Source organism: Mytilus trossulus, chromosome 1 (genome assembly GCF_036588685.1).
Source record: "Mytilus trossulus isolate FHL-02 chromosome 1, PNRI_Mtr1.1.1.hap1, whole genome shotgun sequence".
Classification (NCBI taxonomy): Eukaryota; Metazoa; Mollusca; class Bivalvia; order Mytilida; family Mytilidae; genus Mytilus; species Mytilus trossulus.
Window position 1 is genome coordinate 35,316,557 of NC_086373.1, and position 283,388 is coordinate 35,599,944.

The window sequence follows — 283,388 nt, forward strand, 5'->3', positions numbered from 1 at the left end:
GGTTCTCTCTAAGCACTGACAGTTTAGCTTAAGAGGGTTTGTGGTTCTCTCTAGGCACTGTCAGTTTAGCTTAAGAAGGTTTGTGGTTCTCTCTAGGCACTTTCAGTTTAGCTTAAGAAGGTTTGTGGTTCTCTCTAGGCACTGTCAGTTCAGCTTAAGAAGGTTTGTGGTTCTCTCTAGGCACTGTCAGTTTAGCTTAAGAAGGTTTGTGGTTCTCTCAAGGCACTGTCAGTTTAGCTTAAGAAGGTTTGTGGTTCTCTCTAGGCACTGTCAGTTTAGCTTAAGAAGGTTTGTGGTTCTCTCTAGGCACTGTCAGTTTAGCTTAAGAAGGTTTGTGGTTCTCTCTAGGCACTCCAGCTTCACATACTAATAAAAACTTACCACCATGAAAAAGCAAAATATGGTTGAAAATGGTGTAAAGCAGCAATTAATCAATCAATGTGTTGTCCATCTTTCTTTGAATTCAATTTTTGATTGCCCATTGGTGTTTCAAACTTTCCTATGATGAGTCCATTTGAAATTTAAATCTATTGACCAATAAGAAAAAGCAAAAAATTGCTTCCACAACAAATATTTCTACTGTAAGATTTATTTGTTTGGAAACTGCCTTGTAAATCTCTAGATCTTTTGTGAATTATTCAGAATTTGTTTAAATCAAACTTGTCCTGAACTATCTTATCTCAGTGTTGTTACATTGTTGTAAAATGGATGTGTAAACAATGTATTTATAAGTCTCCATTTTTAACTGGGAAGTATTCATAAAATCAAGAAATAGGATATTTATTAGAAGGTCTTTAGCAATGACCAAAAGACCTCTCACTTTAGTAAGGATGGTTAGGACTATTGATTGAAACAGTGCTCAGTGATTAGCACTACACAAGACTATTTAAAGAAAATGTGCTAGATAACTAGTGAGGCCTTTCATGTTGTCATATTCAAAAATAATTGTTGTCAACTAAAAAATGGGTTATTATTTTTTATGACTACAAGGAACAATGCTGATAAGACAATCTTTGAATTACAAACTGTACTTTAGACTGTACTGTGTACTGCATATAAAATACAAATAGTACAAAGTACATTTTATGCATCCTGTAAAAGGCAAAATATCCTGATATGTAAGTATATGATTTTTTATGCTAATCCAGTTTTAATTAAATATGTAAATACATTTATGTTTTTATATTTTATCTATTCTGTGATTTGATGTAAAACTTAGGTCAATATTACAGACTCGCAAGTGCAGCTGATAATTTTTTTACAATTGTTTTCAGTATTTAGACAACATAAGGGGAACTGTTCATGAGATTCTGAAGAACTTAGTTAGCTCCCCTAGTGTACAAATGCAGGATGTGCCGTCAGATCTGCTGAGCCTTGAGAACACGGAGGAACTGGATCCAGATATCAGAAATCATCAGGATGAAAATGATAAAAGGTTAGTAAAATCATAGGAATCAATGGTAGAGACTTTACATCTTGTAATTATATTTAATTTCAGCTTCATTTATTGAGTAGTTGGTCTGCATTGATTACTAAATATATAAATCCTGAGGTTTTGAGTATGAATCATTCCCTTAGCTCATTCATTTATATTTGCATCACTATGTGTAATGATATGTGTATTTTGTTTATCTTTGCATAATAATATAAGAAGATGTGGTACGAGTGCCAATGAGACAACTCTCCATCTAAGTCACATATAGTAAAAAGTCGATCATTGCAGATCAAAGTATGGCCTTCAATACAGAGCCTGGGCTAACAACAAACAGCTAGCTATAAAGGGCCCCAAAATTACACTTTGAATTGGGTTTCCATGCTTTAATATCTTAACTCAATACATATTGTCATTGGTTATTTTTATATCAAGGATGAAAGATCACTTGTTAAACATGTATAATATTGTTTTTATGCCCCACCTACCATAGTAGAGGGGCATTATGTTTTCTGGTCTGTGCGTCCGTTCCTCTGTTCGTCCGTCCATCCGTCCATCTGTCCCGCTTAAGGTTAAAATTTTTGGTCAAGGTAGTTTTTGATGAAGTTGAAGTCCAATCAACTTCAAACTTAGTACACATGTTCCCTATGATATGATCTTTCTAATTTTAATGCCAAATTAGAGTTTACCCCAATTTCATGGTCCACTGAACGTGGAAAATGATAGTGCGAGTGGGGCATTCGTGTACTGAGGACACATTCTTGTTTTTTATAATTTCAGAGTTGAAGCTAACAATGAATTTTATGATGGAGAAAAGGACAATGATAAAGACACAGATGGTTTTGTAGATGTATGACTGAAGAACTGTATTAATAATTGAAATTAGGATTATGACTAAAGAACTGTATACATATTTGATATTATGACAGCTGGTTCTGTCATTTGTGTTACATTTGTACATGTAGATGTTGACCAGCTACTTTGACCATTCACTATATTAATGGTCCTTACTTTTCAAATGAAAATGGTAATTTCTCAGTGTTTTCAAGGTTTCAAAAGGTGTTATACATATTTAACTGAGAATCATCTGTTCAGGATGGTTAACGAACCACCTGAAAGTCATTAGTTCAAAATAAAGAGTGAAGCAGGATAAAGAAGGCATGGATTAATATTTGCATATTAGCAAAGTTTGGAGTATTCATGACTCACTACTTGCAAAATACATAGCTTTAGATATTTTCACAACATATATTAAAAAAAATGTGTATTGCCTTTGGAAGGACTCTGTGGTTGATTTTTTCATAACATACTCATAATATCTGTTTGTTTGACATTGATGATGGTTTAAAACTGTTTCCCACTGCAGGTTTTCATCATGAATGTTTAAATATATATGTAAAATCTTGCCATGGTAGAATATTCTTATGTTAAAGAAATTCTTAAAACATGGTAGTTCAACCCATTAGAATAGAGATTTCATCCTCTACATTATTACATGCTTTCGAATCAAAGAGAAACTTATAATCTATGTGAATTATACAAAGATGAAGAGCACCAATCATTACAAAAAGGACACAAATTCTACAGTTCTTAACTTTTTTTTTAAATTTTGGACAGCAAAAGTTATCATAAGAATGCATGCATACTGTGAATTAACTTATTTTGGTTGGTTTCAATTTTTCATGGATTGGGCAAGACCTAGATTTATTTTATGAAGATTTAATTTCATGGATTTGCCAAAGCCTGAATACAAGCAGATAGCAAGTATGTTATTAATTGTGCATTAAAGTTTGTGGTTCACCTGTACTAACGAATTCCAAGAAAATTTGTATCTTAGGGAAAGAAAAAAAAAATCCACAGTTTGGCAATAATATTTCTATGCCCCTTAAACACAATTTTCTTTTGGCAGATATGCAAAGAATATTGAGAGATTGATCATGTTTCAGACGCAGTGTAAACATTTTAACTTGAATTTTTAAACATACCATGGAAAGTGGCCATTAATATTCGTTGTTTTTATTGTTCTTTTTAGGAAATGTTTTATTTTAATGATCAAAGTAGAAAGGTTCAAAATATAAAGTTGTCATACATGTTCTTAAATATATCCAAATACATTGAGGTACAATATTTTAAAATAAAAACCTTTTTCCATGGCAACAAATCAAGATAATAATTAGTATATTTTGTAAAATTTCTTGATTTTTCTTGCTTCACATCAACTTTTTAAGTATATATTAGATTGAAAGCACGCAAGAAACAACTTTATATTTGTAGTTATACCCTCGCTTTAAAAAAGGGGGGGTATACTGTTTTACCTCTGTCTGTCCGTCAGTCCGTCCGTCAGTCGGTCCGTCCCATGAAACTTTCGTCACATTTTTCTCAGGAACTACAATACAAGGATTTCTGAAATTTGGTTTCAGGGTTTATCTAAGTCAGCTATACCGTGTGATGCGTTTTCAGATTGATCACTTGACAACTTCCTGTTTACCGAACACTTGCATGATTTTACACATGATAGCCAAGTTGAAAATTTTCGTCACATTTTTCTCACGAAGTACAATACAAGGATTTCTGAAATTTGGTTTCAGGGTTTATATAAGTCAGCTATACCGTGTGATGCGTTTTCAGATTGATCACTTGTCAATTTCCTGTTTACCGAACACTTGCATATTTTTACACTATTAATATTATCCATTTGCGGCGGGGGTATCATCAGTGAGCAGTAGCTCGCAGTTTCACTTGTTATAAGATGGTTTGTTTTATATATTTTTTTCATCATATGTAAATTTTGAAGCTCTGAATCAAATTGTCAATGGAAATAAAATTGTGCTCTGGTTATTCAATTAACTAATTATAGTATTGTAAAATTAATGTTTTGTTTCATTGTTGTGTTGTTGTATACGAGATTTTTTTATCTTTTTCTGGTAATTTATGATTTTAAAAGAATTACTTTATATTATGGAAAGTCGGACATATTTATAGAAAATAAATCACACTTTATACAAGAAATGATTTAGAAATAACTTATTCAAACATTATTCAGATATAGGAATAAATCACACACATACTGTATTGTAACATTAGATCTGATAGTGATTTAAATCTGTTGAACAAGTTCATTTTCATTCATCGTTGAAGGACAAGTTTTATTTGAGGTCATCCATAATAAACTTTTTTTTTCAACAATTGTAGAGAATGTTTTTGTTTTTTTTTGAATAAAATCCTGTAATTTTTATCAATATTAGACAGCATAGTTCAACAACAAACAACATACCGGTAAGTCAAATCCTTAATAAAACCCTCAGTTACATACATTTGAAGGCTATTAAACCTTGCTTGGTACAATCACAAACTGAAAAATCTAACCATCTCAAAATACTTTTACACTTTTGAAAAAAAAAAAAAATGGATAGCCTAGGCCTCTTATAGTTAAACTTATCTTTATAACTGTAAAAAGTCATGTTGGCCAAGGATTTTTTTTGTAAAATTTGTACATTTGTACATTAAAAAAAGATTCATCTTTTAAAGATTTTATATTGTAATCATGTTCTAAATATTTTTTCCTGTCAGATTTTTATCATCCATGCATTTGTACTTCCAATCATGTTTAAGCAATTTAACATTGTGTCACAGTTGTTCATCATTCATGTAAGAAACTATGGTAGCTATGTTGTAAATAAAGTGTGAGATTACTTTTTAGTTTTTTTAATTATGCACAAAGGCATTAGACACTGAGGTTTTTCCAGAAAATCAAACAAGGAACCAAGAGAAAAACACCTTGATATCACAAGTATAAGGGGGTTTATTATATTTTTTGAGTGAAGTTGTAAGTGAAACTAGAAACTACCTTTTATAATAATAGTAACCCTATTTTCAGAGCACCTCTCCATGGTACCATATATGTTTAAATTGAACAAACCTGAACAAATTTCTGTGTCTTACTTTAAAATTGTTAAAGCTATGTCTACAAAATGAAATTAACACATTATAAATTTCGTGCATCAGAAGCACTTTCTGGATTTACCTTCACCAGAATCGCTCACAACCCCAAAAGCCAATGATGATTGTATAAATACCTAAATATGTTAGTTGCTATATCATGTAAATTACCAAAAGGGACTTTAAAAAGAATAGCTCAAATTATCTAAGGTCAACTTTGCCTGAGGGAGGGAGTTTCTTTATTATAGTTTCTTAATTATTTTACATAAAACATCAGAGAATCTAACAAAAATATGTTAAAAATCATGTCAGTACCAAAACAGTGCTGATAAAACCCTGTGAGCAAAAATACCCAGTTCTAGAAAATAAAAATAACACATTATAAGTTTGATGGGTCTGAGGCAAGAGGAGATCTGATAGGCATTGGTTAGGTCCATCTTTATGTTGCTATATGAAGTAACTAGTAACAGATATCAAACAAAAAAACCTATGGCGTCCAACATAATAGAAAATAGAAATGACATAGGTGAGTTTTGTTTTGCCTGCAAAGAAGTTTGCTGTATGCAAGACAAGGTGAATACAATCTTTTTTTATGCCCCACCTACCATAGTAGAGTGGCATTATGTTTTCTGGTCTGTGCGTCCGTTCGTCCGTCTGTTCGTTCGTCCGTACGTCTGTCCCGCTTCAGGTTAAAGTTTTTGGTCCAGGTAGTTTTTGATGAAGTCCAATCCACTTGAAACTTAGTACACATGTTCCCTATGATATTATCTTTCTAATTTTAATGCCAAATTAAAGTTTTGACCCCAATTTCACGGTCCACTGAACATAGAAAATGAAAGTGCATGTTTCAGGTTAAAGTTTTTGGTCAAGGTAGTTTTTGATGAAGTTGAAGTCCAATCAACTTGAAACTTAGTACACATGTTCCCTATGATATTATCTTTCTAATTTTAATGCCTAATTATATTTTTTATCCATTTTCATGGTCCATTGAACATGGAAAATGATACTGCGAGTGGGGCATCCGTGTACTTTGGACACATTCTTGTTTTATTTCAGAAGATATAAGACCTTGGTGTCTTGTATAGATGCCTTACGTTGCAGTTTTAATTTGTCATACAACCATTGCCCTAGACTTTATTTACATGGTTCAGTGATTGATATTGCAACCACTTGTGTGGATACAAAAGCAAAATAATTTATGTACTGTGCATTATAATGGAAACTACAAAGTTGGTAACTGGGGTTTGTCAGTGTTCTGTTTAGTGAGGAGGTATATAAAAATACCAGGAGTGGTACCAAAGCAAACTGAAGAATATTGCAAACTTATATCATTGGTGCCTTCCTTAATCATATAAACACAAACACTTACAACTTTTTATCATTTATGTGGTTCATTGTGTGTCATGCTGTTATGAATCAATACATGATACTGTGGATTCATTATTATTCGTTGGATACCAATTTTCGTGGATTTCGTGGGAACAGGTGAACCACGAAATTAAATGTTCAACGAACACCAAATTTTCTATAGGTTTGTATGCAGATTTTGGCAAAACCACGAAATTAAATATCCACGAACATGCAAATTTTTCTCAATCCACGAAAATTGGTACCCACGAAAATAAATGAATCCACAGTAAGTCGTTGCTGAAACTAAAAAAAACCCAGATAAGTCTGTTACCATTCTATAATTGTATACAGTCCTTGACATCTTGCATGTTTAAGTTACTTGATTAGGTCCATTTCTTATATACTATACTCTGATGGTGAACTATATATGGTGTATGGATGATTGTAAGGTGTAAGTGTCAGACGGGGAGGTTTCTTTTGACTTTTCCTTTTCATGATTCCTTGGTCAAATGTTAAGTTTTGTGGTTTTTGGAAAGATTAGAACTTGTTCTAAATCTTTACTTAGGCACCACCCTCCCTAACAACAGGACAGGTTACCTACTGTTACTAAATGTATTCTCACTAAAATATAGTTCCCTATGGTTCTCATGTATTTGCACATAATACACATAAAAATTGGGTATATTATTGGAGCAGTTCATTCAAGAATGTATGTCATTTAAAAGGTGTGTTGATGTACAGGCTTTTTTAAAAACATTTTTATTAGGTAAGTGGGTATTGATTCAACTAGTATGATTGACAACTGTCATTATCACTAAACAATCAGAGACAAGGTGGACCTTTAATTACAATGCCCCACCTCCTAAACTGCCAATCAAATTGACCACATTACCTATCAACCTCAGTCTTACATAATTACACAGACCCTCAAATATACATCTAATTCTTAATAAACAAGTACTTGACCTCATAATTGAATACACAAATGTGTATATTAGATATTTGATATTTATAAGGGTGATAGATTTATTTATTGCAAATTACTTTTGATCTACATTACAAAAAGTGATTCTGTAAATTATATCTGATAGATAAATGATTAATGGATTAACAAGATCTTAAAAAAATAAAATATGAATATATAAAAGGTATTCAAGTATAGCCTATAATTTACTTGATAAATAGCCAATAATCATCTGTTATTAATCAACAATTTAGATTAGTTCACTTTTTTATCAGGAATTGGCTTGAAACAGTTTTAAAATTTTAAAACTTTTACTCATAACAAACCATTGTTTCTTTCCCATCAATCATTACATGCATTATGTCTATTTTAGTCATTTGAATTTTTATTAAAAGTAAATAAATATTTTTGCAATCAAGAAAGAATCCACATTTCAATAAAATAAGTATTTTAATTGGTTTACGTTGAAAAAGTACATTTTCAATGCCTTGTGTTGAAAAATACTTTAAAAATTGATCAAAAGGCACTTTAAAACTTATAATCTTCAATGCCATATAACCTCTGTTTCAACTTACAAAATGCCCCAAAACAACATTTTTCGATTTTTTTTGATGGCACTTTAAAGTTTTTAGCTGTTGGTCTAAATTTATGTCTTACAAGGATATAGTTGGTAACATTTACTAGAAGAATTTTTTTTTTGTTATTTTTTTTTCAAACATGTTCAGAACCGGCAACATAATTTCCATAAAATATAAACTGCAGTTTAAATAAAATTGTGCAAATTAAGAGACCTATATCATTTAATTTGAGCTCATTTTATCCTCATACTGAAAAAAGCAAGTTTCCTTCTAAAGACAAATGCAACTTTCAGCAATAGTGCTTTATGAATGTTAATCCCCCCCCGTACCTTAATATGAAATAATTCAAACTACTGTTCTAATCTTTCCATGAGTGATATCCATCACTTTGATTTTCTTTCTCTCAGATATTATCAACAATTATTTTTGGTGAATGGAATGATTGTTATGTGTACATGTCTGTCTGCTAGGCATCATCTGAGCTTGACCTAATTTCCAGTTCTCTTAGTTAGGTCCTTATCTCAGATACTATATTTTTGGTGTATGGAATGGTTGTAAGGTATACATATTTGTAAGGCAGGTTCATTTGTTCTTGACCTCCTTCTTATGGTACATTAGTCAAATGTTCAGTTTCACAGGATGCTTTAATCAATACATTAGTGTACATGTCTGTCTGGAAGGAATCATATGACCGTGAGCTCATTTTTAATGATTCATTGGTCAATCTTAAGTTTATGTGCTTAGGTCTGTTTCTATGAGAAACAGTGCAACTATTTTGGGTGTACATATTTATATATTGAAAGGTGAACTGGTTAGCTTGTAGGGTTTATATGACCTTTACCCAATTTACATGGATCATTGATTATGATAATTTGTGATATTTGTCTAAGAGACTTCAATGTAATTTCAGTAGTGATCAGTAGAGGTGAGAAGTTGCTGCACATGCCCTCTTGTTTTGAAACACAGGTGAAAGATATTTTGTTGAATACAAAAAAATAAACGGGTGCAGTATAAAAACACTACTGATCTGCAAACCATTTGTATGCTTTTTTTAAGATCAGGTAACCAAGGTGTAGTCCTTTGTCAGAACAAAATCTGTATGCCTCATCATTTGACAAATGGTCTGTAATTAATCAATTTAGTATAACCCATATACACTAAATCAGTTAAGATTGCTTTTTTTCTCTTCAATGCTTTGATGATTCTAAACACCTACTCGGATCAAACAAGTACTGTCAATTTCAATGGAAAGACTTTGAGAGACATTTGAGAAGTGTTGTTTTTTTAAGCAGCATTTTTTCAATCCACTTCCTGTTTTAGCCAGATTTTTAAATTGTGCCATTTTTTTTCCTTCAAATAATGTCATCCTATTTGTAGCTGGTCTATCCAGGTTTTTCATTGTGTGTTGAAAAAAGGAAGAAAAGGATAAATATGTTGGTCATGGTGTCAGTTGTATTTCCACAGTGATCAACAAACTAGAGTGTTTTCAGAAAAAAATTAAATAAATGTATTGATATAATGACAAAACAGATCTGCTACATAAATAAAGGATTCAACTTAAAATGTGTTTTATAATAATGTTTTAAACTTATTTCCCCTGGGTTCTATATGAAACTTTTTCAATGCTGCAGTATTCATATTTCATGTTGACAGCATTCTAGTTTGTTGATCACAGTCAATCACAGATTAGAAAATGACAGATATTTCCATTATCTAATCATGTCTATTCTGCAATGGATCCTATCTTCCTTTATGGTTTATTAAGTGGCTGTATGAAATATATTGGAAAGTTCAGTGATCAAACTTCAGAATTTTTAACTGCAAGCCTTCTTTGATAAATTCAAAGCAAATCCAATTTGCAACTAAAAAAACCAACAATTCATCAACTATAAACTTTGGGACAATTTTGAGTCTTATATAGAAACCCAGGAGAAAAGTTTACAATTTAAAGCGGCTGATATATGATGTCTGTTTGTTGGTTCATTTATCATTCCCTTACATACTACTTAGTCATTGTATTGAGGAATGACTCGATATTTGTTCCGACACTTTAAAATGTTGCGGTTTCTGTTTAAGTATATTTTCTTATTGTGATGCAACCACTTTGTGTTTAACAATTACCTAATAATTTTCTAGTATTTGAGAAATGATTCAATATTTAGGTTGATTTTTGTTATGATTTTAAATTGTACCTTAAACCATTTTGAATTTCTGATCTACAGAACTGTAAATCATGTCAACCTAGATTAATCTGACCGTAACCTTATTTTCTTGGTTCATTGGTCAATTAGTAATAGATTAACTGTATTTTCAAGTACCGGTACATAATGATTGAAACCTGTGTCATGACTGACTTGCAAACCATATACCTTTTATACTTGTATGGCTTTACAACTTTTTTGATCAGAGCGTCACTGATGAGTTTTGTGTAGAAGAAATGTGTCTGGCACATTAAATTAAAATCCTGATTCCTTTGATAACTAATTTTATGGACAGAGAAGCATGCTGACAGCGGTAAATCACTTTTCTCCATCTTTGTCGCAGCGGAATAAAAAAAACAAAAAGACTACTATAGAAAGAAGTTTTATCAAACTATCTCCTGTACAATAATTTACACCAGTTACAACTGATTAAATATATAAAATGGCATTTGAAAAAATATATAAACTTCTTAAAAATGGTACACAAAATAGAATGGACGGATTAAGTGACAAAAACAAAACATATAACACCAGCACAAATTGTAGAAATAAAACTTTAAAATACATAACTATCAAGACTATATATATTTGTAAGGTTCTAACTTTGTAGTCCTCTAACAATGAACAAGTTTGCTTTTACTATTTTGTTATACTAAGCACAATACTCCTGGGTTAGATTTTATTTTAATTTCGAAAGCCTAATGAATCGCTGAATTTATTACATTAAAAGTAATTCCTGATTAAATTAAATATGACATGGTTGGATTTAAAATGATGAATTTAGAAACACCATTCTTGCAAAACAATCACATTCTAATATAAATGAAATGTTGGCAAATTTTAGGGTTCATTTTACAATAATATTTTTTTTATGATAATTGATGATAACAACTGAAGAAGCATTAAGTAATATCAACAGAGCCTATGGTCAAAAGATACTAAAACAATTATTTGCCTTTTACAATAAATCAAATTTTGTTTGAATTGCTCTAAATAAAGATTTTATGTAAATGAGCAAAATTTGCAATAAAATGTCAATTGCTTTAAAAAAAAAAAAGTACATTTTTGTAATTTTCAAATAGGAAAAAATATGAAGGAAAGAACGAACATTCAAGCACTAAAACATATATATCCTGAGCATTGCAAAATATGGGGGAAAATATAGACAGAACACTAACATAAAATACTACAGACAGATTTGGCCGCTAATTGTAATGAGCATAATTGATACAGTAATAAATAAATATCTTTTTTTTTATATAAAATCTAATACTAATTTGTAAAGAAAATGACTATTTGTATTCAGTACTTCTGACAAGCAATTTTTCATGATAATTAATTAAAGAAATGTGTTACTTATGATATATTTATCCAAATACTAATGCATTGAACCCTTTTCTCTCAATATTTTATAAAAAGTCTTCATTCAAACATATCAAAACAAAAAAATGATCTTAATTTTCCTGACCTAATTTTTATAAGTAAAAAATAAAAAAAGAATCTTAAACATGGATCTTCTTGTGCTTTTCAAAGATTTCAAGTTATAAAGAATTTATTTGTATTGAAGAATACAACAAATTTAAAATGATTAGCTGGACATAAATGTGCTTCAGAAAAATTCTTGAAAATTAAAATAAAAATATTTCAACATGAATATTTTGAATTTTAATGTCAAAACTATAAAGAAAAAAGATTTGTAATTAAGAACGTTACTATCCAACTTTTCAATATTGAAGTTATATTTTTTATTTTTTTATATTTTCACAAATCCCTATTGATATTCAAAAATCTTTTAAATTTCTAAATATTGGTTGTCATATATAACATAAAATTAACCATTTGAAATAAACATTCACACTGATAAGTATTCTACTTCCCACATTGATATCACAGATATTTTGTAACAATTACAACACATGTTAACATCATGCTTTATTTGACAATGCTGGTGTTCTAAAATATCTACTGTCACCACCAGGGGTCATTGCCATTTGTTGATTCCTTGATAAAGTCAAATGGATCTTCTTCTGGGTTAACTCTGCTCTTAAGGCTCTTAATTCTGTCTCAGCTTGGTTGCGTAGCTAAAATTAATAAATAATTGTACAATGAATAAATCCTAATGTTCTTTTGTTATGATCGCCATGTTGAACATCTTTCTTTGACTCATGATTTGATTACTTCCCCTTGGAATCTTCATTTTATCCCAAGATTTTATCCTCAGTTTCTTGTGCATTTTTATCTGTTCAGCGATTGTTGATAACAAATAACTTTATTTTTTTGTTTGTCTATTTCAATCCAGTGACAAATATTACAACTTTTTATAGTTAGAACTAAAGTTGAAATAGAAAACACAAGGTCAACCTGGTGTTCTTTTTTTGTTGAGCAATTTTGAGTGTTAAATGAACGCCACTCCACATTTATTAGAATTAAAGGCCAAAAAGTTCTTTCAATTGTTCATTTTAATATTAAAATTTTCTATTATGGTGTATGCAATGGCCTGAGAAATGAAAAATATGTAATGCAAAATTATTTTTGTGAGTACAAATTTTGTTGGATTGAGGAAATTTGGATTTAAGTTCTCATAGGCAATCATTCAACATCTTCTTTTTTATATTTAGACATTAATAGTAATCTCTATCAACTATAAAAACTTACGACTAAGATTGATCTTAAGTCATGAAGAATTCAATATACTTATGATCAATCTTAGTCGAAAGTTTTTTGTGAAACTGACTCAGGACTGTCAATTTAAGTTACTACCTTAGATATTAGTTAAACCTTTTATATGTCTAAAATGTTTTACGCGATACTGAATTAACTAGTGAATTGTCTTCAAATGAAAATTATTCATTTTTTTGGGGTGACAACTCTTGTTTTCTATCGAAAGTTCATAACCAAAGAAACATGCATAATAACAAGAGGCTCCAAGGTGCTTGTAATCTATCACCTACCTGTATGCATAAAATGGTTTAATTTTACCCTCAGATTTCAGAAGGATTGCTTCACTATTTTGAGGAGGGGTATAAAAAAACCACCCAAATGTTTATATTAAATTCATAGTAATGATGGCTGTGATTGTTTATGGGCAGCATTTACATTTCTTTTTAAACAAGAGTGCACAAACTGAAATGTCTCGCCTTCTTTACTAATCATTGATATTATGTTGATAGTCCGAAATTTAAAGCTTTATTACTACTGTCACACAAACTTAACATTAACGAAGAAAACTTAACATTGACCTATGAACCATGAAAATGAGATGAACCATGCCAGGCAGGCATGTACAGCTAACAATTCTTCCATACAACAAATAAAGTTGACCTATTGCTTATGGTTTAAGACAAACAGACCAAAACACAAAAACTTAACATTGAGCAATGACCCGTGAAAATGAGGTCAAGGTCAAATAAAACCTGTGCAACTGACATATAGGTCATAAAATGTTTCCATACACCAAATATAGTTGACCTATTGCATATAGTGTTAGAAAAAAAGACTAAAACTAAAAAGTTAACCTTGACCACTGAACCATGAAAATGAGGTCAAGGTCAGATGACACCTGCCGGCTAGAAGTGTACACCTTACAATCATTCCATACACCAAATAAAGTAGACCTATTACATACAGTATAAGAAAAACAGACCAAAACACAAAAACTTAACTATAACCACTGAACCATGAAAATGAGGTCAAGGTCAGATGACATCTGCCAGGTGGACATGTTCACCTGACAGTCCTTCCATACACTGAATATACTAAACCTATTGCTTATAGTATTTGAGATATGGACTTAACCACCAAAACTTTACCTTGTTCACTGATCCATTAAATTAGGCTGAGGTCAAGTGAAAACTGTCTGACAGGCATGCTGACATTGCAAGGTATGCACACACCAAATATAGTTATCCTATTACTTATAATAAGAGAATTTAACATTACCAAAATCTTAACTTTTTTTCAAGTGGTCACTGAACCATGAAAATGAGATCAAGGATATTGGACATGTGAATTACGGAAACTTTGCAACATGAGGCAATACACCTTCTAAAATATAAAGCTTTCATTGCCTTAGTTGATTTTAACTTCCTAGGGGTTTCTGTTTGAAATATTTATTGTTTAAAGTTTATAACGCTGTGTGATTGTGACGAACAATGGATGCCAAACATGAGATAAACTCTCTTACAGGAAATACACTTGTACAAATCTGGTTTAATATTGTTTCCGGTCTTACATTCTAGACTGAAAGGTTTACTACATATGATAGAATACAGATTCTGTAGTTGACAAGTGATGCAATCTCACAATTGCCCTTACAGTATGATTAATTAAAGAAGATATAATTCTAATCAGTCCCAAATTCCAGAAGTACCACAGGTACAAAAGCCAAGTTATACCCTTCATACCTGCCAACTTTTAAAAAACCTTCAAGGGGGCCTGCAAATACATTTTAATGTTGTTTTTTGTTTTCTTCATACTTTTATAGGACTAAAGTCATTGTATAACTAATTGTTTTGTTTCAATTTGGGAGCCTCAATAGGGGAAATCTAAATAGTGACAGTTGGCAAGTATGACCCTTTATGGATATTTTGTAGAAGAAACATATTTTTGGGGGAGAAATTTGTCCATAATGGTCATGGAAACCATTAAGTCTACCATCATTAGTATATCAGAAATGATTTACAAGAGTCTATTATCATAAAATGGTGATAATTCATCCTTCCTCTACTTTGTTATTATCCTGTTAGCTTCCCAATCCACACTTGTTAGTTAGTTACTGCCAATCCAATGGTATGAACACCTGACTGATCTTATATACATTCTTGTATTTGTATTTAGTTATATTAAGAGATAATCTATTCTACTAAAGTTTATATTGTTGTTTTAAACAGCTACGTAGAAAACTATTACCTCTATAGGTATGTCTTACCTAAACCTTGTTTCCTGATAACATATAAAACCAAAAAGCTAGCTAGGGGGGCTAATTTTATTATTCTCTTATGTTTAATATTACATAATAGTGCAGAAAATACCTACATAACTTAACCAAAATTATCGGTACAAGAATCTGTATAACAATTTGGTGTTATAAATTTTGGTGGGTTCATGGACACAAGTTAACTTTTTTTCTCAAGAGCAACATGAAACGCCAAGATTTTTCATATTATCAACAAATTTAAAATATCCAATAGGTTTATGTACATTAGATGTGCCTATGCCAAATTTGCTCTCAAGAGGAATACAAATATATAAATAAGGAGAACAAAACAAAATCAAGAAAATTAATTGTGTCTTCTTAGCAGAAAGTAACATGCATTAAATTCACACATAATTTGCTTTAATTAGAACATGCATCACACTGAAAGTTTATAACATTATCAAAACATTTTGTCTGTGGAAAAATTGTGCAATTAAATAAACTGTGAACATGCATAAAATTTGGATTGTAGACGTGTAACATTAAAGAATGGGGCTGTAGAATCACCTCTAGACCATTGTGGTCTTGGTTGTGGAGAATTCCTTCGACTTTCATGCCAAGCATTTTGACCAGGGGGTAGTAAGTAATTTGAAGTATCCTGTGGATGAAAAGTATTTGGTGTTGTATTTTTTGTGCAAAATTTATATTTTGAATATTGGCTCTAGCATTTCCAACAAACATATTCAAAAAAGATAGATGGACCTATTTTAAGTTGAGGGATATTTCTTTGACCTAGGAAAGATTTATGAATATGATTACCAGGAGGTTCTTTAAAAATTCAAAACTCTTCATGAATGATGAATACACCAGAAGGTCACAATCTCAATGGGTAAGTTAATATAATGTGCAAAGAACCAATCAATTCATGGTGCATTTTCAACAAATATATCATGCTAAACAATTACAGAAGTTCCATGTGTGCCTAAGCTGAGATCCAATCTTAAAAGATTTGTACTATGATAAAAACTTAAGTCTGCTGACAATAAATGTCAAAGGTTGGGGTAACAAAATTTGAAATCTAATGCTGAAATAACCTTGACCCTTGACCTAAAAATTATGAATAGGTGTCTTTTTCACTCAAAGCCACCACTAAACATTAGTCAAAATCTGAAATGTGGCTCAAACATTTTGTCCCAAAACTTTTCCAAAAATTTTAGAACTAGCTGTGAGCTTGACTTTTGACCTACTGACTAAAAAAAAACAAACAACCAAGGTTCTTCTTATTGAGTATCATTCGCCAACAAAGTTTGCTGAAGGTTTAAAGGACAGGTCAGATTTTGTTCAAGACAGAAAACATTAATATTTACACTTAAGCTGGCTTGGGGAAAGGTTTTTATCTATCATGGAAGAACTCCAAGCAACTCTCAGGATTAAAATAAAGCAATGATATCCCTATTAAATTGATTATGTATCTTGAAAAAATATCTATTTTCCTGTTCATCATTGTTTATGTTTTCCTTAAAATATTTTGAACTCTTTTTTTCCACTGTTAGTATAAGTGAGACCAGTTTAATGGAGATAATACACTTTGGATTAGCAGTTTCAATCTTATAAAAACAAGGATCTGAAGTATCACCATTTTATAATTTGTAAAACAATTATAATTCAGAATTTCATGTAAATCAATGGAAAATGTTACTCCGAGGAGAAAAAGAAAAACCAAACCCATAAACCATATTATTTACACAGTATAGTACAGAATGGTGTAAAGAATTAGTGTTTACATCTACGTGTTTTCTTTGTTGGTGTGATCAGTCAGGCGACATACCTTCATTTCTGCTGTTAATTTCATTTTAGCATTTTCTAATCTGCGCCGTAAGTCATCTATCTCATGTGTTAGTCTAGTAGCTTGAATTTTATAATTATTCTGAAAAATATAATAAAAAACCTGATTATAATTACATTTTTATTTTATTTAAAAAATCAATAACAATAAATTAACGATATATATCATATCACATTTCTTTGGTAAAACAATAAATATTAAATGCAGTTATAAATGCTTGTTGTCTTGTCACACAGATATCAACAAATAAATATAAACACTTGGAAAAAATATCACAGCACTACATAAAAGAAGACATTCAATAATTTTCTATATATTCCTTGAGAGGAGAAATCCAAACTTATACATATTTTATTGCAATTGGTTTTATCTTATAAAAGAGCTTATAAAAACAAATATTATGGTTATTGAACAACATTTCCACTGGTTCATTTCCATATCAAACGAACTTTGAAATCCCAAACCCTAATTAGGCATATATATTCTTTAAAAATTCACTTAAAAAAAAATGTTTCAAGTCAATGTGATTTCATCATTTTTACATATTTTTGCTGAAGTTTTGTAGTTAATGTCAGAAAACATCTGACCAGTCAAACAAAAAATATGTATAAGGTTGGACCAAATCTACTCATAGACTGCAAACAGTTTGAAAAAATTGCTCTAAAAACAAGACATAACAATAGTTTAAACATGCTTACATTTTTAACCTATAACTATGATTCTCTTTAGAGGCAAGAAATGTCAAAATCTGACATGCAACGATAATGCACAAAATGGTTCAAGACACGAGCAAACTTATTTCTTGTCAAACCATGTATAATTAATGGCCAACAATTGCAGTTAAATCAATATCAGAACTTTTTTAACATTTAGAAATAAGTCTTAATCAATGATTATGAATAATGTGGTAATATTCTACTTATAACCTTCAATACCAAACTATTGGATGGGTGACAGTGCATATATTAAGTTATTTGAATTATATCTTAAATGTCAGTAGGGAAACCTAAATAAATTATAAAAAAACTAATTCAACAAAGTATAGATTAATGAATAAAAAATAAACAGTTTCACTTTTCATATTATCATAAGATTCCTCTAAATAAAAAAGGAGTAACCCAAATGGAATTAGAGCTCTAAACCATGCACCAAATATAAATGACTAAAATGATAAATGTTGAGAAATACAAATTTTACCAAATTTATGCAAAAGGGATTAACACAGGGGTAATCATTTACAAAATCCAGCTTTTTCTGTTATTTTTTGGACTTAACACTTTTTTCCCAGTTCCAACCTTTTTTACCGCTATATTGGACATCCCAACTTTAAAATTTCCTATGCCCATCATTTGATTTTTTTTTACCCCTTATATTCCATATCCCCCCTTTTAAAAAGCTAGTAATAGTAAGCCTTGTCAAAATGGACACTTTTAAAGGAAGTAGAACCACTATCCTTAGTAGCTGGTCGTTTCTTAGACTTAGGAGATAATATAGGAGAAGGTATCTTTGCAGATTTAGAATGGAAATGAGCTCTTTTCTTTTTATTAGGGTTCATCCATGAACCAATAGGACTAAAAGAGAATGCAGGTTTTGGACCATGAACTGAATGGAGTTTTGGCCCATGAGTTGGGTCCGACTGAATACTTTTGGTACTATCTGAAACCTGATCTGACAGCAAACTAGACAGATCATCTTTACCAATAGTTGATAAATCTGATTGTGATGAATCTTGATCACTAGGTATACCATTAGCAGTTTTAAGAATTTCTATAACACTTGACTCTTTCTGAATGGTCTCCCTTGATTTTGTTACATTATAATGACCATAATCAGACTGTATTTGTTCTCTCGGATTAAATTTTTTAATTTGTTTTTCTATTTTAGCTTGAGCATTGGCCATATCATAGCGCCCATAATCTGAACTGATACCACCTCTACTGGGCGGAATACTTATTTTGTCCTCATTACTGGACAGATCAGCCCGTCGGAATTGTTTTTGAACAAGTAAACCATCATAGCTTAAAAAACCAAATGGTACACTTGAGTTCTGTCCTGGATCTCCTAAACCAACCTGTTTTGAAGGTTTTAAATTTTCCATTCTTGTATTTTTGTCCTTCGAACTTCCTTCTAGAGCATTCATTAATTTTCTATGAATAACATCCAATTCATGTCGTAATTTATTACACTGTTCTTCTAACGGGGGCGTTCTCTTCTTTTCCTCAAAATAACGCTTTTTCCATAAATCTCTAGCTGTAAATGCAAAAATAAGTAAAATACATTAATTTACAATACTTTGTGTTCAAAAATACATTGATACAATGTCTTAATACTCGACATTTGTTAAAATATCTTGCATTCTCTTAGTATTTTTTTCTTCATTTGCTCCATTCTCTTATGTGTTTGCGTTCTAATACACTAATGTAGTACCATTGGTATCACTTAAATTAAATTTACTGATCAATTAGGTTGTTCTGCGGATTGACAATTTTCATATAAATTCAGAAATATTTGGTTTTTTAATAATAAATAATGAAATTAATAATTGTGATTTCCGTAAATACTGCAGACAAATAATGTCATCGAAATTTAAGCAGAATCTCAAGTGACCTTGGGAAAGGAAAGCAAATCTACATGGACAAAGATATTTAAAAGGAATAAATATACAAAATTTGATTTAAAAATTGTTATTTCTACATGTAAGGCCTAGATCTCACATGGTGAAATTAAAATGTACTGGCTTGATAAAATTCTGACCATTTGCACATGGTACAAATAATTTTAGAATATTTTTTGGTCTTGAATGGTAGACTTCAAACTTTTTTTTGTTTCTTAAATGTCTACAATCTTATCAAATGTATTGTCACAGGTATAAATGAACTGTACTGAAGTGTTATATTTCACATAATAGTATTTTTTCTGAACTTTCAACAACTAAAATTTAAAGGTGTTTCCACTTCATCAGGCATATCAAATGTGTTTTTAAATCTGTATTAATAATACTACAAATACTGTTAACAAAACATAAGGATATTATTTTAAAACAATCTTTTGGTTGCTGTATTTTTAAAGTTACATATATCACATATATCCTTTTTATTCATAAAACAAACAAAGATTTTCTTATTGAATTATGCAGTGATGGATAGCAACGCAAATAACTTTCATTACCAATAAGAAAATTAATAATTCATTAAGTATTAATTGGCAATTAAACTTGAGATTTCGATCAATACATTTTATTTACTTAAACTAATTGGACTATTGACTAATGTCTAAATTTGACCAAACATGACGATCTTCAAAAACCCAAGACTTTGAACAAATTTTCTTTGTTCTTTCTAGTTCTTTTTCATGTACACATTAAGAAAACACAGCCTCAATTTCATTTACATTTCAAATATGATTGATTTCTATAAAGATGCTTTAAAAAATAAAAAAATGTTTTTAGTTATTTTAAATTCTGTCTAAACATTTTTTTTTATTATGTAATGATAAAATAATGACAAAAACATTTGATAAAGAAAAAGTTCTAATACTTGAACTTTATACTAGATGTCAATTTTGATAATACCAGTACATACCAAACTCATTACTAGGTATATAAATTTTCAAATATTAATGTAATTTCAATTCAAACAAGTTGATACTTGGAACAATCTTAAAGCAAGGATATCAGGTTAAGATCTGACAAATGAATTTCAGAACTAACTTTTCTATATAGATTGAAGAAGATATTTTTCATAAAACTTCAATGAAATTTCAATGAGTTTAAATACTTTAAAAATATACCTGACTTAAATATATTCCAATTATACTTTTGATTATAGCAGTTGACAGCATATCATTTCTAAACATTTAAGTATGGTATATTTGAGACAATTAATGGAAACCTAACAATTTCTTTTGTTAACTAAAAATATTCAAAGCTTCAATGATATAAATCTTACTTATAAATGCAATATATGTCTTAGTAGATAAGTAGACTTTTCTTATTAATCTTAAAAGACAAGAGTCTAATATACTTGGAGGGGGTTTCTAAATCATACGTCCTTTCTACCTTCAAACAAAAACTGATTAAAACACTTGAAGAAAACCCATATGGAGGTTGTAGGGTCTTTTTCCAAGTTATACCTTCCGATATACTTATGCACAAATCAAATGATATTAAGCATTGTATAAAACCGTGTCTAAGCTAGACAGCTTAATGCACAATTTATTCAATACAGATATATCAAAAGGCTTCAAAAATCCAATAAAATGGATCATATTTGTTTGTCTGTCTGCTATAGAATTTCAATAATTGTAGAAAGTTAGATCAATAAATATATTTAAATAAATAAAGTTCATTTTATATCATGCTCATGACAAAAATCAGGTTAATTAACAATCACTCTGATGTTAAATGGTATTTCTATAAATCAATGTTGATAAAATGGTTTTATTTATTTTGGTTATAAGTCTGTTAAAAAGTACAGAAAGACAATGTATTATATTGTTATCCCTAAAGTACAAGTCTTAAAACAACAAGTAAAAAATAAATTAGAAAGAAAATTAATGTTTAATTTCAGATTTTGTCAGTTCAGGATATATACTGAAGAATTTCAAGCCTGCCGATTACTTGAATGTTTATTTTAGCTTAAGAATCAATATTGACAATACATGATCGTCCATAGATCATACTCAGTGAATGTCAATACTAATGTGAAATAACATTTCGTCTTTTTTTCACAGGGGTAAAAAGAACTCTTCATTAAATGTCATCCCTGTTTCTGATGGCCGTCTGCCAAATTAAATAGAAGAAATTTTTCAATTCAATTGAAAATGCACGGAGACATATATACATAAGAAGACCAATATATCAGAAAGGAAAGGATTGAAATCTAATGCATTATTGATTCATATCATACAGGATGTTATTATCTGTAATCCCTTAAAACGGATTCCTCAATATATAGATGGTCATTAACAAATAATCCTAGATACCTAACGGTCATACATCAATGATAATGGACTAAATCAAAACAGTTCAGTCTGAATTTTACCCATTTAATGAAATCTAAATCACCTCCATGTTAAAAATTAGTACAGATAAATTTTACTTCAAATCCCTGTCAAGAGATTTATACGACATGCCAAACAATAAAAAGACGAGTGCAAACTTTTTACACAAAGCGGCTCGTTTTTAATTCATGTTCATACAAGAGCTCTTCAGCTAGAGACGTAGAATTTATAACTTGTGTCACTGTGATTCTACTCTTTTATATATGCCTCAAGAAGTCACTTAAATTAGATCTTAAAAGGTTAAAGCATGCTTTTATATATTTTCAAAGGATTTGTTAACTTGAAAATGGATTTATGGTTCGAATATAGAATCATATACATTTACCAATTAAATCTGTTTGAATACTTTTATCTAAATAACAGAATAAATACATAAATATTGACGGACTAAGTATTTTTCAATTGTATACATAGATACACCCCTACACTGATGATTTTAATACTAATGAATCTTGCATGAAATAAATGATAGGTACTTATATGTTATATAAGTTCAAGTGCAGTTTTTGAATTATTCGTTAATGAAATTTCTTTAAACTCCATCTTTTTCTATGCTGCACTTAATTGGTTGATGGAAAATCTTTAATATATAGCAGTTAAGGTGGTTATATAGCAGTTTGAAAAACACTAATTTTGATTGTTGAGAAGCTTAATATTCCCTTAACAACACAATGTAATTAAAATGTTTAGCTTATTTTACAGAGTTATCTCCCTGTAGTGTTAGGTACCACCTTAATTGCACCAAAGACATATATTTGTCACTGATTACACTTCATTAAATATATATATAAGTATACATTATATATATTATACATTATTAATGATGCATTTTCACTTAACTGTTAAGTAATACACCACAAGAGGTATCCTCATTAAAAATTAATTTATCAACAATACCTATGTGTAATTAACAGTAATGTATATACTAATACTAATGGCTCATTAACCAAATTCTGGAAGTCCTCAATATTCATAATAGATTGAAAAGCATGATAAAAATTTGAGGAGATTAAGTTTTGGTCTTTAACTAACAGTAAAGTCATATTTACAAACAGGGTAAAAGACTGTTGTTCTTGAAAAATATCTGTGGCCCTTGATTTCACGGAAAAGGCTTATATCAGCATAGTTGCTTTATTGAAAAGGCACCAAAAAAACCCATAAAGACAAAAAGTATCATTTACAGAGTTTCTAATACAACTTAACTAATAAAAGATGCATGCTATATTTTTATATAAATTGTCTCTCTTGATAAGTTAGTTAAATAATGGTTCTTACTTCCTTTGACAAGTAACTTTCAGATTGATTTGTTTATTGTTTGGCCACTTTGGTTTATGCCAAACAATTGCATATATTTTCATTTTATTAAATGATATGAGCAAATAAGCCCTTATACGGATTAATCAGCATGTGCAATACTAAAAACGTTCCACTGTCGATATAAATCAAGATTTAATATTGCTCTTAGAACAGGGCCAATACTGAAAAAAAACAGGGCCAATACAGAAAAAAGCAGGAAAAAAGCCGTATTAGCCTAGGGCTAATACAGGACGTTCACTTCCGGTTTTCAATTTTCTTACGCCATTACTTAACTTTGGAAGTATCATTATGCATAAAAACATTTGTATAATATTTTTTAAATTAAAGTCATAAAATAAACAGGTTAAATGATGTGCAATGTTTTGTAATGTCTTAAAGTTTTGAAACAGAAAAAAAAGGGCCAATACAGAAAAAAAGCGGGAAAAAAGCTGTATTGGCCCATTGGCTATTACGGGACGTTCAATACCGGTTTTTAATTCTCTTATAATCATTTAATAAAAGTGTTATGAACTGGCTGTTTCTGTATTGGCACTGGTATAGATTATCGGTCAGCTGTTTTGGCCCTGGACCCTACGGGTCTCGAGGCCAATACAGCAAACCTTAAATCTATACCAGTGCCAATACAGAAACAGCCAGTTAATAACACTATAGTCTTGAACTGATCAACATAAAAAAGTGATGAGATATTCCTCCAAAAAAAAAACCTCCATATTGTTCTTGTAAAAATTCAGACAGAAACCATGTTTGTTAAATTTTGATATTTAACATATGGTTAAATTTTGATATTTAACATATGGTTAAATTTTGATATTTAACATATGATATCAAAGTAGGTTCTAAACTCACCATGGTTGCGTCTATTTTGTGTTTTATTCTGCATTAATTTAGCTTTTTTCACTAATTCCTCACGCTGTCTTTCTATAGCTCTTCTGGCCTCCCTGGCAGCTTCCAATTCTTGTAATAATCTTTTTTCTGACAAATAAAAAGAAAACGATATCTGAATGTACAACGTCAACGGTAATGGTTTTTTTACAAAAATTTCCTTTACCATTTTCTGCCCTTGCAATAGTGCTGTGTGTCACTAACAAGTCCCAAAGTCCATACAGGATATACTGTCATTCAAAACCACACTGTGCATTCATTATAATATGTTTTAAAGCAAAAACATGGCTCCAAATTCAATAATAAGTAAAAATTTCCTAAGCAACTACAATCTTAATATAACAGTAACAGAATAAATCTTTTAGATAACAAGCCTGTTGTGACAAACTATTGTTTGTATGGAAAACAACAAAACTTTTATTTTAAACAATAAAACTCTTTCATATCATTAGCATTCCTGCACTTCCTAACAGCAGAATAATTCACAATCCCTTAACATTGTTTGCGTTTTCATTGCATCTGATTGCTATTTTTTTCAATAGTTTGAACTAATGTCAAATGTGTCTTGTTTTGCCATCAATTAAAGCAGGATCACATATGTTAAAGAGTTGTTGTAGCCATGAATATAATGAATCCACAGCATTATTAGAAACACTACTACAATACTTACTTCATTAAAAAAGGTCTTTTTAAGGACAAATGTACAATAAAATGAACAATAAAATAAAATAAATAAAATTATCAAGTCAGACAACAAACTACAAAAGTTTTCCAAGTTACAAAATCTTTTAAGTGTTGTAGTTTTTTCCTTAACCATTTGCACCATGTGATCCAAAAGAAACAATTTCATTTAAGGCAATAATGCATTTTTATTTTTAAACAATCAGTATAGAATTCAAAGAAAAGGTCCACGTACAAACTTTCATATATATTAATATAAAGGAAAAGTGAATATAAGAAGTATGAATTATTTTATTTCAATGATTCAATAAAGGTAAAAATCCTATTACCCCATTCTGTTTTCTGTCCCTAAATGCTATTTTAGAACGAAAATAAATCATCAAGAATACTTTGAATTAGTTTTTCTACATATGCAATGCAACATATTATGCAATGCCACTTTTGAAAGTCAGTAATTGGACATCCACTTCCATGTTTCTAAAATATTTCAATGTTTAATTTTTGATCATTTTTACTAGTACATGTATTGCATTAGTATAAGACTAAAGCTACTGTGTTTAAAGAGTTGCCACGGTCAATTTGATATTTGTGGTTGCAAAAATTGATTTTTACACCAGATTGCCCTTTAATCTGCATTTATAACTGTTAGATCATGGCAGCAACTCTTCAAACACAATACTATGAGTTCTCAATTCATATAACAGAAGAATAATGCCACCATTGCCAGAAAACTATCTATAACAATTGTGCCAACCAAATCACCAGTGAGGTCTCACCCTCCTCTGGATCTTTCTTCCTATTACTTTGTTTTTTCTTAAAGCTAGGTTTTTTCTTAATAACAGTTTTTTCTTTTTCTTTAACCGGTTCTGGTTCCGGTTCTGGTTCTGGTTCGGGTTCGGGTTCCTTAGGTGGTTCTGGTACTAGAAAATACATGTACTGTTGGATGGTTTCATGTAAAACTTTACCTCTGCTGAAAAATCTTGGGTACCATAGAAATAATTGTTAAACAACTTATCATGTTTATCCTTTTAAATCAAAAAATCTTGGGTACCATGGAAATAATTGTTTAACAACTTATCATGTTTATCCTTTTAAATCTGTGTTTATCATATTACCTTAATAACTCAGGCCAATACCATCTATCTCTTCTTATCCTTAAGAAGTAATAACTCAGGCCCTCTCCAAAATCTATCTTTTCTTATCCTGAAGACCTAATAACTCAGGCCCTCTCCAAAATCTATCTTTTCTTATCCTGTAGACCGGATTTTTTTGTAAAAAAAACCCCTAAATTAAATCATGTCACAAGTCCCATACAAAGCACCTTGTTGATTACATCTTTTTAGATATTTTGATATCTATAGCAGATCTTTGGTAAACTGGGTAACAACTTTTCTAGACTCTGAGCAATTTCAAGTTTCACTTATGTACATAAAGATATTTGTCGATTGTTGTACACAGTATTCAATGAGACAGCCCAATGAGCAAGCTGCTCTTGAAGAAAACATATGACAAGAAAGGCGGAATCTCTGTTACAAAAACTGGCAGTCTACTAACTCAACTTACTTTCAGCTTGTTTCTGTTCCTTTGTAAGATTTTGTGATCCAGAATCCAGATCCTGGTCAGTTGAGGCTACATTCATTGGAGGAGGGGACGGGAATCTATTCAGATCCTGAAAAAATACAAAGTACAAATAATATATCTGTCTGCAGGATATGACATGCTTACTAATTCATAAATTTTCATTTATATTTTTAAAAATTTACTCTAGGAAAATGTTTCAAGAACTGAAGACTAAAAAAGTTAATGATTGTGTATATAAAGGACAAATAATAATTACTTACACAATTATTTTTCTAAAACTTATCATGATAAGAATAGAGCACATCTTCTTATGAGCAAAACAAAACATTTTAGTGTATTCAAACATACTCTTCAACAAACAAATCTGAATGCAATTGTACTTATTTCTTTCAGTACATGTCTATTGTAATTGTGTTATAGTACAAAAACAAGGTCATTTGGTAAGTTAAACATTTAAAGTTTGTTAACATAGTGATAGATTTGTCGAAATAACACTAGAGGGGATGTTACTCTACATTCATCTACAAACTATTAATACATGCATTTAAATCGTTATTTCAATAAGTTACTGTATTTGTTTGTTATTTTCTAATACATAAATTTTACATACTGCAAATGAGGTTTGATTGGTTAGATAGAATAGAAAAATATAGTATTCTTTTGTGAGGTTATTTCTGTAGAAACTTACTAATTTGATAAGAATCTGCCTATATTCTATACATTCTTATTTTAGTTTGATAATTTCGGAGTACATGTATACGTTCAATAATCATTCCAGTTGTAAAATCGGAACATTTACAAAAAGCTAATAAATGGATTAAAAAAATTCCAACAAACTTTTGAATGTTTGAAAGCAAGTGCTCTCCCTTCATACTACCGGTATTCAATATTCTAATTAATAATCTGATGTAAAATTTCCTCAACCCTTGACATTCATATTCACAAAATAAAAATATTCAGCCAGTCCGATTCAGTAAAAGAAATTATTTGGCAAGAGAAAACATTAACCAGGGAATTTATAAACCACTGGCCTTCTTAGAATTAATACTTATATAAACCACTCGCCTGCTAAGAATTAATACTTATATAAACCACTGGCCTGCTAAGAATTAGTCTGTTGCTGAACAAACAGTATAACTAAGAAAACTTTATTTCATCTTGTATACAGTATAATGTTTCAATGATTGTACAAGACTTATGAAGTTTATGACAGATATTTTAGTAAAAACATGCTGTGAATATCATAATTATGTAATGTTTGGTTTAGTAAACTTGTGTGTCAGTAATTTCACACCTTTATTTGTCAGTTCATGGGTATCACTATGAGATTGTCAGTATTGTCAGTGGAGTTACATAGTTCATGTGTATCATTAAGGTTTTGTCAGTATTCACACGTCTTACAGACAGCTTCCGTTGATTGGACTTTCGGCGATGTATCACAGGTCTTCCTCCTTGATTTTGCACAGGGAAGCTACTTTTGTGTATATTTTTTCCTTTTTGGTTTTTAGTATCAGCAACTCTTGAATAAGTCCTGTCCTGATTTTTCTGTTGTTTTCTTAAGAGATACTGTTTCTGATCAGATTCCGAGCTGGGTGAGGATGGTATAACACTGTCTTCGGTCTCCTGTCTAGGATATGATCTAGTACTGGATCTAGTCTGTTGCACACTTCTATCAGTGCCAGAGGGTTGATACTGCCTATTTGTATCGTCTGAATGTCTATACTCCACGCCATCTTTAACAAATGTTTTAGATACTTTTCCAGTTGTGTAACTATGACTTTCTTCATGACCATCATTGTTTCTTTCATTGTTCTGCTTTGCTTCATATCTCTGGTCACTATATTCTCTTTCATTCTGTCTATGAGATGCTGGATTATTACTACCTTCATGTCTTTCCTTTTGGTTCCCCTGTCTGTATGTATTATTATTTTGAGGAAAATTAATTGCAGGCGCATTGGTATTTCTTGGAGAATTTGAACTGTCTTCCTTGCTGTACAACTCACTATCAGAAATTGGCTCATTAAGGTTTGGGTCAGGTCTTAGTGCAACTTGTACAAATTTATCTGATGGAACGGCTACACTGCCCTTTAGCCGTCTTTGGTCATATTCATTTGATGTCTGATCCCTGTTACTATATGCCCTTTTCTGGTCATCAGTTTGTCCATAATCCCTTGTCTGATCATTATTTGGACCATATTCTCTTGTCTGATCATTAGTATGCCCATAAGCCCTTGTCTGATCATTAGGTTGTCTTGACTTATCATCGGTTTGATGATATGCTCTTGTATCTTTATCAGTTTGCCTGTGTGACTTTGCCTGATCATCACTTTGTCGATCTGTCCCTTTCTGATCATCCCTTTGTTCATATGTCCTTTCCTCACTATCAGTTTGTCTGTGTGACCGTACCTGGTCATCATTTTGTCGATATGTCCCTGCCTGGTCATCCCTTTGTTCATATGTCCTTTCGTCTCTGTCAGTCTGTCTGTGTGACCGTGCCTGGTCATCATTTTGTCTATATGACCTTGTCTGATCATCCCTTTCTCCTTGAGGACCTAACTTCTGATCAACTTGATAAACAGTACCCTGGTCATAATCTCCATGTACCCCTCGTTTTGTCCAATCGGGATCCATTGGAGTCAAATGTGTGCTTCTAGCACCCTACAGTCATACAAAATTATTGTTTTATTTACTAGCGCTAGAAATATATATTCACTTGTTGAAATGCTAAGAAGGTCCTTAAAAATCTTAACCAAGTAGCTTTGTATGATGCAATTTGTTCTATAAGTCAATTTATTTAAGAGAAATAAGAATCATCATACACTCTTTACATCTTTACTTGTAAAAACAATTACTTAGCTTGAATAAATAATGCTGTATACAACAATAATGTAGAAATCTTAACAAGGGAGATAATTTCAAAAAAATGTTGTTTATGCATTTGTAATTAATTCAGCATGGCAGGTAGTGATGAAACATTTATTTTCATTAAAAGCATTTCAAAATGTTAGGCAAAGCTAAAAGAATATAAAATATATCATGGGAAAATGAGTCTTATGCAATTTATTGTATTTACAAAATATATGTATATCAAAATTCCAAAAGCATTAATTGTATCCAATTTAAAAGTAATGACCTATTTGTATCTTGAATATGTATTTTTAGTTATAACCCAACACCTATGGTACAATGAAAATATATTAAAGAACCAAAATTGTTGAAAAGAGAAGGTATGGCATCGCTGTATACAATTCACCTTTTTAATGGTACAATTAAGCACTGGGTTAGAATGTAATCGCGAGAATTTTCTTATCAAAGTTCTACTATGAAACAAGAAAATTGATTAGAAATTAGTTTTAACTTTTAAAATTAGATGGCTTTGCCTTATATCAGGTAGAAAACATTATTACAACGAACAATTAAATTTTAATGAATATATTGTTAGTATTAACGGGCTTCCATATTTTTTTCGCTATTTTCAACTTTTTAATTGGTGAATAACTAATCAATCATTCAATTATTATATCCCATCTTCTTTCAAAAAAACAATATTAAAATTTGTTATCAGTTAAATTAAATGTTTGGCATCACTGACACTAAAATTATTAAAGTCTTTATTGGAAAGGACTGATTAATTATTAAACTGGTGACAAATCACCAATATTATCTAATCAATGAGGGGAAATATTAATGGAGGAAAATGCAGCCAAAGTGTTATAATTGCCCGCCACTAGCGATACAGATCAAAGTAAAACCAATATCAAACTTCTTGGCGTATGTTTAATTGACCAATTTTCTCTTATGATCAATATCTTATTACTTTTGATATATTCATTCCCTGTATGTAAGGTTTGAATGTATCCCAGTTACAATGTCAATGCTTGTATGTAAAAATATCTAACAGATCCAAAAAGCTTCCTGACACTAAAAATCAATTAAATTATGAAAGGCTTTGAATGTCTAATCTTGTCTTTTTTCCCCGTACTGTTCTAATTCAATGAGCATACAGACAAGTTTTTTTTTAGATCATTATGTGCAACATAAACAAATATTACAAGTTGCTAATGGACACATTCATTTAAAGTTTGATGGAATTTAATGTTTATCTACTGTTTTCCCTGATATAATTGTTATTAAACATGCAGAAATTCGTTGAAAATAAAAATTAAACGCTATCTGTTATATGAAACTTTGATGGTATTAAGCAGGAAATCGTTGTTTACGCTATCGGCTAATTGCTTAAAAGCATGAAAATTAAAATAGTCATACAAAATTAATTAACACTCAAAACATCCTAGCATAGAAAATTATACAAAATCAACAAAAATTGTATTCTAATATATAAATTTATAATTAAAACTGCTATGAAGCATGCAATAAGGTTGCTAAAGAAGCAAGTTTTGGTAAGATATCTATGTTTGCATTAAAATCAGCACACTGCATGGGAAGAGTTATCTCCCATAGAGGAGTTATCTCCCATAGGAAGAGTTATCTCCCATTACCTTTCTCATTCTTCCTTGTAATTGTCTCTAAAAGTATAGCAATGACAATTTCTTTTTTGAAAAGTTTTAAAAATTACGTTTGTTTTCGAATCAGGAATATGAAGGTTGTTATCCATTTGTTTAATGTGTTTGAGCTTTTGATTTTACCATTTGATTAGGGACTCTCTGTTTTGAAATTTCCTTGGAGTTCAGTATTTTTGTGATTTTTCTTTTTTTGGTGCCATATTCTGATCAATCATTTATCTGATTTCTATGTTAAAAGTTTCATGATGTTTCCAGTGTTATAATAAAAGTGCTAAAGTCTATGAGGTCAAGGAAAATTTGTCTATTTTTCAACCAAACAAAACATTCAGTGAATGAAAGAAAGAGCCTCAACAAATATTTTCTTTAATTTTATGTAGTATAATATAGCATTCAAACGTAGGAAATGCTAAATAGTTAAAATTTAAAGCAAATCTTCAATTGCATTGACTTGATCTTGAATGATGTCTCACTCTGATATCATTGATGATGAATACCAACAATTTTACCATACATAAATATCTTTAGGAATTGTTGGAGTAAAGTATAATATCAGTGTACAAGATTTAAATTCAAAGACATATTTTAATGCAGGTTAAAAGTACATTATTCAATACACATACAATTCAATATAAACAAATTCTGTACCGTTTTGAAATCAACACAACATAATAATACAAAGTGAAAGTACAAGAGAACCGAATAAAAACATTGTAAGAGAAGTTTACATATCTATTCTATCTATTGATAAAAACCCTTAAATTCAAACCCATTCAAGATTAAAAACATCCAAAAAGGCACCAATAAAAAATTTGAATAGTTTAAATGCACTTGTTTACATGTAAACATTGAAACAGTTTTGAATAAGATGTAGATGTCGTTTTTGTGTATGTCAAATGATCTATAATTATCTACGTCTTCATAATATTATCTACGCCTTTTAAGATTACCCGACATCTCATCTCAGTTATTCAATGTATTTAGTCAAAAGAAACTACATGTCATTTACATATCCTTTTTAAAACTCTGAAAAGTCTACACGAGGGAGATTGAGATCCAACTATAGCTGATAATTATGGTTTTATATTTATCCAGGTCTGAGGAATGTTACTACATGTATTTGCCTTTTTGTACATAACTGATTTTAGCTGATATAAAAGAGAAGATGTGGTGTGATTGCCAATGAAACCACTCTACACAAGAAACCAATTGACACACAAATTAACAGCTTTAGTTCACTGTAGGCCTTGAACAATTAGCTTTCTATAAATGTCCATTAAAAAAGATTTTGATAGGTCCTTCTGTTGGAAATTGTCCATTGCATAGTGACATTTAAGGACCTCAGACTTTCTCTACTTCCATTCCTGGCTTGATGATATATCATAATTTTGAATACTTACTTCATCTGAACCTGATAATTTTTCTCTAGCCATCTTTTCCCTTTCTTCTTCTCTGCGTCTTCTCTCATCTTCCTCTCTTTGACGTTCCTCTTCTTCCCTCCTCCTTCTATCTTCCTCTTCCCTGCGTCTGCGCTCATCTTCGTCTCTATTCTTCCTTTCCCATTCTTCTCTCTCTTGATCTTCCCTAAGTCTGCGTTGACGATCGCTGTCATCCAGATCACCATTCATGCGATCACCGTTGAGCCGATTCTCTAGTTCTTTCTGCCGACTTTCGTTGTACTCATTCTTCCTCCTATATAGATACATCCTATTATGAAGATTATTAGTCTTTGTATTATTTTGTGCATGAGCTAACACAATAGTGATAAACTGCCATATGCCTGTCAGAGTGTCAGTACAGTCTCTTAAATATAACTGTTTCCTCCAATAGTTAAATGTAAATTAATTATTTAGAACATTAGTCTAGAACTGATAAGAAAGAAGGATTTTTTTTTTATTTAACTGAGGTATCAATTATCATAAAAATACATATTCACATGTAATACTGTAAACAATATGCTGGCTGAGAATGGAGACCAAATATGTAGCTTATATGACCTCTAGCCAGGGAATTTAAAATGTGAATAGTCAATACATGTACATTTGTACTACAATTTCTATCAAGTGACATCAAATTCTTGAATCTTTACTCAAATGTCAGAAACAGTGATATTCAACAGACTGTATTAACACTATATTGTTGGTAACTAAAATACAGTATATTAATGATAGGAACCATTTAACTTTCAAGACTTTTTTTAATTTTTTTATTGAATTTGAATCTTTCATGCATGATTAAAATCATGTCAAGATATTGCAGAAATGTATTAATTCATACCAAATGTTCAAAATACTGGACATTTGTCCTTTGGCATATGAACAATGACTATGAGGAAAAGACAATCAATTTGCACCACCAAATGTTCTCAATGTGAAATTTTTTAAATAATATTTTAAAAGGGCTACCTCAATATACTGTATAATATCTGCAATCTGTAATATTTATATTCAAGCTTGTCACTACTATGTTATTGAATGTTATTTTTGCCACTATTTTTGCATTTTCATTGAAATCATGTTATTACAACTTAATTTACTTCAACAACACTTTTTAGAAATGTAATTATATAGGAGAAATCGGTGACATACAATAAGATCTATGTATTGGCTTCAATTCATTCTACATGATTACACAATTCAAATAATAAAACATATTATGTGTTCAACAGGAAATATATACTGTGTAAATATAGATTCTTCTGTGTTCACTAGTCTATTATTGACAATCTTTAAGTTAATATAATCTAAAATAACAAATACATGTAATAATTTATGCATATTAAGAAGTTGCATACCCTAAAGATATACCTCTCTTGTATTTCAAAGTATCAGAAAACAGGAATTTGGTGTCTAATATGTCCAAAAGCGCAAAAAACAATATGATTTAATGTTAATTTATTTCAGTACGCGTGAAGAAGCAGAAGAATCTGTATTTTCTAACTATGTTTATATGTGGGATGACTATTTTCTGTTTATATGAATGTGTATAGTGAGTTACTTCAATGCCACAAGCAGTGAAAAGCAAACGTTTCTTTTGACAGTGCATTGTGCCGTTTAATATACACCTTGGTTTGTTACACAATTTGTTAATTCAGTCACTGCATCATCTATCACTGTAATTCTAATTAGTAGGTACACTAAACATCAAACACTTTTATAAATATTTCAACATTCAATTAGTGCACATCAGTGATGAAGTTACTTATTGACTGAAGTAATGCACCATTAGGAATTGTGGTGCGATAATTAACTATGTGTGATCAATGGAGTGGTATGTTAGTTTATACAATAACACAGACTAATAATTATCTGGACACAAGTGTTCAGCAATTTGAAAAAAAATCTTGTATATTTTTTTTGTCCCTTTTAAAAAAAAAAATTATATAGTGTATCCACTAAACAGACAAGTTAATTGGTTCAATAAACTGAATGACTTCTCACGAAATAAAAAAACTAAACAACTTTTCTTAAGCCATAAAGACACTGACTGACTTTATTTGTAAGATCAATAGAATGAATGACGTTACTCATGAGATCTAAGAACTGAATGACTTTACTTATGAGATCTAACAACTGAATGACTTTACTTATGAGATCACAACTGAATGAGTTTGCTTATGAGATGAAGCCAAAAACTATTTCATCAAACAGATATTTATTTAATTAATAATGACAAGAAAAGTAAGCAGTTAAGTTCAAAGTTTTTTAAAATGCAGAAGGCCCAACTTAAAAACAACTAATATTTTATAGAAGTAATTGAAAGAAGAACATTTGTGTCCAGAGATGTCATTTCTATTTCTCACCTTTCAGCATCATCAAAGTTTTCTCTGTATTCCTCTGGAGTTAGACCTGCTATCCCAGAATCATTGGTTTGGTTGGTATAAGTTGCTGAACGTGGATCATACTTGCTGGCTACTGGTTGATGTGAACTGGCCACTGGTTTGTCTGTAACCCCTGAATGTGTAGGGCTTGCATTTAAACGTGAAGTATCTGGGTAGTCATTTTGAGGGGGTGGGTAATCATTTTGCTGAGATGGGTATTCATTGTGTTTATGAGAATAATCATTTTGAGGGGGAGGGGAACGTGGAGGGGGTGATCTTCTAGAAGTTTGGGGGCTACGACGAGGGGATCTCCTTGTATCTCCACCCCAAGAATTAGATACAGTTACTATTTTTTCACCATCTGTATCCCCATTCTGATCAAAATGGGTTACACTTTCAACAGTTTTTTGTGAACCACCTCTATCACTTTTTATTTTCGGTAGAGGAGATGTATAGCGATATGGTGATGTGGCATTACGAGGCTTTTGTCTATATCTGTTTGACTGGCGTTCATCCTCACCTGTTAAAAAAGCAATTAATAGCAATTTACTACTAGCAGCCTACAAAGTCTTAGCTATAACAGCTTACAACATCTATAATGGCAAAAATTCATATTCATTCCAATGCAGAATTTGTAGCTTAACAAAATAAAGCAACAATTTTGATATATACATGTATAGAAAAGTAATCAAATATGGTATAAAATCAATTTTGAAATTCTGCATTGAATAAAAATGTCATCAAGTATAAAATACAAACATTTAACAAATGCAATGTAAAACAAACAAAACTTCAATTTCTGCATCGTTTGCTTCACTTAGTAAAATGAAATTTATTGATATTTGTATAAAATAAAATGAAATTAACTTTCAACTCCAATATAAATGTCAAGTTAAATATTTATAGTCGTTAAAAATTTTCATCACGTTTTTTCCCTCCTCATTTATCAAAATTATGCCAATGCTTTTACATAAGTAACAAGATTTAAGAGAAAAAAAAACAGTCTGACTTCATTCAGTTCATTTTTTTTTTTATAAAAATGAATAAATGCATTTATTTGGTTAATAAGTTAAAACCTCCAATTCTAAGAGAAGACAGTTTTACAGAAGTTCACATCATAAAGTAGACTTAAAAGTTTATGTTAAATTTAGTTTAGTAAAAAAGAGAAAGAAAATAGATATGAACCAAATCCTTAATATGTCTATATCTAACTTTGCAATATGATAAAAACATTAAAAAAAATTGAATGTGACATATAAAAGAACCTACTAAAACAACACAGTTTTTCTGCCGTATATAGCCTATAATTCTTTGGCCTAAAATCAACATAAAATATGTCTAGCAATCCAATACGGACTGTTAAAAACTAAATGTAAAACTGATGTTAACCTAGTGCCAAAGCTATTGTGCAAACTATACCATCTACCAATTTCACTTATATATATATATATATTGTGTAGTTCTTAATCTGCTGATTTTTTTTTATATATGAAATAAATTTCCAAACTTTTTGTTTTGAATAAAATTTGTTTCGTCTCAATAACAAGTTCTTGAATAGACAAAATTTTTAAAATATCAGCAGAATATGTAACTAGTCTTAAAAAATTCAGAAGAGAGTGAATTTTCTACCCAGGCTAAACACACATTTCATAAGTTATTAAATTCAAACTCTTCTGTTATATATTCTATAAAATAGTTTGCTACCATAAATCAATATCTAACTGCAAGCCCCAACATACAACTTGTAACCTATACTCCACAAATATAATGCAAAGTGATTCATGCATACCCGACCATTAGTTAATTGTTTTTGCTGCTTCACACAAATATTTCATTATTTTATTTTTTTCTCGGTACCAAAACATAAAAAACCAACACATTTTGTCACTTACGCGTAGCAAAAGATCTTAACACTGTAAAAGGAATTCAATTTAAATTTGGATGATTTAATTTTTTTATGAAGTTTTAATCAAATGAGTGAAACACCAAAAACAATATGGCTGGCAGTGTCTTTCTGTGCAAAAACCTCGAACCATTACAAATACCAGGGTGAAGGAAATTAGGAAAACCCAAGATATTTTAAAGCGTCATAAAGGATGAGGAATTTGGCTACTGCCGGAAAACAGCCATATAGGGGAAGGAACTAACTAAGAATTCATGGAAATGAAATGAAGAATGATATGAGGTTGAGGTTCTATGAAAAGAAATGGATTTATACAGTACTTCTTGTGAAAAATTGTTTCATTTTAGAAAATCAACATTAAAAACCAATCGCTAGTATCCAAAAACATAGACACAAATGATTTCATATTAATACATACAAATGAGAAATTTAATATCAGTTTATAAACATGGGTCACATAAGATTGCAATGATAAGGGTCCAATTTCAATTTGATTGGTTTATTTTTAACTAATGATTTAGAAAATTGCAAATCATTACACTGAATTTAAATTCATAATGGCCAGTTGCACTGACATGATCAAAATTTTAAATAACAAGTTTGTTACTTTCCATTTACCAGTATTAAAAAATATGCTTAAACATCTGCATAAGGTTCATACACACAAACAAAGATACATGTAATGGCAACTGTTGAATCTAACTATCTACTAATGAACTGCGATAAATTTTCCAAAATGACTGCGAGCTTATTTAATCCTATTGTCAGTTAAATCAATTTCATAGCAAGGTATTTACTTAAATAAAAATTTCTTGACATTCAAACATAGTTACAGCTCTGGTTTTAATTTCCTGAATCAGCAGGTAAAATTGTATATCTATCTAATCTCTAATGCAAATTTCAGATTTCTAGAAGGCAAAAAAAAATCAATCAATAAATATCGCTTAAAGCTATTTCAATTTTGAATAGGTTAAAACCATTTTTGGTAATTGAATAGCTAAGTAAAATGTGTCGAAATTGACGGTTGTTTGCTAAATGTGCAGTGGCAAATATTTCATACTAAATCAGGATGGTTATTCTGTCAAAAATAAAGCTTATAAAAAGAGTAGAAAACCTTGTATTTTGGCAATTCATATCTAGAACTTCAGGTAAACAAAATATGCCAAGACCTGTTATCAAAATGTGAGCTGAGGTTCTTTTGTGACATGCTTAGATGAATAAACAGACAAATGGTCAACATAAACCCTAATTGGTCAGTTGTATAAAGACATATGCAAAGAACTAAAAATCAGTAATTTCATACTAGGCCAAAAAATCTTGTATGAGACTGCTACAATTTCCAATGAAGATGTAAAAATGATTTAACACACAGTATTCATGTTACTGAATAGGGAATAACATGCATGTATATAAACATTGTTAAAGCTAATGTTATTCAAAGAAGTTAATCTACCATGTCTAGTAATTTGAAAGAACTTTTAAAAATCAAGCTCTGAATAATTCAGACATGCATTCTGATTTTCAACATGCAATTTGTATGTCTACAAAAGATTGAGGAAAGGGTGCAAATAAGTATAGAATTAGATCCTCATATAAATGTAGTCATTTCTTTTTTAAAGATTTCCCCAAAAGATCCCATGAAATATCAGAAATATACCCCAAATTTTTCGATCCCCGATCTCCCATCACCTTGATTTGTGTTTTGACCATCACCTACTGAATAATGCTTATATACACGGCATACCACATTTATATTGTGTAAGGTAAGAAAATATCCAAATAAATAAAATACACATGTGTACACTCAGAATGTGCTAATGCCTGTACCCGTATGAAGGTACTTACTAAAAGACTTAAGCCTCTCCAGTCATATGACCTCATCACCATAGCAGCCAATGAAAAAGTCACATAAAGGGTTGCATCATTATATGCAATTTTTGATAGCTTAAACAATATTGTACAATAACACTTGAATATATAATGTACTTAAAAAATAAAATGCCTGTTTGGAAAATTCACTGTTTCGTATATTAATTAAAATTTCAAATAAGAAAGTTTATATTAGAAAAAGTCAAAGCAGAGTTCATATGTATGGGCTTTCCTCATTGTTGAAGACCATACGGTGACCTATAGTTGTTAATGTCTGTTTCATTTTGGTCTCTTGTGGACAGTTGTCTCATTGGCAATCATACCACATCTTCTTTTTTATATATTCATAAATTAATATCTTTTCCCTTATCTGAATAGATAAGATTAAGTCAATGTATTAACCCCCAAAATATAAAATACTTATGCGGTGCTCATTTACTGCTGATAAAAACAAAGTCTGTTCCCCTCTTTGTAATTTTAAGGACTGAGCTGCAGTAATTTTAGGTTTGGAATACTTGAAAGAGATACTTAAGTGAATTATGTTTTTCAAATATCCCCAAGTTTGAACTGCCAGACTGAATAATTTTATTATCTCATTGACCATCACATTTACCTTAAAAGAGTTATGAAATTCATAACATCGTTTCAATGAATTCAGACAGTTTATTCCACGAAAATCAGAAGTTTAAATAAGGCGAGTTATAAAAATTTCCATTTATGTCAAGGTAAATGTATCTTATATCATACAAGGAATACTGAATATTTAAATATACCAATAGATCAGTTATAGCTCTAATCCCATGGATCTCTATTGTTTGCTTGACATATAAGAGATGATCATCTTGTTTTAACATACAATGGAATCAAATGAAATTATGGTATGATAGGAGGATATCGAAATCCCATTACCAAATCCCACCACTGCCACCAAACCAGGAAGGAAATTACTATAGAGTGCTCAGGTGCTCTTCACACAGTGACAATAAATGGTTATAACACGTAATATATTTACACATTAATATTATTATTACACATTACTTGAATATAATTTATTAATAAAATTAAATTACCAATTAAAACTAAACTAAAATAATATATTAATCTTATAAAACTAAAATCCAAATCATATATATTTATATCAAATTAAACCATAGAAAAAAAACTTTACTTATTAAAAATTATTTCATTATAACTGAAGTATTAAAACAAAGGCTTACTCTCTGTAAATTGTGGTGATCTTGTTGTAGGTCTAGTACTACCAGTGGTTTCATTTTCATCATCTCGATTCTCTACTTCTAATAAATATAACTCTGGTGCATATGACTGTAAAAATATGGGAAAATGAAATAGATGAAAGATACAGTATGAAATTTAACATTCTTACAATGTATCCCACTCAAGAAAACCAAATTTCTGACAATTAAGGAAGACATTCATTCTCAAATTGATTGACAGTTTCTTTTAGCCCCATAAACAGATCATCAGATATTGACCAGTCATATATATACAGAATGCCAGACTATCTTAGACTCCTTCAATATGAACGACCCCATTAGAATTTTCACCTTCTTTAATTTTACAATATAGTTTCATTTCTAGTGATTGATTGCGAAACTTTGTCATGCTCTGCAAGACCTGCAATTTTTGGTAAAGTGAGTTTGTTCCACTATAATCTTTATATAACTTGCATATACATTCAATTATGAAATAAGTCAAAAATATTTATTTGCTGCAAATGATCATTTGAGCAGGTACAAAACTATAGATTATTTGACATCACAGGTGGACGAGGAATCAAGATTGAACTTTATGTGTACCTAAGCAATATAAATATCTAACAATGTTTGGTCTTTACTTACAGGATTATCATACTAACTTCATTAAATCAATAAGTAAATAATTATCAAAGTAGACTTTTATTGTCAATAATGTCCAGGATTTGTATATAAGTAAACCTACTGTAGTGTAATGTGGGGATCTACCTGGTATGTTCAAATAAAGAAGATGTCTTTTTTTATTCATGTTTTTTATTGGTGTCTGACACATAGGCTGCCTGATTGATTGATTATTTAATTCATTGCTGGTGTTTAAGGCCACTTTCACCTCATTTGCCTATATCCTGGTTACTAAGCCAGCTTTTATTGGTGGAGGAACCAGTTATTCCCAAATCATTTCACTGACCTTCCACAGAAAAATGTCTCATTGATGTAAATTTTATATCTTATATTAATAAGATGTGGTATGAGTGCCAATGAGACAACTCTCCATCCAAGTCACACATAGATGTGAGTTGATGACATCAATGCATGAGACAGCAACCCATCAAATAATATAAAACAAAACCTAAATCATATAATTTAGACTAAATCCCCAATGTTTTCAAAATTTCTGTGATTAAACTCAAGCCAAAGAATAAGGAAATTTCAAATAATATATTTGTCTGGCAAAAGTGTGATGAAATTAACTCTCAATTAGATTTTTTGGTACTATCAGTATTATACATTGTTATTTGCAGGGTTTAAATAACCATATATTCCTGTCATTTATCAGAAGATATGAATATGGATAAGATTCAAACAGGAATATCCGTGGGTCAATGTCATGATTACATTTAACACCTTCTGTTAACATGGAAAAAAACAGCAGAATTTACAATCTTTTAAGCAACACAAATATTACTTGTTTAAAGATAGTTCATTAATCTTACTTTTTTTTTTTTAATGTAAATGAGAATCTCAAAAGATTACGTTAAAACAGCGGAGATTTCCTTTGTTCGTTTTCAAGGTTGGAGAGTTGTGACAAGTCATTTGGGATTACAAATCAATATAACACTAGTACCACTTAAAAGCAATGTTGTATTCACAATATACGATCAGACTAAAGTACAAATCGCAATACAATTTTTACAATATTCATGTTTTTCAAATTCTTTTTTATTGATCATGCGGCATGCATGCATTAAAACTTAGATGCCAACAAACAAACATAATAATCTGGATTAAAAACATTCTCTCAAGTTTAATGGGAGCATTTTTCATCCTAGAACTGGTAGTCAGCTATAAAATGCACCATCACAGCCCCGTCTTAGGATACTTAAACTATGTCTTCTGGTAACCAGAAAATGTGCAAATATAAATGAACTTAAATGATGAAAAACTTTCACCTTTTAACAAATTACGAAATTTTCATTCTACCTTTTATTACCTATTTCTAACTACAAAAGAATGTAACTGTCATTTCAAAGATCCTCAGGTGTCAAAATCAACAATTTTTTATTTCAATTTTAAATGTTGAATTAAATCCACTTCACGACAGAATGTACACTGATACATTACAATACCCTGGTGACACAATCATCGACAATACCACATGCAAAGCTTACTTAGTACAATTCTCCGAACACTCAAAAATGTTCTAAGTAATGTGAATGTATATTTCATGATATAATTAGGTGCAATATAAATTGAAGTGTCATTGATTATTTTAAAATTTCTCAATTGCTAAGTACCAATTTGAACTGCTATTGTCTTTAATAAATAATGCCAGGCAACTAAGATGATCTTAATCCCGTAATAAGAGTTTGCAATTTTAAATCATTCAGAATGATAGTATGGCTGCAAACATTTTCAAGTTTACTGCAAAATTTTGTCAAGACTTATAGGTTTGAAAGAGCCTGTATTGTTCTCCTGAATAAATATTACCCTAGGTAAACATGCCTTAGTCAAATGGAATTAATTCCTGATCCTATTATAAGTGTTTGTTATTTACATATCCTGGTATGCAATACTGTTGCAAATATTCTCAGCATACTGCAACACTTTGTCAATAATCATAGGATTAAAGGAGCCTGCATTGTTCTCTTGAATAAATATTATCCTTTGATAAACATATTGGCCTATGCTAAATGGAAATATTTCCAGAAAATTCATGAGCAACAGCTAAAATAGCATTTCCAGTAATGACATGCAGCAAAATTGAGATATTGTAAATTCAGAATTTATTGTGTGCATTTATTATTGCAATTTCGTCATTTTAGACTAAGTGAAATTTTAATTTTTATGATTTTAAAAAAAATCCTGTTTATTTTAATTCATATAAAAAAATTCAAAATGCGAGTTTAAATTATTGCGATCATAACCCTGTCACATCTTTTTGCAATAATAAAAACATTGCAATAATTTCTGAATTTAAAGTATTGGGAGACCTATGGGTAATCTTATCATAGTCTGATCAAAGAGGTTTGCAATGAGGATTATTTTATGTGCATGATACTTACATTTGGAGGTAAAAAATGTTTGACTTTTAACTGGAACTCTTGCTTTGGTTTTAACTGAAAAATATAAATCAAAAACATAAAACATGGAAACCACATAAATAAAATAGCATTAAATTTAAACTTTCCATAAGTGCAAATTTGATAGAAGGAAAACTTGAACTTTTGAAATATAGTTATATAATATATAATATGACTCATTTCAAAAGCCCTTTGAATTATTGGTACTATAAGTCTGTCATATAAATTCACAGAAATGTAAGCATGGAAGTGGTTACATAAAAATAAAATGAGACACATGGTATAGTAATATTAATGAGGCAACAACCCAATGACAAAAATAAGCAAAAGACATTAAAAGGGCAGCATGCATATCAATGTCTACTTTCCATAATTTGTACATTACAGAAATTAATGATTCCTATAACTATATCATTTAAAATAAAAACAAATAAGACATTAAGGTAATTGCATTTTGTTCACAATGCTGAAAAGTAATAACCAAATCTCATCTGCAATCACTTTAGTGGTTGCATGCAAAACCAAAACCAACTACTTTCTAACAGTCACATAAACTTTTAAAGAAAGATTACATCTATGTCTATACCAACATAGGCGCGGATCCAGAGGGGGGTTCCGGGGGTTTAAACCCCCCTTTTTTTTGGATGATCAATGCATTTGAATGAGGACATGTAATTGGAACCCCCCCTTTGTCCTGGGTTAGGACACACACCCCCCTTTTTTAAATGGCTGGATCCACCACTGCAACACATGTATGAAACCTCGAACATAAGTGCATAAAATGACAATAACTATCTCCTAACTCTGTATCCACTTATAGTTAGCTCTTATGAATAATTTAACAACAAAGTTAAATATTTGTAGACCTAGATGTTAAAATTTTAAAGACATTTCAACACCATAAAGTTTATCTAAAAAGTTATCTGTTAAAATGTAGGCCTAATAATTCATTTTATGGTTAATGAAAAATATAACATTTGATTCCTTGAGTAAGATATTTGAAGTATTCATTTCAACTGGATATTGTATTTTAAATAAAACGGTTTAATCAATAATATATCTGCCTAATTGCAGCAATAACATATACTTTATAAAATTATTACATTTGTACATGTATAAACTTCAATGAAAATCAAAAGTTTTGTGTCAACAGTAATTTTTAAAGATAAAATTTAAATTGTAAGACATCTTTGAATACAATTTTCTGATTTGTTAAATTTTGTACTAATAATTACTAATGATCAGATGACACACAAACTTAAAAGGTCCAATTTCTCAATTCTAAGGTCCTCAATTACAGGGTTTTTGTATCTTTTACATGTAATAAGTCATTTTATGTAACATTATGTTCAATGCATGTATTTTTTAATCACTGAAGCTTCACAAATTTTCAGAATATTACATTTTACCAGATTCATGATGATTAATGTGTATGTTTTAGACCAAATTTTTGAAATAATGTGGCAATTAAGAAATATTAACAGATATCTCATACTTTATTAAAATATGCAATTATAAAATGTGGGGCAAAGGTGAATAAATATCTTTTGAGAAGATATAACACATATTGAAAATTTTCCAATGGTAATAGGTATATCAATTTTGTGCAAAGGAAAAATTGAAATCCAGAACTGGACTATATGAGTATATGATCGGAACTAATGCATAAATAATCTTTCAGAAGAAAATCACATCCTTGGCTTAATTTTAATTTGTCAATTGTTTGTTGACTAAAATCTAAGAGCAAATTAATCATGTTTCCTAAACACAAGATATGATTAAATAATTGGTAGATCACAAGAAAGTGAGTTGACAGAAAGAAGAGGCTAAGGTTATTCGGGCTTCCGTTATAAAGTAATTGTGTGGGTCGAGGATGAGGATTTTTTTCACACAACAGCTTCACCAATGGTTTCAGAAGCATAAGATGCTACATTGATACTTTTACATACAGAGAACATGGTATTTGAACACTATTCTAGTCCAATAATTGACTAAAGAATTATTCCATTTGTCTACATGTGTAAGAACAGATTTTTTTAATTTCAGATTTCAACAATAAAGAAGAAGATGTGGTATGATTGCCAATGAGAAAGCTATCGACCAGAGTTCAGATGACAGGGATTCAAGTTACTATAGATCACCATATGGCCTTCGTCAGTGAGCAAAACCAATACTATATAATCTTATTTGTCATGTCAAAGTATTTGTTATCAATTAAAGAAGCTTTTCCAATAAATATATCAATCAGATAGTCAAAACAAAGCATAGTGTTTGAGTTTCTTCTTTGAAATGTATGTAAAACTTTTTAAAATGAAATTGATCATTTGCTTATTACTAATATATAGGGTGACATTAAATCAATATTTAGATCATTATTGAGTATTTGAAACTTTCATCAAATGCTTTATTTACATTTCGAGAAAGTTCTAAATGAAATCTAAATAAAAAAAAATCTATGCCTTGTTTTAGATACCTAATCCGACTGACGTTTAGACATTGATATCAATATTTACTGTCTTCCGTAACTATCGCGTATATGGTATCTACCGATAAAACATTTAAAACTTTCTCTTGTCGTTATACCAAAAATAAATACAAATCTACAAGTATAGTTCTTATACAAATATTTACACCTGGTTGATTCAAAATTTGTTTGAATAATAAAATGTCTTTCTTATTCTGATCAATCAATCATGAACTATTTCAAAAGAGTTATTAAACTGTGTGAAAATTCTATTGTTTAAAGCTAATCTTCCCAATAAATGATCTTTTTAAAGTACGAACTATAGGTATTCGTTTGAAAAAACATAAAGCTAAATTCCTAACTGGATATTAATAACACATGAAAAGCCAACATAAAGTTACTTGTATCTTAAAAGAAACATACATGTATGTTCTTTAATACATGTAAATATCAGTCAAATTTAGTACCTACACTTTAATTCATTGTAAATGGTCTGGTTCTTCACAATGTTATAGATTTATAGTAAAGAAACTAAGATAAATATAGGATATTTAGATTAAAGATCTGGTATATAGACTGACATACTTAACATGTTAACTTTTAATCTGTGGTATTCATATGTTAATGAGGATGGATTGATAGCTTGATGTTTCTTTTTCAGCAAAAACAATTGAATGCAGGACAAAACATAATAAACTGATCTGAATATGAAATCTGATGTGTACTTGACACTTGCTAGTTCACAAGGTTACAGTATACCGGAATATCTATTCCACAGTATCTATACTACTAAAGGAAGAGACCAATTTCATTGAGCTGCAACAAAGTTGGAAATATTTGTGATATGTATAAATGTAGTTTTGAAGAGTTTTGCATAAGTAGAAAATAACTAGTTTTCGATACATTGTAAGCACTCATTTTTCAGGGGCAGATCCAGTCATAAAAGTGGGGGTTCTCAACCCCCAGACCCCCCACCCCTGGATCCGCCACTATTTTTGTCTTAAATGATAAGCTGTCCCAAATGAATCTTTAAAAAGCCAGACTGTAGCTTCAATATAAACTGTCAATTTGCAAATGAAATCAAATCAAAATTTGTTTTCGATGCTAGAATGAAACTAGGAATCTTTAAACTTCATTTTTACATTGCAGTTCAAACACTGAAAAACTCCATAGTGATTTTCCATTTATCTATTTAACAGTATTGATGATGTGTTCCATTCTGTATGGCAACAGGAAGTTTATGTGTTCCACTTATCTCAAAAGTTATTTCATGTTAAAAGTTTACTGGTAATTAATCAAACAGTTACATTATTGCATTTTCTGTTCATTCAATACCAGAATATTGATAAACATTAACAAGAATGTGTCCATAGTACACGGATGCACCACTGGCACTATCATCTTCTATGTCTAATAGAACGTGAAATTGGGGTCAAAACTTTAATTTTGGCATTAAAATTAGAAGGTTATATCATTGGAAATGTATTTACTAAGTTTCCAGTTGATTAGACTTCTAACTTCAACAAAAACTACCTTGACCAAAAACTTTAACCTGAAGAAGAACAGACAGAAGTACAGGCGAAAGGACGAACGAACCAACTCTTCATCATTACTTCTTTTTTTCTTATTTTTTTTGTCCAGATTCATTGCAACTTTTAGTAAAAACAAAATTATAAAAATAATGAGATGTAGTATGATTGCCAATGTCAGAGACAACAATCCACCAGAGTTAAAATGATAAAATTGAGCAATAATAGGTCTCCAAAACAGCCTTCACCAATGAGAAAAACCCATACCAAATAGTAGCTATAAAAGGCCACTGACATGAAAAATTTGAAACATGCTAATGTAGATGAAATACCTTAACATGATAAGTATTTCATTATGTTCTTTAGGTTTCAGATTAACCTTGTTGAAATTACAAATTCAAACATTTTATAAATCCTTTGGTAAACAGAAAACACATTTGGTACAAGTCCAAATTGAATTACAATTCAAATAAAGTCATGTGTTACAATGAATAGGTACAATTCTGGATGAAAGTTCTTTTCAATACAAATGATTTTGAAAAAAAACCATGTGTTACAATGTATAGGAACAATTTAGGATTTTAAGTTCTTTTTAAGACAAATGAGATGGAAAATAAAAACTTCACTTTAACATTAGACAAATGAGAGGGAAAGCAAAACATGATCCATTTTAAAACACTTTATACAATCTAATTATTGGATTTGTTGATAAAATGGATTAACTTGGATCAAACACCATTTACTGGTAATTTCTAAAATGTGTATTGCTTCCAAAGTGGATCTAACTTAGTAAATGGTAAATTTTTAAACAAAGTACTCTAAATCACGAGTTAGTAAATAGTCTTCAGAAAATAAATCAAATAATGATAAATGAAATTATTGTTAAATCTTAAATAACACTAAATTTTCATAAACAAAGTCATTATGACAATATAAATTTGAAGTTAACATGGGCATCATTACCAATACCAAATTCTACAAATACATAAAGTTATGACTAAAAGATGGACAGGCACATGAACTTGTGGTTGGATTAAAGTCTGTTCTTTAAGATTTCAACCCTCCCTGTTTTGAGAAGTTTATATTATCCAATTACTGTGAATTCATTTATTTTCGTGGGTATCAATTTTCGTGGATTGCTGAAAACTTGCATATTCGTGGATATTTGATTTCGTGGTTTTGCCAATCTCTGTATACAAAGCCTATTGAAAATATGATATTCGTTGAACATTTGAATTCGTGGTTCAAATGTACCCACGAAAACAACGAAAATTGGTATCCAACGAATAATGATGAATTCACAGTATAGGTTATTTGTTTGCTGTATATCAAACTGGTATTTTATACTGCGCAATTGAACTGAAATAATTGTTATGAAAGGATTTTTACAAGAAAAAAAACTTGGAAATTTAAACTAAACACTTGAAAGTAGGTTTTTTTTCAGGGCAGTCTTTCACTGAAATTCTATCCATATATTAAAAAGATTTAAAAGGTTGAATAAGCAGGTCAAGTGAAGTTTTCTGTGTACAATAGAACTAAAAAAATATATCTGCACTCAAAACAGCTCTTTAAAACAAATCAAATACATGTATCCGAGAATAATTTCGTAATGTGACGTCAAAGTTGCATGAAAGGACTTTGGTTGTATATCTTCAAATCACAGCAAGTTCACTACCCTATGAAAGCGTTAATCAATGCCAGTCTTATTTGAACGAGTTTCACCTTGACCATAACTTAATGTCTTGTAATTAAAACATATATAGACATGTAATAAATTCAAATACAACCATTTACTGCTAGGTAAAGAAAAACTAAGATTTTTATCAAAAACAAATTACTATGCATTGGTAACATGGTCCCTTTCAAATACTTGAACAGTAACAAGACCACTTAATAGTACCTTCTTCAGTAAGTATTAAAGTAAATGCACTTTCCAAGGATTGATTGATTGTCAATTTTACTGAAGTGATTTTTATTGTTAGAAGGTCTTGGCAAGCTTTTTAAATTTCATCTTGAGTATAACAATACAAATTTGATTTAATCTTAAAACCCTTGTGAAACGTGCCAGTAAATATATTTTCTAGCCAAAACATTAAAATACTTTAAAACTACAATTAATTCTATTTAAACTTGATTAAAGTTGAAAATGTTTCATAAATGAGAAATAAATTAAATTTATACCTATTAAGTTCTTAAATTTGAAAAGAGTTTGAAAACATTTAAGAGATTTTCCCCATAAAATAAAATTCAATCAATTATTCAGTTTCATGTTAATGTCTTAAAGAAATGTAAAGAAACGTCAAATGGAAATTAGGTATTTTATAGTTAGTTAAAATCTTTTATTGATGAGTATAAATATGGGCTTCAAAACAAAAGTAAATGGTTCACCTCTTTAAATTTGACCATATAAGCAAAAAAAATATTATAAATTTTGGCATATATGGGTTGAAATCTTATCATAAATTCGAGTCTACTAACTTTAAAACTACAACCAAAGATATCTCTCTATAAAATCATGTTATGGTTTTTCTTGTCCATTACACATTAAGAATGAATAAAATCACCTTGTAATCCCATTCTATAGTCTCGTCTCACCTGTTCAGAATCCTAATGTTTCATAATAGATAAATTGCCTTTTTTATTGAGACCTTTCAATATTTAAGTTAATGCAAAGATTGTTGTTCAAAGCATACATTTCTTTCTTTTGAGCAACAAATTGACAAAGATTCTTAGACAGATAGACTGGCATTTTTTCAAATGAACTAGAAAAAAATTGACAAAACTCATTAATTAACTATATTTCATTTCTTTTTATAAAACAAGGGTCTTTGACTTTCATTTGAGTTGACCAGTGTTTTCCATGGACTGTTATCTGTATTATAGTTAACTGATGACCGATTTACTTTACAAATACAGACACTTGATTCTTATGATTAAGGGGATATATGGTGGTATATGACAGTGAAAAATAACAAACCCAACAACACAAACAACACAAACAACCAAAAGACAGTCTTCTTTTAAAGACAGGTGTATTAAACCAAGTATTATATCAACCAAATTCTTTTTTTTTTTTTAAACAATCTGCCAGATCTCCAAATAAGAAAATAAACCATTTAGATGTGATCAAAATAAAACCCTGCCCTTAAAGAGGCCAACTTACCCTTGTTATACTTCTGCCTACACTTTTAAGAAATATAAAATCTCTAGGTAGTAATTCTGCACCAAGCTGGGTTTCTAATTCATCACGTAAATTGCACACTCTTGTCTCTGGGTGTACCCTGCAAATATAAGTATAAAGTTGTATGTATAGAAAACCAAACCATACTGAATCGTCAACATAAAACCGAAAAATTAACTTTCTTTGTTTTAAAAATAAGACCATTCATTCAAATCTGTGTTTCTTATTTTTTCGCTCTTTGGCAACAATATCTGCTTTGGTTGAGTCTTCTAGAGGCTGATTTGCTGAATTCTACTGCCTCACATTTCATGGCAATCTAAAATGCTCAAAACCATTTTAGAAATTGAATTAAGAGATGTGGTATAATATTGCCAATGAGACAACTATCCAACAGAGACAAAATGACACAGATGTCAGCAGCTATAGGTCAAAGTACAGCTTTCAACAATGAGCAAAGCATAGCAGCTATGTAAGGCCCAGACATAGCAATTGACTTTCTAGTCTACTTGCAAACTTTTTCACCCTCAATTACAAGATAAGGCAATTAAATCATTTAATTGGACAATTTTAATAAACAGCTATGCTGTGAGCACTTTATGTTTTGTTCCGTGTTGAAGGCAGATACATTCCACCAATGATGTTCCTTTGTTTTCATTGATAAAGTGTACATAGGGATTTTAGGTCATAAATTAGTACACTATATATTCCTTCACACGTTTGGAAAATACCAACAGTGAATGTCTGATCACTGGCTTTGAGCAGACAGATTTTTAATGAACCTATATAGAATAATGATTGTCAGATTTTAATCAAACTTGGTAAGAAGCTGTGAATACCTGATGATTCCTGCAGAGATTGTTTCTGTGACGTTCTGGTTTAACAAGTTGTTATATCTTTCTCTCCACAGATCTGGCGGAACTATATATACATGTAAATCAGATAGCTGAAAATACAGAAAAAGAAAAATTGATTTTACAAAAATTTGAATTCAAATTAGAATGTTAACTAATGTTTTTTTGTTCCTGCTGTTATGATCTGTAATGTCAAGTTTATTGCACAATGCAAATGAAATTATACTGATAGTGGCATAAAACAAGTTGCTAGTTCATGCATACTGTTTTCAATAACTATTAAGTTTCCAAATCTGCAAATTAAAACTGTTTTTTTAGGGTTTATAATTTTATTACCGGTATGTTCTAATGAATTATAAAGGTCAACTCATTAAAAACTGTGATTTCAATTATATTTGGTTTACAAGGCACACACATGAATTTTCATTTTCCTAAAGGGCATATCACTTTGAAATACTTTCAAAATAATTATCTGATTTTGTTACATAAAAACATACAGTAAGTCCCATACAGGCTAATGCTTTTAGTCAGCATACACATGTACAAGTCACAAGATCTAGCGACTAGCAAAAGAATAGACCTTTCTAAACATTGAATGAATATGAAATTCAGTTCGAAATATTCATATGAATTCAATGTCCTTGTTCTGGCTCAAATTGATTCAGGCAAGATATATTTTCAGTTTATTTCTATGAAATTGCAATGAAAGTGCTCATTTATTGCGTTTGTAACTTCAAAATTTTAAAATCAATGGCTGTAATTTTAAAACATATCATAATTTGGCTGACTTTTGCGGTTATAAATCCATTTACTGGCTGTGAATTGAATATGTAAGGGAAATATGTAAATAAAAATTCTGTTTCATTTAAATTTTCAATATCAGTTTTAAAATTCATCTTATTGATATGTGAATTGAAATTTTAAAAGTTTGAAATGGAAATCTATAAAAATAAAATAAACAACTTGTTATAAGTATACTTCAAACAATAAAATTTAAGCTGGGTAGTCTTATAAATCTTTCAGCAAATATCTAATTTACAAATGTACATTTAGATTGTTAAAGATTAGAATATATAACTAAATATATAGTTTGTAAAGTGCATTTTATCCCACAAACTGATACTTTTTTTCAAAAATTAAGGGGTAAAAATGAAATTAAAGTATAGATAAGAAATGCTTAAAGCACCTTCAAAAGTTCAATTCAAATAGAACCAGGTATACTACTTGTACTAAGTTTTAAAATGAAATCCATAATCAGTTTATAAGATTAGTGACATAATTAAGATTTATTTGTGAATACATAGTATAGTACCAAACGAATGAAGTGACTATACATTGTATTATAAGTCTAGGAACTCCTGTAATATTGTATAAGTTGTTGACTGTTATTTCATGCAAGAAACAAACCCACATGGAAATTTAAAAAAAGCTTTTCTACATGGTCTCTTGAATTCAGTTCAAAAATACTAAAAAAACAAAATCAGAAATAAATTTATAACATGAACTTTGAAGTTTATGTAATTTTTGAATTTGTAATTTAGATTTAATTGTATAAGAATTTCCACATTATTAAGCAAGGTAAATGTCATGTTGGCAAGAAGAACATACCTGGGGCATAGAGTCTAATTACGTTAAAAAAAAATAATTAAAAAAAATTGAGTACTGGTAGTGGTAGATAAAGTGGCATACATCTTGACAACTACCAACAACACCTTTAAATGTGTGTGACTAACAAACTTCACTTTATATAAGAGAATAGCAGCTAAATAAGTTGATAATAAAACAGATTTATTTTTCTGTACTACAATGTTAGGTTTGTGACATGTTTCAAACCGTAACTTATTATCATAATTACAAAAGATAACAATTTAAAATTGACATAACTTATTCTGATACTTATGAAATGTTTAAAAACCAATTTGTTACCAAACGAAAGGAAATCACACAGATCAATGGATGTCTGTGGGTTTTTAAATGCTCGGACAAACTTCAACACCAGGATGTGTTTCTGTATTTATAACTTACACGGAACTATAATCCATCCTCGAGGAGAATGCTATCAGGGATGCATAACCCCTTTGTACTTAATGTTAATTTATATATATCAATATGACAATTTGCCGGCAAATCATGATTGATGAAATTTCGATAACTTATAAATTGTAATTTGATAGTATAAAAATCATGTTGGAATTAATTCCATATTCCACCCCCGTTACTTTTCACAGCATTGGCATCTACAGTATTCTATTTATACCCTTCTTCAAATTAATTGCAAATTGCTATTATTTTAGGCAAAGAATACATACATATTTATTTATTTTACCACATTCTTTTTATAAGACATTTGTACAATAGTTCTACAAGATTTTTATCAAAACAAGAAATAACATGTATTCAAATCTCGTTACATTTCCATTATAATAGGTGTTACTATTTATAAGGCAAGGTAATGAGATCTCAGCTGTTTTGGTGATCTTTCTATTTCACAAAATAAATTTACCAACAAAGTTTATAAATCAGCAATTGTCGTTAAATTTATTGTATTTATGAAGATTTAAAATCAATTCACTCATTGTCACTTTGTTACAAAGTTACCACTTAACTATTTAATGTTCCCTCAACTATATTTTACAAGTGAACATATGTGGGGCTGCATGTATTTATAAGCACTTTAATCAATTCCTATATATTCTATCGCATCTGTATGAAGTCATGATATCATTATCAAAAATATTTTTACTTCTGATAGCACATGGCTTCGAGTATAAACAAATGACAACAAAATAAAAATGCATCCAAAGAAATTTTGGTTGGTGTGGGCAAGGAAATTTGTATGATCTAACATGAACACACCAATTAAGAAAGTGTTGCTGTTACATCCAATTTACCCCTCATATACTTTTATTCATCTTAAATTTTTGGAGGAATTAGAATCCATTATTATTATGCAGTGCTACATGTAGATTAACTCTCAGAAAATACTCCATTATAGGAACACATGTTCTTGAAATAATGGAAGGATATAACATAACTTCTTAAATAAGATTTTTCGTTAATAAAAGATTAAAATATGAACTGAAAAGACCTTTATAAAACTGCAAAAAGCAAAAACTAAGTACTTTACATTACCTCTGCACTTTTGACCCTTTGAACTTTTGGTCTATAGGAAGCTCTGCTAGCTCTGCTAGCCACATCCATAGTGAAATCCAAAAACAATTATTAACAGCAGAATCTAGATAAATTTAGTCTCCAGATAAATTCCTACACACAAAAACTATATGATTTTGTACAGTTATCCGACAATACGATTACAATGCCACACACTATAGAAGGTCATCAATGAAGATTTATCATCCAATGACGATTTAAAGGAATTATTTGAGGATTGATGTAAAGTTTCTAAATCCTACAATGACTTTCCATATCATATTGACACCTCCTCTAGGATACCAGTAGAACAGGTATGTAATGTTTGTTATAGTAATATGTTAATGCAGGTCAATAGTTACTCAAATCCTCACCAATATCCCATTTGTATATTGGTCTCTTTACATATTTGTATTGCAGTAAGTTTTATCAGCGGTTTATCACTACGTTTTAAACTGTACAATACTTATTGATAATACAATCGATAATATTTCCTCTTCTATTTTGGCAATGTGTTTCTAGTATTAGGTAGCACACCTTACAAATGAACAAATACGTATATTCGTCAAATGTCTATCCGTTGAATGTTAGACTGTTTACTGAAGACAATTATTACACTTAGAAACGCCTCAGAATTTAAACCAATATTTAATCCCTGTATGAAGTAAACACAAATAGCCAATAAAAACAGTGACTGTCAGGTATACAGTGACAGGACTTTTAATTCTACTGAATTTAAAACTTATCAAATGAGGTAATAATTGAGTATATTTAATCCTGATCAATGGATTCTATAGCACTAAAGCACGCTGACGAGCTTTATAGGTAGATCTATTAATGAATTGATATTACCTTTAACAATTAAAGAATTAATACAGAAATCAGCACTTCCCTGAATTAAAGGTATTCACTTGTAATGTGTCAAATTCTATTGAATTGAATTTAATTAGAAAGTGAAAAATGTATAAATATATACAAAAAAATAGCAACAACACAGTTGTTAATTAAATTGGAAACTGTTAAAACATAAATTAAAGGATTACTTTAAGTAAAAAACTCCATGTAATTCAGATTTCAATTTTTTAAATAACGACACTAAACATGTAATTTAATTTATGATTTTTTAAGGGAATTATATCATAAATAAATCACATGTCTTCAAATGCAACAAAATTTAATAGTTTTTTTTCAAGACGTCATAAAATGTTTCTTGAGAAAAACGAGTTACCCAATCGAACTTCCAAAGTTCATGAATTATTCAGTGGTAATAAAATTGTTTAATCAAAGTTATCTTTTGTGATACTTCTCTCTACATCAATAAATTTTAATATTTACACAAATATATCTACATTTTATTATTTGTAGTAAATTTTTTGTTTAATATCTTATTCAATGCATGAGTTCTGTTCTATTTTACGAGCATCCCTGGAAAACTCGATTTTCCCATTGTGACTTGCTAATATAAAACCCTATATTTAGAGAGATTAAACTTGTTGGTCAGCTTGGTTTATGAACTTGTGAGATATAAATCTTTACTTGTGAGGGTCACAATTTTTTTTCCTTTGTATAATCAATGTTAGTTGCGCCTAATAAACCGTGAAGAGTAAAATTATTGACAATGAGTGTTACTGGAGCTTCTAAAATGTTGCCTTGATTGTAAAGATTGAACCCTAAACCCAAACTTTAATCTGATACAAGACTGACATACACACAGACAGGAAAACATAATGCCCCTCGTCATAAAAAATGTTCCAATAAATCAATGATTTTCTCTGTCAACTACAAAATTTTACATCTACTAGACTAACTTCAGGGTAATCTATATAATATTAACTATATTAGAACATATGCACGCTACTTCTGAAAGGCTGTTTCTAATGAGAAATTAAGTACCGGTAATACATACTTAATGTGCTGAACTCAATACTGCCTTTAAATAAACAAAGAATTTAATTAAGAATACTAAAGATTTTTTTTTGAATTTTTTAATTTCTGCAATTGTTCAAAGACTACACTCAGAATAAGGAATGTATTGAAACTTCAACTAATGCAGTTCAACAAACATAAATTCTAATTTTATCTCAAATATGAAAAAAAAAACTTGTAGTGTACAGATATTCAGACCAAAGACCTGTAAATGGAGCATTTGTACCACAAGGCACATGGACTAGACCAGGTATTTGTTAGGCAATTCCCTAAACTGTATTTACAGGTACACATCATGGAAAAATAATGTATGTACACTATACAAACATACACACGTTCAAAGTTCCAAGATCACAACGAAACTTATGTCCCCATTGTGGAAAATAGTAACCTCCACACTCCAGCTTTTGTAAGTCCTTCAAAAACTGTCTGCCCATGAAGCCCAAATTATTTCAAATCCACACTATAATAAAAGTATCAGATGTCTAAAACAATACTTGATTGACAATCATTTGATTTAAAATTTGATTATCTTGGATCAAATTAATGAAAATGTTATCAAATTAAATGTATTTAATTAAATTTGTTCAATAGTCTAATTGTTTAACCTAGACCCTCCAGTAGAGTTGAATATAATTAGAGAAGGTATTGACGGAGTATGATATTGGTAGCTACGTGGAACAAAAAGTCCCGCCATACTACAGCATGAGTGGTAATAATTGTTTTCCCCCAAGGTTAACATTAGCAGTGCACAATGTTTACGTAACCCAGTCTGTGTGCAAGGACGTATATTGAAATAAGTGCTTAAGGTCTCTTTACTAGAGGCTCCAAGGTGTTTCTAAACAAAAATAACATGTTATTTGAAATTACAGAGTCAAAATTGTTTTTTCTAGATAACCAAAAAGGATTTTAAAATTTGAGGGAAAAGTGATTAATATTAAATTTCTCTAAAATACAGGTCTGATGATACTGGGGACAACTGAAAATCAGGAGATCTATTGACCAACCTCAAAAACTTTTTCCTTCAAGTCACAAGTGCACACAGTTGTATATGTTTTAACAGAAAGAAAGGCAAAAATGCAAAAACAAAACCTTTAAGTTTATAATACAGGTACTACAGAAATTTGGGGTAGTTGAATTTATTGACAGGTTATTGTTGGCTTGGTACCCAGCTGTGAATCCTAAATTCAGAAGTTCATACTACCAACAGCAGAGTCTTACTTCTATTATTGTTTGGAAACACCAAGACTATGAAAATAATTGCTTTACTTAGTATGCTTAGGATTACAACAACAAAAACTTCTTTAGTCTTTCTACTTTTCACTTTTTTAGTATCTTTGTAATTTATTTAAAAACTCAAAAGACATGATTTGCTCTTTAATTTATATATTTATATAAAACACTTGTCTTAAATTTAATAATTTAAAAAAAACTTTAATCATAACCAGAAATAATACTTTTATTGGTCATAAATAATCATAATTTATGTTATTAAAAAATTTAAAATATATTAAATATACACCAACACAAAGTTTGTACCCATGACTACATATCAACAATTTCAGCCTATAAGTGTATCGTTGAATATTGTGTTCTTTAAATTTATATCTGTCGTAAAACAAATATAGACACTCTCATGGATACCATTTAAGCGATCACTTAATGTGTTTGAGCAGAAGGTGGTCTCTAAAAAGAAGGACAACTGTTAAGGAGCTTAGCATTCAAGAAATCTTTGCACAAATGAAATAATCTCATGTTAAAATACGCGTCCATAACTTTTAGTATACAACTTCTTATTTTAAAAATTTAGATCAAGTGCTTGGTAAACATCTTACTTGTGACAACTATTTCTGACTGACAAAATTCAGGCTAAACTTTAAATCAACATAAATCATTTATAAAGACAAATAGTCGGATATCTGAACCACTTAGTACTTATTCACATGGTCAAAACTCTTACTGGTGCTATCTATTTTTAAATCAATAATGTGAACTGCTTTTGTAGGAGTTTTTAAATATAACATTTTTCAACATTTTTAGATGTTAAAAATAGACTTTTAAGCAGTTGAAATAAGAGAATATTTGTGAAAGCCCATTACTTGGTAATTATGCAACCTTTAATACTCTAGCAACAAGAATGTGTTCATAGCTTCATAGTACATGGATGCCGCACTCTCATTATCATTTCCTATGTTCAGTGGACCATGAAATTGGGGAAAAACTTGAATTTGGCTTTAAAATTAGAAAGATCATATCATAGGGAACTAAGTTTCAAGTTGAGGGGACTTCAACTTCATTAAAAACTACCTTGACCAAAACCTTTTTTAACCTGAAGCAGGACAGACAAACGAACAGACGATTGGACAAACAAACAGATGTACAGACCAAAATCATAATTCTCTAGGTGGGACATAAAAATTCTTAGTAAAACAGTTACACACTGTACTCAGCATGCTAAGATGACAAATATTTGTCTTTAAAGGGGACAGCATTGACACCAAAACCTAAAGCAGGGTTTACACAAGTCTACTAGAAAGTGTTATATATTAAAATATTAATAGAACTTACATGTATAAAATACTATATATAGTTTAAATTGCAGGAGCCTGTGTTAACCAAGAGATAACAAAACCTCCAGGGTTTTCCATAAGAACCGGCCGCCGGCCAAATTGACCGGTTCAAGCAATTATTTGGCCGGTTCAATCGTCATCAGTCTAAAAAAATTGGGTGCATATTTTACTTATACGACTATTTTACATTTCGTAACTTTATTGATCTTTATTATGATCTTCATTTCTTGAAGTTTTATTTACGTTTGAGAGTTCCGGTTTGTATTTCTATCGGAACACACGGCCGTTATCCATCGAAAGAGAAACTCCCGAGAGATATCGAGTATTTATGCAAGTCATGCCATGTCAAGGTCGTTAAAAACTTTCGTTTGTTGTTGAAGATGAAACGTTCCATTACAGATTTTTTCCCCTCAAAGCGACACAAAGGTGTGGATTTTTATGATAATACAATTTATAAAGTTTGCATGCATTGTTTTTCAATTTGTTCTGTTGTGTTTATAAACGGATAGTTTAAATCGCGAATGAATCGATGACATAGCAGTGTTCCAGCTAGGTCGTTTCAGAGGGCGCGGCGCCCACCCTTTTTTCAGTTGCGCCTGTGCCCTTTTTGACGATTTCGGGGCGCCCTGTGCCTTTTTCTAGGCGTCCTGCCCTTTTAGAGATCGATGGTGTTTGATTTCATTTCTTTGTTGACCCTATAATTAATATCGATTTTCATCATTAATCAAAGTAATTAATACCTGCAAGTTAAATTGACAACCTACTGACTTCACTTGACAGCTTGTGTGTCTAACAAACTGTTAATTAATATTACCTTCAGGAGCTTTAGGTCATAAATTATCCGCGAATTTGAAGCGTTTGTAAATATATTTTCTCAGTTATTTCCCCCTTGTTTAGCTTCAATCAAATTTATTATCCTTCAAATGTTATTTACTATTAAAAATTGAAATAAACATGAATTTAATAAGAAATTGCATAATTATGCATATTTAGTGATCAGAAATTTATTTTGAACTTGCAGAGATAAATATTTTGCAAATTATTTTTTATCTTTATACTTTTTTAAACGTCTGACAGATTATGATCACTACCTTTTCTTCAACATTGATATGATAACTACATGCAATGACATCTGTAAACATGAGGAAAAGTATGATGACAAATACACTGATAATTACAGTACACTAGCATCACACTATTAACATTAACTGTTTAATGGTTGATAACTATTTTATAGTAAAAGAAATATAGTTAACTTTAACTATCAAAATAATGTTTGATTTACATCTTTAATAAAATATGCCTTTTAAAAATTATCTTTCACGCGTTAAATGTGCACAACACTTCAAACAAATACGGAAAAATTCCTACGATAAAGGAATATTTACAAATCAAATATGTGCACAATAATTTGCTTAATTTTGTCAACGTTCATGACGTTTAAATTATAGTAGTATTCAAAGTCTTAAAATTGTGCAGACAAAATTTTTTAGAAAAAAATTCTGCTAATAATATGCCCATTTAACAAGCATGAAATATTGTCTTAAAATTCGTCAGATGCCAGGATTTTGAATCTAGATTTCAAAAATTTTTCGGGGGGGCAAGCCCCCCCGTACCCCCCCTATTATCCGGTGACCGCCTACTTATTCATTTTGGCCTGTTAGGCCAAAATGAATGGAAAACCCTGAACCTCTAGACGAGTTAACATTATGAAAAAGACAGAAAAAAATATTTCTAAGATCATATCTTAATGCTCATGCATGTTACACAACAGTCACTTCCAATTAACAGATATAAATCTGCAATAATTAATCAATGTAGAGTGCTGTGGAGTCATTATTATTCAAGACATACCAATTTTCCTTGGTTCTGTGGATACAGATGAATTTAAATTTAAATTGTTATTGAACTACAAATTATCTGATGGTTTGTATGCCAACATTTGGAAACCACAATATGAAATATTAGTACTATACTAGTAGTCTATACATGTAGTATCCACAAAATACATGTTTTCACTAAACCCAAGAAGTTGGTACTCAGGTAGATAAATAAAAACACAATATATGCTATTTCTTAGACTATATAAATGTACAATGTATATGAACATTTGATTTAGTTTTATTGGTATTTAAAACCACTTTCAGCACTATTGTGATATTTCATGGCGGTCAGTTTTTAATGGTGGAGATCTGGAGTCACTGGAGGAAACCACAGACCTTCGATAGGAAAACTGACAATCCTGGTTAATCAAAATTAGAGTCAATAGCACCTACATGAGTGGGGTTTGAACTGACAATCTCAGTGTTTACTGGCTAGTGATAACAGTAGTTGAACTACCTAGACCTACCTAGGCAACAATATGTAATAATACATGTATGTTATATATGCATTGCAGCAATAAAGATGTGGAGCAAATATCCCTACCCACCTACACTACCTATTTTTTTTATTGCTTTCTTTTTCCTAAACTATGGCACAAAAAGAAACCAAAACAAGAATGTGCCCATAGTACACTGATTCCCTGCTCGCACTATCATTTTCCATGTTCAGTGGACCGTGAAATTTGGGTCAAAATTTAATTTGGAATAAAAATTAAAAGATCATATCACAGGGAACATGTGTACTGAGTTTCAAATTGATGTGACTACAACTTCATAAAAAACTACCTTCACCAAAAACTTTAACCCAAACTTTGCACTTTCATTTTCTATGTTCAATGGACTGTGAAATTGGGGTCAAAACTTTAATTTGGCATTTATTTTAGAAAGATCATATCATGGGGAACATGTGTACTAAGTTTCAAGTCAATTGGACTTCAACGTCATCAAAAACTACCTTGACCAAAAACTTTAACCTGAAGCAGGACGAACGGACGGTCAGACAGAGACACAGACCAGAAAACATAATGCCCCTCTACTATCGTAGACTGTGGGACATAAAAATAATTATATGAAAATGTTCTCCTGCTTTTTCTGTTAGTTTTTAAAGAAGATTAGTTAAAATCTCTACTTCAGATTTTTTCTCTCACATTACAGTAGTTTCTCTGTCCAAACTATTCAATCAATGCATCCAGATCTTTGCCATAGTCTTTATATCCATTATTTATCATTAAAGAGTATTTAACTTGGGCAAGGTGAGACAATTCAAATAAAATGAAATGAATTACTTTCCTCATGTTTGAAACATTCCTGTTGATCCATGTTTAATTCTAAATGGTAGAATGTTTGCCCGTTTACCACTTGAAAGAGATGTGTGTGTGGTCAAACACACTCTCCTTCAACAAAGCCTACTGAAACTCTTCTTTTAAGAAATTTGGCTTGATTTGTTTTATACAAGTGTAATATTTTTTATTGCTGCAAATTTGAATACGTTTTAAAAGGTCATAATAAAATGCCAAATTGACATAAGAAATAATTTGGATAAAAAACATTATGTGTGCTGTGCAATGGCAAAAAATATTTGAATTCTGAGAAAGTTCCCATAAATACTAATTCAGGGTTTCAGAATTTTGAAATATCAAGAGTTCAACTTAAGTCACAACATTTACATTTTTGTATTTTGGTGCTAATGAATAATCATACAGAGTTATGAGACCTAGCCTTGTGGTAATTAAAATTTCAAGCAGAATTATCTAACTTAGATTCTGAAATCATTATATTATCAACCAATCAAAATAATGTTGTTTAGTGTTTTGCACACCCATTTTGTTAAATTGGAATATAAATGTACTCAGTATAGTTTTATGATCGAGAACCCTAGGCTTTCCCATAGGGATTGTTGATGAAAAAAAGAACTATATTTTCAATGAAATGTACTGCAGACTGTAGAGTTATCTCCCATTTCTGAGAACATTTCATACTATGTTTATCTCAACCATGACTATGGATAAAAGTAGATATTATCTGTACTTTTTGAAAATAATTTGCATGAGAAACAATACATCAAAGTAGGCCTTCCACTGACTAACCACCTTTTACATGATCATTAGGTACTTTGATCTTTTTCAGTAACTATATATAGATATCATTTAACTGGATATTGCATTATTTCTATGAAGTCATAATGAAGCTCTGTAGTTTGGTCTTCTGTAATGCAAATAAAACAGATTTTGTTGGAGTCCGTCTGCAATTCAGTTGTCATTTGTACATGTAGCTGAATATCATTTTTTTATATTGATCGTTTTGTACATGAATCAGTATATGTTAGATTTTTCAATTGAATTGTTTTACATTTGTCATGTTGGGCCTTTTATAACTGGCTATGTTATAAATGGGTTTTGGCTATTGTGGAAGCCATATATATTTAAACATGTATAAACCCTATTTGTTAGCTCAAATCAACTAAAAGAAAAGAGAAGAGGGACCAACCACTTTTCATTTTAAAATTAGGTACCATCTTGTTGTGATCTCTAGTTCAAATTAAAAAATTTAAACTATAAAGATGATTTATGAAATTTTGACTATCCTTAATTGATTAAAACATAATGAATTAGTTGCCATCAATATTTCATTAGTTTTACCACACTACCTCGTATCGTCAGTTAATCTACCTCAAGTACTGATCAATATTCCCGTTTTAATTGCATCTATCATACATTCGAAAAAAATAAATCTGTGTTCACGATGTCAAAGCTAATGGTACATGCAATTCATGCACAATAGATAAGCATCTCACCGATCGATACTTATTTATTATCTATGTTGTAATGAAAGACTACTCGGAAATTTAAAAAGAAAAAAAACAAAGGTTGATACATTCAAATCTATCATGCAAGAAGTGAACTTCCTGACTAGTAACCAGCCAACAAACAAAGTCTACGAAAAGCCAAAAAAATATAATACGGTCATTCAAATTCAATTTTTAACTCTTTGAAATTTTCAGGGGTGAGCTGTCAGTCAAGTCAGTACATTTTTTGTAGTAATGAGTAGGCAAAATTCTACTTTAATTAAAATTTTAAAAGTTTGAAGAGCAAAATATGATGCAAGAAAGTCGGTTTTAATTTTTTTATAATTAAAAATTTGCTTTTCCCCAGTCAAAAAAAACCTCTTGAATAAAATTTCAAAATAAAAGGTGAAGGTTATGATTCAAGTGATATTTTGACACTCGTTAATAGATGCAATGAACCTTTAAACTTTAAATGTAAATTTGAAGGTAGTATGCTATGGGTGTCACAGAACTAGATTATTATGCTTGATTTTTATTGGTTTAAAAATTGACATTTTAAGGGGAGGTAACTCTGAAATAGTGCATTTTCTGAAGGAATCTATGTGACATTTAGCTGTTCTATATTTATTAGCAGGAAAAACATAGTGACCATATCTTTGCTTTTGATATTCTCAAAGAATTTTCTAAAAACTATCTTCTCATATTTTATTTTACAATTCTATCATTTAGTTTAGCTTCTATTTATAAATCACATAATGCTGTTTTTTCATGTACATGTACAAAAATGTATAATTCACACAAAATGTATCATCTGTATCTTGAGAAAATGCCTGGTAAGCTATAATTTTTGTCATAATATCATATCACAATTATATACATTGTACTACATTTTGGCAAATTCTATCATTTTTATTTGTACTTCTGTATACCACCTGAACAAGAAAAATATCACATTTTGGTTGGTCAGAAGGCAAAGTAAACAACCATTATCATTTGTTACTTTTTGAGAACCTTTTTGTGATCAATATCGTTTAGAAATATGCTTCAGTTAACCATAACCATATCATTTCTTTTTCAACTTTTAAGTAAGTGTTGAGTATGTAAAAAGTTTTGAGATGGTCATTTTTTTATATTACAAATTTGAATGGGTTTTAAAGGATTTTTGAGAAGAGAAGAAAACCTTACACATACTTTACACAAGCAGTAACATGGCTTTATATCTTTAATAACAAACACTAAGTTATTCACAACATCAAAAATATAACATGTTACCATTCAAAATGTATAATGAGGTGCGCTACATCAAAAGAATTAGTAATACAGCACTTTAAATGTATGTCTTCATTCAATAATATAACTTCAAAAGATACAGCAATTGAATACTAGCAAAAAAGGTTGCATGTACAATGTATTTTGTTTATTTTACAAACTCAAACCAGTATGCATGAGTCTTTATTCAATTTCATAACTTCAAAAGATACAGCATTTGAATAGAAGTATAAAAAGTTACATGTATGTTGTTTTATTTTCCCAACTTCAATGAGAATGCATATTTTAAAAACTTTGTTCAACAACATGACTTCTAAAAATACACCAATTGAAAAGTGGTAGAAAAAAAGTTACATGTATTTTGTTTTATTTCACAAACTCCAAGTAGTATGCAAAATAGCAGTAACATCAACAATACTACACAAGTATTGTTCACAATGCGTGTTTGAAGAAAAGGCTCAATAGATATTGAATAAAAAAATCCAAAACCACTAACTAATATTTATTATGTTTAATTAAAGAGCAGATGACCATCATGTTAGACTGCTTATTAAATGTGAATGTAGCCTAAGAGTGAACTGATCAAAAAGGTCCAATTGCAGATCTGAAAATCATGTTGTTTAATGGACATAAAATCAAATTATTTTTTTCCATAATAATTATCAGTGTCATTAGAAAATATATGAGTTATATAGTCCTAGTTTAAGTTAGGTATCAAAGATCAGATATATTTAGATTGAAGCCGATGAAAAGACTGAGAAAAAGTGTTGGATAAAAATATGACACAACAGTTACAGAGTTAAATATGATTATATTTTCACTTTATGATCAAAATGAGAGGAAAGTCAAATGATACAACAATTAAAATATATCACAAGGTTAACAATGTAAACAAAAATCTATCCAGTGATATTGGACAAACTGTTTTTCTTATTAAACTGAACTTAACCATTTGTTTTGATTTAAAGAGCATCTAGGGCCATAGAAATTAGAATAAATGTTAATAACTTATTAACTATAAAGTCATTTTAAATGTTTGCAAAAACTGAACTTCCAGAGAACATTTTGAACAAAAAAAGTTATTTTATCTACCTTGTGAATGTAAAGCAGCATTTCAAAGCCAAAGGGTTTTTTTAATGTTTGCATATGGACCATAATTTGCTATTGGGCTCGTTTCCTATAACTATAGAAAAGTGATAAAATTGTGAATTACTGTAAGAAAAGTTGTAACTACATCTAAAGATGCCATTATGTTTATCAACATACAAGTGTATGCTACTCTTCCCTAGAAAAAAAATTGAAATATACAAATTTCAAAGATTCTACAACCGTATTTTCGTTTCTCGCGTTACTTTTTGCATCCGAAGAGCATAACGCTGACTGATTTATAGATAATCGTCACCGGCAAATTCGTAACTTTTGCTTTCAAATAACAAAGAACATCGACCAATAACAATAGTCAGAAGAAAATGCCGAGAACTATAAGTATTTATGTAGCAGATGTAAGAACAGTGGCGTGACTTTTGTGTCGGATTTCGTAACGCAAATTTTAGATGATGATATCTGCTTTGTTGTAATAGAATTCTTAAAAACAATATGCAAATATGAACTCTCGCGAGATGTTCAAACAGGTAAATCAGAATTGATTTACATTCTTGTTTTGATCTTCGTAATAATTAAGTAAGAAAATGACGTTATCGTTATGCATTACATTTCACACGAAACAGAAGTCCAGTTATTTATTAAAATTGTTTTTGTCTTTAAGTTCTAATCATTTCCGGTCATACGTGAAACATGTGACTAACATGTGATCACGCCCTTACAGCCGGACATACGATATACTAGTTCTAAACATTGTTTTTGTTTCCAACGGGATGTTAGCAAACATAATCTGTAGACTTGTTTCGACTTGTTTAAAAAGGGAATATACAATTTTCAACGAGATTGCGCCGGGGGTCTATTATTTTTCCTATGTGCATAATGTTAAATACGATCTTGTGTGAAAATAAATGCCCAATGACTTGACAAAATCGATTTCAAATTGGACCGACGTATAAACATACTACGCTTCCCAATAACGATGTAAAGGGTCCTTGGAAAATTCAATCGAAATTACGTCTCTTATCATGGTGCCGATGTTCGTTGGATTGATTTTGCTTCAGCAGTAAATATTACTGGATATTTTAGGTGAATAAAGATAATTAAATGAAAAATGCATGTGAATATACCGTTACACTTGGAATGTACAAAATTGGTAACTTTGTCACAATTTTTAATTAATTTTTTTTATTCATGTTCTGCAAACACTTTTCAGAAACGGAATAAACTTGTCAAAGGAAAAGTAAACTTTTACCAGGCATTACTTGAAAGGAAGAACTTTATTGATTTTAGCCCACTAAAGTAGGTTAAAATGTGGAAACCATGTAGATGGTGTACAGGTCACAAATATCACATGGTGCCTATTTTAAAGATTTTAATTCCAAGTTAAAAGTTTTTTTCTTTACTGGATTTAAAAAAATTTACATTGCCAATGATTTGGAATAAATTTTATATAACTGGAATTTCAAAACCAAATATAAATATATTTTTTTGGCCAAAACATCAAGATACAACGATTATGGTATCCTGTATCAATGAAGAAAATATGGAAAATTCTGAATAAATTGTACTAATTGTTTTCAAAACAAGCACATATTTAGGAGTTTTATAATACTGTTACATTTAAGATGGATTTTAAGAAAAAGTATAATGTTCAGATTATTTTTAGCAGATTTTGCAATAAAATAAAACTAAAAAAATGCTTTCGGTTTCTTATGGTTTCCTGTCACGTTTAAAAAAAACTTTAATATAACATTGAAAATAGATTTTAAATATTAACATGAAGCAAGTAACACTGGTAATGGTGTTTATTTATGCCTTTTGAATTATATTGTGCAAAATAAAGAAAATAAAGATTGGTTTCCTGTTTGGTTTCCTGTCACGTAAAAGGTGAATCAAAATGTATTAATTTTTTCTCGAAAAACTCATACTATTCTAACACCAACACAACCCACAAAATAAAAGTTAAAATTTTAGAACTTATAAAAAAGGATACAAAAAGAAACCAAAGGCTGAATACCAAAATATGGTCCATATAATTACACAAAATATTGAATCTTCCTCCTTACCAAGATAACTTAATCATAATATCAAATGGTCCCAGCTTCATATTGAGCCATCTTACATCATAACATGTATATGTACATGTCCAATTTTATGAAATGGGCTAAGAAATTTAGGAATATGCTCCCATTACCCCCAACCTGAAATTACTTGCACATTCTGACCCGAATGTTGACACCAGGATGGACCCTACAGACTTGAAAAAGTTGCAAACATCAAAGCAGGAGGTAACATTCAGGGTTCTTCTAAAAATTTAATAGCTCCAGTTTATGAAACGGGCTAAGGACTAGAAGAATAATGCTGTCATTATCTCCCACATGAAATTACTTGCACATTTTGACGAAAATGTCGACTCCAGGATGGACCCTTTTTGTTGCAAAAATCAAAGCAGGAGGTTAATTATAATATTTTTCTAAAAATTTTAATTGCTTCTGAACATGTAAAATGAACATAAACAAGTCAATCTATTAGAGAAGTAATCCTAGACCTTTGAAGTTTCTCTTATTAAAAAAAATATAACTGGTGTCACAGTAATTATCAAGTCTCCTTATCTTTTTCATTTAAATACAAACAAAAGATAAGATCTTTAAATGAGATCCTAAAACAACAAAATAACAAAAAGTAAGTAAATTAGTAATGATATACCAACATAAGACTAAGAGGTCTATAAACTCAGTGCATTTTAATGGAACTTTTTCTTATAGAAGCCTGAATATTAATTATGTGAATCAGCAGAAAACAAGGTCTATCTGACTATCGCTGATAATTATGTTTTTCAATATATCCTATATTTCATATGCTACATGTACATATTACATATACGTGTTTTTTGTATATTTCCTTTTTTATAATAAATACCAACAAGTCAATTATCATAAAAGGCCTGCATGTTCATTTGTATATATACAATGTACTGTGGATCAGGATTCATCATTTGTTGGATACCAATTCTGAGGATTTCATGGGTACAAGGAAACCAAGAAATTAGGGCCTTTGAAAATTAAATGCCTGATTAAAGACATACAATGTATTTCATATAGGCCTGTACATAGACTTCAACAAAACCCCAAAATTTAGTATCAAAGAACATGAAGTCTTCCTTGACACATGAAAATGGGTAACCATGGAACCAGTCCTGACACTCAGACAGTAAGTAAAATACCAAAAATTTGACTTACCAATGACGATTGTGTATTGACCAAGAATATTCAGTGGAGAAGATTTTTTTTAAAGTTAAAGAATCTTAAAGGACAATAATGAAAGCAAAGTGATAAGAAAAGCTCACTCTGTACCATTTTGTCCCAAGGTGCAAAAACCAAAATGGTACAAATCTGTTTATTTCTGTTAATTGTTTCTCGACATTTAAAAAACATAAACATGTCAATCTTTATTACAAATAACCCTTTGAAGTTTCTCTTATTACAAATAATTTCAGGTCACAGTAATTATCAAGTCTTTTTGCATGTTAATGCAAATAATTGAAATCTATGATTAGATTTTTAAATGAGATCGTTCAAGCCTTTTAAGTTTGTATGTAAAAAACATTTTTTAAAACAATTTAAAAACTCCATGTTCAAATCTTAAATGTGATCTAAGCCTAAAATTTTGTTGAAGGATTCTTAAGTTTCTTATTCTTGTATATATCCTTTTATACTACTACTATTACAGAATCACTGAGCGTGTTCAATGTTGTTTGCTATTCAATGCACACTTGTAACCAGGTCAAAAACAATAGAATCAACCAAATAGATATATCTCAATAAACATTAAACTTTAAGGCATACAATTCAATGGTTATGCTTTATTATGCCAATTTCATACATGTACATGTATGTCTGTAAAATGAATACAGCGTATAGTGTACTAAAATATGCACAATTTTATACTTTAATTAACAACTTCTACGACGAAAATTACTGCTTGATCATGTTGATGGCTCTAAAAAACATTGCCTTTATACAATAATTTAATAATACTAATATAAGAAAGTGTAGTCTGAAAATATGCAGATTTCCTAGGGACAACTTTTGCTTCTACCAAAATTTGTATTGAGCAAATAATTGAAATGGGTAAGAAATAATTTAAAACTTATATCTGGTCAAATCAAATTGGTGTATGACCCAAATAGTATTAGTGGCAACGATTTACAAATAGCCATTTTACTGTTAAAAGCTTACATTAAAATAAAGAACATCTACATGAATGATGATGTATCATTTAAACTTTTAAAGTCATTGTTTTCATATTTTTTAAAGAAAATGAAACTTTAAAAAACTATTTGTCATTTGATTGCTTTTTTCCCTATTAATATTTGACATATCTAGACTGTGCAGTTAACAAAATCACAATTTTAGACAAGGTTCAAGTATTATTTGAAAAAAATATAATATTTAAAAGTCATTATTATTGAGTCCGAAATTTGTTTTTGCAGAAGACACATTTTGGACTTTTTGCGATTTTGAGCTTAAGGTTCCTACCTCGGCCGAACTTGGCCTCATTTTGCCCCCTTCGTTATAGGAGTTAAAAATCTCCTGTCTGCTCATGTCATAATTTCCACTGTCACATCCTCAAATCCTCTTTATTCTCATAGAAAAAATGCTAGCGACCTCCAAGCCGTGATTGTTTCCATGCATGTCACGTGTTTTCCGGTTTTTAAAAGAACTGCTATCCTGTATTCTTGAACCATTAACGGCAGTTATTGAGAGAAAGAGACCAGTATAAACTTAATTTGAGGAGCGTTTCAAAACACAAATATTAAAATCATACGGAAGAATGAAAAGACGCATTTTTTAATCACTGTTTGTTTTAATTGCATAGGCGGGGTCAAATACATTGAGTGGGGGATAATGTTCGAAATCCCCTTTATCCTGGGCTGGGAACCCTCTTTTAAGATGGTTGCCAACTTGGATCCGCCCGTTTTTTACGGACGTTTCCGAAAATTAAACTTTTTTCTCGACATTTTTCATCTCGGTTGTTTAAATATGGCAAGAAACTAGTTCTATAATTTTTAGATATGGCAGTATGCTATTTAGCCGGCTTTGATTAAGATATCTTAATTCAAGTCGGAAAAATAGTCTATTTCTTATTTCTTCGCTAGGAATGGCTATTTTGCCGGCACTAGCAATATAGTTGATTTGTTATTTCGCCGGTTCTTTTTGAATAGTAACTTTTGATAAATGTGCACCGCCAACATAGATAATCAAATAAATTAATTACCGTGATATTATTATACCAGTATAGAATAGAATAGAATATTTTTATTTCCCATATTACAGGGCCCATAAAGGGCATAACATCAGATACAATTGATTTACATAATTGGTAACAACAACAACAATAATAGAGGCATAAACATATATATATTTGGAATATAAGCAGAAACGTCCACCAGCAGTGGAATCGACTCAGTGGTGTAAATAGTTATCAAAGGCACCAGGATTATAATTTAGTACGCCAGACGCGCGTTTCGTCTACATAAGACTCATCAGTGACGCTCATATCAAAATATTTATAAAGCCAAACAAGTACGAAGTTGAAGAGCATTGAGGATCCAAAAATTCAAAATAGTTTTTAATGTATTTGGCTTCCACTTACCTAAGCCAGCAAAATAGCATTTTTTTTCTATTTTACCAGCGCCAGCAACAAATTCACTATAATGCAATTTCTTTTAAAAAAAATAGGCTATTTTGCCGGCTTGAATCATAGGATGTTTTAACCAGAGCCGGCATAAAAACAAGAAATTAATTTGATATTTTGCAGCTGCCTATACATATTATCGTCGTACTTACGAAGTGTGCTTTCATTTATGATTTAGGTAGTCTGGAAGGTTTGTAGACCAAAAATAATATATATAGGCAGTACCTTGAATGATCCGTGATGTCACTGGGACAGTGTTATTTGACTTTCCATGCACGACAACTGCTTGTGAGCAATTTGAAAAGATTGAACTGAGGGTACAATTAAATGTGAATCTAGAAATGCCACAATCATAATTGTCCGTCTGTCGTTTTGTAATTAATATGCATGTCTGTCTGTCTGTCTGTTTGTTGGTTTTTGTTTTGTATTTTAGTAGCAATCCTATTGTTTGGATTTTATACTAATACAATTCTTATTCTTATTTTTATTCTTATTCTTATTCTATATAGTTCGGAATAAAAAGTAATGAAATATCTTTTGAAGGTTTTGTCGTGTTTTAATATTTGTTCCTGAGTAACAAGTACAAAGCAAGAATTTGTATCCTACCTTTATTATTATTGTATCGAAGCAGTACTGTGAATAAAAATTGTTTTACTTTTCTTTTTTAAGGATCTTCTCTATCTCTATTTCTACATTGTATATTTATAAAGAACGTCATATTACATTTTCTGTCTATGCCAGAACTGTCTTGACCACAATTTGACAATATAAATCAAAGAAGGATAACTCAAATGAGCTAAGCGAACCATTTGAGTCGAAAAAAAATCCGACCCAAAAATATCATGAGTTTTGAGAGAAATACAAATCATGTGAATAACCCTGATCCAATCCTTCTTTGTCCGAAATAGTTAAGTATCCCCTTTTTCATATCAAAGTATTTTATTTTACTATGATTTCCATTTTAGTCTGCAAATATCTGCGTCAATATATATATAAAATTCCGCTGATTGGTTGAATTTCACTTTTCGGAACGCATTCAATATCTGCATCAAAAAAAGATCTGTAACAATTAGAATTTCGCTGACTGGGTGGTCAAAATAAATATTCCTCTAGTTTTTTAAAAAGGGCTACTCATCATATAATAATTTGTGTATGAAGATACACTTGATAGATAGTAAATATATTACCATAACTTTGTATAAGTTTTAACCGGGGTGCGTAAATACAATTTAAAGATTACATGTTGGGTATTTTGGAATTCTGACCCATAAAGTTTTGCAGGTTTGATAGATCATAAATTTGGTTATACAGATCTATAAAGGCAGATGATCATGAAGGGCAGATGATCATGAAGGGCCTGTACTTCAAAGTATATCTCCTGGTCAATATTTACAGTCGTCTACGACTCCTGACCATTATTGGAAGATGGTGATGATCACTGACTGGATTGAGCTCTTGGTCATGGTGTATAATTGTTGAAATTCTTCGCTTTGAGCTAATTTTATTGTTATGCAAATGCATTCTTTGTGAAATAAAGATTTTGACAGGCAACTCACATCTGCATGAACTGTTAAGTAAGACAATTAAAACTGTCGACACAAGGATTTATTAAAGAAGCACTGAATCCAATGTAAGAATTTAAAGGGGGCATCATGGCTATAAGATACATGTACAGCCTATGAATTAAAATATGATTTGGATGTTTGTTCAATCCTTAAATAAAGTGAAAACGTGTTTAAATAAGAGGCGAAGGTACCAAACGGACATCCCAACTCACAAGTCGAAAATAAACTGACAATGGCACTGCTAAAAAGGAATAACACAAACAGACAAACAATATAACTCAAAACACAACACGCCTCTGGGTGCGGGAATTTCTCGCTACATTGAAGACCTGTTGGTGACCTTCTGCTGTTGTCTTTTCTTTGGTCGGGTTGTTGTCTCTTTGACACATTCCCGATTTCCATTCTCAATTTTATGTGGACTAAGAGACTAAGCAATACGAATCCAAACACTTGTTATCTAAAGTGCTCCACGTGTGGCACCTGTCGTGTTGCGCATGTTAATACAAACCCCGTAACAAGTCTAATTCCGGTAGATCACATTCTTGAAAAGGGACGGGATTGTAGTTACGACATAAGGAACACATCTGTTATCATCTCTGAAGATAACAACCAACTCGTGATGGCGTCCGTAAATTTACATAGGGATTTTTTCAACTTTATATATATATATATATTTGCGAAAGCAAATTTACAGATCTAACATTGTTGGGTTGATGTTTAGACAAGGTGTATATATATATATATATATATACTCGTTTATATCTTTTTGTTTGGGCTTGTATCATATTTTCCCTCCGGTTTATATGATCTGTTCATCCTATATTGACTCTTAAAATTCAAGAGTTTATCTAAAAATGAGTGTACTGGTTATATGGCCTTCCAAATACCGTTTCGATCCCTAACATCAGTGAAGAGACATTTATTGTCGAAATCCGGATCGACACCGTATGTTTGTGGCATAACATCGTTGCCACAAGTTAAAATTTCTTTTCTGTTCAATATTAAATTTATATTAAGATCCATTTTATTACATCTTGTGATCAATTTTATCTGGCAATCGCCAATGGCAGTCGGCAGGGTGAAAGAACATCAGTTGTTCGACCTGTTAGTAAATTGAGTTTTGTTTAAACATATTTTTTTTCACTTTTTTGGTCTTTTGGAAAATGTTGTTTGTGCTGTTTTTAGACCCTTCTACAACGAAATTTGTTTTACATGCATAAGTATAAAAATTGCGGTTTTTATCCAACGTAATCTCAAGTGCTCCACATGTGGCACCTGTCGTGTTGTGCATGTTAATACAAACCCCGTAACAGGTCTAATTCTGTAGACCACATTCTTGAAAAGGGACGGGATTGTAGTTACGACATAAGGACCACATCCGCTATCAACTGTGAAGATAACAACCAATTCGTGATGACGATTTAACCTATGATTCTATTTCTCGTCAAATTTTACGGAAATATGTGAAATCTTACCCCTGCACTTCTTTTGTGCATTAATTTATAACAAATACATGCATATGGTTGCCATGGATACATCAGAAGAAATTGTATTTTACCATTTTGACTTGGACTCTAATTTTGACTACTAGGTATATAATCTATGGATCATTCTGATTACATAAATATGCACATAAAAGACACAACAATAAGATTAATTTGCAAGAAAGGAAGGACATGCAAGGGGATTTTGAAATTTATTGGGGTAAATTTTAAATATTTTCCTGCTACTTAAGACAAGTAACTTGGCCATTCTCTTTCATGAAACGAAGCAATATCAACTGTTTTTCAATTTGTCTTTTAGCTTGGAATGAAGAATACATGTGTAAAGTGATAAAAAAGTTTTAAAAAAAATACCACTATTGCAAGATGAAAGAGAGTAAGATTGTATGTACTCTAAAATATCTTTGTTTTTTTTTAGTATCTACATCTGATTCATGCCGCCTCTACAATAGGTAGTGTCACAACAACTTTGAAGCCCGACTTTCATTTCTGATAAAATTTATGAGAATAAATTAGAAAGAGAATTCATGGAGCACTTGAAAGACCCAGCAATATACCATCGTGTGTAAGGACACTTATGTAGCAAATACAGTGATGGAAGATCCAGTTCTTCATCTTTGGTAGATAAATTCCAAAGGAAGATAGAACAAACCTATGATTATCCAGGATTTCCGCTTTAGTAAGTATCGGGGCGGTATATGTGGAGTTTTCAAGTGAATTGACAATACCTAATTCATTTATTAAGCAGGTTACAAAACCTGTAAACAGACTTATGAAGACGGGATATAGTTACGATACTGTTGTCAGGTCATTAAAGATTGCATATTTTGGCTTTAATATTGATTCACTTATATGTTCTTTGCATCGTAACTAAACACATTTATTTAAAACAAAAAAGTTGTTAGCATGACACTGGTTATGTTCTTCTCATATATTTTATGATAGTATGATACTGAACCCCTAACGGGAGAGATTGTGCCTGATATTCATATGATGAAGACATAATCTTTCAATCAGTTTAATTGAGGTCTGGAGCTGGCATGTCAGTTAACTGCTAGTAGTCTGTTGTTATTTATGTATAATTGTCATTTTATTTATTTTCTGTTGTTATATCTTTTGACACCGGACTCGGACTTCTCTAGAACTGAATTTTAATGTGCGTATTGTTATGCGTTTACTTTTCTACATTGGCTAGAGGTATTAGGGGAGGGTTGAGATCTCATAAACATGTTTAACCCCGCCGCAATTTTGCGCCTGTCCCAAGTCAGGAGCCTCTGGCCTTTGTTATTCTTGTATGATTTTTAATTTTAGTTTCTTGTTCATATAATTCGGAGTTAAGTATGACGTCCATTATCACTGTACTAGTATACATATTTTTTTAAGGGGCCAGCTGAAGGACGCCTTCGGGTACGGGAGTTTCTCGCTACTTCGAAGACCCATTTGTGGCCTTCGGCTGTTGTCTGCTCTATGGTCGGGTTGTTGTCGCTTTGACACATTCCCCATTTCCATTCTCAATTTTATCTTTATAACCTTTTACAGGTCATTTACAATTGGTATATAGACATAGGAAGATGTGGTATGAGTGCCAATGAGACAACTCTCCATGCATCCTAGACACAATTTATAAAAGTAAACCATTATAGATCAAAGTACGGTCTTCAACACAGAGCCTATGTTTACACCGAACAGCAAGCTGTAAAGTGCCCCAAAAAATTACTAGTGTAAAACCATTCAGACGGGATATGCTTAAATGTAAGAAACGGACTTTGTTAAAATAACAATGCCCGCTATGTTTGTATATGGATGTAATTAAAAATGAACAAACCAGGATGACACCCATTTATTTGATGGTATACCAATATCATCTTCTTTGTCAGTTACCAAATATGGTTTAGTATTGTCCGAAATAGGGTCTAAATTGAATAAATAATTGTAACGTTGTCGATGTAAAATATTAGTGTCAAATAACTGTCACGGATGTCTAAGAAACGGATAAATATATATTAAGTTAAAAGATCATTGATTCAGGATCCTTTTGATTATTCGATTGTATTAATATGTTAATGCCAAATTGTGTACATTTTATTTAATTAACTGAAATATTATATATGTTTACACTAATATCTGTCCCAAAACATATATGGTCCAGCTCGTATAGTGCCCCGGCATACGGTCTGGACCGTACACGTACGGTTCAAATACTCATATGGTTTGGAAGATCACCATCAGAAGTTTTAATCAAACTACGAATGATCAAATGTTTGTTTAAGTTAGTTACTAGAAAGTCTGAAGTCCTTATATTTTGTATAACTTATATAGCCACTGTCAAATTTGATACACATATTTTATGATTAAAACAATCAAATCATTTTTGACAAGTGGGACATGCAAAACTTGTATGCACAACATTTGTTTTTTCACTGTGACAAAACATGGCTGCATGTAACCATTAAGCAGAACTTAATAGATCAGTTCAAACAAAATTGGTTTACAAGTCTACGTAAATTATTAAAAACATTAAAGCATTGTTTAGTTTAAGGATATTTTAGAGTTAGAGAAATATTTTAGTATTTTGGATGACAGACAGATTTCTTTATTTTTAAAATTTCGAACTCTAAACGTAGAAACGTTTCTTACATTATCTATGTATGCAACTGTTTTGAAATATGTATAATTATTTATATACATTTGTTATTTGGTTTGTAAGAATATAGATACAAGGATCTTATAATCTGTTATAAACCATAATGAGTACCACTGTCATTACAAAAAGTGTAAGCTGTTAGTTGTGATGTCATTTATGTTATACTTAACTTGTGTTTTGTAACCTAGGGGATTACATGGGTGTATATATATTCAAGTGATTTCAAACTAGCTGACATACACATGCACACAACGTTAAACCGTCTTCGTGAGTTCACTGAGAGATTTCATTGCATTTACATTGACATTCATCTTCGCTGTTCAAAATGGTATGTCCTATGTATTTTTTTTTATTATTTTTTTTTTATTATCATTTTGTTATTATAATTTCATGATTTTTTTTTGTGTATGCTTTTATAAAAAAGAAGATGTAGTATAATTGCCAATGAGACAACTGTCCACAAGATACCAAAATGACACAGACATTAACAACCATAAGTCACCGTACGGCCTTCAACAACGAACAAAGCCCATACCGCATAGTCAGCTTTAAAAGGTCCCGATATGACAATGTAAAACAATTCAAACGAGAAAACATACGGCCTTATTTATATAAAAGAATGAACGAAAAACAAATATGTAACACATAAACAAACGACAACCACTGAATTACAAGCTCCATACTTGGGACAGGCACATACATAAATAATGTGGCGGGGTTAAACATGTAAGCGGGGTTAAACATTTTAGCGGGATCTCAACCCCACCCCTTAAACCTGGAACAGTGGTATAATAGTGGAAGATATAAGCAGGCAAAACCGAGGGAATTGTGCAAATGATGATACAAGCATGAAAATTACCACAAAGCATCATTATTATATACTTTTAAAGAAACAACTGCTGGCCATTAAAAAAAATCATTTTTTCAAGATGGCCACCGCCGTTTTCTAAAATGGCTGTTTTTTTCAGTTTAAAAATACTGATTTTTTTCTGGAAAACTTTTCGTTTACCTTCTTTTAGTGAAAAACAGATGTCAGGTTTGGTAGCTACCTTCTTTACATGTGAATAATTCACAAGACATGAGTATTTGACACATACAGGGTTTGCGCATGCGCGAAAATGTAACAAAATTCATTAACAAATATTTTAACTATTTACCATAAAATAAGTGATTTGGAATTTTCAATGATATTATGATTTGGTTTGATAACATTTTTCAAGGTTATACCACACATGATTTAACAATTTGCGCATGCGCAAACTAAATATAGACATAATGAGTGATTTGTATGCACTACTAGGGCAAACTGGTATAAATCGTAGTTCATCTCATTACGCTAAAAAGCAAGTATTACTAAGTGTAAAATCTATGATGCCACTGTTTAAAAACCTGCCAATTCAGTTGCAATGATCAGGTATTGGATGGATAAGACGGAAAATGTGGTTAAAACGAGAAAAACATCAATAGTAACGGCAGATCAGCCACTTTTTGTAATGGATATTCAGATGCCTGATTTGTACAGAGAAGATAAGTTTATCGTCATGTAAGTCGGATTTCACATTGAAATGACTTGTTATAAAATTTTGGGTGATATATTACGTGAAGGTAGATGGACACATGTGTCATGTGTCCTCACTAAAACCATTATTGCAACACCTAGAATGGCATATTCTTGTATATATTCAAATGTACCTAGGACTAGACACGCGCATCAGATAACTCTATGTGTTTTAGCTTGAAAGGTATATATCGGTTTAAGAAAGCTAAACACAGAAATTATAATCATGTCATGTTTTGACTCTGTGACGTTCAATGATTTGATAGACTGGCGTAAGAAAATATAGTCATCTCTACCACAGTTCAATTCCTGGCGTTCACTTATAAAATAAGAACTTCTTGTGAATTTGGTAGTATACTTATTTCATGAGTCAGATTTTGTACAAACAGTCTATATAAAGCATGATACTGTATTCATTTAGGTCTTGATCGTGTAACATATTCTCGATCGCGACCGACCTTCTCCGAGATATGGCTTCCCTTCTTTTAAGTCACCCACAGGTGGCAATTGATTTTGAACATTTTAAAATGATAATTGTAATGTACGTAAGACCAGAAAATATTTTTCTTTTAACACAATTGATCACACAAAAACAAAATAATGCAATTGTAAAGGGCGATGTGTTGTCATAGGTTTAACCGAAGACCTCATTTAGACGTATTGATGGTAGCTAGACCAGAAGTCAGTAGACTATCAGATAAATGTGCAAGATCTAGTGGTTTGAGGCATTATATAAAAGATGAACGACTTAATGACCGCACAAGGGTTTCTTTAAAAAGATCAAAGGCAAATAATTTGAAGATCGTTTGAAGCAAATACAAAACGAAGGAGAACCGGTTTCTTATAACCAGATTAAAAAGAACAACTCCTATTATGTTGGTAAAATAAAAGTGTAAACGTTTTTGTAAAAAAAAACAAAGCTAGAGCTCTTAGATATCTTTTCTAGACTTTTATTTTTTTGTCGCAGTGGACAAATTGATTTGGGATATTTCTTAATCCATAAAGACAAACTGCTCCTTCGTATTTGTCTTCGGATGTCATTTTAAACAGTGGTATTAAATCGGTGCAAATGGATAAACTTGAAACATTTTGTAATTTGCAGATCCAAATTCTGACGCATTTATCGTTGATAGAGCAGCAATGGTTAATTCCAGGCCACCTTGTAGGGAATTAATATTGGATGATTTTGCAATTGTGTTATACGGCCTTAAATAAAATCTTGCATCGATAAGTATTCAAGAGTAGATATTGTGTTAGATTTACTAAATGAATCATTGAAAGGCTAGATGTGAGAAGACAAAAGTTGGGTTTTAGTGTAGTTTTCTCTATATTGATGACAACGAAACGAAATTTTTCAAGTGTCTTGCCGACAGAACTGCTTCTGTGGAGACTAATAATGATACTTTCCAGCTACCCCTTGTAAGCATGAAGAAGCAGATGTACGAATGTTTGTCCATGTTCGGCCTGATTATGAAAATTGTTGTAGGACGGTAATTTAAGGTAGCACCGACACAGATGTAGTAGTATTAAGAATTGCAACACTCCAAAAATATGGTGGAACAAACTGTGAATAGGTTTTGGCAGGAATGAAGACTTTTGATGGCTTCCTGTACGTGATATATCAAATGCGTTTGGTCCTCGTGTAGTTACTCTTCCTTTCATTCATACATTCAGTGCATGTGACACTAAGGGAATAGGTCAGTTTGGATGACATAAGAAGTATTTCAACATGTAAGGGACGTACTTATTTCTTTGCTGAAGTATAAAGACACATACAAGGACATACAAGAAGCATTTGTTTGCATCATGTATGACAGAACAACATCACTATTTGCTGATAACGAGGCACGATGTAATTTTTACCCAAGAAGTAGCGGCATTGTGATGTAGTTCCGCCTACAAGAGGTTTTTTTTTTCGGAGCACATCCAAAGAGCAGCGTATCAATGATGATAAGTTTGGGCTCAGCCTGATTCATGTACCAATTCTTGAACACTGGGGTTGGATAAAAGAAAAAAAATGCGGCTACCGTAAAAGTTGCATCCTCCTGTCGGGAACTATTGAATGAGGAGGCGAAAAAACAGTTGTGTTGATGACTGTAAATGCTACCGTTCTGCCCTTCCTTCTGCGAGTTTTGTTATTGGCTACTGCCCGATAATTTTAAGATAACGAACCTGTCTTTCTAACAAAACTGGGCATTTAATCTTAACAAAGAATGTGATATCGCTTGTTAAGTTAATGAAAATAATAAAAAATACATTTTCAAAAATTTTGCCGCCATTTAAAACCGGAAATCACTCTTTTTTGTCATTTATGTGTTGTTTTTCGGTACTTTAGGGACTGTAATTTACGCTTAATAAAACCTTACATTGGATTATACATATAACACAACTTTCAAAGATTTACAACTGGATATGACGCCATTTGCAAAATGATCGGTGGCCATCTTAAAAAAAATGGAATTTTTGATGGTCAGCACCTGATTTCTTTTAATTATCGTTTAGTTCACCTGTATACCAAATTTCATGCTTGTATTTCATGCTTGTGTTACAACTTGTTAAATTGATGAAAATTATTTAAATATTTTTTTTACGTATTTGCATCTAATTTGGAAACGGAAACCACTTTTTTCTTCAGTTATGTCTTGTATTGTCGTACTAAGAAGCTGTTTTTAACGTTTTATCATATCTTACATTGAATTATACATAACACATTTTTCAAGGATTAAAATCCCTTGTAATATTGCTTGAAAGTAAAACAAATCGAAATTTTTGACTCGTTAGCCGACATTTTTAAACCGGAAGTCACCTTAAGTTTCATTAATGTATTGTCTAGTCGTTATTTATGAACTGTTATTTTCTTTTTATCAAATCTAACAATGGATTTCACTTATAACACACCTTTCAAAGGATTTACAAATATTGGCTAATTTGTTATGACGCCATTTTCAAAATGTGTGGTGGCCATCTTGAAAAAATGATTATTTTTTCTGGCCAGCAGCTATTTTTTTATAAGTATCATTTAGTTAACCTTTATACCAATTTTCATGCTTGTATCACGATTTGCACAATTATGTCCATAATATCTCCCACTATAATAGTACAACATAAGAACGAACTATATCAGTTTAAAAAGGCTTAACTCATCAGATGGACAAAAATACAATTGGATTTTATTTGTTTAGATCGAATAATTTAGAATTTACTCAGTTTTTAACTGAGACTACTATTTATGTCATAGTAGTCTCAGGTTTTTAACAGAAAATATATCAACATAGATAAAAAAAAATATTAAAAAAATCGGATTATTCTTTCAGAATTGAAAAGTTAAACTTTGATCAGCCATTTTTAACTTCTCCGGCTTGTGAAAATCGAAATTCGCGTTACTATTTCACATTTATATAAACAATCAATTGCCAAATAAAGTTCTTTATTATTTGAAAAAATGACAATTGATATATGCGTATTACCTTCTTCTTTTTTATCATTATTGAAAATATTATATGTTACTTTTTTATAGAGGGAATGCATTTCAGTCCACGTCGGACAGGCTGGAGTTCAGACCGGAAATGCATGCTGGGAACTGTATTGTTTGGAGCACGGCATCCAGCCTGATGGTCAGATGCCCTCAGACAAGACCATTGGAGGCGGTGACGACTCCTTCAACACCTTCTTCGGTGAGACCGGATCTGGTAAACACGTACCCAGGGCTGTCTTTGCTGATCTGGAACCTACTGTAGTCGGTAAGTTGATAGCAATTCTTTTCGTTTAAGGATTACGTTTATTTTGTATACGATTAGTTTTATTATTCGTAAATAGTAAACAACAGGATATATATATAAATATAAATGTAAAAGACAATTATATGTAATGAAAGAAATACTGATCGTTTGCTTATGTAGTTCAGCAATGTAGCGGGAACGTTCTTTCTTTTCTGCAGCATTCGATAAAAGAACTAAGACACTGTTTTATTTAAATAAATTTTGGTTTACATCTTCAACGTATATTTGTTCCGCCTCAGTAATAAAGTTCCACTGGAAACTTTTGTTATAAACAATGTCATAATGTCTGTTACTGTTGGAACACATATATGCTATGCCATTTATTCCGTTAGGAACATATTCTGTAATCTTTATTTTAGTGGAAATAAAATTTCCGCATACTTCCATTTGGATCTTATATACTATGAAGGAACTTCTGTTTCGTGAAAGGATGCATTACCCTAAGCTTCTAAACTATATTGATATAAGGGGAAGCAACCATTCAATTTTCACAGAGTATGATGGTTTTATTGAGACCCTTCACTTTATTAAGTTGAAAACGACAATATGTCGAAAACAATCTATTGACTTGAACCTCCCACAATAGTCCGTTTAAGGATGCAATAAATTAACTTCAAAGGGAGGGGGGGGGGTATGTTTTTTTTTGTCTGAGTCGGATTATTTGTATGCCCCATTTATGGGCATTATGTTTTCTGGTCTGTGCGTCGTACCGTTTGTTCGTCCGTTCGTTCCGCTTCAAATTAAAGTTTTTGGTCAGAGTAGTTTTTGATAAAGTTGAAATCCAATCAACTTGAAACGTAAACATGTTCCCTATTATATGATATATCTAATGTTAATGCCAAATTAGAGATTTTATCCCATTTTCACGGTCCACTGAACATAGAAAATGATAGTGCGGATGGGGCATCCGTGTACTGGGGACCATATTCTTGTTTTTTTTTTATTTTACGACACTATCAATCAATATGTCACCTGCTTTCTCAAATGTTTTTTTCCACTAAATTGGGGATCAGAATATTTGTTTTGAAAAAAACCCAACATAACCACCCGTCCATCCCCTATGGAGTTGAGTTAATGATTATTCCCTAAATGTATAGAACTTATAAGTAAGGGTTATCGTACCAATATTGTAATTAGATCTCTGAATATAGTTCACATTGGCACTAATATTGATTTTGTCATTAGCAAATTAAAACAGAACTAAATTTCATTATCTGTTGAGGCGAGATGTATAGAGACACAGCCACGTTAACTTTTATTTCTATAGAAGTCGCTCTTCACTATACTACTACCTGTCGATACATTTATTTTTGGCATTGCACAAGTCATGTCTTCTTTGACTATTAATGACGTTAAAATACTAAATCCCCTGTGATGTGTTTTAGTCGATTTTAGTCTCTGATGCATGATTTTTTACTATTAATTGGTTTTGGCTTTTAACTAGCTGTCAGTAACTGCGAGTACTCTCAAATCGTATTTTCTTGTTAATTCGACCTGTTGATACTGTTTATAATGCTTTTTTGTTATGTTTATGGATCTTGTCTGTACACCAGCTTTGATTATTTGTAATATGTTCAATTTTTCACTTATTCTTACAACATTTGTATAAACTTCAAGATTATAAAAAAACGGGTGAACATTGATTGGTTAAATATTCCTCAGTGTGTTTGAATTTGTTTGTTAGCTTTTTGGTCATGAATATTTGTCTCTTATATTTAATTAACTATGCATTTGTCTTCAGATATCGCAGATCAAATTTATTCGTTCATTGTGTAATCATACGTTTTTTGATTGAGTTAAGTCTGCCAATTGATATTTTATCGTATGTTTTCTATCTTGTGATGTTATGCTATTGTTTCAGAAAAAGGGAGAAGGTTTGGATCCATTAAAACGTTTAATCCCGCTGCAAATGTTTGCACCTGTCCTAAGTCAGGAATCTGATGTACAGTAGTTGTCGTTTGTTTGTAATATATACGTGTTTCTCGTTTCTCGTTTTGTTTATATAGATTAGACCATTGGTTTTCCCGTTTGAATGGTTTTACACTAGTAATTTTGGGGCCCTTTATAGCTTGTTGTTCGGTGTGAGCCAAGGCTCCGTGTTGAAGGCCGTACTTTAACCTATAATGGTTTACTTTTTAAATTGTTATTTGGATGGAGAGTTGTCTCATTGGCACTCACACCACTTCTTCCTATATCTAAAGCTACGGAAGCATCCAAAATTAAAGAAATAAAACATAAGTCATTGTTTTGGAAGAAAAAATCATGTTAATCCGTTGGCAGCTAAATAGGTCGAAATGTGCACTATTCGGCTGAAACAAAATTGCGAGCATCTGAAAGGTTTACAGGAAAATATTATAACGGTTTAAATCAAATGCAAGACTTCCCTTATTTTTTCAATCTTCAGAATTTTCATTTTGCTGATATTACAGACTTGTCATTTACATGCATGTAGTTTAATACGAATTTACAATATATAACTTTCTCTTTTAGATGAGGTCAGAACTGGTACTTATCGTCGTCTCTTCCACCCAGAACAACTTATTACAGGCAAGGAAGATGCTGCAAACAATTACGCCAGAGGTCATTACACAGTCGGAAGACAACTTGTCGATCAGGTGTTGGACAGAATCCGAAAATTGGCTGACCAATGTACTGGTCTCCAGGGATTCCTCATCTTCCACAGTTTCGGAGGCGGTACTGGGTCAGGATTTACATCACTTCTCATGGAACGTCTCAGTGTTGATTACGGGAAAAAATCAAAACTTGAATTCGCCGTCTACCCAGCACCTCAAGTCTCCACTGCCGTCGTAGAACCATACAACGCCGTCTTGACCACTCACACAACTCTTGAACACTCCGATTGCGCTTTCATGGTAGACAACGAAGCCATATACGATATCTGCAGACGTAACTTGGACATTGAGAGACCAACATACACAAACCTTAACCGTCTTATCGGTCAGATCGTCAGTTCAATTACTGCTTCCCTCAGATTCGACGGTGCTTTAAACGTAGACCTGACCGAGTTCCAGACCAACTTGGTACCATACCCACGTATCCATTTCCCTTTGGCTACATACGCACCAGTTCTTTCTGTTGAAAAAGCTTATCACGAACAATTATCTGTAGCTGAAATTACAAACGCAGTGTTCGAACCAGCAAATCAGATGGTCAAATGCGATCCAAGACACGGCAAATACATGGCTTGCTGTATGTTGTACAGAGGAGATGTTGTTCCTAAAGATGTCAACGCCGCCATTGCTACCATCAAAACAAAGAGAACCATCCAGTTCGTCGACTGGTGTCCAACTGGTTTCAAAGTTGGCATCAATTACCAGCCACCAACTGTTGTACCAGGAGGTGACTTGGCTAAGGTACAGAGAGCAGTATGTATGTTGAGCAACACCACTGCCATTGCTGAGGCATGGGCTCGTCTTGACCACAAATTTGACTTGATGTACGCCAAGCGCGCCTTCGTCCATTGGTACGTCGGAGAAGGTATGGAAGAAGGAGAATTCTCAGAGGCCCGAGAAGATATGGCCGCTCTCGAGAAGGACTATGAAGAAGTCGGTGTGGATTCAATTGATGAAGAGGGAGAAGAAGAAGCAGAAGAGTATTAAGTGCAGTATTCAGAAATAATCAATAAATAATATATTTATATTAATGTATACTAAGTATACGAAATGTAGCAATAATATATGTTATATCAAATAAGTAGTAGTTTTATTTGTCATTTTAAAAGACGAACAACTTGATTTAATAAAAAAAACCAACAACGATGAAATCCCCATAGTATATTCCCGTTTATCATAAAGTTTATGTTTTTGGTTCTTCTATCACACATCTTATGCATATACGACACAGGGAGATACACGTTCGATCATTTAAAAAATACATTTTGCCAAACACTAGTCATAGCGGAGGTGGTATATTGTCCGGATATCCAGTATATGTTTCGTTTCCACTGTTTTATTTAAAATTAATGAAAGTTTTGTTTAGTATACTAGTATTCAGTTTTATGTTGTTGCACGGCTGGTAATCTACACACGCAGAACATTTGGTCCTGCAATGAAAACCGTGAGAGGATTTTCCGGTTGTGCTTGAGTGGAGCAATTGTCACCGCTTCAAAGGACATAGACATTTCTAAATCGCAATTTTCTTATTCGATTGATCAAAATATTGAAAATCGGAGAATGCTATGCTGTGGTGAATACTTTAACGAAGAGATACATGTATCATTTACTGTTGTACGTGGAGTTGAACTCCTACAAAATCAGTTGCCGCACGAGAATTTGCCGAAAAAAGTGACATTAGATTTTGAAATGGTTCTATTAACAGACCTACAAGTATAAATTTACTTTTTTTTCGGTCAATGGGTATGAATGTCGTTTTGGGCGGCGTAGGCGCTGTCTGGTGTTGATAGACATCTTAATAAATCTAAAAACCTCATATTTTCATTTTGTCATGCGTGAGGGGATCGGTTCTGATTGAGGACATTGTGAATGCGTGAGGGACTTGGAATTATATTTCTATATATAAGCTTTCAGTCGTTGAAAGTTGCCTTGATATGGTTAGATTGTTTATGAAAAAATAAAGGAGTAGGTCCGGTAAAGACCGATTTTGGCCTCAAATTTCAGGTTCATCTTTTGAAAGATTTTGACCACTTTTAAAACGCTTAAGTTTCTATTTCATTTGATTCAATTAGTTTATGTGAAAGATTTTAACTGATTTAGTCATAAGAAACGATCCGATTCAAGCTCAAATATGAAAAACTATTAAAATATGCCGAAAAATTTCACTTTTCAGATGTTTTTTGTGAAAAATAAAAGTGGCCGCATCCGTGTTCATCCACAACCTTTACATATGTTATGTATTATCATCAAATACAACTTGCATTTCAATGTTAAGGATAAACACGAATGCGGCCACTTTCGTTTCACACGGAAACCGTCAAAAATTTAACTAAAACGCTAGAATTGTGGAGATTTCAGTAATTCAGCATGACTTAATGGTGCTACTACCCGATATATGTGCATTGTATTGTCAAAAACAGCCCATATTTATGTAGCAGAAGCATTCTTCTATCCAATAAATAACTATAAGTTTACATTTTAACAATTTTGTAAAACTGCTATATGTTGGGGCCAAAAAGGGGTCTTACAGGACCTTCTCCTTTGTGTGCATAAATAAAAATTATAAGATAGAATTTTGAAATAACAATAAACCACCAAGTTTTCTTTTTATTAATAAAAGTCTAACCAATAAATTTCGAATATGTCTCCAAATTCGTGGATTTGTGCAAATAATCGATATAGTTTACTACCACAATTTGATATTAATTAATGTTGTAATTTTCATTATTATAGCAGTATTACAAATCTAATCCTGAATTTTGTCTATCCTATTTTTGGAATATTGTTTAAGAAATTCATGTGACGTCACTTTATGCGTTGTTGGTGGTATGGCTAACTCGGCTGTGATTTTTTTATGTGCTGGTTTAGGTTGTTATATGTATCAATTTTTATTGTGTAGTTAGTCACCACTTCGATTTTATCATGTATATCTATTATAAAGTCATTTGATAAAACTTCACTGGTTGCAAAATTATGAATTATTCGAAATAACAAAGATGTTCTTATTCCAGATAGAAACCCTAGCCGTATTAGGCACAACTTTTTGGAAATTTTGTTCCTCAATGTACTTGTCTTGGCTTTCGAACTTTTTTCATCTGAGCGTCACTGGTAACCTTGTGTGGACGAAAGACGCGTCTGACGTACAAGTTTTTTTAACCTGGTACCTTTTGTTAGCTATAATTGGCGTGTTTCTCTGTCCTATATGTTCTCTCATTTATTTGTATTGTAGTCCTGTCATGTAATGTTGTCTTCTTTAAATAATATATTTACAATTGCCGTAGAAGCGGGAGGTTTGGCATGCCACAAAACTGGGTTCATCCCACCATTTTTTCTTAAAATGTCCTGTGCCAAGTGTGTGTGTTAAAGTTTAATGTTAACTTGTGTTTCTGTTGTGTCGTAGTTTTCCTCTTATATTTAACGTGTTTTACTCAGTTTTAGTTTGTAGTGCAAATTTGTTTTTCTCAATCAGTTTATGAATCTCGAACAGCGGTTTACTACTGTTACATTTATTGGAGACATATTTGCAATTTATTGGCTAGACTGTTTTTTCATATACAGAAAACTTTGTGATGTATTGTATAAATCAAAATATTCAAACAAATATCAAATTTTGTGCTTTAGCAATCAATTCTTTTTAAATACGCAATATAAGGGGAGTAAACTCTTTTCACAAAAAATATATAATGGCTGATGGGCTGATATGAAAATTTTCAACTTTTATTTGTAGCTAGAAACAAATCGTTGACATATTTTTTTCCTTTTATTGTTCGTAAAACATATCTTCCCACAATGTATTTCAAAATTCTATTTCATTAATTTTGTTTATGCACACAAATGTGTATTTCATGAACAATCTGACCACATTTAGGCCACTTTCAAAGACTCATAGTCATAGTTTGGAAATAATATTATGATTTCACGTCTCCTCACGCATTCACGATGTCCTCAATCAGAACTGATCCCCTCACGCAAGACATAATAAAAATATGAGGTTTTTAGATTTATTAAGATGTCGATCAACACCGGACAGCGTACACGCCGCTTAAATCGTCATTCATACCCATTGACCGAATAAAAAGTGAATTTGAACTTTATGGTCTGTAGTTAGAACCATTTCAAAATTTAAATGTCAATTTTTTAGGCAAATTCTCGTGCGGCAACTGATTTTGTAGGAGTTCAACTCCACGTACAACAGTAAATGATACATGTATATCTTTGTTCAAGTATTCACCACAGCATAGCATTCTCCGATTTTCAATATTTTGATCAGTCGAATAAGAAAATTGCGATTTAGAAATGTCTATACTCTTTGAAGCGGTGACAATTGCTCCACTCAAGCACAACCGGAGAATCCTCTCACGGTTTTCATTGCAGAACCAAATGTTCTGCGTGTGTAGATTACCAGCAACCGTGTGTTGACTTGATATAGTTTAAAGAGTTGAGAAAACATCATACAAGTACGAGATCAAAATAAAGGTATTATATATGTGGTATGTGATATATTTTGTGATGAGACAATAAGTTCTTCACTGAAATCCAAGTCAGTTCCATGTGTCTTGAACTTCGTACTTTATTTGGCTTTTTTTAAAACTTTTTTGGTTTCGAGCGTCACTGATGTGTCTTTTGTAGACGAAACGCGCGTCTGGCGTACATATAAAATTTAGTCCTGGTATCTATGTCCTCTAGTCTATGACATGAAATATAGATAAACAGCTGAAGTTACCCGCCTTGAATGTGTTCATATCAATTATTTTGAAATATTTGAAATATAATACTGTTTTACTCTATGAAAATAATAAATTCAATATAGTGATAAAATATGTATATTCAAATGATAGTAACAAATCAACTAGTTCCTTCTCAAAAGTTAAATTGCAAGAATAAGAAATAAGTGATACCGCAACTTGCACCATTTTCAGTTAGATAAAGTGAGTTATTTCCAATAGATGAGTGCGCACTTACCTAATGAAGGCAACTGAAGGTTCGTGCGTCAACCTAACCAAAGTTCTGGTAGGCAGTGGTGTTCACGCCAATGGACTGTCAATACGCACAGCGTCGACGGAGGAGAACACATTACTGCTTGAGCCGTGCACCTCTACAAGGTGTAAATTTTTATGGGCTTGAAATGGCCTTAAAGAGTTTACTTTGGAATGGAATCTCTCTTATCACCTGTTCATTCTTTCTCTTTTCTTTTCTTCCGATTTTTCGTTCGACAATCTGTAATATTTTCTCTCACGGTCTAATTCTCTCTTTCTCTCTCCCTCTCTCGAACATTTTTTCACAACCATTCTTCATTTCTCTGTTTCTGTTACTATCTTTCTCTAGTTTTGGGTGTGAGAGTAAGAGACTGTTGGAGAAAGTGTCTGTGAGAGCGAGTGTCTGTGAGAGAGAGCGAGTGTGTGTGAGAGAGAGTGTCTGTGAGAGGGAGTAAGAGACTGAAAGAAAGTGTCTGTGAGAGCGGTGTTTGTGAGAGCAAGTGTCTGTGAGAGAGAGCGATTGTTTGTGCGAGCGAGTGTCTGTTAGAGCGGTGTTTGTGAGAGCGAGTGTCTGTGAGAGAGAGCGATTGTTTGTGAGAGCGAGTGTCTGTGAGAGCGGTGTTTGTGAGAGCGAGTGTCTGTGAGAGAGAGCGAGTGTCTGTGAGAGCGGTGTTTGTGAGAGCGAGTATCTGTGAGAGCGAGTGTCTGTGAGAGAGAGTGTCTGTGAGAGAGAGCGAGTGTTTGTGAGAGCGAGTGTCTGTGAGAGCGAGTGTCTGTGAGAGCGGTGTTTGTGAGAGCGAGTGTCTGTGAGAGCGAGTGTCTGTGAGAGAGAGCGAGTGTTTGTGAGAGCGAGTGTCTGTGAGAGCGGTGTTTGTGAGAGCGAGTGTCTGTGAGAGCGGTGTTTGTGAGAGCGGTGAGAGCGGTGTTTGTGAGAGCGGTGAGAGCGGTGTTTGTGAGAGCGAGTGTCTGTGAGAGCGGTGTTTGTGAGAGCGAGTGTCTGTGAGAGCGAGTGTCTGTGAGAGAGAGTGTCTGTGAGAGAGAGCGAGTGTTTGTGAGAGCGAGTGTCTGTGAGAGCGAGTGTCTGTGAGAGAGAGCGAGTGTTTGTGAGAGCGAGTGTCTGTGAGAGCGAGTGTCTGTGAGAGCGGTGTTTGTGAGAGCGAGTGTCTGTGAGAGCGGTGTTTGTGAGAGCGGTGTTTGTGAGAGCGAGTGTTTGTGAGAGCGAGTGTCTGTGAGAGAGAGCAAGTGTTTGTGAGAGCGAGAGTGTCTGTGAGAGCGAGTGTCTGTGAGAGCGGTGTTTGTGAGAGCGAGTGTCTGTGAGAGAGAGCAAGTGTTTGTGAGAGCGAGTGTCTGTGAGAGAGAGCGAGTGTCTGTGAGAGCGGTGTTTGTGAGAGCGAGTGTCTGTGAGAGAGAGCGAGTGTGTGTGAGAGAGAGTGTCTGTGAGAGGGTGTAAGAGACTGAGAGAAAGTGTCTGTGAGAGAGAGCGAGTGTTTGTGAGAGCGAGTGTCTATGAGAGCTGTGTTTGTGAGAGCGAGTGTCTGTGAGAGAGAGCGAGTGTCTGTGAGAGAGAGCGAGTGTGTGAGAGAGAGAGTGTCTGTGAGAGGGAATAAGAGACTGTGAGAGAAAGTGTGTGAGAGAGAGTGTCTGTAATAGAAAGTAAGTAAGAGACTGTGAGAGAAAGTAAGATAGGGTGAGAGAGAGAATGTCTGTGAGAGAAGAATGTGAGAGAGAGAGAATGTTTTGGAGAGAAAGTAAGAGACTGTGAGAGAGTAAGAGACTGTTAGAGTGAGTGTCTGTTAGAGAGAGTGTCTGTGCGAGAGAGTGTTTGTGAGAGAAAGTAAGAGACTGTGATACAGAGTGTCTGTGAGAGAGAGTAAGAGAGTGTGAGAGAAAATAAGACACTGTGAGAGAGAGTAGCAGTGGGAGTAAGAAACTGTGAGAGAGAATGTGAAAGTAGCAGTGAGAGGAAGAGACTGTGCAAGTAAAATAATGTCAAAGTAAGAAAGTGTGAGAGTTGAGTGAAAGAGGAGGCAGCAAATGAGTAAGAGTGGGAGTGAGAGTAAAAATGGGTTAGACAGTGTGAGAGTGAGGTTAGGAGAGTGAAAAGTGAAAGTACGAGTGTGAGTTTGAAAGAATTTGAGAGAGTGTGAGAGAAAAAGTACGATTGTGAGAGAGGAGAGTGATTAATGGTAAGCAGTTAGAGATCGAGAGCAGGGAACAACAAGAGAGAAAAAGATTGAATAAGAGAGTTAAGAGAAGAGATGAGTGAAAGTTAAAGTATGTAATTAAGTATTGGGTGAATGAGACAGATGGAGTAAATGAACCCGACTGAGTGGCATTTCTTTTTACCTTTGATCGTTTATTGGCATTATTTTGAAAACTAACATTTACTAACTAATGAAAATTTTAAACATCCGAAGAGATCTACAATTCTTTGACTTGCCCCAAATCGTCAATCGACTTCTTATTTTTACATTGGAATTTTATTCATTGAAAAGTATAAAAAAAAATGAAAATATTATTGATCAAGAAGCTTAACCTTATACAAGTTGCTTTTCAGTGAAGGTTTTTACTTGCCTATAAAAACAAATGACATAATCAGCTTCACATATTCAACAAATAATTTAACATGACCGAAATAGTACTACGAACAATTGTCTTTCCTTTGCGATATTTAAATTTTCGTCGAAAACTATCTGAATTAATAATGATTTGGTTAATTTTGACTTGAGTGACCGGAAGACATCCTATGGGAGTTAATATTTCCCTTTGAAAATTTAAGATAAGCGATTTGTTGGATAATATTCATATGTTATAAGTCGTAGAGGTCTACAGTCTTTTGGTATGTAATCTTTGGTCTATTTGAAGGAAATTGAGGTCAAGGTCAAAGGTCAAGGTCATGTAATAAATTTTGAATTTTGCTTGTTATCGTTATTCCAAAGAGACTGTGACAGTTAATGATAGGACGTGTTTGCCAAATAACTGTTTACAAAAAAGGCGCAACTTCAACCTATTTAAGTCGAAGTTTTTTCCCATTTTGTATTTGAAATCAGTATTTCTCAACAACCATACAAGTGATTGACCTGGGGTCTTTTGATTTGAGATCACTGATATATGACCTCAAAACCGAGGTTAAGGTCAAAGGTCAATTTGACGTTCTAGATTTTGATCTTTGCTAAAATTTCTTTCTGGTTCATTATAAAACAAATAAGTCTTCTGTATAAACCTTTGAATCTTTACTTTTTTATGTCAGTTTAATTTACCAAATTACATCAACACGGAGTGACATTTTCTAACATCGTTTGTTAAATTCTATTCTTATTATCGAGGTGGGAAGACCTACAATTGTTCTCGGAAGAATTGGTTTTTTTAATTGTACAATAGAAGGCTGATTGCAGGATACATCATGTTCTCCCAAATTAAAGTATCAATCAGTACACATCCATGCAACGTATTTAGTATGATGACGCCATAAACAGTACTAAAATGCAATGCTAAGTATTGCAACATATATATAAAGTAAATAATATATTGGTTTACTTTTTAAGTTGTTATTTGGATGGAGAGTTGTCTCATTGGCACTCACACCACATCTTCCTATATTTACTAACTATCGATATTATTATAATTATGTTGACCATAGGTTTTCTTAATTGTATAGCAAAAGTTAGAATGAAATTCAAAACAGCTTGGCTGTGGCTATTGATTGACAGATTAAATTTATCTATTGACTGGGACAATTTACGTGAACGTTTGTCTGTAACGACCACTGTTCACGACGCACCTACGATAGACATTTAAACTGTGGGGTCACCAAAGGTTTCTAAACGCCTTTAATTATAAAATAATTCGAAAAATTAATCAGGAATAATCTTTATGTTTTGATTTATATAATTGATATAAATCAAAACATCATGTTATTACTGATTAATTTTTCGAATTACTTTATTTAGGTGTTGAGAACCTTTGGTGACCCCATAGTTTTAGAGTCTTTCAAAAGTGCAAAGTGAGCAGTGGTCGTTACATACAAACGTTCACCTAAATTGTCCTAGTCAACGAATGAATTTAACGTGTCAATCAATGGCCACAGCCACGCTGTTTTGAATTTCATTCTATTATAAGTGGATAAACAGTTTTTTATGACAACTAGAACATGCCCTCGAAATCGCGGTACAATTAACGAAGTTTGTTTGTAACTAAAGCAGCAGGCTTTTCAAGTAAAGGTTCGAGATTACTGACTTCTTGTCAATTCTGTATAATTAACTTTTCTGCTGTTTTCAGATTTTTAACGAATATTCAACCGTCGACAGTCCAGAAAAACTGATTTTTTTTAAATTTTTGTATGTAATATCGGCGAGGGTTTTTACTAGTTCAGTTCTGTATTTTGACACATTTTCAGTTATGAAAATACCAAGTATGACCACCTTTAGTTCGTTTTTTATTTCTGTAAACTAAATGTTTCATTCTATATGATATGAATGTCAATATAACCTGAGAATTGTCTTGTTTTGGCTGATCTATAGCATATGACCTTCTTATATCATTTAGGTCGATAGTGATATGCGTCTTGTTTCTGGTGATATCCAGTACTATTTCGTCAATATTCACAAGTAGTAAGACATCTCTATGATGCTCATCAGGAACTGGAACCGAATGATATAGTTCTTCTGAAATGCTATTCCTTACTCTCCACTGTAAGTATGAGGTCACATATTTGACATATTTTGTCACTAATCAAGTTGATGTCTTAGTCTTGTTCTTTGATTACTGATATATGGTCTGTTCAAGGTTTGATATTTGTATGAATATATTATGTGTGTTAATTAATTGTGAGTTTGTTTTACAGTTTCTTATTCCTTTATGTGTTTTAGGAGTGGTTGTATCTGTATATATCAACAAATCATTTGTCCTTGTGTTCGGTTATTGGTGTAAGGGTATTACTCATCTTTTGTGACAATAAAGGTATAATTATGTTAATTATATCTGGGCTCTCAGTCATAAAACTTTACTCAGTACTCCGAGTACAAAATAAGTGCTCGAAACACAAAATCCAGTATTTTGATTGGTTGATTCTTGAGTCTGAGTACAAAAACTGTGCTCGAAAGTTTTATGACCGCAAGGCCAGGACTTTTGGTGGCATCAAGTACTTTATCATCAACTGTTCATCTAAGTATTGGTGTTTTTCGCCTACTCCTCGCAGATCTCCAATTGTACTACAATGGCGTCTGTTGATTTGACGAGTTATATTTGTGTTGCTGATCAATTAAGATTTACGAAATAACAAGTTTATTTTGAATAAATTACATGCATACAAATTTCGAACCACAGTTGCAAATGTATTTTGTAAAAATAATTTTGGTGACCTTTTGATGTATATTCTAAAACAACGGGTTTTCATTTTGAAAATTTAACTACCATATATTTCATACATTATTTTGTCAACTAGCTTAACAAATAACTTTTTTCCAAAGAAAAGTCTTATTATTTCTCAGCAACTTCTCTCATACTGTTATTCTCTATTTTACAATAAAATAAATGAACAAGGTGTTTCGAGCAAATGTACCTTTATTAATAAATGTAATATATGTAACATCACATTATCTGAGTACCAAAATTAAACCTATTTAGAAAAAAATAGCAGTGGAAATCTTTCAAGATTTACAAGAGACTAAAAGATCTGTACTTTTATGCTTTGACATGATGCGCGTCTTCCAACATTGCTACATATGTTTGAATACGCACAAAACATTCAAAGTACATATCAAAGATGAAGTATCCACTTCGAAAAGTAAAAACTTCAGAAACGTCGCCATGAGACGTCGACAAATAGCTAGTCAACCTTGAAAAATGAGCAATTTAGATATGTTACAGGCATGCATTTCTTTTAAAAAAAAATTGAAAAGTTAGCATGGACTAAAGTCATATTGTTCAAACACATTATGAGAAATAAAAAAAATGCAACAGTTATTCGTTTTATACGAATGTAAATTGTATTGGTGCAATTTGGTAAAATCATAGATCGTTTGGAGGTTGGTTTAATCTCGCTTTTAAAAAAAAGGATTTAAAATTAGATTGGTGGATACATAGATCTACAAAATAACACAGAATGGAAACTTTTGTCTGGATCATGAATAAACGTCGGTGACAAAATTGTCAAAATAGATGCAATGTCGGTACCCTCATGTTATAAATGTATGTCTAGATGAACAATATCAGTTAAACAACCTTTTAAACAAAAAGAAAAAAGTCAATCACCGGAAATGCAAATGAACGATTGTATAAATAAAACTTTATATAGTGCCAAATTTCATTGGCTTTTTATTTTAGATCCGAGATATGGAATTAAAATGTATTGCATGTCTAAAAATATAAATTTCTTTTACTTAGAAAAATAACAGAATCTGCAAATAGCACTCATCGAAATTTAAACATTATCTATTTCGGTAAAGACATATGAAATTTTGTTCAGTCGAATTCGATTGAATATGAAATTCTACGTATATCAAAATGTATATCAGCTCGATCTTCAAAATACACGTCTTGCGCTTAGCATTTACAAAATATAAATGTCATTCTATCGACATTTAGAAGTCTTCAAAGGCCCTCAGATTTAATGTGAAACCACTGCTAAAATAATAAATGTACTTAGTTTATGTGTAAGTTCTGTCCTTATATATAGGAATTATGTAAATTGATTACTAAAAATAATTATCTTCTGAGCAATAATTGCAAATAGAAACATTTTATGACTTAGTTCCGATGCTATGATTTACGATACTAGCTATATACTTCTTCGGTTGTTGGTTATTCCATGGAAGTATTATATTGACTCTATATAATACTGCCATAGTTATTCTAAATGTAGACGCCAGAGTTAATGATAGTTACCATAAAAGGGTTTATCTTGTAATTAGTTTACAAAGTAGAACCAACTAGGCTATCATAGAATCAATGACACTGTCAGTCAGCATGTAATATATAAAAATGAAACTATTTTAACACACGTGCTATATATACATATAATTATCCATAAAAGAATCGGATTCCATTTCATCAAATATCACCAGTCTTGTGGAATATTCTCTTTCAAAACCTTGATCAAGGTATATTTTTTATAAACATTCTTTAAGTCTTTCTTCATCTATAATCATCCTGGGCTCCCGTGAAATATCTGTATTATTGTAGCTAGGCACATGATTATGCAAATAATACAACAGTCATTTACTGCAGATTTTGATGTACTAGACCTTTTCCTGAAAGAAAACATAAAATGAATTATGCACTTTTATAATCTTTATATAAATATAAGGACGACCTTACAACGCAAATCAAACCAGGTCAGCTAAAACATCATAGATGTTTAAATATTCTTCACATCTTCTGATTTTTCCTTTGCCCATGATATACAAGCAAAACAGACATCTTTCCGTTTTAATATGGACAAAATGAAATCAAATTATTTCTGAGACAAACTGACTGGGTAAAAAACATTCAAGTCATTGTCAAGCTACCAAGGTTGTATAATATGTTACAGATAAGATAAACTGATTGAAAAACTTGTCACAAAAGATTTGTCAAGTGAAGCAGCTTCTCGGTGTAATTTAATTTGTTGTCACTTTTGTTTACTTGTTATTCAGCCTATATATTCGCATTTTTAAGTCAATACACGCATACTGTTATAACATAGATTGTGAATCACTTCAGTTGCAGTACCAGGAGACTTGTGAAATGCTGAAGTTTATTAAGAAAATTATTTAATAAATTTAATGTGTCGCCTGAAAACGAAGTTATATTGCGACACTAAGATATCATTTCTGTCTTCTGTTGTCAGACCTTTAAGACCACAAAAAGACTTTTAAAGGATATAAATATGGTATAACGAGAAAAATAAAATTAGAATTCAAACCATTTATATATCCCCATGTCCAGTTAGAAGACAATGAAAACAGCATAACATGTTTTATATATATATATGTTGAAGTATATAAATTGGAAAGTTAAAACATAAAACTGGTACATTTAAGAAGATAAATCTCAAGCTGTTTCACCTGGGGCAAGAAGATATGTGTCAAAAAACTTAAAACTTGTACAAAAACCCTGTACAAAATAAAAACTATACAAACTTACATCTTGTACACAACATATAGATGGTGGTCCTTAAAAAATAAGATAAATCTATATATTTCGGGTCTTAAAGTATTTGCTTGCTTATTTCAGCAACATAAATTGTTGCCATACCCTTTAATACTTTTACATTCCTATCATTATAGAAGCTAACACAAATGTGTCTTCACATCTAGAACAGTACATATACTTTGGCAATCACTGTTAATTCCCTAAGCATAGTACGATAACATGTTAGATGTCTTTAGATGTTAGGATTAGCGGGGTGATTATTTCTCTTCTTTGTAATAATACAGAAGCTGCCACCAAAGCTTGTAGATAACAATAACAATAGATAGCTGATAATTGTTAATGGTTAAGAATGCAATGAATAATTGGATTAGTATTATCTAGTACGGCTTCACGTATAAAGTTGGAAGCTGATGAATCGTGATAGATATTAGTGTTCGACCTTAGAATGTTATGTAAACATCGGGTAACGTAAAGATACACGCACAGCGCTCATTTGAGCTAGTTATAGATCACAATCTGTTCATGTATCATAACAGATTTAGAACTTTTCTATACAGTTACTAGACACATCTAAAAAGTCATCAACATTTGTTTATAAAAAGAAAGTACATCCATTTAAAAAATCCGGATGCAAAGAGGTCGATTTATTCACTTGCAAGTGAATAATTCATTATCGATGTTTCTTGGCTTATTTTCATATAATTGACGCAAAGTGGCAGTAAAAGCGAATTATTATTTCCCTTTTTCCCTTTTATAAACGATTGAACGTATCTGGTGTCCTTGTAAGCGCAAGGAAATTGTGTACTCACACAGGGAGATGAAAATCAACGATCACATTCATGTGAATCCCACGTGAAATATACGTGAGTTTCACATCAAATGAACTTATACGTGTAACTCGCGTGAAATTAGTTTAATGTAAACACACGTGAATTTTGAGAGAAAAAAACATGAGTTTCACCTCAAATGAGCTTATACGTGAAACTCGCGTGAAATCAGTCTAATGTGAACACACATGAGTTTTGAGAGAAAACAACATGAGCTTTTTACACGTAGATTTTCAAATCTTATTTAAGTCATGAAAACAACAATTTGTTTTGTTAAAGTTCCAAGTGTTCGTGTGAAAATAATTATGTGAAATTCACATAAAAAATCGTCATAAGCTTGTTTCTGCTGAATCACGCTTAAATTTCATGTGCACAAAACCGCTAAAGCTGATTTTTACGGTTTCCTATTAGACAACGCGAGATGATACTAGTATTTGAATTCGGGTAAGTACTACCATTTTAATACCTGACGGCTTTTTACGCATTTAATTTTTATACAGTATACCTGACGGCTATCACGCCTTTACTATTAAAACAGTTCATATTGGAAAAAATCGCGAAAATACGCAATTCGCGAAAAATAAGTACATGCGAAAAAGTATATATATATATACAAGTACGGTTATATTTGAATCCCAAAATGATGTCTAAAGAGAACGGATATATGATTATTTATATATAATACATTTTTCAATTGTTTTCTTTCGCATCGTATACAGATAGTTTTACTTTGAATTTCATGTCGTTTAATTTTTTTCATTGTCATTAATTGAAAATTTCATTTTTATTTCACTGTTATTTGAATTATAACTTGTATTGCATTTATCAGAAAACTCTAGAATAAACAAATAAATCAAAAAGATAAACGATGTCTTTAAAAAAACGTAATATATGTGTTTTGATGCTGTCTATGGTGATAACAATGTAAATTCGATAGTTTACTGAAAAGATTGATGCATTCTTTATAAATATTGACATAATGTTTTCCATGAATAAATGGGAGATTTGTAATTTGGAATTCTCCATGATGGCGTATAGATATTTTAACTCCATCAGACTTTTGGTAATAGAAATCACAGAAGACACATAGACAGATATATTTTGTGTAGATAGATCAGAGTATAATATATCTTTAGTTGACTGATGTTGGTATAGTGATTATATATTTATTCAGTTATTTATGGCGATATCTAAGAAATTGTTATTATTTATGAATGGATTGGACAGAATTTTTCTCCAAAAAGAATCGTTTTTGTATTCATTACTGGTTACGCAGCGTTACGAAGAGTATGACCATGCAATCAATGTATTGCCAACTTCGTCAAACCTCATGATTGTTGCTGACCGTGACTGTCATATTTGTTTTTTTGTAAATTGTTTTGTTATTTTTTCGATTGAATTGCTTCACAATTTATCATGTCGCGGCCGTAAATAGTTAACTATACAATCTAATTTTTTTCTCATTGTTGAAGGTCGTATGATGACTTGTAGGTGCTTATATCCACTTATTTGAACTCTGGTGAATAAAGGTCTCAATGGCAACCATACAGCATATTATTATTTTTAAATATTAAAAGAAAATATGTTTATCCCCGCAATATTTGTCCCTAATGCGTGTACAAAGTCAGGACCCAAACCTGGGGTTGTCTTTCGTTTACTGTGCCATCTTAATGTTTTTTTTTTCATCTTCATTAAATCTGTTGTCTGCAAATACTACAGTGTAACCAGGCTAAACCGAATCCTGCATAAACCGAAAACCTGTATAAACCAAACATGTTCTAAAACACCGTCATATCAAATAGTATGCGCTGAGAACCTAATAAAACCGAACATCGACCAAAACAAAACAAAATCTTCAGTCTCAAAGAGTTTCGGTTTAAACAGGTTTCACTGTATTATACTCGGAGGCGACTAAGAGCCTGGCGCATTTTGTAGACCTATGTCTCTCATTGAAGATTGTGTGCTTCCCTCCATATGTCTCTTCATTTTTCGTGTCGTTGCGTTGCTGTGTCTCATAGGCATGTATATGGCACTCGTTTCCTTTTATTCATACCATGCAGATATTTGTTTAGGCCAACAAAAAATTTGTGTGTTTCCTATTACACCTTTGAAAAAATAGGGTAGGTACATGAAGGTAGAGATTTGTTTTATATTTTGCCATTATTTTTACCTCGAGTCTATGGAAGGGACATTTTTACTTAAACAGTGCTTATTGAAACATGACAAAAAACGACTTTAGGGTACGCTATTTTTTTAAGCTTAAAATAGGTACGGGCAAAGAACAAAAGTGTCGGACAAAAAGCAAAATTATCGGACAAAAAGCAAAACGGACAAAAAACAACGGACAAAAAGCAAAAGTGTCGGACAAAAAGCAAAATTATCGGACAAAAAGCAAAAGTGTCGGACAAAAAGCAAAATTATCGGACAAAAAAGCAAATTGCGGATAAAAAGTATCGTATCATACGGTAATGGGAAATACACAATTCTTTTTTATTCAGCCTTAGAGGAAAGTTGGTCTTATTATGAAACTTAATTTATATCATTTGAACAGACTATGAAGAGTAAAGTCAGCCAACATCATCCAGACGAACAAATAATTCTTACTTACAAGACATTTTATTGACAGTCATGTTTAATTGCTGATAAAACAGCAATACATATGTTGCTCAATCCTAGACCATACTTGTAATGTTAGATTGGTCATTATAGGTTTAAGATTATGCTTTTATCAACGTATTTATAAACATTGGGTCAATAATCATGAGCTGTCCATTAAAGACATTGCAACTTTATTTAAGAACTTTTAATACCTGTCTATTATGTTAGTTACGCTTTTTTGTTAAAAAAAAATGACTGAGTTTTCTGATTTTGGACTGTGTCGTCCCGTTTAAAGTACCTAAACTTTGTTACAATAATATTCGATATAGTATCATGGTTGTACGGTTCTCTAAAGAGAATGCAACTTCTGCAAACATGTCTTGAGATATCGAAGAAACCCCCGCAACCAACGTATAATCTTTTTACGGAAGTATTCTGCATATTCTGCATTTAAAAGCGGTCGACCCCAATTTTAAAAACGTCTTATATTTTGCCAAATGATTATGGTTTCGTCCGGTATAAGCATGAACTATTTGCCGTTGGAATTTTAGCAAATAAATTTAAGCAATCGGTTATTATAAATTGGTTGTGTCATAGAATCGTAGTTGATTCTCCTGGAAATTTAACAAAAAAATAAAACTAGAAGCTATAATGATAATTAATTTATACGTTATGAACCTTAACAGAAATACCCTGTGGGTTTAGGAAATTAAAGACGTATGCAATTGTCTCAATCAGAAAAATTAATACACGAAGTGTCATCACCACCAATAAGTTTTCATTACGCTAGACATGGGACATTTGTTATTCTGATGTGTGGAAATGAAATTCTTTTACAGAAACCGGAAATAAATCCATTTTGCCTTATTCTAGGGCACTACACGACCAATTATAAGCGGAATTGATTTTCTATTCTGTATGAATTTTCTGCTAACATATATTGAATTGCAATCATTCTTCCAAATTACAAAATAACAAATATCGTCTGATCGGGCAATTTATAATAGAAACAAAATCTCTCTATATTTGATATACATAATATCAAAACAATTTTGTGCAAACGATCTAAAAAGAATTTACATTTGAACTGATGTGTCACTGTTCTGGTCTGTAACTGTCGTAACTAACCGGAGGCGTAGCCGCGTTACTTATTTTGAAAGGACATTGAAATGTGTTCAAGGAATACGAAGTACTACAGGATTTTGACAGTAAATTAATGTCATCAGTTATGTTTTCATATTCAGGACTTTCATAAAGTCTGTATTTTCAAATTCCTGCGAGAAGTAAAATTTGGTACTTTTTGTCATGCAAGTTGAAAATGTTTCCCTAACTACACAATGTGTTACCATTAAATATAGATTCTTGCATTGATACCAGTGAATTATCGGATTTATCCAATCGAGATAGTTAAATTATCAATTTTAAAGTCCGAGCCGCCTCCACGAGTTACTATGTACGAATCTGTTTCTCTAATGATTAAAAAGACAATTTTCTTTTTTGGTTAACCGAAAATCCCCTTCGAGTGCCTTTCACATTGCACGAAGTTGTCAATTTCATTAACACCTGTTATCATATTTTGAGTCATCCAGTTATGACCCTTAAAATCATCCAATGATCTTTTAAGATCACCAGCAACCACACGTTGATTAAATTTTTTTTATACAATGGGTTCGGAAAGGGATAAATTTCCATAGAATTAGAGAAAATAGATTTATCGCACATGTTTAAATAAAAAAAAAAAATAGAAGGAGCTATAAAACATAAATAAGTGATATTTTAGTTTTCCCCAAATGGGTATCTATGTTCACCGTGCTTTGTTCACCATTGTTAATAGTGTTTACAGTGTTTAATAACTGTCTACTAGAGTATTAATAAAGTTCTTATTTCAGTGAAAGTAACTAATACTGATAGCTAATAGTTTAAATTGACTTTTTATGCAAAATAAATTAGGAAAATTTCAAAGCGATGATAGAAACATGAAGCTATGCATCAAAAAGGCTTGCCCGTATTGATTTGTCTTCTTTGTCACGTGCCAAACACAATTCAAACAATTTTTTTTAAATTCCTAAAAGTTAAAAACTGTTAAAGATTTAGCTTTTTTCTTTAACGTCTCACCAAAAAATGCCACTTTTTTGTGTTTGCTTCACATTTTACATTAGTTTCGTGAGTATTTGCAATGGTAATGTATTAAGGTTATATCATATAAGAGATTTGGTAATTTCCTGAGATTTAGACGCCCTTGATTTATAGTATTGTTAATCTTTGTCAGAGGATAAATGCAAAATTAGATCCAACCTTATTTTATCTAATGAAATACCGCAGCTTCACCATGTCACGTGAACGATATTTCCTGGAAAGAGGATTTGTTGCTAATGATACTACTAAATCAATGCTTTTTTAAACTTGTGAAGTTTTTTTTATAATCAGCAACATTGGTAGACCGTTTATAAATGTCTTTGTGGCTGATAAATTGTGATATGTACCATTTGTATTATCCATTATCCTCTTTTATGACATCACCTTATGCGACTTTTTTTCTTTTTTGTCTCGTCTCGATGCACAGAAGAATAAGCGTGTGCTGTTTCTGGCAGCGGTGTCGTCAACAATTTGTTTAAACCGTTTGTGATAACGCCAGTTTAAAGGGTAGTATCAACAATGGTATATCAGTAATAATTGTTATGCAGTAAAAGTGGAAATGGCACATCTCATTTTCATGGAGACTATTGGGTCCTTACCATGACTTTTCTTTATTTTAAATGTAAAAGTTTAAGATTAGGTCAGTTTGAGGTAAAACTAATGGTAAGCTAATGATACTTAGTATGTAGTTGTAATAATATTATAAGCTCGTGTCTTTTCAATGGAGATTTTCTGATCACGGTCCTTCGACAATGATTTGGGATTTTTTCATAGTTTAAATGTCAAAAGTTTGTCTTTTCGTTTTTACTTTCTTTTCGACATGATTTTGTCTGTCTTACATTGGCTTATTTTTTAAATCTCGTCCATCGTATCTCTTAATGTTTCATTTAAATCCATTGATATCGCAATTCGATCATAGAGCGCACTTAACCCTCTGGTCCAGATGAGCTAAAAAGTCAAAACGGACAAAAAGGAAAAGTATCGGACATAAAGCAAAATTATCGGACAAAAAGCAAATTGCGGACAAAAAACACCGTATCACACGAGTTTGTTCGATTTACCACATCAAAGGTACTTGACCTCCTACGATGTGATGATAATAAAAAAAAACCAATTTATTACATAAGTTTGCACTGTTAATGCATGGTCACTCGAGTATCATATCAGAACGTAAACACATTAAATAGAAACTCTTAAGAAGAATCTGGTTAGGACTTACTACTTTCCATAAATCATTATTGGACGATTAAATATTAATCAATCAAATTGTAAATAGGTTAAGCTTTCTAATTAAGAACATCAATGGGGAATCAATGTTAATCGATTTAACAGAAATAGTAAATGTACTTTCTTTCATTGTTACTTCATTGTATACCTAGCTATACGACCCTGCTTTCTATAGAAGCTTTATGTTTCTATATATTGTAACAACAAGTCTAACAGTTAGTTTTTTTAAAAAGGCGAAAGACACGAAAGGAACATACAAACTCACAATTGAAAAACAAACTGACAAACATAGCAAAGATAAAAAAGACTGTACACAAAATAAAGCTTATACCAAACTTTAAGTATACATCATTGCAAAAAGTAGATTTTTGCATTTCATTTAGAAAGTCGTTTTCTATTGTTGATATAAACTGTATTATAATTTTTCTACAATCATGGAACGTAAAAATCATTGATTTCATTTAAAAGTATACACTAAAAATCGAATGCAATCTTTGACGTTTTGCACAATACACGTTTTAGGGTTATATGTAAAAATGATTTATCACATCTTTCATAATAAATCATATAAATATCTCACAGGCACTTGTCTCAGAAAAAAAATTCCTATATATCTTAATAAAACACATAAAGGTATATATAATAGGACATTTTTTTTCTGAGACAAGTGCCTGTGAAATATCTCCCTATCGGTTATGATAGGACTTTTTTTCTGAGACAAGTGCCTGCGAAATATCTCCCTATTGTTGATGATAATACCTATATATAGGTTAATACAGTGTCTTCAGATAAAAAAAATATTTCAAAGAACATTGTTCCTTCAAAATGAGAAAGAAATTGCACTTTTGTTTTCGCACATAAAGCAGAGCGTACGGTGACCTATAGCTGCTTGTCTAACATCAGCGTCGTGTGGTCTTTGGTGGATAGTTGTCTCATTATAATCATACCACATCTTCTTATTTTATATATGCAAATACAGAGAAACTTACACGGCATGGAATTCATTTAGATATCACTTATTTTTCCTAATACAAAATTACAAAATAACGAACGACTATAAATTGGTACACCATATGTGCATTTCTAAAAATCATATCTTGTCAATTGTCCTGTCATACTTCATAATACCGGAATTATTAATCCATTGGTGACCAATAAACCCCATATATTATAACACAACAAAATGGAAATCAAAACGTATTTGCAGTCGTTGCTTTCCTTCATATTTTCTCAAAACCATCACCAAAGTTAAATAGCAAAATTCAAATATAGCTCATATTTTCTTCATGACAAATTTTGGAATATTTCAAGCAAAACAAAAATCTTACGACTGAAATTGATCGAAAGTATACTGATTTGTTCATGACTTGCGGTCAATTGTAGTTGTGCTCAACATTATAAAAATCGGAATAAATTTTGCAAAACTTTTATATTGTTTTTTTGTTTTTGCTAGAAATGTCTACTTTTGTTATTTGAAATTTTCAGGCTTCCGTAAATAATAACTTTAAAAATCGGATTTTTGTTTGTGCAAAACTTCGATAAAAGAAAGAAAGCAACCTGTAGAATAGTCTTACCTTTGAAAATCTTCTAAACCCTCTACTCCCGATTGTTTAGGTGTCATAGATCTGACTTTAGGACTTGTAGTTCTAGAATCCTTTCTAGGGCGCGTTGACGCTGCAGCAGTCGCAGATGACACAGACATCATTACAATACACGGTAACCTCTCACAACATATGTCTACACGCAATAACAATAAAATACCATAGTAGCACAACAATGATATGTATATTACTTCCAAAATGACTGTATAATTATTAGAATGTGTGATTTGGAATGCCTTGTCTGTTGTGTGATGATGATGATAGTACCGCCTGTCTTTGTTATAACAAATATTGATGTATTGAATGAATATGCCAACAACACTTAACATTTGATTAGAATCTGATATCGTAGATAGCATGAATGTTTTGCCAGATTGAAATTGTTTTTATGCAATTATTGTGATGGTTTCAGGGTTCGCATCAACTATTGTATTCCAATCAATATACAGTTTACGGGGATCATTTGTGTATCTAAAGTTGACATCAATCCATAGAGATCAAGCTTGACATTTACGTTGCAAAGTGTTCTGCGACTCAGTTATATCGTCCTTTGGTATCGTCAATTTCAGTGGCGGATACAGAACTTTTCCTAAAGGGGAAGGGGGGCGCTGACTGACCTAAGGGAGGGGGACGCTCCAGTCATGCTTAAATGATTCCCTATATGATCAATCACATTTTTCCCACGAAAGGGGGTCCCGAGCCCCTAGATCCGCCTATGAACTTCTACCCGAGTCACGTTAATTCGACAAACCTACCGTTTCAAAAGTTGAAAAGCATCTTTATTAACCAACATGATATGTTTCATCATCCGTATTTTCCTTCTTTTTTTCTTTCTTCAAGTGAATTATTTCCTCTAATTAAAATAATGATAACTTAAAAGTTAATATGGACATTTCTTTGCATGTTTAAAGCCAGGAACCGTCATCAATTGATTTTTGTTAGTAATCGTTCATCATGATTGTTTTTCGTCGTATAATTAATGTTAAAAACAAAAATCATCCCGTACATTTCGCTGTTGTATTGTTTCCACTTTTTTAGCCATATTTTGGACTTTAGGTAATAGCTTTCATCATGTTATAGTATGAAGGTTTGCTCATTATTGAAGACCGTTTTGTTGCAGTTGTTTACGTCTTCTATGTTGATTTTCTCATTAAAAAAAGTAGCAGACCAGTGATCTATCAAACACCTTTACTTTCCTCGTACGATTAAGTTGTAATCTCTACACACTTTCAGTACTTAAACTCCCCCTTGTTTTCTTTTAATGATTTCGCTCATTCGTTTCACATTTTTTAAGGATCTCAGAGATCAGAGATAAATTCAATTAACCGGGTTTGTATTAACATGAGCAACACGACAGGTGCCACATGTGGAGCAGGATCTGCGGACCCTTCTGGAGCACCTGTCTAATTTCGTTTGATTTATTAATTGAATAACTTTAACCTTACTTAATTTTAATTTTAAAAACACAAGATGAAATATTTTATGCATTTTTTCTTACGTTTATAAAACTTTTGTTTTTTCTTCTTGCGCCATAGATAAAGATGATGAAAATCATTGACCTTTCTCTCTTTATTGTCGTATTGCTTTATTTCGGTTCCGTATTGCATTGTTCCAGATAAAAAAAAATATTTACTTGCCTCGGTACAAAAATTTAGATATATTTACGTCATTTTTCTTTTTTAAAGACAAATTGGGGACATAATTAACCCTTTTTAATGATTATATTCATGCAAGTTACTAGTGTTGTTATTACGGATAAAATGTTTTTAAAAAAAAAAAATTTTTAACGAACTTTAACAACTTGCCCTGAAACCGACATCACTTTTTGTACGTTTTCGCATCGAATGGCTCATATATTCTGTTACCATTTTTCTTGCTTTCACGTACACAACTTTTGTTGTGCTTTTTATGTTATCTGTTGAAAGCGTTAACCGTTTTCTCCGCCAAATATCTAACATCATGTTTGATATATTTTTGCGTACTTTTATAATGCTTTATACCGCGAAGTCAAGCACATAATATTGTGTTTAAAACAAACAAATATACAGATTGCAATTGAATGCATGCTGTCATCTGTAGGCGATCACATAATGTATGTGTCACAAAGATAACAACCCGACCAAAGAGCAGAAAACAGACCAAGGCCACCAATAGGTCTTCAACACATCGAGAACACTCTTCATCCGGAAGCGGGCTTCAGCTGGCTCCTTAACAAATATTTTTTACTAGTTCAGTACCAATCGGCATTAGAATTATCAGAACCCTTCGATAACGTTGAAAATATGCCGAGGCGATGTGCCGGGTACAGACTACCAGAACCAATCACCCAGGTCCCTGCAAACACGCCAAAACAGTATTGGAAAGTCTAATAATTTTATGCGTTCATATACGATATGATATAAGAGAAATGGAGAGTGGAGTCACATCTAGTATTATCAGAAAATCTCTTCTTTGCGCTGTATCTGCTTCGTCGTGTTGTAAGAAATATAACAAACGAACAAATCTCAACATTGTCCGAGACATACGAAACTGACCTGGCATGTAATTTGGACGAATTCAGTTGCGATGCCTGACACGTACGCTGGTTTATAACATCTTGCGAGTGCTACCATGGAGATCTATCAGTGTACTACGTGTGTTGAAAACAAATGTACGATCAAAAATGAACAACGACAGTAATTACTAGCATTACTATATACTCATCCGGATTCCAGTGTGAATATTGACCATCAAAGTAATCTGAAGAGAAGTGTGTTAAAAAACATCTTTCTGCATTAAAGGGTCCCAATTTTTTTTCGCCTCGCTCCACTCGGCAGCAATTGCTTGCACATCGTTTCTTTCTAGCTACGAAGGACGATTTCTATGTACACGTTAGTAGATATTATCAATGATAGAATATATGTTAGTTTTAATGACAATACAACTGAAGATGAGAGACATGTAATCTTTAAATGTATATGACACGTGCCCGTGACATCACGGAGGGGTAAAATCTAATTATCCTAGCTTACTAGAGGAATATCTTTATGATTGTTATTAATTAATTGATTTATTGTTTCAAATCTCCATCATTTCTGATGTCAATAAAAGATATATAAGAAAACAGTGTTATACTCATTTATGATGGAGATCTTACTTAGAAAAGCACCTGGTTCCCTTAAGAGCACACAATTTCAGGGGGAGGGTGCAGAGCCTCTATATATTTACTGTTATCCTGGATACTGATTTGTGAACATGTAAAAATAAGGCAGCTGCTGCACTCATGTATACCGCAACAACGAAAGCGACAAATGTATAACACATGGATTAAACGACCGTCACAACCCCAGCCGTTCATCAACATAGTTGTTAAAGAACGTACCAAAACTCCAAAACTTTTTACTTGAACACTACAAGTCAAGCACTTTTGATACTTGTGAACACCAACCACTACCACTTATGGAAGGTCCACCTTTGAAACTTATAATTGACCCTGAAGCAAAGCCAGTTGCATGTCATACTCCTGTGTCAGTTCCCTTACACTGGCAAGATGACGTGAAAGCTTCATTGGATCAAGACGTCAGGCTTGTTGTTATAGGGCCCGTTCCAGTCGGCCAACTTGTAACATGGTGTCATCGTATGGTTATATGTTCTAAAAAGAATGGAAAATCGAGACGCATAGTAGATTTTCAAGCTCTAAACGCCCATGCAATAAGGGAAACACATCATACACAATCTCCTTTCCATCAGGCAAGATCAGTCCCTCGAGGCAAGAAAAAGACTGTATTTGACGCTTGGAACGGTTACCATAGTGTACCTATCAGAGACGAAGACCGACATCTTACCACCTTTATCACTCCATGGGGAAGATATAGATACAAGACAGCTCCTCAAGGATACATTGCATCAGGTGATGGTTACACCAGAAGGTTCGACGAGATCGTGGCCGATGTGCCACACAAGACTAAATGTGTCGACGATACTCTTCTGGGGTCTGATGATATTAAGGAAAGTTTCTTTCAAGCTTGTAATTGGTTGGAACTTTGTGGAAAACATGGAATAACTTTAAACCCAGAAAAAAATCCACTTTGCTCAAGATACAGTTGAGTTTGCTGGATTTGAAATAACAAACGACAATATGCGCCCTTGTAAAAGATACTTGCAAGCAATATTGGATTTCCCTACACCGAAGAACATAACAGAGGTTCGATCGTGGTTTGGCCTTGTCAATTAGGTTTCGTATGCATTTAGTAGGTCCGATCGCTTAAAACCATTTCGTCAATTGATCAAACCTGGTACACCATTTCTTTGGGATAATCAGCTGGAAACTCTCATTCAATGAAAAAAAGACAGTAATTGTAAGGGAAATCGAGGAAGGAGTACGCATATTTGATAAGTCCAAACCGACTTGCTTAGCAACTGACTGGTCAAAGTCCGGACTTGGATTCTGGTTATTCCAGAAACATTGCAATTGCCAAAAGATTCTACCATTCTGTTGTAACGAGGGTTGGAAAATTACACTGGTAGGCAGTCGCTTCACTCGTGGTGCTGAATCACGGTATGCTCCAGTAGAGGGTGAAGATTTATCTGTTGTTGACGCACTAGATAAAGCCAGGTATTTCGTTCTTGGTTGTGAAAAACTTATTATTGCCGTAGATCACAAACCACTACTCTGGTGACAGATCACTCGCTCAGATTTAAAACACCAAACTACGAAACCTCAAGGAAAAAACATTGCGTTACACGTTCATAATGATGCATGTCCCAAGAGCAAAACATCGTGCTGCAGATGCCGTGTCGGTGAACCCAACAGGAAATAATTCAGAGGAAATCAAGTTAATTGATGACATAGCATTGATTACATAATACAGCAACCAATTCGATAAAATGTCTTTTCCGGCTATTCAACACAATGTCTCGTCATCAATCATGAAAGATGATTGTTGTGATGTATAAAATTGAGAATGGAAATGGGGAATGTGTCAAAGAGACAACAACCCGACCATATAAAAAACAATAATAACAGCAGAAGGTCACCAACAGGTCTTTAATGTAGCGAGAAATTCCCGCACCCGGAGGCGTCCTTCAGCTAGCCCCTAAACAAATATATACTAGTTCAGTGATAATGAACGCCATACTAATTTCCAAATTGTACACAAGAAACTAAAATTAAAAAAATACAAGACTAACAAAGGCCAGAGGCTCCTGACTTGGGACAGGCGCAAAAATGCGGCGGGGTTAAACATGTTTATGAGATTTCAACCCTCCCCCTATACCTCTAGCCAATGTAGAAAAGTAAATGTATAACAATACGCACATTTAAAATTCAATTCAAGAGAAGTCCGAGTCTGATGTCAAAAGATGTAACCAAAGAAAATAAACAAAATGACAATAATACATAAATAACAACAGACTACTAGCAGTTAACTGACTTCAGACTTCAGTTAAACTGATTGAAAGATTATGATTTCATCATATGAATATCAGGCAAAATCCTTCCCGTTAGGGGTTTAGTATCATACCATCATAACAAATATGAGAAGAACATAACCCGTGTCATGCCAACAACTGGTTTTTGAATAAATGTGTTTAGTTCCGATGCAAAGACCCTATAAGTGAATCAATATTAACGCCGAAATAAGCAATCTTTAATGACCTGACAACAGTATTGTTACTATATCCCTTCTTGATAAGTCTATTTAAAGGTTTTGTTAGTTTATGAGGTGAATACTGACATTTTTGTGCTTTGTAAAGAATATTTCCAGAAAAAATTGGATGTTAAATACCTGAACGTATAAGAAGTCTGCATGTTGAGCAATATTTACGAATGATGTCCTTATACCGATGATAAAATTTAGTAAATGTTTTGACTAGTTTGTGATATCGAAAACCCTGGTGTAATAATTTTTCAGTAATACATAAATTTCTCTCGTTAAAATCTAAAACATTGTTACATACACGAGCAAATCGTACAAGTTGAGATATTATATAAACACCGTAAGATGGTGACAAGGGGTTGTCACCATCTAAAAATGGGTAATTAACAATAAGAAATGAAAACTCATCTCTTTTATCATAAATTTTAGTATTTAGCTTTCCGTTAGTGATATAGATATCAAGATCGAGGAAAGGGCAGTGGTCATTGTTAGTATTAGCTTTATTTAAAGTAAGTTCAACAGGATAAATTTCCTGATGAAGAACTTCAACTTGCCGCAGCTTCGTCAATAAACACCTTACAATCAATCACTTGGAACATGGTACGTGTTGCTACCAACAGTGACGATGATATGATTAAAGTGGTAGAAACAATTGAGAATGGAATGCCTGAGTTCCGTCATGAAATGCCTATTGAACTTCGTGAATTCTTCCAATTTCGAGAAGACCTCTACACAGTAGATGGTGTAGTCATGTATAAGGATCGCATCGTAATTCATTCTGCACTCCGTACAAATGTCTTGACAATACTCCACTCAGCACACCAAGGTATAACATCAATGATGTCAAGGGCAGATTCGTCTGTCTTTTGGCCTGGAATAACCCCAGATATCACTACTCTACATAATGAGTGTTATCAATGCAATCGAATGGCACCATCACAACCATGTGCTCCACCAACACGACCTGTGTTCCCAGATTATCCTTTCCAATGTTTGTGCGCTGATTTCTTCCATTATAAAGGCGTCAATTACCTGGTGGTCGTAGACAGATATTCTAACTGTCCAATCATTGAGAGGGCCCATAATGGTGCACAAGGTCTAATTGACTGTCTACGAAGAACATGTTTTACTTACGGATTACCCGATGAGTTATCTTCAGACGGAGAGCCAGAATTTACTGCCTCTACAACAAGACAATTCCTTAAAGTGTGGGGAGTGCATCATCGCCTTTCATCGGTTGCTTTTCCGCATAGCAATTGCAGAGCTGATGTTGGCGTAAAAACAGTCGAACGCATAATCACTGATAACATTGGACCAAACGGTGAACTTGAAACAGATTCTTTACAACGAGCAATCCTACAACATCGCAATACACCTGATAGAGACACAAGATTATCACCAGCTATATGTGTATTTGGACGCCCTATTCGTAATTTCATTCCAATCCTTCCTGGTCGTTATAAACCGCATGACACATGGCGTGACACTTTATCAAAACGCGAGGAGTCTTTGAGGCATAGACACATGAAAGTAGCAGAAAAACTTTCCGAACACACTAAACAACTACCTCTATTAACTATTGGTGACCATGTCCGACTCCAGAAACAGATTGGTGCGAATCCATTGAAATGGGACAAAACCGGACAAGTAATTGAAGTAAGACAATTTGACCAATAATGTAATACGGGTAGATGGATCGGGTAGAGTTTCCCTACGAAACAGAAAATTTATTTGGATATACGAACCAGTGAACAAATACCCACAAAAGATATCAATTGACACTGATTTGAAATTAATAGCAAAACAAATAAAGCCAGAGTTACATGAATCATCTCCTAAGGGCAAAAAAAAGCTCTCAAGTGCTCCCTGTGCAGAAAAGAACATACTCACTGAAGACTTGTCTACTTCGCCAGATGAACAGAATTACGAGGATTGAGACTCTTGTCAAAATGAGTCACACCCTACAGATATTGCGTTGAATCATTCACAACTACCAAACGTGCGACTGCCAACAGCAACAGAGGGTCTGAAAACGCCCATTTCACAAAGCACTCCGTTGGGTTTGACACAAACTAATTCTTCGCCGCCTAAAGAAGCTTCAACTCCAATCAGACATTCCAGTCGTCAAAGAAAAGAACCGTTATGGCTCCAAGATTACGAACATTAGTTTGAACAATACATTTCATATAAACACTTTGTGCATACACTAGATCAAAAGAGAGACCTACTATTCATCAGTCATCGTTATATTTCAAATGGACATATCAATGACTTGTGGGAGGATAGAGGAATATCCTTACGATTGTTATTTATTAATTGATTTATTGTTTCAGATCTCCATCATTTCTGATGTCAATTATAGATATAAGAAAACAGTGTTATACTCATTTAATTACGGAGCACCTGACATCACCTTAAGTTTTTAGTGTGGTTCGTGTTGCTCTGTTTTTAGTTTTCTTATCACGGTTGTGTTTTGAGAACTCGACTGTGTTTCTTTTTTTTTCTATTTATCTGTTTTTGTTTGTCTTTTTCTTTTTTTAAGCCATGTTTTTGCCAGTATATTTTCGACGTCAATGATAAGTTTAAAAAGTTGAATGTTATGAACCGAATAAATCCGAACATTTTACGGACGAAAAGGACATAGTCCTGTTTTCAGTAACCCTTTCAACTCTTTCGGTAGAGATTCCTCTTTAAAATTTAATATGCAAAATGAGGTTAGAGAGGTACTAAAATACCATTAACAAATAATTCTTATCTAAAAGTTCGAAACAATTGAATGCAAAATGCAAAAAATAATTACAAAGATAATAGTGTCTGTAGATTTCAACTATTTTTACTTTAAGAAAATCCAAGCAACGCTCCTTCCGGAAACAGCACTAAAACGGCCAAAATTTACCGGAAGTGACGCACTGTGGCCACTTTTTCGGATTTTCTAAACATTCCTAGTACTTTTTATCCACAAACAAAATATCACTAAGTTTTAAATCCGGGTCAAGTGTATAATATCCACCACTCATCAGATAGTCTAAAGATAGTTTTTGAAGGGGGAATATTTAAAAAATATTTATTGGTTGGTACATTTGGGGGGCATTAGAATTAGGTCAAAAATGAAAAAAGTAAACTAGTGTTGGTTTTTTTGTACATCCAAGGAATGTTTATACTAGTGTGTTGTACCAGGAATGATTACACTTGTGCTTTCGTACCAGAAACCAATTACACTAGTGATTTCGAACCAGAAATTATTACACTTGTGAGTTTGTACCATAAAAAATTGCACTATTTATATGAAACACACTTTCTTTCTTCGCATCCGTTAAAACTGCCTGTCCCTCATTTTTTGTGTAATCCATTCCATCGCTTGTATTACAAATATTATACGTCTTTTTTCACTCTTATCAGTCTTCTTTTTTTTCATTTTCACATCAATCTTCAGGATGTTTTTGCAATTTTAAAAATACTAGAGAATTGTTTCATATTCCTTCTCGTCCATTTCAAAAACCCACATTTTAAAAGTTGTACGAATTTTAATACTACATGGACAATACCATAAAACCATTATAATTTATTAAACTGGTTCCTTGAAAATTATTCAAAGTCTTCGATTTATGTAAACAATAAACACAAACCGGTATAATACATAAAAAACAACGCTATCAAGATCAACTTTGACACTATTTACAACCAATATTCTCTCGTGAAAAACAGTTACCCGGAATAAATACACGGTGGAATGAAATAACGCACAAAAGCACCGCAAACGAATTTCGCTACCCTTTCAAGGCTCATTCTCTATTATGACTAAATTGTCGAAAAAAACAAAAGTTTTAATTGATATGTCTCAGAACGATAGAAGGGAAGTGGTTTTATATTGTGTTTCAATGGAAAAGTTGGAGGGGAGGTAATTCAACATTGATTTTTCAATTGAAACTGTGCCAATGTTCCTGATCGTGAAACTGGGGATAGTATAAAATACATGATCCTGCTTAAAGTTGTATAACATCTTGACAAGATGTGACGGTATAGGCGCTTTTGTTCCATGTCATAAAACATGCAAGATATAAACCATGATAACTGAAACCGGTTCATAATTTAATTTACAATATCATTTTAATTATGTTAATTATCAAACTATAAAACTTTATAAATAACAGGTGGCATTTTTATATAATAATGTATCGTACAGATAAAATCATTTTACCGGCCACTGAAATGAAAATGAGAGTATTACAAAAAAACTAGAGCCATATAGATATACTATGTCTCTGCAAAAACGAACTCTTCCATTTATTCATTTTATACTAAACTGGTTCCTGGTTACATTGTTTTTTTATTGCGTTATATCCAAATAGAAACCACGTGGGGTCTGCATAGGATACCAGCGAATCACTTAACTGTACCAGCGACATTTTTTAGACGAAAAGACCGCACAGCAGTACAAAAATGGGAGTAGAGGTTGCTGTAACAACACCTGGAGATGGTAAATTTAATGTGTGAATATATCCAATTTGAATTATGCAAGTCATATAATGAGGTGTCAACGTATAAAAACTTTGTTCGAGCACGTGGGCCTTGACTAGCCGGTTCCTTTATATTTTATTGGTGTTTGTATAAATCAAATGTTTGAGCTGTGAATTGAGATTCTCGAACGGGTTGCTCTTTAACGTGTTAACTGGTGAATTATTGGAGCTTCTGGGATGTACTAACTTATTGCTTTCAAGATTATCTCCCTTTGGTAATATAGTTCTGTAATCTATAGGAAATATAGGAAATTTCAGTTCCATTACAATCACCCTTAAACTCTAGAAGACCTTATCACTTAAAAAATAACCATCAAACATATTCTTTCCAATGTAAAATATTTAAAAATAGTAGTTCATAATCGTGAGATGGCTACAGATAACTATGTTATGAAGAATAATATCAAGAACTGTAACTGTAAGACATAGAAATGTGGCAAATTTCAACATAAAAATTGAAATAACTTGCATTTAAGCTTTAAAGATCTTTTAACTGATGATGATGTATTACCTCTATACACATGTAGGTGTGAATTGACACCTACATGTGTATAGAGGTAATACATTTCTCAATTTCATAAATTACTATTATAGTGTAACTCACAATGTGTTGTATATTATCAAGTAGTACAATAGGGAGAGGAAGTTATATTAACAATAACAAGGAAGAATTACAAACAAGATTTAGTTATTGATAAACAAATATTACCATTTCTGGCAAAGGGTATTGAAAATGTCAAATGTTGATAAAGATTTGTAATTGCAGTTTCTGTCGCTCTTAATCGTCTGTCACTTAATGAACCTCTAAATAATTGTCTGTTTTTAAATCCTTGGGAGCAGGATGTATGCATTTTATTGCTAGATGAAGATGCTTATAGTATTTCTAGTTTTGGTCCTAAATAAATATATAGATATCTATGATATCATGAAAAATGTTTGATTCTTGTGAAAAAGTATGGCAAAAATACAAGGTTGGGCGGTAAATTATAATACAACTCCCGGTATTGACTAGTGGTATTTACCGGTATTTACCTTGCAAAAATATCATAAGATTATACCTAGGTTTATCTTTTTTTTGTCTTTTACATGTACGTCATTGCATAGCACCTGCAAACCATCATCATAAACAAATACATGTACATGATATACATGTACAATAAATCATTTATTTTTTCTGTTTCAGGTACAAACTACCCCAAGAAAGGACAGACAGTAAAAGTACATTATACAGGTAAAATTCTCTGATTATCTCTGAATTTATCAAGTATAACAGAGAACATTTAGGAAGAGCAGAATCAGAACATTGTCAATTGACTTGACTGTTAGTGTTGCTATTCACCAATTGCAACTCATTCAAAATTTTGACCCAAATGCAGTTTGTTTTATTAAACCAAATTGTTCAACTGGTCAGAAATTTGAACAAATTGTTCAGTCAAAATGTGAAAGTGCAAGGTGATAAAATAAATCATACTTACAATCCTATAAGTCTGTAACTCCACTGTATTGATGTAGTTACTAAATCAGTCTATCAATCTGTATAGTTATATTACAGCCATTACCATACTAAAGGTGAACTGTTTTATTTTGAATTGCTATAAAAATGTCAAAACTAACCTTTTATAGAGTTTTTCTTTGGAAAAGTATTCTATATTTATAAGAATCACACATTATGTGAATAAAAACATTTCATATTCAGTAAAATATTTGAAATTGCAATATTTTTGTAGGAAGGGGAGATAATCGCTTTTTTGTTTCAAAAGGTCTTTATTCAAAAGAATAGTATTTTAGGTTATCTCTCCAAGTAGCATATTGTTATTTCATACATACATACATATTCTACTGAATATGAAATGTTTTTATTACATTATAGATGTATATATTATGGATAGAAACTATTTCAACTAAAATGTAAAGTGAAAATCTAACTCGATATTGAGTTATTGTGAAATGTTCAGGACCTATGAATATTTTACTGGGAAAGGACATTTTATGTTAAAATGTACAGGTACACATGTCTAATTTATGTTCTGTACATAAAAATGTAAATGTAAAACTTTAACATGAATATTTCAGGAACACTGACTAATGGCAAGAAATTCGATTCATCACGAGATAGAGGAAAGCCATTTGAGTTCAAAATTGGCACAGGACAAGTTATCAGAGGTAAGCCATTATAATGTTATCTACAATAATTTTACAATGATAATTGTGATCCCTTGGGAATGGAATAAACCTTTACAATATCCTTGTTAACAATAATGGTTAAAGTGGTCTATTAAAGTAGTTACTATTGTAATCACTCGCTAGTTGCACTGAGGTTTTGAGTTTGAAACCCGCTCGTGCAGGTGCACTCAACTCCAGTCTTAATTGACTAGGATGATCAGTTTTCCCATTGAAGGTCAGTGGTTTTCTCCAGCCACTCCAGCTTCCTCTGTCAATAAAAACTGTCTGCCATGAAATAGCCTAAGCTGAAGGACGCCTCCGGGTGCGGGAATTTCTCGCTACATTGAAGACCTGTTGGTGACCTTCTACTGTTGTTTTTTATTTGGTCGGGTTGTTGTCTCTTTGACACATTCCCCATTTCCATTCTCAATTTTATTATACACCAAAAATCAAATCTACAATGCAAATCATTTTTTCATAAACAATAAAGAGCGATTAGAGGTCGCACATCTACTGGATGAAAAAGGACCGGTTGTTAAACATCTATCACAAACATAAATGATGATGCTTTTGTTTATGAAATAAAATGACTAATTTTATCTTTTTAAATTTGTAGGATGGGATGAAGGAGTTGCTCAGGTTTGTATGATACAATTTTATTGTCGCAAGTCACCAAGTCTTGAGAGTCATTTGACATGTTTAAGTCTTTTACCTTTATTTTAGATTCTAAAGTTTTGCACTTCTGTTAACTAAAAAGACTTTTAAATATCATCTGAGGATAAAAACTTCTTAAACAAGAACTTGCAGTTGAATTTTTTTCTAAAATTTAGATGTTTGTCCAGTTATGCCTCTTTGGACTATTTAAAACTTTGAAATGAATAAGCTACTGGTAAATAATACTCTTGCACATGTTGCAAAATTAAAACAAAAACTGAAAAAGTCGAGCTGTATAAAATAAAAACATAAAACACTTGATTAAAAAAAAAAATTCTGTTGAAATTTAAAAAAAATTTGGCCAGCAGACCTATAAACAAACAAAATAAATAACTTTTGCCTAAGAAAAAGAAGAAGAAAAAAGTGTTACTGTTTTTCTCTTTGTAAAACATCATGATGAGTGAAATTACCCACCAGTTGATAAAACTTGATAAAAATGAAAGACATAATTAAACATGACATAAGTACTTGTATATTTGCAGATGAGTAAAGGAGAGAAGGCCATTCTGACTTGTTCACCTGATTATGCTTATGGAGACAAAGGAGCTGCAGGAGTATATCCTTTATAAATAACTTATCACAATAGATATAAGAAAATCTGGTATGAGTGCCAATGAGACAACTCTCCATCCAAGTCAAGTAAAGCATTATAGGTCAAAGTACAGTCTTCAACACAGAGCCTTGGCTCACACCAAACATCAAGCTATAAAGGGTCCCAGAAATGACTAGTGTAAAACCATACAGGTTCAGCTGTCCCCAAAAAACCCACAAAAATTAATATCCTATTACGGTAAAGAAGAAAGCAATTAGAAATTCCATAATAGAAAACAAAGTTTAGGTGTCTCATAGAGGTTTATGTTTAAACAATCATAAACAACACACAGTGTCTGTCAACTCTACGGGATAGTTGTGGAAGGAAGGCTTGAAGTGATTTTTTCAGGGTCAGTTGCATAAACAGATGTTTTGCTTTATCATTATGCATATTATATGTCTAAGTCATTATGGACAGTACTTAATAGATGATACCTTTTTCAATTTTTCCTTAACTGATTCCACTATACCTCCAAATGCTGTACTGAAGTTTGATGTAGAACTGATCGATTTCAAATAGACCAAATCAACAGATGAAGATTTTTTATATGTAGTCTTTAAGCGTAGTGATTTTTATACAAAATTTTGGATTTTAATGGACATGTTCAATGTTTGTGCAATCAAATCTTTGCTATTCTCGGTTAAACAACATTGAAATTTAAATATTCTGTCAGTTATTGTATTTTATATGTATGGCATTATTATGCAAAGAGAATTGTACTAAGGATATGAGTATCAGTATCATCTCGGGTTGAAAATGCTAATAATATGCATTCTGTTTGTCAGTCAACAAATACTTTTTAAGATCATTTTTGTCATCACAATAAAATCATTCTACTTTTTTTGGAATTTTTGGCATAATTTATCTATTTAATGTATTAAATATACTCTCTTTTTTTAAATTTTGATATTATGTTGTGATGTACATGTAGTTTTATACATTAATCATACAATACATATTAAAAAAAAAAGAACAAAGTTGATTTTGTTGCTTTTCTTCCAAATTATTAATGTCATGATAGAAAAATAACACATTGATTGATATAATTACTGATCAAAAGGTATTCCAATTGCTACTTTTATTCTAAGATATTTGTCTGTTTTAGTCCAATGACTTGACGGATGTCCTTTTCTGATCTTAGTAGTCTTACTTCATATTTGTCTTTATGATGACAATGTATTTTCCATGGACTAATAAGTTATTGCAAAACTTTGTTGGGATCAATAAAAAAAAAGGTTGGAGTATTGGTTGTCAGACTAGGAGTTAAAAAGTTTTTGGTGCAGACTGGTTACTTTTGGAACTACCTGCTTAAAATGTTGGTCTCAACATGTCTATCTAATACTAAATACCAGTGACTGTTCATGTTCCTGTCCTGAATATGCGTATAATTTGCTGCTGGTCGATTAACGGCCATCTAACCTCCATCCCTCACAATAGCATGAGTTATGCTTTGTTTGATAAAGATAAGTGTTTAGTGCATATTTCTAGCACTAGATACATATTTGTCTATTCAATGATTTTTCGGGTTATGACCCCAAATGTTTAGGAATAAGTGGCACAAACAAGCATTTATCTAGTGTCGGGACAAGAAGTTGTGTATAAGTATTTCAATTGTTCTGAAATTGTGCCACAATGTTTAATACCATAAGTAGAAGGCTGGGATATATTTTAAGGGTTATATGGGGCCAAAAACAAGCATTTTTGTAGTGTCAAGACAATAAATTTTTTAGTTTCTGTTCTAACTTAAGTTTGTCTAAACTAAATTTAATAAAATGTGTATATAATGCTTATTACCTCTGAACTCCGTTTTAGTTCAAATTTTGGCAGCTTCCCTTTCACAGTTCTTGAGTTATGTCCCTTTATAACGTTATATGCACATTCCCCATTTATTTTTTAGCTCACCTGGTCTCATCACTACTAAGACAAAAATCTTCTCTGAAACTACTGTGCCAAATAAAATCAAAGTTAGCCACAATCATTATTGGGGTATCTAGTTTAAAAATTGTGTCCAGTGACCTGGCCAACCAACCAAGATGGCCACCATTGCTAAAGTAAAGCATTGGGATAAAATGCAGTTTTTATAAATCAAAAACCGAAGCATTTAGAGCAAATCTGACAGGGGGTAAAACTTCAATAGTTCAAGTTCTATCTGGCCTGAAATTTTCAGATGAATTGGACAACTAGGTTGCTGCTTCTGAATTGGTAATTTTAAGGAAATTTTGCTGTTTTTGGTTATTATCTTGAATATTATTATAGATAGAGATAAACTGTAAACTGCAATAATTTTCAGCAAAGTAAGATTTACAAAGTCAACAGGACCAAAATGGTTAATTGACCCCTTTAGGAGTAATTATTCGACCGCAAAAATTTGAATTTTTTGGTCGTATATTGGTATCACATTGGCGTCGTCGTCGTCCGAATACTTTTGTTTTTCGCACTATAACTTTAGATTAAGTAAATGGAAATCTATGAAATTATAACACAAGGTTACTGACCATAAAAAGAAGGTTGGGATTGATTTTGTAAGTTTTGGTCCCAGCAGTTTAGGAATTAGGGGCCAAAAAGGGCCCAAATAAGCATTTTCTTGGTTTTCGCACTATAACTTAAGTTTCCGTAAATAGAAATCTATGAAATTTTGACAGAAGGTATATGACCACAAAAGGCAGGTTGGGATTGATTTTGGGAGTTTTGGTTCTAACTGTTTAGGAATTGGTGGCAAAAAAAGGGCCCAAATAAGCATTATTCTTTGTTTTTGCACAATAACTTTAGTATAAGTGAATAGAAATCTATGAAATTTAAACACAAGGTTAATGAACACAAAAGGAAGATTGGGAATGATTTTTGGAGTTGAGATCCCATCAGTTTAGGAAAAAGGGGCCCAAATAAGCATTTTTCTTGGTTTTCGTACCACAACTTTAGTATAAGTAAATAAAAGGAAGGTTGGGATTGATTTTGGGAGTTCTGGAGTTTGGGTCCAAAACTAAACTTTGTTTGATTTCATTAAAAATTGAATAATTGGGGTTCTTTGATATGCCGAATCTAACTGTGTATGTAGATTTTTAATTATTGGTCCCGTTTTTAAATTGGTCCAAATCAGGATTAAAAATAATTATATTAAGTATTCAGCAATAGCAAGAAATCTTTAATTGTACAGTATTGTGCAATAGCAAGAAATTTTCAATTGCACAGTATTGTTCATTAGCAAGAAATCTTCAATTGCACAGTATTGTGCAATAGCAAGTATTTTCAATTGCACAGTATTGCGCAATAGTAAGAAATATATAATTGCACAATATTGTGCAATAGCAAGAATTTTTCAATTGGCGTTATCTTTCCTTGTTCCGAATAGTAGTTGAATCAGCAAAAATCATTGTTTTATACATTATACAATGTATTTTCACTTTTACTACCAACTGATAAATTAAAACAATCTTTATCATTCAGTGATAACAAGCACTTTTTTTTACCTTTTAATATTTTATGATGTATTTAAATGAGCAGTTATTGTTGCAAACTACATTAGAAATTTGAATTGAGATCAGTTTTCGAATAAGGGAAAGGGGGGGGGGGGGGGGGGGTCAATTTTTCCCATTTCAAGTAAAAAGAAAATTTCTTCAAACATTTTTTTGAGAGGATTTATATTCAACAGCATAGTGAATTGCTCAAAGGCAAACACAATTTTTTAAGTTCATTAGACCACATTCATTCTGTGTCAGAAACCTATGCTGTGTCAACTTTTTAATCACAATCCAAATTCAGAGCTCTATCCAGCTTGAAGGCTGGGTCCATACTTCCCCAACCGTTCAGTTTTCGAACTCTGCGGTCGTATAAAGCTGAACCCTGCGGAGCATTTGGTTTAACTAGTATTTCCTTTTTTTGTTGAAAACTTTGAAGCAGTCTTTATATGGCAATGAATTGATATTATTCAAATGTGTCTGATCAGCCATTCATGCTCCTTTGAGTCTCTATAATTTAAGAAGTTATGACTTTTTCTGCATACTCCTTGAGTATTCAAGTTTTGATAGATAGATGTTAATTTCCCCTTCCCCTATGATGTTTCCTGTCCTGTAAACCAATTGAAATTCCAAATAATCCAATTAATCTTGTCATAACATCTGTAATTTAAGAAAAATTGATCAATACAAATAAATTTACTTCATGCACTGATTACCATATAAGCAAGAGGCTCACAAGAGCCTGAATCTCTCACCTGTAATTATTTAAACCAAATGCTCCGCAGGGTCCAGCTTTATACGACCGCTCCTTTGAAACTTGGGCTGAATGAGTTTCAGAGTATCTAGTATAAATTTTATTTTCTTGTATCGTTTGTATGTCAAGAAATATAGCCACTATGGCTGTTAACAGTTTATCTTTATCATTAATAAAATTCAAGATAATAACTAAAAAAAGTGGCAGCAATCCTACAATTGGTTGTTAGATTCATTTGAAAATTTCAGGGCTGACAGAGCTTGCCCTATTAAACATTTTCACCTCTCATCAGATTAGCTCTTAATGCTTTGGTTTTTGAGATATAAGCCAAAATTTGCTTTTTACCACTACATTCAATGTTTAGCTATACCGGCCATGTTTTTTAACAAAACAGAAAATAAAATACAAATTTTGTTCCAGATACCCTTATAATCATTCAGTTAAGTTTGGTTGGAATTGGTTCAGTTGTTTCAGAGGAGAAGATTTTTTAAAAATTAGAAAACATGATAAACAAATTGTCCTTAAAGGATTTTTAAAGGGGTCAATTGACAATTTTTGTCATATGAACTTATAAAAAATACATCTTACAGTGGACGTGGCCGGGAAAGTGTCTATTCCAACAACAAAAAGACACTAAGATCTGATCAGACAGAACTTGCAGTTACTGAGAGCAAGTTCAAAGCCACTAACAACTAATGAAAAAAAAAAATGCATCTAAGACTAAATCACCAATCAGTACACAAGCAATATCCAATGGATTTAGTGTAAATACGTCACTCATAAACAGTCCGAGATAAACATACCCTAGTGCGATGCAATGATACAGGTATCTACAGATTGTAGATCAATGAACGTAAATATGTATATACCAATAATATTTAAATTAATAGTTTGCTTTTAATTCATTGATACACAAGTCAACATTAATACCAATAAAAACAGTATTCAAGGATTTGATTACAGTGTATAACTGGTACCCTTTTTGAATAAGTTTATTTAAAGGATCGATAAGTTTACCAGGATCGTTTCTTATGTTCCTTTCTATTGATTGTTATAACTTTGATTCATTGTGATGCGTATGTGTAAATAGACCCATCAAAGATACTAGGATTTACATTTTATACGATTGTTTCGTCTTTGTGACGATCAAACAATTTTCTGAGTATTGAGGATACGAAATTCCAAAATGTTTTGCCCGTTACAGATAGGTAAAAAGTAAAATCACAAAAAATCTGAACTCCGTGGAAAAATTCAAAATGGGAAGACCCTTATCGAATCGCAAAATCAAATTTCGAACACATCAAACAAATAAATAACAACTGTCATTTTCATGACTTGGTACAGGCATTATCCTATGTAAAAATTGGTGGATTTTCCCAGGTTTTATAGCTAGCTAAACCTCTCACTTGTGTTACAGTCGCATCAAATTTTATTATATTGACAATGATGTGTGAACAAAACAAACAGACATTATTGGTAAAAATGTCAAAAATAGGGGTATACAGCATTCTTTGTGCTATAATCTTAATCACTATAAAATCAAACAAATATGAAACAAAAAGGCATAATGGACACAGCATATAAGCAAAAATGAAAGACAAGAATTCAAAATATTAACAATTGCACAATTACATACTGACGTGATGTATAAGTACAGAGCCATGCACGTCATATGTATCAACAAAACACAAAAAGGCAAAAAGACGACGTACTCTAAATGTTTGGTGAAACAAGTTGATTTATAAAAAAAAATGTTTGGATAAACAGTTAGTTTATAATAGCTTTCGATTGAGCAGCAACCCTCTGTTAAGGAAATACGAGCCCTGGAATATCGGATACATGTTCCGTATGTCGTAACTACAATTTCCGGATGTGACCTATTGTATAAGACTCATTACCAGGTTTGTACTGGCAAAACGACGAGTGCCATATGTATCTGTTTTTTTTTCTCTTCTGGAGCACCTGAGAGCATCCCCATTTTTGTTTAGTCTTTAGTTTCTATGTTGTGTTTTGTTTACTATTTTTGTTTGTCTTTTTCTTTTTTAGCAATGTCGATGTCATTTTTTTCGACTTACGAGGAGTGGATGGCCCTCTGGTATCTTTCGCCTCATCCGGCCTCTTTTATTAAAATAACAGGTTTCTACTCCATTTTCAATGTTGTTGTTGTTGTACATATACGCGCATAGTCTGTGGATTAAAGGAGTAGTTCCGGAAATGGCCGATTTTGGCCTCAAATTTCAGGTTCATCTAACGAAAGGTTTTAGACACTTTTTAAACACGTAAGTGTCTATTTCAAATGATTCGATTAGTTTATGTGAAAGATTTTAACTGATTTAATCATTAGAAACGCTCTGATTCAAGCTTAAATATGAAAAAATTATCAAATACGCCAAAAAACGTCACTTTTCAGATGGTTTTTGTCAAAAATTAACGTGGTCACACCCGTGTTCATCCTCAAGCTTTATATATATTTTGTATTATCATCAAATACAACTAACATTTCAATATTATGAATGATTACGAATGCGGCCACTTTCATTTTAGACGGACACCGTCTAGAAATTAACCAAAATGCTAAAATTTTGAAGATTTCAATAATTCAGCATGACTTAATGATGCTTGAACGCGATATTTGTGCATTGTATTGTCAAAAACAGCTCATATTTATGTAGCAGAAGCATTTTACTTTCCAAAATATAGCTTAACGATTACATCTTCACAATTTTCTAAAACTGCTATATTTTTGGGCGAAAAGGGGTCTTACTGAACCTACTCCTTTGAGTTTTTGTGTTGTTTGTTCATATTGTGCTACTTAAAAATGATAATCTTTCAATGGTATATAGATATAGGAAGATGTGGTGTGAGTGCCAATGAGACAACTCTCCATCCAAAAAACAATTTAAAAATTAAACCATTATAGGTTAAAGTACGACCTTCAACACGGAGCCTTGGCTCACACCGAACAACAAGCTATAAAGGCCCCAAAATTACTAGTGTAAAACCATTCAAACGGGAAAACCAACGGTCTAATCTATATAAACAAAACGAGAAACGAGAAACACGTATATATTACATAAACAAACGACAACTACTGTACATCAGATTCCTGACTTAGGACAGGTGCAAACATTTGCAGCGGGATTAAACGTTTTAATGGGCCCAAACCTTCTCCCTTTTTCTGAAACAATAGCATAACATCACAACATATAAAAACATACGATAAACTATCAATTAGCAGACTTAACTCAATCAAAAAACGTATGATTACACAAAGAACGAATAAATTTGATCTGCGATATCTGAATACAAATGCACAGTTAATTAAACATTAGAGACAAACAGTCATGACCAAAAGGCTATCAAACAAATTCAAACACACTGAGAAATATTTAACCAATCAATGTTCACTTTAGAAAAAAAACCGTTTTTTTATAATCTTGAAGTTTATACAAATGTTGTAAGAATAAGTGAAAAATTGAAGATATTACAAATAATCAAAGCTGGTATACAGCCAAGATCCATATGAATAAAAAATGACAAAAAAGCATTATAAACAGTATCAACAGGTCGAATTAACAAGAAAATACGATTTGAGAGTACTCGCAGTTACTGACAGCTAGTTAAAAGCCAAAACCAATTAATAGTAAAAAATCATGCATCAGAGACTAAAATCGACTAAAACACATCACAGGGATTTAGTATTTTAACGTCATTAATAGTCAAAGAAGACATGACTTGTGCAATGCATTTTATTATTTACTTTTCCATACGGTGACGTATTTGAATGATAACCAACATCACCTTCAAATTAGGATTCGATATTATCAGATTATTACATGGCATTTTTCATATCGCATGTATTATCAGCCCTAGGTTCAATATCAGCCAAAGAGCCGCATGGCTCGAGGGCTGATATTGACCGAGGGCTGATAATACACGCGATATGCAATTTCTGAGTATTGAGGATACGAAATTCCAAAATGTTTTGCCCGTTACAGATAGGTAAAAAGTAAAATCACAAAAAATCTGAACTCCGTGGAAAAATTCAAAATGGGAAGACCCTTATCAAATCGCAAAATCAAATTTCGAACACATCAAACAAATAAATAACAACTGTCATTTTCATGACTTGGTACAGGCATTATCCTATGTAAAAATTGGTGGATTTTCCCAGGTTTTATAGCTAGCTAAACCTCTCACTTATATTACAGTCGCATCAAATTTTATTATATTGACAATGATGTGTGAACAAAACAAACAGACATTATTGGTAAAAATGTCAAAAATAGGGGTATACAGCATTCTTTGTGCTATAATCTTAATCACTATAAAATCAAACAAATATGAAACAAAAAGGCATAATGGACACAGCATATAAGCAAAAATGAAAGACAAGAATTCAAAATATTAACAATTGCACAATTACATACTGACGTGATGTATAAGTACAGAGCCATGCACGTCATATGTATCAACAAAACACAAAAGGCAAAAAGACGACGTACTCTAAATGTTTGGTGAAACAAGTTGATTTATAAAAAATAAATGTTTGGATAAACAGTTAGTTTATAATAGCTTTCGATTGAGCAGCAACCCTCTGTTAAGGAAATACGAGCCCTGGAATATCGGATACATGTTCCTTATGTCGTAACTACAATTTCCGGATGTGACCTATTGTATAAGACTCATTACCAGGTTTGTACTGGCAAAACGACGAGTGCCATATGTATCTGGTTTTTTTTCTCTTCTGGAGCACCTGAGAGCATCCCCCATTTTTGTTTAGTCTTTAGTTTCTATGTTGTGTTTTGTTTACTATTTTTGTTTGTCTTTTTCTTTTTTAGCAATGATGATGTCATTTTTTTCGCCTAACGAGGAGTGGAAGGCCCTCTGGTATCTTTCGCCTCATCCGGCCTCTTTTATTAAAATAACAGGTTTCTACTCCATTTTCAATGTTGTTGTTGTTGTACATATACGCGCATAGTCTGTGGATTAAAGGAGTAGTTCCGGAAATGGCCGATTTTGGCCTCAAATTTCAGGTTCATCTAACGAAAGGTTTTAGACACTTTTTAAACACGTAAGTGTCTATTTCAAATGATTCGATTAGTTTATGTGAAAGATTTTAACTGATTTAATCATTAGAAACGCTCTGATTCAAGCTTAAATATGAAAAAAATATCAAATACGCCAAAAAACGTCACTTTTCAGATGGTTTTTGTCAAAAATTAACGTGGTCACACCCGTGTTCATCCTCAAGCTTTATATATATTTTGTATTATCATCAAATACAACTAACATTTCAATATTATGAATGATTACGAATGCGGCCACTTTCATTTTAGACGGACACCGTCTAGAAATTAACCAAAATGCTAAAATTTTGAAAATTTCAATAATTCAGCATGACTTAATGATGCTTGAACGCGATATTTGTGCATTGTATTGTCAAAAACAGCTCATATTTATGTAGCAGAAGCATTTTACTTTCCAAAATATAGCTTAACGATTACATCTTCACAATTTTCTAAAACTGCTATATTTTTGGGCGAAAAGGGGTCTTACTGAACCTACTCCTTTGAGTTTTTGTGTTGTTTGTTCATATTGTGCTACTTAAAAATGATAATCTTTCAATGGTATGCATTTTATTATTTAATTTTCCATACGGTGACGTTTTTGAATGATAACCAACATCACCTTCAAATTAGGATTCGATATTATCAGATTATTACATGGCATTTTTCATATCGCATGTATTATCAGCCCTAGGTTCAATATCAGCCAAAGAGCCGCATGGCTCGAGGGCTGATATTGACCGAGGGCTGATAATACACGCGATATGAAAAATAACATGTTATGATATTTTTATGATATGCTTCAACAATGGAGAAAAATCACAGATTCATATATTGATCATTTTACGTGGTTCCCAAATAGAAGCTCAAAGAGTGAAAAGTTCACGGACGTCGGACTCCAAATTTAGTACATTCGATATGAAATCTTTCTATCAGATGCCTCAACAGAAAAAAAACCATTTTAATATGGACGAAACGACAAAAGAAATTATTCAAAAATATACATAATGAACACTGTTTGAAAAAGTGAACTTTTTAACGTAACTTTCTAAATTATGTTTGAAACTTTTAAAAAACGCATTTATTTAATAATTTGATTTTTTTATTTTTTTTTTATTTATTATTTTACAAAATATACTTTCCAGTATCCAAATAATTGTTTCGTTAATAAAATTGAGATTGTACACTACTTTGTAAGTTTTTTAGTGAAAATGTAGCATTGAGGTATATTTTCCGGAATTTGCCGAGCATCACCGGAATACCATGCGATAACGTTACGGAAAGGCATGTGATAACACTCGAAGCATGTGATAAACTTTTCATATCAGCCCGCTAAGCACCAATTCGAAAAATATGGAATTTACGTTGATTTAATGATATTATCATACAGTAAAAATCATATGTTATTTAGTCTAAGTATATGATAATCCGTTTTATATGTTTTCTACAGGTACAGCCAAACTTTCAAAATTCCAAGCCAAATCATTGTATTGTTGGAAAAAAATCAGTATGGCGGGGTTTAGAGTAATTTCTGGTAGCTCAATAATTTACCCAAAATCTATTACATCACTACAGACACAGGCATAACCGCACGAAATGTGCAGAATGGTAAACATAGCATTTTTTTTCTGAATGAGTACATTAAACATGATGCCTCGTGCATACTCTCTGCAGGTTAAGAACTTTTTTTCCGTTCTGTAGTTGGCCTGTTGAAAGGCATATTACTGTTCCTATCCAAATGTATATCCGCAACCGAAATTTCTATCCCGTATCTGGTTAATCCATTGGGGAATTTATCTGTTTGATTTGTTATCAATTTGGTTTTTTTTTGCTACTGAACGTAAATTAACAGCAATCAGTTAACAATCGGTCAATCAAATAGTTTTCAAAGGTACCGGATTATAATTTAGTACGCCAGACGCGCGTTTCGTCTACAGAAGACTCATCAGTGAAGATCATATCAAAATATTTATAAAGCCAAACAAGTACAAAGTTGAAAAGCATTGAGGATCCAAAATTCCAAATAGTGGTGCCAAATACGGCTAAGGTAATCTATGCCTGGGATAAGAAAATCCTTAGTTTTCTGTAAAATTTAATGTTTTGTAAGCAGGAAATTTATAAAAATTACCACATTATTGATATTCATTTCAACACCGAAATGTAGACTACTGGGCGTGTGATATTCTCGGGGATCAAAACATCCTTCTTTTTCTCGGCTTTTTGATAACGCACGTTTGTTTTGAATCAAGCTGTTCAAAAAATTCGTTTTAAATTTTTTGTTATAGGTCAAAACAATCTCCTGTGGACTATTTGTTTTTGTCATCATGACAAAGAGATCATAAAGTTCTAAAATACGTAGTCAGAAACAATGTTACACATAGTCTCACTTAAAAGAAACACAAAATGCTCGTATACTAGTAGTAGTCTAACAAACAAATCCATTTTATTTTGGTAGCATTAACTTTGGTCATATGTAACCCTTTTGTTTAAATATTTTTTTTTATTCTATAGATTGCTTGTTTCAACCATACTTCACTGTCAAAGTGTCGGTGGAGTATTCCTGTGTTTCAGATTTTATGAAATGTCTTCTATAAGTATTTATGGTCAGTTTATATCAGCCTGCCAAGGATAAGCATTTATAAATAGTCTGAAAATTCATTCAGTTAATGAAATGCTTAAATTTCGAAATTTTCTGTGAATATACTCATCATAGACACCAGGATAACAATCTCATATTCACGCCAGACGCGCATCTCTTCCACCAAAGAACCACCATTCTAATGCAACATCGTTTGTAACGTTCATTTTGATGGATAACGTCACTTATTTACATGGCATCAATTGACAATTGATGCTATGGGACGTACGTGCACTCGTAGACGGCATATGACAGATTTTAAATGCATGCTTTAACGTGGTTTTCTGTCTGTTTCATTAGAATGGAGATAACAATATTGTATTTTAAGCTCCGACGGCATCAATTGGGGATTTGATGGTCGCACATACTCGTTTACTGTCTCCGCTAACGCGTCGCCAGTAAACTTAATTTGCGACCATCAAATCCATAATTGATGCCGTCGGAGCTTAAAATACAATACAGTTATCTCCTAATTGACGCTCGAAAAAAAAAACAAATTTAAAAGGCCAAATGAAGTTGAAGAGTATTGAGGACCAAACATTCCTAAAAGTTTAGCCAAATACAGCTAAGGTAATCTATTCCTGAGGTAGAAAAGCCTTAGTATTTCAAAAATTCAAAGTTTTGTTAACGATTAATTTATATTTATAAACATATCAATGATAACTCTAGTCAACACAGAAGTGCAGACTTCTGGGCTTGTGATAAACACTTTAAAATGGAAAATCACTGTCAAACAATAAGAGGAAAATGAACAATTGGAAACGTAAATTTTCGTATATTTTTGTAAAATTTTTGTAATGATTTCCGGTATGAAATTAAAATATTTGAATCTAGGATTTTGTCCTGTTTATATTTGATTTTTGAGGTTATTCAACGAAAAATATCTTTAAGATAACTGCAAATGTTGTATTTGTTTATTCGGATTTTGTGGGTTAAATGACTGTGTTTATACACGTTAATTTACTTTGTGTGCATTCAAAAATTTTTAAAGGCGTAGCATTTTCTCTATACCAATATATTCGAATGCATTTTATGTTACAAAAAATTTAAAACCTTAAACAGATTTTGCTGTGCACAATTTTGGTCCCTACAGAAGGTGATGAAATGTACCAACACGTACTTGAGTTTTACTTATCATGTTCCACTCTGTGACACAGTTAAACTCATCTATTGTTGTTAAATATCTATTGTCCCTCTATTTAGGTATGGATAAATTCCAAAACCTCTCTTTCATTTTTGTTTTATTTGGCATCATTTGTAGGATCGAAAGAAAGTTTTCTAAGACATCAAATGCATTTGAAATTTATTGATCTAGGGTATGTTATTTCTTCGAAAACTATGGATGCACATGTTTCTCTGTACCCAGAACAAACATTGAAATGTAGACAGAACTATTTTAGCCATAAGGTCCACATTAATATAAACTGAATGGAATTAAGATTGATCGTTTCTGAATTTTATCATAAATATATAGTGATGCATAACAATACATGAACAAGTCTGCTATTCAAGGGACGTAATTGGTGCCCATAGGAATACGTACAACATGTCAATACATATTATGTATTGCTGAAAAGTACATAAATGTTGTTGAGGAGAAAATGTACAGCTTTAATCATATCTAAACATCTCCAGTATGTAAATCTATCATATTTTCTATTCTCATTATAAATTTATATAAGTTGCACACAGATTATTATAGCAGCCATTTTGTTAAATTGGTAAAAATGTTTTTTTTTTTTTTTTTTTTGGCTTTTTAATTTGTACTTCTCATGATGTTTTATACAACACATAACAAAATTTTCATATTGAATTTGCTTATATTGTGCTGGTTTTATATGATAGTCTTTAGATTGATATGAGTTTTTATTTTATTGAACATTTTGGGCAAACCCTAAATGATAGTCTTTAAATTAAATTTGAGATTGGTTTGTGGTATTTGTATATAGTGTGCACCTTTTTTAATTTAGTAATTTGTTGAAATATGAGTGTTTTTCCTATATACTCGGCTGTTTTTAAATGATACTTTTAAATCAAAAATGAGTTTTTGTCTTATTTGAACATGTTCTTGTTTGCAATACTGTCTTTTGAATATATTTTAGTTTTTGTCTTATTTGTACATATAATGCTGGCTTTCAAGTTGTCAAATAGTAAAGAATTATAACACTACTACAACCTAGCTTAAGACCTCCTTTAAAAATTTTAAAGTCCAAAATATGTATTGGCTCTCTAAACTGCGCATGAATCCGTACAGATTTCGATGCATCTAAGCCTCTAGTAAATATTCTACTACTAGTTATATTTTTTGTGATGTGAACTAGTTCCCCTACTTTTATTAAATAACCCAATTTATGTAATAAAGCAAATGAAATACACTGAAATCATTATCATTGAAGTCCCGAAAACTCTGCATGTTTTTCGTTGGTCAGTTCTGTGAAGTTGACAGTCATGACTTTTCGATCTATTCACAAAGTCACCCTTTGATAAATCTGGTAACAGATTTATTTGCTGCAACTTATATTAAGCATCACCCGCTAATAAAAAGGGAAATATCCAAGATATACCAATTGGAACTTTGATGAGATGATTAACGATTTACATTTCGTCTTGACATCATCTATGTACGTTTCGGCAATAAAGTTCATTAACAGGTTAAAGGTATTCCTATGGACCTCTTAAATAACAAACCTTTTACGAAAATAAACGAATCACAGTTATAAAAATCAATGGCCAATTTTGTACTGAAATTTATCAAAAAGGAACTGTCTTTAAATTGACTCAAAAATGAACATAAATACTTGTCCTTTTCTTGATTTAGATACTTCAGTTAACACGGAAAATTCATTTCAAGACTTTTATGTGTGCCAAATTGTATATTTCTCTGTTTGGAACTAGTTGTTTCTTTAATCCCTTTTTATGATGCTTATATTCCACCTGTTATCTATTCACCTGTCGAAAGTTGCAAATTGATCAAAACCTTAAATAAATTCTTTCATAGATACAAAGAATGATGTGGAAGTTTGACTGTTCCATTTTATATTAAAACAGGATATCACATCCTAATTTGACGACGAAGTTGTTTCTAAAGCACTTACATTAAGTAAAATCTATGTTAACAAATAATTATCGTAACTTTTAAACTTATTATGTAAGGTAATCATTAAACGTAGTTGTAAAAATCACTTGGCGTTTGTCGTCTATCGTTCGTCATCTTTTACAAAAATATTCTCCTCTGAAACTACTTGACCAAATTTAACAAAACTTGGCAACAAACATCATTGGGGTATCTAGTTTAAAAAAAATGTGTCCGATGACCCGGCAAAACAATCAAGATGGTCGCCATGGCTAAAAGTAGAACATGATGTAAAATGTAGATTTTGTCTTATATCTCTGAAACCAATTTGAAAGCATTTAGAGCAAATGTAACATGGGGTGAAATTGTTTATCAAGTCCCTGAAATTGTCAGACACTCGGACAACCCGTTGTTGGGTTGCTTCCCCTGAATTTGCAATTTTAAGGAATTTTTGCAGTTTTTTGTCATTATCTTGAATATTATTATAAAATGAGATAAACTGTGAGCAACATTATTATTCAGCAAAGTAGGATCTACAAAAAAAAATCAACATAAACAAAATGGTCAATTGATTCTAAAAGGTGTCATTTAAATTAAATTTTTAACAAATTTTTGTAAATTTTTGTAATCTTACAAAATTCTTCTCCCCTAGCACTACTTAGACAAACTTGGTAACAACCATATTTGCGTTATCTAGTTTAAAAATGTGTCCCATGACCAGGTCAACCAACCAAGATGACCGCCATGGCTAAAAAAAGAACATAAGAGTAAAATGTTGATTTTCGCCTATATCTCTGAAAGCAAAGCAACTATTTGGGAATCTAGTTTAAACCACGTGTCCGATGACCCCGCCTGCTAATCAACATGGCTGAACATGGCTAAAACTTAAATATAGGGATAAGATGCAGTTTGTGGCCTATATATCTAAAACTGATGCATTTAGAACATTTAACATGGGGTAAAAAGTGTGTATCAGGTTGACACCTATCTGTCCTGTAATTTTTAGACGAATCAGACAAACCGTTGTTGGGTTGCTGTCCCTGAATTAGTAATTATAAGGAAAATTGCAGTTTTTGGTTATTATCTTGAATAATATTATAAATAGAGATAAACTGTAATCAACAATAAGGTTCAGCAAAGTACGATCTACATGAACAAAATTGTCGATTGACCTAATAAGGGGTTATTGCCCATTAAAGTCAAATTCGACAATTTTTTTTTATTGGGTATCTTTTACAAAAGTCTTTTCCTAAAACAACTAAGACAAGTTTAAACACACTTGGCTAAATCAGTAGAAGAGTATCTAGTTTAAAAAAATTGTCTGATGACCCTGCCTGCCTACTAATATGGCAGACAAGGATAGGTCAGTTTTTGACCTATATCTATAAAAATAAAGCAAAGGTATAACGGTTGCATTATTTCAAGCATCAATTGTAAATTAAAATATCAAATGAGCGACACAGGCTCATTGGAGCTTCTAGTTTTATTGGTTTTTACATTGAATTTGTTTTCATAAAGAGTTGTCAACAATTCAAGACGATGACTACCAAACTACGATATGACACGTTCATATATAACAACCAAAATCAGATCAACTTTGCAAGAGGGTGTTAAATATTTTCTACATACATCTATATCAATTTATAACCTCCAAAAGGAAGAAAAGATATAAAAGAGATAAAAAAAAATGACCAGAAAAACAGTTATTACCATGGCAAAAAGAAACAATAAGCCATAGAACAAAACACTACACAAACAAAAAAAAGATCTAAAGATTGCGAGACACGATTTCCACCATAAAATCGGATGTAATTAACCCACGTGCACTTTTGCACTTAGAGACCGCAGTTCATCTTATTAATTTACTCAATTTACATCATATCAAAATCAAAGCACTATAGGTTCCTGCGTAAATTACTGATCGAATGGTGTTTTATAGCTAACACATAGTTAATATTGTTTATTCAGTCAAATAATGATTTGAAATGTACACACATATTTTGTCACAAGTACAAGAACAATGACAACAATAAGAGGACTATTTTCACCGAAGAGTAAACAATTACATGAACATGAAACAATGCAGTGCAGGTTAACAGTAAATACATCAAAGATAGATGAGGTTGACGGATTAGTGAATTATTTACAAAATGTACAAGATTTTTTACAGTTAAATTTGACATATTCATCAGTATAACACAAATTTTTCCATCCTGAACAGTACTGGTCTTTATCTATACAAGGAGCTGCAGTGGTAGAAGTTGTTGACAGTAATGGTAATGCCATTAATCCATTCGCTGGCGGTGTAACTGAAAAAAAGAACATATTTATCCATTGATATTTGTTTTAGCTGAGATAAACTATGTATATATGAGTAATATGACAGATGGGATTATTTAATTTCATATAATTTTATTTAAATATTGCAAATATCTTTAACATAATAATTGAATTGAGTTAAGATTGCATTCGTTTATCAAATAAACAAATACATTTATACCCACAGATTTTGTAAATTGAGTCATCCTTTAATTCTATAAGTATTCTTATTTGAGCACGTGAGAATTGTTTCGTTAAACTACGTTCATTTTAATAGCCCAATTTAACCTCGGAAACCAAGCTGAGAAGACGTTATAAATTAACCACCCTCCTCGAATATTAAATTGATATTTGTTTGAAGCTGATCTTATTCGTTTTTCACATGCTTCAGTTTTCATGCGTCTATCATCATTTAAACATATTAAAAACATAGTAAGACAATAGTAGTTTAGGTTGCACTTTTTAAATACAGCGGTTTCTCACACCACGCCTCATTTAGGGAGATATAAAATGTTCATAGATAATGAATTTTGTTTACGTACTGGTTTCCAGATATAATGGCTATGTTTTATCTCGTGACATAACTTTGGAATGTTACCAGTACATATGCATATTGGTAAAATTGAAATCGTTGAGAATCATAAAGTCAAGGTAGGGATGATACAGAATTTTACTGTAAGTTTAAACTCTTAGAAGCTCGGGGCATATAAACGTTGGATATATGCCACACAGCTTTATATTTGGACCTTTGACAAAATAGTAGTGTTAATGATTTTTCCATTCTAGAATATATTTTTTTTCGAAACCATATAAATGGTACAGTTTTATCAGTAAAAGGAGTTCCTATGGAAAATTGCATTGTCGATATTTATTGAAATGCAACATATAGCGTACTAGGTTTCATGCTTACTTTGAATACTTTTGAAACATTGCTGATTGGACCACCCTTCGGTACATAAGCTTTGGATCGCTAAATCCAATAATTAGTACAATCATCATCAAGATTTTATTTTGACTGCCAAATAATTCGGTTGTGTACTGTTTGTTGTTGTAATTTTAATTTTGATAAAATGTTCCCATGTTTATTCATGAGTAAAACAAAATCAGTGTTTGTTATTTGTTATTTGTTTAATTAATATATAAATCAGTAATCAATGACATCTGTTCGTATTCATTTTGATATTTGGGTACTGACTTAATACTTTGATAAAATGATTTATCATATACTTAGACTAAATAACATATGATTCTTACTGTATGATAATAGCATTAAATTAAACGTAAATTCCATATTTTTCGAATTGGTGCTTAGCGGGCTGATATGAAAAGTTTATCACATGCTTCGATTGTTATCACATGACTTTCCGTAACGTTATCGCATGGCATTCCGGTGATACTCGGCAAATTCCGGAAAATACACCTCAATGCTAGGTTTTCAGTGGAAAACATTACAAAGTAATAAACAAAACAATTATTTAGATACTGGAAAGTATATTGTGTAAAATAATTAAAAAAAAAACAAAAAAAAAAACCCAAACAAACAAATAAATAAATAAATGCTTTTTTAAAAGTTTCAAACACAATTTAGAAAATTGACTTTTCGAAACAGTGTACATTATGAATATTGTTGAATAGCTTTTTTTGTCGGTTTGTATATGTTTATATATTTTTCTCATCTGTTTGGGTACAATGTATACGATAGTAAGATTTCATATCGAATGTACTAAATTTGGGGTCCGACATCCGTAAACTTTTCACTCATTGAAGTTCTATTTTAGAACCACGTAAAAGAATCAATACATGAATCTGTTACTTTTCTCCATTGTTGAAGCATATGATAAAAAGATCATAACATGTCATTTCTCATATGGCATGTATTATCAGCCCTCGGTCAATATCAGCCCTCGGGCCATGCGGCTCTTGTGCTGATATTGAACCTAGGGCTGATAATACATGCGATATGAAAAATGCCATGTAATAATCTGATAATATACAATAAACCTCCTGTTATAAGCGGAGTTGTTACTGAATGAAAATGGTACATTTATTTCTGTATATAGCATGCATATTTTTGTCTCTGAAGCAGATTTTCTATGTTATATAATAAAGCTAAATAGTAGACAGGGTGTAATTTTAACGACCAAAAATGAACAATATTTACAGCCATGTTTGTTAAATCAGATGCATCGTGTATGTCATATGGATATTGTGCATGGAGCAATTCTGAATCGGCTCCGATTACAACAGAAATAAATTATGTAACACTTTTGTTAAACATACCAAAAGTATATCTCATTAATTAAATAGTTAAAGTCATATGAAACGAGTGAGTGGTGAAAAAAAATGTTTGTCCGATTCTTGAACCAATGCATGTATACATCATAAACTTAGTCCTCTGTGTACGATTTTATCATTATTTTCGCAAATATATCATATAATCGTCATTTTTTTTTCTCTCTGTTTGTTATGATTTAACAAATATGGCTGTTCATTAAATGCCGTGTTTTGAAGCCGAATTTTACCGATTGTCACCTTATAGTAAACAAATCACAAAAAGCATGTGTATTGAGCACGTGTTTAACATGTATAATCAGATATTTGTTTATTTCAAAGTCAGATCTATGCGTATTGTGGTCACCGGATTTTTACGAGGAGGGTTAAGCTCGGGTCACTATGCATACGGAAAATATGTCGGCGAATTCCTTCCTGGAAGCAAGCAATTAAAAATAATTTAAATTCTTCTTAATGTGGACAAATCAAAGAATTTTCTTCAGAAAAAAGTATATGTACATAGGTTGTATAATGAAAACTATCCATTTAGTTATAAAAAACATATGCATATTTTTTTTCAATTTGAAGTTTCTTATGACTCTAATATAGACAAATTATCCGATTATATACACAAATATGCCACAATAAATAGATTTGAGCATCAGGTAGTTACAAAAATGTTTTGGTTTGCAAATATTTAAGAAAAAAACATTCATTTAAACAACGGTCAACATTTTAGTATGCCTTAATGCGATATTTTTGATAAATTTGGGGATTTTCCTTATCATTTATCAGATATTGTCTCATGAATATCTATTAATTATTCCCTTCTTTTGTTTTATTTAGATATTTTTCTCGCGTTAAACGTAATATCATGAAGCATAAACTTAATGGATTTACCACTGAAGGTGTTTTACCAAAAAATGTGTTGTGTACATTTGAATATAAATTGCGTCAAACATTCATATTATTTCCACTAGGTCTGATAGTTTACATATAGACTGGATAAGACCATTCTCTCGGCAACCAGTACTTCGGTAATGGTATGGTTTGAATTAAACTCCTCTCATATAATACTTTAAGTTTATAAATGCTTGTACTTAAACTGATGTTACTATCTTTCAACTCAACATGACGGCAACGGAGTTTGGCCGTTTTTTTTTCTTCTTCTTTGGTTTCCATACTTTTTAAGCACTTTGTCTGGAGAGTAAATGCATAAGGTTATGCCAGAAATACTTGCCTTTCCCTTTGAATATGATCCATACCTTTACATTAAGATGTTTATTTCTCTTGATATTTGTTTTTTGAGCAATTGTTAGTGGGATATTTTTGATAGTAACTTGTTAACATTTCTATTACTGCATTGTAAAATGATGTTATTCTTTTATATTATTTAACTGTTAAAAATTACATGTGCAAACTACATAACAGGCAAGTGATAAAACAGTGCAAAGGGAAAGTTAGATAATTAATTCAAAAATTAATACGCAAGACAGAATGTTGAAAAGTCGGATAGGCATGTTAGAAGCGATAAGTGCAAAAGGACACAATGAATAAAAGAAGTTGTATAAAAAGCATTATAAATACAGGAATAAATGTTAAAACGAAAAAGTATTGAGCAATGCAATGAATGTGGAAAATTTTGTTAGGCAAGTTAGAAACAAGAAGTGCAAAATGACACGATGTGCAAAAGATGTTGCAAAAGCATATCAATACATAATCTGTGAATGTTAAAGCAAAAATTATTGGGTGATGCAAAGAATTGTACGTTTGACATTTATTTCTATTTAAAAAAAAAATTGAAAGAAAATTGAGCTCTAAGATAAATTAGAGAAATTGCAAACAGCTATGATAGAAAGATTCAATAACGAAAATGGTATAATCCAGTAATTTATTTATTGTGTAATACTGATCGTTTAGGCTATGTTTGGTAAATAAGTGGATTTCTTTATGTTCACTTGAAAATGAACTGTTTCCCCTTTCTTCATCAAGTATCTAGTCAATGGTTTTTATTTTATTAAATTGGTTGACAATTTCTCCGTTCTACGTTAATAAAGTAATGATAACATTGTTTGCTAATGTCGACCGGATTTGTTGGTAAAAATAAAGGAGCCACTTTGATTAAACAAGAACATTTCTGTAATCTGAAAGTTGAAGTTATCTTCAATTTTGAATTTGAATTTCACGAATCATTAAATGACCGAATTCATAGATCGACTTACTATTTCAATCTCATTCTAATTTTACTGTTTTAAATCATATTTAATAGTTAATGTATACAATAAATATTTTTATATGTAACTTTTTTGTTCCACCTATTGAGTGTTCCGCTTCACTGTTTTATACTTAAGAACATTTCTATCAAAAGCTATAAATAATCACGATAGATAAAATACACAATTCATCAAGCTTGGTGGTAAAAGCTGTTTTGAAATTGATTCTAAAATATTAAAAAAATGCATTTTATTCTTCACGTACAATTCTTTTTAATGGTAGTGACAAACCTCTAACTATCTACTTGCCACTGTGATGAAATCCATGACCGAAACCCATATGTGTATTACCATGTACTGCATATGTACAGTTGTTACAAGTATTGAAACAATGATCTCTGACATAGTCATTTTGCGCACAGTATGTCGCCCATAAATGGCAACTTGGATCAAGATCAGGGCATACTGGATCTATAAAGAAAAACAGGAAAATAATTTAAATTATTAGTAATTATAATAGCTAGGTAAATGTTAGATCATCTATAATAAAACATTAAACATAAGAAACAATTTATGAATAAACTAGATTTGTTTTATCTTTATTCATAGAAATTTATATTACATATATACTAAACAAAAATGAAAGGATAATCCAGGCAAAAAAACTTTCTTCAAAGATAGCTCACAAAAATAACTACAGCTGTAAACAACTTACTACTTTAAAGTTTTTAAACCAACTAATTTTCGCGAGCGATTTATTTTCGCGTCATTCGAGAGTAGAAAAATAAATTGTCGCGAATTTGTAAAACTTGGATCTTTCCTTTTTTAAATACATACAATATACATAATATCGCGAAATTAAATCGCCGCAAAGTGGGACAAAAGGACTAAACCCAAAATAAAGTATCCGCGAAAAATAAGTTGGTTTACAGTATAAGATATATGATTAAATACTAGTATTCGAATTCGGAGACTTTAAAAGTCAATGAGATCGAAACTGTAAAAAATGCCTTTTAAAATGATATCAAAAACCTAGATAATAGTCCCAAATATCTGATCTGGCCAGAATAAGTTCTAACTTTGCTTATTACTCAAATTGACTCAAATAGAACTAATGGACATCGAAGTATATAGAGTATTACATTAAAAATACAGTGTTGATATTTTACATTAATAGCGAAAATTAAAAAAATCTAAAATTTAATTATCAAAGAAACTGTTACAATCTCCATTTTATCTTTAAAGAGGTATGGGAAGTTCCTCTTAATTTACTTCACTCATAGGGACAATATTAGAAAAAAGTAAAATCACAAAAATACTGAACTTGTAAACCTAATGAAATGGCAAAATCAAATGACAAAACACATCAAACGAATTGACAAAAACTTCATATTCCTTACTTGGTACAGGCATTTTCAAATGTAGAAAATGTTTGTTCAAAGTCTATTGTAATTTGAATATAAAAGCTGAATATATAATAAAAGAAAAAATACGCTTTACTTTCATGACATCGCTGCTCCTTTGTTTTGTCTTTATTAGGAACACTCAAAGTCAATTATTTTGTATTTACCTTCAAACACATTTTTGAATAATTATACATAATTCCATAACACTCAAATTATAATCAATTTCAATTCAATTTCAAATTCAGCACTATAATTATTGATTTGACCGACAGTATTCTAAAACGCGTACCTATGGATAATTTTGCTTTGAAAGAAATTTTCAAATTGTTGTTACACCTCAAAGTAAACATATAAATCTATAATATTATGATTTATCTTATATATTTTGAGATTCTTTGTAGAAACAGTCATTTGTTTGTTTTATTTTTTTATTTTAGCTAATAAAATTGTGTGTTTATTCATACAAACCATGTACCCTTAAAGTGTCAGACCACCAATTACTTACTCCAATTTAGAACGTGAGAGTATGTCTCCTCGGACAAAATACAGTGCTTTTGATGTCATTGTTTACTTAAACTAACCAACAAATTTGCAGAAAAGAAACTTTTGGTGAAAGAGAAATTTAAGACCAGTTTGAGCTAAAATTTACTTGTCTATGAGTTTGCAGTCAACATTGAGGATTAATGCGTCATTTAAGATTTCCAGAAAACCAATGGTTATTTTAGTGAGATCTCTTTTTCTTATATGATTTTAAAGGTACAATAGACAAAATTGTAAAATGTCTGAGGATTGAAATACTACCATGTACTATATACGACAAGTTTCAAAATCATTGACATTGCCTAGCAATTTATGATGTGTTTTTTTTTAATATTAAAGACAATCAAAATACCTCCAACATGAAGTTTTCTGAGACCCATAAGACTGTTTAACAAAATAAAATTGATCTAATTTTGTTAGGAAAAAATAATGACAAAATCAAATAACTGCCAACATGTTTGAAACTTTTTTAATCAACATAAACATATTCAGAATATGACCTAACGGTTTTACCAATAAAAGAAAAAGGTTAACCTGTACCAAGTTCGAAAAAAAGCCAAACATCCTCTCAAGGACAAAAAAAATATAATCATATTCCTTTCACTAAGTCTGACGACGCGGTTCTTAAAACGCGGTTCTTAAAACATAACAAACTCTAAGGAAATATTAAAAAAACAACATGTTTTTATTTTAACCATCCGAACAGGATGCAGAAAAAATAATTTTCTCCCCCAACTAATGTATATTCAGATGAACTTTACTATATCTGCTGACACTACATGTTACCTGGTGGTGGGGTTGGGCAGGTATCACAGGTTCCAGGACAATTTTTAGCTACATGATCATTGGTACTGCAATATTGCTTCCAGTGTTTACAGTTAGTGTCACTATCTGGACAGAGTAATGGGTTTGGTGGAGGAGTAGGAGGAGCCGGAGCAGTTACAGCTGAAACTAAAAACATAAATATTTCTGAAAAGACTAAAGTTAAACCACTATGTATTAATATTTCGTATCTTATTTATGTTTATCAAATTGAATTTTTAAGATAAAAAAAAACCCATTCCTTCTCTATCATTTAAATCCATCAACAATATACATTTTTATTGAAAGAGATCTGATTACGTGATATATGAACGCTGTTAAAATAAAATTTTTAAACATTTAAATATCTTAAGTAAGTTATCATCAATTATACCAAAAAATGTGGGTATTCAGTTCTGTGATATTTTGCTATGTGGTACCCCTAAATTTCATAGGTACGCTGATTGTACGTTTGCATTTATTTTTACTTTATAACTCTGTTTTTTTTGTGCTTTATTCTTCGTGTTCAGTAAAACTGTAATAACATTATCATAGAAATATACCTGGGTTGTTAATCAAGTCTGTCCTCTGGTTTGGATTTGCTGGAAATAAAAGAAAATGAATGATTTTTTTTGTCTTAATTTGAATAAAAATTGTGTTAGATTGATCGATATCTGAACTTAATCATGTTGTTTGCTTCAAAAATAAGAAAAAAAAACTTCCATTAGACAGATATCTTCAATCTATGAATAGTGCAGTAAATGCTTAAATTTTTATGCTATCGTGACAGTTTTTATAGTTCCACCAAGACAAAGCACGAATACAGTGAAATTTCCCATGGGAAATAACAAAAAATAACCAAAAAAAATAACAAATAAAAAGTATCTCAAAGCTGAATAAAAGGAATTCCTCGCAATTGATTTCCCAAATGCAATAAATTAAGACTTTTTTCTTTTTGAGCATTTCGGATGTAAATATTACATCGGAATATCGCTTATTAAATAGACATTAAAATGTTTTTTGGTAAATAAGATATCTTATTGGAAGATTTTTATTCTCCAGGAAAATTATGAATATATAATTTGGCATAATGCATAACCTGGCGAGAGTGTTGAGATTTCTATCGGGACAGAATAATTCACGTTTACTATACAAAAGGCATTAAGATAACGGCCCAAAAAGTAAAACTTGAAATAAAAATAGAAGTTATCACATTGTTTAATTAATTCGTCACATTTGTTTTCTTTTGTGTACTTCAAAAAAACAAATACATAAGTCCAACGAAAAGATCACTATCAAAAAGCATAATAAAATATATACATATATGAATTAGGATTAGATTTTGCACATGCGTGTTATTAAAAGCGAGATCATACAATATGAAAATTAAAAACAACAGAAAATATAAAAAAAAGATTTATTCTAGATTCAATTACAGTTCAGGTTAGATCATTGAAGGTTAGCGATTGCTAGAGATTAACATTGGTTATATCTACATTTTTAACTAATATATAGATGCTAACTAAACTAAAGTGTTCTAAATATGCATGCATATAGAAGTATTGTCTTAAGCGTTCATTTGAAAACAGTAGAATTAGACAATATTTCCTGTTATGAGCAGTCATAGTATTGAAAGTATGAAAATATATTCAAACAATTGTATAGAAATTTTCCGGAATCGCTTTCCAATTTATTTAATGAACACTATGCTCTCTTGCAATCGCTAAACTTTTACATTATCATTTTAATTTTTGTAAATATCGTCTTCTTCCACTGCTTTCAACAATGCCAAATATGATTTGAAGCACAAAACCTGTTTGATCTGGAAACATTGTGGTACTTCCAAAAATTTGTGCGTCACGATATTCTTCATTTTGGTTGGCTACTGATGTTTTGAAAACAAATCGTACCTTTGGCTTGAAACGTCTACCTACAGAAGAGAAATAGTTGTATAAATCATGTTTAAGGTGTGCTTGAAATACAATGTATATAGAGACATATATAGATACATTATCAAAATCATTCTAAATAATTATCTATTATCATAACGTATGTGGGTTATCAAAAAAGTAAAATAACAAAAATACTGAACTCCAAGGAAAATTCCAAACGGAAACTCCCTTATCAAATGGCATAATCAAAAGATAAAACACATCAGACGAATGGACAACAACTGTCATATTCCTGACTTGGTGCAGGCACTTTCTTGTGTAGAAAACGGTGGATTGAACCTTGTTTTTTTTATAGCGCTAAACCTCTCACTGGTATGACAGTCTTGTCCCAAAAAAAATACCAAATAAGTATCATGTTATTGCAATATTGAGTAAGGCTCTTACCTGGAGGTCCTTTTCTTGGCCGGTCTTGTTTGTCTGGATTTTTGTCTGTTGGAGATTTGTCCTCGGACTTGTGTCTTTGGTTTAAGTGTGTTGGTGGCTTTCCATTTGTTTTTATTTCCTGATTTCCTCGGTTATGAATCTGTTCGGGTAATTCTGGTATGTTACGCGAGTTCTTGTTATTCTGTTTGACATTAGAGTCGTCTGTTTGACTTATTTTAAGCTCAAACCATTTTGGAATTTTTCTTGTAGGTGTCGGGGTTGTAGTTGTTGTTGTTGTAGTTGATGTGGTCGTCGACCTAGTTGTTATTTCTCTATTCTTTATTTGCTTTTCAGCTTCATTTCCCTGTTCATTTCGATGTGATTTAAAAACAGTACTTCTAAATGAAAATACTGGACCATTTATCGTCATTTGTGCATACACTGGACTAATATCTTTAGAATTATCATCTGTAAAATTTTTCGGTTTTGTCGAGTCGTCATATAGAGATTTTGTCTTTGAAGGGTCTTCATTTGGAATTACTAAGCTTTCTAACGTTTCATTCTGTTTTACATTTTCCTGCGGTTTCAATTCTTCTAATCCAAAAGCACTTTCATGCATAAAGAGTTGTAGCTGATCGACAGGTATATTTGCATGTTTAGGTATTGGGTCTGTTGGTCGAATCGTTATGACTTCTTCTATTTGTTGTTTTGTAGGTGGGCTTGAGTTTTGATTGAAACTATCAAAAAATGGAGGCGTTGTTAGTCCTCTGTTGAAACTATCCAGAAACATAGGATTTACAGGTCCATTGTTCCACCAATTTCGTGGAAGCTGTCTTGATACTGTGTAATGTAATCTTATACGAGTTATTGGCAACAGTTTACACGATAATCAAATAAGAAAAAATTAGAACAAATGTTATTTTCATATTATGATAACATGATGTCCTATCTAACAAGCAATGTATTTGTTGGACACATATCATAACAGATCTGCTGCTGTAAGTTTTGGTTGTGCCATCTTCTCATAGCTAACATCTTTTTGATCCTTACATATACTACATCGAACCCCAAAAAATAATATCAAAGTAGAAGTTCTTAAATTAAATCCAGTTAAGAACACACGACGAACAAATTACATCTACAGATTTTTTTTTATACAAGATAATTCATAGATTATCGTTAAAGAATCTATGAATGACATACGGGGTGTTCTTTTATATGATCGAATAAACTGACGTCATATCGAAGATAGTAATTCCTAGTAGTGTGTTGCTATCATGTAAGTTATATACGGAGGAGTGATGTGTTGTATTCAATAGAAACTTACTTCCGATTTTTTAGTAAATACTTACCTCTTTTTTGTTTCTGTACATCATCAAATGACAATATTGGCTTAACTCGTGGTCTTGGTGGTCGCCGATTTTGTACAGAAACTTTAGGTCGAGACAGTCCACTTTCTAAAATTTATTCAAAGAAAAAATATATACATTTCTAAAATCATGGTGACGACTTATGTTTTAAATTGATTAAATTCAAGTTTATTGTGATAGTTTAAGAAAAATAGGTATCAAGTGAAAGGTTTAAACATATAGTTTAAACATAATAAAGTTCATTAAATAGATTTTAGTTTGTCAAACTGAGAGTTCATTTGTCCTTTATTGTTAGTAACGTGAATCGTTTGTAAAACATGATTAAATACTATATAAAGGCAAAAGTAGTATACCGCTTCATAAATCGATTGAGAAAAAAAAATCCGGGTTTACAAACTAAAACTGAGGAAAACGCATTTAATATACGAGAAGAACTATGGCACAGCAGAAACACAACATTAAAAAGTGTTACACACACAGAAACGAACTTTAATATAACAATGGCCATTTTCCTGACTTGGTAATATCATATATATATATCCGACTTACTGACACATAATTTGTCCATACATCGTTCTCCTAGATCACATAAAGTACACGGATTTCCTGCTTCAAATGGCATCTGTCCTAAAGTGTTACCTCTATGAAATAAATATAATTCCTCTGTTATTAGTAAAAGATAAGATGATACATAAATTTGGTTTTTTTTAATAATAGAGAATTAATAGGTTAACTATATAGTAATTGAATTTGAAATGTTTTTAAAAAAAATGAAACTTTTGATAGAAAAAAACATCAAGAATTTTAATGTACATGAACTGTCTTTTCAAAATTAATAATCAATTATATTATATATTACGAAAAATAATAAGTCTAACAAATGATGCAATTCGTTACCGTCGTGTGTAAAATTAATGATACAGAAACATGCTCCATGCAGTTTGGAAAACAGTATTTGATTCAATACACAAACAAGACACACACCGAAAAATGTTATTTCATGCTTTTTATCTGTCAAGTGGCCGATTGTATTTTCAGAATACCCCTACCTCACCTAGCAAACAGCATTTAAAAAGTATGGAACACTTTAGTAGATACTAGACCGTATATACTAGTATAGAGGACGGTTGAGCAAAAAAAAATATATAAACAAAAAGAATATCATAAAAACCTAGACAAAGGTTGAAATTGAAGTCTCAAGTTAGAGCTCTGTCTAGAAGAAACAAATCTTTCCAGAAATTGGATCAAATTTCTCCTTTTTACATTGGTGCTTTTCTCCTTTACATTTGAATATTTGAAAAAAGAAATATTGTTGGAAACAGAATTTTGAAATCTGCATATGGTGCATCAAGTAAATTTTGTTATATTATGTTTTTACTGAGTTGTTGCAGCTCCTTGAAAATGTCCTTGTAACTCCATGGATGAGCATAGGCTTTTTGTTTTCAAAATAAGTTATTACTTTGATATTTGCATTAAAAAATATCAAGTTAAAAACATGTAGTGTGTATTCTTCAAATTAAAGTTGTAGACTGGGTACATCAAATTAAGTTCTGTAGGTTAAAGTTTTATTGTCAATGGAAGATCAGTTCTGCGGTCGCTTCAGGAGACACATCTTTTTCTATTTTTGAAATGTCCGTTTTACTTAAACTACGGTTCAAATCTACGATCGCTTGACAGTTTAAAAGTGTGGTTAGAAGGTTGCAGAAAACAAAGCAGACGTTGTCATTTGTATCCTTAGTTCATGTTTCAAATATGCAAAAGTGAGGAAAGACCGACTTCATAAGGCAATAATAGGAAGACTCGAACATTACGTGCTTCGATTTTGTTAACACTCAAAGTCAATATCGATAACATAATTTTTCATGAAGTAGACCATGAAACTTATCGTTTATTTTTAGTGTATGTTAGTTATAAGGACCCTTTTACAGTTAACATCTGAAACATAAAAAGTGTTAGGAATGATGCATATGTGTGCTAAATATAACAGTGCTCAAAGACGAACAAAACATGTGCTGTAGCTATGAACCAGTAAAATATCTATAGTGAGTGCTTTTGGGGAAAGTATTTCATTTAATAATTTGAAAAATGCCAATCAGGAAGGTTAAGATAAATTATTGAATTTTTGACATGTAAAAAATGTAGACTCAAATGTAACATACATGAATCAAGCTATTATTAGTTGTTAATGAAGTAAGGAAATGGAATTAAAAATGTTAAACATTCACAAACTTTGGATTGTAAAGACATGTAATGAACCAGCCATTATTAACAAATTCCTCCACTAAATTCAGTTGTGCACATCGATGAGCAGCACACCCAACTTCGTCCGTTTTCGACCAAACCACCTACAATTTATTTTAGCATATATATTTCTGTATAACGGTTTCTACCCATCCCATTTGAACATTAACATCGAGCATACAAGCAATATGTTCAAATTATGATGCTGAGTCATAGATTATCATAAGCAATATAAGGAAAGACGATTCGTTAACAGTATGACTTTTGAACAAATTTTTGCAAATAATTTGGCCATTGTTTTTATTGAAATAAAACATTAATAAATATATGAAAAGTAACTTAATTGATTTTCCAAGAATATAACTTGTATCGACGTTATTCTTTAAAAAAACACCTTCATTTCCCTAAATTAACTTCGAGATAAGAAGGTGGTATAGTTTAAGGAATGTGTTTCGTAAAGTCTATTGTATATGATAATCTAGCTATGATAATAAATTTACTATTCTAAAATATATAAATATAGAATATTGTTGATCACAAAGATTTCCAGATTTCTAAATCATAATTTGCATAGTGAATTGTGTTTGTGACTAAAGTACAATTATTTTACTTTAAAATCTAGAAATCTTCATATATAATTGTGATGTAAAGCTATATAGCATATTTCACTCAGTACGAACATTAAGTTTCAGTTAAAAAGTACTCTTGGTGAATAATATCAATGTGAATGTTGGTGATTGCTAGTGATTCAATCAGAAATTGTATAAGACCCATATTTATAGATTATCGGTGATCATCTGAATGAGATTGATTTTCTCGCTTGAGCCGGGAAGGCGAAAGCGAGAAAGGCAATCGAGTTGAAATGAACAATGAAAATCTTTTTATCGCTATTTTACCTATGACGACGTTGTCAATTTCATGTCAATTTCAATGTCGTTAGCAACGCCACGTGCAAGCTTAGTTTCTAGCGATAATTTTCCATATCAAGCGATGATTTATCACAAAACATGATCAAAGGAAAAATTCACAAAATAGCGATAATGCATATTACCTGTCTGAGTCGGTGTCAACAGTCGGTAACGCGACTTTCTGTAAATTTCTTATTGGACTTATAACCAACAATGTTATAATAATTTCCTTAAAATTAAATCATCTGCACACACACATAATTTATTTTAAGTCCCCTCTCTTGAAACGAACGTAACCAGTGGCGGATCAAGAAATTTTTATAAGTGGGGGCCCACTGGCTGCCTAAGGGGGCCCGCTCCCGTCAAGCTTCAGCGATTCCCTATATAATCAACAAAATTTTTTTTTTCGAAAAGGGGGGGGGGGGGCATGCTTTAATCCGCCCCCTTAATCCGCTTCTGGTAACATCTTCATTTGATTTTACAAAAACGACGACCTTGTACCTAGCATGTAGAATAGAGGTGTTAATTACTACACGAGTTCTGTACAGATCCTCAAAACTGTTTTTGAATCCGACAGGTTATTATTTTTTTAAACACCGGCAATCACCCTGTTTCACTGCTACTCACCCTACTGTAACTTTAAACTGAAACCCCTATGTGTGTACTGTCCATGGGGCGGATCCAGCCATTTTAAAAAGGGGGGTTCCTAACTCAGGACCAAAAAAGGGGGGGTCCAATTATATGTCCCCATTCAAATGCATTGATCGTCCAAAAAAAGGGGGTTCCAACCCCCGACCCCCCCCCCCCCCCCCCCTCTTGATCCGCGCCTGCTGTCTGAGGAATGAATTAAAAACTATTTTTTAAACGTATCGTGTTTTGTTTTAAACCTGTGTTACACGCATTCATACAAAAGCTAACTCTGGCAATTAATGTTATTTTATCATTCATGGCAATGTACTATAAGCATTACATCACAACATATAACCTCTTGATTATATCACATAATTTACATTTCAAGTATTTTTTTTCATCATTTTTTTCAGCAGATTTCTGAAATTGCACTGTCAAAATATCTAAAAAAAATAATTTTTAAATGTAAAGTTAAAGAATCGAAAGCAATTTCTATAATTTACTTTTCAAGTATATTTTTTCATCAACTTTTTTCAGCAGATTTCTCAAATTGCGCTGTCAAATATCTAAAAAAAAAAAAAAAAACACCACCAAAACAAACCAAATTGAAATGTAATTTATCAAATATCAAGCAATATCATAGACCAAAAACATATATAAAACAAACAATACAAACTTTGGACTATAATGACAGATAAAGAACCATGACTTTAATGCATAATGAGTCGGCAGATTTAACGAAGCACATCGATAAGCTGCACAACCGATTTCATAACTCTTCGCCCAAACCATCTGAAAAGATTATGATATCAGAACACTGAGAGTATTTTTTTTTTACATTAGCTATATTTTCCTTTTGAGAATTATATTTGGAATATCTAATCTAGAACTTTTAAAATTATGTTATATTAATAATAACACAAAATTTGAAATAATTTATTTTTCTATCTTTTTTAATTTGTTTGAAAAATTGTTTCTTCCTCTAACCCATTGCGATTTATTACATTGTAGTATACAAATCGAAACAACAAAAGGCATGTCATAAAAAGAAAGCTGAACATTGAGGGCAATTATTGATCGAGCGTCAAATCAAAGAAACCAGACATAAAAACCAGAGGTATACGAAGAGTAAACAGGAATATTCAAGTTTTGGGTTAAAGCATTTCTCATTTTACACTACTAAACATTGTATTAATCAATGGTAGACGTTAGGAACGAGTCTATGTCGACATAAAAGGGGTTGAATTTGTAAGAAAAATATCTGCAATAAGTAGTATCAAACTTTAATATTATATTTTGGTTGGACCAGATTGACTGTACTCTCAAATATATTTCAATAAAAGAATAGATTTCAAATTTTGCTGTCGATGCACATCCAAAGGCGATATAATCCTAATGGATTTAAGTTATTCTAAACTCTTAAAAACATATTTTAAAAACGTTGGCGTGAAATTGCTTCCAAAGCAATTTTCCAAATAATATGAAAATCAGAAGATGTGGCATCATTGTCAATCAATCAAATGTCTAGAAGAGACAACATGACACACACATTTGCAACTATAGGTCGCCATATTTCTGTTTTCAAGAAGCATTATTCCTGTCAAAGGACCTTGCTAATATGAAAATATCCGACGAGAAATCATAAAAGGCATGATAGGGATTACAATACGATTGCAATATAATTTACATACTAAGAGTCAGTATTAGTACACATAATACAGTTGATCAACAAATTTTCGAAATTATGTAAGGCGTTGCTGATATAAACATTTGAAATGCATTTCCCGATAATCTGACTAAAAAATGCAGGCAATATTGAGAGCGTTTACACTTTGAGTTTCCTAAGAATTAATCAACATTTCCAAGGGACATATTTCCTGTAAAATAATCAGCAATGACATTAACGGACGCCCGATATTTTACGTTTTATATGTGGGTTTTTTTCTACATGGATTTGAAAGTAAGGAGCTTGAACTCAAGAATCATGACTTTGGAGAAAAAAAAAATCCTGAAAGCTATATCTCACCAAATTACCTGAGTATAACTGCAAGCATCTGTACAGTCACCTGATCGTCTCCAGCCATATTTTTCTGAATACCACGTGTCAATGGCACGTTCTATCAACACTTGGTCTGGTAATGCAGACTCTAGATAGAACATATTTTCTCCATTCGTACCAGCTAAAAACTGGTACCAGCAACGACCAACCCATTTCTCAGCTTCTCTTGCAAGTTTATCGCTCCATCTCTATGTAAAGAAAGTTAAGAAAACAAATTTTGATGAAATATAAGTTTCGACTAAATCAATATGGATGAATGTTTTACAATTCTCTAATTAAATAAATATATTTGAATCCTGGTATCTTTGTTGGGTCAAGTTATACAATAACATTTTGGCATTGGTCTTTTTTTTTAAATACAATCATAGGAATGTGATCGTAAAGTTTCAGGTCAGAAATAAAAATAGAAGATAAAGAGGGGTAACACGAACCAACAAGTAAAACTAGTTTATTTCAAAATGTGTGGTGTAAAATCTACAGCGGACCATATGCCATTGTTTTATTCTTCAATAAAATCTAATCACAGTTATTGATATAAATCCTGAATACGTATACAAAATTATACAAGCTAGTACCTGATGCCAACATGCACCATTTTACATTGAATCTGTAAATTGATTTCCTATTGTTACACCAACATGATATAAAAGAGGACATCATTTCATTTTTTTCATTAATACAGTCTTTTTTTTAAAAATTAGAATAGCAGATACCCACATCTACTGGTAAAATAATGAAGTGCTGTATCAAATAGGGGTAGCCGTCTATTTGCTTAGGATTTCGCTTTCACTGAATGCTTTTATTTTCTCTTTTCTGGTCAACAAATACAGCTTATTTTAGACAGGCACTTGTCTCGGGAAAAAATGTCTTGAGACAATTGCCGGTGTTATTTGTCAATGGATGAGAACACTGGAGATACCAGAAGTAGAGGCCAATCAAACTATCAAATTTTGGTAGTTATATAAAATATGTATCCTATACAACAAACAATCAAGCGCTCCACTTCAAGACAAGTCTAGTCTATATAAATCAGTGATTGAAGTTACTATCTAAATGTCAAGTCCACTCTTTGTTTTTGTTCGATGTATTTCTATTTGTTTTTATATGATGAGTTAAGCCTTTTCAACTGACTTTTATAGTTTGTTCTTATATATGTTGTACTGTTACACATCCCGATCCTGACACGAATGTCACAGGTAAGGAGGCGGGGAAGGGGTTTTGGTGGTTGTATTCTTGAAACGAGTATAACCCTGTCACATTCGGTATGTGCCTGTCCCAAGTCAAGAGCCTGTAATTCACCGTAAGATCAAAACTGTATCGTATACACTTTAGTTTGAACTTTTCTGTAAAAAACAGCCCAAAAACGTAGGAGGTTTCGTGTGGTTGAGTTCCTATGGTCGACGTAGTTTGTTTATGTCATTAATTGTGTTGCGTATTTGTTTATCTTTTTAGTGTGTTTTTTAGTGTGAATATCCTACACACTTTTGTGAACTGATTGTGTTATTGTTTTACGTCACTCCTACTATGATTTTGGATATATGAATATTTATTTTCAAACCGTATGATACATATTTGAAATTAAGAGACTTTTTTTTATGATTCGCTTTATTCTGCCTTTCCATTTTTGTTTATCGTTTAATATTGTACATTTTTTTTGTCCCTACGTATTTTCTATCTTTTCATAGTGTATTACTCAACAATGTTGATTCAGAAACGAACTTATTTAGCGTAAAATAGCATGGATATGAAAATATGAAGAAGCTCACTATTTGTTATCACATCTTATCAGTCGTTGATACTTGTCTGGTGGTTGTTTTGTTGTTGGTTGCTGAACATCCGATGTTACGATTTTATTCATGTTTAGGACGAGAAACATATAACAATACATACAATAGGCAGGTCATGTCAAAAGGAATCGACCAGGTTAAAGGATGAAAATTTAGAGTGTCACTCGATGATAAATTTCATATGACCCCTCAAAGAGATGTTACAGGGTTCTGTCATGCAGACAGAATGGCACCCTTTCTATACGATGTTTCGGATGTAACGTCCCAATTCTGACTGGACGCACCTGTGTACTAAAAATACATCCAAACAGATACCCCACTTTGGCAAGGGTTTTAATTCCGGCTGGTAGAATACTAACGTCACTATATTTCTTTTCCCCAGTCTTATGTTGATTTATATAAGAAAAGTTGATTGATAATACTTATGCATATAGAAACCGGAACTTTTATTTTTTTACCCATTAATGATGAAGTTACAAAAAAGTCAATTCTAACGTTAACCTGTACGGTGACATCCCATTAGTCCGACAACCATTATTCCGACAGCCCACTATTCCGACAGCCCATTACTCCGACAGCCCACTATTCCGACAACCCATTACTCCGACAGCCCATTATTCCGACAATGCATTTTTCTTATGTGTATGGGTAAATCTTCTCTAAAAAAGACTAACTTCGTTCTCTGTAATATTTGTGGTTTTCCGTTTTGTTCCCAATTATTCTTTCCATGCGGGATGTAAGTCTCAGTACATTAGAGTTGATACACATGCTTATTGCAACTGCTCAGTCCTTACCCTGGTCCATCTTTCGTTTTACGTGTCTGGGTATTTTTTATTTTTTACCATTTCATCGTTTGTGTGTCCACAAACAGTCTGTGCTGTTCTAGTTCGCTGTGTTTTCTGTGTGTCTTGATCTACCTTCTTTCACTAGATCGTCGGTTACTCCCTTTCGCTTATCAGGGGAGTGAGGTTTCATCACTATGAACTACATAAAGAAATATATCGGAGTTGGATAACACTACCCGCCCTCTTTGGTTGCAACACTTTGTACCCCTTGTATCACTCAACTGAGTTTTATTTAAAATTAATTTTGTCGCAGAAATTAGGACTAATGTAGCGTTAGTTAAATTGAGAAAAACAAAGAGACAAATACATACCCAGATCCTTACAAATAAGATGACAACAAGGACGAAATACGTGCTCAGAAAAGATAAGCAATTATGAATACGGTATCATGTTCGGGAATGTGAATCCACGAAATACGGAGACAGTACACATCACTTCCAATAGCGATCGATCAGACATAGTCTGAGTGACGACACTCAATTTATTTGTAGTGATACCAATTTTATATCACGAGCTTATTTCAAAATCTAGAAAAATATGCCTCTTTTATAATGGTTGAAGGAAGTGCAGGACTGATGATTTACAACAAAACGAAAAACAAATATGACGGACATATAAAAAAGAAGATGTGGTATGATTTTCAATGAGACAACTATCCACAAAAGACCAAAATGACACAAACATTAACAACTATAGGTGACCGTACGGCCTTCAACAATGAGCAAAGCCCATACCGCATAGTCAGCTATAAAAAGCCCCGATAAGACAATGTAAAACAATTCAAACGAAAAACTAACGGCCCTATTTATGTAAAAGAATGAACGAAAAACAAATATGTAACACATAAACAAACGACAACCACTGAATTACAGGCTCCTGACTTGGGACAGGCACATACATAAATAATGTGGCGGGGATAAACATGTTAGTGGGATCCCAACCCTCCCCTAACCTGGGACAGTGGTATAACAGTACATCATAAGAACGAACTATAACATAATGAACGTTTCGGCAACTTCTTTTTCTTTTAAAATATTCATGAGGAAAAGTGGTATCGGGTCGGTGACTGTTTATGACATAGAAATATACAAATATACTGTTCAAATAGAACGAGAGCAGTATAAAAGCCTATAACAACTAGTAAGAAATCCAAGACGATGTGTGACATTCTTGTTCTGCTTGTGTCTTTCGCAAATTGTCTAATTGTAAAAACTTACTACATTATGTGTTTTGAGGCAAACTTGACACTTATTTTTCATTTAAAGATTGTTTTCAAGGGGAAAAATATTTAGATATCATTGATTTTAAGAAAGGTAATTCATATGTTAATTAAGAATCGGTGCTCACCCATTATACATTAAGAATTGAAAATGCCAGACATTCAAACAATCGTATTGTAAAGCTAATAAAGTTGAGAATGAGCATCATTTTTCAATCGAATGCTCACATTTTCAAAATTTGAGGGAGGAACTCTTTCGGCATATTCAGTCTTGCACATGTCAGAACTTTGAAGATAAATATGATAAATCTTCGATGTAAACACACAAGAAAACTTTACTATTATAGGGGAAACAAATGATGATTATATTGTTAGTTCTGTTGAATTTTGTAGTACATGGTTTGGTACTGCCTGTTATTTGATATCAATGTGCTAGTTGTTTTTTTTCTATTTTTTTTTTATTTCTATTGTGACTGAGGCTTACGGTGTTATAAAGATAGTTATATCATATTATTACTATGATATTAGTATTGTAAAGTCTTAAAGTTGACCTAATCATTATACCGCCGCTTCGCAAAAGTGGGAATATACTGTTTTACCTCTGTCTGTCCGTCCATTCAACCGTCCACTCGTAAGTCAGACCGTCCGTCATTTCGTCCTTCCGTCCCATGTATATTTTCGTTGCATCCTTTTCATGAACGACATTACAAGGATTTCTTTAAGGTTTATTGAAGCCGGCTATATCGTGTGATACGTTTTCAGATTCATTATTCAACAAATTCCTGTTTACCGAACACTTTTCACATGACAGCAAAGCTGAAAATTTTCGTCACATTTTTCGCAGGAACTACAATACAATGATCTTTCAAGGTTTATATAAGTCAGCTAAACGGTGTGATCTCGAGGCTTTCTCAGATTCACAACTCAACAACGAAGTATTTGTGCGGGAGCATCATCAGTAGCACGCACCATCACTGGTTGTTCTTGATATGTATGCTGTTTTTATACCCTTTAATTTGGAAAGTGAAATAATATTTTCTGTTCTATTATATATACAGATTTCGAATTGAGTGTAAAGAAAGTATTCGAACTACCTCAGCCTTATGTAATATATACGGAGTTATTTCTTAAAATATATTATTACATATCTAAACGTAATAATACACACAGACAAGTTTTATTTTACCCTGATACAATAATACTTGGTTTGATAAGTGTCGGACTTATGGGTTGTCGGAGCAATGGGTTGTCGGACTATTGGGCTGTCGGAATAATGGGCTGTCGGAATAATGGCGTGTAACCATTTTGTACAATATTGTTGACATTATTTTAATGAACAATATTTCCCGGCTTTTCGGATAACTCATCCTTTTTTTTTTAGTTTTCTTAATATCACAAGTTATAAATCCGAAGGTTATATCTTTTGAAGACCATTGTCATAATAAGCTAGTCATTTTTAACGTCTAAGAAATAAGAAACACCACAACAGAACAAAACTATGTTGCATTTGATATGTCTTTGTACAAGGAATAAGAAAGAGGTGGGTGTGGGGGAGGAGGATCCTCATTAGGTTTTTTTCCACATGTATCTAAAGAACTTCGTTTTAAAGGGAGTGGGGTGACTCCTATAGTTAATAGGTATAGTAGTGAATGCAGCTTATGGTAAAGGTCAGATTATGTATAGTTTAGGAATGATGATGTCATCGGTTTTTTTTTTAGATTAAAGTTTGTTGATCTCAGTGACTGGTATGACCCCTATAAACCCATATATTTCTGCTTTATTCTTATTCATTGTGATCAGATCCATTTAATTGAAGTATTCATCAATGGGGCATCCCCAGGAGCTCATACTGGAAATTATCTAAAACTAAACAGAAACTTAACAAAAACAACAATGGAGCTTGCATGTCTGATTGTCAAAAACTTTTTCGGGGAGATTTTTCACCTATTTTTTCAATACCCTGTTCTGTAAAAAGCTTTGGAAAATAGAAAGTTAATCATACTCATTTTGCTCTCTTGAATTAGTTAATATACGTTGTATATATGATTTTGTTGAACAGTTTCTTGGTGAAGTTTTGTTTTTCTCTCTTTTGATATATTTCTGCATTGTATATCATTACAATTCTAACAAATGCTTTTTATTCATTCAATCGGCAAAAATCATGGAAACAATAGTTAAACATTCCTTAAAATAGAAAAAAAATGAAGTCCGCGTGTCAATTGTCAGAGGAAAATGACATTTATTACCGCAACGACATTTATACCATGATTAATCATAAATTTGTTCTGAAACAATTTGTAGATAGTTACATGTATATCTTCTTTATATTAGTATGATTATGATTTACACGCGCAGGTGATAACTGAGAACTACAACTTGTAAAATTTTATTTCGAATATTGATATTCAACGCAGTTTTTATATCATAACGTTTGAATTATTATAATATTTCGATTTCAAAATAAAAAAAAACGTATTTCGATATGAGCACGTTACCTGTTTCAACTAAGGGAGCTACCATTTGATTTTAATGGGGGGGGGGGGGGGGGGGGGACAGGACAGGACAGGATTTTGAGTTAAAAAAAAAGGCAGGATGAGTAACTTGGCAAAAAAAAGGCAGGATGACAATTGTTGTAAAAAAGTCAGGATAAGCTAAGAAAAAAAAAAGGCAGGACCGAATAGACTGAAAAATAAATAGGCAGGACAGAGATTACAAATAAAAAAAAAGGCAGGACACAATTGTTCGTCCTAGCCCCCCCCCCCCCCCCCCTAAAAATCAAATGGTAGCTCCCTAAATAGTCATTAAAATACGGAGACGAGTCGGACAACCCTGTAACACCCCTTTCGTTGGAATAATATATAGTTTATTATAGTTTACTGTACAGTCTTTTTCACAGACTGTTAAATATCTTTTATGTAATGAAAACCAACACGACACTGTCTTGACATTTGTCATTAGTGACCGTAACATTATTATATCAATTATGACAGTTGTCTGTTTTAACGGCAAAAGATACAGCTATCAACACACAATAAAAACCATTAACCAAGTATGTGTATGCCTTTTGTATGCGGTATGTAACTTTTACACCTGACATGTCATATTTATTGTTATTCACTTTGTCTCTTACAATGTTACTCCCAATTTTATGTGCATTCATAATAAAATGACCACTATAACATGTTTTCTCCTTTGGTCATTATATAACAGTATGACTACCGAAAAATGTTATTATGAAAAGAAATAGAATTTGTATTCTACGCAGAATTTCGTTATTTTTTTACGCGAACTATTTTACTCAATTAATATTTCATCCTTTTGAATACATATTATTTTGAAACAGACTTAGACATCTGTTTCAAAATAATATGTATTCAAAAGGATGAAATATTAATTGAGTAAAATAGTTCGCGTAAAAAAATAATGAAATTCTGCGTAGAATACAAATTCCATTTCTTTTCATAATTTAAATTCACATTTTCTCAAAAATCTTTCATTGTCTTATTGTTTACAGTGATGTTCTATACTCTGAATTGAGATATTATAAGTTCAATAGATAGATGCTTACAAAAGTTAAAAAAACCCAACATAAGTAATTTAAAAATTGTCTTTTAGAATAAGTTTATCAGCTCCCCTAATTATTGATATTCCTTTGCATACAATATAAATGTAATAAGAGCCGTATTTTCAACTTTCACTCCTCTAAAGAAAACAAATCTTTGCCTAACTCTTGCCAGGAAATCTATTGTTTTACCAAGAAATGTACGTATTTTTCATATATTAATTCGAAATCTAAATATAAAGAATATAACTGAAATAAATTGAATTTAGCGTAGAAGATCAAAGTAGCATGCTAGAATACTGACAACCAAATATGATACCTTATGCTAGAACATGTCCTTCAAGTTTTATATAAATATATATATATATATACTATACGTACCATTTTTTTCATGTTTGACGCTCCTTGTAATCCTCGATAACCATTGTGTAATTTCAGAATTAAATCCTTTTGATTAGATAAATCAACTTTTTGTCCATTTCCAGTATTAAAAATTAATGTAAAAGAAACAAATAATTTAAAGAAAATTAACATGATGTGAGTCCAGTATAACCCCCAAAAACGGACTAAAGTTTTTCTGTCGTTTCCGGTGGATGAAGGTGTAAGACCACGTGACTATTCAAGAATAAGTAGAAATGTCATGATTATATCTGAATATTGTTAATCATTGCACATATGAACAAGATGTTTTTTTGTCTAAAATCTAATAAATACGTTAAGGTGTTGAGGCAGAAAAAAATGTAAAACAAACACTTTAAGGAAACTGTTCATTTTGATGACGTGTTACACATATATCATAAAATAATCACAATTGGCCAAATAACAACGTTTATGTCTCAGTAATGTCAAATAAAGACATGAGGAACTCTTCTTTTTTACCACACGTTATTGTCATAAATGAAACAAAATAGTATATGTACGATGGTACAACAAAACTATCCCTTTACATGGGAAATGACTTATAGTATTGCTTAATATATCTGGTACAAATCATCAAATAACAATTTAAATATTTGAAAAATATACCATTCTAAAAAATAAAAGTAACTTGTAAATGTTTTTGATTCAAGGAAAACATGATGTCAGTAATATTCATACTGTTAACTTCAAGCAACCGTATGCGCTGTTCTAATTAAAAAAAAAAGGAGTGTACTGTTAATAATTTTCCCCTGTAATTGTGTAGATCTAAACTTGCACATTTAAAATAAAGTAAAAAATTATTAATATTCTCAAAATCGATTTCTAACTATTTAGTATACACATTTATGATATAATTAGTTTACGACTTCTAAAAAAGTATTTCTTGACGATCCCTACCAAGTTTTTGAATTTCATTTGAAAAATACCGAGCACGTAAAATAAGCATTTAAAACGAGGCACCTATCTTTCACGACTGAACGTCAAATAAAAAGTAAAAACACTTTGAACGTGAAATAAAAAAAGACGATCTCGTTGCACAAATATAACCCTTTACTACCCTCAAAGAAAAAGAACCGTTATATTCAGGATATTTGCTCGTTTTATTTGTAAATACTATAATTTACATAAAAGATTTTGAAGCAAGCCCTTCACTTGTATAAAATCTATCTCAGATGTTAAATTTATTTTTAAATAAAAAAAAATCTAATTATGATTTAAACAATCCACGAAGTAACAAGACTTTTTATTTGATGGTATAGCGAAACTAGTATCCTTGAATGTCGTCTTCCCCATACACACATCTTCAGTCCAACGAATTAATGCTATTAAAATGTCCCCTACTGCATGAATATTATTATGCTTCACTGTTTCGGATTTAAGTCCAACGAGGATGCTAACAATTTTTTGGCAGAATAAAAGTAGCCGTAATTCTGAAAAAGACATTATCACGTTTTTCTCTGGTGAAACGAATAAATTAAACTTTTCTCTTTATCATATAACATAAAGATATTGAATAAATAACCTCGCCTGTGACATTTTATACCAGATATTGGCAACTGCTTGAGATGCCTATATATCATATAACTCTGTTGTTGGTAAAAATGGTCTGGTATTTCATTGAATACTTGTTATTTATACCTTATTCAAATAACAATTGTCTTTTTTCGTCGTAAGTTGTAAGCGATTTATGGAACATCTTGCAGTAAATAATAATATACAGGATGATTTCACAAAAAAAAACCTTCGTAAGATTGGCCTTTAGTCATGAACAAATCAGTATACTTAAGATCAATCTTAGTCGTAATTTTTTTGTGAAATCGACTCCAGTTCCTTAACGTTATCTCAGAAATAGAGGAGGCGGGGAGAGCAGGGGTGGTTGAAGAAAGGGGGGTATATAATGGACCAATTAGCTGAAAGAATGGCTTTAATATAACTATCACATGTTACTGCCCTCTTTTGTACAAATAAGTCCAGAGAATTCATTATTTAAAAAAAATCAAATTGAACGGTTGATTGTTGTTTTCGTCATGTCCATTGTCATTTTTTTTTTCATTTTTAGGAACAAATTAACGATGAATACAATAAGTAGGTTATGCGATGGGATCTGACTGGGGTGATTGCGGGAAAGGAGTAGGTCCGGTAAGGCCCCTTTTTGGCCCAAAAATATAACAGTTTTACAAAATCGTTTAAATGTAAACTTTTAGTTATTTATTGGACAGTTGAATGCTTCCGCTACATAAATATGGGCTGTTTTTTTGACAATACAGTGCACATATATCGGGTTGTAGCACCATTAAGTCATGCTAAATTACTGAAATCTTCAAAATTCTATCATTTTAGTTAAATTTTAGACGGTTTCTGTGTAAAACGAAAGTGGCCGCATTCGTGTTCATCCTTAATATTGCAATGCAAGTTGTATTTTATGATAATACATAAGGTAGCACTCCACAGTTAGAAAATAAAATCAAAAATGAGCCACAAAATGTTTTATCATCTCCTATTCCTGGATTTCTAATACATTAACCTAACTGTTTGTGTTGTACATGTGCATATGTATGTAATCAGTATCTTCCATAGATTTGATTTTCAAAAGTTAAAAGGGTGAAAATTTATTCCTTTTATGTGTATCCATGGCAACATTCTGCATTTATTTCCCATAAAATATTGCAAAAAGGGGGGTGAACATGTCACATTTCCCCCCAAAATTTGGATCAAACTAGAATTTCAATGCCTTTGAGTGATACCTTTTTAGAAACTGTTTTCCTAAATCTTCCTAATGATCAAATAAAAAATGGGTGTCTTCGCCTCATTTTTCGTAAATTTCCAACCACAAAGTTCGTGCGATAAAACTTGAAGTTGAAAAAAAAACATTGCAATAATTGCCGGACCAATGTATGGTAGGGACATGCAAATACGGACTGTCATACAGAAAACAGCCTATTTTACATAATTACATAACCTTGATGTTTATATAAACCCAATACAAAGGCTATTTTAATACTCAGCTATCCAAAAATGAATTTTATTGCACACTAGCTCTCATATTTGAAAAATTCACAGGGGCTAAAATGCGAAACTACACATCTAACTGTGGAGTGCTACCTAACATATATAAAGGTTGTGGATGAACACGGATGCGGCCACTTTCATTTTTGACAAAAACTATCTTAAAAATTACGTTTTTTGGCATATTTGAGAGATTTTTCATATTTGAGCTTCAATCGGATCGTTTTTAATGACTAAATCAGTTAAAATCTTTCACATAAACTAATTGAATCAAGTAAAATAGACACTTAAGTGTTTAAAAAGTGGTCAAAATCTTTCGTCAGATGAAACTGGAATTTGAGGCCAAAATGAGTCCTTACCGGACCTACTCCTTTGAAATACCACTGGAAATAATAGTTTATCGAATAATGGTAGATATTTGGCCTTGCAGTCCTCCTATACGGACCATTCAAATAATTAGTACCACACAGAGAGCGTGGTTAGTCTCTTTACACCAAGCAGATCGGATTTGATTAACATCACAGTTCGTACAAACAGTTACATGGTAGCAATTTTATATACCTCGTATAGACAAACGAATGTCCCACTTGGCAAGGTTTTATTTAAGGTCGAAAAACGAGCAAGGGTTGACCATATAATCAGTTTACCGCTGGATTTTTGCCACATAGATGTTTCATATTCGGTAGTACAAAAAGTCATGACATAAATAAAGAAACTTCAAATTGATTGTTGTTTAAATCTATTACAAATTGTATTGTCCGGTGAATAACCTTATTATTGGCCGGCACGCAGTGATTAATAGGGTAATTCACCTGACGAAATTTTTTATGATTTGTTAATTACATAAATAACACTTTTTCATTTTTGTCTTTTTCAAAAGGCTAAATTGAATGCGAAAATGTGTTCGGTATAATAAAACTGTGAAGGCTCTACGAGTCTGGCCATAATTGTAAACTGTTATACTTTGAATTATCGATTAGTTATTTCAAAAGATGAAAACATCAATTACGAACAGAACAGCTTTCTTAAAGAGTCGAACAACAGTTGATCATATTTATTAAATATTTTTAAATTAAACCTCATTCATCGAAGGCAGAAAGTTGAAACGAATCTCATTATTTATAGACTTTAAGAAAGCTTGAATATGGCTATATTCAGAAGCTACTTATATTCTCCGAATGAAAAGACCTTGGCTCAACTACGGTTGGTAAGGTTGTCCTGCGAGAGAACGTTATGTGCTGGTGATTCGATTCGGTCGTACCTAGTGCTGGTGGTTCCTGATTCTGTGCTGGTGTTGTGGTCCTGACTGGTGCTGGTTGGTTTGTTTACATTGTATCAGAACTGCAATAAAACAACCGTTTTGTTACTTATTTTTTCTCTGGCACGTCATAAGTACCATACAAAGAATATTACAACAATTTTTTTATTGCAAAAGTCGTGAAAGTTCTCCAAACGAAATTGTCCTGACGACGTGCTGGTGATTAAAAAACGACCCTGGTTCTGTACTCCTATGACTAATTAGCTGTAATTAGTCCATCAGCTAGTTCGCAAAAGCGCGCTAGTTAAGGAGTTTGTGTTACACCCTAGGGTACCGCGATTTTTTTTGATAGAATTCAACTTCATTCTCTTATTGATAAAATACAAGGTGTTAGACTAAAACAAAAAGTGCCCAAAAGAGGATTAAAAACGTCCATTCCAATGGTACCCTCATTTAGCAATCACGACTAGGTAATTTTTAATTAAATGTTTTAATATAAAGCGATTAAAAAAAAATTATATAGGTTTAAACAACTAAAACAGATACAAAACTTATCATATTAAATGTAACTCGGAAGATTTTTTGTTTAAAAAAAATGTTTTTTACATTACAAACAATTCGATTTTTGGGGTTCAAATTAAGGCATATTTTCTCCTTTCAAAAAGAAATTCGTTATACAATTACCCGTTTTAGTTAATTAAACTTGAGAATTAATCATTATGCAATGTTTAAATCATTTGCAGTATTTATATATCGTCTAAAATAAGAATTATTTAATTAAATATATGTACGTGCAAATACTCGTGAAATACCGGAAATCATCAAATTACCGTCTTTGATTCAGTATACAACATGTACAATATATTCACACATAAGCATTATCAATTTGCAACTGAAAACAAACATTTAATTGTCGATTTATGATGTTTTTGTGAGACAAATTATTTTATAAAGTGAATGTGTAACGTAATATTTATGAAAAAATTACAAATTAAGATGATTTTTTTGCGTTCAGAAAAGGTGCACTCTATCGAACTCAATAAAGGTGTGCTTGATAACATTTTGTGTTTTATCTATGAAGTGATTGACTTAAGATTGTTAAGTCATTCAATCGACAAACTTCGTTTTGAACGAACGTCAAATAGTCAGTTGTGGGGTTTGGCAATATTTTTTACTTTCTTAGGTTTCTTAGAGGCTTTATTGGTTTCAGTTTAAATAAAGGTTCTGATAAACGTTGGTTGCTAAATGCATTGAAAGAGCTTCAATATCATTAAAATGTCGAGACTTGGTAGGAATGGTTAACCCTGAAACATCCGCCTAAAAAGAACTCAGAAAAACTCGAATGAAGCGAGACGAAACTGATGTTTTAAAATTGTTTCAGACACTGCAAAGCTGGCCAATTTCATTATAACATATATGGCTTGTTCTCGGGTTATGTTGCTTCTTCGAAATTAATGTGCGACCTTCATAACGCGTATGAAAAGGGACAATTAGCTTCTGAAATTTTCATTACGGAACGGCTTATTCAAAAGTCAACCGATATCTCCAAAACACTCAAAAGAAAATCATTGTTTACATTTTGAAAAAAGGGAAATAAAAGGCAAGAAGTTAATGGCTGATAAGAACAACAAAACATTGAGAGCAGATGAAATAAAATGTCGCCTGCTTGTCAAAGCCCAGACAAGATAGTTGGTTATGCGATAGGTTCTCCAGTTTGAATTAGGTCCTCTTCCAATGTCTCTTGCAAACTTTGATGGTACACATGTAATGAAAAATTAAAACCTGTCCTGAGTGGTATTTTAGAAAAGGTTCATTCCTTAGGAAGGCATGTGAATATTTGATGATATGGCAGTTATTCAAACCAATACAAGGATACCAAGCACTTTTTTCGATTTGGCAATTGTTATTTTAAAAACTATCCTTTTAGTTTCGAAAAGTGGTCCCGCATTGATTTTGTCACTGAATAGTATCGCACAATATTCATAACGAAATTAGAACAGCATGTTCTTGGGAGGGCAAATCATTACGATAAGTTCTAAACCATCTCAATCGTGTTCTTGGGAATGAAAGAAATGTTTGTTAGTTGGGGGAAACAAAGTTGCTTTTGTTGAATTCTTTTGTTTTGAAAAGAGTAATCAATCCTATAGATTTACACTTGAATGTATTGATTTATTTGTATCACATGGAAGTATATGCCACAAAATATAGGTTGAAAATGAAATAGCGTAGAATGGTTTTAGCTTATAACCAAACAGGAAGAAGCCGATAAAAAAAATGTTTTTTAATAAAATGCAAAAACATGTAGCTGACAAAAGTTACGACTCCATTGTTAAAAAACCTTCTGACACTGTTGTGGAAGTATTGGCTTACTATTTTCACAGTTGCATATCAATTCTAACATTGTAAGTCTGACAGATGCATCCCCAAATGCAGATTATTAAATGTGCAATCAATGTGTGCAAATTTGGTGAGAATGTTTGTAGAAAACTGCCAGGATTTCGCGCCAATACAGGTTGTGATTCAGTAAGTGTTTTTTCTGGTAAAGAAAAAAAATCAAAGCATTCGGCTTTTTGACACGTTATGTGGAGTTTTCAAAAGGTCTATTCCATATTGGTGAAACCTTGGAAGAGGTTGGCGAAGATTTGTCAAAACACTCGAGAGGTTTTCGTGTTCTATATATGGCTACTAAATTAAAAGTATCGATAAATAAAGATCAGAACGTTTTGAAATGCAAAAGATGCAATGTTAAAGCACATTAAACAAGCCGACTTTCAGACGAAGATTTGGAAATCTGCTCTGAAACACAACACTGGTCTGTTGCCAAACAACTATGATTGGATTGTTTAGAGCGCTTTGATCAATTTTCTAGACCAACCACCAGTGTTAGATGCTTTGGTAATTCTGATGTGCTGTTCATGTAAAGCTGGTTGTGCCAAAAAAGAAGTGCATGTGTTCAACAAGGTTTATCCTGAACAGATAGCTTTATGTTAATGCTCGAAAGCTTGTAGATATAAGCATTATCAAATCGTTGATATTGCTAACGATGACGACAAAGATGATGGAAAAGATGATAATGATAATTCGGTAGATGCAGGTGACCAAACTGATGATGATTCTATGGATTGACCTTCTATGTGACCTTAAAATGTGGTGATGCGGTTGTTAAATTAAAAAAAAAATTAGAAATCTAGAAACCCTGACAGTTTTGTGTTTTTTAATATGTGAGTAATTTAATGAATGCGATGTATAAAATTGTGACAGAATCGTGCATTTCTGGTTGCTAATGTTTGTGTTTGTCGTTGATTCTATGTTATTGTTTCTTACATTTAAATTTTTTTTCAACAGCCTTTATATACTTTATGCTGTATGTTTCAATGTGAAATAATATACCATTTTATCAAGAAAATTAGAACGTATGCTTCTTTTCATTCAAAATCATGACTTTTGGAAATTGACCCTCCTGCTTTTTTTTCTTGGTCCTCTACGATTTAAAAATTAATTAAAAATTAGCCTGCTTTTAAATAAGATATGATGTGTTCCATTTAATAAAAAGTATAGTACTGTATACTTGGTTATTTTTACATTTTTCTGCAATAATGTGCAAAACAAAAATTTTGATATACCCTGAAATAAGTCCCCTTTTAACCCCTTTTGGACACTTTTTCAAAAGTCTAACACCTCTTAAAATATTCTTCAGATATTACTCTTTAAGTTTATACAAAAAAATTGCGGTACCCTGGGGTGTAACACAGAACTGAATTTTTGCCCTACCAGCTGATGGACTATATCTGTTTTCTTAAAATTGACACTGTTGTAAATCTATTTAATACTGTTATTATGAAAAAAATAACCATTATTAAAAGTAATTTTTCTTATTTACTGTTTCTGTTTTCTCATTTAACATGATTTAAAACTCTGTTATCGGTTATTAATATTTTAAATTAACTGTAATCTTATTTACTGACCTGTTAATGGAACCCCTCTTGTCCCCTTTTAAGATAAGAAAAATGTTTACGATTTTCGGGATTATGATCCTTTTCCACGATAACCAACACACAGTGTAAAATAACAATACCCATACAAAAAGATGATGTCACGGGTATGTTTGTCAATGAACAAATTTCCAATAAGAAACCAAATGAAGTATGTGTTAACCTTATTACGTCAACGCACGACCTTCAACAATGACCAACAAAAATCAAAATGTAAAAGGTTTTGCATAAAAATGGAGAGCATAAATATAGAACAAAGGACTTTTTTCAATAAAATTGAGAATAGAAACGGGGATATGTGAGAGACAAAAATCTGACCAAGGAGGAGACAAAAGACGAACGCCAACAATAGGTTTTTGATTAAACAAACTTATCATAGATACCATAGATACATAGATACAAAAGTTAAAAAGGCCAATAAAGTACGAAGTTGAAGAGCATTGAGGACCAAAATTCCTGAAAGTTTTGCCCAATCCAGCTAAGGTAATCTATGCCTGAGGTAGAAAAGCCTTAGCGAAAAAATACCACACCCAGAGGCGGGCTTCAGTCGGCCTATACACACAATGTAATCTAGTTCAATGTCATTGGACGTCATAGTCAACATATAAACATATAAATGAACTAAAATTAAAAAAAAAAAACATACAAGACAAACAAAGACAAGAGACCCTTTTGCCAGGCGCTAAAATTAGTTTCGATTAAACATGTTTTGTAAGAATCAGGCACAAACAAAGTTGATCAAGGCAAACAATCAGGTGCGCCTACACACTGTTTAGATAACAAGGCCGTAGCACATTTTTTTAGCCGAGCAAAAGCGAGCCGAAGCTAAGCGATTTTTTTTTAAGGGGGGATGTGTCGGGTGCCTGAAACATTGTGAAACGGGAGAAGTTCGTTTCAGCATTACTTTGGGAGAGGTCAATGTATTATAATAAAAAACAAACAAAATATATAACAGATATGCGTTTTTTTTATTATCTAGCCTAGTAAGTAAAAAAAAAAGTTTCAATATAAAAGTTAATCTCTGTTGGTCAACAAAAATATTCCGATTCTTCTGTGACCTGTACTATCGAAAAGCTGCAACACACGTTCTTTGTCAACTGTATCATTCCTATGCATATGCACGATTAACACACCAACCGCCGATATAGCCGCATACTCAATATAGATTAACCGACCAATCTCTCGACTCACTCTCCGTTAGCCAAGTTTCGGCATTGACATGGTGCATGACAATCCCACAAAGCCCATTGTAGCGAATAGGTACAGAGAAGACTAGACCAACATTGTTACTAACTGGAGTTTGACGTGCTAATGTCGCAAGTGATCACAAGTTACCTGCAAACATTCCGCTGGAAGTCATGTCAACCTACCTGGACACATTATTCTACCAATTTTAAAGTCTTTGGTTTGACCTACCTGGGTTCGAACACACGACCTACCTCACTAGAATCAATGGAACACGCTAGCATACAACCAGACAATGCTGATCATAATCAGAAAAAGAAACACGAAAAAAATATTGTCAAACAATACCAAAACTATTAATATCAAGGAATCCTTAAAACATGTTACAACTAATATGACTAATAATCGAACATTTCCAGGTAAATGGGTAATAATATATTTGTACTAAATACTTACTATCACGACACACAACAATTAATGTACTAGTATACATTAACAACAACAAAAACAACATCAGTATCAACTGTTACTGTAATAGTATAACCATGCAGTTCTCGAAAGTTTTTGTTGTTATTTCTCTTATGTCTCGTGTTGAATCTGAGGGTGAAAAAATCCAGCTGCAGAGTAGTCGAGGTTTATCTAATAACTGTGAGAACCCTGCTTTATGGATGTTGGTGAAACAGGTGGACAGACTTGAAACCAAACTTTCTCAACATGACGAAAAAATTGAGAAAAGAGTCAAACAATGTAAGTATTTTCCCACTTTAATTTCTATGACATTTGTTTCTATAATTTACATTTTTGATCCATTATTCTTCATTCTTCTCATTCTCTATACTTTCTAGTCAAACCATTCTTGTTTTTTTCGGCCTATTTATTTTTTTGTTCTTTTTATTTAACTGAATAATGAACATTTTTTTGCAGGATTGGCTCATTATTCTATATTAGTTTAAGCCTCCTTCTAGACTCTTTACCATATTGTAAGTGATCAAGCTAATGATACAAGGTCACAAAAGAGATTTACAAGGTCTAAGCAGAGTCACTGTAAAAGACAACGCAGAGTATCTGTTTGAGGCAACGCCGTGTCTCTGTTAAGTGCCGTAAGCATGTATTTATAAGTATATAATCTCTTAAGGGGTAGATCATTTGGGGACAAGACAGAACGATTTGAAAATAATAATCGTGTAGAAACGGATGAAAATAAATTTATCTAATTGGGAATAAAACCCCACCCTATAGAATATCAAATGGTTCGTTATATGAAGATTTGTTATTTGACAACTTTCTGGTTTACATGAGAGTGTTTTTTCCCTATTTTCAGGTAAAAATCGATTACCCCACCTAACACAGGTTGCGTTTCATGCACTTTTGGCAAAAAGTGTTAAGCTCCATGCAGCACAGACTGTTATCTTTGGAATTGAGATAACTAACATTGGAAAAGCTTATAACACACACACAGGACTATTCAAGGCGCCCCACGATGGACTGTATTTCTTTTCGTGTACATTCTTGAAGCAAAGTTCTACCTACCTGCGTATTCAGTTGATGAAGAATGAGGTTGAGGTACAATTGGGACACGCAGAGACAAGTAATGCAGATTCTGGTTCAATGATTGCAGTATTATATCTAAAGACTGGAGACATTGTTAAAGTACGTCATCATCCTAACTACGGGGCAGAAACGATGCACGGACATTGGAGCTTTTTCACAGGATATCTTATTCAATAAATATATGATTAATATTTTAAATAGTTCTTGTCATTTCCAATACATGTACATTTTGAGATTATAAGAAACTAAAGTTCCAACTGCATCAGGCAAAGTTGACCTTGTATGTATTTTACTTTTGTAGGTGGATTTCGGTCATGCAGCTCTTCAACGTTCCCGAGTTCTTATATTGTTTTAAATATTCGGTTTTGATTTATAAAAAAAAGAAGATGAGATATGAATGCCAATATGAATGACAACTCTCCACAAGAGACCAAAATGACCCAGAAACTATCGGTCACCGTACGGCCTTCGACAATAAGCAAAGCCCATACCACATAGTTAGCTATACAAGGACCCGAAATAACAATGTGAAGCAATTCAAACGAGAAAACTAACGGCTTTATTCAAATAAAAATAGTGAACGAGAAACAAACAGTCATGTAAAACGTAAACAAATAACAACCACTGAATTACAGTCTCCTGACTTGGGACAGACAGACACATACAACAGAATGTGGCGGGTTTAACATGTTAGCATAATCCAAATTCTCCCTCTAACCTGGGACAGTGGTATAACAGTACAACATATCATGGAATTATTATATTGACAGTCAATATAATACTTCCATGAACATATGAACGAAATATAAAAATCAGTTGAAAATGGCTAAACATATCAGATGGATAGAAATACAATTGGACGTGGACGGGTACTTGTACATCCCAACAACAAAAAGACACTAAGTACAGATCTTAGAATACTCACAGTTAACTGACAGCTAGTTCAGAGCCTCTAACAACTAATAAAATCATGCATCTAAGACTAAATTATCAATCCGTACACATCCAACATCCAATAAGCTTTTTCACAAGATATATTATTCAATCTGAGATATACATTATTAATAAAATATTTCAAAATTTTCCATTATTACATTTTGAAATAATAAGAAACTAATGTTGCAACTGCCTTGAGCAAAGTTGACATTGTTAAATATGAAAATAAGGAGATGGTGTTAATTGCAAATGAGACAACTATCCCATAAAGTACAAATCATAAGCAACAGTACGGCCTTCAACAACAAAAAAAAAATACCGTATGGTCGGCTGTAAAATCCTCCGACATAAAAAAAAACCATTGAAAAATTCAATTGATAATACTAGAAATAAGAAAATGTGGTACGAGTGCCAATTCTCCTACTAAGTCACATATCTAAGTCACAATATGTGAAAAGAAAACAATAGTAGGTCAAAGTACTTTTTGGATACAGCATTCTTTATTATTGCTTTGCTATCATTTGTTATCAATGAGATTTGGTATTATTTTATTTTTCGTTTTCCTTGAATTATTTTGTACAAGCACCGCTATTCAAAATAGAGGGGCGAAAGATACCAGAGGAACAGTCAAACTCATAAATCGGAAATAAAAGGACAATGTCATGGCTAAAATGAAATAGACAAACAGACAGACAAGGGAAAGCTAGTTTTACTATGCCATGTATGTGTGTGTCTCAAGTCAGGAACCTCTTTACTCTCTATGGTCATATGATGTTTTCATTTCAAAAATCGACTAAAGGTTTTGAACTATCAATAAAATGAAAAATCATTGCAGTAAAATTACAATAGAACTATAATAGAATTTAATTTCCAATATTTAATATTTTCTGTGTAATCATAGTTATCTCGCTTATATGGTCTTTCCGTCAGATTGCCTCCTAGTCTTTTAGATAAATTACTAATTGACAAGAACGAATATCACAGTAACCGAAGTCATTACTTTATTCGTTTGATTAGCGAAATAAAAACTGGTGGAATAGTATGGATTAAAGGCTGTTATTAAAAATATGACTGGCGATTATAGCTTTGCTGGTTTGATGTTTCAAATGTATCATAATAGTGTAATATCAAGGAAAAATGACATATTGATTTCATCAGCCATTTTTTTATACAAATTTATCTTAATTTTGAGAGAGAGAGAGGTTTGGTAAAGACCAAATCGTTGATATGCGCATTTTTAAAACAGAATAGCTATTTAAATCTTAAAATCGTAAATTAAAGCCTATGGTTTAGAAAAGTTCTGTTTTGGTCGTGGATTTCAAATTGGTTTAAAATCCTGTAACCCAACACAGTGAAGTCCAAACTCAAAAGAGAGAGACAAAGAGATATTTTATATGCACAACGGAACGAGTATATAATACACTAAAATATAAAATACAACAAAAAATTCAAAAGCAAATAACGCACAGTAGTTTACGCTTTTACTATACACGAATACGTTTTTACTATACACGAAATAGAAATGAATGAATCGAATACTTCTGTTCTTTTTTGTAATAAATTGATAGAAGTCATGACAGATGACAGAACATTTTAATTTGCAAAACTGAATTACGTTAATGGCAAGATGTGGACACGTTATATACTATCTAATAAATCAAAAAAAAAAATAAAGCGAAATTTTTCTTCATTTGTGTCTTATTACTAACATTAAAAGGAGTATTGGATGGAAAAATTTATAGGAATAAGACTCAAATTTCTGATATCAACGTCTTCAGAAAATCATTTATTTCAGAAAAATCATATTATTTCAATTTCCTTAATGAAAGCACTGATTTTCAAAATTTTAATATGAAAGATAATGATTTACGCACAGCTGGCTGCTGATCTAAAGTTTGTAATAAAATAAATCATGCGTAGGAAATATTTGTTATGTTCAGGAGTATTTTGTATTAAATATTTTTTTTAGTATGAACAGTGCTGTAAAGGTTTTAAAATTTGTATCATATGTCTAGCTTGTGAACCGTCTAGCTGTAAAGGGTTAACGTAATTTGTGAAAACAGAAATTCAAAAAAATACACATTAATTTTAACAATTTAATTTGCACGGTGAATTTGAAATTTTCACTGTATTTGTTGTTGTATTGATTGTCTATCCTGATTCTGACTTTTACATAATTTATAAAATACTGGTGTATTTATGTAGTAAGGGTACGACCTTTTAATATAATCAAGGGACTGATATTCATTTTCAAATTCCCTTTCAAAGAAAATGAAATGGCCGTACTGTAATGAAAATGCAGAAAATACGCCTTAAATGCAAATATGAAAAATAAAATTGTAAAGACCGTAAATCGGTGATATGCGCTTGTTTATAACTAAATAGCTATTTAGATTTTAAAATCGTAAATCAAAGCCGATGGTTTACATGGTTTAGCAAAAATTAAATTTCAAATTGGTTTTAAATCCTATGACCCAAATGCAGTAAATCCAAACACAACTTTCGTATGATTAATTTGGAATTTTGATGAATTCAAAGGAAAAGACCAGCTTTAACCGGTTTCATTCATTTCATATTCGTATAAATGCACGCTCATCCTTGTGAATATAGATGATTTAAAGACTATATAATTTTGAGATCAGTGACATTAAACATTTTTTTTAATATACTGATTTGAATGATAAATGACGAAAAAAGGGGAAAATCAAGTAATGAAGAGGAAACATCAAAGGCTAATTTTTTAATAGTTCAATTGTTCGAGAAATATTAATTCTGCATGGTAACACTATACATAGATGATGTTGTTCGTCATGATATAACAATCGGATGTCATTTGACATCGAAGATAGAGTTGCAATCGAATCCGCTATACGAATTGTGTTTAATCATCTGTTTTACGATCGTGTTCCTTTAATCCTGCAATTCATAAGTTCAATCCAGTTATCACATTGTCATGAACAAAAATACGTGTAATCAAGGTGTAAATTTCAAAGCAAATAAAAATAAATTCTAACGGTGCGACCAAAAATAGAATATTTCAGTCATGGACGGTAAATTAAATTAAATTTAAATAAATTCAATCGAGAATATGTGAAGGCAGCGAAAACCACATGTCTTGATAATATTATATAATGTAGATATATATATTACAATCAACCAGTCTAAATTCATTAAGTACTATATATACCATGGTTTTTACGAGTTAACATATTTAAACAAACGAATCCGAAGGATGAGTTTGTTTAAATATGTTAATGAGTAAGACACATGGTATATAAAATTTGTAATATAAATAAAATGATTGACAGTTTCAAGACCTTCAACTAATATTGGAAATTGATCACATTACAGTTTTATCCAATGAAATGGAAGCTCGCGCAAGTCACCTTTGCGCCTCGTTACTTGCGCCTCGTGTATGATCTTCTGACTGTGTATTTCATGTAATAGAACCCCTGAATTTGTAAAATGTCGGATTTTCCGATTTTTATTTAGTTTTGCGCCCCGTGCATGATTGTTTGCGCAGTTAATTTCATAATGTCATCAGACTGAGGTAAAAAAAAATATCGGATTCCAGCGACAATGATTAAATAATTATTCTAATGACGGTAAGAATTGTTTTTTTTTGTTTGTTTTCAAGGTATTATACAAATTAATCATATTTTACAGAATGTTCATCTCATTGAAAAATGCACATTTATACATTTCTAGTTTTCGTATAAACTGCTTTTCTTCCGTTATTTTATTAATTCGATTATTATATTATTTATTAAAACACAATTTTAATGATAACACACTGTATTTAAACAGTAGCAGATCCAGGGAGCGTAGAAAGTGTACGTTTATGGCAAGCCGTTCTCGTCAAAACTATGTTTAAACCATTTTTCGAAAAATTTACACACTGAGAATTACAACAAAGCACACTGAGATTTAAAAACTTCAAAACGCACACTGAGAATTGAAAATTACACACTGAGAATTGAAAATTACACACTGAGATTTCATAAAGACGCACTGAGATTACAAAAATGAAAAACGCACACTGAGAATTGAAAATTACACACTGAGATTTCAAAAAGACACACTGAGAACAAATAAACTGAAAACACACACTGAGAATTTGAAATTACACACTGAGAATTTAAAATTACACACTGAGATTTGTGCGCACTTTTTATGCGCACATATCTAATTAGCATACTTGATCTGAATCTATTACAAGCTTAAAACAACAAGGGGACAGAACTTGTTAGTCCTTCGATTTGGTTCCAAATTATTAATAAAAAAACTTTAGAAATACAACAACAAGAAAAATACCCACTTAATACTCTTATTACAAAATATAACCAAATGGTGAAAAACTTTATTAAAATTTTAAGAAAACATTGGAACAATCTGCATAAGAATGCAGTGAAATTTTTACCCAAGTGTCTATTATAGCATATCAACGTAACAAAAATATAAAAGATTAACTAGCGAAACCAGGGAAACAGTTGGAAGACTTTTGAAAAGGGACCCACGGTTTTAAGTTAAAAAAAATCATCCCGATACACTGGTAGTAATGATCTGAATTATAGGCAACAAACTTATGAATATGAGCGATGTTAAGTCTTGAAATTTATTACGAATGTTGGTTGAAGGAATCGCATTTCATTATTATGACAAGAGTTCTTGAGATCAAGATATTAATCTGTTGAATCATTCATCTCATGAATATTCATTAGTAATTTGCAAATTAATCTCAGTGTGTATTTTTGAAATCTCAGTGTGTAATGCAGGTGGCAGTTAGGTCCGCTGCTGTATGCCCTGAGGTAATCGGTGCCCTGAGGTAATCGTGGTAATGCGTCATTGATTAAATACGCACGAAAATATAGTTCTTATTTAGATAGATCTTAATACCAAATTTTAATGTGACCAAATACCAAAGATGACAACAAACTTCCAAAATGATTTTATTATTTGTATTCACCGATCATTCATTTCGTATGTACGTGTAGGGTGGGGATGGCTGGTAAAATTAGAAACTTTTTTATTTTTTATAAAAGTTCAATTAATGATCTGAAGTATTCATTCATGACAGGGTTACCTGAGGTAACCCCAATTATATCAACAAATACCTGCATTAAACTCAAGTCAACTGAGGTAACTTTATATATACATCACATAAACAATACAAATCTATGAAGTCCTACATTTCAAATTAAAAAATTGTGGAATAACAATATGAATGTATACACTAGCAAAGTATCAACTAAGAATTCTTTCATAGCAGGGTTACCTGAGGTAACCAAAACAATAACAGCAAATACAACCTATTTAACTCAAGTTAATTCAGATCACCTTTACATATACATAAAAAAAAAAATAACTTCAAAGAATTCCTACATTAAAAATAAAGAGGTTGGTTTATTACATCATAAATGCATATACTAGCAAAGTATCTACTAAATATTCTGTCATGCACGGTTACCTCAGGTAATTGATAAAATAGAAACAAGTATTATCCATTCATATCAAGTTAACTTAAGTCGCCTTTCCAATATATCACATAAACAATACCCATCTATGAAGTCCTACATTTAAAATAAAGAAATTGTTTGATTACAACATAAATGTTTACACTAGCTAACTATCTAAAAAGCATTTTTCATAACATGGGTACCTGAGGTAACCCCAAACATAATTACAAATATAACCCACATAACTGAAGTTAACTAAGGTCACCTTTACATGTGCATCACATAAACAATACAACTTTCATGAAGTCCTACATTTAAAATAAAGAAGTTTGTTTATTACAATTAATGTAAACACTAGCAAAGTGTCTACGAAGGATTCATTCATTACAGGGTTACCTCAGGTATCCATAACAATAATAACAAAGATAACCCATCTAACTCAAGTTAACTGAGGTCACCTTTATATATATACATCACATAAACAATACAACTTTCATGAAGTCCTACATTTGAAATAAAGAAGTTTGTTTATTACAATTAATGTAAACACTAGCAAAGTGTCTACGAAGGATTCATTCATTACAGGGTTACCTCAGGTATCCATAACAATAATAACAAAGATAACCCATCTAACTCAAGTTAACTGAGGTCACCTTTATATATATACATCACATAAACAATACAACTTTCATGAAGTCCTACATTTGAAATAAAGAAGTTTGTTTATTACAATTAATGTAAACAATAGCAAATTATCTACAAAGAATTCATTCATTACAGGGTTACCTCAGGTAACCATAACAATAACAACAAATAAAACCCATAAAACTCAAGTTAACTCAGGTATCACCTTTAAATATATATGCATCACATAAACAATACAAATCTATGAAGTCCTACATTTTTAAATTAAGAAATTGTGTAATTAGAATATAAATGTATACACTTACAAAGTATATACTAAGAATTCTTTCATAGCAGGGTTACCTCAGGTAACCAATACAAAAAACCACAAAAACAAACTATTTAACTCAAGTTAATTTAGATCACCTTTACATATACATCACATAAACAATATAACTTTAATGAATTCCTAAATTAGAAATAAAGAAGATGATGTATTACACCATAAATGGATATACTAGCAAAGTATCCACTAAATATTCTGTCATGACAAGGTTACCTCAGGTAACCCATGAAATAGAAACAAGTATTATCCATTCACATCAAGTTAACTTAAGTCGCCTTTCCGGTATATCACATAAACAATACACATCTATGAAGTCCTACATTTAAAATAAAGAAATTGTCCGATTACAACATAAATGTTCACACTAGCAAACTATCTCAAAAGCATTCTTCATAACATGGGTACCTGAGGTAACCCCAGACATAATTACAAATATAACCCACTTAACTGAAGTTAACTGAGGTAACCTTTACATGTGCATCACATAAACAATACAACTTTCATGAAGTCCTACATTTGAAATAAAGAAGTGTTTATTACAATTAATGTAAACAATAGCAAAGTATCTACGAAGAATTCATTCATTACAGGGTTACCATAGGTAACCCAATAATAACAACAAATACAACCCATTTAACTCAAGTTAACTCAGGTATCACCTCTAAATATATATGCATCACATAAACAATACAAATCTATGAAGTCCTACATTTTTAAATTAAGAAATTGTGTAATTAGAAAATAAATGTATACACTCACAAAGTATTTACTAAGAATTCTTTCATAGCAGGGTTACCTGAGGTAACCAATACAATAACAACAAATAAAACTTATTTAACTCAAGTTAATCAGATCATCTTTACATATACATCACATAAACATTATAACTTCAATGAATTTCTACATTCAAAACGAAGAAGTTGGTTTATTACACCATCAATGCATAAACAAGCAAAGTATCTACTAAGTATTCTGTCATGACAGGGTTACCTGAGGTAACCCATAAAATAGAAACAAGTATTATCCATTCCTATAAAGTTAACTTAAGTCGCCTTTCCGGTATATCACATAAACAATACACATCTATGAAGTCCTACATTTAAAACAAAGAAATATAAATGTTTACAATAGCAAACTTCTTAAAAAGCATTCTTCATGTCATGGGTACCTGAGGTAACCCCAGACATAATTACAAATATAACCCACTTAACTGATGTTAACTGAGTTCACCTCTACATGTACATCACATAAGCAATACAACTTTCATGAAGTCCTACATTTGAAATAAAGAAGTTTGTTTATTACAATTAATGTAAACACTAGCAAAGTATCTACGAAGAATTCATTCATTACAGGGTTACCTGAGAGACAGGGTTACCTCAGGTAGCCTAATAATAACAACAAATACAACCCTTCTAACTCAAGTTTACTCAGGTAACATATATCTATACATCGCATAAACAATACAAATCTATGAAGTCCTGCATTTTAAATTAAGAAATTGTGTAATTACAACATCAATGCATATACCAGCAAAGTATCTACGAAGTATTCTTTCATGAAAGGGTTACCTCAGGTAACTCCAAAAATAATAGTAAATATAATCAATTCAAATAAAGTTAACTCAAGTTGCCTTTCCTAGATATCATATAAACAATACACATCTATAATGTTCAAATTTATAAAAAAGTAAATCGTTTATTACAACTTAAATGTATATTCTGGAAAACTATATACAAAGTATTTTTTCATGACAGGATAACCTCGGGTAACCATAACAATAACATCAAATAAAAAATACAAATCTATGAAGTCCTACATTTTTAAATTAAGAAATTGTGTGATTTAAAGACAAATGTATACACTAGCATAGTATATACTAATATTTTTTTGATAACAGGGTTACCTGAGGTAACCCAAGCAATAACAGCAATTATAACCAATTTAACTCAAGTTAATTTAGATAACCTTTAAATTTACATCACATAAACAATATAACTTCAATGAATTCCTACATTGAAAATGAAGAAGTTGGTTTATTACACCATAAATACATATCCTAGCAAAGTATCTACTAAGTATTCTGTCATGACAGGGTTACCTCAGGTAACCCATAAAATAGCTACAAGTTTAATCCATTTAAATCGAGTTAAGACAGATCGCATTTTCTAAATATCGCGTAGGCAATTTACATCTGTGAAGTCCTACATGTAAACTAAAGAAATTGTTTGATTACAACATAAATGTTTACACTAGCAAACTATCTTATAAGCATTCTTTCATAACAGGGGTAACTGAGGTAACCCCAAATATAATTGCAAATATAACCCACTTAACTGAAGTTATTTGAGATCACCTTCACATATATATCCCATAAACAATATAACTTCAATGAAGTCCTACATTCAAAATGAATAAGTTGGTTTATTACAATTAATGTAAAGACTAGCAAAGTATCTACGAAGTATTCATTCATGACAGGGTTACCTCAGGTAACCCCAATTATAACACCAAATACAACCCATTTAACTCACGTGAACTTGTGTAACATTTACATATAATCGCATAAACAATACAAATCTATGAAGTACTACATTTCAAATTAAGAAATTGTGTAATTACAACATAAATGTTTACACTAGCAAACTTTCTAATAAGCATTCTTTCATAACAGGGGTACCTGAGGCAACCCCAAATATAATTGCAAATATAACCCACTTAACTGAAGTTATTTGAGATCACCTTCACATATATATCCCATAAACAATATTACTTCAAGGAAGTCCTACATTCAAAATGAATAAGTTGGTTTATTACAATTAATGTAAAGACTAACAAAGTATCTACGAAGTATTCATTCATGACAGGGTTACCTCAGATAACCCCAATTATAACACCAAATACAACCCATTTAACTCACGTGAACTTGTGTAACATTTACATATAATCGCATAAACAATACAAATCTATGAAGTACTTCATTTTAAATTAAGAAATTGTGTAATTACAGCATAAATGCATATACCAGCAAAGTATCTACGAAGTATTCTTTCATAACAGGATTACCTCAGGTAACCCAAAAAATAACAACAAATATAATCGATTCAAATCAAATTAACATAAGGTTGCAGTCTTGTTATTGACTGCTCCATAGGCTTACATGCAAAACAGCTGATCTTAGAAAAAAAATTCATGTTCATATCATGGATGTACCAAAGTGAAATTGTGATTTAATTGAAAAAAGGGGGTCTTGCAACGAATAATAAAACGTTACGCAATCCTGAAGTCAACTCATTTTTTTTCTACTTTCTGTTTGCTATTTTTACTAGACCTCACCACTTCAAGTAAACATGATATCCTTCCACTTTCCTGGAATGATATCCTTAGAAGATGCAAGATTTTTTTAAAAGTTTATATTTATGTTTCCATTCACCATAAACCTATAAACAAACAGAAAAAAATTAGTTCAGAAAAAAATTCAGTCTACTGAATCATCTGTAAATCTCATTCTTGTCTATCTTTATGAATAACCTGACCATGCACAGTTGTACAGTGGTTCACTGAGGTAACTTGACCATGCACAAGAGTACAATGGTTCCCTGAGGAAACTTGACCATGCACAGAAGTACAATGGTTCCCTGAAGTAATCTGACCATGTACAGTAGTACAATGGTTCCCTAGGGAAACCTGACATGCATAGTAGTACAATGGTTCCCTGAGGTAACATGACAATGCACAGTATTACAATGGTTCCCTGAGGTAACCTGGCCATGCACAGTAGTACAGTGGTTCCCTGAGGTAACATGACCATGTACAGTAGTGCAATGGTTCCCTGAGGAAACCTGACAATGCACAGTTGTACAATGGTTCCCTGAGGTAACCTGACCATGCACAGTAGTACAATGGTTCCCTGAGATAAACTTACCATGCACAGTTGTACAATGGTTCCCTGAGGTAACCTCGCAATGCACAGAAGTACAATGGTTCCCTGCAGTAACCTGACCATGTACAGTAGTACAATGATTCCCTTAGGAAACCTGACCATGCACAGTAGTACAATGGTCAACTGAGGTAACATGACAATGCACAGTATTACAATGGTTCCCTGAGGTAACCTGGCCATGCACAGTAGTACAGTGGTTCCCTGAGGTAACATGATCATGTACAGTAGTGCAATGGTTCCCTGAGGAAACCTGACAATGCACAGTTGTACAATGGTTCCCTGAGGTAACCTGACCATGCACAGAAGCACAATGGTTACATCGGTAACCTGACCATGCACAGTAGTACAATGGTTCCCTGAGATAAACTGACCATGCACTGTAGTACAATGGTTCCCTGAGGTAACATGACCATGTACAGTAGTTAAATGGTTCCCTGAAGTAACCTGATGATGCACAGTAGTGCAATGGTTCTTTGAAGTAACCTGACCATGCACGGTAGTGCAATGATTCCCTAATTACTTACCATGCACAGTAGTACAATGGTTCCCTGAGGAAACCTGACCATGCACAGTTGTACAATGGTTCCCTGAGGTAACCTGACCATGCACAGTAGTACAATGATTCCCTGAGATAAACTTACCATGCACAGTTGTACAATGGTTCCCTGATGTAACCTGACCATGCACAGTAGTGCAATGGTTCCCTGAGGTAACCTGGCAATGTACAGTAGTACAATGGTTCCCTGAAGTAACCTGACCATGTCAATAGTACAATGGTTCCCTGGGGAAACCTGACCATGCACAGTAGTACAAAGGTTCCCTGAGGTATCATGACAATGCACAGTAGTACAATGGTTCCCTGAGGTAACCTGACCATACACAGTAGTACAGTGGTTCCCTGAGGTAACCTGACCATGCACAGTAGTGCAATGGTTCCCTCGGTAACATGACCATGCACAGTAGTACAATGGATCCCTGAGGTAACCAGACCATGCACAGTAGAACAATGGTTCCTTGAAGTAACCCGATCATGCATAGTAGTACCATGGTTCCCTGAGGTAACCCTACCATGCACAGTAGTACAGTGGTTCCCTGAGGTAACCTGGTCATGGATAGTAATTTACATATGACCTGAGGTAACCTTGTCATGTACAGTAATTTACAGATGACCTGAGGTAACCTGGTCATGTACAGTAATTTACAGATGACCTGAGGTAAACTGTCCGTGAAAAAAAAGAACATAGATGTAATCTGGACTGACTAAGCTGACGAAGGGAGTTATGAACATTCAATTGTGGTAACCTGAGGTTTGTAGAAAATTAGCGTTTTGCAAAGTTTATCTGTGGTAACATGCAGCTGGTACAATGACCATGAAGTTGTGACCTTAGGTAACCTCACCATATTATAACATACAGAGATATTCTGAGGTTACATATTTATATACAGTAGTTAAGAAATGACACTAGTTAACATGTGCACCTGGCCATGTATAGAAATGCAGAAGTGCCCTGAGGAAAACTAAAAAAATAGTGTTTTGTGAAGTTTATACAAAGTGTGGTAATACGAGTATGTGCAGTAATACAGAGTAACCTCACCATGTACAGCAATACAGAGGTAATATTAGGTAACCTCACAATGTTCAATCATACAGAGGTGACCTGAGGTAACATCACCATGTGAGCAATCATGGATATGATCTGAGATACAGGAAATACACAGTAATTTAGAGATGACCTCAGGTTATCTGACCATGTACAAAAGTCCACTGGAGATGTGAGGTTTTCCCTTGAAAATATCCAACATCTCTCAAATAAAATTGATTAAGACAATTAACATTTTAAAAAAGCAGTTATATACTATATAACCTGTGCTTGTAACTACGCTACTTTCAAAGTAATGTCAAATGAAAAAAAAATAGATTACTGTTCGTACTGCAATGTTTCTCTTTTTTAATACTGGTGAATAAAATCCTTACAGTGTGTACTGGCTGGTCATCATCGCGTATGATACGATTTTGATACTCATACATAGCTAATGAATATTATGCATGAATATAGATAAGATCAGCACGTGTAGCCATAGACTGAGAGTTGTAGATTTGTAATGTAAATATATAGATGCCGTTTATAGAATACAAAATTAGATCAGAAACATAGCTGCCTTATGCATGTGTGGATAACTTTTATTCTTTAATAGTTAGTTTAAATAATTATATATACATTTATTTACATAAGTCTCTATGAAACCAGTTTTTGACAACTATTATTATAAAAGTTTAAATTGCCATTCAAAAAGTGTTTTCTTTTTAATTATTTTAAGTCATTTACGTTTCACTTAATAAAAATCTGTTCACGTTGCACTGATAACAAATAAAGCAAATATTTGGATTTTTTTCGTGAATTATTTATCGTAACTTATTGTAAAAAATTGTATGTGTTCCTGTTTTCTCCTATTTTTCGCACATATACTGTCAGTCGAAATAGAAAGTACAATGATGTATTTTTAGTTTATTCTATTTTTAGATCATGTTATTACTACGCATATGGGCACTATTGCCACGATTACCTGAGGGCACCGATTACCTCAGGGCATACAGCAGCGGACCTAACTGCCATCTGCGTGTGTAATTAACAATTCTCAGTGTGTGTTTTTCAATTTATTTCATCTCAGTGTGTCTTTTTAAAATCTCAGTGTGTAATTTTGAATTCTCAGTGTGTGTTTTTTATTTTTTTAAATCTCAGTGTGTAATTTCGATTTCTCAGTGTGTTATTTTAGGTTTTTAAATCTCAGTGTGTATTTTTTTCGAAAAAAGGGTTTAAACATAGTTTTGACGAGAACGGCTTGCCATATACGTTCCCCTAATTGTTTTTTTTTCACAGATATTTGTAGCCGATATTTATCCCTTTTTAAAATCGTAATTTTAGCAAAGGAAATGATAGTTTCACATTTCATTTTTCACAACTTAAAGAAGAAACGTTTAATAATTGTTTCTAAAATTAGGGGAATTCGTAACAATCCTATATAGTTTGAAAAAGGTTTCTTAAGATGAGGGCACACATAATTTATTGCTTTTTGTTATAAAATGAAAACAAATAAAGATCTTGACCTTTTAGTACGTTTAACAGTTTCCTTAATATTTAAGAGGCGGACACATTTAAAAAAAAAAAGGTGGAGCTTCAGCCTTGGGATAACATGAAAATGAATATGTTATACCATGGCTGAAGCTCCGCCTTTTTTCCTTTGGATTCTAGTTGAGTTGCATATTTAATTATCAAAGTATGGTACAACATCAATTTGCATATAATATACCATGGTTTTCCCTCACCACACTTTTGAAGCAAATTATTTCATCAAAACATCAATGGAAAAATTACAATTCTAGATTCAATTGACGAGGAAAGGTTACACTGTGCCATCGAGAGCGGCTGATTGTTTAGTTAAGAATAGGTTGCCGAGTGGTCTAGAGCGCTGGACATAGTGCAGATTGTTTTGTCCATTCACCTCATATTCACTTCTTGTGGTTAGTTTTTTGTTTTGTTTATCCACCCCATATCCACTTCCCAAGATGTTTAATATTTTGTGACCAACATTACAAAATTATTCTGTATTTTGTCAAATGACATTAACTTGTGTTAACTAGTACAAGTCCCATAGTCAGATGCCCAATCCTGCGATTCAATCTTGGTAATAATATGAAAAGGACGTGAAGTTTACGTTGACAACAACAACAAATAACCAAAATATGGACTTTTCTCATTGTTGAAGGTCCTACGGTGACCTGAAGTTGTTAACTTCTGTGTCATTTTGGTCTCTTGTGGAGTGTTGTCTATAAGCAATCATACCACATCATTTTTTTATTTATTTTTTTTTTCATTTTTTTTTTTATAGCATACAGTTTTCAAAAAGTTCAAGTTTATAAGATAGATATTTTTTTTTAGTTTTTAGCACTTACAATGTTGGTGAAGCTTTTATTCTATTGAAACACATATACAAGGTCTTGGTGTGGACGTTTTCAGCTTAATTTGAGAATTATTAAATAGTTAGAAAGTATAGTTGTCATGAACAGAAAGTACTTTGAGCTTGCTGTCAGTATTTTTGATAAACATTTAAATACGCTGTTTTAAAGAGTTGTTTTACTAATAATGTTTTTTGCCGACATTGTAATAATTGGGTTCGGTGTTTTTCTAACTTGCTCTATTTCATACGTTTTATCTTTGTACCTTTTGTATGTCACTGATCAATGATTGGGATTGAGGACTAATTTTTACCTACCACATGTTGATGTAAGAAACCGCATTGATGGTAACTTCCCCAATAAATAGTTTGATCACTGTTCTTTACTAGTCTCCGTTGATAGGAAAATTGAGGCATGCGGTTTACGTAACGATTAGCATATTGTCGTTTCAACCCTATCGGTGTGTTTAGGTTGTAGCAATTTATATTTGTAGAAATATTTCGAATTTAAAGAGATAAGAATCTCAATGCCACAGATTCTTGTACAAATAACTTTGCTTATTCAAATAGTAGAAACACAATACCGTGAAATACGTAAGATAAAATTTCGGCAAATACAAATTGCTACAAACTTAACACCGATAGTGAAGAGTGGAAACGACAATATGAAATTCGTTACGTCGTTTGAATCTGTCATTGGTAATTATAATCTGAAGAAAAACCAGTTTTAATCAAAAGTTCAAAACCAAAAGGGTTAATTAGCATGTATTTTGAAAGAATTACCTCATGAAAAGAGACTAATGTCAATTATCCAAGGTTTCCTTAAGTTACAGCTTATAAATAAGGAATGATACAGTTATTCGAGGATAGTATATCATCTTTACTCTACGGAAATTACTAGGCTATTTTCATCTGTTTTACTATATAAGCCATTGAAGAAATCGGTCTTTTGTGTAAAAAGATATAAATAAGCAAAACATGTACTATTGATTCTTCCGTAAAAATTGATATGGTTTTAACATATTTTTCTAACTGTTCAAAAGAAACCTCTCGTTTTGACGACCTATTTTTTTTAGAAATATCCAAAGCGGTCTTAACTAGGTTAAACCATGTATTGAATCCCACATGATCGAGTACTTTATGACTGCCGTAGACATTGTAACGTCAGAGAAGACATATAAGCTCTAAAAACTTTGAGTTCATGTGTCTTACAATGAACAGGTTTTGTTGGATGGAGTATTACAGTGATTTTTGACAGTCAAGTACAATATAGGCAACGGTTACTGTAGTATTCCACTGTTCAAAAATCATAAATCGATCAAGAGAAAACAATTTCAGGTTACATACTAAAACTTAGGGAAACACATCAACTATTACAGGAAAACAACGAAATAACAGATCACAGGATCACAGAAGTGCAACCAATACACACAATGCAAAATACATAAAAACGAACTATTAGATATCAGCTGTTATATTCCTGACTTGGAACAGTACATTACAGAAAAAAATGTAGTGGGTTGAACATGGTTGTGTCGCTAGCCAAACCTCCATGCTTTATGGCAATGTTAAATATACCGCTAACATGACGACATTTTATGACAGGGAATACAGCACAGATACATGCAAGAACACCAAAGACGGACAAATATTATTTATACTGCAATCAGCTAGTTTACTGTACAGATAAAGCTATACGTATAAACGTTAGCTTTATACGTCAATGACCCCAACTGACCTATAAGCCCCGCCTCCTTATTGTATTTCATCAACAACATCACGTCACGACCATGACAACGTAAAGTAACAATGGTCAAACTTTTTTCAATTTAAACTTTTATGTCTTCAAATTGGTTATTTATATATCATGTTTATCAAATGTTATTAATTAAGTTCATTTTCCCTTTCTAATTCCTTAATACGCCAATGTCTTACCACCTGGACTACGCTCATAGGGAAATACCCCAAAATGGTACCTCAAGAGGGAAATTCCAAACACTTTTTTTAACAATTTTTGTTACATGCTTTTTTCATTTTTCATTTTTTTTTCGATTTCAGTATAAAAACAATATACGTATAGTGTCTTGAAATATGAAATTTATTTGTATTCGGCACGAAACGGGAAAATGCTCGGTAGAACCTCGCATTTTCCCGTTTCTAAGCCTCATACAAATAAATTTCATATTTCAAGACACTATACGTATATTGTCTAAATATATACATAATTAAATAATATGATAGTACATTTCGACATTTTAATCGCAGGATAACAACGAATAATCAAAATTAATTAGGACAGTACACACAAACAGATTGATTGAATTACGAAGTGTGTGTCTGTACACGAATGGATCAACGCCAAAAAAGTAACGTCACAGGTAAATTTCTAAAAATGGATATTTTGCTAAAAATATACAAATAAACTGGGTGATTAATAATCATTTTCTTTTACTAACAAATAGAAAATTATTTAAAAAAAAAATAGAATCACACGTACAATTTGTCTTCCGTGTCATTTGTACGATAGTGATTATAAAAATTTGCAAAACAAAATGTCTGAATCAAATTTTTGGAGTTTTTATGCTAAAAGGACTGACGGGTGCGGTCTGGTTTTTTTTATTTGTCTTGAGAATTATCAACATGTATCGTTTCAGGATATTTGTTTCGGTTACGGTTACGAAATTTGGGAAAGCTGTTCCGATCCTGATATTGATAGCGCTCGTCAGTTCCGTTTTATTCTATTTTATACCATCTACAGTTTACTCTGTAATATTTTCCTTTTTATGATCATACAACGACGGTATGTTTAATAATGATAGTAAATACATTCTACGGGCTTATATATCAAGGGTTTTCTTCTTACATGTACATAAAACTCCTCATGCAGTGCTGCGATAAAGAACGACCGAAATCTTCACCCCCAATCGAAAAATCGATACGGATGTTATGGGTTTTAAGTCATAGAATTGTAGACAACTATATAGATTGCGACTTGTCATGTGGAAAATGAGTGTACATGCATTTGTTACTCTTCAAGAGCACATTAGTTCACCTTAATTTACAGTGAGTTTCGAATCACCTATTCTTCAACGGTGTTGACTGTTGTCTGCGATTCATATCTCTTTTGGTCATGGTATTGTTTGTGTTTTTCAAAATATGATATATCTTTATTTCTTCAAAATTTGATTACCTCCTTGATATTTACTCTCCTGTTTAGTTGCTTTAATTTAGTAATTGTTTATTATTTTTTCATCCTGCAATTGTTTCAACCTTTTTGCACCAGAAAATCATTTCAAGTGAATTAAAAAATGCTGTATGTTTGTTTTTTTTGTTTGTTTTTTTTTTATCTTAGAAAGAAGATAGTTCATCTAATATAACCTGCAGAAGTTACTTTTTTAATTTCTATGTCAGTAAGTAAAGAGTTAAATGTGTAAGAAAAAAATAATTAACATAAACAGAATCGGAAGTTCACAGTTTGTTTGCTTAAGTACTTTTGGTGTTTTATTTTAAGATCATAGTTTGGTTCTAGATATTAAACATCGGCAGTTGGACCCCAAATTTCAAATCCAACCATCAAACAACTCCTTCTTGATGGGAGAGGTGAAAAGCTTAATACCTTAAAAAAAAATCCTATTGATACTTTGTCACTATTTTTGACAAAAGAGGGTAATCCTCTGGTAATAAACTCATCACAGATACCAGGACCAAATTTAGCATATACGCCAGACAGTCTACAAAAGACTCATCAGTGACGCTCGAATCCAAAAAAGTTAAAAAAAAAAAAAAAAAGAAAAAAAAAAAGCCAAATAAAGTACGAAGTTCAAGAGCATTGAGGAGCAAAATTCCTAAAAGTTTGCCAAATACAGCTAAGGTAATCTATGCCTGAGGTAGAAAAGCATATTATAACACATTACAGTTTTTCTTATGGCTAGAGCCCATCTATTTCCAGTTCAAATACTTGCTCTGGTTTAGACATGTCATATTTTGATGATAACAATTAAATTCCTCTAATGAGCTTAACATCATGATTTCCTGCAATAAGAAATATGCCATACCTTACAAATATGTGATATTAATATACCCTCATCAAAATCTCATACACATAAAAAGGCTTCATTATCAACAATACCAATAAAATGTAAAAAAAAAAAAGATACGCTTGATGAACATGTGATTAAAACTAATTTTGTATGGATAGAGAAAAGTTATATTATTTTCCATCTTGTGTTGCATTTGATTGTTTGAATGCTTTAATGAACATAATTATATTGCAACCTCTGTCTCAATAAAATGCATGATTTATTCCCAATATTATTCAAACCAATTTTCAATATGTATATCAACATCTTTGGCATAAAAGTGACTAACAACTGTCAAATGAAACTGTCTTTTTTTCTATCTCAAATTTCAAAATGAGACATCAAAAAATTCCGCTGTGCTTTTCTGCATATGTTTACTTGACATATTGATATGCACATGTTTAATACAAACGTGAGTAAAGAAGAATGTACATGTAAGTGCTTATCTAGTAAACTAAATTCACAGAAAATTAAAATAAAAATTTAAGGTTAATTTAACATGTTGAAACATAAATATAACCTTTTAGTAAATGTTAATGTTCTCCAAGACATAATGCCGATAAAAATGGTCAGTGACGTCATAAAAAGAACTTTATAAGGAATTATTTTCAGATATTTAGAAGTGATTTCTTGTTTTTTTTAAATCAACAAAGAACATAATTGTAGTCCAATATTTTTTGTTGGGCTTAAACAGATATATATATATATACCAAGTATAATGTATGGAGCTTATTTTTTACTACCTTACGACACCAACGTTGTCATGGGCAAAAACATTACCATCGGCCTAATGTAAAAAATTCTCCCGAAATTAGATCGCCATCTGACAGCTTTGATGACCTTCTTTCACATCTACATCGTCCACTAGGGTTAAGCTGGGGTCACACATTCACGATTTTTACTACCGTTCTTGAAAGGACCATTCCCGATTAAAATTTATTAAAAGTCTGATCAAGATCCTGTGAATCGTGGATGGAAATTCAAACTTAAATTAAAATTTGTAAAAAAAATAATTTGATCACGACAACAATCAGATAGTGTTCAGGAAGCGCCGATATTCAACAGTTTCTAAGCGAATAAGTCCCGATAATCCCGTTCTGAATCCGCTTCTAATCCGATTTGTATTTTTCGCCAGGTAAAATTCGACCGAGTCTGTCACGACTGCGTCCCGACTCTACCGAATGTAATCCGACTGAGATCAGACAGTGACCAGACTGTGAACCGACGCTGACGGAAGTTATTTGTTCGAAAACTGTCGGCATATTCGGGATGATCAGGTACTGTCGGAACGTAATCCTATCACGGTCCGCTCTATCGCATTGCAAACGGCTTTGTCTGGTCTCAGACGTATTGTATTCTGTAGTTGTCGGGACTCTGACGTGGGTATCGTTGACGAATTTCGTTTTAATAACGGGACTGTTTCAGAACGGTTTCGGCAAAAAACGGTTCGCAATCGACAAGATCTGGATGCAATCTGGACTCAATCGGCAGAAAAACAGCTATGAAAAATTACTCCGGATCATTCCCGTTCCACAGGACACCGTCCAGAATACACAAGACATTGTTCGGAATTCGATCCGATACAGCAGAATCTGTCACGACATAGCCACGATTGTAATCCGATTAGACAAAATCGGCTGAGTTGCCCCGAATGTTACGGGACGCACCTAACTGTCGGGGTGCTTTGCCGAAGTATTCGGACCCTTCCCGATCCGTAGGAATCTGTTACGAACTAAAACGAATGCGTTCAGACAATGATAGGACATTCCAGATAATTAAGGATACCAATCCGACTTTTTCACTTTTCATATCGTATTGCTGTCTGATCTCAAACGGGAGCAATAATCGGCAATGTGTGAACCCCGCATTACATTATATTATAACTATTCTTTTTTTCACTGCCTGTTACTTTTCTAAAATGTTTGAGAGATTATACACTTGACATAGGATGCATAAATACATTTCCTCCAATATACAGACTTGTCAGTATAATATGTGATGTAGCTCTTTTCCGTCTTTTTAAACAAATAAGATCGGAACCTTTACATGAGAAAAAGAGGAAATTCCTTCCTGTTTACGCTACCAATAGAGGATTTAATTCAATCAACATCAGAAACATTCTACATCCCAAGGAGGTAAAACCAGGTTTAATCCACCATTTTCTATGGAAGAAAATGCCTGTACCAAGTCAGGAATATGACAGTTGTTATCTATCGTTTGATGTGTTTGAGTTTTTGATTTTGCCATTTGATAAGGCACTTTCCTTTTTGAATTTCCACGGAGTTCTGTATTTTTGTTATTTTACTTTTTAGGGCGTATACATATTATTGTAAACCTCATTTGTTTCTAAGGGATTTCTAAAAATGTCCAAGTAAATAGTCACGCAATTTTGCTAAAATCTTGTTATTATATGGCTGTATAGTATCACCCATGAATAGGGTATACATTGTATTATTAAAAACATAAAAACAATTAATGTTCATTTAAATTTGATCTTGCAATTAAGAGATATTTTGAAAACCGTAAGATTTAGGACCAATATAGCCCCACAATCGTACCTCATCCTTTGTAAAGCTGTGTGCAAAAATTGTTGAAATTTTAAAGTATTTCCTACCTTACCATAAAAAACCGTTTGTAACACAAGAAGGAACAGGGCATTAAGGAATTAGAAATATACATTTCACGAAGAAAAAATCAGCATGTGCGATGAAAGAACTAATCTCATACAAATAGAAAAAAGACCATTATATGAATAAGCATGCATATGTAATTATGAATTAACATGCACAGGAAACTATAATGACTATGTATAGACCTAAGGCGGAAATCAAATTCCATGGAAATCAAGCTCAACATAAATTATCCCTTTCTTATTTCATATCGCACCATGCCACTTTAACACATACAATATCAAGAAATTTACAGTATTTATTCACCAGTAGAGTTGATTAAAATAGAAACAAGAAATGAAAAAAAATAAGTATTAGTCTCTGCTAATGTCAAAAATTTGGATCGAAGTATCGCATAACGGTAAGGTTCGATTATGTCTATATAATACATAATATAACGATATTAATAAAAATTCGTATCACACTTTTAATCGATTTTGTTTCTTTGATATGACCTTTGTAATTTTCCTTGTTACTTTAAATATATGTAGTAGTATTTTGAGTTTAGTAACCTCAATATGAGATGGGTTGAAACGAAAAAAATATGTTCTTTTCCATTTTGACCATTTATTATATGTGATGCCTGGCGGACAAAGCGACAGAACTCAAATCTAGAAATGTAAGTGTTTTCTTCTAAGGTAATGGTGCTTTGTGTTACACGTCACCAAATAAATAAATGAAAAAAAATGATACATTTATAAGATAACAGAAATGCTCATTAAAGAAAGAAAACAATACGGTTCGAATAGTAATTGGTATTTTCGATCACAATAGGTAATTAATTATTTCATTTGGTATTTATCTTTGAGCTTTGAAAATTTTGTTTGGAAGACAAAAAATGTCACACTTAATGTGTCGTCTTGCATCATATACATTAAAACAATTAAACAAAAAAGTTAATTGCAAAAACTTGAAAGCGGAAAAAATCTACATGGTATCTTATGAAACACGTAACATTCTATCGTTAAATTTGTAGTTATTGTGAGTATTTTGTGAATATATTGATTAACTTCATTTAAAGATTAAATTTACATACCGGACGGTTGGAAAATGTAGTATTCCATTTTCATGACATTAGGTGGCCCTTTTGTTTACCAAAAGCAGGTGGGAAAAAAACATCAAAGATACCAGAACTTTGTACATCAGACGATCATAACGTCTTCACAACACATATCAGAAAGCTTCATCTTTAATCTGATTAACAAGATACACTTCACTGTCTTGTTGGTTGTTTTCTGTTTAAAGAAGCTACATCAAAAAAGAGTATTATCATCCATGCTAGAAATATACAACTAGTAGCACAAGCAATTTAAAACTATTACTTTTCAGTCAATTTTGGCAATTTGCAAGCTTTTTGGTATATCGTAGTTCCGACAAAAAGAGTTCAAACTTTGCATTAAAACAGGATTTTGATAAATCAGAGGATGAGCAATCAAATTGGGGGAAAGGTAAGAGGTAAAAGTAGTATACCGATGTTCAAAATTCGTAATCCCATTTTAGCAAACAAATCAACTATTAATAGGATTTGTTCCCCTGAAATCTGAGGGAATAACTTATACTTTAAAAGGAGTATGACCAGATTTGTCGACAGGAAAACCATCTCCTGCTATGCAGCCATCATCCGTCATGCAACTACAAAATCAGTCAAATAGTAATCAAAGGTACCAGGATTATAATTTGATACCGCAGACACGCGTTTCGTCTACATAAGACTCATCAGCGACACTCAGATAAAAATTGTTATAAAGCCAAACAAGTACAAAGTTGAAGAGCATGTAGGACACAAAATTCCAAAGAAAAGTTGTGTCAAATACGTCGAAGATAATCTATTCCTGGGATAAGAACATCTTCAGTTTTTTTTTTTACAAAATTCAAAGTTTTGTAACGGGAAATTGATAAAAATGACCATCAAAATGTCAAAATAGGGAATAGGGTTCAATCGATTAATTTTCAAATCTTCCCGCATAAAAATAAAATGCATAAAAAAACAACTGTAGCAAGTTAAAATACAGACGTCGTGTTGGTCAACCAATCTGTGGTAACGGTTAAACTTGTGTAGTGTCCACATCAGACGTTTTACCCCATATCCTGTTTCAGATTAATAATGTTTAGATCAAACCCTTGTTGATGAAGTCCGTGTAATGTGGACATGCACGTACGTTGCAATTTTGATTCATGTTAATTTAAAAAGACAATCAAAGTGGAAAGAGATTCATGTTAGTTGCAATAACTTGTTTTCCGATTAATTTATGTGAAAGATTTTAACTGATTAAGTCATTAAAAACGCTCCGATTCAAGCTTTTATATGAAAAATCTATCAAATATGCAAAAAAAAAAAACAGTCTCTTTCATATGGTTTTTGTCAAAAATGAAAGTGGTCTCATCCGTGTTCATCTTCAAAATTTATATATGTTATGTAGTATCATTAAATACAACTTACATTTCAATATTATGAATGAACACGAATGCGGTCACTTTCATTTCAGACTGAAACCGTCTAAAATTTAACTAAAATTGTGAAGAGTTAAGTAATTTAGCATGACTTAATGATACTAGTAATAATGAGTATCCGATATATGTGTATTGTGTTGTCAAAAACAGCCCATATTTATGTAGCAGAAGCATTCTACTTTCCATTAAATAGCTAAAAGATTTCATTTTCACAATTTTGTAAAAATTTGTATTTTGGGGCCTTACTGAACTTAATCCTTTATAGGGGTACACAATAAGAATCGATTGGACTGTCGACTGTTTGGTGGAATATCTATCCACTGAACTGTACAGTATTGTAAAAGCAAAACATTGGTAAACTGCGGTCGTTTATAATATCTGTCATGCATTTTGTTCGCTGTTTTGTCAATGGAATGACTTCAACGTATGAGCACATTGATTGTATGCATGAGTTTAATAGCATATTCATTTATATATAACCTAGCACATAGAAATAAGAAGATGTGGTAAAAGTGCGACTGAGACAGCTCTACATCCAAATCACAATTTGTACAAGGGAACCACTATAGGTGAAATAACGGGAAAACCAACGGGCTGATCAATATAAAAACGAGAAACGAACAACACTTATGAACCACATACATAAAAGACAACTCATGGACGTCAGATTCCTAACTTAGAACAGGTGCAAACCACAAATGCAGCGGGTTTGAACATTTAAATAGATATTAACCGTTGCCCCTATTCGAAACAATAGTGAAACATTCCAACATAGAAAGACACACTATAAAATATCAAAAAATACCTTAACTCAATCAATAGACATATCAGCAAAGGAAACATCCACTGAACGAATAAATTTGATCTATGACAAAACTTGAATTCAAAATCAATAAAATGAGGGATTAAATGTTAAACAATAAAAAAAAAAAAGAGACCATAACATTGAACAAAATGCCGCCGAATAGAATAATGTACACAGGTAATTGAAAATATGTTTGTTGTAAGGTATACAGTTAAAATGGATGACGAAAATATTTTTAGAAAATTAATAAAAACGGTATATTTTTACTAGAATCCGTCTTTCCAGTTGGCATATAACACAAGATTTATGGCTTTTGTGTACAACAGACTGTTGTCTGTGTTTCCGATTGCCGTTTTCACAGTCTGTAAAATTAATACACTATTCGTTAATTTTAATACAACTGAGTAAAACAACTTTATCTGAGAGAAAGTCATTATTTACAGGACAATGTAAATAAACAGGATTTTTATCTGCGACAGTATTAAAAAAACCAAAAAGAATTATCTTTTTCATTCTAATTTTCAAACATTCATTCCAGATAAGCACGTGCCACCCCATGTCAAACTTTTAAGCACTTCCAAAACTAAGAGGCGTATCAGCTTTACGACATGTTTCAAAATGTTATCTCGGCTGTAAGAGGATAAATTAAAACTACTTTTTCTTCCAAAAACATTATTTTCAAACTTCAAAAAAAGGCAGTAATCATTTGATTTATATTGACAAAGGTGTTAATATTGCAAAGGTCCCCAAACTGAAGCTCATTTAACTTTTATTGCCAGATGAATTTTCAGATTTGAAACAATTCATTTTTTTCTGACTAACATCATTAGCCTATACAAAATGTCTTCTGTTAATTTGACATGGTTTCATATTTATAAATAAATGCCAAAGTATTGTGATAACTTTCTACTATCTATGGATTCAACCGGATATATTCCATGACAGCTGGTTAAGGTGTGAGTTTATCTACACAAATGAAAATCTTAATTTTTTTTTGGTGGTATTATTAGAGAATTTCAGGAGATCTTTTAGGTGGTTCATATTTATTCTTAACAGTTAATTCTGCTATATGAGTATCCTTCCATATTTATTGATTTTATATTAAAAAAAGCGAATTCAGCTGTCCAATTATGTTTATTTAATACTGTGGATAAAATAGCTTCGTCTAAAATCTTAGATATTTAATATTTAGTATTGTAAATATTTGCTAAATTGTATCCTTTTTTATCTAAAAATTCATGTACCTGAAAAAAATCTTATTTCAAACAGTTATAATAAAACATACATAATAGTTCAAATTTAATATCTTTATTTCCTCATATTATTGGTGTTCTTATTTCTCCCATGATTACAAGGTGTCGTTAAATAACATGTACATTTATGGCAAACGTTCATATTAAAAGATTTAGCACTCTGCAACTTTCCAATTTAATTTTATTGAAAAAGTAAAACAAATCATTTTAAATCATTTATGAAAAATCATTTTCCTAATGAAATTTGAAATTTTTACGAGATAACATTTTTTTTTATTTCAAGAGTATATTTAAAAAATAAGAAAAAGTTAATGCTTAAAATTATTTAAAAAGTAAAATCACAAAAATACTGCACTCTGAGGAAAATTCAAAACGGGAAAATTCCTGATCAATTGCAAAAATCAAAAGCTAAAACACATCAAACGAATGCTACGCCTTGTGCTTACAATCTTCATAAAACATCACCTAGTATGATCTAACCTATACGTATTATCTTATCGATGTTTTGAATAAACCTGATAAAATATTTAATTATTATATCTCAGTATGTATTTTCTATATTAATTTAAGATCAAATACGAATTAAATGAGCAAAAGTATTTTCCCTAGGGAAATAGTTTAAATAAAAAATTACCCTACGGAAATAGTTTAGATAAATATTTACCCTACGGAAAATAGTCCGCTGGAGGAAAATTATCCCCGGACTTATTTCCAGATTTGACATTCAGTTAATCCGATATAAGAGATTGACATTAACGATTTACCAAACGCCACAGCTAAATATTGTTGTATCTCATTTGATATGATTATGTTTTCATAGTTCGATAAAACAAAAGTTATGTAACATTTTTTTTGGAATAAAGCCATAAAGCCATTCTATTTTTCCCTTCACACAACTCATTTTTCTCCGCGGGACATTGGGAAATAGTCAAGGTCTGGGGGAGAAAATAATTGCTATACCCCTCAATACTGTTAAATAATTATTGTTTTCATTGAGTTTAATATTAGTTTTCGTTATTACAATTTTAAAAACATACCTAAATGATAGTACGTATTGCTATACAGTTTTAAAGGCTACCAGTTCAAATCTCGACGCCACTTTTAGTGTACAAGATCATATTTTCATACAATTAAGAATGAAAGTGGGGAATCTAAGAGAAACCCCACCCAAAGAGCAGAAAACAATCGAAGTTCACCACTAGATCTTCAACACAACGATGTTATGTTCCGAAACATTTAATTACCTAGAATAAAAATCATACAAGACAAAGAAAGGCCAGAGGCTCCTGACTAAGACAAGCGAAAACATACGTAAGATCTCAACCCTTTCCCTATACCTCTAGGTAATAAAAAAAAACCCACACAGCAATTATTTTCTGGGGGAGAAAATAATTGCTATACCCCTCAATACTGTTAAATAATTATTGTTTTCATTGAGTTTAATATTAGTTTTCGTTATTACAATTTTAAAAACATACCTAAATAATAGTACGTATTGCTATACAGTTTTAAAGGCTATCAGTTCAAATCTCGACGCCACTTTTAGTGTACAAGATCATATTTTCATACAATTAAGAATGAAAGTGGGGAATCTAAGAGAAACCCCACCCAAAGAGCAGAAAACAATCGAAGTTCACCAATAGATCTTCAACACAACGATGTTATGTTCCGAAACATTTAATTACCTAGAATAAAAATCATACAAGACAAAGAAAGGCCAGAGGCTCCTGACTAAGACAAGCGAAAACATACGTAAGATCTCAACCCTTTCCCTATACCTCTAGGTAATAAAAAAAAACCCACACAGAATTACGCACATTAAAACTCAATTTAAAAGAAGTTCGAGTTCGATGTCAGAATAGGTAACAAAAGAAACTAAACAAAATGACAATGTTACATAAATTAACAAAAGGTACCAGCAATTACTGATATGCCAGCGCCAGATCTCAATTAAATTGATTGAAAGATTATGTCTTCATCATATGCATTTCAAGTACAATAGCTCCCGTTTAGTATCGTACCATCATAAAATATATGAGAAAAACATAACCCGTGTGAAGCCAACAACTAGTTTTAGAATAAATGTGGTTGTTTGCGATGCAAATACTGTATTAGTGAATAAAAATTCAAACCAAAATATGCCATCGTTTATGAGCAGGCAACAGTATCGTAACTATATCACTTCTTAGTAAGTATGTCTAAAGGTTTTGTTATATTTTGAGTTAAATGCCTAAATGTTTGAGCCAGGTAAAGAATATTCCCCAAAAATTATTAGATATGTTAGTATTAGCTTTATTTAAAGTTAGTTCAACAGGATAAATCTATTTAATGTGCATACTGACGTCGTCATTATTAAGAGCCTATTTTTCATCCAAATATCGAAAAGTTGATATTTTTTTTGTATCAGATAATGTTTCGATAAGTCTTTGCTGATTTAAGTCATAAATTGTAACTTATAACAGTACAGAAACAGGTTCGCAATTAGTGATGCACAGTAAGTCCCCATTGGAATTCCAATAACTTGATGATTACGGAATCTTTAAAGTGAACACAAATTTTATCTGGTAGGCATTAACGGACAGTTATAGTATCAAATCAGGTCCAATTGGCATAGTTCTTTCGTTTTTTTTGTTATCAAACATAGACCTAAAAGAATTTGCAATTATATTTTCACTTTCATAGACTTTTTGTGGCTTCTTTTCACTTAATGCGTTTGATATGTACTGATTCATATTTTGTCTTGGATTCATAATTTTTCTCTTAGTCGTTTTTGGCTTTAAACTTGCTTTTTGAGACTGCTTGTATAACCAGATCGGTCCTCTGTCTTTTTAATGTATTGTGTTAAGCATTTATATGATGAGGGCTTATCTTTGAAGTTTTACCTTTTTATGCTACACCAGTGTCACAGGATCAGGCGGATTGATGGAGCTTGGGCGTAATAAAACATGTTTAACTCCGCCACATTATTTTTGTCCCGTTCCAAGTCAGGAGCTTATAAATTAGTCGTTGTGGTTTGTTAGCTGTGTATCAATAGGTTTTTGTTTCTTGTTTTATACATAAACCAGGCTTTCTTGTTTTGGTTTATCGGGAACTTTTATATCTTGCTGAGCGATAAGGGTGTTGCTTATTGTTGCAAACCTAACGGTGATCAATGACTGTTACAATCTACGACCATTTGGTTTTCGGTTGACAATTGTCTCATTGTCAATCATACCACATCTTCTTATTTTATAATGGTGTCTACTTTTGCTCGATTTGTTCAAGATGTTTACAAACACTTAAGTCGTTTAAACACATATGGTAAAATATTAGTGGCCATTTGTTTTCTACCTTTTGATACGGTTGATGACTTTTTGAAACATTCCCCATTTTCATCCTCAATTTTAAATATAAATGATTTTTATAAATCTAAAGTGATCAAAGATTTTTTTTTTTTTTTCTAAACTTTATCTGCATGATCAGCAAATCAGTTAATGCCTTGTATAAATAACAATGAAATTGTTTCCACAATGCACTTATCTTGGTTTATTAATTACTATGCTTTAAATTTCGATCCTTTTGGGAAAATCTGTTGCAAATCTGCAAGTTGATCTCTTGGGTCGTTTATTGCAAAAAGTGCATAAAATGTGATTTTGTTCTTCTTAATCGACAATGGTCTCGACACATTCGTATAGGATGTTCATGGTTCTTCATTTTGGGTCGGTAGTAAATTTTGACCATTGATTCCCTGCAAAATAAATCATTGGGCAGCTGTATTAATACTATGGTCATATTTTGAATAATAAAATATTAAACAAACGAGTTTAAATGTGGTCGTTTGTAGAGCAAGATCTGCTTACTCCTCCGGATCACATAAGATCACCCCTAGTTTTTATGAGGTTCGTGTTGCTTATTCTTTAGTTTTCTATGCTGTGTCATGTGTACTATAATTGTTTGTCTGTTTGTCTTTTCATTTCCAACATTGGCGTTGTCAGTTTATTTTCGATTTATGAGTTTGACTGTCCCTCTTTTGCATATGGAAATATACAAATGTTTGTCATTGTTGAAACACTATATCAGATGAGGACAACTTTGTCTCTCAATTTAGTGATGAAAATGTTTGATGCGTTGCTTAAATATTTTATGGAAAAGAAAACGTATATCATATTCTTAACCTGTGCATTTTATAATCTTCAACAAAAGATGGACGAAAGATACCAGAGGGACAGTCAGTTTAAACTCATAGATTAAAAATAAACTGACAACGCCATGGCTAAAAATAAAAAGACAAAAAGATAAATAATAATGCAGAAGACAAAACATAGAAAACTAAAGACTAACCAACACGAACCCCACCAAGGGGTGATCTCATGTACTCCGGAAGGGTAAGCAGATCCTGCTCCACATGTGGCACCAGTCGTGTTGCTTATTTTATTACAAATCCGGTAAAAAGTCTCATTCGGTAAGGTACAATCGTGACAATGGAAGAGTATTGTAGTTACGACAAAAGGAACATATCCGGTATCATATGTGAAACGGTTATTCCATAACGGTCATTCTACTAGTGATGGCGTCCGTAAAATTTACGAAGGGATGATTTCAACTTCACCATTTGGAACTCTTGTTCCTTCCTTGTGAGTAGCAATCCTCTATCAAGGAAATCATTATAGGAAATACAATCTCGGGAATATCGTATCAATTGGGAAATATATACTCCGTATGTAGGCACTGGTGGTATATTACTACATAGAAATGGAAAGTTCACAATTGGGAAGCTGAAATCATCTCTTTTGTCGTAAAGTTTTGTTTTCAACTAGCACTCATTTTCAATTTCTAGATGTAAGTCAAGATATGAGGCAGACTTCACTGTATCTGTAGTATCCTTTCTTTGTCTTTCTCATTGTTAGATATAGGAAGATGTGGTGTGAGTGCCAATGAGACAACTCTCCATCCAAATAACAATTTAAAAATTAAACCATTATAGGTTAAAGTACGGCCTTCAACACGGAGCCTTGGCTCACACCGAACAACAAGCTATAAAGGACCCCAAAATTACTAGTGTAAAACCATTCAAACGGGAAAACCAACGGTCTAATCTATATAAACAAAACGAGAAACGAGAAACGTTACCTTGTTTTGACTACTTACTCGATTTTTGAGATTTTAATATCGATCAACTACTGTTGTCTGTATTGAGAATGGGTCTTATTATATATTTAATCAGAATGTATTTATTAATATTTTATAAGAGATGAGACTTGATTAAAAAATATTGTCTGTCTGTCTGTATAACTTATTTTGATAGGTTTCTTTACTCTTAAATCATCAAGATAATACCATCATTGTTTTCTCCATTAGTCTTTGTTAAGCTGGTATTTTATCCATCACTACAGAAAAATATGACTTAACATTTCATATCAGAATTAAGTTTTCTAGAATTAAACCGAGCAATTGTTCGCTCTGTTTGAGATTAACAATCTGAAGTAACCAGGTAAATAAACTCATCATAGATACCAGGATAAAAAAAAAATCATAAAAACGCCAGACGCGCGTTTCGTCTCGAAAAGACTCATCAGTGACGCTCGAATCCACACATGTTTAAAGGGCCAATTAAAGTACGAAGTTGAAGAGTATTGAGGACCCAAAATACCGCATATTTTCAAAACGTTTTATAGAAATACCCAAAATATATGTTAATGACCTATAAAAAATGGTTTCTGCATTGCAATTCATGATAAACAAGGTCAACTTATTATTTCGTGCTATATAAACGCTATGTGACGTAGTATGGTTTGGTGGTTTTACACCAAAGGAAGATAGTGATACTATTGAATAAACTATCTTATTGAAATACTTACTACTCAAGTATTGCTGTCCAGTTTTGTCATACTCAGTTCAACAGTTTTAGGGAAAATTAGTATAATATAAAACGACACCATACAGCGATTTGTGTAGAATTTCTATGAGAGTAAATCAAAAACAGGATAACATACAGTGTGAAGCAATAAATGACGAAATAATCATCTTATCTGCACTATAAGGTGCTTTTTTTGTCTATTTATACGTTTTGTTTATTCAAGATTATAGTTTGATCACGCTTACATGTAAGAAATGTGATAATACTTAAATGACAAATTGATATATTTAAGCTGAAAGAACTATTCCTAAAAAAGTGTAATGTTTCAATTGAGGTTTCCATAAGTCCTTACGTGAAACGTACGTTTACGACGCATGACATAAAGGTACACATAATGGTTCCCTTAAAGAGAAGTATTTGTCATTTTGTTATTTATTATTTGTGTTTTAAATGTCATGTCATTAATTATTCTTGAATACGTCTTCAAATAGAGGCGAAAATATTTGCTTAGGAAAAGTTTACTTTTATACCCCAATATAGGAAATAAAAAGAAATTGCAGAAAAACTTCCAAAAACACTGAATATGGCATGCTCTTGCTTAAAAGGATAGAGCAATTATGTTATCAGTTATTAAAGATATCATGATTATAATTTAATACTCCAGACGCGCGTTTCGTCTACATAAGACTCATCAGTGACGCTCAGCTCAAAAAAGTTATAAAGCCAAACAAGTACAAAGTTGAACAGCATTGATGACCCAAAATTCCAAAAGGTTGTGCAAAATACGGCTAAGGTAATCTATACCCGGGATAATAAAATCCTTAGTTTTTCGAAAATTGAAAGTTTTGTAACAGGGAATCTATAAAACTTATCATAAAATTAATATTCATGTCAACACCGAAGTGCTGACTACTTGGCTGGTAAGACCATCGGAGACAAAAATCCACCATTTGTGGCATCGACCCAGTGGTGTGAATATTTATCTAAGGTACCAGGATTATAATTTAATACACCAGATGCGCGTTTCGTCTACATAAGACTCATCAGTGACGCTCACATCAAAAAAGTTATAAAACCAAACAAGTACAAAGTTGAAGAGCAATGAGGACCCAAAATCTCAAAACGTTGTGCCAAATTCGGCTAAGGTAATCTATTCTGGGATAGGAAAATCCTTAGTTTTTCGATAATTTTTTTTTAAAAGTTTTGTAACAGGGAATTTATAAAAATGACCATAAAAATGATATTCATGTCAACACCGAAGTGTTGAATACTGGGCAGGGGATACCCTCAATGACGACACGTCCAGCAGCAGTGGTATCGATCCAGTGGTGTAAACAGTTATCAAAGGTACCAGGATTATAATTTAATACGCCAGACGCGCGTTTCGTTTACATAAGACCCATCAGTGACGCTCAGATCGAATAGTTATAAAGCCAAACAAGTACAATGTTGAAGAGCATTGAGTATCCAATGTTATATTACATGCAGCAAAATGGCTTCTTTCCTCAAAATTTGTTTTCAGACGCAATCGTCTCACAAAATTACATTTTCTTAATATGTCAGTGAAATGAGAGTTCATACAAGGTCAAATATGCATGTATAGATCCTTTAAAAGGGGCAAGAAAACAAATATACCGACATCCGAGGAAAATTTCAAACGGGAAATCCGTAGTAAAATGGCAACATCAAACAAATAGATAACTACTGTCATAAACCTGACTTGGTACAGGCATGTTTTTATGTAGAATTTATTTTTGTTTGTTTTGAATAAAAAAATATTTGCCATTTCTTCTTTTGCAGTGACAACATAAAAATTTAATAACATCTCATTACATGTCAGCTAATATGTTACAGCGGAAATGAAGAAATCAACTCTTCACCTCTTTTAATAACCTTAAGTAACCAGGTAACCTAACATTTCGAAATACATATAATGAACACTCCCTAAAAATAATGTTATTGAACCACCCAATATATATATGTTAATGAATCAGAAAGAGAAACAATATAATGCATTGAAATGCAGAGCTTGCATCCTACTTCTGTCAAATTGAAGGGAGTTAACGTAGCCCCCCCCCTCCGTCATATGTCAATATGATGTACCACGTTTAGTCTTGGGTAACTTTACATTTAGATTTTAGAAATAGTGACATCATTGGCTATATGATATTTTTAACTGTCTTGATTCTATATTGCACCTTCATTGAAAGGACATTGAGAAGTAACATATTTTTAAACATAACATTTAACACAAGAAAAACAGCTTATTGTTCCACTGAATAAGCTATATCTGTATCCGGCTAAATAACTTCAACTACTCTTCTATGTTTTTTAAGTTAATTACATGTATGTGTTTTGTTTACCATTCAGATTTTAACAATACAATTTAAGACAGAAGGAAATTATTAATACTGATTGAGTATCGCATTGTTGAAATTTTTTCGATTATATCGGGTGTGTAAATGAGTAAGGATGCAGGTCAAATAAATTTTTAACTGCTTCTTCAGGCAAAACATGTAAAGTGAGAGAGTGAAAAAAAACAAGGAGGTAAACGAAAATCAGAAGTCAAATATTAACATACAACACAATTGCAAAGTTGTAACAACAAACTGTTAAACCACAACAATGGCAAAACATTCCGGAAAAGGTGAAACGGAGTACACTTCGGCTTTGAAAGGGACAATTTTGTTCAATACCGTATGGTATATGTAATATATGAGGAATTTGTAACCTGTGAAAAACAATTAAGTCCTTGTTAGCTTTATTGTACGTTTTTGGTAATCAGAGATACAGCCTCCGTCAAAAAAGTAATGAGCCAGGTCAAGTGATAAAAAATAAAAGAGGAGGATTAATGACTTTAAAAACAATTCATATTGATTTATTTTATCTGTCCTTTCCTTACTAAATATATCAATGTATGTGGTGTAGTGTTTCAGATAAATTTACATGTAATTATCAATAATTGTATAGAAAATATTTCCATCAAGAATATTTCAATTCTACAAGAAGTGATTGGTAAATTAATAGTACATAAAAAATGTTCTTGTTCATCAGTTTTTTTCAGATTTTTTTAATGAGACAGAAGAGAAATCTTTACAGCTATAACGAGATGAAAATAAGAAAATATCAAGGGAGCAATCCAATATGTTCAGTCTAAGAAGGACCAACAACATCCTGGATGACGGAAAATAAACAAAGACAAATAGCTTTCCTCAACACAATACATAGAAATATAAAATTTAACAGCATATGCCCCTTCAAAATCTAGGGAGATCATATACTTAAAGTTAGGAATAGAACAGTTTTTATCTATTTGTTTGCTGTGTTGGAGGTTTTGATGTTGCAATTTGCTTAGGAACTTTTCAGTTTAGAATTTTCCTCGGAGTTTTTAACTTTTGTTATTTTCTTCTTTTTATGCTATAGGAGATTAAACAGCAGTTCAATTTATGATTCATCGTAAAAAGCCAGATAGAAATCTTGAACGAGAAGAAAAGGACAGGATAGCTGGTATAGATATTGAAAAATATTCTTTGTCTTCATCAAACAGTCGAAGAATAGATTACAGCTTCTGTAAAATTCCGACTATATTACTAAAACATATGTGTTCCTTGGCCTTCTCAAAATGCAATTACACTGTATCTAGGGAGTTCAGTGGAAACCAATATGATATCAAGCGGAATATATACTGCAGGAGCAGCTGACATATTGATACATAATGCTACAAAAAATGAAGTAATTTCTTGCTGTACAGAAAATCAACAAGTTATGCAAGACATTTATGTGTCGTCAAGGTCGTATAAAACATGCGCACTTAGCAATAATCATTTACCGTCTTCCTGTTATTGCAAAGTAACATGAAACGGAAAGGAAAAATTCACCGATTCAATATAATTCGTAAAATGCATATACATTGGAATTATTACTTATATTTTGTTATTTATTGCAGTTTTAATTTCTTATATTTTGATTATTGCTCCCCGTTACTTAATTACATTATCGTAAAAATCTGGTAAAAAATGTTATAAAACAATTTATCCTACTGTAAATGTAATTTCTATTATCACTTGAAAGTCTAGAAAATTATCCTTAAATTATGAAAAAGTCTTGACGAGCATTTGTACGGCACTAATTGTTCTTTCATCGATTAAAACTGAAAATTTATGAAGAAATTTATTGCTTCAATTCTAAAAGATGAATAACACATTTCTAATATAAATTATTACATTAAAGGGAAAACCATCGTTAATCTTTTTCCACAGATTATGAGAAATATCGAGATCTATGCATTATTGATAAGATTTTTCTAGCGGGATGCACCAAGGGAATGATGTACATTAATCAATTCTTACCTTATATTCCAGTTAGAAACCAAATGTTCCTGACATGACGCTTACTGCCTGTAGGGATACGTGGGAAATTCGTAGGCTGGTTAAATTCCTTCAATGTTGCATTGTCTGTCAGTGACGTGTATTCTCAAGCAATAATACAACCAAAATGTAAAAGAATATTATTCACCCGAGAATACCCGCTCTGGACATTGTTGGTTGATCGAGATGCGGGAAAACTATAACAATCTTTTATCATGTACTGTTACGTTTCACACAACAATACCCGCTCTGGAAATTGTTGGTTCTTTGAATTGCGGGAAAACACTAACGACTCGTTTAACATGTAAGGTTACGTCTGATTGGCAATAAGTCTTTGTTGCTTGTATGATTTCATATCAAGGATTATAACATCTATAGGTTACCTGGTCATTTGATAGATCTGGGTGCGTCAAAGGCTGTTCAAAGCCTAATTATTGATCATCTAAGAAATATGATATTTTTTCTCTCTTATTTAAGTCATGTTGGTAGAAAAAAATAGAATTCACATATAAATGATGAGTTTGCTTTTTCATATATAAGAAATTTTCAGGAATGATTGTTTTAATTTTTTGCAAAAATTAATTAAAAAAAAACCACGTTGTACAGAAAACAACAACATTCTAAACAATTTCTATTCTGATATTGTTTTAACAACATACATTACTTATCACTGTTGCAGTTTCAGAAATGTAAAAAAAAATAATAAAAAATAATACATTTAGAATTAAATTTTAATCAAAAAATAGTGGTGGCTTATATTTTTTTGTTAATTCTTACTCATGAATTAACTAGTAGATTCTATCTATGTATTTGAAGTTGACATTTTTATTGTATTGTACTCGTGGTAATGACAGTACTGGCTTATGTAATTTGGTAAATTGAATTCGTCATGATATCATAATTCAATAAAAAAGAAAGCATTCCGATAATCGATTCTATGTGAAAGAGATAATAAATTAGCACAGTTATTAATTAATAATAATGTACATCGGTTCTAAATTAGTTAATGACAAACTCAGCTAGATTTTTGCTAATGGTAGAAATCGACTCTTATATTATATATATATGCACAAAATTTTAAAAAAATAAAATTGACTTACCTGTGTGGCTTGACATTTAACTCTAACTGCTTTACTAGTGTTCCATCTATCTTCAAGTATAATAATGAAATAACCTCGCAACGGTATTTTGTCTAAAATTGCACTTTTAGTCTGATTGTAGATGTTGTCAAATGACAATGTATTTTTACACTGTATGAGTTATCGATTCCTGAGCTCCTATTGTAGTCTCTCCCTTACAACAATAGATAATGATAAATGCGACACGCGAAATAAAGTCATTCATGCCTTTTTTCAAATACATTACAGTTGTTCCTTGATTGCAATAAAGCCACACGCTATATAACTATATCCAATGGTTCATTCTTATTATTTGTTTCATCTTTCCGTCTTCTAAAGGATATGTTGAATTGATATCGATAATTATAGATATCAATTCAGGTGACTTTTTTTATATTCTTTATAAATCGTAATAATGTAAAAGAAAAAAAACCACATGCTATTTATACTATATATTGTACATAAATTCTGAATGTGCAGATTTAATTTGCATTTCCTCTGTGTATAAAATGCATAATTAATTAGTATTTTACGAAATATAGTATACAACTTCTATGCAGATGCAGATTTTAAATCTTAGAATCGAGTTGAATGTAAGTGATTTCCTATATAGGAGTCCTGATTTGAACTTATCAATTTGCATTATGTTCTTAATTGTAGTTCAGAATTTTAATATCAGAACTAAGGATATGTTTATTTTCAATAATATCTTTATCCGCAACTAAATTTAAGCGAATATAAAAAAAGGTTTACCCTCGCTCTTTTAATACAAATGTCATTGTCTTATGTATAACATGCATATGCTGTTCCAACGACTTGATTATCTTATACTTATGCATTACCATTGATATTTTAATAACTTTCATTGTAACCAGTTCTGTAACTATTGCTAGAAATTTTAAATAGGTCGTGGTTTGCCTGAATAATGGAATATCGAGATAAAAAGTCAAAACTACAACATGCAAAAACATCAAAAATAAAATTTAGCGAATAATATTTGAAATGCAATTATAAATCAAATGATTAACATTAAAATACGTGCAGTGTCGTTGTTGTTTTCCGGAAACATTTTTAAAAGTTGTATAGGGAATATTTGTTTAGATTGCAAATTTATATCATGTATTGCCAAATAAAACACAGGACCATTGGAGCAGACACCGCATTAGGTATATTTATTTTACAAGTGTGTTTGCCACTTCTGACAATGACTATCAGCTTTATAGAAGTCAGCTCGTCGGTACTGGCATGATTTATAAAAACAAATAGAAATTATATGAGGTTTTAACTCCATCAAGCAAAATTGACCAAAAATGTTTTTGCAATTATATTTAGTAACATATTTGATCATTTTGCCTTTCAACTGCTTCGGGTCTTGTGCATCCTTCGCTTTTAAATATTCGGCTTGAATCGTTATTGGTGAAAGTAAATTCGGCAAAGAGCTTCGGACGAATGAAATTTATAAAGTATTGTTTACCTTTTTCCATGATTTCATGTACGTTACTAGCGCCTCTGGAATATCTCGCAGTATTAACGCTCAAGACTAATACATTAATCATTAAAGGGCATAATAGTTAAATATTTTGATGGTAATGCCTATAAGTGATTTGCAACCTTAGTTTTATGTACAAATACATAATTTATTAACTGGTGATTTACAACACTATCAAATCATTGCAGTTTAAAAGCACTGGCTACTAGACGACTGGTACTCTCGGGACTAACATTCAATTGGTAGCGGCGAATACTTAGTGGAAATATAATGTTTATTTCAGTAAACACCACACGCGCTTCTGGGTCAATTTCGTCATAGCACTCTCGAGACCACAATCATTCATGAAAATTAAAAAGCATCAAAATGAAAGAGGTCAGAATACAAAATTTTATTAATGTAATAGCACAATAACACAATGACGGGATGTATAAGTACAGAGCCACGTCATATGTATCAAAGAAACACAAAAAGGTATAAAGACACAGCACATAAGCAAAAATGAAAGACATGAATACAAAAATTATCATAGAATAACAACATAATGATGGGATGTATAAGTACAGAGCCACGTCATATATATTAAAGAAAAACAAAAAGGTATAAAAACACAACACATTAGTAAAAATGAAAGACAAGAATACAAAAATTATCATAGAACAATAACACAATGCATGATGCATAAGTACAGAGTCACGAATAATGGATATCACCGAAAACAGACTAGACAGTAAAAGTAATTTTCATTAAGACAAATAAAAGAAAGACATAAAAAAAATCAACCCGTTCGGAACAAATCTGACTTCATATCAACTCAAAGCCTTAATAATTGTTCAACACATTTTGTACAGCTCTTGTAGCTGTGGAATTTTATAGGTAAACATTTTCAAAATTGCTTCTGGTGTGGCACATTGTGTAGAGGGTTTTAATTAAGTGATGGATCTGTATATCTGACTACTGTTTAAAGCAAAAAAAAAGTATCAATTTCTGTATATACACCTTTGTATCTGATACACGTTGGTACCTGATACACTATTCCTTTATCGACAAGCTTCTGTTGTACTCGTCCTGAACATAAGGCATGAAATATTTGCCACTGGACTTAAAACCAATCATCAATCTAAAAAGGTGAATATTATTACGCCTACTGTCTCTGAGATAGAAATTTTTAATGAACGATGAGCGGGAACTACAACCAATTTTGGTGGAAATTTTTTAACCTTAAGAAAATTGAACGATTGGTTGGCTTTTTACTACAAGCCGCCTCAGTGCAAGTAGGCTATATCGCGGCATCATATATGAAAATTGCGGCTTGAATCTTCAAATACAGAAATCTTATCATTTATTCTTTTTCTGAGATGAGTTGGATAGGCGCCATTTGTGTGAAAAAAATCTAGCTTGATGACGATATATTGACCTATTTCCTGACCTTGAGGAAAAGAAGTTAATAGGTATCAATAAAATGGATATCAAAGGAACCTAATTGGAATATCAAGAAGTCGGTCTAAACATAAAGCAAATATCACAGTTATATTAAAAAGGAATCTCATATAATAATCTTGTATGAAAAAAGCAATACAATATAAATTTTAATAATAAAAAAACAGCTGTGGTCGGTATTGGAAATTGAGTTCTATTTGTCTTAATTTCGAGATAATAAAGTTAGGAAAACTTGCAATTGAAAAAACGAAGGTAAATGATTAAATTATGAATGAGAATCGCGTTTAGTACACGAATAAAGAAAATCAAAGTAATTGTCAGTCTGTTTAGCAGTAATATTTCATTATAATACGTTTTAAAACTATTTAGTAATTTATTAGTAACCAAAGGTGAAGTTAAATGAGTCTTTAACCTAATTATCGAGTTAATTGTAAAGGAAAATAGATCTGAACTGTCTTAATTATTTTTATTAGTCTGCAAATATTAAAGGTATGTTCTTTCTATAAACTGTTTGTCTTACTAGTGTGAACAATTAAAACATCTGCAATTTTATAACAACATCTGAAAAAATAACTAGTATATCAAACTTTGAAATGTACATACCCTTCCAGAGCACCTGAGATCACCCCTATTTTTTGGTGGGGTTCGTGTTGTTTATTCTTTAGTTTTCTATGTTGTGTCATGTGTACTATTGTTTTTCTATTTGTTTTTTTTCATTTTTAGCCATGGCGTTGTCAGTTTGTTTTAGAATTACGAGTTTGACTGTCCCTTTGGTATCTGTCGTCCCTCTTTTTTTAATCCATGTCTCCTTTTTTCATAAAAAAATACTGCAACCTTTACAATTGAACATTTTCATCCTGTCTCAGAATAAAAGAAATGTGTTCTTCTATTTCCCTCACGCCCTTGCCATAGCCAAAATGAAACACTGTTCACTGTGATCATTACCTCGATTGATTGATTGATTGTTGGTTGCTTTACGCCGCATTAGAACAAAAAGGCTATATCGCGGCGAGAGCTAATTCGAATAATTTTTACAATTTAAAGCATATTTTTAAAATAAGACAAAAAGTCCTTCAATATACTAAAATTCTTGACCAAAGCAAATTGATTTCATTACCTCGATGTGACAGCACTATTGGACTCACATCCACCTATACAAGCAACAAATAACAGATGAAATTGGCGATTTTTTTTAGAAATTCTGTTTTAATAGAATAGACATGTAATTTAAAATGTCTTCATATCTAATATTTGATGAAGTACATAGAAAATCCTACAACAGTCCTGGAGAGAAACTTGTAGATCTCAGACATTTCACGAAATTTGAAAACGCAATCAGTATCTCGCAAATGATTACATTTAAGATAACTGTACTGTTACTGTTAAAGCGTACTTTAGGATGCAAAGATAACATTACAATATGTAACCAAAGGACACGATGATCGCTAGCACTCTGAGATTTCCATGTCCAAAACATCAAAATTTTGTTAAAAATCTTAAAGTATACTAGTAGAAGCCGATATATGGTTGAGTGTAGTAATTGTATATCAAGTACAGCAGAAAATATTATGTTGACTGTAATAAGTATACCTCAAGTAGAGCAGCCGATATTATATTGGATGTAGTGATAAGACTTCAAGTACATTAGTCGATATATGGTTGACTGTAGTAATTATACATCAAGTAGAGCAGCCGATATTATATTGGATGTAGTGATAAGACTTCAAGTACATTAGTCGATATAAGGTTGGCTGTAGTAATTATACATCAAGTAGAGCAGCCGATATTATATTGGATGTAGTGATAAGACTTCAAGTACATTGGTCGATATAAGGTTGGCTGTAGTAATTATACATCAAGTACAGCAGCAAATATTAGGTTGGCTGTAGTAGTTATACATCATAATTCCTATAAAAATGGTTGCAAACATATATTCTTTATTTCATTTCTCGATATATATAATGTACATGCATATTTATCAGATTTCACCAAACTCTTTCAATATTTTTTTTATTTTTTTTATAATTTTTATTCTGACATAGAATGTCTGATGCCAATTTTAAAGTTAGAATTGAAACTACTAATTAAAAACGATAAATTATGTCTTGTCAAAACTGAAGAAAGTTTATTATACTTTTTAAATATCAAATGCAAGAAATCTAGAATGAAAAGATTATAAGTCGAAGTTCTGACTTAAACCCTAAATCAATAAAAAATAAAATAAGAAAAAAACAATCGAACAAAATGGATTTCAATGTTTTTTTCATTATAGCTGATACGTAAATATGTAAAAAAAAATCGAGTTTTTGAACCATTAAAACCAAGACATCAAAACGTTTAAACTCCTCTGATTTTATCTTTAATTCGTGTGATTCCCACAAAGGAAAGTTTGAACGATAATGCCGTCGGGGAAAAAGATATAAAATATGCGTTCATTTTCCAGACTATAAATGAGAACTGAAACAATAATAACGATTCTTAGTAACATCGCTAAATTTCCTGACAAATGCATTCACCTCGCTTAGAAATATATATAGGTACTAGCAAAATGTCACCCACGGGCATTTCATTGTAAATTTTTCATAAATATTTTACACGAAGCTTTCGATTTTTGTGATTGTTACATTCCAAACATGTATCGTGAGTTAACGGCATAAATAGAATTTTAGTATTAAAAATATCAGTCACAAATGTTCGACACGTTAATAGCATGGTATGTAGGGAAATAGCGATCCGTTTGGTAGTTAACACAATGCTGGTAGATATATCCATTAAAATATTATTTTCATGTATTTTATATATCAATCTCATTGTGTGTTATTGAAAAAATCAAATTGCAAATATGCACAGTGCGAACTTGTAGTAAAAGGTTATTCTAAAATATTTATTTGAAGGGAATATTTGTATTATTACTGTGAGATGATTTCATTAATATTCGGGTTTTAATCTCACAGCCATCAGTTGAGTTCATCACAATCTTTCCTCTCCAACTTAGGGTTGTTGTTTAGGTCTGATTAGTAATATCATGCTATAACCGTGTCGTTTTAGTGTTAATATAAAAAAGAAGATGTGGTATGATTACTAATGAGACATTTATTTTTAAGATCCGAGTAGTTAAAGTATAAACATCCTCTTATGCTGTCTGTTTTTGTGTAGATCTTCTTATGTTGTCTTTAATTTTTTTAACCTCATTCAATTTGTGTTTAGGAACCCTGTCTGCTTTATTAAGACAGTGACCTCCCAAAGCCTTTTTTAAAATCAAAACTGTTTTAATATTTGTTCAAAACAGTTCATGATCTGGGAATTAAGAGATGAAGATCTTAATTACAATTCAATTGCAACACAGCAGCTAAACCTCAAGACACTAGCAATAATAAGATATAACACATACCTAGATAAGATTAGTTAAATTTTATTTTGTTACTTCCGGAAATTAAGGCAATAGCAACATAGCTATTGAAATCATTACTTTTTTTAGGAAGCTGTGGAAATTATGAAGACTAAACTTGAAGAAATTGTTATTTTAAAATTCAAATCTATTTTTCCATTGATAAATCTAGAAACTATTAAGAAACTCCCTAAGCCAAATTTGACCTATAGTAAGATGAATTTTGCTATATTTTCTTGGTCATTTTGTTTCTCACGAACTCAGGTATTTATACTATTTATATTTATTTTCCTGATGTAAACGGTTTGGACGCAACAATTTTATAGTGTTCTTTTCATTCTCACAAATGCAGTATTGTCTTTTACGAAGTCTAGCGTTTTCATATTAGAATGGGATTGAGGGTCTTATTAGCTATTGAGATGATTAGATATTGGTGTTTTGAACACAGGCACTTGTCTCAAAAAATAATTCCTATGTACCTTAATATAACACCAGGTACTTGTCTCAGAATTCTATTTTCACTATAAACCTTAATATAACACGTGTTATAGTAAGGTATATATATGAAAAAAATCTAAGACAAGTGCCTGTGAATACGACTGACAATTCCTGAAACAGCTGCTTGTGCAGGTATTGGAGAAAGGACCCAATAAAGATGATTTATAATAAACGAAACATGACAATAACAATAAAATCTATAAAAAAAACTCCTCTTAACATTAGTTTGACCAAGTTTGGTTCATATTGACCAAGATGTTTCCGAGATGCGGTTAAAATATGATTTCCTCAAGGGTTTCTTGGCAACAGATGTGTAATCATTGTAAGTCTATGTAACACCCAATTAATACCAAATATTATGTTTTTTTTAGAACAGTTCTAAATAATTACGGCAATAATGCTTGGAAAGATTTTAGACTTTAATTTCAGAGGAAAGGAAATGCTAACAGCTTTATTCGAAAATGAGGAATATTTATCAGAGGATGACGTTTTTTCATCAATACTTGTATTTTAACATTGATAAATCAAAAAATCAAATATTTTAACATTTGTGTGTCAGGAAAAATGAATTCAAACATTGACCTGTCATATCAAATTATTGATTATGGCGGAAATTATAATTTATTTACATAACCCGTGGCCGATAGATTTGGTTTACATTGCCCAATTGTATTACAAAAGATGATAACACGGAAAATGAAAACGGACAAATAAGGACTTACAGTCAGACGATTAACAACACGTGATGCTTTTTAAGGTAAAATGCGATTATCAGAATTTGAAATACAATTTTGTAATGATGTTGATATTTAATAAACATCAATAAGGTGGTACCCAACATCTTGACTAAAATTAATTTTGCTCGTTTAATTTTCATAAAATTTTGTCAAAATATTTACTTTGAACCCTTGAAAAAAGGGAAAAAAATCAAAACAAATGAATCAATTGCTTTCACGGAAAAAAATTGGTTCGATACATAGCAGTTTGACAAACACTAATTTTGATCAATGAGAAGCTTATTTTTTCCTTAATAATACAATATGATTAAACGTTTAGCTGATTTTACAGAGTTATCTCCTTGTAGTGTTAGGTTCAATGATGGAGGATAAAAAGTAGAACTAGCAGAAGAAAAAGATACTGCGTTGTCAACCGATCTCAAAAGTATTCAAATGAAGTCTAATAATAGTTTTGATTTTATTTCGACAAATCTTACAATGTTTAAGATATTTCTTAGAAAAACAGGTACCATTAATATACATCAAAATTGAAATGATTCCTCTATATGATTTTATCTATTTGGTATAGGAATGATAAGTTACTGTCTTTGGAGTAATTTAAAATGATTAATTGTCTGATTACCTGATAGATGGGGGGGGGGGGGGGGGGGGGGGGGGGGGTAAACATACCTTAACCGATAATAATGGAAAATTGATATGAATGGAAATAGTAAAGATATGAAAAATTAGTTCAGAAATATTTTAACGTTCAAACAAGTCATGGTGGCGAAAGAAATTGCAAGAAAAGGTCTAGGTCGGCATCCTGGTTTCTTTCGTCACCTTAATATTTAGTTCAAAGGCATAGATATAATATGAATTAGACTCATCATAGATACCAAGCTTATTATATATTTTGTAAGCAGGCACGTTTTATTGTCGGCAAAAGATTCATCAGCGACCCTAGAATATTGTTGTTTTATAAAAAAAAAAAAAAGCCATATCAAGTTTGAAGTTGAGGGAAATAAAGGACATACAAATTCCGAAAGGTTTGGCCAAAAGCAGCAATAGTAATATATTCCCCGAGTAGGAAATCCATATATAGGGATATGATTTTATCGTAGATAAGAGGATTACAATATTGTATGGCAGACATGCATTTCTTCTACAAAAGACTCACCAGTGACGTTCGAATCAAGAAAGTTCAAAAGGTCAATTAAAGTATGAAGTACTTATTGCATAAAAAATTATTGAGTGAAAGCATATCAAAATACATACAAGTGTATTTGCAAGATTTTGCCTAAGAAGGCTTTGCAAAAATTATGGACTTGGACTTTAAAGTAATTTATTAATATGAAGATAACAATGTAAATCGAATCTGAAATAAAAACTTATTCAAAATATGAGATAAAGGAGAAAATCTTATTTCACATTTAGACGATTTTAGTTTATAAATCTAGCCAAAAACTTCTCTTGGTCATGGATAATAGTTATCAAAGGTACCAAGATTATAATTTAGGACGTCAGACGCGCGTTTCATCTACATACGACTCATCAGTGACGCTCAATAACCAAATATTTATAAAGCCAAACAAATAAAAAGTTGAAGAGCATTGAGGATCCAAAATTCCAAAAAGTTGTGCCAAATACTGCTAAGGTAATCTATGCCTGGGGTAAGAAAATCCTTAGTTGTTCGACAAATTCAAAATTTTTTAAAAACAGAAAATTTATAAAATTGATCACACTGTTGATATTCGTGTCAACACCGAAGTATTGACTACTGGGCTGATGATACCCTCGGGGACGAAACGTCCACCGGCAGTGGCATCGACTCAGATAAAAGATATCTTTGATTGTGAATCATATCATAAATATTGCATATCAGCTTCAAATTTTTTAGATCAGACTTCAGACAAGGCCTTACCAAAGTATATTTTCTGCATGATGTTTTTAATTATAACGTTGGTTGGAATGAAATGTCATATCATAAATACTGCATGTCAGCTTCAAAATTTTGAGATCAGACTTGTTACCAAAACATATATTTTAATGTTTTATATATTAAGTGATTTCTGTGTTGGCATGAAATGTCATTGATTACCATTGATGTTGTGAAACAAAAATATGATAATGTGAGAAAGATTATCTTTTTTTTTCTCAATAAAGCTCATATTTGATAAAGCGAAAATCTTTATTAAGTATGACCATTGTTCATCACATGCGTAATTTGTTTATATTAATGCCATTGTTGCACTGATATTACCAGATGCTATATCCATCTGTTCGTGTATCTATTGGTTTACATCGTTTCGAAGGATTGGAAAATTAAACTGTTTGATTTATTTTTAAATTGCAAAATGATTACGTGGGCACACCTTACCTGGAATATAATATCAGTCTGAGTTCAACCATAATATGAACAAGTGTTAAAATGAAAAGCATTCATTAGGAAAAACAAATTGGTATACTTTCAAACTATACATATACATATTGCTTTTGACTTGATAATTCCGAACCGTGCAAGCTGAGTACTTATAAGCAGGCAAAAGTAGTTTTTACCGATTTTCAAATTTCATTAATCGATTAAGAAAACAAATCAAAATATTCATATAAATGAAAAAATGATTATCTCAAATGTGCAATTACTAGTATATTGGAATGTAATTTGAATGTTCTAATTGTTCCAACCTCAAGCTCTTAAAATAATGTATATAACATATTTTGCTCGCTTGAAATGAAATGCCCTTTTTATTGTCATTTCATATAAACTTACTGTTCATAAAATGTTAACATATTAAGACATTTTCCACCCAAGGCAAAAATAACATTAGACAAAACTGCTGCAATTTGTTTTTTTTTAAATCTGTAACTAAGTTTTTGATAAGGCCAACTTATTGTTTAGACTCATGTACCACTGATAAGTCTTATGTAGACGAAACGCAAGTTTGGTGTTCTATATTATAAGACTGATATTTTTGATATTTTTTTCAGAGATAAAGGTTTGAACAATAAAGTACAAATGAATTGTGACATGAATACAACTGCGTTATTCGTGATATTGTACAAGCAGCTAGCTGTAAAGGTGCGTAAAATTTTCATTGTCAAGCTTTTCAGGTTCATTTTAGAGAAAGTTGATCAAGTAAAAAATCTTTAATTCAAGTTCTATGCTCTACAACTTATGTAAGTTTAAAAAACGCACTGCTTGGTCATCAATCTACCAACCTGGTATCTTTGATGACCACTGAGTCGATGAAACTTTGACAGATGTTTCTTCCCCGATAGTATCTCCAGCCAATTGCAAGTAGTGATAACTAGCAGGATCTGCTTACCCTTCCGGAGCACCTGAGATCAGCCCAAGTTTTTGGTGGGGTTCGTGTTGTTTATTCTTCAGTTTTCTATGTTGTGTCATGTGTACTATTGTTTGTCTGTTTTTCTTTTTCATATTTAGCCATGGCGTTGTCAGTTTGTTTTAGATTTATGATTTTGACTGTCCCTTTGGTATCTTTCGTCCCTCTTTTATAGGGTTTCTTTTTGTGGTTATGAACAGGAATAACTGAAATTGACAGACATCAAGTTCTACGGTCACAATCACGCTTTGGTTGACTTGTATGATATATTATATGAAAAATTAATAAATAGCAAAAATATGGAACTAAAATAAATTTAAAAAACCCGGAAAGTTCTTTACTGGTATCATGTGGCAAAATCAAAAGCTATAACACATCAAACGTGTGAAAAACAACGGTAAAATTAACCGATTGTGTCTTTTTCAATCATAATATTTTTACTGAATCTTGATTCGCTTGTTGATGATACTTGCAGAACATGAGAAGCTCCTCCTGTCAACATGCGTTTTGAGTTTAATTGATTCTTTCATTTTTATTCTTTGTTTTTTTTTCATTTGTTTGTATATTCAAAATACATTTTAGGAGTTTTCAAAACAATATTCCGTCTTTAACATTTATGTTTTAGGTATTATAAATGCAGTTTATGTTTCCTTGTTAATAGTTATTAAAGATACAAGGCTTAAAATATTGATTTGTTTTTATAGCTATTAAGATTTTAACACAATGTTGACTGATGAACCTATATATTTGACAGTGTACTTATTATGTATGAATCGTGTCTCATACAATTGACATGTTTTGGTAGCTATACAACCAGGTTCAATTAATTTTCCTCATAAAGAAATGCCTGACCCAAGTCAAGAACATGACAGTTGTAAAGTATTCGTTTAATGTGTATGAGTATTTGATTTTGAAAAAGTAAAACCACAAAAATACTGAACTCCGAGGAAAATTCAAAACGGAAAGTCCCTTATCCAATGGCAAAATCAAATGATAAAACACATCAAACGAATGGACAACAACTGTCATATTTCTGACTTGGTTCAGGCATTTTCATAGAAAATGGTGGATTAAACCTGGTTTTATAGCGCCAAACCTTGCACTTGGTTGACAGGTGCATCAATTTTCCTTATATTTACAACGGTGCATGAACAAAACGTACATTATAGAAAAATTGTCAAAAAGGGGTACAGCAGTAATCATCGTGTCACTATCTCAATTAGAACAAAAGCAATTTCATTTAGAATTTTTCCTTTGAATTTTGTTGTTGTTTTTTGTTGTTAATTTACTTTTGACACAATGTATAGCATCGGTTAAGGAAAATACACATTATTCATAATTAATTACAGTATGTACAGGAAATAGAATATTTTACTAGAATTCATGAGGCATACAATTTCAAACTCTCAAGTTTTGTTTGAAATATATTTTTTTTTTATATAGAACGTCAAAATATGGAGTTCCTATATGACAGCATATTAATTGAATGACCTATTTCATTGTGACAGATTACCATATAAATATTAACTCATACTCAATGTTTTGATGTTCAGTAGTGAGGTTCAAGAACAATGTTATTTGAATCCTTGGATTTTAAAACCAATAATTAGTTCTTAGAAATAGGATATTTCAATTAACCATACATTTGGCATGAAGAAATTTTAAATACAAATTATATTGTTGCACATCAACTGAAAGATATTTGGTATATGTGAGAATGAAAAGGATGATGAATATTTACATGTAGTACTTTGTACCTTTAAATTCAAATTTGGTGGAAATATAAAAAAAAAATGAAATATCATTAGAAGTGTTTGTTCTACTTCTAACATGGAGCTCAAGTACTTGTACAATGAGACGACAATAGCTTACCAATTTTCAATAGCTTACCAATTTTCAAAACTAGTACATCGATTAAAAAAAGACAAATCAAAGTAAAATAAAAAAAAAATATGGAAGGAATTTCATGAACTCCAACATAAACAGACGTCTCCTGCTTTGCATGCATTACGCGCCATTCAAAGTGACAACGCCATGGCACAAGGAACTTCATGAACTCCAACATAAGCAGACGTCTCCTGCTTTGCACGCATTACGCGCCATTCAAAGTGACAACTCCATGGCACAAAAGAAGGCGAAAAGAAAAAAGACAAACAACAATATACAAAATACAACATAGAAAACTTAGGACTGAGCTGGTTTGAAGATCCTGCCCTACATGTGACACCAGCCGTCTTTTTCGTGTAATCAAAAAATGTCACCATGTTATTTTATAGAGAATACTATTATACGCCAACAAGCATCTTTACTTTTTTATATGTGGAAACTTGATACTAAACAGATGGCATAACAGTCGTGAATCTCTGGATTTTTTAAATGTTCAAATGATTGATTTCAGAATGCACTTGTACATTGTATTTCGAAATGGTTACTATGGCAAAATACATATAAAGTCCAAATTGATATTTAATATTTATTGGGTTTTATTCAACTTCTTCCAATTCTTTTTGAAAGGTGAAATCTCCTACATCGTTCTAAATTTTTAGGAGGTTTTAACATAGACATTACAAACATAAATTCATGATTATTTAACGTTTATTTTGTTTCTTCTTAAATCGTTTTGCCTATAGTGTCAAGAAAAGTGTTAACCATTAAATAATGTTTAACTTTGAGATTTACGTAAATTGCAAAATAATTTCGAATATCAATCTTAAATGTGTTGAGAAAACAAACTTTTTATAAACAACAATGAACGAGAGAGATTAATTTTTGATTTTTGGTGTTTTCGCGCAACTTTTAAGCACCACTCTAAGGCTATTTTGTGAAGGTCAGTTGTTATTGGTGGAGGAAGCCAGAGTGGCCAGAGGAAACCACCGACCTTCGAAAGGAAAACTGAAAATTCTAGTCAATTAAGATTTGAGTCGAGTGCACCCGAACGAGCGGGATTCGAACTCACAACCGCATTGTTGGCTGGAAAGTGATTACAGAAGTTACTACTTAGACCACTCGGCCACCGAGGTCCCTAACAAGAGAGAGAAAAAAATCCTAATAATGCAACTATGAGAAAAGAAACTATCTTAAGTTTTCTGCATTTAAATGTTCAGTAAGTATTAACTAAGTCTTTACAAAAAGTGTTAACCATTCAGTGTGATGCTATGACATTTTAAAGTAGGTCGGGAATAGCATCCTTGTGTGTGGTTGTCCAGAAATTGTGTTAGAAATGTTTTGGAGCTCTATATTATTTGAAATAAAATAACATTAATGGTATCCATTTTACCTTCCAAATGCGTATTTCGACAATTTATTGAAGATACTCCATGTTACGGTCTCCATTCTGTATCCCCATTAGTGTCAATAGTTTAGTTAAGACACATATTTTTTTGTTAAGAAACAAGAAACTAAAAAAAAGGGGAATAGTTTTTTTTCTTTTAACGTTAAAAAGTCTAAATCAAGAAATGGACTCTTATGTTAGATTAATATACTGTAAACCAACTTATTTTCGAGACATTTATTTTCGCGACTTTCGCGAGTAGAAAAATAACGCGAATATAAATCGTAGGGAATATGTAAAAGTGGATCATTCCTTATTAAACTTCATAGAGTAAATAAAAAATAATCGCAAAATTAAATAGCCGTGAAGTTATCTAGAAAGGGTAAGACGCGAAATAAAGTATCCGCGAAAATAGGTTTACAGCATTGTAAATTCCTTTGAGTAAATTTCGGCAATATAATAAGAGATCTTTATATTTCTTAACAAAAAAAACTATCATTAAAATAACGGTAGGTATTGTCGAATGTGTCAACCAAATGAAGAAAAGATATGTCATTACTGGATTTTGTCATTAACTGAGATTCATAGCAATACAGGAATAAATATGCAATAAAAGGGGCACAAATAGTATCCATAGGAATACCTACTACCTGTCTATTCACTGTATCGCCGAAACGTGAATATATGTTGTCCAGAAGAAAATTTTAAACTTCAATCATTTCATCAGATTTCCAGTAGGTGTATCTAAGCTACTTACCTATTTCGAGTTACTGCAAATAAATTTACTATGAGAATGACTATTTAACTTATTATGAAAACTTTTTCTTGATGTGATTATATGGAAGAGGAGTGTAGAACAATCATAACTGTAAACAGAATAAAAAGTTCCCCCAAAAGCACGTATTTGTTCTAAAAGAATTTTGACACTCCAAAAATAATTAATACCATTATTTTCATAAGCTTTCTTACAAATGTTATTAACAATTTCTCTAACTTTAGTATACGAATTTGGTTCATTGTTTCTAAATTATTATAACAAAATAAAAATGCATTTTAGTTGAAGATTGTTCTGTTAGCAGTTGTATTTTTGATAATTTCTATATCTAGCTCTGTATCAATCGTCCTTTGTTGAATTATGCAAATAAGTCTATGAAAGCTATTTTGAACCATTTGGAAACAGGTCGCCATCTTGTTGCACGTTGCCACGTGTATAAGATTATAAAGTTTAAACAGAAAGAACTACCTTTAAGTTTTATAATTTTTTCTTGCAATAAATCATGCAAAATGACGGCACATGAATATATATAAAAGCTTCTATCAAAAGGTTCTATTCAAATAGTCAGCTGGGGATTGACAAATATATCAATGGCTTACATAAATCAGTGGACCTTAAAGGATGGGCCGTTTTATTCTTTTTGTCATATCATTGTTTTGTGTTACAAAAATACCAAGAAATGAAATAAATATAGTTTTGTACTTTTAACGTCATTCAATATTTTTTAAAATGGTTTGGAAATTCGGAGTTGTGTTCATGATAAATTTACACTTTCAACATTCTTTATCTAGATCGCTCTTATGTAAAGCATTCCATAAAGATGTTAACCATCCATTTGTTAGACATTTTTTAAACATTTGTAAATAGTTATCAAAGGTAGCAGGTTTCTAATTTAGTACGCTAGACGCGCGTTTCGTCTACATAAGACTTATCAGTGACGCTCATATCAAAAGGGGGTTCAACAATAGGTATAGAAATAAAGCAGAGGTGTGGTATGATTACGATTAATACAACTCTTCATCACAGACCAAATGACATAGAAATTAACAGCTATAGTTCATTGTATGGCTTTCAACAATGATCAAACCCCATATCGCATAGTCAGCTATAACATATAATAGAGTTTAATTTGATTTTTTTTATGAAACATTAAGGAGGAAAAAAGGAGATGGTACATTGATATTACACACAGCAACAAACGAAAACACTAATCTACAGAGTCCTTACTTGGGACAGACATATCATGTGTGTTTGAACAAAAATTGCCATTAAGCAATTCAATATCGGGAAATATTGTACCTCAAACATTTTCTTTAAGATATCGCTTAGCAAAATATCAAAAAAATATGCTCAAATGTAAATAAGTGATTAAGAAAAAAGAAAATACCTGAAATGTTGTTTATTTGCTTGTTTTATTTCCTCGAAAACTAGAAGTTTAAAAAATACCGAAAGCAAATATTTAAGACCAAATTTAGGAATATAAATACAGATGTTAATCAGATGTTAATCGAGGGTATCACCAGCCCAGTAGTCAACACTTCTGTGTTAACATGAATATCAATAATGTGGTCATTTTTTAAATTTTCCGTTTACAAAACTTTGAATTTTCGAAAAACTAAGGATTTTCTTATCCCAGGTATAGATTACCTTAGCAGTATTTGGCACAACTTTTTGAAATTTTTTATCCTTAATGCTCTTCAACTTTATACTTGTTTGGCTTTATAAATATTTTGATTTGAGCGTCACTGATGAGTCTTATGTAGACGAAACGCGCGTCTGGCGTACTAAATTATAATCCTGGTACCTTTGATAACTATTATTTGATGTTGGCATCTTTCGAGTATTTTTTATGAGTTATAGTTTAAAAAAATAAGATTTGAAAAAATAATGTGTCATATTATCACTTCTTCTATTTTAACTTAATTTCCGAGATTATAAACTGAGATAGAATGAATTATAATGTTCATTCCTGTGAATTCCTTTACTTTATTCCGATCACTTGTAATAGTTCAAGCATTACATGAAAGAAAATGTTCTTCCAAAAGATGAAGTTTAAGAACATTAAAATATAGGTTATTGATGAAAAGTAAAAACATGAATTAGAGTGACTATATACATTTCAAGAATTGGGCGTGTAATGAGAATGAAATTTGGGAAACAACTTACAAACAGTACACAAAGTGCATTGCTTTGCAAAAAGTAATATTTTTTTTTCATTGTTGCGATTAAAGCGGACAGAATACATTCACTCTTCCACAATTTTTTATTCTCTTTATTCTTCCAGCGTTTTTGTTAACTAGTAACAGACATGAATATTTTGTATAAAACATCAAAAAGTAAAAAAATATGTCATCGTACAACAGATATACAAATCAAAACGATATATATCTGCGTATTCCCTAGTGGTATGTTCCACAGTATAAGACTCCCTCGAGGTGCTAGACTATCTGACTAATGTTACAAACAATATATGTTGAAATTCAAATCCCATGAATGGTACGTGATTATACATGGAAACATCTGTTTCTTAGAAGATTAGTTTTTACTAATCTAAAAATCAATAATTCATTTGTTTTATTTGTTTCTTAAGGTGCAATAAATGCAGTATTTTGAGAAATAATTAGGTAGGCTCGGAGTTTTTATTGCATACTTCATGCTGGATTATTTTCATTAAATACAAATCATTATATACCCGTTGCGTTATTATTTTGATTCTGTTTTTATATGTCTAATGTGGTCTATGATTTGTATTAAGAATTTTATACCTGATGACAAAGACATTTGCTTGGGTTTACATGGCAACCGTTTTTACAATATTTTATAAACTTATACAATAACATTGTTCTAAAACCAAATATAGTATTTCACTTTTTTCCTTTATTTTTTATAAAAGTGGGAGGTTTAGCTAGCTATAAAACATTTTATTTTTTCAGATTTTATGGACTTACCCTTTTTTAATTTTCCGTGAAGTTCGGTACTTTTGTTATACTTTTTTCGTATGATTACAGAAATCTAACTAGGGACTTATTAGATATTTTATATCATATGCCTCAATTGGTTGTGACAAAACAGACCAAACTTATTAAGTATTATTATCAAAATGGCTTTGCGAAAGTTGCACATGAAGTACTACTGTTGCTATGGTTCTGATCTAATAACTAATTGGCCGCCATGACCTATCAACTTCGGAGAAAAGTCTTGTACTTTGAAATATGTATTTTACGTTTATGTTTAATTAACTGCATCACATATGACGAAATTAACTGTATTGGTATTAGATCAGATTTTTTTATTTTTATGCCGATCAGTTAACCAATATGGGTATCAGTGGGGGCTTAGTTGTACATTTGGCCTACGAGTAATCGCTCATCAAATTTAAATAACGTAACTCGTAAATATGCATAAGTCTAAAAAAATGAAATTATATTTATACATACAAATTTCTACACTTTCTAGTATGCTGGCAAGTTTTGTGCATTTTAATTACATACAGCATAATAACAGATTAACAAAACAAAATGTCTATAGAATTCGAAGCACATTTTCCAATGAATTAAAAATATTCGTACTCGAACTCCAAGGAAATTCAAAATGGAAAATCTCTTTACAAATAGCAAAATCAGAAGCTAAAACACAGCAAACAAATGTATACACAACTGTTATATTCCTGACTTGGTACAGAAATTGCCTTATTTAGAAAATGATGGATTGAACCTGGTTTTATAGTTGGCTAAACATCTCACTTGTATGACAGTCGCATACAATTATATTATGTTAACAATAATATGTGAACAATACAAACAGTTATAGTGGGTAATATTGTCAAAGTAGGGATATAGCGGTCAATATTTCCGTTACAATCTTACACACTATATAAACAAACAATTATTTCAACAAAGAAAAACATAATGGAATGTAGAAACTCATATTAAAAACACAACGGCTAAATGTTTAAATACCCTGCCCAAAATGATAAAACAAAAAATTGGACTAAACTGATAATGTCTAAAATATAAAAAAAAAAAAAAAAAAAAAAAAGTACACTATTGCACGGAATTAAGATGATAAACAACGTCAGTACATAGAATTTATACACCAAGGCAATTATGAATTATTTGTGAAGTTGCAACGGAAAATTTACCAACAAGCTCTTGGTATCTATTGATAAACTTTGTTTTAGAACAGGGACAAGGCTTTCTTTGACAATACCCGGTTCGTCAACTTTTTGCTCAGACACTGGTGACGTTTCATAAAATCTACGTAGAAGATGCAAGCTCTTGAATATCGTATGAGTTCGGAGATGTATATTCGAAATGCAGAGGAAGCTGATACATTGATGTAAGGTGGGGAAACTTATAATTTCTCGTTTTTTATATATTCTGACATGGAGATGACAGCTTTAGTTAAGTTAGATGTATAAATATAAAATAAGGCGGAGGAATCTGTGTCTTTTAATTCTTGAGTTTCTAGTTCTGAAGGATATATTAATGGAACCACACCATATAGTGTGGATTGTAATTGGAAAGAACAACATCTTAATGTGAAATGAAATGATCTCCCGTCTTTTATCTTCTTATTTTAAACAAGTGTCTTATTGAACTCAGACTCACATGAATGTAAGATGAGGTCGACAAGGAGAGGCGCACATTTTATTGTCAAAGGAATGTCTTCAATTTGTAAAAAAAATGTGTACTTCCAAATTCAACAAATAAGTTTCCAAAAAAAAAAACCGCCGGCATACTAATCACTTGTTCCTCGGTGTAGCATGTTTTATTTTTTATAACCATCTACAAAAAAATGTTGTATGGTCTCCCAAAGCAATACATTTATTGCGCATGCTACCATTTTTATAAAACAAAGCATTGTGGATTATTTCTTTTCGTCAATTTTTCAATTCCACATAGGAAATAATGGTATAAAAGGTTGAAAAAGCAATGGATTTGATACAATTCATTTCAGAAAAAAAAATCGAGGTTTAGAATTATTCTGAAGTTCTTTTAAAATCTACGTAAGCTTAATAGCATTACGCAAGTAAATAGTTTCACAGTTTCTCTGAAGACTTTCTTTCATTGCAGACAAATTTCTTTTGTAAAATTTATGGAAAATTGTTTGTAGAGCACGCAGATAAGTCGGCAATATACCGTTGTTGTTCAAAATCTTTAAAGCTAATGTATCATTACAAGCAAGGAAAGTCCCATGATTTGCTGTTCAATGTTATGTTCATTGAAGCCATTTAGAACTTATCAAACGCAAAATTTCATCCAAGTCAAATGCTATTTTTTTGTCCGTTTGATAACCTCAGTTCTCATAAATTCTTAATTCTTTACCAAAAAGAACCAACAGATTTTGAAAATAAAGTGGAATTTTCAGTGCTACCATTTGTAATTAAGAACGTCTGCTGGTGTTCCTTGCATTAATTACTTAACTAGGAATCTGAAGTGGGCGGAATTTCCTACTTTCATCTTGTAAGGGTTCCGATCTTACTGGTTTAAAAAGACTGGAAATAGCTACATCACAAATCAAACTGACCCGCCTGAATATTAGAGAAAATGTATTTATGCATTCCTTGTCGAGTGCATAATCTTAAACAGTTTAGAAAATTAAAAGGTATTGAAAAAATTAGTTATAATATTGTCCCTAGCGGATGAGCAAGATCATCAAAGTTCCCAGAAGGCGATCTAGATTTGGAAGGCTTTTTTTTTAAATTGGGCCGATGGTAATGCCTTAGTCGTACAAAATGTTCATTCTAGTATCTATCAAGTATTTATTTGTATCTATTAAAATGGTGCCGCATGTGGAGCAGGATCTGCTTACACTTCCGGAGCACCTGAGATCACCCCTAGTTTTTGGTGGGGTTCGTGTTGTTTATTCTTTAGTTTTCTATGTTGTGTCATGTGTACTATTGTTTTTCTGTTTGTCTTTTTCATTTTTAGCCATGGCGTTGTCAGTTTGTTTTAGATTTACGAGTTTGACTGTCCCTTTGGTATCTTTCGTCCCTCTTTTAAAAGAGAAAATCTATTATCTGAAGTGATTTTTTTAACCACGATGACTAAATTATATCATTAACTATTTTATCCATATCTTATCCTATTGTTTGTATATCTCAAAACGAGTAAGTTATGAAAACAATATCTATAATTACCCTAGCTATAATTGTACATCTGCAGGAAGATAGCTGGCTATTTCTTTGATAATAAAAACTGCGGCAATGTCATTATAATTGTGTGGATATATTTACAGATTTTTATATCAAAGTATTACAAAAGATGTAAGTCCATCAGAACTTAAATTGTTTTATAAGGTTTTTACCAATATTTCTAACCATACAACGAAGTGTCAGCAAGTATGGCACATCTTATGTTTCAGTACCTAGAAGACAACAATTTGTCATTGAAAACTAATAAAGACACCACTGCAGAATGTAAATCGATAGTCTGCACACCTCTGGGAACTATAAAAAAGAAAACTTCGCCTTTGATTTTGAGAAATTCTTTTAACAATTTAAAAAAATGGCGATTGTTATTTCAAGGGATTATCATTCACGCAGCCGATGATTATCAGATATGTTCGATCTGACAGGTGACACTACGTCGAAATATGTGATGGAAAATCTTTAGCCGAATCAATGACAGCCATTATGATTTCTTGGATGCAAGAATACAATTTCATAAATGATTACAGATAATTTCATCATGGTAATCTTTGTAATACGATAAGACAATAAAAGTGATTATCAGATAGGTAGTTATTATATATGTTATATCGTATCCGTTTCTCAAAACACTAATTGGAGTTTTAATGTGAATACGTCTAAATCATTTGCAAGATGAACTGATCCAGTAATCTATAAAAATACAAATAATTAGTCTCCAGGTTTTATTACGGTCAAATTACTACACGACAGGTGTATTGTTTATTTCACAGGGTCTGGTAATGATTCAGACTTGAGAAATATAGTTATGTTTGTAGCATAAATATGCCATTTCTAAAATTTCAATTCAAAACAAAATGATTGTGGTAACTCTGACTTGAGGTTGTCCGTTTGAACTTTAAAAAATGTGTACATACAGTCGCATCCATACATGTATGGGATGACAAATAAAATATTTATGTTATATGCGAAGTACTTCATGATCTCATGTCTATGCTATTTTCATTGTTTAATAGTCTAAAGTTTATTTTTCTCAAGTTGATAGACTTCCACCTTCTCTAGAATCTACCTTGGAGCTCTGTTTTTCTGTTGATAATTTTGTCAGGTATAATAACCCTCACAAAACTGTTTTGTCTAGTGAGTGGTATCTATCTGGCTATGCTGTGGTTTCAAACACATTAATTTCAAAAAATGGGTGAGATGAGGGGGCTAAAAGGGCATAAAAACGCCAAAAGAAAGAAAAATTACGATTTTTTGGTCACTGTTTCTTTAAATTTAATAGCGAGGACCTACGTTACCCGGAGAAATTTATGGCGATTAAGACAGCAAAAACAGTTCTCATGACATTGAAATTAAAAAAAAAGGCATACATCACGTTGGTACAGACACTTAAAAAGTAAAGAACACCTGCAAAATGAATAATAATTACAATATATTTCAATATTAATAGGAAGTTTACCCCCCTCACCTCACCCACTTGCAAAAATTAGTGGTTTTGAAGTTCATCCAAACACACTTCAAATCCCAAGGAATATTTTAACATTATAAGTGGCTTTTCAAAGCAGAATATGAAAAATAAGAAAATAGGGGGGGGGGGGCAAACACAGGCATTATCGTACCTTGTCCTTTTTAAAAATTACCATATAATTGATATTCTTGTCAACATAGAAGAGCTGACTACTTGCTTGTCATACCCTCGAATTCAAATGTTCTCAACGTAGCAAATATTTTCTATAAACTTGTATATATCATTGTGTAAATCCAGTACTTTCTTTATTAGTGCAATAACTCTTTTATGATATTATATCAATTATTCCAATAACATTGATGATGTTTCGTCCAATTCCTGAAGCTCCGATGTCTGCAATAAGGACTCTATGTCCATTTTTGTCATTTTCTTTATATCTCTTTCTTTCGGGCAAATATCGTTTTTATTTAGAGTTCTCTAGTGCATACCGTACTCAAGGAGGAAGTACATAATGCAGATAAGTTTTGATCAAGAACTTATTGAAAATATTTTATCTACTTGTTATGTTTTATGTACAGGAATAAAAACTACAAAAATCAGTATTAACCGCATTTCACTTTAGAGAAAACAAAGCACACGAACAATTTGACAATATTATAAATGTGGACACCTTTTTTTATATACTTTGAAGTTAAGTATGTCAACCCACATTTGTATTCCTATCACATCTTCCTGTATCTATTTATTACCATTGGCGTAAATTTATACATCTGTCAATGGCATCACGAGCTGAATATGACCAGTTGAAAAAATCTTGCAAATATTCGACCGAAACAGCAATTGTAGTCATCGAAGTTAACTTTTAATTAACAAAAAATTAAACAATATGGTAAGCAAAACGTCAATGAAAGGTGAAGATATAAATTGACATATATCTATGTTCACTGGATTCGCCAAACAAATCTCCTTCTTTGTCAGATATATATCTTATTTTTTTTTAATTACTAAAACGCTTACCCATTATTATCATCTTGATTTTAAAATATAAGATTCAATTTCGATAGGGACTATATCACCAGCAAATAAAGATATTTTGTGTATTAGCCTTTTGATATTCCATAAAAAAAGGCAACAGATGTATACCGCTGTTCAAAACTCATAAATCCATGGACAAAAACCATTTCGGGGAAACAAACCAAAACCGAGGGAAACGCATTTAATATAAGAGAACAACGACATAACACTAAAATGTAACACACACAGAAACGGACCGAGCATCAGACAAAATCCCACGAGAATAACAAATATAACATCAAAACCAAGACAAGTACCGTGACACGTCTTATCACAATGTGAATTTACACTCAAAAATAAGAGAAAACAAACGACACAACGTCAAAATATAATACACACAGAAACGAACTATAATATAACAATGGCCATATTCCTGACTTGGTACAGGGCATTTTTAAAGGAAAAAATGGTGGGTTGAACCTGGTTTTGTGGCATGCCAAACCTCGCACTTTTTTGGCCATGTGAAATATAACATCAAAATGACAACACAACACCACAGGACTACAATACAAATAAATTGGAGAACACAATTGATAAAGAATCACACGAACAACAGCCAACAAAAGGCAATAATTTGAAAATTGTAATACGCCAGAAGTGCATTTTGTCCACACAAGACCTACCATAAATCTTAAGATATGATCAATCTATATTCGTGTGCAGTATTTTTGAGTTTATATTAATTGACTACACAAAATATTTTATTCCAAAATAATGAATATAGTAAATAAATAAAAATACAAATTGCATTTTAACCATAGATATTTTCCCACCACTAGTTAATAGTTATCAAAGGTACCATAGTTATAATTTAATTATAAAGACGCAAAGGAATGCAAATGTACACAGACAGACTTTATTGAGACTATTTGTATTGTTGCAGACATCATGTAGATGTCTTTTGGTTGCGGTTTTAGTGTGAATGAGTTAACGAATTTATTTTCATCAACTAATAGATATAGGAAGATGTGGTGTGAGTGCCTTCTTCTGACATCAGACTCGGACTCCTCTTGAACTGAATTTTAATGTGCGTATTTTTATGCGTTTACTTTTCTACATTGATTAGAGGGTTGAGATCTCACAAACATGTTTAACCCCGCCGCATTTTTGCGCCTGTCCCAAGTCAGGAGCCTCGGGCCTTTGTTAGTCTTGTATTATTTTAATTTAGTTTCTTGTGTACAATTTGGAAATTAGTATGGCGTTCATTATCACTGAACTAGTATATATTTGTTTAGGGGCCAGCTGAAGGACGCCTCCGGGTGCGGAAATTTCTCGCTACATTGAAGACCCGTTGGTGACCTTCTGCTGTTGTTTTTTTATTTTGTCGGGTTGTTGTCTCTTTGACACATTTTTTGGTTTGTTTCTTTTTGATTGTTTTTTGTTTTTCTCATTTGAGACTAGCCCAACCGATATTTTTTCCATAAAGAAAAGATATATTGTAGCTTATAAAACAAGTTTTCAAAATGCAGCTTTTTTCCTGTTTCGGCAGTTTTGCACGAAATGTAATAAGATCTAATCCAAATATATTAGACGATAATAAAATACAAATACAAATACTGATGCCTTTTGGGTGTCTGGGGGATATTATTTGTCAGATTAATGATACCTTTTGATTTTCTAATTCAGGGGAGGTAAATGGCCTTATCACATTTATCCTTTGTCAGAGGTTAGAATGTGAAATGATAATTTTTATTTTCCACCGTGATCTATGAAAATGTAGTTAATGGCCTTTGATCTTTTTGTAAAAAGACATTTCTAATGACTACCTTTATATAGTAAACCTGAACATTGATGTAAATGGTAATCCATTTATGTGTACAAAATCTTATTTACATATTCGTTTTTCAGATGCGTGCACAGCTTTATATATCAGTTGCCTCGTATGGTTGACAGTCATGACAGATATGGTTTCAAGTTATATCACGAATGTTACATAACTGAATTAATAAAATTGATAATGCATATCAACCTTTATGTTATGGACGAAATAGTACAAATTAAATTTTTCATGAAAATTTTCCAATAAAACAGATAAACCCTCATTATATTCCTTTCTTCAGTTGACAGCAATATTGAAACGATACGTCGAGTATTGCTTCCCAGAAGACTAGGATGGATCATTGTAAAATTGATCGCTTTCAAATCAACGCTTAATTCAGGCTAAAGTAAGCTACTTACAAGTTTTAGTGGAATTTTAGCGATCCCTTTGGATTTGTTCGCGAGTATTGTTGCATTATACTGTAGTTCACATAGGAAAGTCCTCTCGTTAGGATTAGTTTAATATTTTTCACAAAACATTAAACCAACAAGACACATAATGTTTTTCCAACATTGTTTCTCCTTGCTGATAATTTTACACATATTTATGTCAAATGTTTTATTGTTTTAGGATTAAGTAGAATTCGGAGACAAAGAATAAGATGATATTTTATTTTCAATTTGTTTTTTGCTGACCCGGTTTAAAAACTTTTGTAAGTTAGCATGACCTATTTTTGTTATACAAGTTAAAGCAAATTAATTGCAAAAATAATCAAAACGGAAAGATGTATATAGAAAGGATAATGAATTAAGGTAAACCATGATTAAATTGTTATAGCATTCCAATTAAAGACGTTTAAAAGATGAAACTATTTAACGAACTAGTGAGTTTACGATCAGGCTTAGTAACAGTTTGAAATATTGGTATCAACGGAGATATTAAATATATCATTTCCTCAAAAAGAAATTGTATTTTAATGTTTCTAGTCCTTTCTATATTAAATTTATGTTTGATTCTATGTCAATTCAAGCTACCGGTAGTTAGATGTAATGAAGACGTTATAATTCAGCAAGGCAACTTCACCACAGAGATCTTGAGTCATCAAAGTATTGGCATTCAAATGGGTACTTGAAGTGCGCACCTGTTATTGCAGTTATATTCTAATAAATTGATATATCTAACAACAATTTTAGAAGATACATAAATGTTGTAGCAGCTGTCAATAATGCTATAGTTCTCAATCGTTGTCGCACTTCGTTTTCGATTTTATTATTCCTGTGTCTTGACTACCAATATTTTTACTTGCGTCGTCATACTGTCTTTATTTATGAAAATATTGTACGGTTCGCATCTACAGAAATACCAGCTAGATATGAATATGACGAAACTCGGGTGTGACGTGCAACATTATCAGTCAGCCTGGTATCTTTATAATGAGTTCATTTGAAAAAAAGTATTGGTTTTGTTGTATTAATTCAAAGTTTGAGCCTAAAGATTAAATTTACAAGAAGTAATTAAAAAGTATATCAGGTTGAAGTCATAAAACTTTGCTCAGTGCTCGGAGCACAAAAAACATGCTCGAAACATGAAATTCAGCATTTTGGTTGGTTGATTCTTGAGTCTGAGTATAAAAATCATGCTCAAAAGTTTTATGACCTTATGGCCTGATAGTCAGACTTGAGTTTCTGAACCCCTTTGAAGGATTTTAATTTATAGATTGTTTTGTATGTTGTAAATTCTTATTCGGATGTAATAAAAAGTATTCTCTCTTTTTGAAAATAATCCATACATGTAACTTATCTTAATTTTGTTTCTAATATTTACTATATGTTTATATTTTTAATTCCTTAAAAACTGTCCCTTTATAAAGGAAACACTTGTAGGCCACCCCGCTATCCCTGTTTCCTACGAATGCGTCTGATACTAAGTAGTATATAAAATGAATAATGTACAAGCAGGTAAAATGTTAAATACGACAATGTCTGAAAATAATGTACAAGCAGGTAAAATGTTAAATACGACAATGTCTGAATTAAGAAGTATTGCATCATAAAAGGGAACTCATGTATGACATAACTGCCAAGACAGCACTATATAAGACAAAACCGAAGATTTATGATTTACATAAAATAATAAATGTTTACGTAAATCCCATTTTCCCAGAATCAAAGACCTCTGATAGAGAGTACATTTAAGTCAAAAGCTTTTACTGGTCATATGTTTACTAACATGTAGATCATATTTCCCGTAAAATATCACGAGCTTATACCATATGATTACTTTTAAGGCTTCGAAACATCGTGAAACCATGCACTGAAATGGCTAATCATACAAGTACAAAATACAAAATTATGTAACATTATTCGACAAACGGTCTCAAATCTAACCGGACTTGACAGAGAATTCATACATCACGCATAGCCGCAGTAGACGTCCCAACTCTTGGAACGGGTTTCATTGTTGGTAGGAAAAGACCAAGGGATGACCATATTTTTATACCCCCAGTCAACCATAAGAACCAAAACAATCAAACTATTTACTCGTCCATGTCCAGCATCGTACATAGAATTTATTTTATATATCCATGCAGGTAATTGGTCATATGATTAAGTAACGATTTACCACTGTTATTATTAGTAAATGGAACTTTTTTAAACTCTAAGTAAGTATGAATTATATCAACTGTTCTTATGTTTTATTCCATTCAGTTATATTATTGTCAAAAATGCGCATTTAGAGCAGTAAATTAAGGCAACAGTATTATACCGCTGTTCGAAAGTCATAAATCGGTTTAGGGAAATCAAATCCGGGTAACATACTAAAACCGAGGAAGAAACACATCAACTATTAGAGGAAAATAACGAAACAAAAGAAGCACTGAAATGAACAAAAAACAAACGACAATGCAACACACACATAAATAGTTATCAAAGGTAACAGGTTTATAATTTAGTACGCCAGACGCGCGTTTCGTCTACATAAGACTCATCAGTGACGCTCATATCAAAATATTTATAAAGCCAAAAAAGTACAAAGTTGAAGAGCATTGAGGATCATCGAACTATAAGATAACAACAGCCATTTTCCTGACTTGGTACAGGACATTTTAAGACCAAATGGTGGGTTGAACCTAGTTTTGGGCTAGCTAAACCTCGCACTTTTATGGCAATGTTAAATATAAAACACTAAAATTACACCCTTAAATGGCAGGAATACAGTAACAATGAATGGAGGAACATTCAGGACAGAGAAATACACCAATAAACAATACAATAATAGTTTTCGACATGTTATCACAGGATATAAACGAACACATAAAACAGCATAGGACAGCACACCAGAACCACGAACTATCTTTCACACGACTGGATCAACGCCACTAAGGTGTCGTCACAGGTAAATTTTTAAACATTTTGATACATTTCAAGATCAGCTTTGTAACTTTGTAAATTGATGTATTTTATATCAATATCAAGAATGTCAATATAGAATTGTGTTAGTTATTAGATAATAAATTATATAGCTATGTCGTCATTTTCTCTGAATAAAACTGTTTAACAAAGAAATCGTGTGCATATAGCTGCTTTAACTAAACTCTTAGAAATGAACTGGGTGATTAATTATCTTTTATTTTATACACGAATAAAAAATTGGAATTAAAATAGAATAACAATTGCAACTATAAACTATTAGACATTTAACAACAGTAAGATTGGTATTGCCCATGTTTGTTTTTTGTTTTTAATTTAAACGCATTTCAAATGCAAAAGTAGCAAAAGGGACTGGACACAAGTTATAACGAACATTAGTGACGTCCTCTCCCTGTATAAATGTAAACACAAAATACATTAGATAACGACGAAAAACATAATAGAAATGCATGTAATACAAACTACAAAACAAATCGCTTATGTTAACGGAACACATCTATCTTGATAATTATTCTGTACTCCATCACGAGTTGGTCAATCATTATGGAATATAAGATGACCACGGATATGTTCCAACTATCGAAACGTAAAACACAATCCCGTACTCTTTTCCTCTATTGAAGCATCACTAAATTATACTTCTCATAAAGCTTTTACTAATTTGAACAACACGATACGTGTCACATGTGGATTTGGATCTACGTATCCTTTTGTTGTACCTGAGATCACCCTAGTTTTTATAAAAGAGGTTCATATTGTCCTTTCTAAAGTTTTAATAATGTTTCCCTTTGTGGTTTTTAACTTTTGAATGTCTGTTCATAACAAAGTATGTCTATCCTTGTCCTGGGAACCTGTTTCTATTTCAAAATTTCTCATGAGTTCAAGTTTCCGGATGGTTATTCATTCAGTTATGTCTTATGATTAGACATGTCAATTACAAATCTACTATTGCATGATGCCTACCTACTTGATAATTATGATTATTATTTACTGATGGTGATATTCTGCTTTTCTGCAGTCATAAGTATTATCTTGACTGCTCATCTTACCTCATATCTGAATCTCTGTCTCTCTCTGTAGGTGTTTTGGTGTATTCAAATGGTTCCAACCTTCACCAGATGTACCGAACCTGTACCATTGAATCCACCGGTTGGCGGGTCAGTAGAGGTCGCTAACAATCTACTCATCAACAATTTGCTTCCACCTCAGATCATCTAGGCGTTACCATAACCAGCAAATGGACGTTCTGCTGCTTCTCCTAGCTGTTTAACTGCTGTCTGTCTTGCCTTTCTGATTCTGACTATTTCCATTGCCTGTAGCATCTTCCATACTGATTGTGCAGGTGAACCTCTGCAGCCTACTAATACTGGAAATTTTCAATCCCTCTCTCTACATGACGATGTTGTCATCAGCTGTGTGCACTCTTCCTTCTTCCGCTGGTATGCCTCTTCACATCTCACTTCCCAATGAACTGTCAGTCCTATTGCTACCATCCTCTTTGGTGCCTGTGACCAAATTACAATGTATGGGTTGTCAGTATGTATTCAGGAAACACAAGCTTATTGTCAATGTCATCCCTCATGTTCCATTCAATCCCCTTGTCCAATATGAAGTGATCTTGTGTTTTGTATTTTATGGTCTATTTCGGGTGTTTTTTTGTCATTGCAATGTCAGTTTGTAATTTTACAAGATTATCAAAAACATAAATTGAAATGTTCATAAAAATTAAGTGATATATATGTGATGAAAAAATATATCATTATGCATTTTTATACAACCGTGATGTACTGACTTCTTATTGTTTTGAATTTTCCTGTGATATTCTTCTTGGAACCAAGGATTTGTATACTATACAAATCCTTGATATTACAGTCTAGGAAAAAACCTCTTATGTGATGCATTTGATAATAAACACGAATCAATAAGGGCTAATCTCAAAATGGCTAGAAGTTTCATGAAAATTTGCTTGGATAACTACGGATACTAACGATGCGAATCGAAAGATACTCAAGGTACATTAAAACTATTGAGATGTAAATAAACTGACAGCAGCATGGCTACAAAAAAAAACCAGAACAACATGCACATATAACATAGGAAACTACAGACTGAGCACTACGAAAACAATCTAAATATGGCGGTGATTTCATGTGCTCTGGAAGGGTAAACAGATTTTGTTCCATATGTGGCACATGCCATGTTGTTTATGTGAATACTTTTATATACCCGGTTTAAGTCTAATTCGGTAGGTCATATTCGAGCATAATGGGACGTGATTGCATTTACAACAATTAAAACATGCCGTATCCGTCGTCATCTGTGAAACAGATATTCTATAACAGTGAACCAGCTCGTTATGGTAAAATTAAAGAATAGATGATTTCAAATTTAATGCTTGGAACTCTTGCTTTGAAAGCTTCCTTGTGAGCAGCAATCCTCAATCAATGATATCATGATAAGGAATACAAGCCATGTGAGATATATACTCCATATGAAAGCGCTGCTGGGAAATTGCTGCATATAAATGGAAAGTTCACTGGGAAGCTGAAATCATCTCTTTTATCGTATAGTTTTGTTTTCAACTTACCCTTATTGTCAGTTTATAAATATAAGTCAAGATCTGAAGTAAACTTAACTTAGTCTGGTGTATCCTTTATCTCAAGTTCGATGGGATATATGCGTTCAAGTCACGTAATTTTGAAGTATTTAATGAGAGAACACCATCTATATAGCGGAAACTTAAGTTGAAGGGCACTTAATTATTGTCTCCCTTACTAATTAGTTCCTGTATGTAGTATGCCTCAAATGAATGAAGGAACAAATCGACAAGAAGAGGTGCACAGTTGCTTCCAATTGGAATGGCGAATGATTGTTGAAAAACACGTCCTCCTAACGTAACAGATATGTTCATCTAGAAATTAGGCATCTTATTAATGTTAGTTTCAGAGAATTTACTGGTTGAATCAGAGTGATATTTTTCTTTACCAACTTTTTTTTATTTCTATTTAAGACAAGATATACTAACTTTCATTAAAAAGTGATGTACAGTATAAGTAGATTTTTTAAACAAATTTACGAAAATAAAAAAAAATGGAGATTGAATGTCAGAGTTTAAACAGCACATAGATGAATACGACTGACTCAGACTGCAAACAACCGGTATTTCAAGAGTTTGAGTTATGTTTATTTATTTTTAGCTGAGATTTATTGAACTCACTGAAGGGAGTGAACATGCAAAATTGTAAACTGCTACTGGTGCTCTTACCGAAATAGATCTCCGATGACGTGATTGGGTAATATCAATGAAATATATATATAGCCATTCAACAAAACAAGTATACAAATCTCTGTTTATAATAGATGTGACTCTAAACAATGTATTCTGTAAAACCAATTGTCTACGTGCTAAAAAAAAAATGAAGCAGTATTTAATAAATATCATAAATTTTCGCTTGAATGGGAATCATATATTATTATTTTTTTGTGAATTACGCAAGATAAATATGCCAGGACCGCATGCACCATTATAATATCCGCATAATTCATAAAAAAAAAAAGAAAGGAAAACACCGCTGCACGATTTTATGCTGTTTTCTATCCTCATTTGATTTACACAGCAAAGAAACAGCAATATGATTTTAAAGAAATAGTCATTGCATATGTGAGAGTTGGTCTTTTTTAATACTATACTGACTGGAAATTATCAGTGACAATTTTTAGTGTCAGTGAATACAAGATTTCATTATTATAGTTCCGAGCCTTTACAAAGCAATAACGAGGAGCAGGATGATTTAATTATGTCAAATTCTAACAAGAAAAAAGCTGAAAATGACATACGACAGAATGAAACTGAATATTCTATTGTGTTCAAACGTTAATGCTGGAAAAAACATTTGAAGAAACAGATGTCAATCCGAAAATAAAACCTTCTCCTTTTCACCCCCAGAATAGTCGTCCTCTTAATAATATAGATGTGTTTCACAACCAACCCTATACAATTTATGCAAATAGCCATTTCTCAAATTGATGCCGCCGGTATTGCAGTGTCATTCAGTCAAGTAAAAATGAATAATCATTGTCCAAGATGATATCAGTCCTTATCTACTATATCGTAAATAATGGTATAATACATTTTGAATAGAAAACCTGATAATACAATGTATATGTTGCTGTAATTGGGTTGTCCAGTTAGTGTCATTAACTTACATTTGATTTAGTGTTGATGATTTTATTTTAATTCGGAGAATAAACTCATTCAAAAAATTAAAAAACTACAAAAATGAATATTAACTGCAAAAAAAGTACTTAAAAATTATCGAAATTCATTTTTGACTGTCATTCATTGAACTCACTGAATCAGGGGACTTCGTATCATTGACATATAACCAAATATTTAGTTTTTTAATGGTAACCAAAGTCATTCGTGTCCAAAATCATGAAGTTTTTACAGAACATGCACATTTCGTTATAACTGTTGACCATCTCTTACGTGTCAGTCCAGGAGGGTATAAGCCGCGCAGTATTCAGTACTGAACAGTTAAACATGATTTATAACAACATCTGCAAACAACTGTGTCTCGTTTGGGCGAAAGACATTTTAGCGAAAACATTTATACTACTAGGAAACATTTCAGCGCAGACATTAGAGCCCATTTTAGCGCAGGATTAATCCGTTCGCCGATATTTTCTATAGCCCTTGTTAGCGCAGGATTAATCCGTTCGCCGATATTTTCTATAGCCCATTTCAGCGAAAACTAAGCTGGTTTGATAATATTTACCTCACTAAAAAACATAACTATGAACAGTTCTGTGTGTAATTCATAGCGAACAAATAATCGTCAAGAGTTGTTCCATGTTCATTATAATGAGAAATTTAATAGTTGTCACCAGCAATTTACGTTTTCCGTGATGCACTAACCATCGAATTGCAAACAACAACATAGATAAGAATACGAAATATAGACGAATTTTCACCACAATGTAAACAAGATAAAGAGAAAGAACTGCAATTTTATAAACAATACTGTACAAGGGGTATACCCAGAGCTCATTACGTACGTTCTCTAGGATAAAAATTCAAGCCTAGAACTTGTCACTTTAAATATTTTACTTAATCTATTAAACTTTTAGTGCTTATTTTAATGAACACAACATTTTTTATAGTGAGCTTTCTTGATTCTATTTAAAAAAATGCATTATTCATTGTACAATGGGTTAACAATAATGCGCATAAATGGACATTGATAATTCAATTTTCGCTAAAATGTGCTATTTCTTGCATGAAACTTTTACATTATATGTATTAAGTCTGTGTTACATAGCTTTCGACTGTTTCAGTTCTAATGCATCCTTGACCGTTTTATAATATTCAGCTCAGAGTGTATAGTCACGGTTCCTGGAGTTAATCCTGGAAAAGCGCTTCAGAGGCATGAAATTTGTAAAATGTAGTTTTCATTTCTTACACCTTTAAATATATTCGTGTTTAATCAATAATAATAATTTTTAGATATATGCTAACTTTTATGTCAAATATTGGTCCGTTAACAAAGGTTTTTGATCAGAATCTATCATTTATTCACTACCAATTAAGAAAATCCGTAAAATATCCTCATCATGTCCGTTTATGGTTTTACTTTTAAATTCTTGGTCAGTTCACTGTTTATACCAAATGAAAAAGGTTTTTGCAAATAACAAATATTTTGACATTGAACTTGAAAAAAAATTTACCAATGCTTGCTGTTATTTCATCATTGAAATCAAGTTTACTGCTAAAATAAATGCTTTGAAAGGAAGCTTGTAAGTTATATTTAAAACTCTTTTCTTTATAGTAAATAGGCCTTATACTGACTACAGTCATCAATGAGAGAGGAATCAGCTGAACAATGTTAAATAGACCATATGTCCACAGTCCAATCAGCTGTAGTCCATTTTTTTCTGGTTATTTGACTGTTAAATGCATTGCTTTGGGGTCATGAGTGCTATGCACATTAAATAATATTTGCAACTAACAAAAGCATTGCTATTAAAAGCATAACACATTTGTATACAATAGATTGCTGTGCAAAAGCACAAAAGTATGCAAGTTACATTATCAATAGGCTATTTGCCTATTCCCGTAATTGACCCTGTATTTAGAGATTCCCAAAAAAGTTGTATCCCTTATGAGGGACTTTAATTTTTATTTACAATGGAGAGCTAACAGAAAAAGTAAATCGACCTGTTCGTAATGTGAGTAATTTATAAGGTTTTCAAATATTTTAATAACATAAATTTGTTGTTTAATTAAATACTTTTGACATCAGAAATTATGTTTCGTGAAAAATCAGTTAAACCCCCAATACATCACTTTCAATTCATCATGCATTGCATTAGCTTAAGCCAATTTTGTCCGGTATGGAACCAGTCTATGATTGACAAAGGGAAGTAATTTGAACTATTACAAAAGAAAACATAGCTTAATACAGTCGGAAACCAGGTTGAAATAGAACAAAAGAATGACCCTCTTTGTTAGAGAAGGCGGTAAATGTGTACTGTATTGTTTACTACATGTACAGTGACACAAATTTTAAAAGTCAATAGAAACAAACAAAATTACAATTTTCTTCTCAATTACGAGGTATTTTATTTTAAAAACACCATTTGCATAAGTTTTCAATTTATTTAGTACATAGGTAAGCAGAACAATTAAATTTCAAGTCAACGACATGGGTATCTTTCAAGTTGGATGAAGAAAATGCATAAACTCTAATTTTTTTGAAAAAATTACCACGGACGGAAAACGTATCAATCTATTAGTCCAAAAATTTTCGTGTTTGCCCTTCCATTATGTGACTCAAGAAAAAATTCCCAAAAATGGGAAACAATTGTATCAAAAAGAGAAAATCGAGTGCACCTTTTTATATTAGGGCGTGTTTGAGTTGAATATTTTGTCTTGATATATATATATCGTTCAAAGTAAGAATATTTCATACATTGTCTCGCTTCAGCAGATTCTATCAATTTTTTTATCAAAGCTACAGATTGCCTTTATAACACAAAAAAATAACAGTCCTGAAAGATGAAATATATTGGTCAAGTGAAATACCTATCTAATGAGTCACAAAAACAGAGAAGGTGTGTTTGAATAGCTATTTTTTTTACTAAAAGTACTTGACGACAGTCTTTCAAATTGGATGATGAAAATGCATATCTTTGAAAAATCATAATTTTTTGTGTGTGATAACTATGGTTTATATTCTTCAACCACTTAAAAAATCTTGAGTCTGCCCTTCCACCAAATATTTAATTAGAATTTTTTAAATGTATATGAATATTCGAAAATTCCGCCTGACAACCGATCAGACAATAGTTTTAAGTTGAATCAATGCAGACAAGATCATTAACTGATGCTCATTAGCTAGTTGATACATTTGTCTTTTAAAATACAACTGACATATAAGGATTGTAATGGTGCAATGTGAATACATTTATCGGTTTCCAAGAGCAAAGTTGGAAGTGCTTCATCCCTACAATGGCTTCCATTTCTAAGATTGTGAAAATGAACTGGCGTAATGGAGAGATAATTCTGACAAAGTAGATTCCTGACTGAATAAAATTGATTAAACAGAGGTCTCATATAAACAAGTATGTTGCTCTGAAATTAAGTCAACCACAAGCTGCTGGGACAATAATAAACTTAAAATTACACTTTGCCTTGTTATTTAATAACATGAATACATTTTTATTTGAAATAAACACATTTAAGACAAAAAAAGAATTAACATATTTTTGATATCATAACATTATGATAAGCTTCAATTTTATATTTAGATGATGAAAAACTTCAGGAGCATAGTAGTGAAAAACTACAATTTGATACTTGCTTGAGGGGTGACTAGGAATTGATGATACAATTGAAAAAAATATTTCACTTTACAATTACCTGGTACATGCACATCAAAAATTGTTATACTGCAAAACTGTCTGAAAATTTATCAGAATTTCCATTCAAATGTCAACAAAAATCTATTTGCTTTCAGAATAAGGTAAGCTTAATACATCTTTTCTTTTTTCTTTAGTTAGGTTACCAGATTTTCCCTCAAAGATCTATATAAAATGGAGTTTATGCCAGTAATTATGGCTGCTGGGGAGGGGTCAAGGATGACTGATCTGACATCAAAATGCCCAAAAGCCTTACTTCCGGTAGGGAACATGCCAATGATTTGGTATCCTGTTAATATGCTAGAGAGAGCTGGATTTGAAGGTTTGAGATTTGTTTATAATAATTTTTAGCTTAAAACATACATGCACATTATTAAACTTTTGAGTTACCTTTGTTATGGTAAAAATGATCGTGCCACAACTACTAGTTTATAATAAACTTAACACAGATGCTTGTAAAAAATATATATTATTAGACCCCTCATACATGTCATAGTTTGATAACTTCTTTGATGAAGAACACACCTGAAAAAATATATTATTAGACCCCTCATAGTTTGATAACTTCTTTGATGAAGAACACACCTGACTTTCTGAACATATAAAAGATATATACATATGTTCTACATAAATACTATAATTTACAACCAAAAATTTTGAATGCAAAATATCAAAATGCTGGATCAAATGCCAAAGTTCAAAAATTTAAAAAAAATCTAGATATGTGACCAACAAGGTCATTGTTAATTGAAATAATAGATCTAGAAATATTTTTAAGAGATGAAATGTCACAAAGAAATGATAAACAAAAACTAACCAAATTCTGTTTCTTGTAGAAGCCATAGTGATTGTGTTGCAGTCCACTTTAAATGAAATACAGAAAACCTTAGTGGACATTCATGGTGTTAAAATGAAGTTAATATTTGAACCTATACCAGATAATGATTTGGGTACTGCTGACTCATTAAGAAACCTAAAAGGAAAAATCAAGGTAAGTTTTATATTTTTATCCATTACAGATATGACTTTGAATGGAGATTCTAAATGACCTTAGGAAATACTCAAAAGTTTGTGCAACATTAATGTCTGCCATTTACTGTAAACCAAGTAATTCGCAAGAGATATATATTTTGGTGAGTTTAGATGGCAGAAAAATAGCACTTATTTAAATTGCTGGGAATATGTATAACTCGAATCTTTCCTTATTTAACTTCATCAAGTAAATCAGACAATCACTGAAAAATAATATGCTGGGAAGTGGACTAGTAAGGGTTAAATAAAAAATAAAGTATTTGTGAAAATAAGCTGGTCTACAGTACTTTAGTGTGCCCAAATCATATAGTTTTTTCCTGATTTAACTCTAAAACTAACTCTTACCTTTTCCTAACACTACTAATAGCTTAAAATCCAACCATTACATAACCCTAACCATAAACTGACCCCTACCTTTAATGTGCAGGATCCCTTAAAGTGAATGAAAGTCTGGTATTGACATGTCTTGTGTGCTTGCATTATGAATAAAATATATATATGTTGTTTATAGACAGATGTTTTAGTCATCAGTTGTGACCTGATTACTGACCTCTCCTTACATCACATAGCTAATGTACACAGAACATACAATGCATCAGTCACCATGTTATTGTCTACAGTGCCTCAACAATACCTCGATATAGCTCCACCTGGTGTCAAGTCACGGAAACGTTCAGGTAAACTAAATATTGTTGATTCTGGATAGTGTTACTGTTGTAGTTTTTTTACTCTTTTCATGGGTATCAACTTTTTGTGGATTTCGGAAAATTTGCATGTTTGTAGATATTTGATTTCGTGGTTTTGCCAATCTCCACATACAAAGCCTATAAAAAATTTGTAATTTGTTGAACATTTAAATTTGTGGTTCCTATAGCCATGAAACCCACAATAATTGGTATCCAACAAACATGATGAATAATATTAATTATTGTATAGCAATATAATATTTCCAACAGAAAGTAACCAAATGTTAGCGTGCAATAAATTGTAATATTGCACTAGTGCAATAAATCTTCAAACTTCATGACGTCATGAACGAAAAAATCTCAGTTTAAACCAATTTTTACTTTCAAATATTATATTGCTATACAATAAAAGGGTTATTGCATGAATATTGGGGAATATTGTCCCTCGTAGAACAAATATTGCACGCGCAAGCTTGTGCAATATAAAATTCTACTCGGGACAATATTTCCCAATATTCATGCAATAACCCTATACAATAAATCCACAGTAAACTAAAAACTAAAAACAAAAAATTCTTTCAGAAAGTTTATATACATGTAAGAATGTCCATGCGTAAAGGTACAATAGGTTCTTTTGATAAATTTTACAGGACATGTTAATAAATTTGTTGTCATATTTTTGTGATATTTTTTGAAACGATTTTATCTGGAAAAAATTCACTATAATGTAAACATTCATAAAATTGTCAATTCTATCCCGATTTTGTCAATTAAAACAGAAAAAGATGTAAAAATATCTGATTTGTTTTGTATTTGAGCAAATGTAAAATCATTTGTTCCCTGGACTAATGCTATTAGGACCACACTTAAACATTTACGATGCTTTAGAGACAAAAAGTGAATCATTTTCATCAGTTCTACAGGTTTAAAGTAAGACAACATTTAAACATGAGGGAAAACATAAAAATTATGTCATCTTGTGTTTTAGAAATGGAAATTTAAGTTAAGTTATTAAATATTATATAAATTAACCGTCGTTGCAAGGGAATCCAACCATTGCCCGTTTTGATTGCATTGATATCAGCATTGAAAGCGAGAGCCTTATCCCCACTGCTACCGGAGTTAAAATTATCATTTGGCAAATCAAGCCATTTAAACTGTATTTTGAAAATGATTGAAATGGAGTTAACATCATGTGGCAAATCAAGCCATTTACAGTAGTTGTCGTTTGTTTATATAATTTAATTTAATTTAATATAATTTTAATTTAAAACTATGGGAAAAGGGGGGGGGGGGGCTCAGCACTTACAGGTTCGTAAAGCTCACAGCTTTAGGATATGAGGAAAAGTTAATTTGTTTTATAAATCACAAGTCTACTACCAATAATAATTTTTCGTTTATGTACCTTTTCTTATGGACTGGCTCATACATGAGTTATCTCCATTATGTCATGTACGTAGCCTAAACAGAATATAATTATTGTTATCTAATTTACATTCAGTTGTTTCATATTTATGTGAAATTATTACAATACATGTGATTGCACATCAGCAGTTCAGGAAGAAAATAAAAGTTTGACAGACAATTAACTCTTCAATGATAACAGCATTGCTGCAACTTCTGCATGTCAAAATATTAAAATACTTTAATGTAAATGTGTTGCTATCATTATTGCAAATAAATGTTTTTTGAAATCATTTATCATGAACTTGTATAACTTTTATAAGTTGGCTATATTATTTTTCAATGCTGATGATGTTATACTCTGAATTTATAAAATTTTATATATGATTTGAATATTTTTACCCTTTCAACGCTATACACGGCATATGTCGTGATGATGTACGCAACCCGCACTAACTTTGTCTTTATCTCTTTTAATAAAAAAAAGATACAGCAGTCTGTAAAAGAATATACTGTTTTAAAATAAATTAACACAAAAAAAAACACGCAGCAGCATAAGGGTTAATCTACTTACTAACACAGCATTTTGAATTGCCTATTGTTTTTTTGTTAATAAATTAAAGGAGTAGGTCCGGTAAGAGCCTTTTTTGGCCCCAAAATATAGCAGTTTTACAAAATTGATAAAATGTAAACTTTTAGTTATTTATTGAACAGTAGAATGGTTCTGCTACATAAATATTGGTTGTTTTTGGCAATACAATGCACATATATTGAGTACTAGCAATGAAAGTAGCACCATTAAGTCATGCTAAATTACTGAAATCATCAAAATTCAAGCATTTTAGTTAAATTTTAGACGGTTTCCGTGTAAAACGAAAGTGGCCGCATTCGTGTTTATCCAAAATATTTAAATGGAAGTTGTATTTGATGATAATACATAACATATATAAAGATTGAGGATGAACACGGATGGGGCCACTTTCATTTTTGACAAAAACCATCTGAAAAGTTACATTTTTTCGCATATTTGGTAGATTTTTCATATTTTAGCTTGAATCGGATCGTTTTTTTATGATTAAATGAGTTAAAATCTTTCACAAAAATAAATTGAATCAAATGAAATAGACACTTAAGTGTTTAAAAAGTGGTCAAAATCTTTCGTCAGATGAAACTGAAATTTGAGTCCAAAATCGGTCCTTACCGGACCTACTCCTTTCATAGCAGAAATAGCACAATGTAAAATTAATACAAGATAAATATAATTACAGAGAAAGATTTTATTGGATTTGACGAGAGAGGAGACAGGGTATTATTTATGGCATCAGAAGCAGATTTAGAAGACACAGTCACCTTCAGAAAATCTGTTTTAAAAAGGTTTCAAAAGTTCAATTGTTTTCTCTACATTTTTAATGATTTTGCAGTGATTAAATAATAATCAGAATTTGTAATGGGAAATTTTCTGGCTTACTTTAATGTTATATTAGAATAGAAACATACCATATGAATTTTACTCCTTGTATCTATAATGAGTTGATAAATTGAAACCATGGGACATATCATGTTCCTTTTTATTCAATATTTAGTTCAGTCAATACAGAAAATAGGAAAAAATGCATTGACTTTAAATTTCAGTCTAGAGCTATATAGCATGTATAGATCGCTTGGGCAAAAATTATCATGAATATAATGCCTGCCCATGTTCAAACTACATTAAAATATAGCTTGCATCAATTATTTCTTAATCCTATTTTTTAGTACAACCAGAGAATATAACACTGTTTGAATTGAAACTAACTATGCTGTTAGTGATGAAGTGTTGAGTATTCATGACAATGATTACATATACTTTGAATTCAGAAATTATTGCAATGTTTTTATCATTGCAAAAAATGCAACAGGGTTATAATCACAATAAAATAAACTTGCATTTTGAAATTTTTCATATGAATTAAACAGGATTTTTCTCAATCTTGCAATAAGAAAATCTCATTTTTGTCTCAAATGGCATAAGCGCAGTAATTTCTGAATTTACAGTAACTTGTTTCTACAAATTTTAATCATGTTTTTATTTATTTTCAGACATCCATTTATAAACATAAAATCTGGCTTAACAGATTGTCATTTATATTTAATAAAGAAATGGGTGATTGATTATCTGTCTACGTCACAGTGAGTATTCTAAGGTTATATTATTATTAAAGAAGAAAATACCACTGGCAGAAATATTTTTACCTGCTTTATGGAGGCACACAACTAGTTCTTTGCTCTATTGCTCTCTATATAAAAAAAATCAGTTTCAAGAATTCATAGTGATATTGTCCTTATTAAATGCCACTTTCAGCATTCACCCTTTATGGGACGCATTATAGTATACTATTATCGGACCTTAGATGAATAATCACGTTGTGATTGGTTAAACGCCGTCACGTGGTGACCCCCTATGAGACCGTATGGGGTTAGTAAGTTTCATATGGGGTTCGTGACGCGTTAATGGCGACGTCATCTATTAATGTTGTTGTGTTTCATTGTTTATTTTTCAACAAAACGCCGCAAAAAAAGTCCAGCGTCCGATAAATTCGTTATACGGTTAACTACTGACCCCCTACGGATCCATAGAGGGTGAATAAAATTCATAGGGGACTCGGCCTCCGGCCTCACCCCCTATGGATTTTACTAACCCTCTATGGATCCGTATGGGGTCAGTAGCGAACCAAATAACTTATATTGTCAGCCCTTCTGTTCGTTCGTTGTCAACATGTCACATATTAACTCAAAAACTTTTTAACCAATTTGCATAAATCTTTGGAGAATTGTTTATATCTATTGACATGAGCCCCATTTTGTTTCTATAATTGTTTGATTTTAGACAGAAAATAACTTGTGTTGAAATGAATGAATACCTCTGAAATTATACCACAAGTTCTGATTCAACAAAGGAATGGTTAGGATTGACTTTTGGGACACACCATTCAGTAATTAGGAGCAAAAATAAGGGGAAAACAAAGGTTTTCTTGTTATTGGACAATTAAGACATTTTAAAAATTCAGTGTAAGGGAGGTAATCAAATTAAAGAACACTGTTTGATTACATCCCTTACACTGCTTGTAAATTATGTATTCAGAAATGATGATTGTCTTGAAGTGAATAGCTGTCAATTTATTTTTAGCAGTTACTATGTATTTAAATGGGTAATTATTGTTGCATACTCTATTAGAAATTTGAATTGAGATACTAACCATATCTTGAGGGGGAATCCAAATTTTGGAAATAAGGGAAAGGAGGGAGGTGAAAAAATATGGAGAGGGGGAGCAATTTTTCAGATTTCAGAAATTAAAAGAAAATTGCTTCAAATATTTTTTTTGAGGGGTTGATATTCAACAGCATAGTGTATTGCAAAAAAGCAAAACATAGGGTAAAATTGGTTTTTTGGGGCAGAGGGGGGGGGGGGGGGGGGGGGGGGGTCAATTTGCAACAGCATAGTGTATTGCTCAAAAGCAAAAAATTGAATATGAATTCAAATCATATAACCAATTTGTAATTATTTGACTACAGGGTTGGAGATCTGTGGTCATATCCAGTTACCTTAGTGATGCAATTTATTATCCATTGACATGAGCTCCCTTTTATTTTATAAATTTTAGATCATACGTTTTCGAGTTGTGTGGTTTTATTCATTAAAATGGGGAATTTTTCCAGTTTTCAAACAATAACTCCAAAATGCCTTCAGCAAGTCTCATGAAACTTTGGTGATTTGTTTTTATCTATTGATGTAAGCTCCCTTTTGATTTTCACCGATTTCTGATATGACATTGAGAAGTAATTGAACTTTATTCTATGAAAATGCAATGAGTGTATCATGTGCTCATCGGGCAGCTATTTAGGAAGGAGAAAGCTGAAGTGCCCAGAGAAAACCATTGACCTTTGGTAATACAACTGGCAACCCTAGTCAATCAATATCTGAGTCGAGGGCACCTGACTCATGCAGGCTTTTACCTCACAACCTCATCTTTTCTATGAACAAAGTCTCCAAACAAGCTAAAAGCAATTCTGCTTTATCACATAATGATTAAATTTAACAAAACTGAAACAAGTTCATTATTTTATAATTTATTTTCAGATCAATATCATCTATAAAAAGTGAACTTATACCATATTTAGTAAAGAAACAGTTTAGTAAACCAAAACAAGAAATGCCTAACACCAACCAGTCTGTGATATCAGAAGATACAAAGCCAGGTATAGTGATATGGTTATTAATAGATATACTGTGGATTCATTATTATTCGTTGGATACCAAATTTCGTGGATTTCGTTGGTACAGGTAAACCACGAAATCAAATGTTCAACAAAATACATATTTTTAATAGGGTTTGGATACAGAGATTGTCAAAACCACAAAAAATAAATGAATCCACAGTATTTGAAAAGGTTGTTATAACAAAGTGAAGATGATTTTGGTTCTTTCTTTCTAATTTTGATGTTTCCCCTGTCTGAGAGAGTATGATATGAAGCAGATTTGTGAAAAAAAAATTAATTTCTCAAGAAATGCATATGTTCACATTTGTGAAATTTATTAAATGTCATTCATGCATTAGACTTCTCAAATGAAAATCATATTTGTTGGGTAAATGTCAATGGTAAAGTGCTCACTGACACACAAAAAAAATCAAATGACATCTACATGTCAACATGTAGTCTTCAACAATTCTAGAAAAGGATCTCTCCTTGACATTTAAAAACAAATTAGACACAAAATACCAATAGTGGTTTAGAGATCAGCATGAAGTCTTTAACAATCCTAGGAAAGGACCTCTTCTGAACAATTGACAAAAACGATGAATGAGATCAAATTCCCAACTTTAACACCAAAAAAAATAATTAAAAATTGAAAAGGTTAACATTCCCAACCATGAGAAATAAAATCAATAAATGTAGAGAATGACATGTAGTCTTCAACAATCCTTAAAAGGACCTTTTCTGGACATTTCATCGAACTTTGAAAGGGCAAACATTCCCAACTTTGACATTAATCAACAATCATTAAAAATATAGAATATTTGTGAATTACTAAAAACCTACAAGCTGTATTATAATTGATGGAAAATGAACAGAGATAAATTCAAACAACCAAAAAACAAAAAACTTTATTGCATGTTTTTTTTTAAATTTCTGTTCCTTGGTAAAAGAAACTTGATTAAATACAATGTCTGAAACTAAAGCCATTTGAAATTGTTAAAGTAGAATGTATTTGTCATTTTAGATATATTCAGTTTTTCATCAGAAGACCCATTAACAAAGGATGTTCAGGAAATGTCAACATGGATTGATCACCAAGGTGATATGGAAGATTTGTACCATGACAACAGAATTCGTTGTTATGCTTATGTACAAGATGGAGGCTTTTGTGTCAGAGCTAACACACTGTCAGCCTACAGTGAATCCAACAAACAGGTACATAAAGTTTTTATTCTTTTTTTTTTTTTTTACCCTACCTTAGGGCATTATATTTTTCGGTATCGGGGTCTGTTGGTCCATTCATCTGTCTATCTGCTAGCTTTAGGTTAAAGTAGTATTTGATGAAGTTGAAGTTCAATAAACTTGAAACTCAGTACACATGTTCTCTAGAAATTAGAGTTTTGACCCCAATTGCACGGTCCACTGAACATAGAAAATGATAGTGCGAGGTGGTATCCGTGTACTGAGGACACATTCTTGTTTTTGACCTACCAAGGGGCATTATGTTTTTATGGTCCTTGGTCTATCCGTCCGTCCATCTTTCCAGCTTCAGGTTTAAGGTTTTTTTCAAGGTAGCTTTTGATGAAGTTGAAGTCCATTCAACGTAGTATATATGTTCCCTATGATGTAATCTTTCTAATTTTTAATGCCAAATTAGAGTTTTTATTCCAATATCATGGTGCACTGAACACAAAAAAATATAGTTATAAAACTATGGACACATTCTTGTTTCTTGGAGCCTCTACCTTTTGGAGGAAGTTTCAAACATGTTGGTTGTAACAATATGATCTTTCAATGTAAATTCATATTAGTTTCTGATTCTCATTATTCTAATGATATTATCTTAATTTATTTAATTTTTTTCAAATTGCAGATTCCTAAAATATTACCGAATATTGCACCAAAACTGGAAATTACAAATATCCATCCAGCAGCAACAGTTAAAAATAAATCTCAGGTAATATAAAATTCTTATTTGATGTGTTTCAATTTTCAAATTCATGTATGATGGAAACAATTAAACAAGAAATTATTATTATTTTTATTATTTATGGTGCTTTAAGCCTTATATAGCGCTTATCTAAATAAACATTTACTCTAAGCGCTTTACAATGCATATAAAAAACAATGATACAAGTACATATATATAAATAAACACAACTTTAAAAAAAAACGTATATATCTTTATGTAAATGGTTCAATTAGAATCAAAATAGAGACCGTAAAAAAGTATAACTCAATATATGAAAATTAATATTATTCATCAAATTTAATTTTTTTAAATATAAATAAATTTTAATTTAAAAAAAAAAAAAAAAAAAAAAAATAACTACAATTTCACAGTGAAAACTGTCAGGTCAAATATGAACCAATCTCAATCTGGTATGAATCGTGAAATTATCTTTAGTTTAAAAATATTTTATTGTTGAAAAATGACAAAAGAATTAGTTGTCTCATTGGCACTGATACCACATCTTCCTATATCTATAGACACAAGTTTTTCAACTTTGTAAAGTCTTCTTCAATATATCTTTAGAGAACTGTTTCTATAAAACAATTGTTCTCATGATTTTATGTAATTTTGTAATTATATAGGTAGGAAGTGAATGTTTAGTAGCTGAAGGTACAACATTGGGAGAAAAGTCGTCTGTGAAGAGGGCCATCGTAGGAAAACACTGTAAGATCGGAGACAAATGTAAAATAGCTAACTCAGTCATCATGGATTATGTCAATATATTAGATGGGTAAGTATAACAATGAATTTCATCAAATATTCCTTATGATAAAGGGTAATTATGACAGTATTTGTGCCACTTAGTACCATTAAATTCATGTGGGAAATGGCCATCATTTCATTATTTTAATTCTGATATTTGACTTATTTTACTGAATGTTCTATCATTATTGTCTTATACTTTAAGATTTTAATTTGAAGCAACTAAACTATGATGTTACACATATAACAATGCATCAGTTAAAAAAACACCAACAGAATGGAAGAAAAACAATTTCTTTTTATTTCAATAGTGTATGAAAAAGTTCTTCTAAGGCCAATACAAAGACCATTAGCATGGTATTGTCTTTTATTTATTGTCCTTAAAATAATGGATTTTTTTTATTGTTCTACAAGACGGCAGAGATGGGTCCGATTACTTTCAATGTAATTGATTAAATTACAATTACTTTGTCATTTGTACGATTAAATTAAATTAACGATTACATCATTTCTGAAAGTGTCTGATTAAATTAATGATTACATTGGCAAAGTAATCATGATTACATCTGATTACAATGAATAAAAAAAAAACATTTTGAATGATGTGAATGAATTAACGTTTAATATATAACTATAGCACTTTTTCCAAAGGAGTTTGTTTTGTATATTAAAAAATGACAACCTTAAACTTCATATTTAATAAACCACAAAAGCTCACTACATACATACATTCGTGCATGATCATTGTGTCACCCATTACACTTTATCATAATTTATCTCTGAATTATTTTGACTTCAATTGAATCTAGCTTTATAAAGAGTTTGCTGTTTGTCTTCTGACCTCTTCCATACTATGTATGTATTTCAAGGTGCAGTGTATGAAAGTTAAAATATGGATGAAATAAAGTTACCAGATAAAAACTATGTAAAATTTTGATTGAATTATTTAAACAAATTGTTAACAAAATACAATACTATAAATCAATGCATTTAACATGTCCAGTCCAAGTACATACTAAAATTTACTTATCTTAAGGAAGATATTTGTCCAACTTTTAATTTAGTTTGTGCTAATTAGATAAATTTGCACGGGCGTATGACATTTGCGCCGATTTTGAAAATATACATTCTTTCATTTGCGCCGATTTCATTTTTTCATTTGCGCCGATTTTATAATTGCTCCTAATTAGATTTACAGGTAAGTTAATACTTGTACATGTACTGTACTATACCATTGGTAAACTCTGGTTATAAATGTTGTTCAGTTATGTTAATTTTGATTCATATATTGTTCTGAAACTTCATTGTAACACGATGGACATATTGCATATTGAAACGGGCCGAGGAGTTAAGTTTTTAATTATCGAAGGCCATACATATCGCAATGTCAGTGTCCTGAAGCATAACAACATAGCTTACTAATGTACCATAAAATCGTGTAAAATCTGTGTCACCACGGATTCTATTGCCACAACACAGAACGAGCATAACTATGTGGCAGATGTCTGACAGACAGAGGTACGGATACGGTCATGGAAAATTTTGGAGATGTATCTTGTAGGCCTTCTTCTACCTTCCCTTATTGAGCAGGGGACATCACTTATATACATATTATGATTGATAATTCATTAAATTTGTACAAGTGGCTAACGAAAGAGCCCCTAAAGTGAACGAAAAATAACATGACTTGATGGAGAGTTCTCTCATTAGCACTCATGTCACATCTTCTTATATCTGTTCACCTGTAATTTACCTGTAAAAAAATCGGCGCAAATGAAAATAAAAATCGGCGCAAATGAAAGAAAAAATCGGCGCAAATGAAATGCAGATCGGCGCAAATGCAAAACGCCGATTTGCACATGTCTGATTAATCTTTTATCATATATATTGTCCTACAGCTACATTATGTATACTCAATTGGTAATTGCAATAAAAACAAACCTTAATTGGTTTCCTACCTGCCAATTCAGATTTGACAAAAATCACAATATTAACAAAAGATTATAATTCAGGGTTAAAGAAAAGTATAATACTACTTAAATATAATAGTTTTTAATCAAATATTTATGTACATCTTTAAATTGTGAATATATGTATAATATCTTTCTCTAGAGACATAAAATTGTATGACATGACATGTCTCTTCTTAGGCTAATGATGACTTTTAAATACTGTAACAGTTTATTTCTTACTGAAGTATACTAATCAATTATAAACATGCTTTAAACAGTAAACCAAACTATCTTAACTTGTTGAATATTCATTCAATAAGGAAGAACAAAAAGGTTCATTTATTGACCACAGTTCAAGATTTTTTCATTGTAATCAGAATGTAATCATAAAGTAATCAGGATTACAGGGCATTTTGAAAAGTAATTGATTAGATTAAATTACATGTAATCAGATTTTTGGCTGATTAATGATTACAATGATTACTTTGAAAATTGTAATCAATTACAGCTGATTAGCGATTACAATTACAATTACCCCAAGTCTGCAAGACGGTGACATTAAAAAAATAGTCTCCCTTTGCCCCATCAGAGAGTAAACTATTTCCTTTGCATTAGCCAATCAAAACTCCAGCATTTTGACCTGGAGTATAATAAATAAAATTTGGAACATGTCCAGAACTGAAGAAGATATCAAATATAAGAAAAACGGTATAGGTATTTCAGACAGGATCAACAATTATTGCTTCATGTTGACATATAAACTGATGATTTTGCAAAAAGGTTAAACTTATTCTCATTTTTGTTTTTCAGATGTTCAGTGACTGGTAGTATTGTAGGATCTAATGTACACATACATGAGAAATGTGAGATTAAAGACTGTATCGTTGGTGCAGGACAGTCATTAAATGCCATGGGTAAGTTGTTAATATTTCTTATTTGTTGAGGTGTCCAGTGGGCGAATCCAGGAGGGGGTTCAGGGATTGGAAACTCCCTGTTTGATTTGGATAATCAATGCATTTTAATAGGGACATAAAGTTGGAACCTCCATTGTATTTGAAGATCAATGCATTTCAATGGGGGCATAAAATTGAAATTCCTCTTTATCCCGAGTTGGGAACACCCTTTTAAAAATGGCTTGATCAGCATCAATTTTAAGTGAAAACTGTACAATAGTACCCATATGAAAATTGAGATAATAGTGCTGAAAATTTCACCCACGTAAATTTTTTTTTACCAAGGGTATAGTTTGCCAGCCTCAATGGTCGAGAGACCAACGGTAGCTTTCCCACGGTAGCTTGCCCACGTCTAACGAGCGACTCCCCGATGAAAAAAATATCAGAAATTATTGTGAGGTCTTTATACATGCCAATTATTCAGAAGGATGATTATCCAAATAATGATATTGGTATTCTCATGTCTGTATACAGCTTAACCTGTAACTCCTGTATTTAATCTCACAATATGGTTGGTCATGTTAAATGCGTAATAATTTCTGAGTGTAAATAAATTTAGCCTATAGGGTTACATGAGTAGTAAATAAAGATATTTATATATACAAGTCAGATTCAAATTAACCAATGATTTTGATATAGATTTAGTTGACAATTATAAGAGCAGTGTCTCTCTTCGATTTTTTTTTACCTTATCTTCTTCAAAATTTTAAAATCTCTTTTTAAAATATTTTAAAGCCTTTCCTGTTTATTTTTTCCAGGACAATTTACAAATGAAGCAATAGTAGATATCAGCTGGTAGATATAGACAAAGTGGTGGAGATATAGTGATGTACACTTTATAAATATAATAAAATCAAGTTGCAAAGTGAAATCTTTCCTTACCTAGGCAATGCATGAAAAGGAAGATTATTTCCTGTGTGATTTATGTATGTAAAGTTGTTTAAGAAATCGTCTGAAATGTTCAGAATTATGAGAAATATCTCAATGTCAGTAAACAATGTTATTTTTCAGCGCTGTGATATTTTCAATGAATTGAAGACTGAAGGCACTACACTTTTCAACAAATTAAAAATTAGATTTCAGCCAAGTAATTTATTATGAGGAATAAAATGAGAAAGGTTTATGGAAATTACCTTGTATGTAAAACAGTGAGATGCTTGTATGGTTTAAACTCTAGCCTTATGCATAGATAATAAACTTAAAGAAAAAAGTTTTGAATTTCAATTTTCTAACCAGTTGTTGGCTAAAACCTGTGTTTGTGTTAACACTAGTTATGTTCTCTGGACAAACATTTTTTTCAACTTAATTAAAACCAAAAAAAACCAAAAAAACACCTCATACCAAAGCTGTAATTTTTATTATACGACTGCTCCAAAGAAGGTGGGTCCTCATAAACAATGTTTGGCCTATGTCCATCTTGTGATTCTTGTGTCCCTTTCTCTGGAATTTTGTGTTATCTCTCAATATGTTCAGTTCTATATTGTGTTGATATGCTGGTTTATAAGACATTTGACCTTAATGTCTATATGTTTTACCACTTGTGAAACTAGAGGCTCTAAAGAGCCTGTGTCGCTCACCTTGGTATATGTGAACAAAGGAAGCAGACAGTTCATGACAAAATTGTGTTTAGGTGATTGTGATGTGTTTGTACATCTTACTTTACTGAACATTCTTGCTGCTTACAATTATCTCTATCTATAATGAACTTGTCCGTGTAGTTTCAGTGGAAAATTTTAGTAAAAATTTACAAATTTTATGAAAATTGTTAAAAATTGATTATCATGATTATAAAGGACAATAAATTCTTAGGGGGTCAATTGACCATTTTGGTCATTTTGACTTATTTTTGAGTCTTAAATTGCTGTACATTATTGATGTTTACAGTTTATCTCTATCTATAATAATATTCAAGATAATAACCCAAAACAGCAAAATTTCCTTAAAATTACCAATTTAGGGGCAGCAACCTAACAACGAGTTGTCCCATTCATCTAAAAATTTCAGGGCAGATAGATCTTGACCAGATAAACAATTTTACCACATGTCAGATTTGCTCTAAATGCTTGGGTTTTTAAGTTATGAGCCAAAAACTGTATTTTACCCCTATGTTCTATTTTTAGCCATAGTGGTCATCTTGGTTGGTTTGCCCGGTCAAAAAACACCATTTTATAAACTAGATAGCCTAATAATGATTCTGGCTATGTTTGGTAAAATTTGGCCCAGTAGTTTCAGAATAGAAGATTTTTGTAAAAGTTAACTAAGATTTACGAAAAATGGTTAAACATTGACTATAAAGGGCAATAACTCCTTAAAGACAAATCCTTCTATTCAGATCTACCAATAACATCTTCTTTATATTTTATATTTACTTTAGGTTAGGTAAAAGCTTCTAAATAAGCAAATAAAAAAATGGGGTCACCGACCTCGTTTTTGATTTAGAACGCCGTCTTTTTCATGGAATTTGGAAATCGGGACCTCTAGTCAATAGCAGTGTAATATTTTTTTTAAAAGTTGGTTTCCCATAAAACTTGTTTGTTCTGTTAACCAAGTTGTTAATACAAACTATTTAAATAATATTACCAATTTCTGAGGGTAAAAAAATAGCGATAAGTTGCTATAATAATTTTCCCGCCTTTATTTATTGTTAAATAACTAAAAAAAAATGATGTTTAAAAAAAATTGACCAACAATTTCTCGATGAGTATTCAACAGAATATACGGACAACACAGTTCTCGTTATTTGCTGTTATGTTGTTTGTTTGTTTTCAACTACTTTTAATTTACACGTGATAGTACTTAGTTTTCAGTCAGTTTCACAGACACGTAATATAAATGCGGTGGTTGGAAAACAATGCGTTGAACAAAAGTACACGCGAATGGATTATGCTTCTATGAACAACATTTCTATTTAACTTATTTATAGTGCTTATGTGTTGAACAGAAATTCTTCTTAAAATAGTGAATACATTTGTTATATATCATTTCATAGTTCAGTCAAAGTATATCTAAAAGACAAGACAGACCTGTGCTTTCGATATCATGAATTCTAATTTTACGGTTAAGAATGTTGTTCCTTTTTATTTTGATGATAATAACTTAAAATCAATAGAAATCTAAGACCCCTAACAATAAAGATCGAGGAGCCGATATTGCAAATATGACTCGGAAAGATCGGACTTAAAAATACCACTTCCAAATGTAGTTTTAAAAAGATTGATTCTTTATGAACCGGGTTCTGTTCAATATCGTAGCGGCTACGTAGTTCTACATAGATTTTGATCTTATGAACTAGCTACATGTTCAATAGTCAAAAATCTACGTAGCCCTATGTAGCCGCTACGATATTGAACGCAACCCTGATCTTTGTTTAAGTTTAAACGCTTAGATAAATCGATCTACAATTCAAAATGTTTTATGTAGATAAGAAAATAAATCTGCACATGGTCAGTTTAATATATTCTTATAAGTAACTGATTTCAGAGTTTCATCCGTATACTCAAATGATTTGACAGAACATGAAGATAAAAAAAAATGTATACGACGTTTTTTGCGTCATTTTTCTGAAAGATAAAGATATGATAGCAAATTATACAAATTTCCACAAGAGACCAATTGACACAGGAACTATTTATAATAGGTCGCCGTACGGCCTTCTACAATGAGCAAATCTCATAATGCATATAAAGCTTTAAAAGGTCCAGAAATGACAAATGAAAAACAATTCAAACGAGAAAGTAACGGCTTAATTTATGAACAAAAAATTAAATACATGAAAAACAAATATGTTATACTTAAACAAACGACAACTACTTAATTACAAGCTCCTCACGGACAGGACCCGTTTCAGTGCTCGACTGATACCGTAACTTATTCGTTCCATATTCGCTAAATATACGTTAACGTTTCGAGTTCGCGGAAACCACGACGTCATAAAACGCTGACAGCATAGTAGTTGCGCTGGTATATGCGCATAAACAATAGAGGGATTTGTCTTTAAGGGGTCAACTGACCATTTTGGTCATGTTGACTAATTTGTAAATCTTACTTTGCTGAACATTATTGCTGTTTACAGTTTATCTCCATCTATAATAATATTCAAGATAATAACCAAAAACAGTAAAATTTCCTTAAAATTACCAATTTAGGGGCAGCAACCCAACAATGGGTTGTCTGATTCATCTGAAAATTTCAGGGCAGATAGATCTTCACCTGATAAACAATTTTACCCCTTGTCAGATTTGCTCTAAATGCTTTGGTTTTTGAGCTATAAGCCAAAAACTGCATTTTACCCCTATGTTCTACTTTTAGCCGTAGCGGCCATCTTGGTGTTTTGCCCGATCTCAAAACACAAATTTTAAACTAGATAGGCTTATAATGATTCTGGCTATATTTGGTAAAATTTTGCCTAGTAGTTTCAGAGGAGAAGATTTTTGTAAAAGTTAACTAAGATTTACGAAAAATGGTTAAAAATTGACTATAAAGGGCAATAACTCCTTAAGGGGTCAACTGACCATTTTGATCATGTTGACTTATTTGTAAATCTTACTTTGCTGAACATTATTGCTGTTTACAGTTTATCTCTATCTATAATAATATTCAAGATAATAACCAAAAACAGTAAAATTTCCTAAAAATTACCAATTTAGGGGCAGCAACCCATCAATGGGTTGTCTGATTCATCTGAAAATTTCAGGGCAGATAGATCTTGACCTGATAAACAATTTTACCCTATGTCAGATTTGCTCTAAATGCTTTGGTTTTTAAGTGATAAGCCAAAAACTGCATTTTACCCCTATGGTCTATTTTTAGCCATGCAGCCATCTTGGTTGGTTGGCCGGGTAAAAAAAAAAATTCAAACTAGATACATCAATGATGATTGTGGCCAAGTTTGGTGTAATTTGGCCCAGTAGTTTCAGAGAAGAAGATTTTTGTAAAAGTTAACGACGGACGACGGACTCCAAGTGATGAGAAAAGCTCACTTTGCCCTTCGGGCCCGGTGAGCTAAAAAAGCATAGATGAGTAAAGAACCTGCCAATTTCCATCTGTCTTTCTATCGGTGTGACTTGTTAGAGCTCCTCCTCCTTAGCTGCTAGACAGATATTGATGACACATTAAACAGTTGTACAGTACTACAGGAAAATGTGCATAAAGAAATACAATCATGGACCTATATTTTAAAGGGGAGATAATTGTTCGCTACGTTCAATATAACTTTGTGGTGTCAATGCAACTCCTAAACAGCTAGAAGGATATTGGTGGAACGTAACTCCTAATTGAACAATCACAGCTATTGAACACTACATCAAGATGTGGTGGAACTATTCACAGTTATAGAAAACTTCCTCATGATGTGCTTAATTGAATTTAAACCAAATCCCACTTGTTAAAGGGGAGATAATCATATTTACTTACTCCAATATCAAAATATGTAAAAAAAAAAAATGGTTTCTCATATTGTTGTAGTGAAGCTAGATAGATACATGTACAAAAATGTATTATAATATTGAACATATCTTAGGGATGTGCATTAAAAATGTCATCTTTCACATGAAAGGGGAGATAATAAATATAACTAAAAGTAATATCATTTTTTATGAGTAGATCTAGTTTTGGTCTAAACAGTTTTTATCGATCTATACTTACTAAGTAAAAACTATTGAAGCAAACAAGTACAAAAAACGAAGAGTAAATATTTTTATTGAAAATAAAACAATGTATTCAAAATTCAAAGGTACAAACAATTATTCAAAGTAACAAAAATAAAAAGAGTGTGGTAAAGTTGGCAGCTAATATATCAGACTGTCTAATTCTGCTTATTTATGCAATTTGTATTGCTATATACATTGTAGAAGTCAATTGGAAAGTAGTTACCAATCAAAAGGCTTAAATTTCTAAACAATAAGGCATATAAAAGAAAATGAAAAAGATTTTAAATATTTAGATTTCCAAATACAAAAATCTTAAAATTGATATCAACTTTAACTTAAAAACTGTTCAATAAGAATCATTAGATACTTTATCAGAATAACATGTATGAAAAGAGAACCCAATAAGCAAGGTTAACATGCATAAGAAACATGCATCAATCTGTTATTTATCCCTTCCCCAAAAGTAAATGAGTTTCAGAGGAGAAGATTTTTGTAAAAGTTAACTAAGATTTACGAAAAATGGTTAAAAATTGACTATAAAGGGCAATAACTCCTTAAGGGGTCAACTGACCATTTTGGTCATGTTGACTTATTTGTAAATCTTACTTTGCTGAACATTATTGCTGTTTACAGTTTATCTCTATCTATAATAATATTCAAGATAATAACCAAAAACAGTAAAATTTCCTAAAAATTACCAATTTAGGGGCAGCAACCCATCAATGGGTTGTCTGATTCATCTGAAAATTTCAGGGCAGATAGATCTTGACCTGATAAACAATTTTACCCTATGTCAGATTTGCTCTAAATGCTTTGGTTTTTAAGTGATAAGCCAAAAACTGCATTTTACCCCTATGGTCTATTTTTAGCCATGCAGCCATCTTGGTTGGTTGGCCGGGTAAAAAAAAAAATTCAAACTAGATACATCAATGATGATTGTGGCCAAGTTTGGTGTAATTTGGCCCAGTAGTTTCAGAGAAGAAGATTTTTGTAAAAGTTAACGACGGACGACGGACTCCAAGTGATGAGAAAAGCTCACTTTGCCCTTCGGGCCCGGTGAGCTAAAAAAGCATAGATGAGTAAAGAACCTGCCAATTTCCATCTGTCTTTCTATCGGTGTGACTTGTTAGAGCTCCTCCTCCTTAGCTGCTAGACAGATATTGATGACACATTAAACAGTTGTACAGTACTACAGGAAAATGTGCATAAAGGAATACAATCATGGATCTATATTTTAAAGGGGAGATAATTGTTCGCTACGTTCAATATAACTTTGTGGTGTCAATGCAACTCCTAAACAGCTAGAAGGATATTGGTGGAACGTAACTCCTAATTGAACAATCACAGCTATTGAACACTACATCAAGATGTGGTGGAACTATTCACAGTTATAGAAAACTTCCTCATGATGTGCTTAATTGAATTTAAACCAAATCCCACTTGTTAAAGGGGAGATAATCATATTTACTTACTCCAATATCAAAATATGTAAAAAAAAAAAATGGTTTCTCATATTGTTGTAGTGAAGCTAGATAGATACATGTACAAAAATGTATTATAATATTGAACATATCTTAGGGATGTGCATTAAAAATGTCATCTTTCACATGAAAGGGGAGATAATAAATATAACTAAAAGTAATATCATTTTTTATGAGTAGATCTAGTTTTGGTCTAAACAGTTTTTATCGATCTATACTTACTAAGTAAAAACTATTGAAGCAAACAAGTACAAAAAACGAAGAGTAAATATTTTTATTGAAAATAAAACAATGTATTCAAAATTCAAAGGTACAAACAATTATTCAAAGTAACAAAAATAAAAAGAGTGTGGTAAAGTTGGCAGCTAATATATCAGACTGTCTAATTCTGCTTATTTATGCAATTTGTATTGCTATATACATTGTAGAAGTCAATTGGAAAGTAGTTACCAATCAAAAGGCTTAAATTTCTAACCAATAAGGCATATAAAAGAAAATGAAAAAGATTTTAAATATTTAGATTTCCAAATACAAAAATCTTAAAATTGATATCAACTTTAACTTAAAAACTGTTCAATAAGAATCATTAGATACTTTATCAGAATAACATGTATGAAAAGAGAACCCAATAAGCAATATTTAGATTTCCAAATACAAAAATCTTAAAATTGATATCAACTTTAACTTAAAAACTGTTCAATAAGAATCATTAGATACTTTATCAGAATAACATGTATGAAAAGAGAACCCAATAAGCAAGGTTAACATGCATAAGAAACATGCATCAATCTGTTATTTATCCCTTCCCCAAAAGTAAATGAGTTGATGATATTTGGCACTTAGTGTTCAGCATCAGAAAAAAAATGTATATTTCAGTTCGTCATAAGCTTTTTAACAGACAAAATAATATAGGAATTAAAATATAAACACACATTGACCAATAGAAATAAAGAGAGAATATCACAAGGTCATCCATCTGGTATTCATTCACGACAATTGTAACATAATGTGATTCAGGACCAACCATCGCTTTATTCATATGCAAAGTAATAATTCAAAGTGTCTTACAAAGTTCGGTATAAATATTGATCACTGTATTAAGCATTCTTAATGAAATTTTCAAAAGAATTCACTAAAATAATGTAATTGCTCCATAAAATTCTAAACTGCTTATCTAATAAATGGGTAAGACCATTGGATATCAAGTCATTTGTTAACCCATACTCAGACATGTATTGGAAACTCCAACACTTATGTATATTTTCAGTGTAATTGCATTCTTTTATGTGCTTGACAGACATACATGTACACATGATGTATAAATATCAAATTATTTCACAGTCAATAAATTCTAATAGCTAGGGAGAATAAGGCAGTGATTAGCTAAAGGTGGTCTCCATTTGGCATTGTTATTGTTCAGGCAAAAATTCTTAAATGTCAGCGAGTCCTTATTTTTTCCATTGTTTCCTTTAACTTCAAGGTACATTCCTGAAAAATAGAAGTTTTATAATATTTTTAATATCTAAATCAGTGATTGGATGTAATTAAAATTATTTAATCTGAAACAATACTAATCACCTGTTGTCAGCTTTCTGATTTGTTTTTTTAATTTGCCTGTTGTTCAGTGGTTGTCAGTTGTCGATGTGATTCATTAATGTTTTTGTTTTTTTATTTAAATAGATAAGAATATTGGTTTTCTTGTTTGAATGGTTTATCACTAGTCATTGTTGGGGTTCTTAGTCTTTATAGCTTTCTGTTTTCTGTGAGCCAAGGCTCTGTGTTCATTTTACTTCAACTATAAAGTTCTTGCCAAATTCTAAGGAAAAATCCATTGCATACATTGTAAGTGTGTGTTAAACATATATATTAATGTAAAACTGCATGCATGCAGAAATGAATGAATGAATGAATGAATTTTATTTGCAAAAGCATATAGAACATGCTATGGCAATACATAATATATACATAATGTGACAAAAGACTGGTAACAGAGAACAATACAATAATAACATACATAATGTAGCTAACCAATAATATCAGATCTAGCTTTCCATGCACTCTTTAAATAGTTACAGAGCTTAATTGTTAGAGATCTAGAATTAGCTTTCAACAAACAAGATAGTTTAAAAATAGTAGGCCATGAACAATAATAGCGTGGCAAAAACAATATTCTAATTGCCCTATATGCTGGACATACCAATACAAAATGAAATTCGTTCTCAACACATTGCATATTACAACATACACAAAGACGCATTTCTCTTGGTATATCAGAGAAGCGACCAACTTCAACATTAAGTTTCAATGTACCACTTCGTAGTTTAGTAAGAATGTTACTATTGTTAATGTAGCCAAAATAATTTTCAAGACAAAAATCAAACTTTATACTACAATACACACTTAATTTCTCACAGTCACATATATCTGCTGACCATTTTTGTAGATATTGGTCTTTAATGCGTGTCTTTATAACATCAAACGATATATCAATATTATTCTGATCAATCCAAATATGGTTCATTCCAAGACTAAATAAAAAATCACGCACATTAGATGCCCAATTAATTTTACCATGATTTGCATCGTCATATAAAATTTTATATACATCATATACAAAAGCTGGTTTATATGTAACAATACGTAACCAATATTTTAAGATTAATTGTTTTCTCAAAACATACATAGGTAGATGACCAAGTTCGCCACAAAGAAAACTAATAGGAGCACGTTTACCTAATTTTAAAACAAACCTACAAAAACGGTTATGAATAATCTCTATGTCGTTGGCACGGTGAAAACCCCATATTTCGGAAGAATAGTTCAGTACCGATCCAACCATACTGTCATAAAGAAGACATTGTTGCTTTATAGAAATGTAAATATTATCTAAACATTTTAAGAGTGATGAGAGAGCTCTTGATCCTTGTTGGGATAGTCGCTTTTGCGTGTGTAAGAATTTCCCGTTATAGTGCATCAACATTCCAAGGTAAACGTATGAATTTACGATTTGAAGTTCTTGATCATTATATATGAAATGATTGTTCACAGGTTGCCATCCATTTCTAAACACAACTATCTTAGTTTTATCAGTGTTAACTTCTATGTTCCATTTTCTACAGTATTTGGATAGGTTGTCAAGTAGCTGTTGAAGAAGTTTGGCAGATTTGGCAAATAAGACAGTGTCGTCTGCAAAAAGTATCAAATAAATTAAAAGACCGTTCAGGTTCACTACATCTTCATTATCTGTAACAGTTATATCTTCAATAATATCATTAATAAAATAGAGGAATAATAAAGGAGATAAAGGTTCGCCTTGTTTCACTCCTAATAAATTGTCAAAGGCATCAGAAAGAAGTCCACCAGATCTTACTCGGAGACGCACAGACGTATAAATCGATTTAATTATGGCCACAAATTTACTGCTGACTCCATTGCGAAGTAATTTATAAATCAAAATTCTCCTGCTTAATTTATCGAACGCTTTTCGAAAGTCAACGAAAGCGCAGTATAGTTTCGTTTTTTGTTGAAGAATATGTACAATTATACCATGTAAAACAAAAATAGCATCAATAGTTGAATGTCCAGGACGAAAGCCAAATTGATTGTCGATTAGTTTATCTTCGTCTTCGGACCATTCTAGTAATCGAGTAGTTAGAATAGACGTGAACAGTTTTGATAAGACGCTCACTAAAACAATGGGTCGATAGTTATTTGGATCGGTCAAATCTCCACTCTTAGGAACAGCAATAACAATACCATCTGCCCAAGTATCAGGAAAAGTTCCACTTTCAAAAGTATAGTTGAAAAGTTTATTTAGAATAGGAGCAAAAAATATTGGACTTGCAGCAAACATTTCACTAATAATTTGGTCATCTCCCGCGCTTTTGTTCAATTTTAGTTTTTTAATCGACTTCACAATTTCATCTTCAGTAATTTCAGTGTCTAGGATATCTATGCCTATATTTTCAAAATGTTCATTATTTATTAAGTTCAATACTTCATCACAAAGATCGGGTGGATTTTCGCCGAGAATTCTTTCGAAATGTTTTAACATAACATCATTTTCAACTGTGCATCGTGTTCTTTTCGTAGGCTTAATAGTGGACCAAAATTTTCGTGGATCAGTTTTTGCAATATCACAAAGTTCAATACCCATTCGCCGTTTATAGTTAACTTGGGCTTGCCGCTTTATCCTATTAAATCGATTTCTAGCATCTATATACGATTGTCTATTTACATCAGTTGGATGTCGAAAAAAGAAGTTACGGACTTGGTGAAAAATATGACGCTCTGATTTACACTTTTCGTCAAACCAATCATTGTTTTTTCTATCTGTATTATTATTTTCCTCTTTAATTAGGACTGATCGGCCAAAAATTTTAAAAGCACTGTCATATAATACACGAGTGATTTCCCCTACAGCTGTATTCAAATCGTTTTTAGAAGAGATGTTGTCTACCAATGAGAACAACGCACTACGCTCTGTTTGTAAGACTTCCATGTATTCACTATTTTTATTTGAATCCCATTTGATATACTTGTGTAACTTTTGATATTTGTTCTGTGGACGATTGTTTGAGAAATTAAGTTGAAACAATAATGGCGAATGATCAGAGAATTCATTAAATGGCAGCACGTTAAAGTAACTAATAAGTTTATAGTCGATCGGCGACACCAGTAAGTAATCGTTCACGCTTCGCCCTCTACTTGTACAAAAAGTAAACTTTCCATCTGAATCGTCACCAAGTCTACCATTGGCGACAGTAAGTCCAGTAGTATAGCAAAGTTGAATAAGCTTACGACCAAAAGAGTTCACACATGTGTCCAATGAACGTCTACTTTGAATGTTATAGGGGTTTTCTACGTGCTCAACGCTCTCGACATATTTATCTAAGTTATCATCACACAAAACATCATTAAGTTCACCTATTCGACTATTTAGATCCCCACATACAAATACTGATCCCCTCTCTTTATATTCAAGAACAATGTTTTCAATAATTTCATGAAAATCGTTGTCACAGATCTGATAATACTTTGATTTTTCATGTGGAATGTAGGAAAAACATATATATATATCATTAGCAATGTTAAAAAATTGTTTATTCAATTTGATAAGGACAATACCACAGTGTAATTTTCTTTCAATCGAGATACCATTACATAAAAAATGTTTACAATAAATAGCAATTCCTCCTTCATTTCTTGTACCAATATTAATGCTACGATTAATGCAAGATATATTTACAAAACCATCTATTTCTACTATGTTATTATCATTTAACCAGGTTTCACAAATAAAAAGAACATCATAGCTATTTACTAAATTCAAAAAATCGTTGTCATTATAGATCGAGTTGAGTCCATGAACATTCCAGCACAAACATTTCAAGTTTTCAAATTGTTCTCTGAACGAATCCTATGGAACGTATTCTTTCCCTCCAACGTAAATTTTATCCCTCACAAAATAGGCTTTGATATTTTCATCGCGTAATCGCTTCAGTGTCGGTAGTTTAGCCTTCCTGCGTTTTTGGATCTCTACTGGCAACTGCTCCGAAATTCCGTAATTCGAATCTTTCAAATTTTTAGCACTTTTTTTCACTAGATCTCGACTTTCAAATGAAGCAAATTTTACAAGAATAGGTCTAGTCTGTTCACCCTTTTTGCCCAAACGGTATGCATCTGTAATATGTAATCTAACAGTATTTTCGATTTTAAGTTTTTCATGGCAAAACGCGTTGATTGTTTTAGGACAGTCTTCATCTGTAGTTTCAAGAATGTTATAGAAAATAAGATTGTTACACATTGATTTCAATTGGACTTCAATCAACTCGTTTTGTAGTCTATCGTTATCCTTTTTCATATCATTAATAGATGACATAATATTTTGATCAACTTTGGGTGCATTAGATTTATTACTTTTTAACTGTTTTGATATTTTATCTAACTCTGTTTTTAATTCGGAAAAATTCTTGTTTTGTGTATCGTGGGCATTGCTCATCAACTGGGTACTCATCTCTACTTGGTCCAAGCGATCGTCTAACGATTTTACACCTTGCTCTAATCTTACAACTTTTGCGTTTAATGAAGAAACAAAAGAGTCAATGTGTTCAAGTTTATTAAGTTTTGTATCCATTTGATCCATTCTCTGAAAAAGTTCATCGATCCAAACTGGTCGTTGTTGTAAAGTTGTATGTTGGGTAAAGGGTGATACATTCTGCATGGGTGGTGGGTACATTCCGGGATTCGGGCTTGAGCATAACTGCTGGTTTTGTATCGGGAACATAGGATTTAGACCTGGAATTTGTGTGTAAAAAAGGCTTGCATCATGTGAAAAATTTGGCTGGCTCATATTTACATTTGCGTTTACTCCACCGTAACGTGACTGTTCACTGATAGGTGTTTTGAAATGTTTGTTTACACTTGTATTGTCACCTGTATTTTCACCTTTTTCACCTTTGTTGTTACTTTGAGATTCGGTTTTATTCTTCTGTTTACTTTTCTTTCTTGATTGTTTCTTAGTTTCTTGGTTTCCAGACTCATTTTGTATACTTCTATTACTCGTATTAGTTCGCTTAACACCTTTTGGTGGCATAATTTCAAATTGTTTTTCACATTTTTGTTCTCCGAGAAAAACTCAACTACCCGCCATATGTCACATGATAGTTGCTGCAACTATATTAAATTAATGATGGTATATCATCAGCAAACATATTTTTTTCTGAAATAGACCATGTTACCCAATTTCAAGGCTGAAGGACTTTAGGGTTGGTGTCCACACATGTAATAATAAACAAACCCATACTTGGTTGAGGTTGCCTTACCTAAATCACTTCTTGGAGGTAGAGATATACTACGTGTCCAGTCTGGTTCTTCAATTTCTAATAAATCTCTTATACTTTTGGCAATCATCTGAAATTGATATAAATTTATTAAGACTATTACTATTAATGCAAGGTAAATTCTTCAAGAAAATATATTTCACATAATGATAATGATACACAGGTACCAAGTTGCATTTATATTTAATTATATACTTATTACTAAGGTTCTAATCATTAGCTAATCTTTTAGTGTAAAACTGAAATTATACTTTTATATAAAAAGGTTGAGGTTTGTGCAACTATTTTGATATAAAAGCAATCTTGCACTTTATCAAATTATACAATAAAAAAAATCTTAGCATGCAGTTTGTGTTTTCAAGGTATGGACAGTGCATTACATGTTAATTTTACATAAGGCTCATTTTGTTTATTGTTACTTATAAGATTCCAACTTGTACTAGGTTGAATAGTGTATTTCACCTCAATTATAAATTAACTAATACTATTTTTTTCCCCATGTTAAAAATTATAAAATCAAAGTACCAGTACAAAATACATGTAACATGTACAGACTTTCATTGAAACATACATACAAAATGTATTGAAATCAATTAATGATCAATTATAAATTTTCACTGCATTCCATATATTTATAGTCTGTTTACCTTTATATGTTCAAAATCAGTAATGCCTATATTAGGAAAGGCTGATGCTTCAATAAGTATTAATTTCCGTCCATTTATCATATTCTGTTGAAAACATTCCTGCAAATAATAATTGATGCACAATAAGACATCATTTTTATACAATAAACAAACACCCCACATACAATAATGAAATAAAAGATAGCTAAAATTTATTAGCAGCTGCATCAAAGTCCATTAAATTATTTTCATTTTAAATTTATGCTCTGTCATGACATAATGTTTTGACATTTACTTTAGGTAACCCTTTTGTTCAGACAATGATTTGTATAGTTAGATACTATACAAATCCTTGGTTCAGATCAAATTCTACTTTAAAAGGCAATGACACTCAAGTGTTGTAAAAAAAAAACCAGTCATTATTCATCAACACAGCTCATAATTTCCTATTCTGCAGTGACTTTAGGGTATACATATCCACTTCGAATTAAGAAATATATGCACTTACATGTATTTTTAAATATTGCACTTGTCCAATTCTCTTGTGGAGTTTTGAATATGATACACACTTTTAATGACTTATTATAAAAAAAATAAGAGTGACTTTCTTTCAGGTTTTGTGTTCTTTTTCTCAGAAACTTCAAATAATCGACATTTATTGTCATATCAGTTTGCTTACTTTATAATTTGGGAAGCCCAGTTCTTCTATCCAGTCTGATACTTGCGCGACAGTCCAATATAAACACGCAGGTACTTTTTCATCTTTCAAATCCTCAACGGCACTTTGCATGGCAGCCATGATGTAAACGTCTCCATGGAATAAATCACGTGACACTTGGGTTATCGTTCTTAGAGCACTTGCAAAAGGATTTTTTTTAACTATTAAAGGCCTAATTACAAATTATATGTTGCTTGGAATACAGTTTACTTTATACATTCTGTTGCATGATTTTAAAAAAAGTATTAAAGATGTTTCTTAACAAAATTATTTTAGTCTAGATCTTATTCTAGATCGACTTGTCGGAATCTGAAAGACAAAAATAGTATAGACGATTGATTGAATATAACTTCGACCTGACCGAAATTGTGTCTATAGGTTCCAGCATAGACATCTATCTAACTGTTATTGTCATTATGCAGATAATGCAAGAAAAATAAAGGTGTAATTTTTATTTTGTAAAATTAATGTACGATTGCGACTGTCACTAGGGTCTAGCAGGAACATATACTGTTCCCAGGGTCTAGTAATCATGGACTTCTGGATACTATATATATGATATAAGCTTATATTTTAGATATATTATATAATATAATGATATAAGCTTATATATTCGTTTATATATTTTTACTCAGCTTAAAAAATCTAAAATTTAGAGACAGTAATATCATTAATAGATGATAATAGTATTAATCCCAGATCTATGAAATTCATTGGGATTAAACAAAAAAAATCTATGGAGATTACTGTAAGCAAGTATTGTATTATATGTCTATTTGTATAGAAATTACTATACGTCAAAAATGTGTAATTTAAAATACAAACTATTAGAAGCATTCCGGTAAAACATTAAAAAAAATAGATAACCAGACTTCAGCAGGAAGATATGGGAACCCACTGCATCACTAAACGACAATGCAAAAGTCTGACATAAAACATAAGTCGTAAAGCTTTATTTAATGTCAGTATATGCAATACAAGGACACACATAATTTCTGAATAGCTTTTTAAACCGACAAAGCAACATTAAAACAAACATACATATCAAGCCATGCACACATAAATTAAACATATACAGTAAAGCAAGAGTTCATATCAGTATGTAAACATGCAGGACAAAAGATTTTTACGCATCTTACAAGTTAAACACACCTTGCAACATGCACTTATGAGATAAAAACGCAAAAGTAACAAGTGAAACTGTGAGCTACTGCTCACTGATGATACCCCCGCTGCAAGTGGATAATATTAATAGTGTAAAAATATGCAAGTGTTCAGTAAACAGGAAGTTGTCGAGTGATGAATCTGAAAACGCATCACACAGTATAGCTGACTTATATAAATCCTGAAACCAAAGTTCAGAAATCCTTGTATTGTAGTTCCTGAGAAAAATGTGACGAACATTTTCAACTTGGCTATCATGTGTAAAATCATACAAGTGTTCGGTAAGAAGTCGATGAATGACGAATCTGAAAACGCATCACACGGTATGGCTGACATAATATAAATGTTGATACCAAATTACAGAAAGGGTGGATGTGTAGTTCCTGAGAAAAATGTGACGAAAGTTTCATGGGACGGACTGACTGACTGACTGACGGACGGACGGACTGACGGCCAGACAGAGGTAAAACAGTATACACCCCTTTTTTAAAGCGGGGGTATAAAAATAAAATGGTTTGCACATGTAAAGCACATATATGTATATATATATAAAAAGAGAGAGAGAGAGAGAGAGATTAGGTAAGCAAATACACGTAGCACAAAGCAGCAGAAGCACTATGTCACAGATAATATTGTGTTTCGCTGTGTGACAATATTGACAAAAAATGAAATGATTTGCAAATCTCATTTTTTCCCCTTCAAATTATCAAGTCCGAAGCCATGAAAATATTTTGACGATTTCGAGGGGAAAAAATATCATCAGAAAGATTTCACATTTTTCAGTGTTAATCATATATATTTAAATGAAACGTTTGGTGAAAATATAGACCGACCATTTGCAGTTATTTGCAATCAAAACTAATTAAGTTCCCCCTGTCGATGTTCCTAAAAGGCAATAATTCAACAAAGAGAACCACCAAAGAGGTAGAACCAATTTTTACCTTGCAAAATCTTTTTGCAAGCATATCTTTATTAAATCATTGAAGCAAACGACAGCATTTTAAATAAAGACCAAATTAAATAATCAAGGCTTTGCCCAGACCAAATATTCACCCTGCAAAGCATAAAAAGCAATGCTTACGGTGAACACACCACTTTTGTTGTTGTTCAGATTTTTAAAAAAATGACATCGTACCTAGAGACACCCTGTGTAAAATAATACAACCAGATTACGGAATTCATGCAAAGATAACAACACTCATCAAATAGATAAAGGAAGATGTGGTATGAGTGCCAATGAGACAACTCTCCACCAAAGTTACAAATTATAAAAGTAAACCTTATAGGTCAAGGTACAGTCTTCAACACGGAGCCTAAGCTCACCCCGAACAGCAAGATATAACGGGCCCCAAAAATTACTAGAGTAAAACCATTCAAACGGGAAAACCAAAGGTCTAAACTATTTAAAAATACGATAAACACTTATGAACCACATAAACAGACAAAGCCTTATTTCAAAAGTTTTAGTGCGCTATAAAAAAAAAACCCACTAAAACAAAACAAAAACCAGCTGAGACCTTCAAAGTAAAATTTGGCGTAAGACATGTCATATCACTAAAATCTATTTCTCAATATGCTTATACCGCTTCGATCTAAATAGAATGGTATGCAATGGACCCTTTTCAGTCAATTGAAAGACGCACACTTTTCAGAAATATCAACAATTCAAAAATTGATGTAAAAGAAAACCCAACATTTTGAACATGGTTGCAGAGTTAACAAGCCTAAATATCAACACCACAAAAAAAACAATGACTATATAGTCTTGTAAATGAACATACTTGTGAATTGAAAGCCTGGATTGAATTTCGTAGCTCTTTTTTCATAGTACTTATAATATTTTAAGCTAAAAAGGTATAGAACATGATTTGCTATTGATCGTGATTGGATCTTGTAACGAGGTGCATGTTGAAGGATATTCATTGGTTTTTTTTGTGGTGTTAATATCTGGAAGTCTTAACAAAAAAAATCAGTTATAACATCAAACTAAAACTATTTAAAAGCAATGTAAAAATCAGTCCTGTATCAGAATTTTGGCAAATTAAAGACAATGACGTACATGTATAGAAAGCAACAATCTAATTGAAATTACATCTCCGCACTCGCTCATTTTATATGCTTGGTCGCTGCAATTTTTTAAATTGTTAATATTTCTGCGAAGTCTTAGTCTTTTGGTAAACTGAAAATAATAATGTTTGACCACACAGCGACCAAGCATAAAAAATATGCAAATGCGGAGATTTAATTTCAATTAGATTGAGTCAACGACAATTGTTCCCTCATAATTCACACTGTATTTTTCCTAATTAGATCAACAATTAAAATCTACCGGAAAAGAAGCAAATGTAAGAACATCACAGATGTATATAAAAAAGCAACAACGTTTTAGATGGTTATCATATGCCGCTTATTAGAATGCCAATTTGAAAGACACCTTATCCTAAATGACGGTATCAACTGGACCAATTTAATTAAAATATTAATCTCTGATTTCATTATACTACATATGTAACCATAAATTAAAATATTGATCTCTGATTTCAGATCGGGGATCAATATTTTAATTAGATTGCAACTGGACAATAACAGGAAAATACCAGGACGATCACGTACCACCTAGAGAACTGTTTCGGCCGAAAAACAATAGTTTGATAGTACTTGTTTAGAAGTCCATTATGTGGCAATGGACTGAGAAGAGAACAGAAGCAAGTAGTAGCCTTGTGTCCCATTGGGATTAAAAAGAAAACTACAATTGTCCATATCTTTTACAGTTTTCAAGACAATAGACAATTTTTTGCACGTATACCTATAATATTTTCAGAGGACATCTTCAGGTACACTCAAGAAAAATAAGCATTAGAACATGAACCCTTTTAGGTCCCTCAATATGACTTGTGTGGTTGTAAAGAATAAGCCAAATCGACGACCGTTAAACAACTCGCGGTAATCCGAAATAAATGAATTAGTGATCTGCCTACAACTAAGCCGTTTTGGTTTCAATTGTGCATCTGTCAATAATGTCTTCAAAAGTGAGATTTTTTTTTAGCCGATAATAGATTGATTTTTGTAACTTAGTTTAAATTTCACGCTATGAAATGAATATATGGTGACCCTAAAGGACCCTAAACCTTTACAGTTGGAAAACTGGTGGGCCGAGAACAATAGAAAATCAACCCTTCAAGCGATTGGGGTGACACATCAATACATTTCCGTAGATCGTTCACGTCGGTAACCACACGGATTATATAATATTTTGACACTACAATTATACTTTTTTGTTTGATTGTCTGTTCGATTATGTCATTTGAAATAAAAATTGCAAAAGCCTCTTGTCTTATTTTCATTATTTATGTTGAAAAATGTATAAGAAGCTTCGTTGATTCACAGATAAAAAAAAAAATCTTAATCCGTACTGCATAGTGATAAATATAAAGGCCAGATCATGTACATGCGGATCTAAAGTTTTTTTCATAAGCACATTTTAAGATAGCTCCAAAAGTCCTTGCTATAAAAATATTTCCTAAATCTAACTATACTCACGTGACATCAAGGGGACTTTCCGAATACAAACATTTTGTCTGTATGTTAGGGGGCACTATCTGTCAAAATCATGTTCACGGATTTAACTCAAATTCTCATATTTGATTTATAACATACTAAAACACGTATCCAAATTATAATAAGTCTTTAATAAAGAGTTAACAAGGTATATGCTAGATAATATATATCAGAATTTCGTGCGTATTTTAGTCTAGACGCCATCAAGATGACCCCGAAAACTACCGACGGTCACATAACACGTTATACACATAAACATAATTATATAAATAGATATGGACCTCGTGTAAATGGATCTTTCTATGTCTGTGTGATTTCATGCTTTATATAAAAAATGAGTAAATTTACGATTTTACCTGAATATGAATTATTTTTTTTGTGCATCAAATCAGTCGATCAAATGTTTAACATGTGTTTCACTTTCAATGTTGACATTCTTTTCCTTAAATAACCGAACACAAATCAGGCTTGATCTATCTTTTTTTTTATATAAGATTCTAAGGGATTCAATTAAAAATTATACACATTATACAGTGAGGTAGAATTATTCACTTGCAAATGAATAATTTATCCTCGATGTTTCAAAGCTTTTTTGACAAAATTGAACCATATTGACTGCTAAAAGCGAATTATTATTTTACTATTTTTAAAAACAAAACTAAAAACTCGTAACTTAAATATTTATGTATCTCGTAGCTAGTGCCCCTTTAGTATGACGAAATAAAAGTTATTGGTTGGTTTTGAAATAAGTACAATACATATCTACAAATGAATTATTGTCTCCTAGTATTACATATAATTTTATACGTCACAGGAACACGTCATGCATATACGGTGTTATGGTACAATTGAGAGGTTAAGGTAGCTATAAAACCATCTTTCACATTAGAAAATGCCTGTTCCAAGTCAGGAATATGTCAGTTTTCATCCATTCGTTTTATGTGTTATAGAGCTTTTGATTTTGCCATTTGATTATAAACTTTTTTTTTTAAATTTCCACGGTATATTTGATATTTTTTGTTGGTGTATTCGCATTTGTGTATATATCGAAATTTGTTCGTTGTTTGAATTTGTCTAGCTACATAAATTAATGATTTTTTTAAAACTTTGCTGCCGCGATTTTTATGAAATTTTCGCTTTAAACTGCACTGGGCTAATTCCATACATATGCAAGAATATAGGCAGCTGAACAAATATTTTTTAGGTTGATATTCGAGGAATTTATTCAATTAGCAACATTTTAAAACATGGTTTTCTTTTAAAACAAAACACCAATAACCTGTTAGTTCTCGTCATTTGCTGTATTTAGATGGAAATGCTATTTTTATATGATAAAAACCTTTTATAACGAATATGTAAAATAATCAACGACGTCCTTGCGAATGTGTCAGCCACATGTTCCGTTTGTCAGTGTTTGCAGAGGCGATAATTTTGTGTCACTAGATCTCCCACTGTTTGAAAAAAATCTAAAGTCAAATGATTTATTATCTCTATAATCTAAGACAAAAAAAAAAAAAGAAATGTTACAAAGGACTAGGTTTTGGGAAGGACGCGCACAAACCCACCACATAATTTATGTATGTCATTATTGTGTTGTCTAGTGTTAACCAGGCCGTTAGTTTTCTCTATAGTATTGTTTCACATTTTTAGTCGGGTATATGATGTGTTTGCTCATTGTTGAAGGTCGTATATGCATATGAACTGTAGCTGTTAATACCTTGTCTGTTGGTCGTTAGTGAATAACTGTTGCATTGAAAATCATGCCATAGATACTTATTTTTGTACTCTTTTGGCAAATTAAAATGTTTGAAATGTTCAAAAGTTTATTTTATAATGATTGCAGTAACGTTAAATAAGCTAGGAGATTCACTTTTAACTTCACTACTGTCCGCCAGTAAAGTCAGTTAAGACGAAATAAATCTGAATTACTGAAAATTTATTGTCGAGCCTTCGACTTTAGTCGAAAAAGCGAGACTAAGCGATCCTACTTTCCGTCGGCGTCGTCGTCGGCGGCGTCCACAAATATTCACTCTGTGGTTAAAGTTTTTGAAATTTTAATAACTTTCTTAAACTATACTGGATTTCTACCAAACTTGGACAGAAGCTTGTTTATGATCATAAGATAGTATCCAGAAGTAAATTTTGTAAAAATGAAATTCCATTTTTTCCGTATTTTACTTATAAATGGACTTAGTTTTTTCTGCGGGGAAACATTACATTCACTCTGTGGTTAAAGTTTTTAGAATTTTAATAACTTTCTTAAACTATCCTTGGTTTGAACCAAATTTTGACAGAAGCTTGTTTATGATCATAAGATAGTATCCAGAAGTAAATTTTGTAAAAAAATAAAATCCATTTTTTCCGTATTTTACTTTTAAATGGACTTAGTTTTTCTGCAGGGAAACATTACATTCACTCTGTGGTTAAAGTTTTTAAAATTTTGATAACTTTCTTAAACTATCCTGGGTTTGTACCAAACTTGGACAGAAGCTTATTTATGACCATAAGATAGTATCCAGAAGTAAATATTGTAAAAAGATAACTCCATTTTTTTTCTGTATTTT

The 283,388-nt window shown here is 31.7% G+C and overlaps 9 protein-coding genes across 20 annotated transcripts in view; 5 read left to right on the forward strand and 4 right to left on the reverse strand.

Annotated features, from left to right (window-relative positions):
• LOC134722724 (histone deacetylase 3-like) overlaps positions 1-3,671 on the forward strand; it is a 13,698-nt gene extending 10,027 nt beyond the window's left edge. The window contains exons 13-14 of the mRNA XM_063586349.1: positions 1,275-1,435; positions 2,213-3,671. Of these exons, the coding sequence (XP_063442419.1) occupies positions 1,275-1,435; positions 2,213-2,288 (237 nt within the window). The 3' untranslated portion in view covers positions 2,289-3,671. The remainder of the gene's footprint in view (positions 1-1,274; positions 1,436-2,212) is intronic.
• Positions 3,672-10,830: 7,159 nt separating this feature from the next.
• Positions 10,831-70,589, reverse strand: LOC134722735 (trichohyalin-like). 7 transcript variants are annotated; one of them, XM_063586367.1, is made up of 14 exons: positions 70,401-70,589; positions 51,164-51,270; positions 50,310-50,427; positions 43,136-43,189; positions 40,077-40,182; positions 35,070-35,607; positions 32,668-32,974; positions 31,247-31,273; positions 28,149-29,405; positions 26,730-26,835; positions 24,450-24,575; positions 19,297-19,475; positions 17,208-17,306; positions 10,831-12,545 (listed from the first exon to the last, which is right to left on the reverse strand). In XM_063586367.1, exons 1-14 carry the CDS (start codon positions 70,464-70,466, stop codon positions 12,390-12,392), a joined length of 3,246 nt encoding a protein of 1,081 aa, XP_063442437.1. In that variant the 5' UTR covers positions 70,467-70,589; the 3' UTR covers positions 10,831-12,389. The 7 variants fall into 7 exon arrangements, with proteins under 7 accessions (XP_063442437.1, XP_063442463.1, XP_063442430.1 ...); XM_063586393.1 differs by lacking the exon at positions 70,401-70,589 and adding an exon at positions 54,311-55,044 and having other exon boundaries at positions 35,070-35,220; XM_063586360.1 differs by lacking the exon at positions 70,401-70,589 and adding an exon at positions 54,311-55,044.
• Positions 70,590-77,381: 6,792 nt separating this feature from the next.
• Positions 77,382-86,560, forward strand: LOC134722778 (tubulin alpha-1A chain-like). Its single transcript, XM_063586409.1, has 3 exons — positions 77,382-77,598; positions 82,346-82,568; positions 85,098-86,560. The coding sequence occupies exons 1-3, from the start codon at positions 77,596-77,598 to the stop codon at positions 86,225-86,227; spliced, it is 1,356 nt and encodes a 451-aa protein (XP_063442479.1). The 5' UTR covers positions 77,382-77,595; the 3' UTR covers positions 86,228-86,560.
• A 9,202-nt stretch (positions 86,561-95,762) lies between these two features.
• LOC134722789 (uncharacterized) lies at positions 95,763-107,134 on the reverse strand. Its single transcript, XM_063586420.1, has 2 exons — positions 106,712-107,134; positions 95,763-97,466 (listed from the first exon to the last, which is right to left on the reverse strand). Exons 1-2 carry the CDS (start codon positions 107,095-107,097, stop codon positions 97,361-97,363), a joined length of 492 nt encoding a protein of 163 aa, XP_063442490.1. The 5' UTR covers positions 107,098-107,134; the 3' UTR covers positions 95,763-97,360.
• A 9,519-nt stretch (positions 107,135-116,653) lies between these two features.
• Positions 116,654-121,201, forward strand: LOC134722801 (peptidyl-prolyl cis-trans isomerase Fkbp12-like). The gene is made up of 5 exons (XM_063586430.1): positions 116,654-116,851; positions 118,075-118,122; positions 118,965-119,054; positions 119,671-119,693; positions 120,251-121,201. The coding sequence occupies exons 1-5, from the start codon at positions 116,815-116,817 to the stop codon at positions 120,335-120,337; spliced, it is 285 nt and encodes a 94-aa protein (XP_063442500.1). The 5' UTR covers positions 116,654-116,814; the 3' UTR covers positions 120,338-121,201.
• Positions 121,202-137,298: 16,097 nt separating this feature from the next.
• LOC134722811 (uncharacterized) lies at positions 137,299-162,662 on the reverse strand. 5 transcript variants are annotated; one of them, XM_063586448.1, is made up of 11 exons: positions 162,217-162,662; positions 154,398-154,610; positions 153,040-153,155; positions 149,134-149,225; positions 148,567-148,671; positions 147,236-148,054; positions 146,713-146,829; positions 145,463-145,501; positions 144,885-145,049; positions 142,462-142,623; positions 137,299-137,658 (listed from the first exon to the last, which is right to left on the reverse strand). In XM_063586448.1, the coding sequence occupies exons 1-11, from the start codon at positions 162,367-162,369 to the stop codon at positions 137,489-137,491; spliced, it is 2,151 nt and encodes a 716-aa protein (XP_063442518.1). In that variant the 5' UTR covers positions 162,370-162,662; the 3' UTR covers positions 137,299-137,488. The 5 variants fall into 5 exon arrangements, with proteins under 5 accessions (XP_063442518.1, XP_063442524.1, XP_063442510.1 ...); XM_063586454.1 differs by lacking the exon at positions 153,040-153,155 and adding an exon at positions 150,814-150,929 and having other exon boundaries at positions 142,504-142,623; positions 162,217-162,659; XM_063586440.1 differs by lacking the exon at positions 153,040-153,155 and adding an exon at positions 150,814-150,929 and having other exon boundaries at positions 162,217-162,659.
• A 9,579-nt stretch (positions 162,663-172,241) lies between these two features.
• On the forward strand, positions 172,242-173,424 carry LOC134714303 (heavy metal-binding protein HIP-like). The gene is made up of 2 exons (XM_063575575.1): positions 172,242-172,443; positions 173,018-173,424. Exons 1-2 carry the CDS (start codon positions 172,242-172,244, stop codon positions 173,422-173,424), a joined length of 609 nt encoding a protein of 202 aa, XP_063431645.1.
• A 72,120-nt stretch (positions 173,425-245,544) lies between these two features.
• On the forward strand, positions 245,545-261,869 carry LOC134722844 (translation initiation factor eIF2B subunit gamma-like). Of its 2 annotated transcripts, none has more exons than XM_063586478.1 (12): positions 245,545-245,684; positions 247,946-248,130; positions 248,645-248,799; positions 249,352-249,517; positions 252,199-252,304; positions 253,010-253,099; positions 255,048-255,166; positions 256,191-256,381; positions 257,040-257,123; positions 257,762-257,910; positions 260,645-260,748; positions 261,546-261,869. In XM_063586478.1, the coding sequence occupies exons 2-12, from the start codon at positions 247,983-247,985 to the stop codon at positions 261,584-261,586; spliced, it is 1,353 nt and encodes a 450-aa protein (XP_063442548.1). In that variant the 5' UTR covers positions 245,545-245,684; positions 247,946-247,982; the 3' UTR covers positions 261,587-261,869. The 2 variants fall into 2 exon arrangements, with proteins under 2 accessions (XP_063442548.1, XP_063442556.1); XM_063586486.1 differs by having other exon boundaries at positions 245,565-245,684; positions 247,950-248,130.
• A 6,307-nt stretch (positions 261,870-268,176) lies between these two features.
• On the reverse strand, positions 268,177-276,221 carry LOC134722861 (sterile alpha motif domain-containing protein 15-like). Its single transcript, XM_063586496.1, has 4 exons — positions 276,064-276,221; positions 275,406-275,504; positions 274,741-274,828; positions 268,177-269,404 (listed from the first exon to the last, which is right to left on the reverse strand). Exons 1-4 carry the CDS (start codon positions 276,181-276,183, stop codon positions 269,268-269,270), a joined length of 444 nt encoding a protein of 147 aa, XP_063442566.1. The 5' UTR covers positions 276,184-276,221; the 3' UTR covers positions 268,177-269,267.
• Between the last annotated feature and the right edge of the window lie 7,167 nt (positions 276,222-283,388).

Bases quoted from the DNA above. Each gene is read 5' to 3' on its own strand.
- LOC134722735 (XM_063586360.1), bottom strand. From the start codon at position 54,379: ATGGATGTGGCTAGCAGAGCTAGCAGAGCTTCCTATAGACCAAAAGTT. The intron at 35,608-40,076 runs GTAAGCCTTTGT...CTTTTTTAACAG, and splicing joins ATCACCACAATTTACAGAGA to GTGAGGATGAACGCCAGTCA. The intron at 32,975-35,069 runs GTGAGAAATAGA...TCTTCATAATAG, and splicing joins AACTTTGATGATGCTGAAAG to GATGTATCTATATAGGAGGA.
- LOC134722778 (XM_063586409.1), top strand. The intron at 82,569-85,097 runs GTAAGTTGATAG...TTTCTCTTTTAG, and splicing joins TCTGGAACCTACTGTAGTCG to ATGAGGTCAGAACTGGTACT.
- LOC134722789 (XM_063586420.1), bottom strand. From the start codon at position 107,097: ATGCTATCTACGATATCAGATTCTAATCAAATGTTAAGTGTTGTTGGC. The intron at 97,467-106,711 runs GTAAGACTATTC...GTTTTCTTTCAG, and splicing joins GGTTTAGAAGATTTTCAAAG to GAAAAGGTCTAGTACATCAA.
- LOC134722801 (XM_063586430.1), top strand. From the start codon at position 116,815: ATGGGAGTAGAGGTTGCTGTAACAACACCTGGAGATG. The intron at 116,852-118,074 runs GTAAATTTAATG...TTTCTGTTTCAG, and splicing joins TGTAACAACACCTGGAGATG to GTACAAACTACCCCAAGAAA. The intron at 118,123-118,964 runs GTAAAATTCTCT...TGAATATTTCAG, and splicing joins AGTAAAAGTACATTATACAG to GAACACTGACTAATGGCAAG.
- LOC134722811 (XM_063586448.1), bottom strand. From the start codon at position 162,369: ATGTTAATTTTCTTTAAATTATTTGTTTCTTTTACATTAATTTTTAAT. The intron at 148,672-149,133 runs GTAAGTCGGATA...AATAAATTTTAG, and splicing joins TATGGACAAATTATGTGTCA to AAAGTGGACTGTCTCGACCT. The intron at 146,830-147,235 runs GTAAGAGCCTTA...TCTCTTCTGTAG, and splicing joins GCCAAGAAAAGGACCTCCAG to GTAGACGTTTCAAGCCAAAG.
- LOC134714303 (XM_063575575.1), top strand. From the start codon at position 172,242: ATGCAGTTCTCGAAAGTTTTTGTTGTTATTTCTCTTATGTCTCGTGTT. The intron at 172,444-173,017 runs GTAAGTATTTTC...CCCTATTTTCAG, and splicing joins TGAGAAAAGAGTCAAACAAT to GTAAAAATCGATTACCCCAC.
- LOC134722844 (XM_063586478.1), top strand. From the start codon at position 247,983: ATGGAGTTTATGCCAGTAATTATGGCTGCTGGGGAGGGGTCAAGGATG. The intron at 248,131-248,644 runs GTTTGAGATTTG...TGTTTCTTGTAG, and splicing joins AGAGAGAGCTGGATTTGAAG to AAGCCATAGTGATTGTGTTG. The intron at 255,167-256,190 runs GTATAGTGATAT...TTGTCATTTTAG, and splicing joins ATCAGAAGATACAAAGCCAG to ATATATTCAGTTTTTCATCA.
- LOC134722861 (XM_063586496.1), bottom strand. From the start codon at position 276,183: ATGGCTGCCATGCAAAGTGCCGTTGAGGATTTGAAAGATGAAAAAGTA. The intron at 274,829-275,405 runs GTAAACAGACTA...TATCAATTTCAG, and splicing joins CTGATTTTGAACATATAAAG to ATGATTGCCAAAAGTATAAG. The intron at 269,405-274,740 runs GTAAGGCAACCT...TCTATTTTTCAG, and splicing joins ACCTCCAAGAAGTGATTTAG to GAATGTACCTTGAAGTTAAA.